The sequence below is a fragment of the Miniopterus schreibersii genome, assembly GCF_964146895.1.
Source record: "Miniopterus schreibersii genome assembly, chromosome: 3".
Lineage (NCBI taxonomy): Eukaryota > Metazoa > Chordata > Mammalia > Chiroptera > Miniopteridae > Miniopterus > Miniopterus schreibersii.
The window spans coordinates 61321890-61610247 of NC_138103.1; the positions used below are offsets into that span (position 1 = coordinate 61321890).

Genomic DNA, 288358 nt, shown 5'->3' on the forward strand with positions numbered 1-288358 from the left:
TCCGGATCACCAAAGAATACAGCTTAACCTTTATTTTCATCTATCCATGTGGAAAAATAATATTTAATGAGGTGTCTAATTCCTACATTTCAATTCACCTGCTTTTAAAATGTCAGTTGAACAAAAATATCAACTGGTAACACTGAAAAAAGAAGGATCTTAAATGTATACTTCACCAGAGATATACAAACATTTTTGAAAATTCAATCATTTAGTATCGAATAGGACATAACTTTCCTTTCCAGTACATTTCTAATCCTTCTGTAGATCTATGCATTATTATTTCATGTGTATGTGTATAAGTACATATACATACATATAGATGTGTATACACACATACCTAGATGTATCCATATATACATCCTTTTTAACAAAGCCAGCAGTAGTATTTAGTGGACAAGTAGCAACCTTCCTGTTGTTATTTAAGTCTATGTCTATGATTTGGAAAAGTTAGTAAGGGATCAAAGTCTTCCCAGAATAATGTCATCACAAGGTAATATGGAATCTGATTATGTGAAAAGCTGGATATTTACACAAAGAGGTCAGAAACCAGCTGGCTACATATAAACTAAAGAAAAACCAACAAACGTCCTAAGACAGGTCTTATTCTTGATCTGCTGTGGACTTGCAAGCTTAGCACAATTTTCAGAGAACCAGATATCCAGAATGTTTTCCAAGTCAGCGTAAATCCACTCAAAAACTTTGTGTGGCTTGCTACCCAAATGATCCTGAAGGCAATGTGAAAATGTGTTTATTTTCCCTTTGCATGGTATTATTTAAAAATTATAATGTTTTGAAAAAACTGTAGCAACATTTTACTTCTATGATGTAGGAAAAACATCCTCTTAGATTCAATAAAACAACCTGAGGCTATTTTAAATATGTGTTTTATTTTTATTCCACAGGTCTGAACTTTTGTTCAGATTGGATTTGGGGTGGAAATTCAATGGATTTGTCTGGACTATTGCCCATATTGGAAGAAGCACTTATCTGAGAAATGAGCCCTGTAACTGTTTGCCTCCCCCTCTCTGTCCTGCTCCCTCTCTCCATGTCTCCTTTCCTTCCGACTTTTCTTCTTATTTCCCTCCTTTTTCCTACTGTTGCATCTCATTTACTTTTTATCACTCCCACCTTCTCCTTACTTTTTCATGACTTTAAAATATTAACAACCAATATCATAAAAGATTATGTAAGTATATTAAAACTTGGGTCACTTAGAGTAAAAAGAAACTATTAACTGTTGAAAGTATTTTATCTTTAGCAAATATATTCCTTCTTTTCAAAAGATTGAGAGTATATTCTAAACCAAGTAATGGATTACAGGAATAAAAAGAGAAACTAGAAATGGAATATTTCAGGGCTACTTCTCAAAAATAGAGAAGACCTCAAAGTGAGAAACAATGGTGACAAACCACAAGATATATTCAGGCCTAATAACAAGAAGAGAAATGGCTCGGATCCCAATGCTAACACAAAAATGAAGACAAGGCTTGTTAAATTCTTGAATGGAAGTATAACTAACTATTGTATTCAGTCGATGATACCTTATTGATTTTTATGTGTGTTTTTTAAACTCCTGATGGCTAGGATTATTACAATACCATCTAATTTTTGTGAGGCTGAAAGCACTCGATGTTGGTGTGTGGAGCCATTTGTATTAGAACGGTTAAACACCACGAGAGAAATCCCTCACAAGGGTAACCCATGGACCTGCTGATCATGATGTCCAGCAGCTAATTGATGGACTTTTAATATCTGCTTTAAAAAAAAAAAAAGCTTTACCACAGGGAGATTTTGACATTTACAGTAAAACTCCTTTTCTGAGCATTTGGGTTTAATAATCTTGAAGAAGATCCAGTTTAACTCTTTCTTGCCCTTTTATAGACACTTCATGCGGCCAGTCTTTTAAAATAAAAGGAACATGGTTAATGATCTTCTTTCAGCACAAGGCAGTGTGGCAACAGACCACGGGATCAAGTGCCAAGAAGGGCAAACACGAAGGTCCTAAAACCGTTGTGATGCACTGACCCACGTGCTTGTCACTGTGAGTCAGGGCACCCAGGCAAAGGTCAAGAAGAAAGAGTTGTGACACAAAGCAAAAGTGTCCACATACACTTGGGCCTGGCAGTCTGTCTACAGCAAATAAACCCCACCCTCCGAGCCTCCCCTCCCCCTCTTACTTTCCCCAGTGTCCACCTCCGCTTCATGGTTCCTCAAACCTAAAAGAAGTTATGAAACAAAATTTATGCTTTCATGAAAACTAGTCTTTCCACTTCATGTGCAGGCAGGCTGCCCAGCATTTGTTTCTCTTTCCCAAGACTAGACAGAAGCTGCAGAAGCCCCAGAAGGTCCGGACACTTCACACCCCCTTACATAGTTGTAAAGCACTGTGTTTCCCAGCAGAAGGGACGGCCTTCTGTGAGGGATTCATTCCTAGCAAGCCCCAGTGGAAGTTGTGTCTTATATTTTGCAAAACGGAACCAAGTTTGCTCTTTTTTTCATAATTGTAGCAATATTTTGTGCTCACTCTATACATAGCAGAGCATCTGGAAAGGTAGGAGGAGAGGTCTCAGTTGTGGCTCTGCTGGCTGGCACAACTGTTTTCTTGCCTACTATCCTGTAACTTTTAATAGGCCTTCAAATATATACTCACTTTTTTTGTGGTAAAAAGGGCAGAACATAAAATTTACCAACTTCATCATTGTAAGTGTACAGTTCAGGAGTGTTAAGTTTATTCATGTTGTTCTAAAACCAATCTCCAGGACTTTTTCATCTTGTAGAACCGAAATGCTACACCCACGAAGCAGAGGCCCTTAAGCCCTCGTAACTACCGTTCTACTGCCCAGTTCTATGAATTTGACTGTTTTCATACCTCATGTGAGTGGAGTCATATTTGACTCTTTATGAACGGCTTATTTCACTTAGCACGATGTCTTCAAAGTTCATCTGCGTGATAGCATGTGGAGGGATTGCCTTCCTTTGTAGGGCTGAGTAATATTCTGTTGCGTGTATGTGCCACGTTGTTGATCCACTCACCCACCCATGGGCACTGGAGTTTCTCCTGTGCTTGGCTGTCGTGAATAGTGCTGCTATGAACACGAGTGTGCAGACATTTTTTTTCCTTTGACGGGTTTTTTTATTGTTTACAATTCTTTTCTTTTTAATTTTCATCAAAGGATATGTTTATTGATAGAGAGAGAGAGAGAGACAGAGATCAATGTGAAAGAGAAACATCAATCAGTTGCCTCCCATACGTGCCCCGACTGGCATCGAACCCGCAGCCTAGGTATGTGCCCTGACTAGGAATCAACCTACGACATTGTAGGCATTTGGGATGACGCTCCAACCGAGCCACCGGGCCAGGGCTATCGTTTACGATTCTTAAAATTATGAACAACATTACAATGAACTCCCATGAACATAAATACTGAAACATAATGGATAAATTATTTTCTTAATTCACAGTAAAATTGCCGAGTCAAAGAGCATATGCATGAAAAATAAACCTATATTTCAAGGTAATACGTGCACATGGAAAAGATCAAACATTAGAGAATTTCTTACGATCCAAGCCAGCCTTCTTTCCCATGCTTCCCCATCCTCAGCTCATTGCCCAGATAGGTCCAGAAGTAAGTTCTCAAAACTGCTTCAAAGTGTTCAGAATCCTTTCTTGCTCGCCCACCACAGCTATCCGGGAGCACCGGTTCCCAGCCAGGCCTGCGCAGTTGACCTAGCTCAGAAGCTGTTAAAGAATACAGGTATTTGGACTCCATCCCAAACCATTTAAAGCACAGTTTCTGAAGGTGGGGCCTGGGACTTCTTACGTAATGGTTTTTAAAGCTCCCAGGCTTTTAATAATGCAAAGCCGACGTTGAGAAACCCAGCTTTAAGAGAGTGCTACTCACACGTTAGCGTGCACATGAACCCCGGCGATCTCTGGAAAACGCAGATCCTGCTGCAGGAGGCCTGCGGGGGCTGAGGCCCGGCGTCTCTAGCAGGTGATGTCAGCACTCCTGGTTGGAGACCACACTTTCTAGATAATACCGAGCGTTCTCCAGTCACTGGTTTAAGGGCTTTCGACAACGCGCAGAGCCTCCTGAGGGGAGAGTGGTTGGCTCCTTTGCATCACTCCCCTCTCCTCTCCCCAGTGTTTGTCATATTATTACTTGTAGTTTTGCTAGTGGTTATTCTGTAACTTTAGATAATTAAAATTAACTTTGGATAACTAAATTCCCCTTTTTTCCCTACATTTTGACAGTATTTGTTGATACTTGACCAATCCTTTTAAAATGAGGTTAGAATTCTATTTTTTTCTATGTTTCCTTCCAGAAAATGTTTGTTCCATCTTTTGTTAGCTTTGCTTTGCCATGTAAATAATCCAAGTAGTTAATATATCTGTTCTCTCCTGCAACCACAGATGAATCTTCCGTTAGGTCCTTAGGTTGTCTCTTAAATTAGAAAACCAACAAACTGACTTGCCAGTGTTATGCTTTAACGTAAAAACAAATATATGCCACGCCTTCCCCGTGGGTCCCCATGCGGGAGCCTGGGCCACACAAACAATACTGTTCCTAGCATGAAGGTCCATGGATTCCTTAAAATAATTGCATTTAGTTTGCTTTCTACCTTGATCAAGATTGTCTAGTACAGTCCCTCCCTCCCCCTACCCTGAATTTGGTTATCTGTCCTTAGTTTTCCACACTCTAAGCCATATGAGCCATTTCCCAGGCCGTGGGTCATCCCAGAAGCCATACCCCCTGGGGCTCGCGGTCCCATTCCCCTCGGGAAGGCTGCTCCCAGGTCCGCGGCCACCTGGGCACCCCTGTCCTGCGCGCCTGTGTGGGATCTCCGGTTGCCACCTCCTGGGTTCTTATCTCTTCCGCTGCAGCAAACTCAAGGAGCACAACAGGCGACACAAAGGTGATAAATACAGTTAGTGCTTGTAACTTTGAAGCTTATATTTATAGAGCATTCTAGGCAAAAAAACAATTTTACTTCAGAACTATAAAAGTATCAGTCTGAGTCTCTCTCCTTTGTGACTTGTGACTTTTTTCTTCTTAGCTTTTAGGTTCTTCTTTGTAAATATATTGCTCGGAAATGTCGCCGAAATGAGGCGAGGCGGGGGTCTGTTTTCATTCACTGGGTTGGATACGCAGCGAGCCACGTCCAACTGAAGGCTCTTGCCCTTCTTTGGCTCCAGTACATGCCTTTTGACTATTTGCCAGGATAATCTCAACACCTCTTTGTCTCTTTCTGAGGCGTTTATTAGTTGAGTATAGGCCCTCAGTGTCTTCCTTCTGTTTTCCATTTTTTGCTTTTTGGTTAACATTTTGGAAGGTTTATTTGATTAATGTTTCTAGCATGTCTCCTAACTTTTTAATTTTGGCAATTATAATTTAAATCTCTAAGACCTTGTTCTCATTCCGTTGTTCTACTTCTTTATTTGTAGATGTAATATTTCCTTGGGTCTTTTTGAGAACATTTATCAGCATGATTTTTAAAGCCCTTTTTTGGTCTCTAAAATCATTTCAGTCCCCTCCAAAGCCTGTGTTTTAGACTTTGGTATTTCTCTCTTTTTATTCCTAGTTGGCATTCTGGTGCCTTCTCTCTGCTCTTAAGAAAGGAGGCCTGGGTAGAGGGACTAGATGCTTCTGCTCGTGTGGAAGTGACACTTTTCCTAGCGGCTCAGTCCCTCCGGAATCCCCTCCTGCGGCGGGGGGGGGGGGGGCGCAGCAGTGTTGACTGGCACACCCGGGGTGAGGATCGATGGAGCGGGAGCTGGCGTGAGGACGAGGGCCTGCAAAATGCCCAGAGGATCATGGCTTCCTTCCGAGGCACCAGCCGACTTAGACATGTTATCTCTTCCCAGTTTGTCCCGTTTCTTTAGAGGAGTCATCGTATGTTTTGCCTGGAGGTAAAATTCCAGCTGCCGGCTCACTGTGCGCTCTGTGCATAGGGCTCCGACTGGAAGAAAGCTGAACATATTCAGGCCTTTAAGTAATCGCCCACTTTTAGCTCCATCTTTCACTCTCCCCTCTGTTGTGTCTACTGGCTGCACCTGGGGCATCTGGGGAGCCACAGGGCAGATTAGCTTTCTTGCTCCACAGACCTGTCAGAGTCTACTCTAGGCTGACAATTCCTCTGCCCTTTTCTTCTAATGGCTCCTGTCTACTTTTTGTATTTCAGAAATTTATTAAATATCTCACCCTTTTGTGACACACACATCCCCACGCACTCTTGTGTGTGTTGTGCCAGGCAGGGGACTTTTGGCTGTTAGCCATTGCTCCCCCTCCCCCTGCTCTGCTGTCTATCACAGGGAAGTGACCCCGAAAATGATATTTCTGTGCCAACTGCCTCCCATCTAGTTCAGCCAGTGGAAGCACTGGTGGGATGCTGGAGAGAGGGCCGAGGGAGAGGCAGGATGTTTCTCCCTTCTCTTTCTGCCTTGGGCACCATCTCTAGCAGTGGTTGCATTACATCCATTCCTTTAGCACCTCCTGACCCCAAACAGCCCCTTTTGCCATGGTTCCAGCTCCTGTCATATGGACCAGGCTCCTGACCTCCAGCAATAATACCTTTTTTGGTACCTCCAGCCCTAGTGGTCATAGAAGCACCTGATGTTGCTAATTTATCTGGCTTTTTATATGTTTCCACACCTTCCAAAATAGTTCCCCAGCCCTGGCTGGATAGCTCAGTTGGTTAGAGCATCACCCCCATATGCCAAGGGTGTGGGCTCGATCCCTAGTCAGGGAACATGCAAGAATCAATCAATGAATTCATGAATAGGTGGATCAATGGATCGATGTTTCTCTTTCTCCCTCTCTGTCTCTCTCTTCCTCTCTCTCACTCTCAAATCAATTTTTTAAAAGTTCAAAAATAGTTCCCCATATTGAGTTTTCTCCATTGAACTACTTCACTCAATATTCCTGGCTGAACTCTGAACTCTGAGAGATACAGACATAAAGGGGGTATTCTAGTCTATATTTCTATACTTTTAATTCAGTGAGATCTTAAAAGAAGTTGAAAGCCAATACATGTATTCAGTCTGCCGTCTAGAAAATATATGCATTTTGAGGTTTTTAATACATATTGCCAAATTGCCCAATAGCATGTTTGTATCAAATTACATCTCCAATAGTAGTGTTGTGGTGTCCATATCCTGACACCCTCAAAGCACAGGGGACTGACTCTTCCTTCTCATCAGTGCCTTCAATCTTCGTACAAGAATCCAGGGAAACTTCAAATTTTCTTGGCTTAGATGATCTCATATTTGTGTTGTGCTAACAGCTGGAAATGATCTATGAGGCGAGAGAGACAATAGTCCTGGCCTAACATTTGATTCAAGAAGACGGGCCAAGTCACTGAGGAGCCCAGGATCCCAACAGCATGAGAAAGACACACAAGGCCGCTTTTCCAGTGTCTGCTCCTAATATCCAAAAGGAAGGAATTATTCTGGCTCTCTAGAAAAGAAAAGTGCTCCAAGATAAATAAAAATATTTTCCGAGATCCAGATTGTTAAAATGTGACTCAGAGAACAGAGAGTGTCTCAAAAAAGACGGAGTCAAAATCAATGAATAACGTCCCTGCTTCATAGATTATCGTAGATTAGAGGTTCACCAGAAAGAGTGGCCACCTGTCCCCACGAGATCTCACATAGATTCCCAACTGGAAGACTAAACACAGAACAAGCCTTTGAAAATAAGGGGCCTCCAGTTCCACTCTATGAAGGAGCCGTTTCATAATGCCAGCCCTCACCAAAATTGTGTGCAAACACCAGTCTGGAGTCTTGATCAGCCACATCTGGCCATGACTCAGTGCACTTTATAGTGGCTTTGTTTGACATTTATTTTCCTTGTTATAGTGCTCTCAAAACTCGTCACCTTACCAACTGCATCTCGCCCACCAAAGACCTCCCCTGTGCCTCCCACGTGCTTTCTACCCGCACGGAGAGGGCACTGACATATGCGTCCTCATCCACGGCGCTCTAAAGCACATAATTTACACTCTTCAGCCTCAGTTTTCTTATATTTCAGATGAAGCCAATTGACCCTGAGACGTCCATCCAGCTCTGGGCAGGAGCTATGAAGGCTGAGCAGCAGGTGCCCTCGGGGAAGCCGGTTAGTAAGGGCCTTATATTCACAAAGGGCCTCAAGCATGGCCAAATGATCCTGCCTTCCAAAAGGTTACTTTAGTTTATTTTTATGGGTTTAAAGCAGGATTTAGGTCCTTAAATGTGTCTCAATCTTTGCTAACCTATTCTAGCATTTTTTTCCCCTTCTTTTTTGTGTTTCTGATTTTCCAAGAGACAAAAAAATGGAAGGGGCTCGGGTTTGCCTGGCGTCTCCGAGCGCCGGGCCGTTGCTCGGGGAGTCTGCTGCCATCCTTTTCCGTCTCCCTCTGGCCTGTGAACAGGTTACTGTGGGATGGAGAAGAGATCTGATTTTATGAAATGACGAACTGGTGTTCTCACTTAAGCCCAAGGGTTTTGGTGACTGCTGGGGTGGAACCCAATAATTCTGCCAAGTTAGGATTAGTACCAGCGTTACTTCCCTTTGTGGAGATTCAGCCCAAAATCACAGTTCAAGAGAAATAAAGGAAATCCATGGTGCAAGTGGACTTCAATTATAATAATCACCAGAAATTGTTCGCAAAGCTTCAAAGAAAGAAATGGGAAACCCCATCAAACACATTAAGACACCATTTGTAATTTGCCTAATGTATATCTTTGTTGAAAACTGTTTCTAATGACATGGATAAAGAGCCAAAGCAGTCGACAGATTGGGCCAAATCAGGAAAAACAAATGTCCCCAGGACTCCTTTTATTTTATCTGACCACAATCTACCACACACACAGTTTCTTATCAGTCTTGTCAGTCACAACCCATCCTTTTGAACCCTCAGAATCAAGGTAAGATTCACAAGTTGTTTTACAAAACAAGCATCTTTCACTTTAAATAGTCACAAAAGTTATAAAAGTGCACTAAGTATATGTTTTACTTTATACCTGAGGGACTTAAATTTAATCCAGTTAGTTCCTAGTTGTAGAGGGGACATCAAAGCATTTAGTGTGACTAAAACATCGTGTGTAGGTTGTGCTTTCATTTAAACATAGGTTAACTTTTGGAAGTCAGTTTGCTTTTCAGTCTGCTGGAGTATCGTCTAGGAAGTAACTAGCAGGACCCAACAATGGAGGGTCTGGGGCTCTGAAAACCTGGGTGCCTATTCCTCTGTGCTAACTATTTGGCTCAAGCACACAAACCAATTTGTCCATACAGGATACTACGTCTGTCTTGCCACTTCTAAATGAAATCTGTTTGTCTCTCAGCCTTCCTTACTGCTCAGCAAATGCCTATTCCAGCACACCCAGTTCTTTGGTAATGGCTGAGGAAAGGTAACAGTGCCATTTTTATGTACCTATTTCAAGTTTTGCTCTCTGTTCTCAGCCTAAGTAGCTGCATGAGTATGTCTTCTCTATATTCCAGGTGACACCCAAGGCAAAGTACGTTTGCTAGACAACAGATGGCATCTCTGTTTTATAAAAATGATTTCTCTGGGAAGTAAGAGGTATTTTTCAAATTTTCTGCAGGTAACTGAGAATTCAGAGTCTCAAAGCAAAAATAAGAACAAACCCCCAAAATACAAAAAGCAAACAAACAACAAAAAAAGGCTGAAAATGTTCCATTTAGGTAATATCTACCAACATAGAGCTATCAAGAAGAGCAAGTCTGCTCTTACAAGTATTTCACGGTCGGTGACTAACAAGCCCACAGCCACCAAAGGGCTGGGCCTCAGTGCAAGGAAGGGCTCCTGGCTGTAGCCGTCCACATTGGTGGGAGTACACGAAGTCGTGTGATTTAAGGAATCCTGGGGCTCGGGAACTTCTGGGAAGCACTTTTACACTGTGGCCTGGGCTGTGGCCACTGCCTCTCCGCAGCATCTGCCTTATCTGGTGCTCAGATAAGAAGTACTTGTGAGCAGGTCTCAGGGAGAGGAAGTTGACTTCCAGAAAGAGGTTAAGTGGCTGGCTTGACAAAAAAGAGCTAGGCATGGGAGATCCCCTTATCCTGCTGTGACGCTATCTCCACTCTGCTGGGAAACAAAAAAGTACTGCTGGAATGACCCATCCTTGGGGCAGACATTCGTGCTATTTGCAGTCATCTGGGGAAACGTTTCCTGCTGGCGTGAGAAACATTTACTTCTCCCGTTTCAGAGGCCGTCCCGAACGGGGCAGGTATGGGATTAATTCTTTTTGGCAGCTGTATCCTGGAGGCGAAGGGAGAGCCAGAATGATCTCACAGGCAAGCAGCAAGGAACAGCAAGTTTTACACCCCCGGGCTCCGAAGCGACAGCCAGGTCCCCTTGTGACGTCTGACTGCAGCGAAGTAACGCACTTGAGAGCTGTCTCGCCGGCCACTCAGAATATAATCTTTAACCCCTTTAGGCATGAACCCTGTGACACCACGGCATGGGGAAAGTGACACGCTGCCGGGTTAAAAGCAAAACAAAATTTAAACTGCTTTTATTCCCTTTCACATTTAAGACGCGGGGGCAATGCTGTGGGTACCTTCCCACGCCGTGTGGTGGGGGGGTCGGGTCCCAGCTCTGTGCCCACGCCTGCCTACCCACCTCCCCTGGCCGCCAAGTGAACCTGTTCTGGGTCCTCTTACTCAGGATGCGGGTGATAAACAACTTCATGCTCCCAGGGGAGTAGTCTGTCTCCCAGGAATCTCTTTGCTTCGAGCTGGGGCAGGACCTCGCAAGCTTCATTCCTGGGGAACTCACAATGGTTTTTGCTATACTATGAAACCATCAATATCGGTATAATATTTTTCTTTAGATTGACGCACTTTTTCTATTATTTTAAAAAATTATATCACTATGGTCAATAGATAAAAGGTATAGTATTTGCCTTATATAGAAGGTAGCTAAAAATATATTTGTGCAATGAATACAAAAACATGGTTTAAAGCTGAGGGAGATGTTGTCACCTTATGCTAAAGACTCTGAATGCGAGGCCTAGACACTGTTACAAAGGAAAACGCACAACGGAAGAAGGGCCGGGGACACCGGAAGGAGGGTTCAATATGTGCCAACACTAAGTTAAGATTTTCTCCTTCGTGCGGTCGGAAGGACTGAAAGAAAATTGACAAAGAAATTAATTTTTCATTAGAGGACTCAGTTAATGTGCCGTCTCGTGCGCCGCCTCGCTTTGGGAAATATTTCAGTGAAGAATTTCTGGAGAACATGCCTACATTCAAGACGGCCTTTCCACGGCTCAGTTAGGCCTGTGAGAAAGAGAGCTTGAGATACAGCAGATGTTGCTTTCCCCCCGCAGTCATTTCCATTGAACACTCAACACGAGCTATAGGCTCAGGTATTTCAAGCAGCTTATGCTCTTACTGATGAGAAAAGAGAAATGCATTTGAAACGAATAACTACAAGGCAAATCAACACTCAGCTCCGGTGCATACTAACTACCTGGGCTGGGACCGGGCCCAGGCGGCCTGTGGGTGCCTCTGCAGGAAAAGAGCACAGAAGGCCGCCCCCTAGAGGCAGGCAAGTTAGGGACGGGCCCTCCTGCAGGGAAGCAGCCCAGCCCCTCGCTGGGCTCAGGGCTCCGCAGGCACAAGGCCAGCAGAGGATGGCAGGGCTTCTGCCCTGACTGTGCCACCCCGGGAAGTACTACCTTCAAAGCAGGGAGAGAAACCCCACTCAGACCCCTAGAGAATTGGCCCTTGGATGCTCTATTTCATTTTCCAAGATCTGATGGTGTGTGTTGTGCTGATTATGGACCAAGCATGGCTTTGGCACAAAGGAATAAATTAAACAAGTTTGTTGAAACATGTTGCGAGTGTTTTAAAGAGCAGGTTTTTATAATGCACATAGTTATTAAAATGTTAAAGAAAACGTTTGCCTCCTGTGTACATCATCATCCAGCGGCTTTCTACATGTTTTCTAGCAAATAACAATAGCAATCACCCAACCTTTTCTGAGTAAGAGGACTGTGCCATGCAGGACGTTATACTTTCAATGTCTACAGACTGAGAAAAGACATAATGATCAAAGGCTGCTATTAATTCAGGGAAGCGAGTGAATTTGTATTTTATTTATCACCTCATCTTCAGACGTTTCAGAAAAGAGAAGTGTGTGTGTGTATATGACATGTTATTTATTTAGTCTACCCATACTGAATGTGCATATGGATTTACAGGCCCTTCCAATAAATTCTGCTACCCCTGGGGGTTCAAGACCTACTGGTTGAGAACCGAGCAACAGGACAGGCTTATGATTGATGACAATGAGGAGGGCCCGGGGCACATCTGCTGGTCTTCCATTGCTTTTATCATCCCGACCCTCAGCACTCTCTTTCTGAAACTCTGCACTCTGCTTTGTTTACTGAAAATATTTTCTGTATAAACTTCAACAAGTTGGTTATGACTTTCCACAGTGGAAACTTTTTTTTCATACTAAAAAGTGAACCGCGCTTTGAATGGACACTTGCACGGCTGGGAGAAAAATCATTTTCAATTCAAGAGGCACCATTTCTTCTAATGCATACAACAATTCTTATTCCTTAAGCATCTGCTGCATAATTCTTTCTACTTTTGTGACATACCTTTAATAAAAAATTAAAGCAAAAGGATCTCTTGCATCCCAGTCTAGCTGCTTTCCTTTACACTTTTATCCCACAGGCCAACAAAATCTACCAATGCAGTTACCATTTGCTGCACACAGCTTAGCTAAGTAACACTGTAAGCTTCCTTTAAGAGTGCTTTCTGGAATTTTAATTCATTTGTCCTAGCAAATTTTATTAGAGCTTGTGATTCAAAATGTGCTTGTGGACTTTTGCCCAATTGTACTTTCCTTTCTTGGGGGTCTGCCTTTTGTGTGATCCTAACTTTCTTACAAGCAGTTCTTTCAGTCTTTCACATATATATGTTCCTGCAGGCATCTCCTCTCCCTCCTGCATCAACAATGACTTCCTTTCATCAGGGCACGACTTTCCAATAAACTGGTCTCCATGTGCTGTCCACATATACTCATGTCCTGGCCAGTTTCAACCCACGACACTCTGCCTGCTGTCCCCGTGACTCCACTGAAAGCATGCTCTTGTCACAGTCACAAACCACTTTTCATATGGACCCAAAAGTCACTTGTTGGTTCTCAGCTCACTTGCTCTCTCAGATGCATCAGACATGTAGACACTCCCTCTCCTTAAGTCGTTTCTTAAGTTCATTCCCATTATATTCTTTCATGTATAAAGAGTAGAAAAGTGAAAAGGAAAGGCTGTGTTCTTGTCTATGAACGGCAGTCCGAGGGAGACAGAGAAGCAACACGCAGTGCCAACAGTGTGCTGAGCGTTATGGTGGAGAAAACACAGTGTTATGGAAGGACCCACAGAAACGTCTAATCAGGATTCAGAAGGTCGGGGAAAACTTCAGTCCAAGAAGCTTCATTCCAAGTAACATTCAATCCAAGACTTGAAAGGTGGAAAGGCGTTAGCCAGGGGAGGGAGGAAGTGAGAAAGGGTCCCCAAGACAAGAAGAGAGGGTGCAAGGGCTCGGCAGCGGAGAGAGAGCATGGACAGCTGGAGTAGTTCCGAGGCAATAAAATGTAGGGGTTCTGGGGGGAGAAAAGGGTAAATATGTCAGTGGAGTGAGGAGGCGTCGTACCGTGACGGGCCTTGCAAGGCAGTTTAAGAAGACGGGGCCCTTACTGAAGGCAGTGGGGGTCCGTGGGGGGCCCGTGATGAACAGGGAGCTGCACAGTGACTGGCGGGGAGGGGGGAGTGGAATGGGCAAGGCTGGAAGAAGGAGGGCTTGCTAGGAACCTGGGACACTGATTTAGACACCAGATGGTGGTAGCGTGAGTGGGGACAGAGAGAACCGGCCGTCACAGAGGAGGGAACAACACAATTTAGTCACCGATTGGGGGCCTGGGTGGGGGACAACTCTGGTGAGGGCGATGGAAGAGGCAATTACAATAACCACGACAAGGCGGCCGGCGGTGCCTCCCACCGACGTGGCCAGCACCTGAGCGGGAACCGCACGCAGCTGCAGGTGGAGGAGAGCACAGGGTCAGCTGGAGCTTGCTGGGGCTCTGCACAAGCAGAGGCACACCCGGAGAGGCACGGGGTCCCGGGAAGGTACGGGCTCTCCGGGTCTTCCAGAGACAAGCAAAGGAAGGCGGGGATACTGACGATTTCTCCGTCCCAGGAGCCTTCTCAGGGAGCATGTGAGTGCCCCACAATACAAGATGAGCAGAGTGGGAGTGACAGGCTTCTAGGGGGGATCTGGCTTTCTTCTAAGCAGGAGGACACTTCCCACGTCAGACAGAAGCCACAGCTCAAGATCTATGGCTCTGAGGATTGGGCTGTCAGGGAATCTGCAACAAGAATTAGACACTTCGTGCGAAAGGTCATATGGCTTCATTGCCAAGTTCTCAGCAATATACTTTGAGAGGACTCCATGTCACAGGGTTTTAGGAGTTTAGGGGAAGTTGGAGGTAGCCCTGAAATAGCTAAAACCTGATGGGGGCTCTTGTACTTTCTCAACTGGCAACATCTTGGCAATATATCCAGGTCTGGGGTAAGCAAATCAGACCAAGTTGATGAGTGTAGATGGATGAAATATAAAGGAAGAAAATATTAGTTTTTTTCATCTCATCATTGTTGGCTTGTATATTTTGCTTTGTTTTTTAATGGTGCATACCATTTGCAGTGGAGGCCTCATTTCTTGCAAAATCATTGCTTTTGCAATTCTATCTAGAGCAATATATAAAGAGGATCATAAATGAACTATACTTCAGTCATTTCTAAAAATTCATTCACATTGCTAGATATTTGTTTAATGCCAACATATTTCTTTTTTATTTATTGATTTAGAGAGAGGAAGCGGGGAAGAGAGGGGGAGAGAGAGAAAAAAAGTATCTATGGGTTGTCTCTCACACATGTACTGATGAGGGATGGAACCCACAACCTAGGTATGTACCCTGACCAGGAACGTAATCAAACCTGCGGCCTTTCAGTCTACAGGACAACGCTACAACCAACTGAGCTACACTGGCCAGGGCAATGCCAATATATGTCTAACACCCCTAGTTGGAAATATTTTGCTTCTCTGTGCTGTTAGCGGGACAAAAATGAAAGAATTCAAATATTGTAGTCTAAGGGTACCATTTTTTGGTTTTCGAGATGAGTTTTTCACTTTATATTCCCATTGTCATCATCAAGTCCTATGTCTCTCTCCATGCTAATACTTTATATAATAATACAACCTGCCTCATCAAAAGGCTAATACACTATTAATGAGGTATATTTCACTCTAGGCAGTCTGTTAGGAGTGCCCAGAAAACTATACTGAGTATATATCTTAAGGGTTGAAATTTCTTCTGCAAATGAGTAAACTTCTTCTAAGAACTATGGCAGGAGCGGCAAGGACTAGAGTTCATCAGTGACCTGAATTTCTGTAAGCAGAGCACGGTCAAGTTCTCAACAGTGCTTTGCACAAAGGCGGCCGACTCCCTTCTGCTGTATTAGTCACTGTTAGCCACACCAGGGAGTGATTTAACTCAGTTTACAAAAAAAGCAATTGTTGTGCTACCCTCAGGGGAGTGTTTAGTTAGTCACCAGGCCTTCATCATCACCCTGCACCCATCCTTCCCCCCGCCCCGTAACAGTTTTGGCTAATGTGGAAGTGGCGGTAGATTAGCACTAATAATCCCACGCCCATACATAGCACAGCTCTCCTTGTTCACCAGGCGCTGTGTTAAACGCTGTTTTACATGATCTCATTTAATCCTCAGAACCACCTGTGATGTGGCATTATTGGCTGCATTTTAGAATTACAAAACTCAAGTTCAGGGAGAGGAAGAATTTTCCAAAGGTCACCCCAGAACTGGGTTTTGAACTCAACTCTCTGACCCTTGAATCTGTTTCTTAATCACTAGGCCAATGGCTTGGAAACTCTGTTCCCCCAGGATGAGGCGGCAGAACTCCAGGATCCTGCCCCAACCATAGCAACTCTTCTCTTGTTGTTTTATGTGGTGAGGTCCGGTGTGGAGCTCATGGAAATGAGGGTTCACAGCCACATTTTAAAAACAGTTTGAAGCATTCAAAGCAGCCTTAGATCTATCCATGGAACCCAGAACTGCCTGCACTGTGCACCCTGGGGCCACAGAGTAACTGTCTAAAAGAACAGCCCCGCTGGTTGGCTCTGAAGTGTGCAGTCTCCCATGTCAGTAACTCCGGGCTAGACCAGGGAAGGCCTGTTAAACTGATCACATGACAAGAGAAAGGGTAGCCCAGCACAAGTTAACTCTCACGTGTCTTTGGCATCAATTTATTAGCTACCTTGTTATGCAAAAATGTCCCCAAACAAGAACCACGGTTGGGTATACTTTGCTAGTGGAGAGGCTAGAAACAGTTACAATAGTGGGGACCCACTGAAGAGATCATGAGAGATGAAGTGGGGCAGATAGAGAAAAAGAATTTGTTTTTCCATAATGGGCTAGTCCCATATAGCCAGAAAGCTCTGATTCATTGCAGAGTGTATTTCAAGGGCAGCTAATCAGATTTAATTTCTTACAGGCCACTCTGAGAAACCACATAGTGAGTCTCTATACAACTTTTCCTAATGACAGCTCCACAGTTAGAAGCATATTAGTTTTCATCCTAGAAATGACAGCTGTCATTTCACAATTCAGAAGTGATATTTGAGGGTTTATTATATAGCACAAAATCCCTCTGGATTCAAAGCATTTCTATTATCTAATAGATAAAGGAAGCCCAGATTATAGAGAAGTAATGTGCATAAACCACACTCAGCAAATCAGATGCAATACGGTTTCCAATTTTTTGGACACCAAAGGCAGAAGCTGAGAAATCTTCCATTTTGATGCTGCAAGTGGTTCTTTGTATTCCAAGAAGGGAGACCGAGAGCAGACAGCTTTTTTATTCTGGGAAAACCAACCTAATACGCCTTTTAGTTCTAAAAAATAAAGTAAGTAAAGACTCTATTCTTGGGGCAGAAATAATAACCTTGATTCTCACACTTCAAATCCAGAGTATGGGTCTCCCATTTAGACACATAAACCTTTCTTTTTCCTTTATATGGATTTATGCTCCCTGACAATAGTTTATTATTGTTTATTGTACGGGAAACCCTCTCAGAGCATACGGGCCCGTGGTGTGTGTGTGGCGTGTACATAAACATGTGTGTTTATGTGTCCTTGTTCCCATATGTCAAGCTCTTAGCGTCAGAGAATCTGAAGACTGCAGGAGAGTTGGGTATGTCTGCACCTGACAAAGGTCCTGACTGGGCTTGGGACAGCTTCCACTGAAGCGCAGATGCCCCACACTCGGTGTAAAACAATTTAATAGCCTCAGCTTGGGAGAAACACGACACTGAGCCATTTGCGTGCGGAAGCATAGTGAGGCCCACGCTGAGGCGGGGGGCGCTTCCCTGGGAGAATGAGCGCAGCCCCTGGAGGGAGGCAGGCCCTGCAACACGCGCGATGGCCCAGGGAGCAGGCTTTCCAGTGAGGGGCCGGGCACCTGCCTGTCCCTGGGCGAGGGGGCGTCCCAGGGGATCCATCCAGGCTGTGCTACGCTGTGCTGGGCTGCGTGTGCTAAGCTGGTCCCGGCGACACGGCCACATGACGCTGGCGGCTCCCGACGGGTCTACCTGGAAGTTAAATTAGTGCGGCGCGCTTCCCTTTCGTTATTCCCGGCCTTTCGGGTGTTTGAGCAATCAAGGTTGCAGTGTAAGATGAAGACTGCGGAATGACCATGGAACTTAGCAAGATGGAGTCATTGGAGAGCTTAATCAAAGCTTTTTTAAAGTAACAGCCTGGTCTCTGCTGGGCCCTGGGAAATCAAAGGCGGCTTGGTGGCCCTCTGGGGTGACACAGCGCCCTGGCGCAGCAGCGGGTAAAGGAGACCCCTTCCAGGGTCGGCAGAGGTGCTGTAGTCCCCTCGGGGTTGTCCGCTGAAGGTCCCTCACCAATGGCAGTAAAGGGTTGAGGAGTGACCTGTGTGAGGAGAGGTCTGCAGGGTTTCAGCCGACACTTAGAGCTCCTTCCAGAAAGTGAAAGTTCTATGTTATAGTTGTGAGAACTCAGGGAGGACACACAGTTAAGCGTGTTGACAGTTTCTGACACTGAGGCCTTGGGAAGGACCATCTCAGTTTAAGTTGAAGTTAGTTATAAGAAATTCATTTTCTCAGTCTTACACTATTCAGATTTTTGTTCTTACCTTGGCACTTTGGGATAATATGTCTGAATAATTTCTGGATAACATTTCTGAACAGGGGATGGAATTTACAGTTCCTGACGATCAAAAATGGAATGGTAGTTCTGAAAATAAAAGCCAGGCACCAAGGGGCTTGTTTTTAACTTCACGCCGGGCCTTGTAACAGTATGTGTCTCACCCTTGAGGGACAAAAGACATGTTTTTCCCAGAGGAAAATCATCTCACTGTTCCTGGGACAGCAGGGAACACACACTGTGCGCAGCAGTCGTAAAGTGCTTTACTTTTCTCCTCTCACCCTTTCCTCTTGCTAGCCCCCTTCCCTTTGGCAGAAGGTGGGAAGTGATGACCTTCATCAGGCTGATCCACACCTAATTCCCAGATGCTAGGGCGCCAGTCTTACCTTCCTATTTAATAACATGACCTTCCAGAAGTCACCCAGAGAGAGTCCCACTGAAGGCAGATGTCCTATCGGCTACAGCAGGACCTGGAACCCTGTATTTGACTGGGATTCCCACTGCCTTTTGAGCAGGTGGGTCACATGAAGCAAATGTATAGTACAGTAGGTGGTGTTTCCTGAGGTGATGGACCTCCCATCTCATGGCCTCTGAGCAAAAGTCTCATGAACCATAATGCTCTTTGCACACAAGCCTGTGAATGGCTGGTGCAGATTTTACCAAATAAGGCTCTTTCTGCAGAAAGGGTTCTAAAAGACTCAGGCAGGCCATTGGAAAAACACTGTATTCGCCTCTCTTCACCTTTTTCTAAGCTTACACCCCTGGGTTTTTGTTAACATTTAAAAAAGATATTTAAAGTTGCACTTCAGCCACCTTGTAAAATGAAAGAGTACATTGTACAGGCACCAAACGTACACGTCAGGGCTTTTATCAAATTCAGGGTCCTGCTCTGCTGCACTAATTGGAACCATGTGTTGAAAATGCAGGATTTTCAGCTGTCCTTTAATTAACTGGAATAAAATAAGAACTAACTAACCCTTACCTTTCTTTACAAGGGGAGGCTGCTGGGTTGCTCCATTAGCAGGGCTGATGGAGGATCCTGAGTAGGGACACTGGCACAGTGTGTCAGGGCTCCAGGGACACTGGTAGTTGGCTTTAATATTTAAGACATTCCTGATGACTCTATGATATGATTTAGCCAGGTCCACAGAATTCCTGATTGCAAATGTTTCTCTCACAGGAGATGAAGGGAAGTAAGAGAAAAACCAATTATTTTCAAATACACTGGAAGACTGACTCATGAAGATTTCCAAATACTCTTACAAAATTCAGTTACTGCAAAGATCATCAGTGAGGTGGAAAAAGTGCCTCCTCATGCACTTGCCCACTGAAATCTGTGCAGAAATAGTGGCCAACGTGTCTACTAGAAAGACAGAAACACTATCTCAAGTTTTCTGTTAAAATGTAAAAAAATAACTTGATATTTAAAAAATGCTATTTTTGTCACTTTATATTTGGGTTGGGGGCAAGGGAAACTAATCTCTCTCTCTTAATTGCCCTGGGATCAATATCCCAATGATTGACGGTTAATTCGTAACGTCTCCTTTCAGGACCAAGCCCCTCTCAGTGCTCTATGCTATTTACCCTCTATTGAAGGGCACCGGTGTATTGAACTGCACTCCCTCCCTGTCCTCACGAGGTCGGACCCAGAGCCGGTCCCTCTGCACAAAGTGCTGGAGCCTCAGGGAGGAAATGCAGTATCACTTCCAACAGGACAGGTGCACCTACAGCCTCTGGAGAGGTGCAAGGAGAGTGAGCTAATGAGGGCAGCAAGGTGCAGATGAGCGGCATCCTGCAGGAAAGAGCAATGTCAACACCCTGTCACAGGTGCCAGTGTCCCCACTCAGGATCACCCATCAGTCCTAAATCAATGGATAAATGCTCCTGCCTTTCCCTCCTGGGTGTATAGTTCCCAGAGACCTTCCAGAAGATCCTGGTGAGGCGGAACACACGTCACCCATAGGGTGGCTCCTCTGCAAGGACCCCTACACTGGCTTTTCCTCCTTTCCTTTTTCACGCTTTCTGTTCAGCACTCCACTGCCTGGATCACTTTCCCGAGTAAACTGACTGTACGCAAACCCCTGGCTCAGGCTCGGCTGTTGGAGGAATGCAGAGGAGGGCTGATTCCTAGGAGGGTCTTGTACGAGCAGGTTCTGTAAATATTGTCTAATCTACCTACATTTATTTGACTGGCTGTGTGGTTTCTCAGATAGTAATTAAGTTGGAGACTGTCTCTAAGCCAAAAGTAAGTGGTCCAGGACTAGCCTATATTCTATTTACTGGAACAGTGGCCACCAAAATTGCTCCAGCCCTTAGCAGGAACATCGACTACTCAGATGGGGGCAGGACCCTAATCTCTCTCCCTCCCTATGGAGCCCAGAGCCTTCAGGGACAGAGACCCTCGCTCAGCAGGTCTAGTTCTCTGTGACACTGTGCGGTAAGGGTTTAGGATGAAGAGGCCCCAACAGAGGAAAGAAAATTCAACAGAAACAATGAAATTCACGCTGAATATTATTCAAATAGAGGAGAGTCAGAAAGTGAGGACAAAGGCCGGTGAAAGAGAGGACATGTGGATGTCTGAGAGGGAAAACAGGAGGAAAAAGTAGGTGGGCGCGCATTTTAGTTTGAGTCCGTAAGAGTTGGGAGTCAGGACCGAGGCGGCGGGTGGTCAGTTATGAAGCGACCACAGAGCGCTTGTTGTCATGTAATTAATTTCCAAGGTATCCTTTTCCAGTTATTGAAACACAGAGAAAACCATTTCAGGTTACCACTAAACCCTTGCAAATGAAACCTGCCCTCCTGAAAAGCATTTATTAGAAGCTGTCAGACGAGCAGCGAACATTTCTAATTCAGACGATAGCTACGAATGGGTGCATGAATAGTTCCTTTGTGGTTCTATCAGCCCCCCTTTCAAAACGTAGCTACCTGAGGTTTTTTTCGATTTTCTGATTTATAGGTAAGTTCACAAGACCTTACATGAACTTAGATGTTATCTTCATTTTATTAAAAATGAATTCCATAAGTAGTACTGAGTGAAGGAGCGAGAGAGACACCGAAGGGTGAGGGTTAGCTGCTCTTTGGGCCCGGGCTGGGCCTGCTCTGCCACCCCCAGGTGCCCGGAAGGGCCCTCCGGCGGGAAGGGTTCTGGCAGTCCCTAGCTTCCCAAGGAAGTGCCCGTTGGAATGGAAGAGCTCAATTATCGTCATGTCTTTATTACATAAATTAGCTTCACACTCCTAGACACCCCTGGCCAACACTACTGGGATGCCTTCTAACTTGCCTGCTTCATTCCAGTGATTCACTTTCCAGGACCTTCTGCACTCTCCTTTGGTCTGCAGACAGCTTCACCCTCAGCTCCCTCTCCTCAACCTGCACCTAGTTCTCTCAGCCTCTCAGTTGAATCTTTTATCTCCTGTAGGTGCTCCTTGATCTCACAGTTCATATACAGTGATTTGGGGCCCATGCCCATCCCGATACTCCACTCTTTGAGAGCAGACCTCACATTTCACTTGCTAGAAGACAAGCTCCACAGCTACAGCGCTCAGATTCCTCACTGCCACACCCAGTGCCCAGAACAGGGACTGGCACAAATGCTTAACAGATATTTGGTGAGTGGACGGATTTACCCTTCGATTCTTTGCATGGCCCAGTTCTGTGTTTTGTGCATAACTGACCCTTTATAAACATTTGTTGAATCAAATTGACTCAACAAAGAGATTCTTGGCTCAAAAACACAGGGTTGAGTATTTTATAAGTTTGTGTGATAGGTTACTAAGAAAAACTTTTCTAAAGTAGTTTCTTGACCTTTTAAAGCTATGTAATAAAGATATATCTTCCTGAGATGGGACTTTTCTTTCATGAATTTCCCTAATGAAGCCTGAGCCATACCATCTGATGCCAGAGCCAAGGATTATAAATTTTAAGCTGAAAAAACCCTTTAGAAATGCAATCACCTTGTTGTAGAAGTGAGGGCACTAAGGTGGAAAGAGCCGTGCTGCCTAATAACGTGATTCTGGTGCCTTCGATTTCCGTTTCTTCTGCAACAGTCTGCTTTAGAGTGCAGGCAGTGGAAAAATAAGAGAAAAAATCGGCAGGGAATGACAGGATCTGAACATCTTAGCACCAAACCTATAGACATCTGTCTACATAGGGCAAGAAACACAACCATCCCTTCAGTTTTCCACACTAGAAATAAAGGAGGAAACGGCGGTAACGGGCTGCTTATGCTCTGTCCTAACCAGCTGAATCTACCTGACACACAGCAATGGTTGAAAGATCCACCACCCTGGAAAAATACAATTAAAATTCTGTAATTATGAACTTTATAGATCCTATTGTTACGATTATTTAGGAAACACTTTCCATGTATCCCTCTCACCACTGGTGGGGTAAGAGCCAAAATCCTGCTTTCCTCTTCTCTTCCACTTAAAGCAAATTTCACACACACACACACACATACACACACACACACACACACCCCTGTATGCTGGTTTTGGTTAGTTATTTGTGGTCTACTCAGATGAGATAACATTATTTTGAGATTCTGGTACTTTATGTACAAAATCCTTTTAGAAAGATTCAAGGTAAATCTTGAATTATATGAGGTTCGTTACTATGGTAAAGTTCCTATGCGAGAAACATTGATCAGTGGCTCACATACGCGTCCCTACCTGGGATCGAACCTGTGACCTACGTACGTGCCCTGACCCGGAATGGAAGCAGCAACCATTTGGTGCAGGGCACGGTGCTCCAACCAAATGAGGCACCAAGCTAGGGCTATGGGGGGGGGGGGTGTGTCATTCTTTTTTGTTTCTCTTTTTAACATGTTTTATTTGTTTCCTTTTGTTGTAGAAATTGCTGCATTTAAGGGGTCATTCTTAACTTTCAGTTAGCACGAAGGGAATGGATGTGCAGCTGGAGAGAAGGAAGGTGAAGTGAGAGATTAGGAAATAGAAACTGAATATTTTTAAAAAGTTGTGCCAGATGTCACTGACGTGAATATGACATGTGAATAGGACAAGATCCTTGCTGCCAAAGAGGGTTCTCATACCTATAAAACAAATATTTTATCAGTCTCCCAAAAATGCTTTCTTAATATAAAAGGTGTTACACTAGTAAGCACTGGATGAAGACCTGTTAGTAAAGGAAGAAGTCAAGCTAAGTTACATATTTTATTAAGAACACAAAATCTTTAATGCATCAGAAACTGTATCATTAGCTTTTCAGGTTGTTTGTGTACAAACTGAAAATAGGTTTATATACCATTCCACAAATTAAAACGCTCAGACATAACTGCTCTGAACATGACTATTAAGAAAACAAAGAACTGTAGACATTTTGTCGTATTTCCAACATCCCCCTCGGCAGGCTGTTAGACAGCTACCACACAATACGTGTGAACGGAGTACGACAAACGTGTCCTTTGCAACAAGTGAGGTTTCATGTGACCACAGGCGAGCCGAATGAATGCTGTAGAATCGCCCACCACTGCCACCGAGTCGCACGCTCACGGCCACGTGCGAGCCACCGTGCACAGTGGCTTCAGCTCTGTGTGTCTGTAATTAAATCCTAAGCTGAGGCAAGAGCTGCTGCTGGGTAGAAATTTCGCTTTTTTCAGTTTAAAGAAATGAATAGAAAACATAGTCTAGTGAACATCAAAGGGCTTTTCTGAGACAGTTAAATCTCATCAAAGAGGTCTTCTGAACTACTGTTTCTGAGAGTTTCTAAAGACAAGTTGTCAGCTGAGCTGGGCTCCTTTTTCTGCGTCTCGGGTAGTGGAAGATCAAGCCTAGAGGAAAAAGGAAATCATGAGAATTTCATTAAAAAATCCATATAAAATAAAACTAAGAGACATGTAACTAAAATAACAGTTAAATCCTGCTTCAGAATTGGTTTTAGACCACAAAGAGAGAGAGATGAAGGGAATTTCATGACTTTAACTGCTTTAGAATTAATCTGTCACTATTCTGAGGTCACAAAAATTCAAGGGCCTACAATAATACTCATGATTAAGGTAAAAAAAAAAATTAGCTCTGTTCTCTATGTATTTCTATGGCAAGATATAGGTGGTTTCTCAAGCCATTCTTCAATAATTCTATCCCAATTTTCATTTTCCTTAGATCCTTAAATTCTACCTGTTAACATGCATTTTAATCTCAAGAGTAGGAAGTTGCAGCCCCATGAATTTCCTTTAGCGGTCTGATTAGAAGTGTGTATATAACTAGCAATGACTTCACATCTTAGCAGCTGGTGATCCACATTCATGTACTAAATCTACAGATCTTCACCTAGCAGCTAAACTTTATTCAGCGTCAGTCTGCAGGTACCACATCAGTGGACTGACCACTAAGCCTATTTTGTAACTATCAATTATCACCTCCTAATCTCAGCAGCTATTTCACTCTGACCCCCAACCCCCCTCCTCTGTTACCTCCATAATTTCTCTGTATCTGTAAGTCTGCTGAACAGCTATTTTTAAAAAATTTATCTTTATTGTTAAGTATTACAGATGTCCCCTTTTTCCCCCCATTGACCCCTTCTCCCCAGCACTTGCCCCCCGCCCCAGGCCTTCACCCCATTATTGTCTGTGTCCACGGGTTATGCAAATATGCATGTAAGTCCTTTGGTTAATCTCTCCCCACCCACCCCCGCCTTCCCTCTGAGATTCCTCAGTCTGTTCCATGCTTCTATGTCTCTGGATCTATCTATTTTGATCAACAGTTTATTTTGTTCATTAGATATCTGAAGCTAATACAAAATAGTGTTGAATACAAACTGTAATCAAAAAATTAAAAGTAGCTGTTCAAAAATAAAATAAAACAACACAACTGGGAAAAAAAACAGTTTAAAAAAACTTAAAAAGCTGGAGGGTAGCAGCTCAGTCAGAAAGGCAGCTTAGAAACACATGTTTACACCCTTGTATAAACCTTGTCAGTGGTTCTCCATGGAACCTAAATAAAAAGGCTTAATATTCACAATTAGAGGTGGCTTCAAGGGCTACTATGACTAGGCTGAGTCAGCCCAGCAATACTTAGTAATATTTCTAACTTCAAAGGCATAGGGGTCGTCGTTGCAGCCTGGTACAGCTGAAAGGGAACGGGACTTGAAGCCAGGACACAGATTTGAATATCCAGGTCTATTTCTTATTAGCTATGTGACTTTAGGCAAGTCATTTAACCTCTCTGGATTTATGCCCTCTCACCTGGAAAACTGACATAATAATATCTGCCTTAGAGGTGATTTAAAGATTAAATGAGGTGTTGTAAGTGAAAATGCTTGTAAATTCTCACAAAACATTTGGAAACTATTAATATTAGCTGCTAATACTGCATAAACTACCAAAAAAGCTCCTGCTAATAGTTTCTTTAATTTAAAGGAACTGCTAATAGCTTCTTTAATTTAAAGAAATAACCAATTAAAAATCCCCAAACATTGAGTATGTTTTTTAGATTATGAGTATTTCAAAAAGCTCGCAGCCATGCTTAGCGGTACAGGTTAATAAAAATAACCCCCCACAGGATCCTCCTCGGCCTCGTGGCTGCACGTCATTCGCACGGGTGGCTGCCACCAGCCCTGGGACACGGGCCGCCTTTCCCCGAGCAGCCGAGTGCAGGGGCCGCGCCCGGCAGGAAGGCGAGGCGCCGGCGGGAACGCTGCCCCCGTGTCACGGAGACAGACACAGCTACTGTGACGTGTGACTAATACCTACAGCTATATTCCACAGGCTGAAATGACATGGGACAGAGTGAAAGTGTAATTAATGCACGTGTAAGTTTCCCATGCCAACTCAAGACCCAGTAAACATTTTCCGCCAGCCTAAGTGTCTTAAGAGTGGCTTTTTCTCCTAGCCAAACAGAGAATTGAATTATTTCAATTAAAAGTCAGACATGGAAAAACCTGTATGATTTGGTTTGTCCTCTAGACACTGTACAACCAGAACACAGAGGTCAATTTAATTTTTTTAAAATAGCGTAGGACAAAAGGACCCCTCTCAAGTGAAGTCTGAAAGAATTCTCCATATATGATTGGTGCTCCATATATGATTCCCATCTTCTTCTAAAGTCAAGAGCTTAGATTTAGACTCTTTTGCTCTTAGTGCCTAGTACATAATAGGTGCTCAATAAAATACATCAATGAATGGAGATATTATTCTACAGCTTTCATATCCCTGGTAAGTTTACAAAGTCAATTTAGAGTTCTCTCCACAACCAAAAAAAGTTTAATCACTTTTATAAATAATAAATATTTATTTTAAGACGTTTTATAAATTCTATAAAGTGCAAAGAAAATAAAAATGTCCATTATCCTACTTTACATTATTTGTACTTTCATATCTTTTTATAAAAATGAAGTAATTCTCTCTATATAATTTGCAGCTTGATGCTTTCACTCCATAAAATATTAGCAATGTCTCTGAAAATATAAATCTACTTTCATTATTAATTTTAATTTTGATGTACTAAGCATTAATCCACTGATGGATATTTGGCTTGGTTCCATTTTTTAATGCTGTTATAAACAACACAACAATTAATATTCTTATTCATATATCTTAGCATATTTACACATTATTTTTTCATGCACATGGTTATTCCAAGAATTCATGCTTACAGGTTAAATCTGAAAGTAAATAACTCAGAAAACCTGTATCTACAGTCTTAATAGAGAGTGAGCTAAACAAGTAGCTTGAAACTTGGGAGTTCCTCTCTGTTTAATTAAAATGCAATCATACCTTATAGCCCCCTTTAAATTCTAAATATTCCATGAAGAGTTGTGGGTTTTGTCTTTCCATCTTCAGGCTGATTTTCCTTTTCTCTGATCATCTAAAATACCTGATGTCTGCACCTTATATTTCAATATATAGTTTTATGCATTCAATCAGTATCTGTTGAATACATCCTCTGAACAGCTCAGTGTGTTAAGGAAATATAACAAATCTGATAAAGCTAATACATGATTGCTGCCCTCAGGAAGCTTTTAGTTACACTTTTAACTTTCTCAATTTTTTTCCAAATGTGCCTTTTCATTTTAAAAATTTTATAAGCATCTCGAAAGCAAAAAACTATGTAGTATAATTTTTTTCACAAACAATGATTTATCCCTTCAGGAATTGTTATAAACATGTGTATCAATATTTAGGATTCAGGTAGATTTTCAGACAGCCGTTGTCGACAACATAGTTCAACAGGGGGAATTCTGAATCTGGGGTCAAGAGATCTTCATTTATACTCTACCACATCGGGATTTTGGTCAGGTGACTGCACCTTTCTGGATCTCAGTTTCTTTAATTTGTGAAAAGTAGGGATTAGTATAAATGATCTTGGAATTCTTTTAGCCCCTGAATTCTGATACAGTTATGCTCAAATAGTTGAGCATAGACTAGTTTGCAAAATACAGGTTCTCAATAAATATCTGCAAAATAAATGAATAGTGTGAATTAAAGAGGAAAGGGAATGGCAGAATAAGACACTGTCTTTCTAGAGTTAAAGGCTCAAGTATATGGACTTTTTCAAATAAAGGAAATAAGAGAAACTTCTCCACATGATGACGGCCTCTCTAAAAAAATGGCTTATGTTCTTAATAATACAATTGCATAGAGTCCTACATTTTATTAGCTTTATTTCACACTGCACCGCCCCCCTACACCCCAACTTGAATCAAAACTGTACTACCATCAACCAATTAACAATGAATGGTGTGGATCAAAAGTTAGGTTTGCCAAAAGAAATATCACACCCTGTTTCCTGAATATGTGAGAATGAATGATTATCTTCTCCTTTAACTTTCTGGAAACTGAATTACCATCTTTTAAAATATTTCCGGTTATTGGCTCATTTTGTAAAGACATTTTCTCAGCCAAGTTTAATACATATTAGTATTACCATGGGTGGAATATCAATCTTTTCTTATTCAAATAAGAAGCAGTATTGCTTGGAATGAATTACTTGCATTTTATAACATATTCTGAACATAGTATTTCTGGAACATTTCAAGATGCCAATCTGAGCAAACTGAGAGGTCCAGGAAAATGTGATATGATCAACTGCAAATGTGACACTCGAAAAATCACGCTCATTTGACACAAACAATGGTTCTGAAATAATAAATCGAGAGTCAATTTTTATGTGACCTAACAATATCTCTACCTGCACAATACACATAACATTCAAAGGCAAACTTTAAAGCATTTAGAAGAAAATAAAAGAGAATGTCTTTAGGATCGTAAGATAGAGAAGTTTTTTTAAAAGACAGAAGTGAAACCAAATAGGTAAAGATTGATAAGTTCAATTACATTAGAAGCATTAGAAGTAAGGCCTTCTATTCATCACCTTAAAGAGAAAGAAAAGACAGTCACACACTGGCAGGAGATACTGCAACACAGGCTACTAACAAACAATTACTATCCAAAGAACTGCTACAAACAATAAAACCCCAACATAATGAAAAGATATGCCCAAAGACTACAAGAACTTCTTGGAATTTCCAAGAAGAGGGAACAGAGGGGATAAATAAGCATATTAAACTTAACTTCATTAGTAACCAAGAAAATGCAAATGAAAACCAGTACGAAATATTTTACAGCAGATTAGAAAACATGAAAATGTCTAACAATAGCAAAGATCACTGATGAAATGGAGTACAAGATAAATTGCTCTGGTGGGGTAAACATCTGAAACTACTTTGTATAAGGATTTGGCAGTAACTGCCCAGGTACATGAAGACGAACGTACCTACGCCGAGGAATCCCGATACTGGCTACGCACTTTAGAAAAATGTGCTTATGTGTGCAAGGAGATACATACACAAGTGTTTACAGATGCATTACTCCTAGTAGCAAAAACGTAAAAACTATCCTCATGTCTCTACACAGGAAATGGGCAAATAAGCACTAGAATGCCCACACAATGGACTACAACGCAGCTGCACAGGCACGAATCTCCAGCACAGTGCTGCACCAGGGCAAGGCACAGAATACACAACATGATTGCCTTTATTTCAAGTTCAGAAACATGCAAAACTTCAGTATTACTCGCTGAACACTGGTGCGTGTCAGTGTATCTGTGTATGTACATAACAGGTGTGGATCTTATTTGCTCTCTCATGACAATGCTCTCAGAATTCTGGGTTTTGTGGCTTTGGCTATGGTGAAGATGGTGACAGACAGGAAAGGCAGGGTTGTTATGGCATAAAGGTATTTATACAGTACAGTATTATAGTATTAGGTATAGTTTAGTCTAGTAAAAAGGGTTGTTTTAGACATAATGGGTAAGTCTGAAGTGACTGCAGGATATCTAAATGGAGACAGACGTTGAAGAGGTAAATGATTATAGAGCTGGAAGGCTCAGGAGAGATGACTGGACTACAAGTACAGAGACCACAGTCACTGCCATACCCTGGCCACTGATGGCAAATGAGGCAACTGACGAGATCACTCAGAGAGAGTCTACCGGAGAAAAGTTTAGTATGAAATCCTGGAGAGTATAAAAATTGCAGGGACAGACAGCGAGAGAGACACACGAGTAAGAGGAGACTGAACCCTGGCTGGGTAGCTCAGTTGGTTAGAGCATCGCTCGCTCCCAGGTCAGGGCACATGCAAGAATCAACCGATTTATGCACCAATAAGTGGAACAACAAATCTGATGTTTCTGTTTCTCTCTCTCAAAATCAATAAATAAAATTTTTAAAGAAAGAGGAGACAAGAGCTATGAGGAGAACCAGAGAGGCGTGTTGTCACAGAAGCCAAGGACCAAGCTGACCAAGTTTATTCTGCGTTTCCAAGTGCTGCCAAAGCGCTGGCTTTCTATACAACTTTGACAGCTGAATCTGTAAACTCGTGTTACATAAATTATTTTCACCCTCTATCAGTTATCAGTAGCTGAGAAGAATAGTCTGGAAGGATACTGCTCTACTTGTGATTTATTACAGACAGGAAAAGCAGGCAATGTTTTCTTGTGGGAAGAAGAAATCTTAAATCTTGGTCTGCAGTAGTAACAGTAAATATCTAGGAAAATGACCAATCCCCGCCTGACCACCCGAGCTCGGCATTTGGAAGCAGTTGCTTCTCTCGCGTTGGAACAAACAGACAGGGCTTTGCTTTGCCACAAACTTCCCTGGCATTCGCGCACCGAATCCCCGACTCCGCCGGGGCCTGGAATGAAGGTCAGGTGCAGGGCCAGGGATGAAGGTGAGAGGCGGGGTGAGAGCCACGTGCTCGGAGAGACTCGGACCGGAGCATCAGGCTGGACATACATATTTTGGAAATAATAAAATCCAATATCTAATGGTTTGTTTTTTAGGATGCAACAAAGCAAACCTTCATCAAAATGACCACAAAAACCAGCCAAATCAAAGTATTAGGTACTTGCTACTATTAAATAACTAGGCAGCTACCATACTGACCTTAACAGAGTTCCCATTATGGAATAAAGTCAATTATAAAAACATCCTTTAAATGGAAAAGTTTTAAATAATGTGCTGAATGATCTGATGTCACGGAAGTCACCACTGAATTTTTAGTATTTTTAAAAATACAAAAAAGTGAAAATAAAATAGGTAGAAAATTAAAAGAATCAGGTAGGAGGAACTGAGTATGTGATTATATAATTCCTTTTTTGTCTTTTGTGCTTCATTTTTATTTTGATGTGAGCTAGTCTTAATTGAGACATTCTCAGTTTTTCTGTTGCTGGCATTTCTGTCCTCTTGCAGAAGGAAATAGGCAATGAGACCATGGAAGTCATGTTCTGAGGGTACAAATGACGTGTTACTTTGTAGCGTGATAACTCGGGACATCTGGAAGTTTAGTTGACTATGTTATGTTATGAGCTTAAAAGTCATGGAATTAGGTGTTCCCTGAAAGTTCGAGCTTTTGTTAGTTCCTTAGACTATGTAACACACAGTAAGTAATAAATGCAGGTTTACAAAATAGCAAGCATTCATCTGGTCCAACAACACATCTAATGTTTGCGTTTTCCCTGCAATATTCCTACCAAGTGGAAGACCATCAAGCTCTGTCTGATGCTAGTGATGATGTTGCCAGTTCTCCTTGACTTCTGCTCCCTGATAGAGTCGACCCACTGTTTCTAGTTTTGTTTCCTGCGTCATCAAAACAAACCTAACGCGCTGTGTTCTCTCTGCCTAGAATGCTTTTTTTTACCCTCACAAGACACAATCATACCAATATTTTAAAAATATAATCAAATTTGATCTCTTCAGAAAAATTTTTTATCTTAGAATAAATGCGAAAAATAGCTGCAACTTTCCAGCTGACCTTATAAAAACCAAAGTGTCTCGTAGGTAAATTAACTGACTGAAGTTATCAGGAGTCATTACAACAAGGGTTGAACAGTGTCTGGCACTCAGTAGGCCTAAACGACATTTCACTGGCCTGAGAAAATGAAAGAAGAGAAGCTGAAACTTTTTTCTCGCAACCATAGTGGCAAGTAACAAAAATTGCATTGGCTATTTTCAATTAAATTCCTGAAGATATCTTTTTCTAATGAATATTACTTTGCTGTACAAATTTTTCAAGAGCAAAAAGAAAATGGAAATATGGTTTTGAAATAAGTAATTTTGAATGAAACAAAGAAAGGAGAATTATGAAGAGTGAATACACATAATGTTAAAATGCACTCACATGCTTTATAGGTATTGGGGGAAATGATAATTCTCAAATTTCCTTGTAAAAAAAAAGTATATATATATATATATATATATATATACACACACACACATATACATATATATATGTGTATATATATATAATGGATTTGAAAATAAGATTTTCTAGTTCTATGTAATTCAATGTTTAAAGTCACAACCATTAAGGTAAATATGCTCATATCCACAAGGATGCCATAATTCGTGTAGGAATTTCATAATCATAGATTGAAAGATTCTATCACTCTTGCTGTACTTAGAAAAATAATATCACTTTGGTAATTTATTAATGATCAATATCAAAGTCTATACATGCTTTAAAAAAATCAATACCTGAAAAAACCCATATTAAATTCCACTTCTTCCTGCATTCTTGCAGATTTTGAATTGGTACATGAGACATTTTCTACTGTTGATCTAGGTCTATAAAAGTAGAAAGCTGTCGTTTTGGTAGAAAATGATTCTCCACAACTTTAGTTTTGAGACAGGCCATTGTCATTTGTTGCTCAGTGTGCCACAACCCAGGAAACTAGACGGTTCTCAAGCAAAGAGACTGCTTTATCTGGCGTGGCTCATAAATGTTCCAGTGATTGCATGCATTAATTAATGAACAGATGATTGAATAAATGAGGTAGACAGTATTAACAAGGAGGCTTAACAACCTGCCCACAGCCACACAACCAATAAGCATGGAAGTGAGCAGGCAGACAAGTCAACAGTGGAGCCTCGATATTAATCCAGGTCTCCCTCAATCCAAAAGCCATACCCTTCAGACTACACTGGTGTACGGGGTCACTAATTCTTATTTCTACTCGAGAGGAAGGCAGCTTGGTGGTGTGTAGTGTGTCTCAAAAGTAGTTCCACGAGATACTCTAAAAAATTAAACCTGTGGTCCGAAATGGTTGGAAAATATTTATTTTTCTCCACTAAATGCTCTGTTTCATGTGCATATTATACAATAAAAGCTATGACAGTTCTTCCATAAATAAACTGGTTAATTAAATTGTTAGGTAAAACAGAAGCAAGGTGCAGAGAATGTGTGTAGAAAATGTGTATGTATATACATATATTATGTGTATGTATATACATACATATACACACATACATAGGTATGTGTAGTGTGTGTGTGAGTATATAGATTATATCTTTTTAAAGTGCTTTAAGAAAAAGAGGTTTGTTTTACCAGGGTTTTACAAATGAATTTGGTATCAGAAGCCTCTTTTCTCACTCTCTCTCAACAATTAACATCCCAAGAAACTAGTGTTTCCCTATGAATGTAACATTTACTAGCCTGAACTAAAGAACTTAGTGGTGCAATTTAGGAAAAAAAAGAAACAATAAAAGAAGGCAGAACTCTACTTCTGGCTTCCAAGAAAGGTGGGAAAAACATGAGCAGACAGTAATACCCAGCAACAGAGGTTAGAGGCTGCTAAGGAAGCAGCGGCCAGGAGTGACCGGCAGGCCATGGTGTGCAAGCAGCTGCTTAGTTTCGGCTGCTGCTGTAACAAATTACCATAACAGAGTGGCTTAAAACAACACAAATCCATTATCTTACAGTTCTGGAGGTTGGCAGTCTGACCCAGCTCTCCCTGGGCTAAAATCAAGATGTTGGCAGGGCTGTTCCTCTCTGGAGGCTCTAGTGGAGGATGTTTCCTTGCTTTTCCCAGCTTCCAGAGGCTGCCCTCTTCCTCCATTTTCAAAACCAGCAAGGGCAGGTGGACTCCCCACATCATCACTTTGGCCTTGCTTCCTTCCTGACATGTCTTTCTCCACCTCTCTCCTCCACCTAAGGGCCTCTGTGATACATTGGACCCACTTGAATACCCGCGATAATTTACCTGCTTTTAAGGCCAGCTGATTAGCAACCTGAACCCACCTACAACCTTAACTTCCCTTTGCCATGTGATCTACTACAGTCTCCGTTTCCAAGAATTAAGATGTGGGCATCTTTGAGGGGGGCATCATTCTGCCCACCACTCCAGCCTGAACTTGGTTAGGGCTCAATTGTCATTCTAATCTATCAGTTTAAATATGTTTCAGGATAACTGAATAGAGAAACAGATGGAGTAAGGCCGGGATACGGAAGGCCTGAGCTAAAAGAAACCCTCAGGCTGGCTGGTGGAGGCATCTGCAAGGTCTGTGCAATGTAACCTGAAGCTCAAATTAACCCACATAGGGTCTTATTTATACATGGGCTGAATCAGAATCACTGAGACAGGCGGGCAACCACTGTTATCCATCACCTCCCATCCACTATTTATCAAGTGCTTACTATGGTCAGAGACTGCACTGGATGCTTGGGATACAAAGCTGAGCAATGGAATAGTCTGAGGCAGAAACAACACCGCTGCAGACACATACTTCCAGCAGCCCTGGCCTTGGGGATAGGAGAGCAAAATAGAGGAACAGTGCTGGTTTCACTAGGACACCTCCAATTCTGGACCACAGACAACGCCACCATCATGAGCATGTCACCTCATCATGGGCCCTGTGCTGTCGGTCACACAGGGCCATAAGCTTAGATGCTCATCCCTGGTTTAATGTTCTGCTTCACTGTCTTGCAATTCTTAATGGTTTTGAACAAAAGTGTTCTGCATTTTCATTTTGCACTGGGCCTGCAATCAGAAAATTATTTAAGGGACATGTTTATTTATATTCATGGGAATTTTGTTAAAATAATGACAGATCCTTTCAGATATCCAGATAAATCTATTCCAAAATACTGTATCCCACATTTAGGCGGGGTGTGCTCAAAAGGCTCTTCCCGCATTTGAATGGCCCTTCTGAGTCAAAAATTCTAACATTGTATTTCCAGGGTAGAAGAGAATAGTGCACCTTTTAGGTTTCATCCAAAGCTATGAAACTACATTTTCTGTATTACCTCCTCTTCTTTACTTACTCTGAATAAAGTCAAATAAATATTCCTCAGGGTGAAATAGTTACTACTTAAAATAAACATTCGGCTAAAAGAAATCATGAATTTCCCTAACTGCCTCTTAAGGAGACTAGGGTTTCAAACACAGAAATTCTAAACCCTATGCAATGCTAGTGAATGCAAGCGACAACAAAATTATTTATTTTTTGGCATATAAAGTAGTTTACGGCCATTACAAATAGTTTGAAAACTTCATAACAGAAAAAATAAAACAAAAATTATCCTTTGTCCATTCACTTGTTGATATGTTAGTGTATGTCTTTTTTAATTCAAAATTCTGTTGAAAGTCTATTCAAAGTTGCTAATCTATCACTGAGAGTAACAGCAACGTTATAAAATGCTTTCCTTACTCCAGATACTGTGTTAAGCTCCTTAGTCAGGTAATTGTCACAATAGCCTTATGTCCTATTACGGTATCTATTTTCCAGGTGAAAAAACAAAACTTTAGATATTCAAGCAATTCATGCACCCAAGTTCTCACAATTTATAAATGTTCAAGGCAGGACTGGCCTCCTCCATGCTCTTAACAAATGCCTCTTTCCCATTTTTTCCTTTGCCCCAAATGTCCTTCCCTTCATTATTACGTGCCCGAATCCTGCCTACCCTTGAAGGCTCAGCTAAAATGCTACACTCCTCATAAAATTTGCCTTGAACTTTGCCTCTTTTTTATTGATTGACTAATTTGAGAGAGAGGAAGAGAGAGAAACACTGACTTTTTGTTTCACTATCCATGTATCATTGGTTGACTCTTGCCTGTGCCCTGACCGGGGCTCAAACCTCCAACCTTGGTGTATCGGGACGACACTCTGACAAATGGAGCTACCCTCCAGGGCCTGAACTCTGCCTCTGTGAGCTCTCATACCACGCACCATTAGACAATTATTCTAACATAAAGTAAACTAGCTCTGTTCAAAACAACATAGCTTTCTGTGTTACCTGGGTAATTACATGTGTAAAATTGAGAGCAGGGCCATTTACAGCAAATGTTTCTTAAAGCGAAAAAAGGGCTTCGGTCAGATTATAAGCTGTTTCTCCCAAAGTCATTAACATCATCGTCTTGACCGACAATACTCAGCAGCATTTGAAAGTGAATTACGCTCCAGTGGACACTGTCTGCGTAATATTAAATCGACATGGTCACTGCCCTCTTTGAGCTTACAATCTAAAACAGATGTTATGGTATAAACAAACATAAAAAGAGATAAAGGCACCAGTATACATCTGTTCGGCAACTGAAACACACTGCACGAGATGCTTATGCTGTATTCCAGCGGCAGTGAAAGTGGCGTGTGCGCGCCTGTGTAGGGAACTGAGCCGTTCACACACGGGGTCGAGGTAAGGATTTTTCAAATGCACGTTTTGTCTGCGTAAGAAGGCAAGAGCTCACATCTGTGCAGTTGGGACTTTATGAGAAGAATACAGATGTCAGTCACCACAGAATAACCGAGGTACACATGTGAACCAGATGCTCCCATGTAAAATAACCCAGGGTGTTTCACAGATGAATCACTGAAAACGTAATTACACATCAGTCCTAGTTTATTAGTAACAGGTCCACTTATGTGGCAGCCATATGGTACTATCCATCCTGAAGTAGTGGAAAATACAAAAATGGGTACTTTGAGATGTGCAAATATAAACTCCTCTGCCGCTGCTTTGCTGTGTGAGCCTTGTAGCGGGGTAAGTGATAAGTGTGTGTTCGGTCAAATGTCTTTCAGAGGGATGTCTACAGCTGCCTCTTATTAGTAAGATTGTGCCAACAATGTCTACATTTTACCCTCTCCTTTTCAAAGGATTTTACTTCAACCGAAAATAAAATGTTTAGCGGCCACACAACTCACAGATATCTAATTAATGACTGTTAGAGTAAATATGCATTCGCAGTACCTCAGACCGTGAGCTCGCTCTGAGCTTGTTATGAATGTTATCCCCTGCACAGAGCTTAAGTGTTGAGTCAGTGCATAGGGATTCCTGCAGATCCACAAGGCCCATGTAAAAGCTGTCAGGAGGCATCTCTGTTCTCGACATTGACCCTCTGAGCCCAGGCCCCGAGTCTGGGTTTCACACACTGTCTGCCTCTTCACACAGTCGCTTTGTTGTTTTCCTCACGCGGCCGAGCCCTGACAAATAGAAACGGAGCTCTCTAGTTAACAGCAAAGCCTTTTAAGAGGAGTGCAATGTTCTGCTTCAAAGAGACTCTTTAAAACAAACACCACTAGCATGCCCAGGTCCACGTCTACGGAACAGCCTGGTTGGCAAACTGCACAGGAGCGCCCGCGCTAAACGCCGGGACGCCTCTGACCCTCCCTCCCGCTGCGCCCGGCGGCCGGGCGGGGCAGCTGGGTCTCAGGTGGCCAGGCCCTTGCAACAGGGTGCTGAGCGGGGCCACAGGGTGCTGAGCGGGGCCACAGGGTGCTGAGCGGGGCCACAGGGTGCTGAGCGGGACGACAGGGTGCTGAGCGGGGCGACAGGGTGCTGAGCGGGGCCACAGGGTGCTGAGCGGGGCCACAGGGTGCTGAGCGGGGCCACAGGGTGCTGAGCGGGACGACAGGGTGCTGAGCGGGGCGACAGGGTGCTGAGCGGGGCCACAGGGTGCTGAGCGGGGCCACAGGGTGCTGAGCGGGACGACTGGGTGCTGAGCGGGGCCACAGGGTGCTGAGTGGGGCCACAGGGTGCTGAGCGGGGCCACGGGGTGCTGAGTGGGACGACAGGGTGCTGAGCGGGGAGGGAGCGCGCGGTCCTGACGCTGCTGGCATTTTGTTTCTTTAACAACATAGTAAAAAGATGTCCTGACAGGTTGATTCGCTGTCTTCCCCTTTCCCTCCATTCTTAAAATGTTTTCCTATCAGAACTAAGAGAGAAGACCCAAAGCTGTTACTTTAAATCACTTTTCAGTGGTTTCAATAACTTAAAAATAGTTTTATGTAATATTTGATAATATGCACATAACACATAAAAACACGTATTATAAAGGACAATAATAAATCACACTTCTGCACTGCTATTACCACATAACTTGCCTGGAGAAAACAAAATTCCCAATGTGGTTACATCCGAAATTCTCCTCCAACCCGCTCCCCCTGCCTCCACACACAGGGTTAGCCCCGTCCTGTACTGTGCTAATCATTCCTTTGCCCTAGAAAGAACATTTTATTATACATATTCCTCAATACTATCTTGTGTAAATATTGCTTTCTTTTTGAGCTTTATAAAAATAGAACTGCACCAGGGCTAGCCTTCGGTGACGGACTTCCTTCACTCAACTTCAAGTAACTATGAGTCATCCATCCCACTCACTTTCAGTGCTGTATAATATTATGTTGTAAATTTTTATATGTAATGTATGTGTATACATTGCTAATACACACTACACTGCCGTAAGTATTTTTATATAAAAATTTAGAGCACACATACTAGAATTTCTCTTTGGTAATATGCCTAGGATCTGAATTTTGGGGTCATACTGTATGTGAATGTTTAACTTTTTTTAAATGAAATAATGCCAAGTTGTTTTTCAAAGTGTTCAAACTAATTTCACACTCATTAGCAGTGTTTAAGAGCTCCTTTTGATCAACTCTTCTCCAATGCTTGATACTGTCAGAACTTAGAATTTTTTGCTAAAATGATCTTAAATGGTATATCTCTGCAGAATTTTAATTTTTACTTTTTAAGCTGAAAGAAAAGTTGTAGGAACAATATTATTTTATAATAAGTTGCCACTATGATGCCCCTGTTAGCTCACTATTTTAGTGAGTAAATGGTAAACGTAAGTGTCCTTATAAACATTCTCATACTTAACCACCATACAACCATCAGAATCAGACACATTACAGCCATCTAATCCTCAGCCTACGTCCAGTTTTCAATATTCCAATATCCTTTCTAACAAAAGATCCAGCTCAAAATCACACATTACATTTTTAGTCACATCTCTTTAGTCTTTTCTCTCAGTTCCTGTTATTTCTTGAGGCATTTTTGATGATTACTGGTCAATTATATTATAGAATATACTCAATTTGAGTTTGCTTGACATTTCCTCATGGTTTGATTAAAGTTATGCACCTCTGGCAGGCCTCTCACAGAGCCATGCCTGCTGCACCGGATCGGGTGGTGCCTCACTTCAATCTGTGCTGTTACTGCTGCTGTTCACTTTGAACACAAGTAGTGCCTGCCATGCTTCTCTACTGTAAAGCTTCTGTTTCCCCCTTTGTAACGAATAAGTGTTTTATGGAGAATTCATGAACATATATTTTCATGTGTTTAAAAGCCATTTGTGTATTTCTTCTCTGAAATGCCTGCTTAAGTCTTTGGCCCACTTTTCTACGGGGCTGTTTGTCTTGTACTTTATTGACTTAGGAGGAGATTATAAATTCTTTGTCAGTTATAAAGGTTATAAATATTTTACCTCAGCATATGGGTTGTCATTTTCTTTATGATGCCTTTTGATAAGAAGCTCTTTATTTTAATGTGGTCAAATTTATACATCTTTTCTTCAATGGGTTGCACTTTTCAGCCTTATTTAAGTAACTCTTCTCTTCCTCAAGACTTTAAAAATATACTCCTGTGTTGTCTTCCAAGTTTTTCAAAAAACAATTGCCCTTTATAGTCACACTTTCAATTCACTTTCATGTAGATGTAAGGTCAAAATTTCATTATTTTTCAAAGAGAAGCCCATTGCCCTAGTACCCGGTTGACCCTTTCCCAGTGAACTGCATTACCACCTCGGTCCCACATGAAATCTGCACATAAGCATGGGACGCCTGTTTAGTTTACCTAGCTGTCTGTGTCTCTGAGAAGCCATACTTGCTAATTGTAATTACTATTCCTGTATGACAAGCTATGGTATTTGGTAGAGAAAGTTCCACCACTCTATTCTTCTCCGGACTACTTTGGCTATTCTTAGCCTTTTGTTCTTTTACATAAAATTCAGAAACAACTTGCTGGAATTTTTATTACAAATAGAGTGAATCTACAGATAATTTTTTTTTTAATCTTTTTTTTTTTTGGCATATCTTTATTGATTTCAGAGAGAGGAAAGGAGAGGGAGAGAGAGAGACAGAAACATCAATGATGATCGGCTGCAGCCTGCAACCCGGGCATGTGCCCTGACCGGGAATCGAACCCCGATCGCCTGGATCCCAGGTCGATGCTTAATCGCTGAGCCACGCCCGGCCGGGCTACAGATAATTTTGATAGAAGCAAATTTTTTATGATACTGAATCTTCCAACCCTTCAGACTTTAAATCCATCTTTTTATAATTTAATACTTATATGTTTTGGATTACATTTTATAATCAATTGATGCTGGGGATAAAAATGCAATTGAGTTTTGTATTTTATCATATATTGAGCCACTTGGATAAGTCTCTTATTAACTCAAAGTATTTATCTGTAGATTCTTCTGGATTTTCTATGTAGTAAATCATATAAACGGTGAATAGTGAAAACTTTTTTTACAAGATTTATTTCCTTCTGTGCTCCACATGCACTGGCTAGGGCCTCCAATACAATGTTGAATAGAAATAGTGATCATGGGAATCTCGATCTGAAGAAACGCTTCTATTTCCAATGAGTTTTGTTGGTTACATACGGAAATTCCTATAAATCCTAACTTTCAAAGAAGTTTTCTTATTAAGATAAATTTTATTAACTCTGTGCACCAATTGAGTTGATGACAGCTTTTCTCCTTTTATCTATTAATGTGGCATATTATAATTATTCCTTCTAGAAATAAACCCAACTTTTTCATCATATATATTTTATGCTTAAAAAACACATTGCTAGATTTAGTTTTCTAATACTGTTCAGGATTTTTGTACCTATGATCAGGAATAAAATTGGTCTGTAATTTTTTTTTGGTCAAATTCTTGCTTTTTTTGTTTGTTTGCTTTTGGTTCTGCAATCAAGGTTAAGTTAGCCTTAAAGGATTAGTTGGAAGTATTTTCTTATTTACTTTGCCAGAAAAGTTCAATAATATTACAATAACTTGTTCCTTGAAAAACCTGAGGCCTATCCTCTACAGAGAACTTTTGTTTTTTCCACTGAGCAAGGGTCCTGAAGGCCTGAGGTTGTCCTCCAAAGGCTGTGCTCAATCAGCACTTTCATCTCAGGGCAGCCCTACTTGTCAGTTCATTTACTCTCATAGCAAGGTGCCTGCTTTGGCTTCAGCTTGTGTGGTCTTAAAGAATTTTAGTAACTTCAAATTCAGTTTTGTGTGCACTAGAAAAAATATACACATATTTGTAATTTGTGCAGGACTTAGTTGTGTTTTAGTGAAAGGATCCCTCAGAATATCTAGTTTGCCACATTGTCAGAGAGAGATTCAGTGGTTTTAATTTAATAATAAATAGTGTCTTGTCATGGAGGGCATACCAAGTTTGGAAACAGATAAGCCTGGGTTAAAATCATGGATCTGTTACGTTAGTGATCAAGAGATTTTGAGGAAGTCCAAACTTTTCTGAGCCTGTCTCCTCCTTATATTGGGGATACCAACTCCTACTTTATATGGCTGTTCAAAAGTATATAGCAAAATATAACTAATATTTAGTAGACACTAAGAGCCAGACACTGTTAGAAGGGTTTGTAGGTATTAACCCACTTAATCTTCACAACAGCCCTATGAGGTATTATAATTATCATCTCCCTTGCACAGCTGGGTAAAACTAGAGGATGTTAAGCAACTTGCCCAAGGTCATAAAACTAATAAGTAGAGGAGATAGAATTAGAATCTAAAGTCTGGGTCTATTGTTAAAAAAATACTATGCTATTACTTGCAGCATTAAATCATTTAAGTTATGTTGAAAGTCTACCATAGTACCTGGCACATAGTAAGTACTTTGAAATAATAACTAAATTTGTATAATAATAATATAATTATTAATAGTGAAATAATTTATAAGGCAAATGGATAAACATGATACATCCACACGTACAGAACTACTGGGACAGATTAGTGAATGCTAGAGCTGTGTGTGGAAGAGAGTACTAAAAACAGGCATGAAAAACCTTTATGGGATGGTGAAAATGTTTCCTAGCTTGATTGTATGTTTGCCAAAATTCATCGAACTATACACCTAAGAATCATGAATTTTACTTTATGTTAATTATACATCTATAAGCAAAACAAATAAAAAAGGTAGTAATTTTTACCCTGAAAGAGCATTTTTAAGCTATATTTTGTTTCTGATCAGCATAACATTCATGCCATTAATTATTTTTAAAATCTACTGATTTAAAAATATACAGTGTATTGTTAATTGTGAAATAAATATCCATTGCACAACAATAAGAGTGCCTTACCAATCTTCTAAGAATAAAGGGAAGCAATTAAGAAAGGGGCTTGCTAATTTCAAACTTTCATGGGATGCTTAATAAGCTTCTTTAGATTTTCTATTTCTACAGTCTTTAAGAAATAGATTGCAAGTTGCTTTCTGGATAGAAGTACTTGCTGTAAGACCAAAAGAAATGTAACGGTACGGTACTAAAAACTCATGTTATGCAATGACAAAATTATACTTGTCAAAAAGAAACTTCAAGAAATAAACCATATTGTAGTTCCAAGTGGAAGAGTGGAAAATGTGATGTCAGTAGAATATATAAATCCAAAATGGATTTTCCCATGCAGAATATTAAATGTGAAATGGCTTGAGCTTGGTTAGAAGGATTACTTAATTTCTTTCAATTATGCTTAAAAAATCAGAGACAGATTTTATTATGAAGAGTAACTAAATAAAATGAAATTTGGAGAAAAACAGCCTATTAGTAATAAGAGAATCTGACTGAAAGGAGGTAAAGTTACAATTTCTAAAAGTACAGGAAGCTCAAGTATGTGATAGCTTTGATTATGAGGCAGAAACATTTCCAGCCTCACTGCAAAGGGGAATGTTGACTTTGGAATTGGGTCATAGTAGGGAGTAGAACAGGAAATGTCTACGACGTCAGAAAAGACTGCTCTGGTCCACGTTGTGTATGAAGGAACTTCTTAAAAAAAAAAAAAAAAAATCACATGAGGAGTTTCCATTTTATCTATGAAAGTAGCAAAAAGTTGGGAGAGATCCTATTCTACATGATTACCCAAGACTCACATAAACCTTCTGAGTTCCCAATAAGTCTATTTTCAAATGATTTTTAGTCTGCTTTTACAGAGTGGACTTCTTTTTGAATTTAGATGTTAGCCATAGGTATATTATCTTAATTCAATCAAAATCTTACTCTCCTAAGGGGACTACCTGACTACCCAGTGTGAAATATGTCAGTCTTACAGCTTATTACCACAGCAGATTATTTTCTTCCTAGAATAATTAAAATGTCACTTTCCTTCTTTCAACTGCACAAAAAAGCTACAGGAATAGCAAAAGTTGATCCTACTGTTTGTACTTAAAAAGAAAAAAAGGGTTGATGCAGATATTCTACTGTTTCTGTTACAACTGTTAGGCTGGGGCAAGGATAAGATCTGTTGTAATTCTATACAAATTAGCGCAGTATCCCAAGTACAACTGTGATTTTGGTAAAATTCACATTGGTATACTGGCTGATTAAACTGGTAGTTATTTTTCAGCCTAGTTTCCCTATTATTGTCAAATCTTGACAAACAGAAGTAATTTCTTGTCTAGAGTCTTGCAGACCAAATCATTTCGGAATGACTGAAATGTCGGGCTTAGGCTGGTATGGACAGAAGCCAGAGAGATAAAGACAGAATAAGACAATATTTTTGTTAACAGAGTAGCCAATGGATACAGCTTATGAAAAATACTTGAAAATTAATGGAAAGGTACACCTCTATATAAACAAGTGGTATTACCAATGTGCATGTTATTCCGATTACAAAGTTGAGTGAGAAATATATTTTTAGAATAGTCATAGAAATCTGTTTTGCAGTAAAATGAAAAGTAGAAATTTAAAAATATTTAAAACAGATCTTTCTATAAGTGAATATTAGCATATGTATTGCTCCTAAAGGTTACCATACTATTATACTATTATCCTGACTATCCCAAATGATATATATGGGGGGGAGGGGGGGGAGAAAGAAACTATGCTTATAGAAATAATGAGAGAATTGCCTAGACTATGTGCCACCCATCATTTAAGCATAATTACTATGCGTATGAATAAAATATTTTATCAACAGAAAAGCTCTCTTGGACTATTGATAAAAAAACAAAGAACCAAACAGGATACTGCCATCTGTGTAAATAATTTCTAATATTTCCTTCAGTTCTATGTCTATTTGCATACAGAGCAATCATTTTTAGGCTGTTTTGGAGGAAATTATCTCGTAAAACCCTCTGCTGGAATAATACATGAGGTGAGACCTCCCCAACTGGCTGAGTTTGCAAACCTATTTTTGACTGGGGTACAGACATGGTTCAACTTACCGACTGTTTGGCCAGGAGCCAGAGAGGCCTGGGGAGGGCCCATGAGCTTCGAGGCTCTCAGGCGAGCTGGGTGCTGGGGGTAGATGTGGGTCCCCCTGAGGCCGGTGACGACGGCCACAGCGCCACTGAAAACGTCTTCCGCGGTGCTGGGGAAGGGCCATTACTCGGCCCCTTCACTGCGAAACTGAAACGCGTGACGATGCCCAGGGCTCTGAGGGTGCGGGAATGAGGCTCAGGATCCAGTAATAAGCAAATCCAAGTTCTTGGCTCTGGAAAAAGAGCCCAAATCAACAGCTGCCTTTTTCGTTTTCCTTTCCTTGTTGGTCCTGGATACACTAATTGTTCTTTATAATTTATTTGTTTTTTGCTCTTTGTTCTCACAGCCAAATCGCTGATGCTTGATGCATGTCATAGTAAATCTCCATCTGATTTATAACATCTTTTCTTCACCATTCTCTCTTTCAGGTACTTAAATCAACTTTGAAAATGGATTTTAAAGCCCATCCAAATTCTGTCCAGTCTACAAAATTTCTAGGGATCCCCAACACAGGATCAGATGTATTGTTTAGTCACCCTCAATACTCAGTATTTAATTTTGACAAAAGAACACACGAAATGACCGCTTTCTATTTTTTCTGTGGCCAAGAATTTCTAGGCAAAATTCTTATAAATCCAAATAAAATGGAAAAAGAGAAGAGAAATATTTTTATTAAAAGTGTTGTCTTATTTTATTACAATCTGAAGGACTGGTAATTATTTGTATAAGTAGAATAAATAATCTCTCTTTCCCTAACTCATTAAACTAGGGCACTGTTGAGATGCTTTAATCAAAATTTCCATGTCATAACTTCTCCAAAATCCTCAGTTTCTGGCAGTGACAATAGATAATAATTATTTTTTATACTTTTGTAACAATGGAATATTCCTTTATCTATTCATAGTGATATCACTCTTTCCAAGAATGCTTCATAGGTTTATACTCCTTTTTGATAAATATGACTAATCAAAATTTTAAAAATCAAAGAAAACTGTTTTAGGGCTTACTATTTCCTGAAATAAAATATGCATTTCAAAATACAGTTTTGCATTATAAAACTCACCACACTTTTTTGTTTTGTTTCTGCATTTTTGTATTATCTTCCTTGCTTGGAAAAGTCTTATTTTTACTTCAAGCCTCAGTTCAGATCCTCTAAGTAGCTTTACAGAACTTTATTTGCCCAAATTAATGCTCCACCCCTATACTCCCACTTCCTTTCCCACATTCCTCCAACAGCGCTTTCACTGAACCATAATTATTAGTTTTGTGTTTGTCTCTTTCACTAAATGTCCAGTGCCTCAGTATAAGCAGTTCCTATGAGTGCTGTAACAAATTACCACAAACTTGGTGCCTGAAAACAGCACACGTTTACTCTCTCACAGTTCTGGGGTCCAGAAGATCAAAATCAGTCTCACTGGGCCAAAATCAAGGGGTGGGTAGGGCTAGGCTCCCTCTTGCGCTGGGGGCGAATCTGTTTCTTCCAGCTCCTGGAGACTGCAGCATGCCCTGGCTTGGAGCCACACTGCTCTAATCTGCCTGTGTTGTCCCACTGCCTTCTCTTCTGTTTCTGCCTAATCTCCCTGTACCCTCATTTATAAGGACACATGTATTTGCACTTGGGCCCACCTCAATACTCCAGTATAATCCTAAAATAATCTCAAGAACCTGAACCTGATCAAATCTACAAAGTTTTTGCCATATATGGTAACATTCACATGACCATCTTAGGGGACAGTTAGGCTACCACACTCAGTAAGGGGGAGGTACCTTATCCATGTTGATACCTTCAGTCCCCATTATATTAGCTATATAACTGTGCAATAAACAAATACATACATAACTTCACTGAAGTTTTAACTGGATAACAGTCATGCAAAATTATGAGTTTACAATGTTCAGTAGAATTCAGCATTGAGGGAAAAAAGACTAGAGGCTTTAACAGGCTGATAGTAATGTTTTTTAGAGGCCATAAAACTGAATTTGTTTTATAATTAGTTTCCCATTCAACAACTAGCATTATTCAAAAATTATGAAGACATCAAATAAGGAAAAAATTCTCTAGCCAGGACAAATTTACAAATAATTAAGCAACTGTTAAGTGTAAAAACATAGAGCATACAGTAAAATAAAAAATAGCTTATCAGTACAGCTCATTATTTTTCCAACAAAAAGTATAAATAACATATTTGCAGTTATTTGTGAAAGGATCATTTTATTTAAACTTCACAGATACGAGATAATGAAATATGCACTAACTCATAAAGATCAATTGGACCTCTTACATACTGAATGTGAATGCCGCTAGTGAACGTCTAGGTGGTTTCCTGGTCTCTGTGCCATTTTGGTGTGATTTAATCACGGGTGATGAGGGACAGTACCACAGCACATTACAACTTCTTTGCATGTTGGTAATGAACGAGAAATGTCCTGACAGGCCATTCTTCAGAAAACTCCACACCTCCGCAATTATGTGACGTTCCTGCCTGTATCCCGTAATTCCAGTTAATGCTATGAAATCAGCCTTCTGTGCCTGTGCCTGTAAGGTGGACGCATCTAATTCACTTGCGTACTTTATGAGATAACAAGTTGTTTGTATTTTTGTTCTCCTAATGTACTTGAAATTAACAGCAATTTGAAAAATAAAAAGTTAACACGTTAACCTTGTTAATATATGTTGTGGTTTCATAGAACATGTAAGACTACCAAAAATTCAACCTCAGCTTTTCTCTATTAACAACATTAAATGTTTCTATGAAGGAGGGGAATCTAAAACTTCTGATAACACTCATCGTCAAAAGCGTTAGAGATTTTCTCGATGTATTCTGCTATGTCATTCCACGTATCTGTTGAAATTTGTGGCAAATTTTGTAACTCTGAAAAAATGAAGTGAAACAAATGTTTATTGTAGTCAGTACTCAAAATTATTGTTTACTGAATATTGGACCAACGTTATCTACTGACAGCTGTTACCATCTATATCATTTAAATTATTATTTCTTTCCAGTTGTGGTACAGAGAATGCAGACTATTACACATAACGATTTCACTAACAATTAGAACTGCTTTTATGCAATCAAATGATTTTCTTTCACTAGGCCATGTTTCACCTAAAAATGGTGTTAAAAAATAATTATCAAAAGATAAGGTTATATTACTTTTATCCTTTTATTGGAGCAAGAGATATGATTGATTTATTTGACTGATACAGTTTTTCTTAAAAAACTGGTGTCTACCATGTGTTATGACTATGCTTTTTAAAGAAATATACAGGGTGGGGGAAAGTAGGTTTACAGTTGTGAGTATGTGAAATACAGAAATTATTCTTGTATTATTATTTATCAATTATTTCATTATTTTCCATATGAACAACTGTAAACCTAGTTTTGCCCCACCCTGTATATTAAAGTAACATTCACTAAAGGAAGAGTCTCCAGTGTTAGGAGATATTTGCGTATAAAAAGGAAATACCTGAAGTGAGGACTGATTGAATAACAAATAATATTGATGACAAATAAGACTTTATTTAACCTTATATTCTTGTCTGCATATAAAAAGTCTAGCAATCCTTTTCTCATGAAGGTATTAGTAACAAACAACACAGTATCTTTTACAAAGCTGACATATTGGTGAAAAGAGGCAAACAAATAAGTTGCATATAATATTTCAGAGAATGAAATGCTCAGTGGAGAAAGATTTAAAAAGGAACTAAACTGGGAGTGGGATGGGACTATGATATTAAATAGTAGGATCAAAGGTGGCCTTACTGAGAAGGTGAAGCGTGAGCTCAGATGTGAGGGAGGAACGAGTCGGTATCCAAGGGAAGCACCCTCTAGGCAGAGGAACGCGCGTGCAAAAGCAGGAACGTGTGTGCAAAAGCAGGAACGCGTGTGCAAAAGCAGGATGGCGCCGCTGTGTTTGAAGGATACAATAGGCAGAGAGCTGGGCAGCCGGGGCACAGGAGCGCGTGGGGGAATGAAGCCCAGGGAGGAAAGGGCAGGGAGCGCGGCGACATAAATATCCCGCAGCAGCAGACCGGCTACAGGTATCCTGGGAAACCTGCACAATGAGATACTTGGGAGCCACTACCAAGGATGGGCTAGATCGAAATGTGCTGGTATTAGAAGATCTCAAAGGACAGGTCAAGTACTGTGTATACACCGTGAGCCCCTTTGTGTACATTAATATGTGGTCCTTATGTCAGAAAAAAGTGCTTTCCAAAAGGATACATGAGAAAGAGTTAAAGCAGCCTTTAGAGAGAAGATCCAGAGGTGGGGTGGAGTATGGGAGGGTTTTACTCTTAGTTTTAAATGTCTATACTACTTTAAACCATCTTTATATATTATTTTTTCTTTAAGAAGACAAGGAGAAAAGAGCCATTTATGTATCTTCAGCATGGTCTCTTTCCAGTCAAACCTCATCAGCAGTTGATGTCAGAGTTTTGCCTTTTGCCCTTTGGACGCCACCTCAGCATCCTGAAATGAATTTTGCAAGTATTGTTTCCTAATTCCCTTTCGCAGACCATAATTCCAATGACTTGACTAAGTCATAACAATTTCACTAAGCAAACTCAGTTCCTCAATTTGAGCCTCTTGGCAACTTAGCAACTACATAAATCTTAGCGCTTTCATTCCCATAACTTCCTTACCAACCATGCTGACTTGCATACCAACCAACTAGAATCACACATATGACTGTATTCCCTCCTCCATCCTGCAGATAAGCTGTCCCCCATGTTCCAGAAATGCATTTCCTACTCTTCTCAGAAAAACAAACACTAAAACCCTCCTCCCATATGAAGTCTTTTGAATTCATTTCCAAATAATTTTTATCATTCAGAATTTCCAAACATCACTTATCCTGTATTAACCACAGGCGGGTATCAGTTTTGTTTTGCATTAAGCATAGTGTACTCTCTGTAAGAACGGGGCCAAGTCTTCTCTTTCTTCAGCATCTTCCCACCTTGATCTCATATGATGGTCCTCATACAATACGTATTCTATCCACGTTGCTATATTAACTGACTTAATTTTATTACTTCATCTTTCTTAGAAAAGACTATAAAAACACAGGGAATGGTGAAGCCTAGATGGGCATATAAATCACCTCACACCCTCTGTTGAATACTGGCGATTTTTTTGCTCATCTTCCATTCCACTCTCATTCTGGGGTAACTTTTACTACTGCAGGAGCTAGAAAGCTAAAAACTATTTCCCAGTTTCCCCTGTAAAACTACCGAAATATCTGGAAGGTGACAATGAGACAAAGGACACTTTGACTCACTTTAGTGTCTCTCTTCCCACCAACAAGTCTTGATACAGAGTAAGAGGCTTTTCCGTAGCAGATTCCTGTGTCCATTTTTCAGTTTTCCATGTGTCAGAGGCAGCTGTGGCCGAGGTGGTGGCCGGAATACAGTCCCACGACCACTCACCCATTTTGAGCCTCTCATGCACAGGAGCTTCCAGGCAACTGCATTAGAGTTAGGGTGGTGGCCCGCTGTGCTCTGATGGCAGCATGGCGCAGGTTATTCAGAGGCCACTGGAGCCCAGTCTAGGCTTTCCAACGACTTGATGAGCACCTAATGCATACGCACATCAATTTTCTGTAGCTCAATAATGACAAACTTAGTGGCCTACAAAAGAAATTTATTCTCTCAGTTCTTAAGGCCACAGGTCTGAAATGCATCTTACGGGGCTAAATCAAGGTGCTGGCAGGGCTATGCTCCCTCCAGAGGCTCTAGACTAAATTCGATTTCTTGCCTTTTCCCGTGTCTAGAGGCATTTCTTACATCCCCTGGCTCATGTCTCCTTCCTGTGTATTCAAAATCAGTAGTTTGGTACCTCCTCTCTCTGCTTCTGCTTCTATCACCTCGCCTCTCTCTCTTCTGTCTGAAATCTCCCTCTAACAAGAACACTTGCAATGGCATCTAGTGCTCATCTGGATAACCCAGGCTAATTTCTGCACGTCAATATCCTGAATTACAGCTGCAAAATCCATTTCCATATAAGGTAACACTCACGGCTTCCAGGAATAAGAGCATGCATAGCTTTGAGGACTGTGACTTGGTCTACTACCTACGCCTTCCTTGTCCACATGTCACTATATGGGGAAGGTACGCTCAGATTCCAGGCATCGGGAAGTTCATACCTTTGGGGGGTGGAAGGGGGCATTATTCTGCCTGCCACAGAATGTAACACAGAATAAATGTGAAAACACAACACAAAAACCTTTCTACTTTTCACGCTGCCAGGAGGACTTTTTCCCTTATTACCGGCTCCACTTCTGGCCCACCCTTCCCACTTGCTGCCTCCTGCTGCTCTCCTCCATTAACCTGCTGCTAGGGCCCATCAAGCCTCAAGTCATTACCCTGCCCCCTGCCTTTGCCCATCTCGCTCCTCTGGACAGAACGGCCTCCCCTCCTCTCCACACAGCTTCAGTCCTTTCATGACCGAGGCGACCGGCAGAAGCCCTCCCTGCTTGCTAAAGCCTTCCCGCCGCTTCAGGGTTGGGGCCCGGGGGCTGCCTTTACCACCGTCAGGCCTGCGAGCGCACACAGGGCCGCGCCTTGGCCCCAGCGGAAGCGGAAGCTCCCGGAGGGCAGATGCTCTATTTTGCATTCACAGATAACTATTTGTCATCCCTGACTATACCAAAAGAAATTTCATACTACCAAGCTTAAAGAATATGTCTACTTTTTTTAATCAATGATTTTTTAAATTGACATATAATCGACATGTAACACTGTGTAAGTTTGATATGCATATGTTGGTATGATACATTTATTTTTGTAGACTATGTGTATTTTAAACTTTCTATACCATACAAATTAGTTTTGAAATTCTTAACTTGCTGTGCTTTTGCTTTACAGAGAGATGACAGTAGAGGGTATGCACAAAATTCTTCTTTCCCTAAATCCTTAACCCATTTGTGAGAAGGCCCCAGAATAATTCTTAGTGCTCAAAAAGCAGGTGAAAAAAAACCACATTCCTACAAATATTAATAGAAGTAGCTTATCAGAGTCCAGGGAAAATTTTAGTTTCGATATTTCAATGTTTGTTAATTCCATGTGATTGCCATGAATCGCCTTCCAAATGGCAAGTCATATTTTTTATGGCCAAAATTCTCTCAAGACTTGGTCCATATTGTGCAACAAATGAAAAGAATGGTTCTCACACCATGAGTTCCCACACATGGAACTAAGGGAAACTCAAGTCAAATTTGGGTATTGGGATAAAAAATTAGATAATGGAAATAATTATGAATCACATTTAAATTGCACAAAAATTTAATGATTATGTGATCTAAAATTTAATGAATACTTATGGATTATACAAGGAGTAAATGTTAGTTTGAAACATTTCCTTTAAAAACATAACGAGGATTATATTTACTGTTATTTTAAGCTTAGAGGATACATATTAGGATTTTTTTATTAGGTAAAGAACATGCCAAATATTACAAGTACTTCCATTTTCTTAGAATGTAAAGAGTAAATATTTTCGAAGTTGAACTGCTCTGGGAAAGAGAGAGAGGAGGTGGGAGGATGACCCTTTCGTTGCCCTCCAAAACAGATTTGACAGTTTTAGGTCTTTATGAAACATAATCAGAAAAAGGGGAATAGACATGGGGGAAAAAGTAGATTTACAGTCGTGAGTACATGAAACACAGAGTTTATTCTTATATTATTATTTATTAATTGTTTTATTTTCCATATGAACAACTGTAAACCTACTTTTGCCCCACACTGTATAGTAGCTTAAATAAGGCACAGAGTATACTGCATGCTTCATAAAGACTTTCTTCACAGAAGTTAAAATTTAAGGTTCAACCGTTTAGTGTTATTTGATCTTGAACTTTCTACCTGGAATTCCTTATTGTTCTAGACAGTTCATCTTTCACAGTGCGTATATTTAGCTGTATATATAACCACAAAAATGCCTCCTGGCTTTCACCCTTTTTTTTTTTTAAACATATTTTTTTATTATTGATTTCAGAGAGAGGGAGGGAAACAGAGAGAGAGACATTGCTGTGAGAGAGAAACATTGATCAGCCGCCTCCCATATGTGTCCTGACCAGGAATTGAACCCACAACCTGGGTATGTGGCCTGCCTGGAAACTGAACCGGCCACCTTTTGGTATACTGGGTGATGCTCCAATCAATCAACTGGGCCACCTGGCCAGGGCTCATCTTACTTTTACAGTTCGCTCTCTCAACCTTTTCACTATGCCCTACATTTCAATTAAAGAAGAATTGCTAAGAGCAGCAAGTTTTATTAATCAGAATAATACTTGGTTATGAAAGTGACTGATGCTACATAAATTCTGGTTGTTTTTATTGGATGATTTCTTACCTATAAACTATCAGCCTACCTAGTGTTTATTAAACTTTGTCAAATATATACATATATTCTTGTTTTTCCATTGTATGTAAATTGAAAACAATTTCTTAGCTGTATGTTGGATTTTGTAGGAAATGTCTGGGAACAATTCAGTGACAGACAGGAAGTTCCTGTGGATGTTTTGTAAGGTGTCTTGGCATCTGTGTTCCAGTGAAAAGTTCACTTCCAAATAACTGAAACTCCCGTAAGGCCAGGTTTGATGTGTGCCCAATTTGAACTTCAGTATAAAACTTCCCGATAGTCACAACGAAGCCTTTCACCCTGGTCCACGACTCTGCTTACGATGCTCTTAAAAATATTTTTAAAAACTCTTTAAAGTTTTCTCAAGGCATGTATCCTGTTTTGCCTTAAAAGTATAGACTCTGTGCTTTTGTTCACCCCTTAGCTAAATTATAAGTACATTTAGGGAACTACATTAAAGAAAGCCGGCAGCCCCTTATTGTTGAATAGTGTGAAATCTTTCCAAATTATTTGTGGAAGGGCCACACGTAGAAACATCAGCTGTTCTCTACAACTCCTGCTCTTCCCCTAACCCCCAACCAACCAGCAGAAACAATGTATAACCACTTTTTAGAAAAAATGAGTAAACATTACTAGTTTGAATTAATGAAGTTAAAAATCCCATCAAAATTCCTTAGAGGCTTTCAAAATTCTACTAGCAAGAAAGTGTGCTGGATGGAAATACTTTGGGGAAAAGACTTGTGCCTCTTTCCAGTACCTGGCCACAGAACTCAGTCCACACGGCAGAGGCTGGACAGGGGGAGGTGGGGAGAGGGCGCGGCGGCAGGTGGGTGCCCCCGCAGCGCAGGGAAAGCCCTGAGTTCCAAACACGCAGCTCTGACTGCTTCCTCCCACAGACACGAGGTCTGGCGAAAGAGCTGGATATTGAAATGCTCTGGAGAGTTACAAAACGCCCCTTCCTCCTCTCCCTCTCATTCTGGTGCGCTGTGTTCTTTGCTCAGTATTTAGTGCCACATGAGGCAAGAAAAGAAGCCACAAAGATGAGTCAGGGTTTCCAGCCTCCCTCCAAGAGACATGGGCCCGATGTGATGCAGATCCCTGTTGCCTAATCAGTGTTTTCGCTGGGGCTGGGGGGGATGCTGGTGCTGTGGCTTTGCCGCATCACCATAACCCATCAGGGCCATGCACTGCTTACTTGGATTGAAAACCCCAAACTACGCAAAGTACGCATCAAACAACAATGGCTGGGAACCATGCCACTCCATTTCTAGGATGCTGACACACCCTGTTGACTCTAAAATCATTCTCGTTAACATAAAATCTTAATCATTTGGCACTTAAAAATTCAATCTTAAGAAGAGTCCACAATCTTAAAGAGATTTACTTGATTCCTTGAATGTTTTAAGTTTGACCCTGCTTTAAAATGTGACTTATAAAGTGTAACATGGGAATTCAGTAATAATCTGTGATTTCATTTACTGAAATGTTTCCTTTTCATGTTTAAAATGAGATGAACAGCCCCGCCGGGTGTGGCTCAGCGGTTGAGCATTGACCTAGGATCCAGGAAATCCAGGTTCGATTCCCGGTCAGGGCACATGCCTGGGTTTGAGGTCGATCCCCAGTCAGGAGGTGTGCAGGAGGCAGCCGGTCAATGACTTTCTCATCGTTGACATTACTATCGCTCTCCCACTCCCTTCCTCTCTCTGAAATCAATAAAGATATATTTTAAATAAATAAATGAGTAAATAAATAAATAAAATGAGATGGACACAGAAATTACTAATCTTGTATGTATTTCAGTGTGATGACACATGCTATGGTTTTTAGTAAGTCGTACTTATTTTCTTATTTCTTGATCCTCATGAATATTTATTGATAGATATATAAGCCCTGATTATGCATCGGCCTGTATAGGTATCATAACAATACTCAATGAGGACCACATGGCCTCTGCTCACTAGGAATCTGCAATCTTTGGCATAAAATTCACTGGAATGTTCAGGGATAAAACTAGTAGCATTAATTGTTTTGGCTTTTTTCCCCCAAGATAACAGAGCCCTTATGAAAAGATGTTACCAAAAAAGCTTTTGCGAAATATATCGTGCTGTGTCCCTAACTAATGGAGGCTGCAGATCAAATGTTAACACCTCCTTTGGGTGATCATCCTGAGAATCAGTTCTCATTGTGTTGTGATTCTAAAGAGATTATCTGAAATTCCTTGGACATCATTATTTTAAAAAACACGTAATATAATCTTCCTCTCTTTTAATTAATACTGCTCAAATTTATAATTACCGAGGCTTTGTAAAATTAAGCTGAGCTCCCGTCAGGAAGCATAGCATTCAGAAGAGGTGCCACAACACTGTCAGGAGGGCAGAGCTGACTGACCTGCGATCTCTGGGCAACCTAGGAAAAGCCCCTTGACTGCTGCACATCCTCTGCCTGGAAAGCGGCACCAACAATAAATCCACACTACATACTTCCCAGAGCTACTGTGAGCGTAAACTAATGATAAGAATAATACTGATAATAATAGTACATATGTAGGGTGTCCCAAAAAATGTATACACACTTTAACAGCTGATAACTCACTTAATTTTAAAAACAAACTGTATGTTAATAAACACATACTTTATAATCATTTAAAGTGTGTATAATAGCTGATAACTTACTTAATTTTGAAAATGAACTGTACGTTAATGTTATAATATGCTATTATCATTCAAAGTGTGTATACATTTCTGGGGACACCCTGTACGGAAAATAAATACCAGTAGGTTAATATTTTATTTTTATAAATCAGAATAATATGCTATAGTACAGGCCCAACTAGCCAAGTATTTTACAATTTTATTTGGATAGATACTTTCCAATGAAATGGCTGAGAAAGTTGCTTTTTGAACTGAGGCTAAATTGTGATGGATCCCTTGTTGCAGAACATATTGTGTAATAAACCTTTACTTTGATATTCTTTGCCAAATTTGGGTTAATTTCTCCAGAATAACCAACTTTAAAAACATATTACTTAATATGAAGCTAAAAATTATAATCAATAAGGCACTATTTATTTTATTCAATTACAGACATGCATGTCTTGTATAACATCTGATTTCTTACAATGACCTTATCTAAGAGCATCTTGCATTGGTTATTTTCTAAAATATTCTTATACAGATAGTTTCATGATAAATAGTTTATCAACTCATATTTGAGAATAGGTCAGAGGTGTATGATTTTAATTAGCACCAATGGTTCATTGCTGTGGACATATACCACAATAGTTATAATAGCAAAATCTGTATTTGAACAATAAACAATATTTTCCATGACAGACTGAATCACAGAATAATCCAATTTATAGCATTTTTGTTAATTTTTAAGAAGGTAATACATGTACTTGGTATAAAAATTTAAAAGGTACAAAAAAATACACAAAAATAGCTCTTCCCTTCATCCTTTCACCTTTAGCCAATAATTGCTTCTAGGAACTAACCACTATTATCAATTTCTCAGCCATACTTCCAGAGATGATGCTAATGAAAGTGGGTTTTAATTCTTTTCAGATCTACGTATTAATTAACTCAGCGTAAGTTAATGTGGTTGGCCATGGTGTAGGACAGAATTCCCCAAGGCTGTTCCTCAGAATGTAAGTCCTTTGACATGTTCTATCTAAAAGAGTATAGTTACCCAATCATTTTGGGAAATACAACATATTCCTAAATGCACTTTGAGATTTCAAACAGACTGATGAATCTCAGTGGGAAGGCAGGGGTGGGAGAGTGGGTGGGGAGAGATTAATCAAAGAGCTTATATGCATGTATGCATAATCCATGGACACAGACAATAGTGTGGTGAAGGCCTAGGAGGGGGCGGATGCGGGGTGGAGGGGGTTAATGGGGGGAAATAAAGGGGGGGTATCTGTAATACTTTCAACAATAAAGAAATTTTAAAAAATTACATATCTTAAGAACTCTGAGCTTTTCAGGCAAGAAATAAGTCTAACTTGGTTTAACTTAGCATTTCCTCCCCTTCAAGAACACTAATAAGTAGCCTGTCAAATTAATTTATATTAGGCAAAGCTTAAGAAATCTGAATAAACAATGGATTTGTTTGATAACAGGGTATTAATTGCTTTATTAACTGTAATAAATGTGTCAGACAAAAGCAAGATGTGAATAATAGGGGAAGGTGAGTGTGGTACATATGAAAATGCTCTGTACTATCTTCCCAATTTTTGTGTAAATCTAAAACTATCCTAAAAAATAAAGTCTATCATAAAAATACTTGATTTGGGAGCTATAAATGGAAGGTAAAATAACACTAAGAGGCTAGTTAGAAACCCGATTTCTACACTCAGCTATAATGAGTTGCTGTTGGGAGGCCTTGGTCAACTGACTATAGTTTTCCTGGCTGCAAGAAGGTGACTAAGGTTTCTTTCTTTTTGTTCCAATCATTATAAAATGTGCTCCAAATATGAACGAGTTATAATTAGTTTATATGTTTGTTTTTAATTCAGAAATTCAACTTTAGTTCAGTAATTCAATGAAACAAATATTTTAGTTATATCATACCAACCAATTTCAGTGTCTTTTTAAAATTTTTTTTAATTGATTTTAGAAAGAGAGGGGAAGGGAAAGGGAGAGAGGGTCATCGATTTATTGTTCCATTTATTTATGCATCCATTAGGTTGCTTCTTGTAAGTGCCTTGACCAGGGAGCGAACCTGCAACCTTGGAATATCGGGATGATGCTCTAACCAACTAACTGAGCTACCTGGCTTGGGCCAATTTCAGTGTCTTCAAAAGAAAGTTAGTTCTTATTTTTTGAAGCAAATAAAACATTATTCATAGAACCTTATGTAAATATCAATTTATGTAAAACTTGATAGTTTATGTGAAAATTTTATAGAAGCAAAGAAAAGCTAAATTTCTTCTGGATGACTACATATTTGGAAGGGAACTCAACTCTTGATTATCTGGTAGAAGATAGGTAAAGTAATAATCAATTATAGAGAGTGTATTTGTGAAGAAATTAAAATTACTAACCATCTATAAAATATCTATAGACCAAAAGATATTTGTAGTAACGAACAGATGATACAGAGCAATCTATAATAACCTGGCAGCCTAGGTCCTGCCCTCAGCCCATATAGCGGTACTTGTGGTATATTCTAATCGTGTACAACAAGGACTTTGGTTGAACTTAGGTAAAGGTGGCAAAGAAAGAGAAAGGAGGCATGTGTTTGCTTAATTCAAGTCTCATGAACACAAGGGATCTTTACTAAGAAGTTTTTTAACAGCTTAGTATTTTTTGACAATTTATGTGGTCTTAAAGAATGTACTTGTATTACTTTTACACTTTTGGAAAATAACTCTGATCTGTGTTCTGAAATATCAGATTATTAATAAATTAATTTTGTGCTGTATTGTTATTAGTTTTGTTTCAACCACAATTCTGCGTAATTTGTGGTTTCCTTTCTATCTATTCATCACTCCAATTATGCCAGTTAATCAGGGTTCACTATAGTTGAGTTCAAAGTAATTAGTTTTACTATATTCTCAAATTGTTTCCTAATTGGCCATGCGTCATCTGCAAAATTATCAAAGTTTTCCTTAATTATATTTAGAACCATTTTTGAACTTGAAATTGCACTCATTTGAATCATTACCTCAAATCCTTCATTCTTAAAACAGTTTATTCCACATAATATTAACAAATATAAATAGGCTATGTGGTGTTCTTTGTCTTTCTAATTGAATTTTCTATTGTATTATTTGTAGGTTTTTTTTTTATAGATTTATACTTGATTTTCACAAGTTATTATACTATAAAATTAAGGATATTTTAGTTTTTTAAAAAGATTTGTGATAAAAGTAATCTCTCTTTTACAATTTGGAAGTATCATAAATTATTGCTGTTACCTAATTCCTATATGCTTTATTATTATACTACTACAATTATAATTAAAACTTTCTCATAATAAAAATATTTAGTCACCAACCAACATTAATGTTACGTCTCCTATACTATATAACTGTTCTTACCAATGCATGTTTTGCCTTAAAATTATCCACAATGAGATACATTTGAAACCTTTCTCTATATATAAATAAAAATATCCTTCAGTTTCCTTTATTGCTAGGTCAACAATACAGTATAGAGCACAGACTATAAATTGTTATTACCCAAGTTTGACTCCCTTTTATTATTTACTTATTTATTTATTTTTAAATTTTTATTTATTGATTTGAGAGAGAGAGGGGAAGGGAGAGAGACTGACGAACACTGATTTATGCATCATTGACTGTTTCTTGTACGTGCTCTGACCAGGGATCAAGCCCACACCTCAGCATGCTGGGATGATGCTCTGACCAGTTCAGCTCCCAGCCAGGGCTTGACTCCCTTTTACACTCCTGATTATCTGGGACTCTGTTTCAGTCTTTTCATGAATAAAATAGGGATAAAAATACTATCTCACAGAATTAATGGGAAGATTAACTGAGGTAAAGCACTTTGAAAATTGTTATTAGAGCCCTTATAAGCTGTGTCTCCTTGAATCTGGTCTTTCATAATTTGTTTTCCATTAAAGATGAAGTTTATCTGTCACAATAAACTGTCTTCTATACATCTAATTAAATTTATCCATAAATGTATTCTACTTATACCTTTAAAACAATTCTTACTAAATTTCAGCTTATGAATTTGAATGCTTGTTTGCAATATTTGAAATGCCAGGAGTCTGCACAATATCCCTTGCTTAAAAGAACTAAAAATGCTGGTGTGCATGTGTGTGTGTGTGTGTGTGTGTACATACATACATACATATCCCCCCGCTTAATAGCACTGGAAAACTGATAAATACTACGGCAATATTAGATGAACATTTAAGGAAAGGCAGGTGCCTAGAGAGGTGAGGAGTGCTAAAGCCTTTTTTTTTTTTTTAACCTGAGGACATTGGAACTCAGTGAACTAAGGCTGCAGTTTTCACAGTTGCAGAGCATGGGGTGAGCAGAGACAAAGCCCAGAGTTTGCCAAAGTACAGACCTTCCTCCATGAAGGTGGAGCATCACAGGTTCACTAGTACAAGTTCCAGGGGCGCAATTCCATAAAACATCATCTGTATATTGTACTGTGTTCACCACACAAAGTCAAGTCTCCTATCACTATCACCCCTTTACTCTCTTCTATTTTATCAAGTTCATTTTTAAATCTATAATCTCACTCTTCGATACTATCTAAAGTGTATAATCCTCACTGGCAGGCACTTCTTATTCACAACCAAACCCAAAAGCAAAAACACTGGCTATTTCTGTTACCTGATATTAACAGACACTTACAACACTCAGAATGCTGTATTCACTCAATCCTCTTAGAAGACTCAAGAGAAAATATTCCTAAGCATGGAATATTGAAGAAATTCACTTCATACATTCAAATGAGACAAAGAACAAACAAAAATCTCTATTTTCTTTATAATTTTCATCTATAAGGGATCTGGCCAACATAAAAGTTCATGTACATAAACTTTTAATGAATTTTAACATAAAATTTTAATGAATGAAGTCAAAATTACACTGCACAATACTTTCATGCAGCACAGCACTCACTCTATATGGAAGAGGGTCCTCCATACGTTAGTTTTGTTTTTGTTTTGTTTTATTTTTTTACCATTGACTAGAAGCCCACAAGAGGTGTGATGTATGATTTAGATGTAGGGGAAATAACACCTGGCTGGTTGAAATGTTGGTAATAGAACAGCTACTGCAGAGAATGCCATGGTGGCATATCTTGGCCAAAAGAGTTCTTATTCCTCATAGTACCAACTCAATTTTCATTTGCATGTCCTACGCAAGAGAGTGTCATTATTAAGGTGAAAGCAAATGAGGTTCATTTAAAGTGAAAGGGTGTGCTGAAATAAATTGTCAGAATTAGATGAATAAAACAGGTAAAGGGAAAATGTGACTCTAAGTGATTTTACACCTTGTCTCCATCAATCATTTTGGAAATCTTCCAAACATTACATCAAATAAAGTCAAACTCCAGAGAAATTTGCAATTTATATAATTTATACTTTGGCATAAAGCGATGCTAAATACCCCTGGAGCTGCTATTTGGAAGGAGAGCAGAGGGGGAAAAGGAGAGCAAGGTCACCCTTATTTGCTATTTCTCTCTTATCTCCCGATGGAAAGCATCAAACTCTACCTTGAATCTTACAACACACAATCCCTTTCATCTCTCATCTGAATTACAGCAGCCTCCTAACTGGCCTTCCAAAGTTCCATTCCTGTCCACTCTCAAATAACCTAGCATAGAGCAGAAAAAGTCATCTCACAAGTAAATCAAATAAAATTCACTTTTTAACACCCTACAAAAGCTTCCCAAAATACATAGAATAAAATCTAACTCCCTTACTTTGGCCTCCAGACTCTGCATGATCTGGCTTCTGCCTCCCTCTCCAAGTTACCTCCCCCACACACACTCACACATACAAGTATCTTGCTAAGTGCCATGGAACACAGAAGACGCAGGTGTCCTATCTCAGTGCTCAAGCAGCTTACAAACTGAGATTGGAGGCAAGGCATGTACATAAATACAGTACCAGGAAAAACTGGTAAAACATTAGATGGTGTGCTTAACAGCCTATAAACTCGAAGAGGAAAGAGAGGTTGTTCCAGTGATTTCCATGGAGCCTGGTAGAAGAGGTCACTTTTGAAGAACAGGACTATAAAAGAAGTGGAAAACAAGAATTTTCAAGCAGGCAGAACAGTTTAGAAGAAAAAGAAAATGAATGGGTGAGGTGTATTAGAGGAATATTAAGTCTAACTTGAGACCTGTACTGACAGGTAAAGCACAGGGTAGTATTAAGCAATTCGGTTGCAGATGTTTGGTCACAGAAAAGGACATCGTTTTCTCTGGGAACGAAGGGAAGGGGCTATGGAGATATATAAAAGGAATATGATTAGTGACCAATAAAAAAGAGTAAAGAGCATCTTCTACTGGGTGGGTGATACATTCTCTGGTGTGGTGGCCTGGGAACGTAACCATGGAAAGAAGGGCTGAAGTCAGCTCACAAATAGGGAGCTGCATACCCTCATTTACATATTGAATTAGAATGGTTAAATAAAATTACACTGAACAGGAAACGGGTCTATAATAAATCTCACTGTTATGTCTATTGTTTATGACAACTAGAACTAATTCTACCTGGATTCTTATATATTGCATTTTAAAAGATCACTTTATCAAAGTGATTAAATCTGTCATTAAATATACAATAAAATATTCAAGTTCCTCTCTTTTCTTTTGAACTGAAAAAAATCCAAAATCTATTTTTGTCACCTAGTATAGATAATAAATAAAAAGATACACGTTTGATAAAATTGTGAACTTATGAAAAAATAATGTAGTTAATATGCTACTGCTCAAACAACTAAAACTAAAGGAAAGGAAAGGAACTGTGAATTCAGTTCCCTGGGATACGAGCTGGCCTGTAAGAGTGAGAATAAAGAGCACTGCTGTATTTAACTTGTAGAATTAATTTTATCTACAAAAAGAAATTAAATCATTTCGTTAATTTTGGAAATATGGTACTATTCAAAATGTCATTAAATAAAATAATGCCATTTCCTTACCATAAAGCAAACAGTGGGAAAGTAAAATGCGTATTTCAAGATTTGCTTCAAATTAGATTTTGGAGCTAGTTTGTGGGTAATGAATGCCACAAAACACAGTTCTTCAACAAAAAAACATTTAGTCAATTCCAATTATTTTGGGAGATACTTGCTAGAATTGGTAATAACTGAAACTGAAAACTGCTCTGGGCAAGTGCTTTCCAAAATCCCATGAGACACTCCAGTAAAAGGTGTTCTATTTTCAAGTACATTTGGGAAATGTTCAATAAATCTAACATGCAAATGTGCACTGTGAATCTTAGGAAAGGGTTATAGCCTTCAGAGTTTCCCAAAAGCATATAACCAGGGAACCTGTTATTTGCCAGGTGCTTTTTACCACTTCAAGGAACAAACTCTTAGATGCTACTCTATGAGAAATTATGGAACTCATTTTTCTATACAAACTGCTAGGTTTGCTTTACCTTTCTTTATACGTTATTCACAGAATGTCCTCAAGTCCCAAACTTTGCCCTACATAATACACACACACACACCATATATAGTGTATATATGTAAATGTTCTGTATCCGTCCATCCATCCATCCATCCATCCATCCATCCATCACATCCATCCACCCACCCTTCCTGGGCAATGCTCCAGGATCCAGTTGGATTTTCCTTCCATCTCTCCCAAATCAAAAGTATTAACACCTAGTGCCTCCAAATCAGCAGTCACAGAATAGCAGCTAATAAATTAAGATGATTTGGCAGATAAAGTTGGTAACTAATCAAAGGTATATAGAAATTTTAAAAGAATAGATCTGACTGTCTTAACCTAAAGAAATAAACCACAAACAGTACTGGGACACAGGGTAGATTATAAAAAGATGTTCTGTTCTGTTGACCCAACAACTGTTCTACATAGGGCTTACATGCAAAATCAGTAATACATTTTTATCCAAGGAAAGCATTGCTTTCATACTTAGGAAAAAGTATGTAATTTTTTCATTGTTCTTCTCCTACCCTTTCCAACACAAATTTTAAAAATATATATAGAAAGAAAACAAGCAAATTTTATAGAAAAATAATCCTTTTCAAGACGTTTTTATGAATTTCATAAATGCACAATCTTAATGTAGACTATGACACAGAATTATATAATTTATGAGCTCAAACTACTCTTACAAATCACCTAATATACTCATTTATGGATAAAATTTTAAAAGGAAGGAGGGGTGGTGAATGAACTCAAAAGTCACACAAATTTATGGGAAAACCAGGGCTTAGAATCCAGGTCTTTAAGCTATTCGTCCTGTAAGCTCTCCATTTCCCCACTGTACCCTGCCCTCATCTTTTTGTTTTGTTTTGTTTTTGAAAATCTTCACACAATTCAAAAAATATACATACAAATATATTTGTGTTTTACATACTTAGATGCCTAGAGATTGAAAGCTGTCAGCAATGCTTATTTTCTTCTCTATCTAAATTTGTTCACATTCATCTACGGAGTTTGGTCTTGAACCCACATGCGTAGCCTACCTAAGATGAGCAGCGCAGGCCTACCAAGGCCTGACCCTGTGAGTAGGACGCTGCGCCTTCCAGATGCCATTATCGTTGGTCTGAGGAGTGCTCTGCGCCTGCAGCATTCCTCAGGCGGCGATTTCGTAGCACTCCACAAATCTCCAAAGAGCATAGCGACAAAAGGACAAAAGCTCCACTTAAATTAGAGAAAAGAAATGGCAGAGAACTGAGACTTCTTGCACTAATTTTGAAAATCTCCGAGCTCTCTAAAGTACTACATGAGGTGTTAAATGAGAAGTCACAAATAATGAAAAATTTCACTTTACGCATATAATAGACAGATTCTTTCCAATTATTTTTCAGTCCAGGAACTGCTAGTTTGAACCACACCAAAGTGCTATATAAAGTCGCCAAGTAGTAAAAATAACATTTAGCAGAGAATCTTTGTAAATCACATGGTAAAGAATATAATCAGAGAACTTGAAATGCAGTAATCATGCAATAAGTATTTACAAAACAAATGAAATACAGGTGGATATTTAAGTTTTGATTTTCTTAAATAAAATTATTAAAATTGTGTACTTCATATATAATCCTACATAATGTATACAGAATTCAATTTTTATAATATTTCAATTGTGTAAATTGAATTTAGTCAAAATAGGAATATTTCAGTTCTCCATCTGTTTACAGATTAAGTAAATTTAATATTCTACCATGAGGGAGATGTCCAGTTTCACTTCTGAAATGTAAAGAGCTTGGAAGTCATCACTTCCATCCTTACATGAAAAAGCCGAATAAATCTGAAAATCAATAACTTTTCTTGGGCCAATCAAACACTTGAGATTGCAGCACAAACCACCTGCCCCAAATCTAGAAAGATAGGTTAATCCAGAGAGTCACATTTGGGATCTGCTTCCCTGGAGATGAGGCCCCTGGAGCCATAAATTGGTAGAAACACTTAATTTTATGAACTGCTGAAAGATGAATGTAGACTAGCTTGAAAGTGAGAAACTCCTAGGCGCATTATCTTGGGAAATCCCCACCTTTTCCTGGATTTGACCTTCAGGAACCCCAGCAATTTCTCAGCTGGTGACCAAGTACTGTCAACTCTATCTCTTTCACATTGTCTGTATTTATCCCATAATTTTCATCTAGTCATCAGCTATTCTAGGTGCCCATCTTCAGTTATCTGCATTATTTCAATGACCCTTTATTGTACACATTCTCAACATTCCCCCTTGTCTCAGTCTTCTTATGTACTTACTGTTCCCAGCTTGTAACTGTTAGTTTTATGTGTCAACTGGCTAGGCTAGAGCACCCAGTTATTTAATGAAACACTGATCTTGGTGTTGCTGTGATGTGGTTAACATCTGCGGTCATCTGACTTTCAATAAAGGAGATTACCTTCAATAATATGGATGGGCCTCATCCAATCAGTTGAAGGCATTAGAACAGAAACTGAGGTTTCACAGAGAAGAAATTCTGCCTCAAGACTGCAGCACCAATATGCTTGCGATGCACATTTCATACTTGCCAGTCCCTACAGTATGTCAACCAATTCCTTAAAATAAATCACTTTAAACACACACACTTTATATATTTACACACATGCACACAGCATATATGTATGAACGACTATGTATATGTTACACACACACACACACACACACACACACACTCATACACACCCCTTTCCTATTGGTTCCGTTTCTCTGGAGAACCCTGACTGACACAGCTCTCTATTTGTTCTTTTCTGCCTTAGGCGTCCCAGTGGCAATGGCACAATGCTCAGGTCTTTGGCACTGAGTAAGAAGGGGATGGTTAATATTACTGGAATAATGAGGCTCAACAATTTTATTCTCAGCCTAAATAAGCAGCAATGGAAAAATCCATTTTTATATGATAAAAATCCCAAACAATGAATTCTGTTCTTAATCCATTTTCACTACCAATTAAGAAATTCCTGCCCTAGTCGGGCTGGCTGAGTGGTTAGTGTCAGTCCACAGGCTGAAGGGTCTTGGGTTCAATTCTTGTCAAGGGCAATGGAAAAAATATCCTCAGATAAGGAATTAAAAAAAAAAAAGAAATTCCTTTTCATCATGGTTTCAAGATACACTCTACACGTGAACACACACTTGCATTCTGGCTGAGAATGAAAAACAGACTTGCACCAAAACCTCACCATGCTCTGTGATCTATATCAATAAATTTCATAGTGTGTCATGGGTGTTAAGACACTGTGATACATAACTACAAACTTAAAATAGTTATTTTCAAATAAAAATTACATCAACAATGAGCAACTTGTATTACCATACACCAAGTACTATGCTATGTGTTTTATATTGATTATCTCATTCAACTCTAACGCAAGAGAAAACCATCAAAAAACCATTTGAAGCTAAGACTTCAAATTACGTTCTTTAACAGAAGAGGACAATGAAGTTTAGCGATATGAAGTAATTTGCCTAAGGTGAAAATACCTGGCAGGTAACAGAGCTCATGATCTTGAAGCTTGTGTCCTTAGCTGTTACTTAACAAAGGTATGATTTTTGACCGAATAGAACTCATTCCTCTTTTCTAAACCAGTGATTATGTTGACTCTGTTGTAGTAATTAAAGAACAGAGGCCAGTGGTACACAATTTTTCTGAACCATTTCTAGGATAGAACAGTCATGTGACTAGCAGATATCAGACAATACCTGAAAAATATCAGATAAATATCTGAAAAATAACATTTAATATATGTAGTCTTTGAAGCAGAAAATGTCAAGAAAAATAGTAGCAAATATATTTCAATAATTTAATTCATATCTGCTTAACTTGTAGCTAACATCAGACTGAACAAGAAACTGATGCTTGGCAGAACGGATTTTGATAGCAATGTGTGTTCACTGGAACCTCACTGTCTGTTTCCGCTATAAAGTGAGACTGGCTACCACGCAGGCTTATTTGGGAGGAGACTACTGATAGTATAGAATAATAAGGTTGAAATCCTTACTCTGTCATGTGTCCTCGGGCAGGCTAGCTTGGGGAAGCTCCCTGCACCTCAGTTTCTTTTTGTGTCAAAGAAGGATAGTAAGATCCACCCAGCAAGACTGTTGTAAAGACTAAAATATCTATGTAGTGTAGTGGTGGAAACATAGTAGGTGTAATGCTGGCTGCTGGTATTATTGCTATCATTTTACTGTTATCACAAACTTAGATGGTTTCCTGTATTATGATGGGCAGATCTTGGAGAATCACTTCAGAGAGCCACTAAGCAAGGGTGAGGACCACTGGTGGTTGGCTTTGGGCAGAGAATAAAAATGACAGGCTGTCAGACAGAAAAGCAAGAATGTGAGTCAGAAAGGTCAGAGAAGAACTGTAACAGGGAGCTTATTTAGACATTTCAGACAAGAAGCTGATTCGTTGAAAAAGGAAACTGAAATTCACACAGACAGACCAATTCATAGTCCACTGGTCCCAGGAGTCAGATTTAAATTTCAGTCAGAGATGTGTTATGCTAAATTATCCCATCTCTAGAACCTCACCCAGCTACAGATATTATCTTACTGACCAGGAATTAAGGGCTAGATTGTCTGGCTTTTCTAAAGAAACACATGTAAAGGGCAGGGGATAACTTAGACTAATTCCATTTCAGATTCAAACAACTTAAAAAAGTAACAAGCTCCCGTGAAAAGTCATGTTTTTCGTTTTTGCAAATCAGATGCCACATTCCAAGAGGGTGGAGTGAAGGCGGAGGCGATCACAGGCCTTGCCTCCACCCTTGTGAACAATGCCCAGAGGAATTACAAAAAATAAAAAATAGTACAACATAGAATTAAAAGAACATATCTGAGATTTTCAACTGAATTTATTACTTTTAACTTATCAAGGCTATTGTGATGAAATAAACAGTCCCCCCACCTTTGATTGATACTAACTTGCTGGGTAATATAGCATCTCAGCCAATTTCTCTTTGATTGCCATTATTTCCCCAAACTATGAATTAGAATGAGTGAGAAGAGGCTTACTTTCAATTCCTTTGTTTCTGTCAACCAGTAGGTCAAATCAAGCATAAAAAATATTACATGGTGATTCCAAAGACATGGAATTACCTGTTTTTGTACACAAAACAGCAGTTATTCTACCATTTACCTCTCTAGCCATACCCTTTCCTTCCTAGTATAGTCTGAAAACTTCCAGCATCCACCCATACACTCTTTAAGTTTTAAAAAAATAAAATACCTAAGAATAAATTTAACCAAGGATGTAAAAGTCCTGTACTCGGAAGATTATAAGACACTGAAGAAAGAAACTGAAGAAGATATATATACTATGTTCATAAATAGGAAGAATTAACATCATTAAAATATCCATATTACTCAAAGCAATCTATAGATTCAGTGCAATTCCTACCAAGACACCAATGGCATATTTCACAGAACTAGAACAAATATTCCAAAAATTTATATGGCACAGAAGATCCCAAATAGCATAGCAACAGCAATCTTGAGAAAGAAGAACAAAGTTGGAGGAATCATGCTACCAGAAACAAACTACACTACAAGGCCCTAGTAATCAAAACAGCATGGTACTGGCATAAAAACATACACATAGATCAAAGGAACAGAAAGAGAGCCCAGAAATAAACCCACACCTTCATGGTCAATTAATATTTGACAAAGGAGGCAAGAGCATACAATGTGGTAAAGATAATCTACTTGTTAAATGGTGTTCGGAAAATTGGACAGATACGTGCAAAAAAATGAAACTAGACCACCTTCTTACACCATACATAAGAATAAACTCAAAATTGATAAGACTTAAATGTAAGTTGCAAAATTATAAAAAATCCTAGAAGAAAACATAAACAACTAAAATCTAATAGCAGTGTTTTTTCTGACATATCGCCTCAGACGAGGGGGAAAAGAAAAAGTAAACACATGGATTATATCAAACTAAAAAGCTTCTGCACAGCAAAGGAAACCACCAACAACATGAAAAGACACCCACCGAGCAGGAGAACTTATTCACCAATGATACATCCGATAAGGGCCAAATATCCACAAGTTATAAAGAACTTATAAAACTCAACACCAAAGAAACAAACAATTTAATTAACACTTGCCCAGAAGACCTGAATAGATACTTTTCCAAAGAGGACATGCTTATGGCCAAGAGACATATGAAAAGATGGTCAAAGTCGTTAATCGTCAGAGAGGTACAGATTAAAACCATAATGAGATATCACGTCACACCTGTCAGAGTGGCTCCATCAACAAATCAACAAACAACAAGTGCTGGCGAGGGTGTGGAGAAAGGGGAACCCTAGTGCACTGCTGGGGGGAATGCAGACTGCTGCAGCCACTATGGAAACAGTATGGAGTTTCCTCAAAAAATTAAAAATGAAGCTGCCTTTGGACCAGCAATTCCACTTCTGGGAATATATCCAAAGAAACCTGAACACTAATTTGAAAGAATATATGCACCCCTATGTTCACTGCAGTGTTATTTACAATAGTCAGAATTTGGAAGCAGCTCAAGTGCCCATCAGTAGATGAGAGGATAAAAAAGCTGCAGTAGCTGAGACAGCATGATCAGGGTTAGGCATCAACCTGTGGTCCAGGAGACTGCAGTTCAATTCCCGGTCAGGGCATACGCGGGGGTTGAAGGCTCAACCCCTAGCAGAGGACCTATAGGAGACAGCCAATCAATGACTCTCATCATTGATGTTTCCATGTCTCTCTCTCCCTCTCCCTTCCTCTCTCTGAAAACAATAAAGACATATTAAAAACAAAACAAAACATAGTGTACTTACACAATGAAAACTTACTACTCAGCCATTAAAAAGAAGGAAATCTTACCCTTTGTGACAACATGGATGGAACTGGAGAGTATGATGCTAAGTGAAATAAGCCAGTCAGAGAAAGACAAGTACCATATGAATTCACTTATACGTGGAATCTAATGAACAAAATAAACTAACAAACAAAAAAGAAACAGATTCATAGATAGAGAACAGACTAACAGCTGTCAGAAGGGGTTGCAGGGATGGGTGAAAAAGGTAAAGGGATTAAGGAAAACAACAACAACAACTCATAGGCACAGACCACAGAGGACAGTATGCTGATTATCAGTGGGAAAGACGGGGGGGGGGGGGGGGGGGGAGGCAGAAGAAGGTAAAGGGGGGATACATGGTGATGGAAGAAGACTTGACTTGAAGTGGTGAACACATGATACAATATACAAATGATTATTGTAGAATTGTGTACCTAAAACCTATATAATTTTATTTACCAATGTCACCCCAATAAATTCAATAAAAAAGTAAAAAAAAAAGAAAAAATTATTATTTTATTTTTAATTCTACAAATCATACATGAATGTATTTAGACTATACTTCAAGTCAGGTTAAATATCACCACTGCCCACTCCTCAATTTCAACCCCCCAGCTGCATCAGAAGTAGCCAGAATGAATAGTTTATATGTAACATTTCAGAACATTTATGTACCACTAGAACATATTTACTATTTTCTGTTTTTTACTAATTGCCATTAAAATGTATGTCCAATTTTGCAACTTGCTTTTATTAAGCTATAAGATATTCTAGGGTACACAATAATTTATAGAGGCTATAAGATTAGTGGAAATAATGCTGGATATATAGAAGAATCTAGGCCTGTGCACTGTCAGGAAACTTTGGGCATGTCATTAACCTCACTATCCTCATTTGTGAATAATCTTCCATCTCCCTCACTTACAGGTTTTATTTACAAACTAAATGAATGTAGTGTATGTGTGTGTGCTTTAAAAGCTGTACAGCCCTACCCTGTTTGGCTCAGTGATCGGAGCGTCAGCCCAAGGACTGAAGGGTCCCGGGTTCGATTGTAGCCAAGGGCATGGACCACGGCTGCAGGCTCAACCTTGGTCAGGGCCCGTGCAGGAGGCAACCAGTCGATGTGTCCCTCTTACATCCATGTTTCTCTCTCCCCCCCACCCCCCTCCGTCCCTTCCACTCTCTCTGAAAAAGCAATGGAAAAAATATCCTCAGGTAAGGATTAAAAAAAAATTAAATAAATGAATAAATAAATAAAAGCTGTACAGTTTTATATATAAATATTATTTCTCAAACATCTGATAAATGAAACAGGTAGTGCAACTATTCTAAAAGTATATACTGTAAGCATTTAACTTAACCTTTTCACTGAGAAGTGTCAACAACTGTTTCAATATTAGAACTTTGAGCCAGTGGCACATCATTTGTAACTTTAAATACTTCATTGGAAACACTGACGTATTATACCAAAGGTTTAATCATGAGAAAACATATTTGCATATAAGTTGAAGTTATTAAATTGATTATTTAAAAACCTGATTCCATTTTTATATTACTGAGGTTCTGTACTTGGTTCCCAGAGCGAATGAAGAGCAACTCTGATGCATTAAAACAATTAGAGCCGCTAAACGAGAAAAGAGATTGCAAAACTATGACGTTTAAAAAATATTTTAAAATTTACCACAAATCTACTACATGTGGTATTCCAAGGAATTATTTTAGTTAAAACAACTGAATAAGTTATTTCAGTTGAAGTTACAATTTTTTTAAACAAAATGTTCTTTATATGATACAAGCCTGAAAGGTCTGCATTTTAAGTAAATCAAGACATTAAGATTCCTGGGGAAAATGTTTAGAAAAGAAGCTCTATAAAGCCCTCCATTTCCAGTTTTTTCATGAGTACAATCATCAATAAAGAATGCGGCCACCATCCCCTGAAATAAAGGCGAATGCTTCTCATTTCTGCCTACTCACTCTGGGGCTGGCAGCTGGGAGAAGGTGTGCAGGAGTAAGCGATGCTTCGGAAGCTTTCCATTTCCCTTGCCTTGAAATCCACTACCTTCCACTGTGTCTTCAGTCCCTCAGCTCACCTGGCCTACCCAATTTTCACTTCTCAACATTCAACCAAAAGAAAACCATGGGAAAGTGCTGACATATATACACATACATAAAAAAATATTACACAAAACCATTACATTTTGGGGCGGGTGTGAATGCGATCATAGCAAGATAACTCAGAGATGAGCAAAGATCCTGAATGACACCTAAGACAGAGTGCTTCCCAAGTACATTCATGTCTGAGAAGGAAGGTGGGGCAGATGGAACATGTATCTAATGTCTACCTTTTAGGTGCCAAAAGTGAAGGCGAACTGTAAGAACTATTTGAGGTCAATTTAGTTCAACTCCAAATTAAAAATCTGAGTGACAATACACATTTAATGAATTAGTGGAATAAAGTAGATTATAAAACTCGAATTTTATAAATCAGAGTGAGTCATGACAGTTTTAGGATCTGTTTTAATGCCCTAGTTTGTGCCAATTTTTCTAAACAGAAATTCTGACCACTGGCACTTCAAAAAATTTAGTTTTCAGTCATAGGAAAAAGTAAGAAATAACACAATGATGCATCTACACATTTTACAAATTGGGTTAGCAGAGAAAGAATATGAAATCAGAAGACCACAGGCTCCCAGCTCTCACTTCAATATACTAAAACATTTTGGTCATAGTTTATTCAAATATAAAATGAGGGGGCTGGACTGTATCTTCAATGTTCTCTACAAACTATGATATTTCATGGGGAAAATTCATAATGATAGCAGACTTAGAAAATCTATGAGTTGAACGCCCAAAATGGTAAGCTAGGAAAGTTACAGTGGCTTGTAGACTATTTATTGCTTTCAACAATTTTTTTTCAAAAACCGTATTTTGTCTGGTTACGGAAGTAATTACATTATCTGTAAACAATGCGGAAAATAGAGATAAATCCAAATAAGAAAAAGAATTATCTATAGTAACTACCCAAAAACCATCTGAGCTGTTAACATAGTATGTTTCCATATCTATTGTATAAATTACTATAATTTGTTGAATCTACTCATTTTCAAATCTTTATACTTATGAGCAAAAACATTTTTTCTCACATGTAACCTTAATATGTACAAGAAATACATGTGAAACTATTCTGGTTGAAATGGCGATGAAGCATGGGGTTTCCTGAGATGGCTATCAACACACTCTATGGAACCATATACTCTACTGTTTTAAAACCATTCATTGGCTTAAACAGTTCTCTAATATTGGACATTTAAATTGCTTCCAGCTTTTTTTCCCTATTATAAATAACACTCAGGTCTTTGTGCACACTCACAGCTATTTCTTTAGGATAAATTCCTGCAGGCCGGATTTCTGTCATACAATTTTAAGGCATTCACTGTCACGCCTACTGGCCTTGACGTTCATCTCCCCACAAATGGGGACAGCGGCGGAAGGTGCCGATTTTCTATTCTGCTTGTTAAATGGTAACAAAGCCCACTTGTAGCATTTGAATTGGATTCTGTTTCTTTCCGAGAAATTTACCCTCCCTTCTTATGATGATAAAGAGGTTGCTATTAAATGTCCTCTCTGAAGCAACAACAATTCCTTTCTGTAAAATATCACTGGATGTCCAATGGATTCGCCTTTTGCTGCCTTTGGACAACGACTTCTCAAGAAGTCAGCTTCTATATAGGAATGATTAACAGAGCATAGAGCTCCCTTTGAAGAGCAATACCTTTGTTACTTGGCACTTCAGGGCACCACATCTTAGTTTCTTTAAGTCCTGTTTCCTATGCATCTAAGCTTTTGTTAAACTCTGTTTAAAGCAGCCTCTGACCCTGGATTCCCAAAAATGAACAGTATAGAGCAGATTTTCAAATAAGAAGAGACCCTGGTGATCATCTAATCTATGTTCATCATTTTATAGATGATGATACTGATGATCCTTGGAGCCCAGATTGTGACACAAAGACAAATTATACATTGCATCTGTCCCTGGGGGTTTACAGTCTAGTGGGGATACCAACAAATAAATGAACAAATAATGTACAGTGTGATCGGCACTGTGAGACAATAATGTGGTGTTGGTCCCTCAAGAAGGCAGGGTGGGTGAGTTTTCTGAAGAAGCAACAGTTGTACTGTACTTTGAAGGAAGACGATGGGTCGGTGAGATAAAAAATATGGAAAGGCTGGAGGGCATCTAGGCAAGGGTAAGCGTAAGAACTTGGTATAATTCAGTGCTTTAAAGAATGAATATTAAAAAGTGCCCATCAGTAGATGAGTGGGTAAAAAAGCTGTGGGACATTCACACTATGGAATACTATGCAGCTATAAAAAAAGAAGGATCTCTTGCCCTTTGGGACAGCATGGATGGACCCGGAGAATATTATGCTAAGTGAAATATGCCAGTCAGAGAAAGACAAATACCACATGATCTCACTCATATGTGGAATCTAAGGAACAAAATAAACCAATGAATAAAACAGATCTAGAGACATAGAAGCATGGAACAGACTGAGGGATCTCAGAGAGATTAACCAAGGAATTCTTTTTTAATGTATCTTTATTGATTTCAGAGAGAGGGAGGGAGAGGGGGAGGGAGGGACATCAATGAGGAGAGTTGTCATGGATCAGCTGCCTCCTGCACACCCCCAGCCCGGGCATGTGCCCTGGCCGGGAATTGAACTGTGATCTCCTGGATCCTAGGTGGATGCTCAATGTCTAAGCCACGCAGGCCAGGCAACCAAGGAATTTATATGCATATATCCATAACCCATGGACACAGACAATAGGGTGGTGAAGGCCTGGGGAGGGTGGTGGGTGTGGGGTGGAAGGGTCAATGGGGGAAAAAGGGGACATCTATAATTCTCTCAATAATAAACATTAAAAAAAAAGTGGCTGAAGAGGCCAGAGGGGGATGAAAATTCAATGTCCACAAGTTATAGAAATGGGTAAAACTTCATGAATAAGGACTGTGGTAAATTAAAGAGCAAATGTCCTCTCTAAAGACATATATTACCTGCTCAGTTGATATAGCCAATCACTACCACATGAGAGGACAATCTTATACTTTCAAGAGACGCCAGAAATCTCTCAACTTTTAAATTAATGTTGATACCAGATTTTTAAGAAAATATGGACATACCAGAACAAACATATACATGAGCTGAATTTTGCTTGGTCTTCCAGTTTACAACCTCAGGGCTAGGGAGTTAGGCAAAGGGCAGCTCAGAAAAGGCTCTGAGTACTAAGCTAAAGGGTTTGGACTTTATCTTGAAAACTGTAAGGACTCATTAAAGGACTGAAGTGATTAACATCTTAAAAGGATCACTCAGGAAGCTCTGTGAAGTCTGGAAGGAAGCTATGTTACAAGGGCTTAAACCAATGCAATGACAGGGACTGGAAAGGAGGAGACAGATTTGAAAGATGTTAAACCAGGTATACAGTTTAGTCAATTACACAGCTGATGCTTGAACTCAGGTCTCCAACATCGGTGCTCAATAGTCTTATACCAGGATGTCTTTCTGAGCAGAACGTTAGTTAGTTTACAATGAAGCTCCAGGGGAGGTTCTCTACACGCAGTAGATTGGATGGAACACCAGGATTTCTCTTTTTCCTAGAGGTGCTATTAGTGTAGTGTAGACAAACACTACACTAAAATAAACTTCAGGAAAGAGGACAGAGAGATCATGAGGAGATAGACAGTGGGCACAGATACTGATCACAAATAAAGCCCCTCCTACCATGCTTCATTTGGCTAACATTCGGTGCCAGTTTAAAGTAAACAGTATAACCTGGCTGGGTGTGGCTCAGTGGTTGAGCGTCGACCTAGGATCCAGGCAAAAGGGGTTTGATTCCTGGTCAGGGCACATGCTCAGTTTGTGGGCTCGACAATGACTCTCTCATCATTGATGTTTCTCTCTCTCTCTCTCTATCTCTCTCTCTCTTTCTTCTCTCTGAAATTAATAAAGGTATATTTAAAAAATAAAATAAAATAAACAGTGTATAATGATATCATTAAGCGTTTAGTAAAGGAATAGGGCTGTCTTACTCTATTCCCACCTCAAAAGTTCTGTGACTAACATTACTCAAGTTATTAGTTTCTGGATCATCCGCATTGTGATTAATCTCTGCATACTTACTGGAGGGCAGACTACGGCTTGAATTTGGTTACTACATTTTTCTGGTTCAAAGAATGACTGAGACAGACCACAAACAAGCAAGTCAAGTGGAAAGTGAAGTCATTTGGTGGAGTAAAGTGATGTCGAATCTGAGTGCCTCCTCTCTTAACCTTCCGGATGGGAGCTGGGCTCCATCTGTCTGACTGGACCAAGATGAGCTAATAAAAGGGCATTTGTTACACAGCTCTGTGAACATTAAAATCTACTCCCACAACCTGCTTGAGAAAAATTCTTATATTTTTCTTTATTAAACAAGATATTAATTTGTCTGCAAAATTATGAAAGAATTATTGTCCTAACGTTTCTATGTTATACGATTACATTGGTAAGGAGAGAAAATAAAACTTCCAAATTGTAACAGTTGGAAATATGTTATATATTTGTAAGTTAAATATGTTATATATTTGTAATAATAATATAGCTAAGCAGTAATTAATTCTGACCCTCTACTCTGCCTACAGTAAAGGTGTGAATACCCACTTCCTGGTAGTGGTACTGAACTTCCAATTAATGTGGTCTTGTGGTTATTTTTTAAACAGCAGTATAATGAATAGTACTAAGAACACGCTATAGGTGGACAAGCCTCCATATTCTATCGGTTGGAATAGGTTAGATTATGCCACAGTAACAAATACCCAAATATCTCAATGGCTTGAAACGACAAAGCTTGAATTTCTCATTCGTGCCATATGTCCATCAGGGGTGGCCTGGGGTCTCCACTCTGTGCTCTCCTCATCCCAGGACCTAGGATAACAGGGCATTGCCAGTTGCTATAGCGGAAGGAAAGCAAATTCTCTGGATTGGAAATTACACATGACACTTTTAATCAAAACTTGCTGGTGAGAATTAGTCTCACAGCCTCACTCAGCTATATTTGTGAAGTTCAATTTTACCATGTGCCCAGAAGAAAGAGAGCTGGAAATATTTAGTGAACAGAACTAATGACTATCACAGTTACCCAAATAATTGCTTTGTTACAGTTTCATGTATTTTTGTTTTCTCTACCTAGCTGGGCAGTGAAGTTAGAATCTACGACTTAAAAGCCCCCCCCCCCCTGAAATTGCTCTGATTCAGTAATTTAAATTCAGAACAGCAGAATTTAAAGTGTTTTTTAAATAAAGTAATTACGTCTTTTTGGAATTCCACCCCCCACTCTGATACTACATATATTTTAAAATCCAGTTCTAATATAATACTAAAGTCTCCAGGAACAGATAATTAAATTGTTCAGATGTACTGAGAGCCCAGAAAGCAAGCACCTGGCTACTAAATTCAGGTATAATCCATAAAATCAATAATCAAAAATGGATTGCATTCATTTTCCCACTGATGTTATAATCTATTAAAGAACACAGCCTGGAACTCTGACACTGCAACAATATCTCTCTTTTCACCTTTAATGTATTTGCTCTTTAAAGCTACACATTAGAAACTACTCAAGCATTGATGAGCAGAAACACCCACCCAAGCTGACTGTTTCACTTTAAGATCATAACCATAAATCCCAAATGTTTAGGACTTTCAAATCTTTATCTCCAGACCTCTCTTCTTCCAGAAACTACAGACTATATATCTTGATATCTCTGCTTTGATGTTTGCTAAGCATTTTAAACTTAACCTAGCCCAAACCGAACCTTTTTATTTTTCTGCTCTGCAAACCTGTTTCTCTGTTCTTCCCATATCTGAAAAGTGCAACACTCAACTAGTTTCTCATGCCAAAAACAAAGAAATCCTCCTGATTTCCCGCTTTCCCTTATTGTCCTAAGTGAAATCCAACAGCAAGCCCTGGCAACTTCAGTGCTAAAACATCCCCAGGCTCCAGGATGTCCTCACTATTTCCCCACACAGCCTGAGCCACTGTGGACTTTCACTGGGAAGGCTGCAGAACCTCCTACCTAATCTGTTTTCACTACCCATTTCCATACCCGTCTCCATAGTGATCAGAAGAATGACTGGAGTTTGGGAAAGTCAGGACCATGATATATATCTTTTTCAGTAGATTAAAAAAAAAAAATTAGTGATATCTCAGGAATGAAAGGTGTAACAGCAAGGGAAGACCCGCCCTAACCAAAGTGTGGTGGCCTCTTACTCCCTGTACAGACCGCTCCACATCTGGGACACGAGCAGGTTCTGGGGCCACAACTTCAGCAGAACAATGCATATGCATTCAGTGAGCAGCAAGCAAGAGACCGACTTGTGAAACTGTTATATTTGGGAATGCTGATAAACAGGCTCACTTACCTCCCAGAAGAAAAAAATCAGGAGGTGTAATGGTCTCCATATTCAGTGCAGTGATACCTTATGTACAGTTTGAGGCCCAACGGTAGGTCTTAACGCAAAAATCAAACTATCCTGAACAATCCTTAGGAAAATAGTATACTCCGGCATAATACACCGATTTCGGTTGGTCCAGCATCACAAGGTTTTCCTTCTATTTTTAATAAATGGCTATTTGTTTTCCATTGAGCAGCACAAATAATTCTTATTTTGTGTTAGTTGTGCCTGCCTCCAGTATTCATTTCAGTTAGGCATTTGGAAAGCACCTGGAACTGTTTTATCATGTGGCCTCACTATCTGTAATTATTTATTGATCTGTTTTGGCAACTACCACATATTCTTGTGGAGGGGAGGTACCTGGCCAGTCTTGCTTGGTGCTATAGCCCCAACACCAAGCAGAGTGTATGGCACATAGTAGGCACTCCATGATTACATTAAGGGAGAGATAAAAAAGCAGAGGCCTATCACCAGTCTAATGATAACCTGTAATGCTAAGTTTTCCTTCCTATGCTGGGTTATTTTACTCCTTTAGAAGTTACTGGTGTACATATTAAACAGTTGATATGCAAGACTCAAAAACAATCCTTTAGACCTGAGTCTATCTTATTGTTCAGTAAGAATACCGAGATTTTCCTTTGTCTTACTTGCACACATAGCAGTTCAGAACAGATGAAATCTATTTAAGTGTCTATGCTTTATATGGTACCATTTATTGCTTAACCAAAAAAAGCCCCTCTCAATTGTCCTGGTTTCCTTGAAATAGGGACATATAAGTCTGTTTGGTTTTATACCATTATCTCATAACTTCGTTAGTTTGCCAAATGCATTTGTGAATACAATTCATATTCTATCCCCTACAGTCTTGGAAATTTTACAGTCATATATTTTTGCCCTAGGCAAAACACTCTGTAAAATCAGCACTATATCCATAACAAATTTTGACAGTGAAAAAGTTGATTTTCTCTGTAGTCCATAAATAGAATATCATATATCTCCAAGCAAGAGAAACCCCATGACTTCAGACTGAAATGAAAATACATGTTCAAAGGGAATATTTCTTGTGGCTGCAGCTAACAAGAACCCTTACATCAAGGGAGGTTTTCAGAGGTTACAGTACACCTTTCAGATTGACAACCTTTCTTAAAGTATGATTCGAAGATAGCTTACTGATTAAATTAAGTTCAAGAAAATTAAACAAATGAAAAGAAGTAAAATAATATAAAATTAATACTGTATATATCTATATACTTGCATATATAAATAAATATGCCAGCTTGGAAAAGGAAACTTTTCCAGTCTTTTGGGAAGTCAAGGCTCCTGACCACCAAGTTTTATTTATCCAGCTTTTGTGGTAGGCTGATTTCTAGAGACAGATGACTTACTTTAATCAAGACCATGTTTAGCAAATACCTTTCAATAACTGATGAGGTTTCCCAGGTCTTTGGTAGTAAGAGGTTAGCAACCTTAAGTTTTTTTCAATCCATCCCTTCCTTCCGTTTCCAGTCACACTTGCGCTTACGATCACTACCCTTCTTCAGGGGCCTCTTCCTGAAGTCCTGTAACATCCTATCTTCGCTGCCAGACTGCACACATTCCCTCCATCAAATATATGGTTTCCAGGGGAAATTTCTATTCATTATGCCACTCGTTGGCTCAAAGCCCCGTCTTCTTCCATGCATCTACTTACACACTCTGCTCCTCTGACAGGAAAGCCCTTCTCTTTAGCTAGGGGATATGTCAAGTTCCATAACAAAGAGGCCCCAAAGCACCGTGGTTCAATGAAGCTAGACATGGTCCAGAGGGAGCGGAGTGGTCTACGGGGATGTGCGGCTCTGCTCCGGGAGACTGTCCAGGGACATGACTCCTGCTCTGTCCCTGCTCTGCCATCTCCTGGGATGTTTTCCTCAACTGCTGGATAGAAGATGGGCTGAGAGGAGAGAGAGAAGGGGAATGTATGTCCAATCATTTTGTGGACAAGATCCCCAAACTGTACATATCATTTCCATTCACACCCCACTGGCAAGGGCTTGGTCACATGGCCACATGTCACCGCCTGTGCGGCTGGGAAACGAAGCCTCTAGGCTGGCAGCCACTTGCCCTGTTAAAACTTGGGAATGCGCAAGGTGGCAGAAGAGGGGCTCTGTCACTAAAAAGAGGAGGGCCAGGAGACTAGGTTCGAGTATTAGTCGCTGTGTTATCTTTCTTTAGTCTGTCTCTAGAAACCTCCATTCTCCACAGAGCCAAACTCAATCCTCTGACCGGCCAGTTTTCTCTGATCTTATCACATGTCCGTATTGCACATGTGATTCCCCCATTTGGAATATTAACTCTCCCTCCTCAAAAATGTCATAGTTCTTATACCTATTATGAAATTTCAGCTTATACATAGTAAATATTATTTGTAAGAAAATATAATGTGATAAAAAAGATAAATGTGTGCTAGTAATTAATCTTACTTCATTGTTATATTTCATATAGAGAGTTGTTGAAGACACAGCCTGTGACAACTCCTTTATTCTGTATTTTTAGAAGTGGTATATGTAGGACAAAGCACTCAATAATGCTGGTAATGATAACACTGCTTCATTCAATACACTGATAATTTATCTTCACTTATTACAAAAGTAACATTTTTTAAAGTAATACCCATAAATTTGATCTACAAAAATTACAAGTTTTAGGAATCGTTTAAAAAAAAAAACTATTACAAAAGATTTTCAATTAAACAATGTATATGTCCTAAAAATTTACTGAAAATAGTTTTGAATGATGATATTTAAACAAACTATGTCTGTGTTTTTAATCCTTTCATAATGATTTACCAAAAAAACCCAAAATCTTTGAATAATACTTATGGATAATTATATATTTTTTATATCTTTATTTGGATTTTTTGTTCATTTTTGGTTTTTATTCTCAATTTACTGTCCTTACTACATTTGCCAACATCTCAGTTACCTGCGAGGTTTAAATCTTCTTTTTTTGACTTAACTAGTTTATACTATCACACAAGCTTAGAAACAGCCTTCAGTTCTATTGTGATAAAATACTTTATTTCATTTCATGATGTTTAATATAAACCAAAGACCTATATAACATTTAGTTGTGTATCACAGTAGATGAATTAAGTTCTAGAATTTCACTGTTAAAATATAAATTTTGAATATAGCATACCAAATAAAAAATATTACCTACTTTTCTTTCATATTGAACTATAAATTATGGATAGGGAGTCATTTCCCTTGATTAATAATCCCTCTGACCAGGTATAATGAATATTTACACATTATTCTATATTGGTAGAGTACTTAAAATGTCTGAAACAATAACTATTATCAAGCCAAATTTAGAAAAATGTTATGAAAGAAAGTCTTTCAATTGATAGGGGCATAATATATATGAAATATATGATAAATTCCCTTTACCTAAAATGCAGAAAAATTGTAACAGCTTTCTACTAAAATTTTATCAAAAAGAAATTCAAGATTGTCAGTAATTTGAAATCTAAATGCATGAAATAGCCTGAGGGAATTATAGAAAGGGTATTCCCAGGGTGACTTATAAACATGGAAATACTTTATTTAAACATGTATGTAATTTCATTTAAAACATATTATTTTTAAATTATGTTATAATATAACTTAAAATACATGTAATTATAAGACTAAGCCTCTGATGCAGTTAATAACCATGCTTTAAAAAGCCATGAAGCCATAGTTAATATTGAATATACTTTAAACATTAATATTTTGTCCTTTCTGTATAGTTAAAAAATCCACTCAGGCAAACTTTATCTTAAAGTGTAACTACTGATTTTATTGGCAAACATATAATAATGCATATGCTCAATCTTTACTTAATTATTTGAGTTGCAAACACAATTAATAAATCATCTTTGAAGTGCACTGACCATAATCAGTATATTCTGGAACAAGTCCAGGGGGCCATTAATCAAACAAGCAGAAAGGAAAGTGAGAGCCACAGCCTGAACAGTTAGGTAAACACAGAGTGAAGCTAATAAAAACCCAGCCCATTTTAAAACCACCACGGTGTTTACTTTTGCAACTAAGATAAACATTATGATAAAATTAAAGTTATGTAAAAAATGAGGTTTGCTCATGATGACCCAAGTAAATATATAGCAACTGCACATACATTTTATATCCCTAATTTGACACTAAAGAAGTTTAAAGTTCAGTTACCAAAAATCTTCAAGAATTAGATATCTGAATTGGATAAATTATATTCTCCATGTAAATTAAGCACACACACATTTCAAATATGTTGAGGTTTAAACTAGAAAGAAAACAATAAATTGTTAGGGATTTTTAAGAATCAGGTATAAGTATGAAAACAGAATCTTTTTACAAATGATTTAATACAAATGATTTAATTGTAAAAAATAAGTAAATACCTGAGTGAGTTGGAAATTAAATTTACAATGATTAATAATATAAAATATGATGGACTACAAACACATATATATCAAATTAACCAATTGCCTTTAAAATATGGTTTTCCAATTGTGTTATTTTCCTCAAAAAATTCTTATTGATTACTAAGTATAAGGAAAGAAGACTAGCTGAGTTAACACATAGAAGGATATGGGCTACCCTCATTTCCATAAGAATTATGAGGAAAGAAAACACTCCAGGTTTGAAAATTCCATAAACACAGTTTCCTTCCCAGGAACAGGTTTCCAAGATTTAGCTGAAAGCCCAGGGAAAATAGTGCTTTAAAAATAACAGTATATCATAGTCCTAGAGTGTCCTACTGAGCTAGTGTTTTCATTCACATGATCTCATCTGACCCTCATATTCATGTTGAAAGGTAGGCAGGAGGCATTATTAACCCAATCCCTGCACTAACAGAGCTTTATGGTCCTATCTCTACTGTGTTACTGTGGAGAAATTAACAAGCAGTCAAATCTTATTCAACTATTATTAAATATGTATATAAATAGAGCCCTGCTTCATAGAGTTGCGGTGAGAATGAAATAAATCGATGAAATGTAAGTACTTACGTTAATCTGTCCCTACCTACCCATCCACCCCCGCCTTCCCTCTGGGATTTGTCTGTTCCATGTTTCTATGTCTCTGGATCTATTTTGTTCATCCATTTACTTTGTTCATTAGATTCCACATATGAGTAAGATCATGTGACACTTTGATCGGCTTATTTCACTTAGCATAATATTCTCCAGGTCCCGCCATCCTGTCTCAAAGGGTAAGGGACCCTTCCATTTTATAGCTGCATAGTATTACATTGTTTAAATGTCCAAGAAGATACTTGATATGATTTCAATCTTCTTGAACTTGTAGAGATTTGTTTTGTGTCCTAACATGTGGTCTGTCTTTGAGTATGTCCCATGTGCACTTGAGAGGAATGTATTTTCTGCAGCTTTGGAATGGAATGTTCTGTAAATGTCAATTAAATCCATCTGATCTAGTATGTCACTTAGAGTCACTGTGGACACAGACAATAGTGAGGTGAAGTCCTGGGGGGAGGAGTACAGGGGGAAGGGAGTTATTGAGGGGGGAAAAGGGGACATATGTAATACTTTCAACAATAAAGATTAATTTAAAACCAAAACAAACAAACAAATAGTAGAGGAGAAAAAAAAGAAAGAAATGTAAGTACTTAACACAGTACCTAGCACAATGTTATCAAATAAATATTAGGTATTATTGTTATTTTTGAAGACGTATAATAAAGTAGCTAAAAAGTAGGGTCTTTGGAACAAGATGTCCTAGATTCAAAATCAAAGATGCGGCATTTGTTTTGGGGCAAGTTATCTAACCTTTCTAGGTCTGAGCTCTCTGATGTATGAAATGGATGTTGTTAAATGAGATAATGCATATAAAAGGCTGAGCACAGCATCTAGGACATAAGTATTCAATAAATGTTAAATATTATTGTTATTGATAGATTAATCTAATGTCTTATATAAATATAAAATGTCATTAACACAAATTAAAGGGCAAATGACAAGCTAAGAAAAACACAAATTAATATTTTTGGATATAAGTAGCTCTTATAAAACAACAGGAGACAAAGATCTCCAGTGAAAATCAGCTGAGGTTATGGATAGAGAATAAATAAAAGATAAAGTTCCAATAATCAATATATATTTTAAAAATGAACTTATGTTGGTTAAAGACAAAAATTAAACAATGAGATATTATTCATTGATTACATGATTTAAATGATCTGGCAATGATCAAAATAAACTGGAAAACAACAGAACAAAAGACAAATACTGATTGTGGGAGTATAAATTGTTATAGCCTTCTGGAAAAGTTCTGGCAAAACATAGCAAAGGACTAACAAGTACATATGCCCTCTGACCTAGCGATTCACTTTTGGGAATTCATTTTAAGAATATAACAGCCATATGTGCAAATTTACATACATGTATATACAACATTCTTCATAATACAAATGTGGATAAGACCTAAATGTATAGTTGAGGAATTGATTAAAGAAATTATGATACCTTTAAATAATGGAATAATATAAATATGCAATGCTGAAAATTTATAATATATATTTAAATTTTTAAATAGCAGGCTACATCCTAAGTGGCATGAGCCTTGATTTGTAAATAAAATGTAGAAGGAGATGTCTGCCAATATACAGAGTACCGTGGTGTTAATGGCAGTTGGCCCCAGGTAGATAGGATTATGAGTTTCCCTTTCGGTCATCATTTAGTTTCTGTATGTTTTCTGATTTTATGAAGCATGTGCTGCTTTTATTATTAGGGAACAAGTAAAAGATAAACCTCATTCTATTGAAAAATAAATGGATTCCTTCAGTAGGTGAGTGGATAAACTGTGGTCTATCCAGACAATGGAGGTGAGAAAATACTGCGCTAAAATATGCTGCATCCTTTCCTGCTCCTAGTAGCCATGTGGACTATAAGACTGTGTAAACTTGGCTAATTAAACTTGGCTCATTACACTTAATCTAAGCAGTGTGTGTGTGTGAGTATGTGTGTGCTGCTATGCCACCTACCACTCACCTACAATGCAGAAACATGATTACTTAATGGGACCACTTACAGATTCAGAACACGCAGTTAAAACCTCCTCGCCATAGTCCAAAGGGCAGCCTTTGTGAAAAGCTTTAGTTTCATAACATTTTTAAGGTTGTTTGGAACAGCATGTTAGGCTCTGTGTTTCAGAAGACACCTGTCGCACAGAGGACTAAATTATTATGCATGTGGCCTTGCATGAGACATGTGAACCTATATATTGTTACGTGCAAGCCTGCAGAATCAGGCTATACAAGGTTATCTAAAGACTATGCATGTACTTAATTGTATTTCTGGCCCAATTACTCTGATGGTCTAATCATGCAGTTGAGATGATGCTGAACTGCTCCAATTAGGGGTCTACCTATGTGTTCCAATCACTAGAATTCTCTCAGAAAATGGCCTGCTGCTCTGTTGCACAAGCAGAAAGTTTCCTAAGTAGTAGGATTGCGGAAAGGAGGGATGAAGATCTTACATACATACCAAAATAGTTTTTCCTGAGGTATATTTAATGCCTAACACTCTATACTTATGGTAGAGAGGTTCTTATAGTTTTAAAATAATTGATGTTTAAGAATTTTGAGAGTTCATATCCCAAACTAGGACCCTGCAGAATGTTACCCCAGGAATGTTACTAAGCCTTTTTTGGAAGGAAGTAGGCAGACTGCATGAGGGTGCTATGCTGAAGTGCATTTTAAAAGTGATTAAACAAAGTCAAATAAATTATTTACTATGGGGATTCTCAGAGCCCTTAATTTGTAAATCCCCAAATTTGAGGGGCTGTAGCACATGGAAGTGTGGGAGCTGTTAAGTGTAGGGTACTTGTTACGATCTCTTTTTTCTACTTCTACAGAAAGAAGTCTTTGAATAGTATCATAAAAAACAAATTCTGGACTCGTTACCATCTAACTTAAATAAACATCTTGACTTTCTTCCCTCTACTTATCCAAATCTCAGAGCTGGATGTATTTTGTTCCTACCTATATATTGAGCTCATTCTCCAACTAACACTTTTTCCAGTTAAGGATCATTTAAGAAGGAGCATCTGCAGTAAGAACTTTAGAGTGCAGTTCTGGTCACTAACCCTGCATGTTATATCCCTGTTTGACTCCCTGTCTTAGTTTCCAGTATAATCCTTATTTAGTTGCAACTTGGGTTTGGCTTTATTTGTGGCTACCTCTCCTGGAGTCTGAATCCCTGATTCTGAGAAAGTTTTAACTTATAGAACCCTTGTTCAAATGCTAATTTCAGTATCTCTTAAAAACTAGTTTCCTTTCAAGAAAGAGAACCTACAGGAATGAGAAACAAAACAGCTAGAAGAAGGTAAAACAGAATTTCCAACTGGGTTAAAATGGGCTGAAAATTGAAGATGTAACAGGCAATAAAGTATTAATTAAATTATTTAATTTGAGCATTTTGTCAGTTGGTCAATTTTATTAACTGGTTTCTAATTTCAATGGGACTGGGACATTGACTCGATTTAACCATGTAAGTAAATAATGAATGAATGAATTAATCAATTTATTAAAATAATCCAACTAGTCTACCTGACCACAACTGACCTCATGTAATATCAACAGAATGCTATTCATGGACTTTTAATGTACTCGTTTTTTTAGAATGTTGGAAGAATTAAGAGCTCTTAAATTTAAAAAATATTTAAATGCAAAATTCTTCCCTGATTATTATGCTGTATGATAAAGCATGACCTCATTAAAAATTTAAGCTGGGCGCCTAACACAGCCTGGATGTAGTGCTATTTCATTTAGATACATATTGTGCTCTTGTATATTTATAGAGAGTGATTTTACAATGTTCTTACTTACACTCAGGATTTTACTACATAAATATAATTTCATTATTTCTGTAGTCTTTGTGAGCTGGTTCATTTTGTTTAACATATGGAATTAAAAAGTCATACCAAACAATTCTACAAATCACAATTTCAAGTGATAGTGAACAGCGAGGAATGTGCAGCATCTGGCTCTATAGTAACTCCTCATGCTGATGCCAGCTGACAGAGCAGGCTGGGTGTTCTCCAAGCACAATCATGTTGTGAGAATTAGTCACACCAGAAATTTTTAATAAGTATTTATCAATGTGTGCCAGATTTAAGAATTTCAGAGTCTTACTAGAAGTGGGAAATTATTGAAGAGCAAAACTATTCCTAAGAATTGCATTTACATTTACCAGAGGAAAGGTGAAATGGAAGCACAGTTCTGCACCTCAGGGCTGCTCACACACACAATTTAAGCCATTACCCCTGTGAGCACGCAACATAAGTTTCAGTATGTTTTCAATTTTCTAGCTTCCTGTGTTTCAAGAGAATGAAAGTATTTATTATTGGGAATCCAAAATTGTACAACATTAACTGGTTAAAGAGGAGAGAAAGAAACTAAGAGAGAGCAGAGTTAAAAAGGAAAGAATGAAGGTAAGTACAATAACTTCAGATAACTTTAAATGTTGACATCTAAGAGGAGGCAACAATGACCAAAATATCCGAGCTTTCTAGTCAATCTGATATCTTTAAAACTCTTAAGAAGAGTTAAGAAAAATAGCATCAAAAGGTAGGAAAAAGAGGAGAAAAGTCCTCCACCCCATGAGAAAAACGAAAATGCTATCATGTGAACAAAGCAAGACTGAGCTTTTAACCAAGGCCACACTGCCACCGTGTTCTGGCCTCTGAGCAGCCCTCAGCCTCACTGCTCTTCCCCCTTCCTTGCTCCCTCCACTCCCCACACTCTCCGCTCACCTGGGGGCCTGCTGGGCTGCTTCCTCGCTGGAATACCTGCTCTCTAAGGGGGCTGGACTCCTCCTCATACTTCAGATTAGAGCTCAAATGACGACTCCTGGGCCAAACCCCCTCCACGTTTCCCCTACATTTTGAAATCCTTAGAAAGTTTTCAGATATATATCTATGTAGTAATATAATCAATGCTTGCCTTCTTTCATAGAGACTAAACTTTGAGATTGGGAATGTGCTAGTTTGCGAAGCAATGTTCCCCACGAGCTCCGAATGCAAGCATTCTGTTAGATGAGTGAAGAAGGAAGGAAAGAAGGGGGGGGAGGGGGGAAGACAGGCCATAGTCAGACTCTTTTTGTTCTCAACGAACAGCAGTATCTGCTGTGCCTTTCCTTAGCCACTGTAAAATCACATGGTAGTCACACAATGAATGCAAACTCTATTGAGAGGCAGAGGATACAGAAGAAATAACACTGTGAGAGTCTCACAAAAATGTTTCACATCCAGTATGTGCTTAGAATTGAAAACAAGTAATGAAGCCAGGCTTTCCGGATAAGTTACGTGGGATTAATAAGCCATGGCAATATGACATGTAAACACAAACCTTTCCATGCAAGAGAAGTATAAAGAAATCGCGCAATACATTCACTCTCAGTTCATCTTTCCGAGTTAAACACACTAAGAAGAGGAGGGAAATGAAGATGGTAAGAATATCTTAGTTCACATACAAAATTCTTTACATATTCAGAACTTTGAAAACTCTTAAGAATCCCCATTGAAGGGTTACTTCTATTGGATGTCCTTAGAACACACACTTAAGAAGATATCCATCCAAATACTTCATTTACTTTGACCTTGGTACAGGTGTGTAAGGAGGCAATGCCTTCTTTAGTGCAGTAAGCTGAAAGCACACACCATGCAGTCAAACAGCGTCATGAACAGTTGTGACTGGCCAATGCTGAACTAACAGTTTAATCTGGTAAGATAACAGTAATAACACAACAGCAATAACTAAACTGGTTTTATGGCTAAATTTGGTGAGTTGAAATAACTCATCCATGTAAAGACAGTATCTATTCTCTTTTATGAACACTGGAGAATATGTCATTGACTTAATCCACTGAAAATTTATTTAAAATCACTCAGTAGCTGTCTGACTTTGGACAGTTACTAAACCTCTAAGTAACTTTCTACAATACAGTTTTTGAAATTATTTAACATAATTGGGTCAACATTTCCACAGTAAATAGTTTCCACTTAAGATGGTATCATTATTTTTTAGAGTAAACTTAGGGACTTTGAAAATTACATTTGTCTTGGGTTACAAAATAATTTTAAGACATTGGGAGTGACACATTTTTTAAAGAACTTCCAAGTACACTGGACTATTTCATTATAAAAACTATGACCATTACAAATGTACTATTTAGCTTTCTATTTTTGTTAATATTTTATTTTTTCTATATGAATAAAGAATAACTGTTTTCATGTAAGGATGGAATTATACTTTTTATCTTGAGAAATTATCTCCATTAGAGTTTTTATATTGACAAATTAATGCGCTAAATTTTCGGGTATGAATGAGGTATCTTTAATTTTATGTTTCCCATATTAACCTATAGGAAGGAACAGTTTGCCTACTCTAATGTTTTCAAATTAGAAATATTTTTGTTTCACTATTTAAGAGATAATACAGTTCTTTGAACTCTATAAAGTTAGGGTGTTATGAGCTAATGAATAAATTTACATACTAAACACAACCAGTAAGAGTAGGGCACACTGGGTTTTCACATATATCTCCTGAAGACATAAGCGACTCACCACAGTATATAAATGGCATTTTCAAGTCCTGGTAGATCAGGCCAATTGTGGAGAAAATAAAAACCCAATGATAAACAAACAAAACAATTTCACTATTAATTGTGAAATTCTTATTGTTATGCAAGAAATTGAAAGACAGCCTGACAGGAGGGAGTTTTCCACACTTTGAAAACCACTGGTATATAATAATTTGTCATATGACTATTTGTCAAGTTAATGAAAAGTCTGAAGAAAAAGAAATAGATTCTCAGGCATATATAACAGATATCCAAACATACAAATGATCTACACCTTTGTTTTTGATTCAACTGATAATATTCCTTATAAATGCTGATTGTTTTGCTGCAATGAAATGTTTATTAATCCAACTTCTCAATTCATTACAACTAAATTGGGATGCAGATCAAAGGGAGGGTAGTCAGAACTAAAGAGTGAACTATAAAAATAAAGTATACAAGTCTAAAATATAAAAGAAAGAAATAGGTGACTAGGAAGAGACATTTCACACATGAAAAATTTCAAGCATAGCCAAATCAAGAGGTTAATTTGAATGCTATCTGAGTCTCTTTAAAGCAGTAAATTAGATGAAAACACTTTGTTGAACACAAGCTGGATTCTAATGTTTTTAGTGCCTTTTATGCCATGTCTAATTAATCTATAAAAACCACAAGAAAAAAAAATTTGCTTACATTTTTGGCATTTCTGTTTTAAATATTAATAGGAATTACCTGAATACCAAGGAAAATATATGAATTTAACATTTTGCAATTTCCAAAATCATAATTTTTGTTCTTTAAAAAATAGCCTTAAATTCAGAAATAAAAATATAATTTTTAAGATTATTTATTACAGTTTTTAAACATTTAAACATCATCTCACTATTTTGCAAAGGATAAGATGACTTACTTTTCCTTTTCTTGAAGCTGATGTTCCTGAGAAACCATTTTAGGTTCTGTCCCGAGATTTTTTTGCATCCGCTGCCTCCTCTTTCTACTTGGTGCAATATCAGTGACATCAGGACTCGAAATAATGGAATCATCTCTTCTTAAAGTAGCTAAAATAAAATGACATTAAAATGTGATCCAACAAGACCATATATATAATTTGTGAATAAAGTCTCAACTTGCTGCTTTAGTGCTGATATAAACTGACACAATTAATACACAGCAAAACAATTTTTAACAAGTCATGCAGATTTGAAGTGAGTCAGCTAGAGAGTGTGAAATACTTTCATACCAAAATAAAACATAAAGTATGTTGTATACATGGAATAACTTGAGCAAAATGGTCTTTGCCTATCTTGGGTAACAATCTTCTCAAATGCATTCTAGGCAGTTTGATCTCTCAGTGCTGGAACTAGATAGAAATGCCTCAGAGGCACCTCTAAAAGGTATCTGGATGGAAAAATAATGCTACAGGAATAATATAAATCGCACTGGTACTAAACAGCAATTGTGAGCAGAAATGGCAATTTCTGATAGCGACCCAGAGATAGTTACCCAGACTTTTCCACTAACTGTGAGGAGAGAGCCCAAGAGAAATGAAAGAAAATACTAACAGATGTCTCTAATGTAGCTAAACCATGAAATTGCCTCTAAAAGTGTTTGATACACATGAAACAGAAGCAACAATAGAAACATGCCTGATTTATGTTCCTTTATTCTCTTAGAAACAACTTAGTTACAAAGAGCTCTAGGGGAGTTTAGAATTCTTTCATCCAATACACAGTATATTCTGCTATAATGCATATTTCTATTAAAAAAAGGAGCTCCTTTGCTATTGGTAAATAATAAATACTATCAATATAATTTGGACTTTGGATGTGTTGCTAGTTCATATGATTTTTTTCTCTAGCATGTTAATGGTTTAAAGTGCTCAGGGGTAAGCTTTCATCCCAATTAAAGGGAAAGACTTAGCAATGTATAAAGGCCTAAAAAACTGAAGATGAGTGGCTAAAAAAAAAAAGTCTGGTACAAGTCCACTGCTTTAGCACAAATAGGAGCTGGTCTAGTAAACCCAAGAACCCCACACTATTCAAAAATTAAGCTCTTCACTAAAGCTGCAATAGAGATGAACAAGCTATGGAGACATTTCTCCCTGTATCTTGAATCAGATATTTAATTTTGATGAAACTACTTCAAGTGCATTCAATAACTCCCATCTCCACGTAAGAGGAAGTGTGATGCAAATGGTTAGCTGACTATGCTGCTGGGCACAAATGTTGCAATTAATGAGAGTTAATTAATAGAGTTAATATTTTTATTAGGATTTTAACTAGAGAACTAATAGCAACCTACGCTGAATAGATTTTGTGTGGTCTGACCAAATCTTAACCTTTCGACATGAGCTCTATTATTTGTAGTGCACGGTTGTGCAGAAGGAGAGGCTTTTCAAGCACACATTTATCACCTTCTAGAAGAAAACTGTATTTTGAATTTTCATTCGGCAGTCATGCTTCTCTGAGTGACTGTGATCACTTGGACACTGGTGACCAATCTCAGGAAACTCTTCTTCTTTTGATTTTTTTTTCTTAAAATAGGTATCATTTTTGAAAACATGTCTGCTGGACACTTTGCTGTGGGTTTTATTTATATTATCTTATTAACCTTTCACTTTGTGTAGTACTTACTATTACTACCTTTACTTATTGGAAAACCAGGGTATTAAGTAACTTGCCCAAATCATTCAGCCTGTGTTTTTATATTTTACACAGGACAATTTAAAAATGTTTCTCCCTAGTGGGTAAATTAGCATTTGATCAAATATTAATTGAATGCCCATCAAAGCATATTTTACTTTCCAAAGTTCTTTAAGTTATTAGGACATATAAGTTCCATTGTATTTCTTGTAAATTATTTTTATTAGCCCCTAAAAGTATTTTTGGAGTAGAGAAGGATAAATTTAAAACACATTCAAGCTGAATGATTGCCCTATTTTAATTAAGGCAGGAGGTGACTAAGGAAGAAATTCTCGTTTACTGATTTCTTACCCAGTCTGCTCTTATCTAGGATTCATTTACTCAGTCACATAAGCAATCAACAAAGTACAGGCTGTCTATGAACAAAACTAGCAAAACTGTCTTAGTTAGAGGACATTTCAACTATAGTTAGACTTGAAAAATGGAGAAAGATTGCATTTAATGACATATTGGACATCAAGGAAGAAAGAATATTAAGTTTAAATTAAAATATATGATAAATTTTTTAAAAATGAAGTCACCAAAAACTTCTGCCACTCATTTCAAAACTCTAAATAATGGCTTACACATTGGCATCCAAAAGGATGTTTTAAACGTGATATGGTTATATTACTTGTTATAACATCTACAATTTACTTTAAAATACAATGTGTTTCGATGTGTATGTTAGTCAGGGTGAGCCATAATCCACGTGTTGCCAGCATCTAATCAAGAACACACACCAGAAGCAGTTTGCTCAGTTCTAATACTAATTTCCATACTCTTATAGAGGCTACCAGAGGCACTTCTGCAATCAGAATTTCAATCAATAACTGATGATTTATTAATTGGTATACTGACTGACAAAAATGTGTGTATCTCTTGGTGAACATGGCAGGAAAACAGGCATGATGAATATTGCTTACGGGCTCTCGTGAGTGAAATTAAAGGTATTCTAGATTTATAGCTCGGCTAAAATATTTTAGATCTCCAGCATTTTATCAACAGGGCATAAGAACCCACTGAGGTCTGTTTACTCTTAGAGATGATGCCCTGTGCTAAATGTCGAAGTGGTTCTGTGTCCAGCTGTGGACTCTGGACAATTGTGGTCGCCTGATACCATGGAAAACCATCATTCCTGCCTCAGGAAGCTTTATATTGCCAAAAATAAGCATTTTACAGGGGGGAGTGACTGGGACACCTAAAAGGGCAGACAACTGGAATTTCTTTAAGCTTTCAGGGCAGGTTTGTGAATTATTTTGTGCTGACTTGCTAGCAATATTGAGTTGGTAACTGCCTGTATGTGTGGGAAAATAACCTGATACTTTATTATCATTATCCCACACTTCAAACTTCTCGGTGCCCACCATTATTTACCCAAAGAACCAAGAGTTGTGTGTAACCAAGTGTTTCAAGTCCATTTACAGTGCCACTTTTTTCCATTCTCCTGAGGCTCTCAAGTCTCGGAGCCACTGTCATGAGGAAAAGGGGCCTGCACACAAGCCAATTACTGCTGAAAATAAATATGTCTTTTTTGTGCTTGCACCATGGGAAACTCTTTTCCCTTCGGTTTATTACATGCATGTAACAGCAAGCTATAGAATATTCTCTGAATTTATACATTCATTTAAAAGGAAGTTTTCATGACATTTATATAATCTTAAATAAAAGGGAAAATGTTCCATTCTATCCCTTCCTCTCCACTCCTGCGATGCCAGAAACCAGGAAAGAGGCGCCTGGTTCCTGTGTATCAATGCTTGATGCTGTGTGTCTCTTCTGGCCTTGGATCCCTCCCTCCAACAGCGACTCTGAGTCTCCAAACAAGCAAAGCTGTTTTATATACAACAGAAGGGATGTGATCTACATCGATAGGAAGTCAAATATGGGACTTTCAAGATGTCTATATTATTTCACAACCTTACATTTTTTTAAAAACTCCTTACCCAAGGACATATTTTTATTGACTTTAGAGAGAGGAAGGGAAAGAGAGAGAAAGAAATATTGATGTGAGAGAGAAACATGGATTGGTTCCCTCCCATACATACCCTGACTGGGGATCGAACCAGCAACCTAGGTATGTGCCCTGACTGGAAACAGAACCCAAAACCTTTTGGTGCGCGGGACGACACTCTAACCAACTGAGCCACCCAGCCAGGGCATATAACCTTGCATATTTGTAAGGGCAACAATGAAAGCTTTCACTTTCAAGTCTTGCATCCCATTTTCAAAGAAAAAAATGAGTCCATATTAAGTTTACTAGGTTATACACACTCATTTGAGATAGGAAGAAAAGCCTGAATAGAGTGGGAAAAGAATGGGAAATGTTCAAAGGGTAATGAGGGGTCTGGCCTGGTTAGAGTGGTGCACATGGGAAAGGAATACTCGGGAAATGAATGGAGAAGTGCGGGCAACAGGAAAGGAGGAGAGGAAAGGGGGACAGAAAGGTGCTACATAAACTGAAGTTTTCAAATCCAGGCAGAAGTGTATGCATTTGACACTGACTGGGGAGTTTTTCCTGAGATTCCTCCTCCAGAATTCTCAGTTTTTAGTATTCATCAGTCTCTGTCATGACCATGTGTCTTGCACCATTTCCAGGAATTTTTGAAAAAAGAAAACAAAAGAAGAGAAAGCAACGATTGCCAATTAACTTACTAGAGCTGAAATTCTTATTGGCAGAGCTGTGGGATGGATTTCAAGGTCTCATTAGGTTCACTGAATCCAGAGAATGAGGATCTTCACAGAAGCCTTGCTCTTGTGAAAGGTGGCTCCACAGAAAGCCACACTTGTCCCATGTGACAGAGGAACTGCAGGAGCTTGGCAGGGAGTTCAGGCAGGGCGGGCAGAGCTGGCTCCCTGGGGACTCGCAGTGTCCAAAGGAAATGACTGTGGGGTGAACTGCTGGCCATCTGCCTAAATGCCAGGAGTTAAGCTAGCTGGTAAACTTGTCTCTAACCATGAAACCCTCAAATCTCAGTATGTTTAAAAACATTTTGCAGGTTTATAATTTGTTTTATCAGGGCCTCATTATTATCTCCTGTCTATGGATTTTTCCCCCTCTTCATATGCTATATAGCTTGACACACAGATTCTACAAAACTCTGAGAGAGATTGCCACACTTCACTCCACCCCCACCTCAAACAAACATACCTCTCTCCAGGCCCTGCACAAAACAAAAAATGAATGTCGTCAGGCATGTTATTCATGGTGATGGCTACTCAGCTCTTAGGTTAAAATACTGAATAAAAGAGGCTCTGATCTTTAGGTCCCTTGGCCATGAAGAAAGAAATGTGTGCCGCTTGCAACAGGCCACGTCCAAACAGAAAACTTGCAGTGGTTCCCATAGCCTGCAAAATAAAGTCCTAAGATCCCAGCCCTGCATTCAAATCCCTCTACAATGTGAGGTTCACCTACCTCTCTGACCACACCTCCCACAGTCTGTAAATTATCCCAAGGCTCCAGGGTTCCTTCATCTTCCTTTTGTTCCTTACTTTCTGTCTTGAATGTCTTCCCCTCCTCTATCAGCTCAGCTGCGTGCTCCCCTCCAGCACAGCCCATTTCAGTCATTCTGAGTAGTTTCAATCCACAGCCATCTCTCTTTCTCTATGGGGCTGAGAGTGTGAACCACTCATTTTATATATACTACTTTGTGTAGTTATTCCTTCTATGTTTAGCTTCTGTTCCCCAACTAGATTATAAGCACCCTACAGCCAGAGGGCATGCTTTACACTCAGCCGTATCCCTGACATCCTGCCCAACAGCGTTCCACGAGAATATGAAGACTTGAACGCCTATTTTCAAATGTGTGTCTTATTTTTAAACCAAAACTTGGTTTACCTATGGGCCTTCAGATGAGGCGCATATGAAAATCAAATCAGGACTGGGTCTGGGTCTCTAATTCTGCCATTCACCTTTGACATATTACAGAATCTCTTTAAGTTCCTCAGCTGAGAAATATATGATTTCACTCATATGTGGACTCTAATGAACAAAATGAACTAACAAGCAAAATAGAGACAGACTCATAGAGAGCAGGCCGACAGCTGAGAGGGGGATGGGGTGGAGGGACTGAGCAAAAAAAAAAAAGAGAGAAAAAAAACCCCTCGGACATGGACAACAGTGTGGTGACTGCTAGGGGGAGAGGGGGTGAGGGGAGGAGGAGGGTATGGGGGACATATGATGGACGGAGACTTGACTTGGGGTGGTGAACACACAATACAGAAATGTGTTGTGGAATTGTGCGCCTGAAACCTATATAAGTTCATTAACCAGTGTCACCCCAATAAATTCAATAGAAAGGAAAAAAAAGAACACAAAAAAAGAAATCTGTGTTTACCATGATTTCTGACATGATTCAATGAGATAAAATAAACTTTTATAAATCATAATATCAGAAATATTTGATATAAGCATTAAAGTATTATTAACAATATGTGTGTGTCCTTACAAAAAATTAAATTGAGATTCATTTAGATGAATTTGAAGACCTTTTAGGCTATCTCCTATAGCCTCTTAGAGACATAAAAAGAAAATAATAGAAAAGATAAATTCATAACAAACCAGTTTTCATAGAACGATCATCCACTATGTTTTTCACTATTTTATTCATCTGTTCACTTCATAAATATTTACTAAGTGTTTACAATCAATAATTCACCTTGTTTTATTTCAAAAGATATAAAATGTTGAGAGAGAAAAGCAAAAATCCAAACCTTAAAATACTACTCTAAGTAAATGTGAAACTTCAGGAAACACTCTTTCTTTCACCAGGGAGAAAATCAACCAGTGCCTTGGGCTATCCTGTGTCTCTGCAGTGTGTCTTACTGACAGGTAGAAAGATAAGCCAAAAAAGAAGCTGAGATAAGGTTGGTAACACCATACTTCAATGAGCAGTATCTTAAAGTGACCTATCTTCAGGTAGTAAATTTCTCATCTGACCAAGCAAGCAAACATTATTTTCTCTCACCATTCACCTAATAGTTCTTTTTCCAATCTGTAATCAGCTGCTACCCAGTTTTCACAATCTAATCTGAATAACTGATGACTATCTTACACAAAAGGTCAATAGTCTAACCTACTAATCAGCAATCATCAAAATAAACCAATAATTAACAGCACTAAACACTAAAAAGGGTGTGTGTGTGTGTGTGTGTATCCATGTACCTACAGTTTTCCAAAAGTCAGGCTCCTCTTTTAGCCAGCAGAGGTGGAAGTCAGACTTAATGACAAAATGACACTGGGGCAACCTAAGAGGTAATCTTTGGAAATCCAATACTCTCAATGTCAGAGGCAAGGGGGACCACTAAAGATAAAGTACAGACTCTAAAGGCATAGAATTAAAAAAAAAAAAAAGTAAGTTGAATATATTAATTATTGTTCTAACCCTATAAAACAATCTGATTTCTTTAATTTAAAAAAAGTAATACCAAATGAACTCTGTTAACTTAAGGAGCCTATCATTCCTTCACTTATTCAACAAATATTTATTGAGTGAATTCTATGTGTTGGGCACTATCCAGAAGACATCACTACCATGTATTTCAAAAGTTTATAACTGGGTAAGGCAGAGGGACACATTATTTGCAAGAAAGCCAAAAGTCACACAAGCAATTATAAAGGAACTAACCTAGAAGTTCTAAGGTACACAAAGCTTTCTAATCTCAGTTTTTCTTTCCATTATCAAACACTATAAGTTGATTTCTTACATTGTTTTTCTTCTTGTGTGGATATTTCCTTTGAAAGCATAACCATCAGTATCAGATGGCTCTGAAGTAGATTTCTCAAGAGAAAATTAAAAGGTTAGTTCACTGAGAGCAAACTGATAAGAAAAGACTGGGTTTTACAAAACACTAATTCAAAAGAATGTATGCACCCCTATGTTCATAGCAGTGTTATTTACAAAAGCCAAGCTATGGAAGCAACTCAAGTCCCATCAACAGATGAGTAGATAAAAAAGCTGTGGTACATATATGCAATGGAATATTATTCAGCCATAAAAACAAATGAATTCTTACCATTTGCAACAGTGTGAATGGACATAAAGAGTATTATGCTCAGGGAAAGAAATCAGTCAGAGAAAGACAAATACTACATCATTTCACTTGCACGTGGAATCTAAAGAAATAAATAAATGAGCAAACAAAAGAGAACCAGACTCATAGACACAGAGAACAGACTGATGGTTGCCAGAGGGGAGGGGGATTGGGCAACTGGTTGAAAGAGGTGAAGGGAAAAAAATAACAGGAATATAATTCTATTCACAATTATACTACAACAAATGAAAATAAGATGGGTCAATTTTGGAATGGCTATGAAAGAGAAAATAGAATTTCCATTGCCCTGATGAAGTATGTTGTGTAAATTCATAAAGAACATTATATTGTAATCTTTAAATAAACATGGACTATGGAAGGGAAGGAAAGAGGGAGGGAGGGAGGGAGGGAGGGAGGGAGGGAGGGAGGGAGGGAGGGAGGGAGGGAGGGAGGGAGGGAAAACTGGGTTTGAAAGTTGAGTTTTAAGGATGATTCTGAGTGAACTCAAACAGCATATCTGAATTGAAACTATACAATCGTCTTTTTGGATAATCCTTTATACAGCTCCATGAGGTCCTTAGTAGATTGCATCACACTTGTGACAATATTTGTAATATTTATAAGCTCCATGAAGGCAGAGGCTGAGTTTGTTCCATTCACTGTTAGTACAAGACAGACTAGCACAATCTCTAACACACTATTTCCTCAATAAATGCTAGTTGACTGATATAAATTCTTAAATACTAATAGAATTAATAATTTCAAATAACTTCTTAAAAATTATTTTGAATCTATGTAAAATACTACACTATTGGTTAGTTATGCTTGCTGCTGCCAGTCTGGTTAACACTAAAAGAAAAATATTTGTAGGGAAAGCAGTTTATAAAAGAGAAAAATTAGCCTCCAATTTATATAGTATTTGTAGTTAAAAATAACAAACATTGAAAAGAAATTTTAATGGTTAAGACATTTTCAGAAAACAAAGCTACAATTTATTAAGTTTCACAAGCTTTACAAAAGGGCCTCTGCCTTCAACCTACATCATAAACTTTTGGAGCCAACATAAAGCTTTTATTGTTGTTCATGAGTCACAGGTAAGGTCTTCTGTCAACTTAAGACTTGTTTTAGTGTTTTATTCATAGAGATTTAAAGGTTTTTGAAATTTTCATTCTTTTTTACTTTGGTCAACTTTTAATAAAACCTAGGCCTTTTACACGGCTTATGATCTCATTGAACTAGTATAAATTTAAATATTGGACAAAAAAAGTAAAATATAAAACCTTTTTAAATAAATAATATCGGGAATCTTTCAGTTTATTTACCTATTTATTTATTAATCCTCACCCGAGGATATGTTTTTATTGATTTTTACGGAGAGAGGGAGGGAGAGAAGAGAGAAAAAATATCCATGCGAGAAGGAAACATCCATTGGTTGTCTCCTGTATGTGCCCGACCGGGGTTGGACCCAGCAACCTTTTTGGTGTAGTGGGTGACACTCCAACTGAGCCACCCAGCCAGGGCTCAGTTTACTTTTTTAAAGAAGGTACTACCCGCATGTTATCTGCAGTGACTCTAGGTTAACTGCTTACCTAGGACACGATCACTAGTTTAACTAGCAAGTCAAAATCACAATAGGGCGAAAGTGGCAACAGTGAAGTGGTGCATAATTACACGGTAAATTGGACAGGTAAGAATCACTCACCTTGGTCACAAACCCTCTTTGAAAAATAACAGGGGTAGAAAGAGGACCTGAATGAGTTTATTTGACATGATAGACTTTCGACTTCATTTTCCCAGCATTTGCTTGATCTTTTTAGAAAAGTTTGGAATATTTTTATTGCGTTTATTGGGGTGACACTGGTTAGTAAAATTATACAGCTTTCAGGTGTACAACTCTATAACACATCGTCTGTACACTGCATTGTGTGTTCACCACCCCAACTCGAGTCTCCGTCCATGGCCATTCATCCCGGTTCCCTCCTTCCACTTCGCCCTTCCCTTCCCTCTGGCAATCACCATGCTGCAGTCTGTGTCCATGAGTCTGTCTTTTTTTTCTTTGCTCAGTCCCTTCACCCTTCTCACCTTGTCCACAAGCCCCTCCCCTCTGAGAGCTGCCAGTGTGTTTTCTGTATCCATGAGTCTGTCTTTACTTCGTTTGTTAGTTTATTTTGTCCATTAGATTCCACAAATACATGAAATCATATGGAATTGTCTTTCTCTGACTGGCTTATTTCACTTAGCATAATAATTCTGATACATTAAGAAAAAGCCCTCTATTTGACTGCTCTATACTCCTTCACAATAAGGTTAATGCCTTTGTGATGTAATTTAGCAGGTTTGTAGTGGTTCTATGAAGAGGCAAATAAGAGGCTAAATTTCAGAGGTTTTCCTCAAAAAGTATGGAATGATTTTCCAAAAAGGAGATTTCCTGGGCTGTGGTACTAGACATATTGCCCCAACCAGCTCTCACACCAAATGTCAAGAAGGTAATATTTTACTAAGAAGGATTAAGAAAAGTTCTCTGCCAAATGACCAAAAAAATCTAATATAATGTTTATACTGAATTAATACTTCAGAAGCATCCTACAATCCTACACCTGAGTCTGTTAATCACTGTCTGATGACTATGGGCAAATCATGTAACAATTCTGTGAAAGTTTTTTTCAGCCTATAAAATTAGGTGTAAAGAAGTTAGACCAAATAGTTACTCCTGGTATAAAAGTGCCTAATTCTATAACCTAAGTTACTATGCTTTGAAAAATGATTATATTATCTGCATTTGGTAAGAAAAACTAAATGAATTTTCAGAGCCTTTTGAAGCACTTTTAAGTTACTATTGAGCTGTCTTGTCCAAATGAGAAAGTTTTTCTTCAGAAATTTCATTTCGAAACATCTGTATGCTTTTTTTTATATTACGCTGTTTCATACTGTTCATAAATTTTTAAATTTTTCATTAAAAACCTCATAAAGTTTTTATTTTTAAAACAAATATTTTGTATATTCTTTTGTCATGGTACTCAAAATAGACAAACAAGAGCAAAATTATTTTAAGCATTGATTTGACAAAGAGAATAACATTTGGGAAATTAATTACAGTTTATTATTGAGGCATACTCTTTACATTAGGCCTTATATGTGGGAAGTGTGTTTACCATCACTGCTAGCAATCATTGCTAGCAATGTGTTAACTTCTGATTTTCAGCATGCTGTCTTAGCAATGTGCAGCACAAACCCTTCTAATGCCACTATCCCCATAACTTACCCAGAGCTAAACTCAAAATAATTTTTGATGCCTTCCAAAACTTCACTGCTCACATCCAATCAGCACCTCCTAAAAAGTTCTGAACTCTGTCTAACTCTCTGTACCCAGTACTTTCATAATCTCTTACCTAGATTACTGTTACAGCTTAAAATGGCCAAAGCAGTTACAATTCATTCATTCCCTACAAAATGCACAAGATAATTTTTCTAAAACTGCAAATCTGATCAAGTTGTCCTTTCTCACTGCCTTGAAGTCAACGATAAAATTCCCTAATGCATTTTAATATTTCTTTCTTTTTCTGGTTCAACTTACTTTTACAACCTTACTGAATTTTGTCTGGTGTGCCATCCTTTCTCTCTCTTGGATTTTGCACATGGGTCTTCTGCCAGAAATAGTGTTCTTCTACCACCTAGCATTCAACTTGCTAACTCTCACCCTCCTTGATATCTCAGTAAAGATCTCACCCTGTCAGGAAGCCTCGGAAGTCTGGCTAGGTTTCCTTCCTCAGTACCCCCATAACACCTTTTACTACTCCTATCACTGCAGCATAGAGAGTGGTTATGGTCACAGACTAAGAAAAAAGAAGTAGGGAAAACTGTTTGGGGTTCTCCTACGGAGTACTAGATATAGCGGGGTTGAATCAGATTGTAAAGTCAGGGCATATGGCAAACAATCACAGTTCACCGAAACTGCCATTGAAAACTCCTTAAATTGCCCATTAAATACAGTAATATACAGTATATATAACACTGTATGGTAAAAGCCATGCACAAACACTTAATGGATAGCATAATATATAGTTTCATAGAAAACTGTATGCAGAAAGAGAGCAGGCAGACAGCTCTGGTGGCAGGAGCAGGGGTGCTGGGGGAGGGGGAAGGGAGGGGAAGAAAGAGGATAGGTCAAAAAGGGAATTCTTACTGAATTGCTATCTAATATTAATTTGTATTTTTTTCTTTTCTGATCAAATGAAATATTTTAAAATATCTTTCAAACAATTATTTACTCTAGCTGTATTTGTTTTTTAGTTAAACAACCATTCCTTTAAAATATAGGTATTGTCCGGGCACATGCCTGGGTTTCAGGCTCCATCCTCGTGGGGGCCTGCAGGAGGCAGCCGATCAACTGATGTCTGTCTGTCTGTCTGTCTGTCTCTCTCTCTCTCCTCTCCCCTCCTCTCTCTGAAATCAACAAAGACATGTTAAAAAATATATCGGTAGATATCAAATAAACATTTTAAGATTGAAAATTTAAATAAATTGGTACATTTCAACACTCATGAAACAGATCTTACAAAATTATTCAAAAAGTAATTTGTCTAACTTGAATTTATTTTATATTTATTAATGTGTTATTTCTATGATGACAATAAAAATGATATCCCTAGATTCCTAGTCGCTAAACATTTCTGTTTTGTTTATGTTTTTGAACAATAAATTATTTTAAAAGCTACTAACTCTAAGTTGTTACACTAAACATAAGTCCAAAAATCAATAAAGTTACTTCCTAGATTCCCTTCTTCAAGTCTATACAGCAGCAGATTAATTTCAAAAGCTCTTGTTTCAGTAATTATAATAAAGAAAACAAGGTTCCCTAATGATTTAAGCCATCAATAGTTTTTTATTACCAAAACACCTGTTGCTATTTCCAAACCTATTTTCATTAAATGTAGAAGAATGTTGACTTTGTTACCCGAGGATATCAAAAGCTAAGAAAACAAACTTTTGTTCCAGACCCATTCTCAGAACACTTTCTCAACTCATGTGATTTTAACATGCTGTTCTTTCTCAGGATGGGATTTTTATAAAGTGGTTTACATTAATGTTTCAAGCTGGTGTGATTTATCTTTGCTATGTTGCTAATATAGAGCCATATTTGATTTCTTCAAAACAGTAGTAATATAAGTAAGAATATATAAAACTGGCTTCAGTCAATAACCACCTCTATAAGGCTGAATTTAATTTTATCAAAAATCATGTTTAAGATGTTTTCAGTTTCTCAAGAAGAAATTATTGGTTTTCAACACTGAACAACAGTTGGTGCAGGACTATGCTCCCTGAGATAAGTGAAACACAAGAGGCATGCCCAGGATCACTCTGTCTTTCTGACTGGTGGACTTTCTAGATCTTAGCACAAGGCGGTAGATAGAGTCCAAGCAGAGCACAATGACTGCCCTCAACTCAACTGAAGGGTCAGAAATTAGAGTTCGATGCTGCAGAAATAGCTGGAATCTGCAGGACAAGTACTGGAAAACATAACTACACAAAAATTGAGCCACCCCAGGAGTCACTTTGAGTTGTTGGATGAATTAGAAGCTGAACATGCACAGAGCAGGACTGTACAACCCAGCAGAAAACAGCTGCTGGTGGCTGAGTAGAAATTCCTGATGTTACCTATACATGGAGATGCAGAACTTCTGACTGGTGGAGTAAAGTGCCACACTGAACATAATGAGTATCTGGCGACACTCCTAAAAGGTCTAGACCCATTGTAATTAAGCTTGAAAAACAAGAAAAAGATTGGAGTTTATCTGCCAGTAGATCAGCTGTTTCACTGTTCAACTGAACACTCTTCAAAGGAAGACAATAGACTCTCAAAGGCACAAAACTGCTAATGCCCAGTGCACAGTATACCAGAATATTACTGGACATGTAAAATAGGAAACTGTGATCTCTAGTAATGGAGAAATCACTAATACTTCAAGTACATCATGAGAGGTTATATTCATTTTTCTACTACATTCACCATCGTAAAATAGTACAATCCTTGGAATTATAGAAAAATAATGTCTTTAAATTAGTTACACACCTTCAGTTCAAAAACATTTTAACTTTAGACATTATTTCCAAAAGATATGCTCTAAGAGCTGGACTTTATCTGCCACATCCCACTATGACTGCTCCACTCTCCATCAATTTAGGCTTTGTCAGCGATAGGTACATAGCAATGATGTAAGCTTTGCAAGGCTCAGAACATCAATTTTATGCTTGTACCTAGGAAGGCTGGTAAGGTCAACAGATCTACCACATCTTCCTGTCTTGACCTTCCTTTCTCTACATCATTAAAATGTGCTTCCAATTTCTTAATCTATTGCCTCCTTTATCCTGCTGATAACAGTTTTCGGGATCAATATCTGTTGCTATCTCTTTGCTAGCTCTCATTTTCATTTAATTAATCTACAATCCTTTCCAAGATATCTATGTGCAACAGATTGCCTTTTTTTCATGGTAAGAAACTCCTTGCATGGACTGAATTGTATCCCCCTAAAATTCACATGTTAAAGTTCCTAATACCCAGTATAGCTCAGAATGTGACTGGATTTAGAGATAGGGTCTTAAAGAGGGAATTAAGGTTAAATAGTCTCTAATCCAATATGACTGGCATCCTTATAAACAGACAGACACCAGGGATGGGCACACACAGAGAAAAGGCCATGTGAGGACACAGCAAGAAGGCAGACAACAGCAAGCCAAGAGAAAGGCCTCAGGGAAACTAAATCTGCCAACACCTTGATTTTAGAAATCCAACCTCCAGAAATGTGAGAAAATAAAATTCTGTTAAGTCACCCGGGCTGTGGTATTTTGCTACGGTGGCCTTAGGAAGCTAATACATTCCTAAATATATTTTCATTTTTGCTGGAGCACTCACTCAATCTCCTTACCTCTGCAAAACTAACTCAATGACACCGCATCCATTAAAACATCATTCTCATCCCTTGAAGTAAGACAAGCATGCACTTACCAACCACTACTACTTTTAGACTACTATTCCGTTATAAACCTCAGTCTTTAAAAATGATGTCTGATTTTGAATGGAAACAATATATCAGGAGAGAGAGAGAGGTAGGTGTGTGGATCTTGGTTAAAAATACAAATGGCAACGTGGTATTACAGAAATGAGTTTAAGAGTGAGCTGTATACGATACCTGGATTTCCATCCCAGTTTCCTTGCTACTGCCTGTGTGACCCTGGGCAAGCTATACACCCACTGTGGACAGTAACAGTGCCTACTCTGTTGTTAGTTAAATGTGTTGATATTTATAAACACTTGGCCTGGCACACTGGCTGGTAGGCAAGTGCTGGCTGTCACCAAGGGAGCTGACTGTGGCGGGGAGGCTAGGGGACTAGTGCAGGGGAAGGAGCAGCGTGAAGGGACGGCGGCAGCAGCTTAATGCTGATTACACACATGCCAGAAGCTCAGGTGTCAATTAGGGGTCGATTTAATAACAATTTTAAAAACAAGTTGAGCAAGAAAGAAAGATTTATTTGTTTAAGATAAATAAGATTCGAACATGTTTACAATCTCATAGAACAGATTTAGTGAAGGTAAGGGAATGAGCGTCATGAGGCAAAACACCGAAACAGACCGAGTCTCCAATAATGTCTGGGGCGGAGTTTTTCAAACTGCAGGTCCTGGCCCATTACTGAGTTATAACATGAATTTAGTGGCTGGTAACCAGATTTTAGAAAATAAATGTCCTAGAGAATATTCATGAGATAGAAACAAGGGTAAGTAGTATTTGTATGTCAGCTTTACACACACAAATATGTATGCTCATTGAAATGTGAAATATATTTGACTGAGTCTCAGTAAAAATTTGAAAAGATAGACTTTTCTTTTGAGATAAAAAAAAGATTGGTGAACTGGGACTAGGTAAGTATTATTCTATTTAACAGAATTAATTCACCCTGTACACCCAGAATTCATTACAAAAGAAACAGATTCATGTAACATTATATTGTGCTTCTTGGATTTTAAAATAAATAATATGTGTGCAATTATTTAACAAATGGATTAACTTAAAAATCTAACAACTCAAAGTTTTATTTTCTTTATTTAATTTGTATTGCTGAATTTTTAACATAGCGAATAAATCACTCCTTTAAAGTCCTGTGGGACAGTCACTAGATAGCGATTAAATATAAATACTGGTTTTCACACACCTGTATTACTTATTTTTAGTTACCTCAGAAACCCCACAAAAATAGTCTTTGTTCTTCCTGACAGTGCCCTCAGGGATGTGTGTAAGAACTCTCAGTATCTCAGTGTAGGCTCTTCTTGGTGGTCTTGCCCACTTATACAGCTTTAAGTGTGACAGAATCTACCCTAGTGTGCTTTCTTAGCTCTGGAGAGAGTTCCAACTGTTTCTGGGAGTTTTTTAAAATCTGAGGTCCCCAAAGCACAAATTCAGTATGTGAAAAATTTTAAATCTTTAGTTTGATTACTAGTCTTACCATCTACCTACTAGTATAAGATAGAAACCTAAAAGTCCGACTGCCCCCATTCACGTGGAATAAATCATCGAGTTCTATTAATTCTATCTCTAAAGAGCTCTCAGTCTCTCCCCTCTCTATCTCAGAGGACACTATTTTCCTCGTTTTAATTCAACACTCTTTTAACTCACTTCTGCCTGTGGGCCCCCCTTTCTGGCCCATCCTCCACACTCTAATGACTGCCAGCTTCCTAAAAGTTGGTCTCAGGAGTTACTCCCTATCCGGCTCATTTCTCACCATTCTGCACACGCACGCTGAGCCAGCCACATACTAGCTGCCTCCCCCTTTCTTAAATATGTCCTATTCCTTTATTCTTTTAAAAAATACCTCCATGCCTTTGCACATATTGCTCTTTTTACCTGGAAAGCCTGTGCTGCCTTCTCCACCTGCTCTCTCTTTAGCTCTGCTACCCACCCTTAATACACAGTTCAAACATCATCGACCCTGTAGACCACAGAGGGAGTCGGTCTTTCCTTCATTCTTTACCTTCACAAAACTTTTTACATAGGTTTTTAAATGTTCATTCATTAATCATTCATTCACTGAACATATACTGAGTAACTTCCATTTTGTACACTTGCTCCTTTGCACTGAAATGAAATGTTTAGATGTTTCTTTCCTCAAATTCGGGCTGAACTCCTAAAAGAAAGACATTTAACATGTGATCCCTGGAACCAGTTATCAGGCCTGACACCTAATAGTCACTTAACAAATAATGGAGTAAATAAATTAATTTGATGCTTTCTAACACACGATTTTTTCCACCCTCCAATTATTTCTATTCGTCCCAACAAAATTTAAAATTCGTGAAAATAGAATCATCAGGCGTTTAATTATTAATGGCATAGTCTAGTGTGAGCAGGAATTAAACATCTTTTCTAAAGAGATACAAGTCTACTTAAGAGCTTTGAAATCATTAACATCTATTTGTCGTCTCCTAGCAACTAACCATTTCTTAAAGGAAAAGTTAACCCTATTTTGCCTAGTTCCTTAAACTTTAGAAATTGTGTATCTTAAAAACTTTTACAATCCTGAGAAAATGGTTTAAAATTTTTTATTACTGATGAACCTGAGAACCATATAGCTAAAAGGTATGACCTAAGCTTGCTTCTTTGATGAAACTAAACTGATTCATGGAAAAGTCAGATTTCAACTTTAGCAAAATCACCTTGCAAATACAATTCTCTCTTATTGGTCATATATACACATAGACAAACACTGTGTGTCTACTAATATTTATGATTATCTTTTTCTACCTCATTTCTTAATGTCTATTTTTGTTATTTAAAAATCAGGCTGAAAATTAGAGAATTTGCTCAAGAAAGGGCTTTGTGAGCATTTGGTAACATCTACTGACCCAAATAAGCGCGAAAAGAATTATTAGAGCACAGCAGCTTGGTCCAAATTTTGAAAGCACCCAGGGGTATGAAGGCTCATTGTTTATCCTAACAACTCACATTTCTCTGCAGCCTGGTAATTCCCATTCCAAAATCAAAACTACTTGTTCAAGAGGCAAGATCTTATTTTCTGAAAACCACCACTGTATTTCTTCATAAATCTCTTACCAAGTTCTACTAAGATTAAATTCCAGGAATAGTTTTTAAATATGTGAATTACTAGAATGAATACTATTAGCATACTTTAAAAAATACTTCTGAAAATTTAAATAAAATAGTAATATTTATCGGCATTTAACAGTAGTACTCTTACCATCACCACCACCACCACAAATAGTAATAGTAATAAAAATGCTATTCAGCAATTTTATTGAGGATGACAGGTACTATATTAAATTATATATATATTTAATAATATAAAATGTAATATATAATATAAAATATGTATTTCAAGAGGCTTAAATTCAAATCTTTTTAAAATCTATATAATCTCCATTAATACAGTGCCTCCTTACCAATCCAAATAACATGAACCAAACAGTTTCCTGGAGATATAGGAGAAATGTTATAGCCAAGTATGATCAATTTTGAATTCAATTAGAGCCCAGACGGCGTGGCTCAGAGGTTAAGCATCAACCTAGGATCCAGGAGATCACAGTTTGATTTCCAGTCAGGACACATGCCCGGGTTGAAGGCTCAGTCCCCAGTGTGGGGCGTGCAGGAGGCAGCTGATCAATGACTCTCTCATCATTGACGTTTCTATCTCTCTCTCCCTATCCCTTCCTCTCTCTGAAATTAATAAAGATACATTTTAAAAAATAAAATAAAATTCAATTAGATGCACAGAAAGCATCAATCTGTAAAGAACCTTTCATAGTTTAATAAGTCTGATGTCACTATAGGTCCTACTTACTTCTCAAACTTTCACTTGGATAACCACGTGTCCCTGCAGTTGCCTGTGTGGTAGGGAAATGGAAGTACCCAACTGCTTCTGGTTCTCTCTGGAAGTGAATCCAGAGAGAGAATCGGAGCCTCCTCTGCCCTTCCTCACCCTCAGACACTAGAGGAGGTTACCATAGTTAATAACTGGCATCACCTTTGAAGCATCAATTTAGTACAACGTAGTTGATCTTTTGCTTACTGATGGACTCATTAGGGTGAACTCATCCTTTCCCAGGAAAGGACAGGTCTCTCTTGACTTTATGTACTATCCAGAAACCTTTGCTTCCTAGAACTTCTGTTAAATTGTGATTCATACCACAATAGTTTACAGCACTATGGAAACCTGGGGTTCAGCTGCAGTTCTGCCAACATTTTAGTTCTCTGATCAAGGCATTTTTTTGCTCACCTCTCTGCATCTCATTTTTCTCATCTGTAAAATTTAAGGAAAAAACTACATAATCTCTGAAATTCAATCAGCTCTAAATTTACAGTTTTCCAATGCATTTAAAGTCTACTGTTTGGTCTATAATGAGGTCTGGGAAAGTGTGCCAGGGGGTAACTGTAATGCTATTTGGTAGGAAGGGTGTTCCTAAGTTTCCTTCTACTGATTGCCGTCAGAATAATTCTGAAAAGAATTACGGAAGTGACTCACTGCTGAAATCACAGCTTTATTTTCCTCCATCTGATTTTGGGGAAGCCCTAAGGTATCTGATAATTCTGCCTATCAGAAAATATAATCTAGAAATATAGTCAAGAGGAAAATTACAATGGTTATAAAATTGATCATACTTGGCTATAACATTTCTCCTATATCTCTAGGAAACTGTTTGGTTCCTCAATAACTTTTTATTTTCTAGATACTAAATGACAAAATAGCTTTTTCACGTCAATATTCTTTATGTTAAATCTTGTCAGTTCACCTATATAAAAGAGTTAAGCTTTGTTTAACAATCAAATCTAGTTATTAACTGATAGTAAAAGAACCTAAATAACAGAGTGGGTAATTAAATAGGATGGGCTTTGTTATGGGCCACAAGTGAGCTCAAATTGTGGCTGTTTCATTTACTAGTAGTGTAACTTCGGACAAATGACTTACGCTCTCTGGAACTGAGAGCTATAAGGCCTGATATTGACTGTGGTCACAATGAAATGGGATAAATTATGTAAACCACCTAGCACAGCATCCCATACAGAGCAGCACAAAATCAGTGTTAGTTTACCTCCCCATTACTCTTTTGGCCAGAAACTTAGCTGACTCAATGACCTTGCTCTTGAACAAGGCTTGATTACAATAATCCCAGGCATCCTAATTTAGAAACTGTTTTGAAAGGGGGATAAGAGGTTATCTAGATGCATCTGGACAAAACTCCACAAACTCAGTTCTCAACCCCAACATGCACAAGTGGTTTCAGATGAAAGCCCTAATGTCTAACATGCCTGGTCTTTCATGCAGCCACCTTAGAATGACGTGGCAGCTCAGCTCCTGCTCATAGCTTTTTTTACCGCAGGCAACAGTTCTACTAAAGACCTTTGTGGAGCCCTCCCTAGTTAGACTCTTCGTAGATCTTTTATGGAAGTATGAGGACAATTCAATCCAACAGAAACATGCTGGCTCCCCACTAAGTCCCGAGCACTGTGCTTTGGGAAGCAAGTCAACAGCGGCCTCCCCCCTTCAGGAGTGCGCAGCCTGGCAAGTCCACCACCAGCTGTGCCGGTGGCATCCGCTGTGCGTTTTTAAATTCATGAGAACTGCACAAAACGAAAACGGTGATTTTGGTGAAGAGGCTGATGTAGAATATTGTCACTGTTTATTTTGGTGGAAATATTTTATGGCAGCACAGTTAGTTTGCACTCTGGCCTTTAAAATATCTTAGGCGACGGTTTCCTGGGAGAAGAGCAAGGACTGAAAGTGCCCTCGGCGGCGGCCTCCGGCAAAACAGGGACCCAAAGCAGGCTGCCTGCAGGTGAAAGGGGTGCACTCTGCAGAGAAGGCCATTCAAGACACCTTACTGCACGTTGTAAAGTCCAATAGCAGAGGGAACTGTGACTCATTCAAACTCCAACAAATGACGAATCCGTGCAAGTGGGTCTCACAGGCAGTTTATAATCGATCACTGTCGATGAATCTGTAAGGATGTGGCATGCCGGCCAATGAACAGGGAATGAATGGAGTCTTTTAGTCTAATTTGGACATAACACAATGTTTAAATAAGTGTTAGGAAGCTTGGAGAAAAACAACTAGTATAAACCGTAATTTATCCTTCTGAAATAGGTAGGAAATTGCGCCAAATAAAAGTCATAACTGCTGAGCTTTGTTTAGCAATATTATGATGCTAAAATAAACTTGGAGTCAGTCCTGATTTTATGCCAGATAATAACAATCAAAGTCCAAATTTGTCAACATTTTACTAATGGTATTTAAATAACATGGCAGGAAAATGAATTAAAATAAATTTAAACTGCATTTACTGTGTTCATCTCAAATATATTTAATTACACTGTGAAGAATTCATTCACCACTTAATGAGCAAGTGTCAAAAATCCTACTGTGTGCTGTATGCAAGGCACTGTGCTGGGTGATGCACAAATAACACGAAACCAACTCAACTACCTTTTAGAACAGAGAACAAAGGGCATGGGAAACAAAGAAATCTGTATCTAAAAATGTCTTTGGAATCTATAAATTCCTACTTAAAAGAGTAACAATGATAAGAACAATACCAGTCCATATGCTCTGCAGAGTGCAAATACTTTCACATATGCTGTTCATATACGGCTTCTGAATCCCCACCTGTCACAGAGGTAAAGGACAGGTATCCTGATCCACAGTAATAGAGGGAAGATCTGACAGGAGTTCTCAGCTCACAATCCACATCTTTTCCATTAAGACGGGCTATGCTTCTCCTTACAAACATGTATTTTGTTTTCATGATGCTGACATTCAAAGGAGAAAGTAGAATTAGAATGTGGTGTCATCTAAAACATGTGGGCTGCTACAATTTAATGTGATATTTTCACAAGCAAATGTAATACACAAGCAATCTAAAGCAAAAAAGAAAAGAGCTTGTGATTCCAGAGATGTCAAATTATCCAAGAGAGAACTTAGATTAGTTCTTAAAGTATTTACCTTCTTGTTTTTAATTTTTTGTTCCTAACTAAGCATGAAGTCAAGCAATAGAAAGATGCTAATACAGAGATGGCATCTTTGTTTTATGTTTCTAAAGCAACACACTTCTTGTTTTGAGTTACAATGAGAATGCCAATGGTATCCTGAGCTGTCAATCACACTCTTTGTAACATGAGCTGTTAAGAACTCGGCTTTGAAAACAATGACTTTCCAACTGACAGCATGTCTATGGGAGGTTCTCCATATAACTATCAGATGCTATTTTTTGATTGTTTTGTTTAGCTTTGAGTGTAAAATAAAGTATTTTTAAAAAGGTTGTTACTTAAAAAGCAATTAAATTTTTTAAAGAAATGATTCATTGTTTCTGATCTCCTTTGTAATGGAAATTAGAGCAAGAGTATAATACTTTGCACACACAATGTCTTAAGAATAGTATTCATGTGAACCCTGACTCTAATGGTAGCAAAGTGTAATTTTAAATATTTGACTTTGGAAGCTGGGCGATAATATAGCAGAGAAAGAGCTCCTAGGCAGGCTTGATCTGCAGTTGAAAAATCATGAAAAAAAACCTTCAGAGTTTTCAGTCACAACAATTTGTGTTGTTTAATAAAGTGACCAGACTTTTGTCAGGTAAACTTAACCTATTTATTATTTTTTAAAATCTCTAAAAAATAGACATCATTAAAATTTTTATTTTAAAGTAGAATAATACCTAACTTCAAAATTTTGCACTTCCAAATCAAGTATGCTACAAATATCTCTAGGAAACATAATAACCAATAAAAGTGAATAAAGAAAAGCTAAATGCACAGAGAAATGTGAGGAAGTTCTATTTCAGTAAACATTGTCTATTAAAGACTGAATTTAATATTGACAAAATTAATTCAAGTATAGAATGGCAAATTAAAAAGTATATCAAATGTAGTTATGCACGTTATTTAATTTTCAATAATCTCACATTCGGTTGGAAATAAATTAACTTTCTAATAATGCAAATGTTGAGCTGTAGAAAATGGTGCATGCCATATTCCTTATTTAATAGATAAAAAATGCATATTAATTGCCATATTAAAGACTGAACAATTTAGAAGAAAATGTTCAATTTTTATTAACACAGTGTTTTGCAAACTTCTTTGTTAATAAAACTCAAGAATATTGTAACAGTTTTCTCCTGGAATACAGTTTTAATGGAATAAAGGTAATTTCTTAAAAGATATTTCTCTAGTCCAAATTTATCTTCCTGTTGGTATTCAAAGTACACTACATACATCTGCCATCAGTAAACCAATATAGGGCATACACATAAATCAAATTCACTAATTAATTTTTTAAAATTATTGAATTCCTATTAGTTGCAAGACACTGAATAAACGAGGTGGTATAAGGGACTACCACCATCAAGCAGCCAACAACTGAGAGAAACATACCTTTCTAGTAGATTAAAACACAGGCCTAAGTGACTCATTGTATACAAGGAAAATAAGTAAAGTCCAAATTAACAAAGATGGGTCATTTCAATAAACAAAGAAAAAATATCAGCTGGAGCACACAACGCTCAAAGAATTGAAATTATAGAAAAGACCACAAGGAATGTGTGAAACACAGTGAAAAACTAACACATGGAAAAGCGGAGTATTAGTGTGACTGGAATCCCAGAAAGGGAGAAGAAAAAGGACAGGGTAGAATCAATATTTGAAAAACTACTGTCCAATCATTTTCCAAAACCGACTAAAGATCTCAAGCCACCAATTCAGGAAGCTCTATAAATCTCAGGCAGGAAAAACACACACAAAAACAGACACACTTAAGTACATCAGACAAAAGCTGCTAAACACCAAAGCCAAAGGATAAAATTAACAAGAATAAAAAGAAATTAACTTCATAGAAGCATCTATCAGGGACAAGAGAAGCCAGAAGACAACAAAGTGACATCTTCAAAGTGCTGAAAGCAAACTGTCGACTTAGAAATCTATACCAACAGAATTCCTTTCTAAACTGTAGGTTTTCACAAAACTAAAACCAACAGAATTTGTTGAAAGCTGACTGTGCACTGAGAGAAATATTAAAGAAAGTTCTCTAGGATAAAGGAATATATGGAAAAAGGTAAAGAATGAGGTAAAGGTAAAGCTGTGAATAAACATAAATGAACACTGACTTTTCAAATCTACAATAATAATGCTTTGCGAGGTCTAAAATATACGGTAAATTTAAATACATGTTTGCAGCAATGAGGTTAAGTGGCACTAAAGTGCCCTAAAGTCCTAGCATTATCTAGTAAGTGTGCAAGTTAGATTTACATTAGACTATAGCAGGCCACAGATGTATGTTGCCATCTCTAGGGTAACCACTAAAACAAAAATATAAGAATGAATAATTAACAAGTTAATAAGGGTAGAAAGTTGGAATAATAAAAGTCAAATGATATCTCAGTAGAGCTAAATCTAAATATATAACTATATGAATTACAAATTAATTAATCATCACTCCAGTTAAAAGACAAAGATTATCGGACATCAAAAAGAACAACTAGATGTTGCTAACAAAGGACAGACTTTAATATATGAAAGATCGAAAGGAACAGAGTAGAAAAGATGAAAACAAAACCAAACACGAAAAGGCCAAGGAAAACAAGGGGATACAGCTACACAGCTATCCGATAAAGGTAACTGTCAGAAAAGAACCAGTACTAGGCACAGTGGGAGATGTTTCTAATGATAAAAAAGTCAGTTCACCAGGAAGATATAATTTTATATCAACCAAGTATTATATAAATCGCATATAGTATAAGTCTCTATTTAAAACTAGAAGCTTCTAGTTTTAAACTGTCTAGGTGAACATTTAGTAATACTATTTAATATTTATTTAGCACCTTTTCACCCAAGCCTTTTAATCACAGACTATCAATCACCATTCTCCTGCCTTATTTGCTTTGCCATCAAATCATAACAGAACCTCCAGCAGAGATATGAACCTTGACATTCATCTCAATGCTGCATTCATGTCACCGAGCTGCATCTTTTCTAGCTGAATGTGTGCCCACTCTGTTAAGAAACAGAGGCCATATCTTCCACCCTTTCATTTTTAGGAGCCTTAAGTAACTTTATTTTATCAAAATAAAGGCATCAAATATATTTGACTTTAAAGTATAAAATCATACAGAACTCTAAGATTTTAACAAATTTGTGTTCTGTTTAATAAACACAAAGAACTTTAGCAGAGGAAGGGCTCTCAGAGATGCGCTCTGAAGTCAGACTACATGGGCTAGACCTCTAGCTCTATAACCTTCTAGCTGTGTTATCTTAGCCAAGTTCTCTAATCTTTCTGTGCCTCGATTCTCTCGGCTATAAAATGGTGATAATAATAGTAAATATACTTCATAGGATTACTGTGGATGTAAATGAAATAATGTATCTAAAAAACCTAGATAGACTCTGGCATGTAAATGCTTAAATAACTATGAGTCTGTAGTAGTTGTGGTGGTAGTTATGATGTTATTAGTAATAGTGGTAGTGGGACGGTAACATAACAGAGCCACGATAGTAAGAGAAGATGTAGAAGTAGTAGCAATATCATAGCAGTAGATTTAGAAGAACTAGTTGTGGTGCTCCTCATTCGTATAATCATCAACTTCCAGGGATCACAAACTCAAATACTTCCAGAAATCATACAAGTGATATCAATGAATGAAGTAGCCAGATCTAAGATAAAGGGGAGTGTTGAAGACTACAGAAAACTGGGGAACCTATGCCCTGTTTAAATGAATTGAAATTTATTATTTGAGTCAATGATGTCACCAAAGGAAAAACAATGTGTGTGAACCAGATCGTGCCAAGGATCAACAGTTTACAACCTCTGATTTAGTGGGTCATTCACTCAGACTAATAAACAATATGGCTGTTAAATGGCTAGCCACTGTGCTTAATAGCAACATGCCCAGCCATACCCTAGGTTCTTTTCTGTTCTGTCATCCCCCAAACTACACCCTTCCCCTCCCCCACAAACTCCTGAGTGTGAATATTTGCAGCTACTATTTCTCAGCATTCCTGAGTTTTTAAAGGCTTGAACCTGGCACATAGGGTCTCACTCTGAGTCTTTCCTCTGCCCACCCTACTTGAGTCTGCGCTCTTCCACTCATCTTTCATAATCTGCTTAGCAAGCCTGCTGTCTGTAGAGCCTCAGAGTTAAGTTTCCGCAAGTATCACGTCAGTGCTGGTGGGCTGGCAACATTGCACAGCCTCCTCACTGGTAACCTCCATCCTTCTGATCGTAACTACAGCTTACAGGCGGTGCTGATGAAATGCCTCAAGGAACCAGATGTGCATGTGGTAGAGCCCTGTCACGATCACAGACGAGAGTCCGACACGTCACGTGACAGGCGTTCAGCTGAGTTAGATAGCTGCTGCACCAACTCCATCTTTCCTCTCAAGTGGGTCATGGTTCACAGTTTTGCAGGGCCAGTAAAAACGTTTTGTTTCATTTTCCGAGGACAAGTTGATAAATGATGCTGGCTCTCTTAAGTCTATTTTAGTACAATGAATGCAAAACAACAACAGTGCAACACCTTCTGCATTTCTTAGGTATAAAATATGCAACTACACCCACAATCATCTATGTCTACCTATAGACCTTATGAACTTACATTAAGAGTTTCACAGAGACTTGGCAGTACAATTTGATTTCTTTCCACAATCATGTAGATCCACTATAGAACCACATAACCAGCATGACATGGAACTTTCTCAAACAGTAAGATCAGTGTGTCTAATAGGTACATAATGTGAGTCACACACAGAATTTTAAATTTCCTATTAGCTACATTTCAAAAGTAAAAAAGAAACAAATGAAGTTACTGTTAATAATATATTTAATTTTACTAAGTATATCCAAAATATAGGGTATCCCCCCAAAATGTATACACACTTTAACATCTGATAGCTCACTTAATTTTCACTCCTTTACAGGTTTAACTCATTTGAAATAATGGGCGAACCCAGACTAAGCTTTGAACAAAGAAAATTTATCCTAAAGTGACACTAGACTTTTTTTTATGGGGATACATAAGAAATAAAGTTTACGGTACAAAACAGGCAACAGTCGATGAACTGAGGGTGCACAAATACTGAAGGAAATGATTCTTGAAGTCTGTGATTCCATTGCTTCATGTTATCAGCAGTGCCTGTACCAGAACAGTCATCAGTTTGAAAAATAGGCATTGACAAAAAAAGTATTCATTTCTGTAGATGCTTTTAAATGAACTGTATGTTAATAAACACTGACTTTATAATCATTCAAAGTGTGTATACATTTTGGGGGGACACCCTGTATTCTTTCAATATATAATAAATATAAAAACTTATTAGATATATTACATTATTTTATACTAAATTTTTTTAATCCAATGTGTGGTTTACACTTACAGAACATTTCAGTTTAGGCCAGCCACATTTCCAATGTTCAAGAGCCTCATATAGCTAGTGGCTACCTTACTGAACAATGCAGCTCTAGACAAACCTCCAGTCCAATGTACTGAGAGAAGGTGATTTAGCCGCTGTTTGAAGGCTATTTTCTCTTTTTATCTCATCTTCTCATTTGTTGTAAGCTTCAATTTCCTTTTAACAAGTGTCACTGTGTCCCTTTTAGTTTAAACACCATTATCCTAGATCAATGATTCTGAATCTTTTATGGAACATGGTCTCCACTGAAAACGTAACAGAAACTTGGATCCTTGCTTAGAAAAATGTACATTTCCCTTGTTATGGGATGAATTGTATCCCCCAAAAAGATATTTTGGAGTCCTAATCCCCAGTACCTCAGGATGTGACCTTATTTGGAGACAGAATATTTACAGAGGTAATCAAGTAATGAAGTCATTTGCATGGGCCCTAATCCTTATAAAAGGGGGGAATTTGGACACCGATAGGCACAGAGGGAAGACAATGTAGACACACAGGGAGAAGATGGGCCATGGTAAGCCCAGGAGAGAGGCCTGGAATAGATCCTTCCCTCATGGCCCTCAGAGGGAAGCAACCTTGTTGATACCCTGACTTCAGACTTCTAGCCTCTAGAACTATGAGACAGAATGTTTCTGTTGTTTAAGCTATCCAGTTTGTGCCAGTTTGTTATAGAAGTCTTAGCAAACTAATACATGCATATACACAAAGAATTCTACATATAATTCCAAAGGGCTCAATGATGCCCCCACTAAACACTGTTTAAGAACCAGAGGTTAAGAAATCACTTTGAGATAGACCAAATTAAATAGCATTTATGTAGTGTTTCTGGAAACTATTAATATTGATCATATCAACAAATATCTGTCCTACATGCTCAGACCAGTCCTCTGACCATGACAATGGTAAAAATATCATTTTAAACTATTCCCAGAATTCCTGCAAGTCACTCTATGTTTTGAAAGTTAACATTATTCTCATGGGTTCTTGCTACACTTTGAGAATATATCTCTTGTTATATGATTCTCTTCCCATATTTAGTGCATCTTCTCTTAAAACAGGGACATTCAGAGACTGTACTGGGAAAATACGTGTGCTCTTTTGACATTTCCCCCTTTCACACCTCATTTATATACAAGTAGAAATCATCTAATGCAAGATTTCTCACAGGGCTTGCATGGAATAGTAATATCCATTGAAAACGTTCCTAAAGTCTTAAATTTTGAGAGATGTTTCATAGTACATTACACCCTTCATCAATATGCACAACAGCATATTAAAGACTCTGAGAAGTTATGTAGAAAATAAAAAAGCTTGTTTAAGTTAAATATGTGACTGACTACACAATTTTTTCTTATATATGTGTTACCCACTGAAACAGCATTTAGATGACTACTTATGTCAAGTCGCCATGCTCGGTAAAATCCTAGTCATAGATGCTTGAAGCAAGGTGGTACAAGTGTAGCCACGTAGCAGGCTAACCTCAGGCTAGAACATCCTTTGGTCCAACCCCATTTACCAACGGCTGCCAAGATCATTACTTCCACCAATAACACTGCTGGATGCGGGGGTCACCTCCACTGCCAGCTGAGTGAGCTCTCTGTGGTCCAGGCATAACATCTGCCCGTCCTCACGGCCTCTCGGGTCAGGACAAAACTTCCACACCAGCCAAGAGGAGGGAATGAGGGAGTGGGGGTAACAGTGGGGCGGCCCTGGGCAAGAACTCCACAGGCTCCCATTTCCTACCTGAATTTCAGCAATTTTTCAAACATGAACACTTCCTATTGCTGTTTGCCTTTTGCCAATTTCCAGAGCACTGAAATGTTTGTTTCTTTTTTGCCTAGTAACATCTTTGGGGAGAGGATTTGCCAGCCTCCTCACTCATCCATAGCCAGAGACAAAGATTCTTTTTTTTAAAATTTTTATTATTGAAAGTATTACAGATGTCCCCTTTTTTCCCTCCACTGACTCTCTCCACCCCGCTCCCGCCACCTGCCCAGGCCTTCCCCGCACCATTGTCTGTCCATGGGTTATGCACATATGTATATGAGTTTTTTGGTTGATCTCTTCCCACTCCCTGAAATATGTCAGTCTATTGCATACTTTAATGTCTCTGGATCTGTTTTGTTCACAAAGACAAATATTCTTAATAGAATTTCTTTTTGTCTGTCTAATAATATATAAAGATGTAGAAATAATTGCTAGGAGGTTCTATCAATTATATTTTAGTAATGGGGTATAGAGAAATTATCATAGATTTGCTAACAACGACTGGTACATTTGCGAGTTCTTAGGTAAATAAATACTAAGTCAAAATCTGAAGCAATTAATATAAAGAGGGAGTAAGATAAGTCAGACATAGAAAGACAAATACTGTGTGCTATCATTTGTATGTGGAATCTAAAAAAGCCAAATTTATAAAAAGAGAGGGTAGAGTGGTGGCTACCAGGGGCTAGGAGGTGGGAAAAATGGGGAAATGTTTAACTATACAAACTTGCAACTAGTAGATAAATAAGTCCTGGAAATTAATGCACAGTATAGTGATTATAGTCAACAATTCTGTATTATAGACTTCAAAGTTGCTAAGAGATTATACTGTAATTTTTCTCACCACAAAAAATAAATGATAAATATGTGACATAACAGAGGCGTTAGCTAACACTATGGTGGTAATCATATTGCAATATGTAAATGTATCAAATCAGCACATTGTACACCTTGAACTTACACAATGTTACATGTCAATTCTATCTCAATTTTAAAAATACGGAAGACCTAAATATGTACATTCTGGAATCTTCTCCACAAGCTATATATTTGTTTCATCTGATGCTGCTGAATATCTTTCTGGAGAATTTATGTACAAATAAGACCTCTCTTCTCTTTCAGAGAAAAGGCATTCTCATTATTCTATTGCATCCACAGCAATTTCCTTTGTGTTATGACATTTCCAAGGGTTTTTACAATATCTCAAAAGAGATGTGAAATATGGTTAATTTATTGTTGTAGAAGAAAGTACTTTCTCATTCGTTTCTCTTGAGTGACCAACAATAACACACTTAACCTTTCTAGGCCTCTGTTCCTTCATCTGAAAAATAATGAGCTTGAACTACATAGATCTAGAACTATATAAAAATGTAGCTTTCTCAAGTCTATATTGCTATTCCTCGGCAACACTACTACTAATGTGTAAAAGTCCACATTGCTAGGAAATATACTCAAACTGCTTTTCTAGTTTTGTGATAGGTTTTATTAAATCAAGCTTTTTATTCGGAATTTATAAATAAAAGTGTCTATGATACAAGCTGGATGCGATTAAGGGCAAAAACTGTGATTGCAGGGCTGGACTGAGCAATCGCTTTGGCAGTACATGTTGTTATCCCCTCTGTGAGTAGACATTCACTGCTTGAAGCAACGAGCTCTTTGATACTTAGAAATTTTGGATTCTGTTCTATTTTTAAAAGCTACTATATCAGCATTCATCGACTGTGTGACATAGCCATTCATTTATTTTCAAAAAGGCTATTCTATAATCACACTTCCTGTCAGGAAGCCCACCAACTAAGTAGAAGCCTAAATTACTGATAGCAGTTACACAGGGACCTTCCTGTTGGTTAAGAAGCAGGACTAATTAAACTAATGTGCTAAATCTCAAACTAATAATTATGCAGAGAAGTGGTAAGAAAGCTTATTTTATTTGTTTTTAGTGGTTGTGCACCTTTAATATGAAGCTAAGAAGGGTAAAACATTCTAGAAAAAATATTTTTCTTATTTGTACTTTTAGGAAAGCTGATTTAATTGGTCTCTAACTGTAAGAAATATTGCCAATTTCTACTAATAGAAATAATTACAATTCAAAAAATTATTTAAATAATTAAAAATAATAAGATAATTCCTGTGTGATGGCTAATTAGAAGTCAAATAAGTTTTCAAAATGTCTCACAAGAAAGATCCTATTTCTATGAAATAAACTCAATTTTTCCACTAAATATTCATATGCATTTTGAATTATACTATAATTAAATATATTTTAATAATGGCTAAAATTCTTAGAATATTCATATGCATTTAAAAACTCAGAATTTATAAATAACATACAATTCTATTGTTATTAGAATAGCAAAAGATTATGAAAAATATTTTAAAATGCATAACCATAAATTATTTTTAGATCACATCAGATATTGTTGGGGCAAACGACAAGCAACTTAGACGTACTACTAGTAGGCTAGCAGTCAGATGCTTTATTGATTATGTTTACATCTCTATATATTTTGTTGAGGTTCCTGTATTTAGGGGACCTAGTTCAACTTGTAGCTTCTCCACAACCACGGACATAAGATGTTACGTTGATTTTATCCAAAGAAACAGAGGGTTTCTTGCAGTGAAGGTTGTTTCATAATATCTGTAATAATCTAACAAGTTTCCATTAAATTTAAAAAAAAATTGGGGGCAGGAGGAATCCAGACTAACTGGGAAACCTTTAAAGCCGCAAGGAGCTAACACCAGCAGGATGGGGAATGGAAGGGACCCATCTTCCTGTGTAATGGAGGGCTGAGCTATGACTAGAGGTCCCAGTAACCACCTTCTCTATCATAATCTTAATAGGAAAAAAGTGAAATGCCTATGATCTCTAGGGCCTTAGCATGCAGTCACGGCTAAAGAAATAAAGTGTGTAATACCATTGCTACAATCTAAAAATTCTGAAGTTCAGACAGAGAAAGTAAATCTTGCTAAAGAAAAACATAAAATGTAGTTGTGAGGTGGGAAAGGCTGTGCAGCTTAAATTTCAGAATGCTTTGGAGGTCTTTTACTAATAAACTGCTAATGAATAAAAGGTTTTTCATGCTCTATGGTGTGGTTCATATGAGCCTGATGTAGTTTATTAGATTGGTTTACGTGTCATTAGTTATTTCCTCAACAATCCTAATGCTAGGAAAAAATTTTAAACTTTGGAGAAAAAAGTAATAAAACATGGCTTATTCATAAAAACTAAACTGCCCCTACCCTACTTCTGGATATTTGCAGAAAAATAAAGGGACTTTTTCTTGAATGAATACTGCAGAATCAAATCACCAAGTGACCTTGGTCTCACTAAAAGCTGTTTTAATCACAAGGGAATAGGGTAGTAATGTGAACAACCAGGAAAAAATTGGGGGACTTCAATAGTTAATGATGAAAACACATTTAGCAATGTAAAGAAGTGTCTTTCTGAGACAGTAAATGTGTTGTATTAGCTCCCATCTAGTTCCTTCCCTCTTGATCTTACTGCAGGACAGCACGCGCACCTGCAACATCTAAAATAAATTCACATTCTTACTTGAACCTTCAGAATAAGTATTTTATTGCCAAGATGGCAGAGTAAGTGTAGAAAGAAATTGTTACAGCTCTGCCCCAAGCACTTAGTAATAATATGTAAAATACCAATAGACAAAGCTGTGATTAAAAAAAAACACCCCATGGTCTAAGAATATACTTTGTCTGGTAAAGGAATGAATTATGGACTATGGTAATTTATAAGGAGCCTCACTTCGCTGTTGAACATATACAGTGTTTTTCCTCAAATCTGTGGAATCTCGCTCTTAATTCAATATCAAGCACTTTAGAACTGAGGTTCATTTTTTTTAGCAAACTTCAGTTTCCTGAACATTTCTTACTAACGCAGGAGGAAAAGGATAGTTAAAGCTTCCAATAAAACGCTCTTAATTCTTGACATCAAAAACTTGCCAAATGCATTTAAACGCAAAAAAAAAAAAAAAAAAATAGAATGAGAGACCTATACATCAAATATGTAGTGAGCTAGATATGACTTAAAGAAACTATGCCACGTAAAACAAAAAAAAAGCTATGAACTAAAATTTTTGAAGAGAAACTTTGCCAAATTTAAAATAGTACAATTGTAGCTAAAAGGATTTGCTTAAAAGAGACTGAACACACAAAGGACCCATTCTCATAGCCCCAGGTGTAACCATGTATTTTCTCTTCGACGATAATTTTCACCTCCTTGGAAGGCTGGTGAGACATTCTGCGTAAGGAACTAAGTGAAAAGCCATTTTACTTTTTTAGAAACTGTGAATGTTTGAAATCGAAAGAGTACAGGTTTTCTTGTGAGCTTTTGATTCCATTTTATTAGGAAAGAAATGGTGTCATTTTAAATGGGTCACTAATGTAAAACAAGCAGAGCCTCCCAATGAAGAGAAGTTGAACCCTGCTACACAAGAGCAGGATTGTGATACAATGCAACTCTAATTAGAATCAGATTAATCAATCAACTAAGTTTCCAGGACTGCAACAACTACCTTCCTGTGCTTGTCCATGTCTTCTGCCCTCTTCTCTGTGCTTGTGCTCCTGCCATGGGTCCGTCTGACCCCATCTTCTCTCATCTGCTTTGAAACAGTATCCCAGCAGCCCTCACCTCTGCTGCTTCCAGGCACCCCCCTTTCCTTGTTTACTCCACCGCGATGCAAACACGGTATTACTTCTCTCACCTGAGAAAAAGCCACCCCTCGGGCTTCCACTCCCCACTGCGGCGAGGCCCTGGACCCTCCTGTGCGTCACGGTGACCCCCTCCAGGTGCTGCTCCGCTGCTGCCCCCGCGGTGCCTCAAGAGCCTCAGGGACGTTCCCACTGCTAAACCCTTCAGGCCCCAAGCTTTCTCTTCCCAACTCAGCCGGCTTTCAGAAAGCCGCATGGACCAAATGAACAAACTCGTAAGACAGAGAGCAGGGTGGTGGCCACCAGGGGGCGGTGAAGAAGGTAAAGAGGCGGCAGAAGGAGGCCAGGCTTCAGGTGGCAGACACACAAAGCCATGCCCAGATGGTGCCTACGGAGCCTCACACTGGGACCTATCTGATGTTCTTAACCAAAGGGACCCAACACATTTAATTAAATTTAACATAATGTAAGTCAGGTCATGTCGGCTGATTGTTTAAAACCCTACAAAAGTTTCCAGCATAACTCAAAGTGCAAGTTGAAATCACTGCTCGAAGGCCCACACGCGACGGGCCTCTCTGATGTCCCCCCGAGTCTCCCTGCCGCCACCTCTGCACTTCACGCACCCTGCCCCAGCTCTGCGGCTCGCCTCCGCACCGACCCCTTCCTCCCGCACGCTCCCCACGGGCAAACGCACCGCCTGCTGACCGAGCCTCTGCCGCTGCCCGGCCAGAACCACAACCCGCATCCTACTCTCGCCCTGACATTTTCTGTTGTCTCTCCCTGAGTTAATTTTCTCTTTAGCACTTAACATATTTTACATTAAATGTATTTATTCTGTTATTGTTTGACTAGAAGTTAAACTCCACAAAAGCAGAACTTTTATATTTTCTTCTCTACCATGTGGAAAAGTTTCTGGAACATAACAGACACTCAAAATAGATTTGCTAAATAAATGAATCCAATAATAATTTTGAGAATGTTGGTCTATGTCATAACCATGTAAGTATTAAATGAGCTCAGGGGCTTCTGCCTATAGAAAATCTATAAAACTCTAGTAAAATAATCCATAGGTTTAAAACCTGCTTGCTGGGCACCTGACCTGAGGGACTGAGAAAGGCTCGAGTACTTTAAAGTGCCATTTCTCCTCCCTTCTTGCCGACCCCATCTCACCCCATTAGAATCCCTTTTCTAACAGTGAGAGGAGGTCTCAACCTCAGGATAATCTAAAAATTCTCAGCCACCCTGCCTCATTACCCTACCCATAGCTCTAGCTAGACTCGATCTCAAATGTTAAAGGCAGCCAGCTTTGAGCTGGAGATATTTAGCACCAAGGCATAGCTTGCTTATCGATTATGCTTCTTTGTTTAACAAGGAATAGTATACTTTGGTTCATGTGTATGTGTTCATCCTTGCTTGTTTTGTTAAAAATGAAGGTTTTAGACTAAAAACCCTAAAGAGTTTTCTGTAGAGAATTTTTTTTTTTCATAGCATTTTCCATTATGGATTATTATCATTAGAGTAATAAGCCGAAGTGAAAGATTCAGAAAAAGAAATCAATATATTTACTTTACCTGGGGCTAATGTTGAAGGATCAGGCAGGTTTTTATCTTCCTCATCAGTACTTTCATCATATATTGCATCTCTGTCAGCAGTCATTTCAGAACATGTTGCAGTTTCCCTAGAAAAAGAGAAAGTTAGAACTAAATTATTGGCTCACCCCTGGCAAGGTATCAAATTCACTAGTAAGTAATTAAAGAAAATATCCCTAGGAAAACATTATAATTTAACAAACATATATTGAAATATATATGTTTAAGATGAAAGTACTTCAAAGACTATATGCTAACTCTCTGAAGAACAAGTTTATCTTTTAGCTAACCCAAATGTGTTGAGTGCTCACTATCAATTCTTAAATGAGTTTCTTACCGCTTATTATCCGTCTATCAAAATACTATTCTTCTCTGGGTCGCAGTGTTCAACAGTTTAATCTCAAAGCAGTTCTGCCTTTCATTTGGTCTGAAAATTCTGAGTCTGGTACTTTTATTCGTTCTAGTACTATGGAGATATCCAAGTAAGGCACAGAGTTTCAAGGACTTACCTAAAGTCGTGTAGTAACAGATATCAGTGCCAGCCTAGCACTTGAACTAGGACCATCTGACATCAGATGTTACATTCTTTATATTATGCCACTAGTAAACCTATGTTTTTTCTCGGATTCAGGTCAACAGACCCAAACCTGTATCTGCAAATGCCTAAAATAATTAGAAATATTCAAGCTATACCAGCATTAGTCACCTATGATTCTGCCTTAAAAATCAAGTACATATTTACTCTCAAAACCACTTGATTCTCATATTAACCATTACTTAGTCATCAAGATTATAAATGTGTGTACCACTCTCTAGTTGTGAGGATGAAACTTTTTAGTTACTATATTTCTTAGTGATGTCTAAGAATTAAACAAATAATAGTTAGATAAACCTCATGCCAGTTTCGGATTTAAGTGTAGGTGTGACAGCTGGACAGACATGGAGAGATCATGTTGGGAAATCTCCACCCCACTGTATCCAACAGCAGGAGCATCCAACCCCCACTAGTAAATGATCTGATATTACTAAAAAGATGGCACCTAACCTGCACTGAGTTTGGGAAGAATTTCCACTTAAATTTATGCATCTGCCATCTAAAACCAGAAGGGTCAAAATACCTTTCACGCTCGATGTTCTTTTCTAGTTCTTGAACTTCACTTAACAATTTATGTAAGTTTCTGATCTTGGCTTTCTTCTCATTCAGGACCAGGATAAACCGTTTATAAAGATCAGTCTCCACAGCTTCCTTAGCACTCACACATTTTTCAAACCTAAAATGTAAATAAACAAATAAACCATGTTCTTTTTCTTGACATTAATAGTATACAACCTAAAAGTGAAAATTATTTCAAGAAAACTTTTCAAGGAAAATACATTTAAAAATTGCTTTTGCATGCTTCCATTGATTTAATTTAAATTCTATATACACAGCTAAGCAAATAATCAGAACTAATGGTTTATTAATGTTAATAACTTATGTACTGAGATATGGATCAAAATTGAAAACTGAAGCCAAAAAACTCTTAAAAAATCTAAATGCCTAAATGCAATAATTCACTCACATCTCCAGTTTATTTCCAAATGAATATTTTGTGGGAGAAATTTCAAACAAGAATAACTAAGGCTATGTTTCCCACACTTTTATTGTCCAAAATATTACAAATGTCCCTTTTTCTCCCCAGCGACTCCTTCCACCCCACCCCGCCCCTACCCCAGTCCCTCCCCACCACTGTCGGTGTCCTTCAGTTATGCATATCTACATACAAATTCTTTCGTAAATATTACTATAATAGCAACAGTGGCCTTGTTCTGTAATTACGTGATTTACCTAATCTATTTTCCTTAAATAGGTTATGAACCTCTCCAGGCCATTTGTAGCTTATAACCCAGCACCACACACTCTCTCTCTCTCTCTCTCTCTCTCTCACACACACACACATACACACACACACACACACACACACACAATGAATGAAAGTATACAACTTGAAAGTTCCAAGGAGAGGTTAATGAAACAGCAAATGTGAAATACTATATGTCTTTAATTTTAGGTATGTAAGACAAAACATAAAATTCTCTATAATTTCTAATTCTTTCTACAATATTCAAATGAACTAACAAGAGAATGTACTAATTTTGATCTCCCAGATACACTATATAAAGTAAAGAAAGCAAAGTAGCAGAGGTTACATGTACTTGATATGTGCATATACACACACCATAAATAAACGTCTATTTAAAGATTCAAATATAAATTATTTCCTGTAAAATACGCTTTTAAAGCTCGTCTAACTCTGCCTAGTTTTCTCTTTACCACATTGTTCATTCGAGCTCCTGTTGTTCTCTGCAGGTATCCCAGCATTTTCACTATATAGATTTTTATATATCTATTATATCTATTTATATATTTATAATATAGTTTATAGATTTTTAATATATAAAATATTTTTCAGTGAAATAATTAGAAACAAAATGTCAAAATTTGATACCTTTGATACATATGACATTATGCTTTCAACAACATATCTATCTAGAGATGCAAAGAATTAGGGCCTTTTATGGAATGAACAGAAACATATGGCAATATATTTTCTGGGAACAGTTACAGCACTTATAGCATAGTCATGAGCTGTGAACTCATAAAGGCAGAGTGCCTGTGTGTTTTATTGGCTGCTTTATCCTTAGTACCTAGCACAGAGTTTTGCATTCAACAGATACTGAGTAGCTACTATGAGATAAATGAATCAAGTTGGTAAGTTACCATGGACACCTTATAAAGAAATGGAGAACCAGTGATTCTGAATTTTATATTTTTTCACACTTTTAGCAGCTATTAACCACTGTAACAGTAATATTTTTCATTTACTTCAGCTTCTAAAAAATTGTGGTTAATATTAATATAACAGTACTCCTTTCATCAAGAAAAGCTCTCTAAGAAACAAGTAAACCAAAAGGTGTTAGGGGAAAGAGCCAAAGTTGAAGAGCTGCCAACATTGATGGCCCATTTTAAGCAGGGACAGGTCACTGCATCTGTACTTCAGATGTAAAGTGTTAAGTAAATATTATTTCTCATTTTCTTGTACTATTTTCTAATGTAACACAATAACGAAATTTTAAAGATAAATAAAACATACATACCATTAAAATACCTGAGTATATAATAATGAAATAGAACTATGCAAAGTAAAAACCAGTTATAAAAATGCACACTAAAAATCTTGTATAATTATATAAAATTTTAGAAATGGTAACCAATTAGTACTTTATCTGATTTAAATACATATTTAATTTCCATGTAAAACATTTCAATAATTCCTGATTGAAAGAGTATGTGCACTTATTAACATAAATTAAAAATGAAAAAATATATAAAAATGAAATATCATGTAATTTGTCTAAAATATTGATAATCTTATTAGTGTCATGATCACATTGTCAAAGGCAAAAACACTGCAGTAGTAAGAGAGCAAACTCAATAGAATGAGTGGCATCCTGTGAGTTAAACTTGCTTGGTTTTAGCCCTGACAGGGTGGCTCAGGTGACTGAAGCATTGTCCCCTGAACCAAAGGGTTGAGGTATCGATTCTGGTCAGCGCATATACGTAGGCTGTGGGTTCCGTCCTGGTTGGGGCACATATGGGAGGGAACCATCCATGTTTCTCTCTTATATCAATGTTTGTCTCTCTCTCTCTCTCTCTCTCACAAACACACAAATCAACAAACATATCCTAAGGCGAGGATAAAAGTAAAGAAATAAATAAGTACACTTGCTTGGCTTTAGCAAAACCTTAAGATTTTGTTACAACCAAATTTCTGATTATCAAACTGGATAACACTTCCTAGACAAAGCTGGGGAGTGGGAGTTAGTTGGGACAGAGGGTTACTATGTACAATTTCAGGAAATAAATTTACTCTTAATTAACAAATTCAGAGGATACTATCCTTTGAGTCAGTTACTAAAAGGTAATGACCATCCCCACCCCCACGTTTAATGCCAACCCTCCCTTATGGCACTATGTTAAGATGTGTTCCATATCACTTGTCTCACGCCAACCCTCCACCTCAAGAATTAAACAGGCATTATTAGTAACTGGGACCATTCAGTGGAGAGACATGGGATTCAATGCTAAGTTCAGTGATACTAAAGGGAAACTCATATACAACTTGATCAGACCACAATCCTCCAAGGATCACCTCCACGACAGAGCTCAAACCTGATGAAACCATAACTAACTTCAAACAGGAAAGGCCTAAATGATGCTTCACCCTTCCATGGGTGACTAGGACAACAGAACAGTATGTTAAATTTAATTAGTAACTTAGGAGTGAGGTATTTAAAAAATTAAAAGAATCAAAATTAAACATGAAAAATACTGCAGATCCAAAATAAAATATTTCTGGGAGGGAAAACAAAGAATCAAATAACAAGTTTAAAAACAACAAAAATAAGAGCAGAAACAAAATAAAACAACAGATTAAATAATAGCCCCAAATAAAACAATAGATACATAAATGTGAATATGTGGTACTTAGAAACAGTACAGTAATCTTTATATTTATAATCAGCTCTGGCAAAATTTATATCCAGGTCAGGGCTGTAGAGCAAAGGAAAATGTAAGCAGAGTTCAGAGGACAAAGGATGCTGCCAAAGGAAGCAGCGGCAGAGACAGAAGAAGCCGCGAGCGCTGAAGAGCAGGGCCCGCATCTGCTCCGCATCCTTTCCCGGGACGGAGGAGAGGAGCCACGCCACGGAGGGCTTCGGGTAGCAACAGGCGAGAAGGGCCTCCTGGCTGTGACTGCGGGTAAACACTGTCACGGGCTGCCAAGGAGAGCTGCAGCCACCTCCTGAGGTCTGTCTCTTGATGTAATGTGATCCCAGCTTGAAGGCAGAGGGATGGAATGGAAGAACGTCCAAGGTCCCTTCTATTCCAATGACTCAATGAGCCAACCCATTTCAATCTCTGAAAACTGCCTCAAATTATAGGTTTAATAACTAAAATCAGAAGAAAGCTGGAGTTTCTAATTTGATGTATGAATGCAAACAAAAGACCTATTTAGTAACACGGAACATGAGAGTTATTTAAAATAAACAGGAAAAAAACAGTGAAATAAATATAGCTAATAATCTAAGGATTTGCATACAATCTTTCTAATGTTTTTTCTATGTAAACTATACAAAATTAAATTAATCAAATAATGTCCCTTGTTCAAACTGGAACTAAGACCAAAGTTATTAAAAATAAAAAACAACAACAGTAAATAAATATATTAAGTCTACACATTAAAGCTCACTCTTTTTAATCATACTGTAATCCCTCAATTCTTAGTCAAACGTTTTTTATTCTCCACAGCCATCCCAAATGGAAATAGCTTTAGAGTTGGCTCTGATTATAATAATATGCTTATTTAAATACCAAAATATGTGCAAAAAATACCCTGAAACATAAAGTAAAATTTAGTCCACGATTCCAGATGTAGACTATTAAATTTTCATTTTTTTCCTTCTAGTCTCTATCTAAAGATAATATTTTGCCAAAATATAGGATATTATTCATATTTTTTGTAATTCAAATTTTCCTCTTAACATATCATAACCATTTTTCATGATATAAGCCCATGTGTACACAATTGCTTTTTGCTTATATAATATCCTATTGTGTATTAAATATATTTAAGACCAATCTACCATAGCTGAGAGACGAATTCTCTGCACCTATGTTATATCCCTCCCTCTTTCACTCCCCCAGGCATATAGTCTGGAGCAATGAAGGGGAAGAACTGACTGGATTATGGAAGGAAACTGGTAAGACAAATCTGAGGCTGCTCAGAAAACTGAACTGTGGCAGACCTAACATGACGCCCCCAACTAATGATTCTCCACTTTCCATGTCCTCAGTGACCTAACTCAGCATATTCATGTCCTACTTCTAATCTCTCTAAAGGTTCTGATCAGTACTACATACCTCATGAAAGGTGGAGCTGCAAATCTTTGGCTCATTTTCTAGTATTCTAAGGCTGTTGAGCAGGAACCCTAAAGAAGTACTGCTTGGCCATGGCCAGGATATAGTTAAAGCTCCTAAAAATATCCCCTTTCTGCCTGGCTGGCATGGCTGAGCAGTTGAGCAAGGACATATGATCTAGGAGATGGAGGTTTGATTCCCGGTCAGGGCACATGCCCGGGGTTTCGGGCTTGACCCCTGCAGGGGGCTTTCAGGAGGCAGCTGATCAATGACTCTCTCATCATTGATGTTTCTATCTCTTTCCTCTCCCTTCCTCTCTCTGAAATCAATAAAGATATAATACACATACACACACACATACACACACACACACACACCCTTTCTCCTTTGAGGGGAAAAATGGGAAATACAGGGCGGGGTCAAAGTTGGTTTACAGTTGTTTGGAAAATAATACAATAATTAATAAATAATAATACAAGAATAAACACTGTGTTTTGTGTACTCACAACTGTAAACCTACTGTTGCGACACCCTGTAGATAAGCTATTAATCTAACATCTGGTCTATAATCAAGAACCTAGAATTCTCTAGAGTGAACCGTCTTTCCTCTCAGTTTGGAGGGTCACCCCAATAGCACACATCTTCAGCCTCTGAAGAAGATGTCTGATCCAGTATTTACAAAATAAGAATAGCTGGAGAATAATAAGGCAGGTGATAAGATACATGGCTGTGCTTTTGATCAATGGAAAACTTCTTGCCACAGTAACATAAAGGGACTTTCTGCACAGCTCAGAAATAGCAAATGGAGCACCCGTGGGCCACATGTGATAGGTACCCCTCACACGTTACAGCTCAGGGAGCATTTTCACATCTTTGTTCCCTGCTGCTTTCCATCCCATGGCCGTGGTGCTGAATACTGATGAGATAATACCTCTTTCAACCTCTGGCAGACATTTTACAGCAATTTGTTCAAGTACCAAGTACCTAGTCTGCATTTCTGTGGGCAATTTGTGGATCAAACGTCCTATCATCCTGAGGGTATCTTGAGTTTTAAATATAATGGCTTATCACAAACACAGTACATCTCCTTTAATTTGATTTATTTCACATACAAGTAGGCCCCAAAACATTTATTCTAACAGAGATATTTGATATCGATTCAAACATGAATAAAATAGAAGTTAAAAAGAAAAATTAACTTATTTTTCTGTATGGTTCCTAGTATTTATACATTGATTTGGTTACATTATTTTTATAAGAATGGAGACAAAAGTTAATTCAGAGCTAAGAGAATTACTTTTTTAATAACTGAGAGTCAAATATAACCAGATATTAGCAAGTTAATTTCGTATACCTTGCATTAATAAAAATGATTAAATAAATAAATAATTTATTTTAGTCAACCTCATTTTTACATACATATCCTGATGACGCCCTTCACTTATTCTTCATGTTCTCTCCTATATATACTTACGAATGCCCATAAAAACAGTCTCAGTGACTGCCCTAAAAAAAAACCCTAAATAGAATCAATGTTCTTATGTTTTAGAGCTACTATCGGTTTGAATAAAAATTTTAAAGAATCTATTGTACACACTGGATGTAATAATAATAATTATCATTATTATATACATTCCACATAATTCTTTCAGATGTTGCAAGACATACATGTACAAACATATGCACATTATGCTATATATGTCTCTACAGAGATATGTTCACAACATACATTTTATTTTTCTCAAACATCTTTTACATAGCAGAGTAACACATGCTAAACCCAGGGCCAGCCTAGATTATCACATGGCTAAGAAAATTCATAATTAAGAAGATGTGACTTTCCTCTTCATCTTTTAAAAAATAAGTGGTAAAATCTGGAAAATAAAAGGCTTTCCGATGTCTTTTCCAGTAGTCACAATTACTTCATCTTTTAAAAATGCTGGTAGTGTGAATTTTCAATCAATCAGGAAAAATAAGCCTCTATTAGGAGCCAAAGCACATGTCATGTGAAATAGCAGCACTCACATAAAGATTCCAATAAGGAATGACCTCCTTACGCTTCATGCTCTTTTTATTCACAATTAACCCTGTAATCTGAGCAAAAGTAACCCTTATAAATATCCACTTCCTAAATTTTGATTAATATTAACTGATTCTGATTCTCATTGCCCAATTACTCCTTATCATTTATAAGTTTGCTGGTGCAACCAAATACCAATGACCTAAAAGTGTTAATGTATTGCTATAATGTACAATAGTAGCCAATAATTTGTTTCAATTATTATAAGTAAAGGTATAATTAATGTTAAATTGATTTTAAATATAAGCTAGTCTATGTTACAAATTTACAAATCATTAACTTAGCGCCGCAATGATCTAACAAGAGCTAGTGATTTTATAGTATATTATGCACCCACCGTCCTTGAATGTCATTCCAGTCTCTCAGAAGCCTTTCATTTTCTTTCTGCAGGTGCTCATTTTTGGTTTGATTTTCTGCAATGGTGTCCAGGCAGTCACAAATGAGTTTTCTAATGACCTCAGCTGGGCTTGCGACTTTCTCTAAGTTGAAGGAACCAAGTCTGAACTAGGATGAAAGGAAAACACAGTTAGCTTTGGGGGAACATCAAAATTGGGCAGCCCAGTTTTAAATGCACATAATTTCTTCTGAGAGGAAAAACGTTTGATTCAAAATCCAGTACATTTACCAGATATAGAGTGAACAAAAAAAACTGGGCAACTTACTACTTTCTTACCAAAGTTTATCATATAAATCTAAGGATAATTTTTGTAAGTCACTCTGCCACCTCCTAGCAGAAGAGAAAACAACATAAACACCATATAAGCATATTATCAGATTTGCTACAACCTTATTTAGATCACTCTGCTCAGAGTAAGAAAAGAGATTATACATGAGGATTTTTAATGCTAGTTTCTGTTAACACTGATGGTAAAATGGAATAATTGACATAAGCTATTTCTGAAGAAAGGGCAAAAGTTTTGGTAATAGCTAAAGGCAGTGTAGGATTTTAGGGAACTGATAAACCTGGGGAAACCACACAGTACCAAAAACCAATAAGTTATTATTATAAATTATAAACAATAACGTCAATTGTCAAGCTTGAGTACATTTCCATAAAGGTAAGACATAAAAAAATTTTAATTCCTCTTCTAGTGGGCCCTTTAAAATAAAATAGTATAATACAGTTTTAGCTACAGTTATGGAATTCTGAAGGGAACACAGGTTCTCCTCATTTGGTAAATAAAGATACTGAAATGGTAATTAATAATGACAATTATCCTTACTATTAAAATTATAATTATTGTAAGAACCAGTGAGATTTTAAAAATAAATATTATTATATAGCTGCCATGTCTTGCAGTGGAAGGACAACTCAAGCATAGCACAAATATAAATGCATCTAATCATCACCAAAATGGAACTAATACACATTTTATAGATGTACACTGAGGTTCAGAGTAGCTTTCTAGTAGACTGAAGGAATCGAGTGAAGACCCTGCTCTGCTATGCTGTTAGGCTGTGTCCTCCCATGAGAAGGTATCCGAACTAAACGACTACGAAGAGGAAGCATGAGGTTCAGAACCTACACATGATTCTGCAGGGAGACTCTGATGGCTTCGAGTGGCACAGCTGAGTAAAACTGAGGGGTTTTCAGGGTATTTTCAGCCTCCTAGATCAGTCATTTCTACTGCGGCATTTATCTAACAAGAACATTTTCCAAATGTCTTGCTTTAAAAAGAATACTTCTAAGAGTATGTTATATACAGACTCAAAAATATTTAACAATGGTTGATAATTCTTAGACAAATCCGTATTAGTCAATTTACAAATAAAACTAAAAGTCACTAAAGTAAAAATCCAATGTTTGCAATCTGAAAAACATTTCAGTTAATTTCTATAATTTAGAGTCATTTTTATGTTTTTCCCCACAGAATAACTTCTCTGGATAAGTCGTGTTTACTAATTTACTTTAAATTTTCGGGAAGAAAACGTGTCTTACTTAATATTACAGAAATCCTGCCAAAGGCTTAAATACTGATGACTCCTACGTGTTGAGAAACATTTATTTATACTAGCTTAAAATCTAAAGGAAAACAAAGGAAATTTATATTCTTCAGTATTATTATAGGCACATTTTAGAGGACTATTAGTTATCTAGCCAGAAAAAGAAATCGTGTGTGTGTGTGTGTGTGTGTGTGTTGAAATCTTAGCAGGTCATAATGTGTTTAATCCTTTAATTTGTCTTATCTTACCTCTTCCTGTTTCTTAACAAAAGAAGGGGACGCAGATTAAAAAAAAAAAAAAAATCCTTTATTTCAATGAGTACACTCAGTTGTGTTAGGCTTATATATGCAGCAGAAATTAAACAATTTGTTTATCAAAAAAGACTTGGAAAAACTGTTAGAATTGTTATTTATTCAGTTAAAATTATTTCAGGCAATCTGTCACATCTGATTTATTTATTTATCTTAAACTTATAATTAAATGACCAAAAGCCCTTGCAGTTTTCTCATATAATAAAATAAGAGTCCACTTAACAAACATGTAAGTTTAAATAAGAAAATTTTATCTATGTAAGGAATGTATAAGTTTGAAGTAAATTTGAGCATTTACCTTTTGAAGCTTCTCTTAATGTAAACAAATACACACACAAAAAATAAAGATCATCTATAGAGTATTACTTTTCAAGTCAATATGAATAGAAGAAAAATTAAGTTTGTTTTCTTTTTAGACAAGGTAACACTATCAGTAAAATGTAAACCCACAAAGTGATTCTGTATTCTTGCACTATCATAATTGTCAGGCAGCCTTTACTAAGATGGACATTTTTAGAAAGAGTTTTCATCACTTGAAAATTTCAACAATGACAAATGAATAATTAATTTGTGCCACATTTTAATCCTGAATAAAGTAACTGGTAAAATATAAATACACAGGTAAACACAAGTCCAGTCCCCACCCTTCTATCTTAGATGGCAAAGGAAGAAGGAACCAATTCTAAGTCACTCATAACAATCAACTTCTTTCAAAACATCATTCAAATGTATATATTCAAAATTCCAAAAGAGATTCATACATCTTTTCTTGGCTATTTAGTACAGAATAAGCTGAAAATGTCATTTCTTCTTAATAGTAAGCAACTATTTTTGGTTTCTATTTTTTAATTATATTCCCTAGTTTTTTCCTTTAACCGGTGTAAACATCTATTATTCCAAACAATAAAAACAAGCAAAAAGTACATAGAAACTCAATCCAAGAAGAGGGTTTTACTTGAAATATTCAGATGATCCTTTAGAGAACTCCTGTTCAGTATGACAGACTGACGGCCCTGGACCATCCTGCCCGTCCACACGCGGTCCAGAGCCACGGCAGGAAGACCCTTCCTCTGTCGCTGCTGCTGTCCCCGCCAGGCCACATCCCCTGAGACGCGAGGTGCCACGCGCCCCCTGCGCTGGGCATCGATTGGGACTTCGCATCGGGGCAAAACCATCTCTGCGCTCTGCCTCGGCATTCGGCCACCCTCATCCTGCCACTCAAACGAAAAGTGGCTGCTTCAGAAAGCATTGTTTTAAAACCAGCAAACTCACACAAAAGCTATATTGTATAGTTGTGTCCATTTTAAAATCTTTTACTTTAGTTTTCTGTTTGATATGTAAGGCTATTAGCATGACTGTTCTTTATTTACTGGTTCTGTCATTTCAAAATAATCTACAATGTAAAATCAGGACTTCAAATGGTACACTAGAGCCAGAAACCACAAATTAAAGACATTTTGAAAGCATATTTCTTCTTTAGAAGCCTGGGCAAAAACATATTTCTTTTCATAGCCAGTTTTCAAGATCTTATGAAGAATTCAGTGTACACAGACCTGTACTGAGCTCTTCATTCAGTCTATAATCTAAGATCCTAAACTGTATCTTTATTTTTCTATGCAAAAAGTTGAGAACAATTAGCTTTTTTAATGTTGATAATGATAATAGATTGTACTAGTTGGCTCTAACTCATAATCATTTTAGCTAGTAAAACAAATAACAGCATTTTTTATCTGATCTGCATTAAAAATTCTCAATGTCAAAAACTTTCCATTTTCTTTAGCCAGGGCTTTGTTTATTCTAGATATCTATCTATCTGTCAATTCTTTAAGTCTAAGATTAAAAGCCACACCCCCTAACTCATCACTTCAAAGCCCAGGTCAAGTTCTCTTTAACTATTTCAGCCTACATTCCTAATACTTCATGGTTTGTCTCACACAATTGTTTACTAAGTTTCACCCTCCTTATATTTTTCTCTGGTTGTTTCAAAAAATGCAGTATTTTCCTTTAAATTTCTAGCACTTTAAGATCAGAGGCTATATCTTATATTCCTTCCATAGTCTCTACAGTATGTTGCAAAGTTCTAAACATATATAAAAAGCTCAATAAAGACTTGAATTTTTTATTGAAATGATCCTTATTAATAAGGGAATATAATTATAAATGGAGTGGGTAAAGAAAAGAATTGGGACAATGATGCTCTGAATACAAACTAAGACATTTTAAGTAGTTTAAAGACATAAGACAGTTTTATTTTATGGAATACTATAATTTATACAAAAAGGACATGGTTAAAAATTGCACAAAAGCACTTGATATTGTACTAATACACAAGGTTTAATAGAACCTAAACAGATTTGCTTTTAAAGAATGTATAAATATAAAAAATATATACTCAGTTTTCAGGTTCTTTGGAGCAGGCAAACAGATAAAAGAGAATATAGAGTATTGGTAAAGTACATAAAATAAACACTATGAATAACTATTAACCAAGAGACTAAAATTACTGTTTTCATTGAAATAATGTCATTAATGCATGAAATACCAAGTGTTTTGTGGTAACTATGTAAATAAATCCTGTTACATAAACTAGCACCTTGCTGTTAGCAAATATTAAAACCAGAAACTTAGTTTCAGTGAAGTCCAAAAAAAAATCAACTGTTTTGGCATTTTATAGCTTCACTTCTGCAAACTTTCTTATGAAGCAATCTCAAATGAGAACTCTTAACCATTGCCAAAAATGTCCAAATGGTATAGCAGTTATTGTATTTTGACAATGTAGTAATCCCAGATCACTTGATGGGGTGCTAAGGGATGAATCCCTAAAACTAAAGCGAGGGAGTAGTGGTAGAGAGGGTAGCATTTTGAAAATACAGAATACACCGTGATACTCAAGTTATATAAAAAGCTGTATTCACGGAGAAACAATGTCAAATGCAAAATGAATATTTAATAAAATTTGTAGGACTCAAAAGGTCAGATCAAGGATTTATGTTCAACTACCAGCAGTACTTTGGCACTTACTGTCACTGTTATATTAAAAGAGAAAAAAGTATTTCCCTTAATGAAGCAGTTCAGAAAACTATATAATACGGGCTCTTTAAAAATTATCAAAATTATATAAATCAGTCTTTGGCTATAAACTAAAGAAGGCCATGATGCCTGATGTCCCTGTCATTTACAGAGCTCTTTTTCAGAAAGATTTATTTAATTTTTTACCTGGGTAAGTAGACTTCTACAAGTACATGACAAGCTTTTAGAAGTTCATGCTTTAGATAAACTCAAACTTGCCACCCGAGTATTGATAACTGGATCACTGCAAAACCCAAAGGAAATTACAGAAGGATCGTGTATGGGTAGGGATGGCTGACTGCTTTAGAAATGACTCGACCTAAACTCTTCCCAAAGCCATTCCATATATTAAGTGACTGCAGTAGTCACATTCTATATCCCCTTAGAATTACCAAGGAAGTGTTAATTTTAAGCAAACAAATACAAGACGATTCCCACAAGGTTAGGCTCCTTTCCTAAAGTGGACAGAGCTAATACTCCAGTTCACTGCACATAATCTTATAATAGACCCAGGCATTATTGGAAGGCCAAAATAGGTTATTTTCCCTTCTGTCTTTACCTTCCCCTTGACCAAAATTCTCTCATTTATATGGATATTCCTAATACACCTCAATCTTCAAAGGTCATCTGTATATATTTCCCCTCAATGATCTTAAGAAATATGACCAACCGGACTATACAATATAGAAAGATTTTTCTGGAGTTGAATATCTATTGGAATAGCTACCTCAAAAGAAATGTCTATTTATTTATTTATGTTAAACTGAGATTTTTATTTTCAACAACTCTATCTTGGCAACTGTGTTTAATGAGCATCATTCAAAGTCTACTTCAAATTTTAAGGTTGTCCAATTTAACAATTAAATTGGTTTTAATAGCCACTTCCTACACCTAAATGGCATATCAAAGACTGACAATCAGATCAGAATTTATTTTTTCTTAATACACTTTTCTCTTTCTATGTATATGTTCCTTTTAGCTGAAGCTAAAAAATATAAAGAAAAATAGAATGTATTTCAAAATGCCCTAAAATTTGAAATTCTCTTTTTTATAATTTGTCCACATTCTTGGTATTTAAATTCTAGAACCAGATGTACATGAGATAAATATTATAGTCTAGATAAGGTTCCTTTACCAACAAGCTGTGACCCTAATTTTTGAACTTCAAAAATTTGGAATAATGCTATTGTCCAACCTATTTACATGGGAGGCATTCCAAAAGGAAAAACTACTATATAACTTCAAAGAATTTTTCAGCCTTAAAATTTCAATTCGATAACCATTTTTAAGAAAAATTTCACCAAATACTAATATATACATAAAAGTTACAAGGAGAAATAAAGCAATGCCCATCCCTGCAAAGAGATTTATAAAGTACTCATTACACAGTGTGAGAAGTGTTATAAAAAAGTGCTCATTAATATCATATTCAATATTTTTCACAAGTACATCAATCTCAGAATAGATAAGCACATTTTCAGGATAATAGTAGCAGCATGAACTATTAATTAAGATATCAATATACAGGACCGTAATCAGACTCTCCATATCAAGACTGGCTATAGCTAGTGTGATGTTTAATGTTATGTGTCTACTTTACTGGGTCACTGGATGCCAGCTAGCTGGATACACATTATTCTGACTGTGTCTGTGAGGGTGCTTCTAGAAGAGAGAGCATTTAAATTGGTGGACTGAGTAAAACAGATTCCCTTCCTAATGTAGGTGGACATCATCCAGTCAGTTGAGGGCCAGAATAGAGCAAAAGGCAGAGGAAAGTTGAATCCATTCTCTGCCTGACAAGTTGAGCTGAATGAGACACAGGTATTTTCCTGCCCTCAGAACTCCTAGTTCTTAGGTCTTCTGGCCTGGACTGAAATTCTACACCATCAGCTCTCCAGCTATCAGGCTTTCCTGAGTCTCCAGATTCCAAACATAAATAGTGAGACTATTTACACAGTGAGACTTCTCTCTCAGCCAACATAACTGTGTCAGCCAATACCTTATTTTATATACATATAAATAATGCATTGACTCTGTTTCTCTGAAAAACTCTAATATAGGTAGCATATCAGCTTTACAGAGAGTCTATGGTTATATCCCAAAGATAACCAATTTCCTAAGTTCTCCCACTGTGCCTTAGTCATCCATCCTCTGGCCAATTCAATAAAAAAAGAAAGAAAAAATGTGAAGAGGATACGAACTACTTTTATTCAAGTTTTGTTTTCATGAGTGTGGACTGAACATTATAAATAACAAAATAAATAACTACTGCAACAATGTCTAAAAATAAAACCAGAGTATTGCAAACAATGACTGCTGTTGGAACATATGCACAAAATGATTTCTTGTAGACAACTCTCGCCATCGCTATGAACAACCACTGAATAAGGGAAGAGTCCAGAATGTTTTGAATATGTGAGATCAACACAAAAACAGGATCAGAAAGAGTTGTTCACAATTTAACTGAGAGAGAAAAAGAGCAATGATGCAAATTTTTCCATTGTTATTGTCTCATTTTGTGAGTAGCCCAGAGGAACCACCCTGTCGTGGATTAAATATGATTTTTTTCTCATTGCCCAAAATAATCTGTGATTCTTTTTAATATGAGTAGCTACTTCTAATTTCATGCAAAAATACGTGTGTGGAAAAATGAGAAAAAAAAATTTTTTAAATGTTCAATATGACATTTCTGGAAAACAGGACTAACATAGATACAGGAAAGGCCACCCTCAAAGCCTAACAGACAATTTAAGCATGTACAGCACCATAAACCATAAACTTCCTCCTTCTAGATGTACAGTTGTTCAACAGTCCTATTCAGACTTTCACGTCTTAATCTAATTGTAAAAAATGTGTAGTGAAAATTTCATCCATAATCTGTATTTAATCCTGAATAACAAAGCCCATCATTCCCCAAAACACCTTAAAAAACAGTTTAACATGCTCTTTAATGATTAGCAATGGTTAGAAAACCTATTTTAAAACTTATAAATAGTTACTGATTGGTGAACGTCAACAAACAGAAAACCTTCCAATATGTCAAAGGACGGACCAGAGGCAACTGGAAGCCCTGTTTTCTCTGTGTTCTCCCGAAGACTGAACATGAACACTGTCAGTGGGGCCCCAGTTCCCAAACTCCAGTGAGAGAATGAAGAGATCAAGGCCGTGATAATGCTGAAGGGTTTCTCCCAGCACCACCACCCCCACAGTACTACAGTGGATTATTCTTTGTATATCAAAAATATACTGCCTTTTGAGCATTTATATGGACACATAAAATCAGTATGTCAGTGTGAAAGTACAATCAGCACCATTCGAATCAGTTTCACTAGGTTCCTACTAAGTGTTAGAAATGATGTTGGGAGCTGAGAAGGAAAGCATAATCAAAACATACTTCCTGTTCTTACGGAAATCTGGTAGGACAAGCTAAAATGTAATCATCCAACTAAAATGCAACATGGTTTGAAAAGAATGGACAGGATGAAGTTCAGAAAAAATACGAATGCCACGCTACGACATTCAGCCTTTATTCTCTAGGTCAGGGCTTGCAATACCAACTGTCTTCAAAGGCAAGGCGGGTAAAGTAAATGAAAAAAGTTGATGGACTGACAAATTACAGAGTGCATTTCCCATCCACAGGGGCCATCGCTAGGTAGCAGCAGTGGAGTGTTGTCTTGTAAAAATGTTGGCCAGATTACTCAGATTTCTAATTTTTCAAGAGAGGTCAGAAATCTAGATTTTTAGATACAGATAAGCTCCTGATTTTAATTGTTGGAAACTCATTCAAATTTTTTTCTACATGCAAGGGTCAAACATAACATGTCTATTGGACATATTTGGTCCTCTGCTAAATACAACTAGGTGAACTTAAATGATTTTTTTAAGCAGAATAATGTGATTAAATTTGTATTTTAGGAATGTCTCTTTAGTGGTAGATGAGAGTAGGTGGAAAGACCAGAGACAGGAAGATCAGATGTTTGGAAAAGTTCCTGCAAAAAAGATAGTGAACTTAAACCTTTGCCATAGAAAAGTGCAGACAGATCCACTTGCGTGAAAAGAATTGAGAACTAGATGCACATAAATGGAAGGGAAGGAGCACTGAGTAGACACCGGGAACATAAAAATGGAAGCGTAAAGCTGAGTGAGAGTGTGCAGGTCTACTAAAGGGGGGAAAGACCAGGGTGGACGAATTCAAACTTAGAACAGAATAGATTCTTCCTTGAATAAAACTAGAGGAGGAAAAGAATACAGACGCATAAGAAGATGTAGAACAGAAAATGAATGCACAGCTAAGATAGGCCAGTGAGTGTCTTAGTGGTGGGCAGCAGTCTCAGGTGGCCCCTCTGGCGTACGTGCCTATGTAATCGTCTTCCTTTGTGTTTGGATAAAAATTTGTTAATTTAATGAAATGCTCACTCATGATTAGGTAAGGTTACACGGCACAGCAGACTTTACAAAGGGAAGATTATTCTGGCTGGGCCTAGTCAAACCAAGTGAGCCCTAAAATGGGCCTTCGTGAAGAACAGATTCAGTTTGAAGGAAATTCTCTGTTGCTGGATTTGAAAATGGAGGGTGCCCCACAATGTCCTCTTGGCGCTGAGAACCCCAGGCTGACGGCCAGCGAGGAAGGAATGGGCCAACAAACAGGTGCGCCGGACGAAGGCTCAGCCCCAGGCGAGGGCGCAGCCCTGGGGACTCCCCATTTCAGCCTGGAAGATCCTGAGCAGAGAACCCACGTGGACCTGGCTGGACTTCTGACCTAAGAAACTGTGAGAAAATGGCTGATTCTTGAAGCTGCTAGGTTTGTAAAAATTTGCTGTGCAACAACAGGAAACTAATGCACTGAGTAATTAGGAAATAAAGTTTTTTTAAATTAAACAACAGGGATTACTTCAAGATAAAGGTGGTGGGACTGCCATATGAGAGTCAAGTTGAATTTACTTTCTTAGCAATTTGGTCTCATCAAGTTGTCCTAGGCACAAAATGATTCACTAGAAAGAGAAATAACTTCCTGTTATATAAAATTTTAAGTTATATGCCAAAGGAGTTGGACAGGTTTTCAGACTGCATGTCCACGAAAAGACTATAGAAGAAAGCAGATGGATACAGCAAATTCACAAGATACAAAGTCACTATTTCATTGGTAGCTAACAAACATGAAAAATGCTCTCAGGTAATTCCTGAGAATTTAACACCTTCAGAAGGTTCTAGCCATCATAATTGCTATACACAATTATATCTTCAACTTTCCCATTCAGTAGAAAAATGACTTTATACTAAACTCTAAAAAAAAATGACGTTTGTATGGCAAAAAAATTAACATATATGTCATATAATTGTTTCAGAAAGCATTTCAATAATTATCATAGAAATAAAAGTTATGAAAGAATAATAGTAATACAGTCTCGTTGGCATTTCATCACTCAGACTTTGGAAATCATTCTGTTTACCGTCTGGTTTCCACAGTAATAAACACACAGCCTGTTTATTTTAAATATTCCATCCTGAAATGAGAAGGATTTTTTTCCCTCAAATTCATACTGCACACTAACCAAGATCCCAAGCCAAAAAGAACACAGGAGACCAAACTTGTAAAAGACAAGTAAGATTCAATATGAACACGATCCAATCGTTAGATTTAGAGAGGAAAAATGTCAAACCCCAGCTGTTCTAACTTAATAAAAGGATACCCAGATTGGCCTGGTCCTTGTCTCGAGGGAGACAAGCAGCCCATGACATAATGTGTCTCCTTTGCTCATTTTTGTCAGTAAGCACAGCACTTGCTTTGTGTTTCATCGTTCCCTTGTCAACTTGCAACTCTCCTTAAAGAGTGCAACAAAACCTTCTCTTTAGATCAAAAGTAAAAGTCTATTCCCATTCAAGGAATATAAAATCAATCTCTGAGAAAACAACTTAAAATTTAGAACTGTCCTCAGATGAACAGTTTCAAGAAGGTATTCTCAGATGTTCAATCAGCATATATGCTAAAACAGAACAAAAGTGCTTCCCTTTAAACTTAGTCAAAGAAAATATAAAATGACCTATACTTTAAAAAGAAGTGAACTATGAAAAAAATGACGATTTTCCAAGAATTTAGAAGATAAAATCTGAAATATATTCATTTAAAAATGGAAGAATAAAATGGAGATTAAGAATGGGGGAAATATTAAAAACAATTTACATTTTGCAAATTTCAACTCTAACTTAAGACAAGCTGACACATCAAATAATCCCCTTTCATCACCTACCCCCTTGGACTCATCCCTCCTGGCACTCTGGCCAGCCCCTGCTCCAAGATGGCCTGGCACTAAGTCCACTGTATTACAGTCATCCTGGATCTCCCTTCAGCAGCATCCTGAGGATTCTCTTCACTGTACACCCTGTTTCTTAGACGGATCCCATGGTGTGAGCTGAAAGCTTGGCTCATCGATCTTTAACACTGCTAAATATGCATTTAAAACTGCACTAATTCTTTCACTTCAATTTCTGATATACAGAGTGTTTTGGTTGCTCTTAAATTTTAAGTGTTTAAAATTCTTTAAATTTTATTTAAAAGATTATTTAAAGTGTTTAAATAATCTTAAAATTTCTTCTTTGGCCCATGAATTTTCTAAAATATGTGCTTTATATTTGTGGGAGAGATAATCTTTGTATAATTAAGTTACTACAGAAAACTTGAAATGTATGTTAATTCTCTGGTTGAGGAGTCCTTTGGGGCCTAGTATCTAGTTAAATATTATCATGATTTGTATGCTTGGGGGGGAAAAGTACATTCTCTTAATTGTTAAAGGGATTCATCTATCTATCATCCATCCATCCATACACCCATCTATTCACCCATCCACCTATCCAAGTAATTCTGTTAAAATATACTGTTCAAATCTACTCTTGCTGTTTTCTCATCTGCTTAATATACTGGTTTTTGAGAGAGGTGTTTTAAAAACTTTCAATATGATTTTGGATATTTTAATTTCAAATTGTAATTGAGTCAACTGTTGCTTTCTGTATTTTGAGGTATGTTGTCAGGTGAATACAGGTTCTCAGGATTATTATATCTTCCTAGTCATTTGGTCTTCCCTATTCCAAGAATCACTCATTGCCTTAAAGTGTACATTCTGTATGATAATAAAAGTCCCACAGAAGTTATATTTTGATTCATATTTGTCTGGTGTATTTTTATCTGTTTCCAAACTTTATGATCCTTATGTTTTAGATGTGTTTCTTATAAACAGCATAAGTTGGACTTTGGATTTTATAGAACCTAGAATCTGTCTTTTAATAGGAGAGTTTATGTTCACATGATTAATTTACTAACTTATTTCTACCATCTTATTGTTTCCTATTTTCTATGTATATGTCCTTGGCTCCATTTTACTATGTTTAATATTCATTTAAAATCTGCTTAATCACTTAAAATATTTATTTTATATTACTTTGTATTTTTTAATATTATGTAATGTTTTGTGATAATAATCTTTTTTATTTTGGGTGCTGACTATATCATAGATAATTCATGTGGCTGGAATTTTTAATTTGAACTTATTTTCAGAGAGGGTATTCTTTTCACAAGAGTCACATCTGCATGGGCTTTGCATTAGCTTCTAAATAGCACAGAATTTGCTTTTGCCAGAGTTCAAAAATTATTTTTAAAGTATGTCTTTATTGATTTCAGAGAGAGGAAGGGAGAGAAAGACAGAAACATTAATGATGAGAGAGTCACTGGTTGGCTGCCTCCTGCATGTCCCCACTGGGTAACAAACCCAAAACCCAGGCATGTGCCCTGACCAAGAATCAAACCTCGATCTCCTGGATCCTAGGTTGATGCTCAACCGCTGAGCCACACCGGTTGGGCCAGAAATTATTTATGACAATCGTTTGGCTTGAAATTCCTGTGCTATGGGGGCAGAAAAATTCTGACTCGATTCAAAAATGTGCACAGGAGGCTCCCTCCCCTTCCTGACCTGCACTGAATCCCTAACTTCCTTTCATCACATAGGCAGTAAATGCAAACCCATAGAACTTGTACACAAGGAAAATGACCTCTTTGGCCAATGAAGTATAACTCTGGCTTCAAGTTAATCTTTTCATTTCTGCCCCCTGGAGGTTCCGCAACCAACCTCCACCCCCTTTTCTTCTCTCAGCATTTCTATATACCTGGAATGGGAAAGAGTATCATATATCACAGGTTAACCCAAACATCCATGCGCCTTCCTAATCACTCATATTACTTTCATGAGTATCATTCGGTATTTACTAAGTAATCGGCTCAGCACAAGTATGAATGACAAGACAGTCACGTCATCTGCCCACTTGGAGTTTATAAAAGGCCTGAGGATTATTCATCAATGTCCTCAGCAATTTCAACATGCACTATTACCACTATTTCAGTTTTCTATCCAGGACATAAAATCCTCCAGTTCCATAGTATCTTTTTCATAATAATTTTGAATTAAATCTAATATAAATCAATTATATCCAGTGATTACCCTAATTACAGAGATGTTTATCACCTCAAGAAATAAGGAACTTTCAGAAACAATATCTCCTTACAAAAACTAATTTTATTCTAAGAGGTTATACTTATTTAGATAGATTACTTCATTATGCCCAAGATCAGAAAAATTTCACATTTGTTTTCATCTTGAATTGAAAAATGATAACTAATTCTGCATGTTTGTTCAAAGTTATAAAACTCTGGGATGCTATTTTATAATAGGATCATCTTAAATCCTTACCTAATCAGATAATAGTTTCTTTAACATTTCACATTGGAGTCTTTGGAGAAAAAAGGCACATTTTAATTATTTATAATTAAATAAAATACACACCAAATGAAACACAATCATAACTTACATGTCATCCAAAAAGCAATTTTATATTCTTAACAAGTTTCATATTGTCAGCTATAATTACAAGAATTTACTCTTAATAATTTCTTAGTCTTTTACAAAATGAAATAAATATGATTCATAGATGCATTCCTATTTAACCTGAAAGAAAATATGAGATACTGAAAGATTTTAACAGGAGATACTTTAATACAATGTTACATGCCCAAAACTGTAAAATTTTTTAAATTTCCTATTCTTAATCTTAGTAATGTCTACAGAATGATTTTTTACTTTTGAAAATAATAATTTATTGGAAATATTATTCTGTAAAACTTAACAAAAATATCTCTGAAGAACAATTTAAGTACATGAAATTCAACTTAAATATGTGCTAATACAAAAAAATTAATTATTATAGATTCTATTTCAAATTTCATGGAATTTAATACAAAGTTGAAGACTTTTTCCTATTTAGCAAATTCTTATGCACACAGCAGAGGTCCTTAGGGTGAGAAAATTCTTAATAGACCAAATTTCTTTTGAAGAATCAGGGAATTTACAAAATTATCCTTTAAATTAACAACCAATAGTGCTTTGTTTGTGTGTTTGTCCTTGTTTTTATTTCATTTTGTTTAAGAAAAATAATGCCCTCTATTATAGAAAAGATTCCACACAAAAGACCTTTGACATGCTGGCTAGATTTTCTAAGACCATAATAATTCTGTACATTTACAAAAACATAAACCTTTCTACTAGCTACTAGCATTTTCAAGCCACATTGCTCTCAGGAAACATGTTTCTGATGTGTTTTGTTTCAAGTTAAGAGCACTTACAATATTCACTAAAGTTTTCCTTTTGATTTGATTACCATTTCTCCAAAAATACACAATGTTTTGAACATGTCAAATGTTACTGTAATGACAAGTATAAAGCAAAACCTCACATTATATATGAATAAATAAGCAACTCTCCTACTTAAAAATCTGTGGTGCAAAATTAAAATTCAAAGCTTTAGAAAATTACAGATCTTTTCATGTCATAGACCCTTAGGAGTTGCTCAGGATTTGGATATTACAGGCATAAATAGCAAAAGTCTACTGATATAATCTATGGTTTATATTTTTACATTTGGTCTTTTCTCTGAATTAATCTATGCTTTATTTTATTTTGTAGTGCTTTGCTAACAGGTATACAAATATAGAAATGTGTTTATTCAGATAGTTTCATTAGTAAAGTTTGATTACCAAATTTGGCAATGGTGATGAGTAAAAAAATATTAATCAACATTAACGAGTCAGTTTGTATAACTATATATCAATCTAAAGAGCACCCTTATTTGGGACTTCCTAACCTATTTATGCAGAATTATCTTTCTCTTTCAGACTAATAAACAACTGTGAAACACAACTGCTTGAATATAAGCTACTGTAAAGAGGACTGACACCAGAACTGAGGGACTCCAACATAGCAGCAGGGACTACTGCAAACAGCCACAGATGTCCACCACATGACAGCTAACACGATGACCATGAGGGAAGTGATGAAAGTCCTCTGACCCCACTATATTTGTCCTAATGTATGAGTAGCCATCTGTTCTGTTTCTAGAAACCCAATAACTTTAGAGATGTGTTCACATGGAAAAAAGATGTATCAAAACCAAAAAGGAGATAGTCATAAAATGACTCGGTGGCCAAATCTGCAATACACTTTAGTAGGTACAGAGTAATATATTTCCGTCCTTCCTTTGTCAATAAGCAAAGCAGCTGAAGTGGTCTGGAGTTTACTAAAATCGGTAAACCCCATAAGCCATCACTACAAATTGATTATTATAAAAATAGGAATCCAGCAAAAAGGAATCCAGGTATCCCAATGTAAAAATGAATTAGCATGTCCACTGCAAAAAATAAACAAACTGAAATTTTATAAGCATTTGATTTCAATGGCTTCTCAAAAAGACTGAATCAGATTTTAAAGGTGTATGCCAAAACAGAATTGCAGATAACAGTCCCAAACTAATGCTGGTGTCAGTAACCAAATGTTCACTGTGCCAAACTAATATGAAATCATGAGTACAGATTCAAGGACAAGATAGGAATAGAGCCTATTTATTGAAATTCTTTATGATTCTAATAGGACAGAAGAACAAATATACTGAGTGAAGGAAAGAATAGTACTTCATGAGTAACCTAGAGCAACCTAGTGTCTATTAGCACCTAACTCTATTGAGTTCTAAAAAACATAGCCAAATGCATCTGAGTAAACTGAAATAAAATAAATAAATATTAAGGGATTCCCTAGAGCTCTTCAATCATGTATTACTTTTATTTTCTTATTTATTAAAAAGTATGATTTGTAATCATAAGGCCTTTAAGGTAAAAATTTCTGATAATTCAACAGATAAAAATAAAAACTGAGAACATTATGGTCACTTACTAGCTATGTGCCTCTTTGCCTATCAGTCTCCTCATCTGTAAAATAGGGATAATAGTATCTACCTCATACAGTTATTTTATTAAAGTAGCTTGTATTTCCAAAGCACTCAGAACAGTCCTGCTCATGTATAGTAAGTACCTGAAAAATAACACATTATAAAATATGATAAATTTAAAAAATAATTATTTCTAAGTAATCAAATTTAAATGTGGTCTCCTTTCTAAGTGGGAGAAGTAAAAAGAAAAAAGGTAGAGAGATCTGCACCAACTCTTTTGGCAGGAAGGTGATAATCTATAAACAACCAAAAGATAAGTCATGGGAAGAAATACATATGAAGGTAAGCAGAAACACTCTAATCAGAGGTAATCAAAACTGATTTCCTCCATGAAAACGCCATCTGATTAGAATCTGAAAGAAGCCTTTCTGAAATAAGAATAAAGAACTTCAAGAATAATACAAAGGGTTGTCAATCATCCTATGTGATAAATGGCAACATTTGCACACTTGTACATATAACCTCATTTTGGATTATAAAACATTTGATACCTTAGAACTATGAGGATGTTATCATCAATACCTAGAACATTTCAAAGAAAATATGAGTAAATGAAGCAAAATTGAGAATACTGGTTTCCAATTAGACAGTGCACACACATAGTGGAAACTAATAACGGAGGCACCTCAGGGCAGTAGAATATGATCAGTGGATTCCATCGGGAACTTGAAAGCTGACTGTTGTACAATCATACGCATAGTCTACTTGAGCTTTTTCCCTCTTTTGTTCCTTCAAATAATTTAATAGTCTCTGATTAATATGACTTAAATATCATAATATATCATTCAAAGTTAACCCTTTACAGGGCTCCCGAAAATACAATTATTTGATAATTTTTTTCATTAACTTCAGAAAAAGCGTAAAATTGGGAAGGTAAGATTCATATCCACTTCCATTTCTTTTTATTTTTAATATTTTACCTCGTGACATTAAAAATAAGAAATTTTAAACAGGGTCTTAAAAATTAGAAACTCTTCTAAATGTTTACATTTAATAAATTGTTGATAAAATAATGTGCATTTACAACTGTGTTTAATAAAAACTTATTCATTTATGATCATAATAAAAGTATGCATTTGTGATCATAAGAAACAGAAGCTCTGAAAATATTCCTAGTATAGTATCAGTGATATGATCTGATAATGAGACTCAAATTTTAAGTGGTAAGGTAAAAGAATATATCCTTTCATACTACCAGGTGTCTCTGGAACTGTTAAGTAAAATCTTATTTGTAAATAACATAGAAAAGCCTAAGTTTGAAGCCTTTCACAAAGGTGCAACTTGCCATCAAGAATGTTTCAATGGATTATTCCTGAATATTTTATTTTTGAGATTTTCTACCCCACCCCCCCCAAGTTTTATGACTATAGAATAACTCCCATATTTTGTGCAGGAAGACATCAGTAAAAAAAAAAGGGGGATTAAACCTGAGTAAAAAAAGGTCATGGGAGGCCCCATGGTTTCTCACTTATCACAGCAAAAACTCTTGTCTTTTACATACACACATACCTTGGTCATGCTATAACTATGTCATAATTGCATCTTCACCAAATTTCTTAAATTCAAGTATTTCTTCTTTCAGGGTGCGCAGTTTCAATCTGATGGCAGAGTTCTGGAACGTTCATGGATGCCTTTAAAACTGCATGCACTAGCATTCTGAGACAAACATTTTTACAGTCCCCCAGCTTTCTTACATTCTCCTCTACCCTATCTAAATGATGAGCAGTCCTACCAGATTATAAAGTCTCTAAAGAAAAGGCATTATCTGCCTTGCAAATAGGCTAATATATGATTTAGAAATAGAAGCAGCAATGACATGAGTAATCATTTTTTTCAAATACTGAAAGTATGAAAGAATTTTAATAACTTGAGAAGTTGCAAAACATTTTACACCTTAATATAGATTACTTTTGTTGTTGCTGTTAATCCTCACCCAAGGACATTTTTTCCACTGCTTTTTAAAGAGGGGGAGGGAGGCACAGAGAGAGAGAGGGAAAGAGAGAGAGGGAGAGAAAGAGATGGAGAGAGGGAGGGAGAGAGGAACATCAAGAGAGACACATCAATTGGTTGCCTCCCACTCACACCCCGTACAGGGCTGGGAATGGAACCTGCAACCAAGGTACCTGCCCTTGCTTGGGAATCCAACCCGCAACCCTTCAGTTCGCAGGCCAGTGCTCTAACCACTGAGATATACCGGCCAGGGCTAGATTACTTTTTCCCCCCATATTTTCCATATAGTCCTCAATACATTTCCTTCTGTTTACTAACTTCCGAATTCTGTACTAACAAAAATTCCACAAAACTTAAGCTATAGAAATTAACCTCCACTATATTTCCTCTCTTAATTGTATAGCTGAAGTACAGTACAGCTTAGCTGTCACCGATGTCTGTCATATTACCATATGTCACTTGGAGAATTAAAGTAATTTGGTGAGTGATATATGAGAACTATAAAAGGAATGAACAGAACTATACCAATTAGAAAAAAATATTTTGTAGTTTTTGCTCAATGTTGTAAATATAAGATTAGCTCTTTGTTATTACATTTTCTATTTCATAACTAAAGAAAAAAATAGTTTCTTTGAACAAAACTGGGCAACACTCCCTTTTGTCTCCTGCAGCTAAAACTGTTTATAGTAAAAGCCAAACATCAAATTATCTTTGCCCATTCATAAGTCACTTCCCCTTACTTTCCTCTTGCTTTTCTAAACTTATGACTTTACAGTATTTGATATTACTATCGTCTTTGCATGAAATAACTATGATGTATTTCTTGTTTATTAGGTGAATTTTATTGATTTATTTTTAAAAATATATTCATGATTTTTTTTTCATAGGTTGACAATGATCTTACATTAATCATTAACATAAAAGCCCTTTTACATTGGCACTGGAATATACACCATGATTCTTTCACAGTCTAATCCCTGGTAGAGTGATTGTTTTTCTGAATTCATCAAAAAGAAAACAAGAATTCTTTTTAAATGGAAAAATAGCTATTAGGTCATCTACTCCATCTGTTGTCATGTTTCCGCCTAGCACAGAAGCCTAAAGAACATTACTGAAGATGATGTCCTACTCCTTGGCGTGACAGAAATCCCAGTTTCACAAATTTTTTTATATATATTTTTTTATTGATTTCAGAGAGAGGAAGGGAGAGGGAGAGAGAGATAGAAACATCAATGATGAGAAAGTCATTGACCTGCTGCCTCCTGCACCCCCCCCCCACTGGGGATTGAGCCCGCAACCCGGGCATGTGCCCTGACCAGGAACCAAACCCCAATCTCCTGGATCCTAGGGCGAAGCTCAACTGCTGAGCCACGCCGGCTGGGCCCAGTTTCACAAATTTAAAGTCACTGAGTGTAGTCAACTTTTCTCAAATTGTTCTTAAGAGGGGAAAAATCCCACATTAAGTATTTATTTTTGGAATGCCTCCTCATACAATGAGGTTCTTATAGAGTCATCAAAGATTTATTTACAAAAACTTCCAGTTTGCACCTCAGTAAACAACCTCTTCACTATATAATGTACTATCCACTTAACTGTAGATTCTTGGTAAACAGCCAGTTGGAAGGACAACAAATTTCAAAATAGGGATAGGCATTTTCAATAACAGAATACCCAAAGTTTTGGGGTATTTTTTAACAGCCTTTCATTCAATTACTGGTGGCCACTATCGTAACTTTCTCTTTAGCAAAAATTATTTTATAACCATTTTAATTTATCGCAATAAAACATTTCCTTTTTCAAAAAAAATTATTTATGTTCTTAAATGTTTGTAGCACTGTTTTATGTAACAAAGAAATATTTAAATCCATACTTCTCAAAGTGGGTTTTATATCCTATTAAAAGCATGTGGCATATGGGCCAAAAAAATAAAAATAGCAATCCATGTAATCAACCTGGCACATCAAGTGAACATTTAACTCAAGCATTTGGAGAACAGGAAGCTGTTCTTAATATTAAAACAATCACATGCACAATACTGAAGAGAATATCAAAGTCAAGGCATATTTTAATTTCATTTTCAATCAAAATAATGCATGTCCATAGTTTAAAAAGTCCAAGAGTTCTACAAGATTTATAATGAAAAAGTCCAAATGCACTCCCACTACCCAGATTCTAGCTCTACAGAAGCAGCCCCTTTTAATGCTTTTAGCTGTTTTTCATCAATTTTAGCCATTCACCAGTTTTCCTCTTATATGTGTGTGTGTGTGTGCACGCGCGCGCGCATGTATGTGCATCTCCAGCTAGTTAAATGACACAAAGTTGTGCATTAAGTTTAGTGCTATATTTACTATTGAAGGTTGCATATACCTTAAAATAGATTATTTTCCAATAATTCACACTTTACTAAATACTGAGGATTTCATTTTGGGATATATTTAAGTCATAGATCTGAGATACTCCCCAATTTCAACATTTCCTTCTTTGACTAATAAAAACTATTTTTTAGCCCTAGCCAGTCTGACTCAGTGGTTAGAGAGTCAGCCTGCAGACTGAAGGGTCCTGAGTTCGATTCTGGTCAAGGGCACGTACCTCAGTTGCAGGCTAGATCCCCAGCCCTGGTCAGGGGGAGCGCAGAAGGCAACTAATCTATGTGTCTCTCTCACATCAATGTTTCTCCCTCTCTGAAAAGCAAAGGAAAAAATATTCTTGGGTGAGGATTAAAAAACAACTATTTTTTAGGAACTTCACTGATTTCTTTTTAGACCTTTACACTCCCTAAAATTATCTAAGAAACTTCATTTGATTGTGTCTGTCAGTATTTCTCAGGAATGACTTTTGATTATTTTTAAAGTACATCACTTAGAATATTTTAATGCTGATGAAATACTATAAGCTTTTAAAGAATAACTATCATTTCCTTGTTAATAAATGTCATTCACAAGGTAGGACTCAATTTGCTTAATTTTTAAACTTTTTACATTTTATATGTTGTGTCTTAATGCTGGCTCATCCCTGGCATATTTTTGTTTCCCTGTAGATAACCATTTTCACAAGGAAATAGTTTTATTACTTCATAATAGTATTTGTATATAACACAGTAGGTGGCAAAACCAAAATTATTTTGAGATATCAATTTATCAGTTTTTCTCTTCCACTTAGTAAGTGACTTAACTCCCACAGACGATCCTTTGTGGTATCCATGTCTTAAATTTGTGCCTAGGGAAAAAATTACTTTATGTCACAAACTTGGACAGCACACCAATGTAAAATTATTGTCTGAGTCTTCACAGAAAATTTTAATTTTATCACTGAGTCTTAATGCTTTTATTAAGTTTTTCCAATTACACTAAAAACCCATGAAAAATATTAACATGCTAGACTATAAAGCTAGTGTTTTAATAAGTTTTTATATCCCATATTATTAAAAAAAAAAAAAACAATGTTTAGAAAGATGAGGCAAAAGGAAACAAAGATGAACATAAAATTCAGCCAGAAACAAGCTATTACACAAAACACCTAAAATGAAGACATATGTAGTAACTAGGACTGAAGTATCGGTTATACAACTATTATTTACTCAACTATATGACATGTAATTTGTTACAAGCAAAATACAATTGTAATTATATTTGTTAATTTGTTTCAGATGACACTGGCACAAGCTCGTAATTACATAATACAGCAGTAATATAATTTCATAATATATACTCAAAATTAAATAGCATTATCTATGCCTGACAGAAACCTTTCAGTAATTCTGCTGTAATCCCCTTCTACTCCATGTTTGTATCCTATGCATCAAAATCAGAAAAGTGGGAGTATTCCTAAATATAAGTTGTTCAAATTATTTTTTTAAAAACCTCTTACTTTATTAAATACCTGAAAAATACCTATGAAAAACACTGTAAGTGTAATTTAAAAGCAATACTAGAAGTGCCTTTTGAGGTCCTCTGCCCATTTTTTAATTTGGATTGTTTGTATTTTTGTTGTTGAGTTGTATGACTATTTTATATATTCTGCTGGGAATGTAAACTGTTATAGTCACTATGGGAAACAGTGTGGAGGGTCCTCAAAAAATTAAGAAAAGAGTTACCATATGACCCAGCAACCTTTCTTTTGGTATCTACCTGAAAATTCTGAATACCTGTATTCATAGAGATATGTGCTCCTACGTTCATTGCAGAATTATTCATGGTGGCAAAGACATGGAAACAACCAGTGTCTTCCACAGATGACTGGGCAAAGAAGATGTAGACACAATGGATACTACTCAGCCATAAGAAAACATGACATACTGCCACTTGTGACAACATGGATGGATCTTGAGAATATCTAATATGCTAAGCAAAATAACTGAGAAGGAAAAAGTCAAGAACCATATGTGGGATATAAAACTGAAAACAACAAATGAGCAAACAAGACAAATAAACAATAACTCTTAGACACAGATAACAGTAGGGTGGTTACCAGAGGGGATGTGGGGTGGGGAGTAGTAAAGGGTAAAGGGGGTCAAATACATAATGATGGAAGGAGATTTCACTTTGGGTGGTGAACACACAATGCAATATACAGATGATGTATTACAGAACTGTACACTTTAACCTACATAATTTTATTAAACAATGTCATCCCAATTCATTTAATAGATAGATGATGATGATGATGATAGATAGATGATGATGATGGAGATAGATAGATGACAGATAGATGATAGATGATAGATAGACAGACAGACAGACAGACAGACAGACAGACAGACAGACAGACAGATAGATAGATAGATAGATAGATAGATAGATAGATAGATAGATAGATAGATATAGATAGATGATAGATAGATGATAGAGATATAGATAGATAGATAGATAGATAGATAGATAGATAGATAGATAGATAGATAGATAGATAGATGATAGATAGATGATAGATAGATGATAGAGATGATAGATAGATAGACAGACAGATAGATAGATGACAGATAGATAGATAGATAGATAGATAGATAGATAGATAGATGATAGATAGAAGCAATACTAGGTAGCAATTACTATTACTAGCATTTAGGTCTTCTGAAGACCCAAATCTATCCCTAAGGCTCACATATGCCATGTGGATCATTACATGAAAGGCTTTTTGCTTTCTATACAAAGAATAAATCACCTTGAAACAAGTATAAATATAGCAGTAGAGGGTATGACCATAATAACTGTATAAATCTGAACATACAAAACATTTTCTTAAAGCGAAGTCTATTAAATGATGAATCTCTCCAGGAATGCAATGAAAGCCCCATCACTTAAGCTGAGAACTAGCCCAGGCAAAGCACTTGAAAAAATCTCACAGGGACCAGACTAGTATTGGCAGAGGAATTGCTTTGATGAATATCTTAAATTTTCAACTATGTTTGTCATTCAAAACACAAAGAAGACAAGTTACATTCCCTGAAGAATATATCTGTAAATAAATGATGAAGACCGCATTTCAAAATGAAATGTTATATTCTTCAAAATCTGCCCTTCTAACAATTTCAAAATTAAATAATAACAGTCCTTTTGCATTGAACATATTTCATTCACAACTAAATTATCAGTTATACTATCTTGCTTTATTTACTCTTCTATTTTCAAGCTTCCAATTTCCAGGAAGCACTTAACTAATGAGTAAATTAAGATGTAAAAAGACATGAACATTACAGTTCATACTGCCTGTGCAACACTAGAGAAAAAAGAGCTAAAATAGCAATATGCTTAAACAAAATTCCTAGAAATACGTGTTTTAAAATAATTTTGAAAGATATCATTATTTTTAAAAGGGTTTGTCTTAAGTTCATCTTAGTACCAAAATAAATATTGACATTCAAATCATGTAAATGGTTTTTAAAGTATTCTATATGCTAAATTACCATTAGTTAATCATATTCTAAAGTCTATTCTTACAGTTGCAACAGTATTAAGTGCATTTTTTTAATCCTCACCCAAGGATATTTTTCCCTATTGATTTTTTTATAGAGAATGGAGGGGAGGGGGTGGGAAGAGAGAGAGAAAGAGAGAGAAACATCCATGTGAGAGAGACACAGGGATTGGCTGCCTCCCTCATGCGCCCTGACCAGGGCCAGGGATGGAGTCTGCAGCTGAGGTGGAGCCCTTGACCGGGAATCAAATCCGAGACCCTTAGGACCATGGGCCGAAGCTCTAACCACTGAACAAATGGCCAGGGTTGCATTTTTTAATGTATTAGAAAAATATCTGAACTATGATCACCCAAGAACTGCTTCTTCACCTAAACTTTATATTACTCTTGTTAGACTAGTCTAAGATGAATCTTCACATGTGAGACTTAAATCCACTGAGGACAGAATTAAAGACTCATTACACATTAATTTTGTACTTTACATTTAACTAATTCACTTCCAGCTCACATTATGGGAGACCACATAAAATCAATGCATGCAAAGCCTTTTTAAGGTAAATACAAAAGTCAAGTAACATGTATGGAGCAATTAGCTTTGTACATTACTTGCTCAAACACAGGGACTGAGGGAAAGCTTCCTAAGGGTGACAAAAGTAACATTTTGTTATCGTATTGTAATCCCTTCCCTCTTTAGAAATACATTCAAGTTCTCTTCAAAGAGTCTGATGAGGACTCCCCCAATATATTTAGATGCATACCATGAATATATCGAGATTCGCACTCCCTGGATATATTGAGAATTATATCTTGAGTGCATTTCGAGCAGTCAAGAATATGGCAAGCCTTGTTTTTAGTAACTTAACTTTTTGAATACTTTTTTTTTAGAGTAGTTTTAGGTTCACAGCAAAGTTATGGGGTAGATATAGAAATTTTGCATATACTCCCACATGTGCATAGCCTCCCCCATTATGAACATATTCCACTGTCTGATGAGCTACAGCTCATTTATTCACTCTCCTACTGAAGGGCATCTTGAGTCCCACTTGGAGCAATTATGAATGAAGTTGAAGTTGCTATAAACATCCGTGCATGTTTTTGTGTGGACATAAGTTTATAGCAGCTGTACTTATAATTGCCAAATTCTGGAAGCAACCAATACAGGAGTGGGCAAACAGTTGGAAGTACAAGAAACAGTTTATTTTTGTTTTGTTTTATTTATTTATTTTATTATTTATTATTAACCTACTTTACCCACTCCTGCATATCCTTCAGTAAGTGAATGAATAAACAAACTGTGGTAATTTAGATTTCAAACAAAGAAATTAGTTGCTAATTTTCAAATACACAATTACTATAATACTGAATATGCTTGTTTAAACTATATCCATCCTGTCATTCCCTTATTAACCCCAAAGCTAAGAATTATTACTTTTAAAAAAATGAGTGAAGGTTAATCAAAGAACTTATATGCATAAATGCATAACCCATGGACACAGACAACAGTGTGGTGAAGGTCTGGGAGTGGGGCCGATGCTGAGTGGAGGGGATTAATGGGGGGGAAAGGGGACATCGGTAATACTTTCAACAATAAAGATGAATTTTAAAAAAATGAGTGAAGGGGTAAAGGAGAGAATTCTGGACGAGGTGAGATCATCAGCAAGAGTACAGAATAGAAGAATAGTGTGACTGGGGGAGAAACTAAAAGCCACATGGGTGTGTCTAGATACATAAAAAGCTGTCAGACTGGGAATGATAAGAGATGAAGGGGATGAAGGTGTAGGCCAGGTGATGGGAGCCCTAAATGCTGTGTTAAGAAGCTTGAGCCATATCCTGCATGCGACTGAGAAGCACCTTTTGATTTGTTCAGTTGATTTATAATCACTTACATAAAATAACACTAATAATAACTCCATATATTGGCTGAATAATTATGTTTAATGAATGCCTACTATGACAGGCTCAAATAATGGGCTCTCAAAAAACGCACTGCCTGCCTAATCCCCAGGACCCGCTCCCCCTCTCTCTCTCTCTCACACACACACACACACACACACACACACACACACACACACACAGAAGATGATGTGAAGATGAGGTAGAAATTGAAATTGCAGTGATGTGGCCACAAGCCAAGGAACTGCAGCTATAAAAGACAGAAAAGGCAAATACAACAATGTGAATGTCACTGAACTGCATACTTAAAAATGGTTAAGATGGAAAATTGTATGCTATGTGTATTTTACCACAAATTTTTTTTAACCGAGGGGGAAAAACTAAAAGAGGCAAGTAACAGAGTCTCTCCCAGAGCCTCTGGAGGGAGTGCAGCCCTTCCTACAAAGGCACATTGATTTGGGGCTTCTGGCCTCCAGGACTGTGAGAATAAACTTCTGTTTCAAGCCATTCAGCTTACAAACATCTGCTACAGCTGCTCACAGGAAACTAATACCTGGTTTTTATATTAGACAGAGGGAAACATACTATTGAAAAAATACTAGATATCTTCATAAAATTAAAATAAGATCATTAATGTGAATTTTACTTTTTAAAATAAATGTATTTCAAAATTAGATTCTGAACTCTATGGAAAACAAATATCATAAACATGACAGTATTTTCTTCAACAGATAGCATTTTATGAGAATAGAATATACCAGTCACTGTCACAAATAAGATGAGAGACCAGAATATTATTTATTATGCAGGTGGCTTTCCTCCTAGTATTCCAGGCTTACATAGCATCAAAAAATGATATATCAAGAACAAGAACTGTCACTGAACCGAATCCAGAAGAAATTATTTTTTCCTTTGCAATAAGGTTATATAAGGTCTCATCCATGAAAAGTTTTTACATGCATATTATTTTTATCAGACTCTAAAACTGATGAATTGAAATTATATCCATGAAAGCTATAAAATCTTTAGTTAATATAAACATGAAGGAAGCTATTTTAGTTTAGTTCTGCCTGTATTAAAAACAATAAAAAATGCTTCATTCAAAATCAGTGACCCATTTTTCCATTCTGATTTTCAATGTTCTGTGTCCACTATTATTTTCAATAAACACATTTCTACTGAAATTTATCACTAGAGAAGAGTCTAAAACTGACTGGAAGAAAAAAATCAGATATCAGTGCCTAATAATGTTACCTGAGCATGTGGTTTGATGTTGACTGAAAAGGGTTAAGTTTTATAATACAGATTCAATTCAGCAGAGATTATTCAAAACCTGAGGTAATTAAAATATTTTGTCTCTGCATCCCTTTCTTAAAGCACTTTGTCACTACAGACCTAGGACTGACCCCAAGGAGTACCCCAAAGTGGAGCTATGGTCAGCCAGTGTTGGTAGAACTACCCATAATTCCATAAGAATGGCCTAAATTTATTCTTTTCTAAACCTATATATACAAAACATAGTAATTCACAACTAATCTTTTTAGAAATTTAAAAAAATAAAATAATAGTTCTCAGTAACTAAAGTACTGAAATAGCTGCTACTAAACTATAAAATATTTTAAAATGCTAATTCCACTGCTATTAATGATAATTCAATATTGATGTATGATTATTCAAATTTTCAAAAGGTAATCCACACCTGTTTTATATCAGGGATTTTTTTTAATTTTTAGGGGATTAAGAGATTTCCCCCTTCCTAATTTAAACTTAATGCCTAAGAATATTTAACTGCATACGTAAGTACAATTGTTACAGGACTTCAAATATATTTATTTTAAATACTAAGTAAATAAAAATTAAGTTTAAAAGAATGTTCTGGAAAGATCCATGTTCTTTCCTTCTTATTAAATTTTAATGATGAGATAACTATGGATTTGCATGCAGTTGCAGAAATAGTAAAAAGAGACCATGTACTTCGCCCAGTTTCCTGTATGGTACCATCTTGCAAAACTATAGTGCAACCTCACAACCCAGAAACTGTCATTCATACAATCTACCCATCTTATCCAGGTTTCCCAGTTTTACCTGTGTTCACTTTTGAGAGTGAGTATTAAGGTCTAGTGTAATTGTATTTCACATAGAGTTTCTTGTATCCATCACCAGAGGAAGAACACATTCCATTACCACAGTTCTATCACCAGAAGAATCCCTGTGATTCTTTATCCCTAACCCCTGGCAACCACTAATCTGTTCTCATCTTTATAATTTTGTCATTTCAAGAATAATTTTGTGATATAAGTGGAATCACTTTGGGATTGACTTTTTCACTCAATCATAATTCCTTTGAGCTTCATCCAAGCTGTATGTATAAATAGTTCACTTGCATTTATTGTTTAGTATTTATTCCATTTAGAAAATGTACCACAGTTTGTTCAACCATTCACAAGTTAAAGGGAATATGGGCTCCTAAAAATAAAGCTACTATGACCATTATTAAACAGTTTTTGTGTGAGCATGTTTTCATCTCTCTGACTGCTACATCATGGTAAGTGTATGTTTAGTTTTGTAAGAACTAACCCAACTGTTTTTAAGAGTGACTATGAAGGCTTACACTACCACCAGCAATGTATGTGCGCTATTGTTTACCCACATCCTCACCAGCATGTCACTGTCACTTTTTTTCTTTGAGTCACTCTGATAGGTGTATAGTGATACAGTAAATTGTCATTTTAATTTGTATTTCTTTAATGCCTAATGATGTTGAATAGCATCCCATGTGCTTATCTGACACCTATCTATTTTCTTTAGTGAAAGGCTTGTTCACGTCTTTCACCCATTTCTGTGACTGAATCATTTGGTGTTTGACTGCTGCCTGTTGAGAGTTCTGCATGTACTTTAGACTAGTGGACATGCAGTTCGCAGTGTTCTGTCAACCGAGAGCTTGTCTGCTGGACATGCAGTTCGCAGTGTTTTCTCCAACCAAGAGCTTGTCATTGCATCCTCTTCGCAGGGTCTTTTGCAAAAGTTTTTAATTTTTAAAAACACACTTTATCAATTTTTCATTTTATGAATCTGCTTTCAGTGCCAAATCTAAGAACTTTTTACCTATACCTAGATCCCAAAACCACCCCAAAGCTGCTTCCTTCTGCTGCCTTTCTAAAAGTTCCACTCGTGCATTTAAATCAGCGCTGCGTTGGAGTGAGTCTGTGGAAAGGGGTGAGGTCTAGGGTGAGTTCCGTCTTCTTGCCCACGGACGCTCTAGCACCGCTAGTCAAACAGGCTCTTTCCCCCACTCAACTGTTCTTCCACTGCTGTTAAAATCAGTTGGGAAAAAATACATAAGGTCAGGAGCAGTCTCAGGTGGCGTAGCGGTTTACACGTCATTCCTCTTCTTCATCTTCCCCAAGGAGACCACATGCAACTAAACACTCTAAGTCGTATAATTTTAGGTTGGCATAAACCTTAGACATTGATGCAAACTGGAACAGAATCATTGTGATTACTAGGCTTGTCTCTGAGGCACTACCTGGCTCCTTGACACACAGTTGACCATTCCCTGGTAATTACTGAATCGGGACTTTATATCTACTTTGACCACATTACTCAATGAATTAGTGGAAAATAATTTCTTGACATAGAAATTGTACATATCCACGTGGGTCTGTTTCAGTGGTTCTCAGTTTTGTTCCATTAGTCCATGTCTACGTCTCTAACAATACCATCCCGACTAGTGTGAACAGCAAGCTTCATAGTGAGGGAAGGAACTCCTCCCACTTGATTCTCCTTTGTCAAGACTATTTTAGGTATTCTAGAGTCTGTGCCTTTCCATTTAAATAAAATTTAGAATAAATTTTAGTGTCTACAGAAAATTTTGCTGTTATTTGATAGAAATTGCATTGAATCTATGGATTAATTGGGGGAAAATATAATCCTTATTACATGAGCTTTCCAATATATCTCCCTACATGAGTACTTCAATTTCTTGGAATAGCAATTTTAAATTTTAGTTCCGAAATGTTTGTTATTTCAAAGTACTTTGATAGGGAAAATGATTAAGGACTTTGAAACAGGCAAAAGCTATTTTTGAGTGTCTTTTCAATAGAATGCTAGATGTTCTTTAGAGAACCTCTCAGGTTATCGGATTCTATAGAGGTGTTCAAATAATAACTGTCTTTGACTTGGCTCCTCTATAACTTTCTAAGTCTTAGAAAACTGACAATATAAGAACTTTGCTCATAGAAACGCATTTTGTCTGACATAAAAACGCTAATCTACACCCATAGGAAATATGATTACAAACATTATATTGTTGTATAGAGCATTACCCAGTTTCATGCTGATTAAAATTTACTTCAGCATTACTGATTACAGATATATACACTATTTTCCTTTGAAACAGTTTTAATATGTTACAGGTTCCCTCATTAATTAATGAGTTCAATAAAACCTTACATGGGTTCATTTTATATTTATGAGTTATGATTTTTACCTTTTATGAAATTTTACTTTAATAGATTTAATAAAAAACAAAAGTTGGTTACATTTACTAAACTGCACCTAAGGGTGTTTACTTTCTTTGTTAAGCTATGTCAGGGGTGAGGAATCTATTTTCTGCCAAGGGCCGTTTGGATATTTATAACATCATTCTTGGACCATACAAAATTATCAACTTAAAAATTAGCCTGCTATATTTGGTCAAATATTTAATTGAATATATTGAATTGTGAGTCCTGCCTACAGTTGCCTTGACAGGGCCAGACCAAATTATTTCTTGGGCCCTGTACGGCTCACGGGCTGGATGTTCCCCACCCCTGAGCTATGTAGATATGAATTTCTTACTCTACAATTGACAAACAATAAAACTGGCAAAGTACCTAATGCAAGGGTCAGCAAATTTTTCTGTTAAAGGCAAATTGTAAATATTTTAGGCTTTCAGAACCATATAGTTGTCTGTCACAATGATTCATTTCTGCCCATGTAGCACACAAGCAGCAATGGATACGTAAACCAATGAGTATGGCCGTGTTCCAATAAAACTTTATTTATAAAAACAAGGCAGGTGGAATTTGATCCACAAACAGTAGTTTGCCAACCCCTGGCCTAATGTGCTGCTCTTTTAGAAAAACAAATCTCAATTTTATTTATTTTTTCTAAAATAACACCCACATTTATAAGCAAACCACTCCCATGGATCTATCAAGGATGGCATGGCTGTCTCCTGTTTATAGTATTGCCAGTTGCTTCCATGCAATGCCCAGAGAATTAATTACAGCTCCACCCATTTCTCACAGCTGTTTATAACCAACATGTGTGGATGCTCTGACAAAGATCTATTGATGATTATTTTTCCTCCTGACACTGATAGAATTAGAAGAGTGATTAATCCTCTGAGTAAAGTGTTTACAACATTTTCAAGCCTACCGTTTTGCTCAAACTACTACTTGTAAAAAACCAAATATTTTTAGTTTATAGCATAAAAATATGATTAGAAACTTGACTGCCCATGAAAGTATTCAAAGTTTAACACTCAAATTAAAACTAGGAGTCTCAAAATCTACCCCAGAGGAACATGGCAATGCTCAAATAAACATTTCTCTATTTTTTCAAAAATACACTTTGAGCCAAACATTGATCAATGATCTCATGCATTTATGCTAATTATTGTGTATATATGGTCCACCACCTCAAATAAAGTAAAGCACAACATTTAACAGGGGAAGGTTAAATAATCACAATACCTATGTCAACATACAGGGTGCTAAGAAAATGCATGGCTTGAGAAACCAAGTGGCATGTGTTGATAACTGAGCTAAGTCTCAAAGTACTAGGAGCTAGTTAGGATAAGGGCAGTGAGAGAACTAGTAGCACAAGCAGGAAGAATTTCTCAGTGGAAGCAGATAGGGAAAGTGGGAGGAAAAACAGATCATGAAGAGCTTCATATGCCATGCTACAAAGCTTAATTTTATCAGAAAGCTTCTGAGAATTGTTAAAATATTTTAATAACAAGTTATTTTGTTTTAATAAGTCTTTACCTATAAATTACATGCATTTTAAATAACCAATGTAATTCTAGTTGGTTTCAAAATTGTTTGCAGTTACATTCATGGTGAGATAGAAAAGGAAAACAGAAAAATAGATGATGCCAACTTTGGCTAGGCCAGTTCACACACCATGAGAAAAATATTACTGTTCCCATGACAAGTGGGCTGAAGCAGAGAAGTTTAATAAAATGCCCAAGGCCACACACTGAGTGAAAGGACTGGATTTGAACCAGGAGTCATCTATCACCAAAGCCCATGCTCTTCTCATTATATACTGGCAACATTTTATAAATCCTTACCTTAGACTATCACCACAAGCAATAAAGTGAAGTTACATCATACGTGTACTTAATATAAGCAAAATGAATTCTATAGGCCTATGAAAAAAGTGCAAACAAATTTTTTTGGTACAACATAGCACCTAAATTAAAGGTAACTTTTTTTTTTTTTTTTTAACCTAGTGGTCAGTGAAAAGAGCAGCAATGTCTTTTATCACTATGGGGAAAACTACCTATGCTGAACTTATTGGTAGATAATGCCATGAATATTATACTTAACGGCAACTTAAAAGGCTTTCAAGGATAATACTGACTACTTTCAACCTTTACCTTAGGCACTGACTTTAACATTTAGCCCTCCACTAGAACTGTAAAATAATCCACCATGATTTATACTACCTCATTTTCACTTAACCCACCACTCTCTTTGTTGAGGGCCATAGGTAAACAAAACACTTAGAAAGTGCTATACACTTATGTTTATATAAGAATAGTTATGTAGGGATTTTGTTTTTATTTTAAATAAATCTTTTTTAAAACTTGCTATACTGAAAAACACACAAGCTCAATTTAAAATAAGACGTATAGTTCAATATAAAAAAATCCTCTTCACCAACAGACTATGAATTATACAAATACAGAATTCCCTGAATAATTATGTTTATCTTTATCATGGAGGCAAAAAATCCGGCCACAATAAATCTTAGAAATACTTCACACTAATTTACAGCTGTGTGACAGACCCGAGACTAAATTTTCAAAACGTTAGGATATATTTTTGGAATAAATTTCATAGCACACAAGTCCAACAATCTTTCTCATTGTTCATATACCATCAATGCAAGGACTTTTGTGTGTGTGTGTGTGTGTATTTATGTTGAACCCTCAGGAAGTGGTGAATACTCACGTAAGTCTTCAACGCACCCATATATTCTATAAAAGTATAACTTCATCTTTGAACACACTTTTTTACCCTTAATTGAACAGTTTAAGTACCTGGGAAACACTCTGAACTCCAAGTGACCTCTGCTATCCAAACACTATACATTAGACCACACAGCTATATTATCACTCAAACCTTGATCTACCAAATTCTCTATAGGAAGCCTTTTAACACCAAGAGGCTTCCCTTGCAAAGTAAAACACTTACTTCATTATGATAGACTGTTATGAATATGCATCATTCAAGGACACCCAATAAAACTGATTATCAGTGTGATAGCTGCTTTTTTAATATTCTCAAAAATCTCACTGTAGTGGCAAAACACAGTGTCTCCAAGTTTTGCCACTACAGTGAGAATATAATATTGTATAAAAGATGATAGCTTTATACAGAAAGCTATTTAAATAGTATTTAAAATAAGATGTTTTTGCCCGGCCATCATGGTTCAGTGGTTGAGTGTCAACACATGAGCCAGGAGGTCAGGGTTCAATTCTCAGTCAGGACAATGGGCTCAGGTTTTGGGCTTGATTCCCTGTAGGGGGCGTTCAGGAGGCAGCCAATCGATGACTAATCATTGTTTCTATATGTCTCCCCTTGTCCCTTCCTCCCTCTGAAATCAATAAAAACATATCAAATAAATAAATAAATAAATAAATAAATAAATAAATAAATAAATAAATAAATAAATAAAATATCTGCCATACTAAAATTAAAGAAAATATGATAATTTAGCTACTATTTAAGATTCAATTTAACTATCCTATTTTAAGTTTATATCAAAGATAGTTCTTCCTGGTTTTATTTTAATTTTTTAATATAAAATCTCAGCAGCTCATGTACTTGGAAAGATTAATTTCTTTGTAACTTATGTAACTTAGGTCAAGCACTAAATCACAGAATCGGCAGTGCTATTTGTTTAGGTGGGAGTAGCTCAGGCAGCCAAGCCTCAATAAGCCCTCACTGGACTCTCTGTGGGTGGCACATTTTAGCCTTGCAGCTGGGTTAGCACAGTATACCAAACAAACTGTTATTTTAATAGAAATAAACAACACCCTCTGCTCTCATTACTCAAAACCCTAAAACAGTGTTCCCATATTGAACATTTCCAAGCGGCCAGATAGCAGCTTAGCGGGTTAGCGTATCAGTGCATTTATAAATCAGTTCTAACGACACCATCTCGTTTGATAAAATATTGCTTTGCTTGGGAGTGAATACTTCTAAATACTGAGTCACCCAGAAATGCAACTTCTTTCATCACTGCTTCAAAAGACTAAAAGGAGAGCAATAATTATAATTAAGAATGTTAAAAATATTTGGAGTTTGTTGTGTTGAATGAATTATTCATTTTGCTTTAAAGATGCCTTTAATCATTATGCTACTATTAAAGCATAACATGTAACAAAGACTAACATGTACTGACATATCCATTACATATACTTCCTATACCTCAAAAATAAAAAACAAAAATACTGTGGACCAGTAGTAGGATAACGCAGCATACTTCAACACAGTGCAGTCGTTTGAAGAATACACACTAAAGCTGGTTAACTAGGAAGAGAACAAGAGCCCAACATAAAGTGTGGACAGCAGAACACAATGTGCGATGTTGTGGTTCATAAGATATTCCGTCTTCTTCCATAGTTCTTGGCTCACAGCTCCCCAAACCCTTAGGATTTGTTAAGTGTTAAGAGTGATAAAAGTGTATTTTGTTAAGTTAACTTAGGTGACTTTCAGACCTGACCCAAGGGTGGAGACAGGTTGCCAGGACAATCAACCACATGATTAGAGGTTCTGAACTTTCACTCCCACCCCAGATTTCCAAGGAGGAAAAAGAACAGAAATTTGAGGTCAATAGCCAAGGGCCATGTCTCAGCCCAGTGACTGTCAACTTTTCCACATCATGGCACATAAATGAATTACTAAAATTCTGCAGCACACCAAAAAATGTATTTTTTTCCGATCTGACAAAAAAAGTTATAATTTTGATTCATTCACATCGGAGGACCATTGTGTTGGCTGTTGCCATTTTTTTATATGACAATCAAGGGAAAAGAGGTCAATGTCCCTAACTAAGTAGTCAGGAATTGCATGTTTTAAAAATTCTTGCAGCACAGCAATGCACTGTGGCACACTGGGTGAAAATCGCTGACTTAGTCAATCACAACTATGTAATGAGGCCCCCATAAAAAAACCAGGACAGCTCACTGGTCCTTTTTTTGGAGAGCTTCCACAGTGAGGAACCAGAACACTTCCATGTGCCATCTTTCCGGGCCCCAAGCTCCACAGAGGACAAAAAGCTCCTGCTCAAGACCGCGTCCTACGTATCTCTTCATCGAGCTCTGATTTGTACCCTTTAATAATAAATCTCTAAGTAACTTTTCTTAGAGTTCTGTGAGCCATTCCAGCAAATTAATCAATCCAAGGAGGGGGTTGTAGAAATCTCTGATTATAGCCAGTCGGTCATCAGTACAGGTAACAACCTGAACTTTCCATTGGCATTATGAATTGGAGCGGGTGGTTGGCACTTGGATCTACAGCCAGTTGGTAAGAAGCACAGGTAAGAGCCTGGACTTGTGGCTGGCGCCTGAAGTGTGTGTGTGTTGGGGAGAGTGGGAGGTGGACTCCTGTAGCACTGAATGCTTAACCTATGAAATCTGATGCTATCTCTGGGTAGACAGTGTCAGAATTGAGTTGAATTCTTAGACACCTTGCTGGTGTTAGAAAATTGTTTGTTGGTGTGTGGGGAACGCCCACCCCCAACCCCTATGTTGTAATTCAGTCCAAGACCCTCATTTAATTGGTGGGATTTGCCAGAACAACCCTGGCTCACAGAAACATGTGGTTTGAGAACAGAAATAATGAAAGTTCAAGGGACAAGGAATCTTTGATTCTTGGATAGACACATGGTCACCCATGGTATGGAGCAGCTGCTATGCTGCGGTTAGTTACTAGTAAAGGTAAAAGTTACCAATAAAATTTAGAGAGGATGCAACTCCTGGGGAGTTGGTTCATTTGGTACATTAGGAAATGTAAACTAATAACAAAAAGGTTAAATATATAATTCCCTGGTTATTGCTATCTGTAACAGCCAAAAAGAAAGTAAAAGAAAGTACTAGGTCAGGCCTTTATGCTAGACCAAGCTTAGATTTGGGTCAGGGAACTCCATTTGCCATGTAGAAAGGAGACTTCTCTCACACCTCAAGATACATAAAAAGAACTATTATGTATGGTTCCATTATGTGACCTGATGCAAATCTCTGCTAGAAAATACAAATGAATATGGTCATATAAATATATCAATGATAAGATCTGATAATTAAATACAAAATACACTGTATACTGTGTTTCAATATTCTGACTTAATAAAGTTCTTGTTTTGGATAGGGCTATTAACTGTATAATGTTGCAAAAATAAAATATCATAGCCTGGCCAGTGTGGCTCAGTGGCTGAGTGTCAACTCATGAGCCAGGAGGTCAGGGTTTCGATTCCCAGTCAGGGCACATGCCCGGGTTGCCGGCTAGATCCCCAGTGGGAGGCGTGCAGGAGGCAGCCAATCAGACTCTCATCATAGATGTTTTTATTTCTCTCTCTCCCTTCCTCTCTCTGAAGTCAATAAAAATATATTTTAAAATAAGAAATAAAAAAATATATAAGCTATTTTTTTGCTGGTTGGAATTGACAGCTTGTCAAGTACTCTGTTAAAAAGCATATCTCTTCATTTGGAGTATATCTGATACAATTTCTTCATTCTTTTCTTGTGTCTTCATTACAATTTCTTTATTATTATTATACTGAATGTCTTAATTAAGCTATCTCTTCCAAGAAAAGCCTTTCATTCACTCATGCCTCCACTCCTCACAGACCTAAAGGAAGTGCTTAACACAATGCATTGTATAAAGTGGGCACGCAGTGAGTATTTTTAAAATGTGAAGCTACATAAACATATCTCTAAGGACTTATTTTATGTTCTTATTTACTGACAGTTTAAGACTGAGACTATGAACAGGTAAGTGATGTCAAGTCTGGTTCACAGATTCATGTTATCCTGGACATCTTCCAGTGAGCCCCACAAGCAGCTCCGGAGGACTCTGAAGAAAAGTGCTCCAAGAAGCTCCCACCAATCAGAGGTGCGGTAAGGGACGAACCTGAGGTAATTCAACTACTCGTGTTATAAGCAATTTAACAGAAGGCCAAAAGTTAAGCCAGAAAGGTTCCAGGTCACAGGGCAATGAACTGGTCCCGTGTTAAAATATGAAATTATCTACAAAGCAAGGAAGAAGAAACTATAGAGACTAAAATGTATAGAATAACTGCCATAAACAGAAGCCATCATTTACTGAGTGCCTACTGTGTGCATCTGGTATGCTGCTAAACACGTCTATGCACTAACCTCATTTTACACTCACATCTGCTGTATGAGATAGGTACTAATTATCCACACTTTTTAAAAGGGATAAAACTGAGGTTCCGAGCAGGTAGGAAAGTTTTCAAAGGTTTCAAACGAGTACAATATGTAGCCAGATTCAAAGTTAGAACTATCTGACTTCAAATCAGTACCATTAACCAATTTGAAAAATATTCTTTCTTCTAGCAAGGAACTTTGATACTCTATTTGCCTGCAGTATATTTCAGTTATAAAACAATGAATCCTTTTGTTTTTCAAGTGACCAAAACTACAGAGAACACTTAAACACCTTAAATCCAGGCTTCTGGACTTAGGGGGAAAGGGAAACAGAGCAGAGTAAGAGAAATAATGGAAAACATCAACATTAACTGTCACTTTCAATAACTGATACCCACTTGCTAGTGTATTGCCATCTAGTAAAGTGTAATAAAAGTACCAGGAATACTAAGACTTACTGAATGTCTTCTACTGTCCAGGCACGATCCTGAATCTTGGGAATACAGTGATAAACAAGACAACTCAAGTCCTGCTATCATGGAATTTTATGATATATAAAAATTAATATCATACTATTTCTTCCTTTCCAGGAGAATTTTCGTGATCAATTATAAACTTTTTAGAGACTTTCATCCTGTCAATCCAATTCAGACACTCATATTAATAATGTAAAACCTGAAGGCCTTTCCTGCTAATGGCCACACAGTCAAATAGCCACTGGGAAGATAACAATGAGATCATACAAACTGTCCATCTGCCAACACACAACCTGGGCTTATTACTTGTTTTTCCCCTGACTTTTCCAATTCAGTTTGAAATAGTTCAGAGAAGTCCCCCTGCCAGACTGTTTAGTCTCACAAATCTCACCATTAGATACTTTTTCCTGAGGTTCAGCCTAACTGGCCCTTTGCTTACTTTCATTTCATAAAACTCTTGAGTGTCAATACTGCTACTGACTTTCCCTGAAAATTTTCTACTATTCAAATACAGGCATGACTTTAATTAGACAGGGCATAAACCAGGACATTAGAAAGCCTGATTTTAAGGAATTAGGCCTGATTTTAAGGAATTAGGCACCAATTTCTGAACAAACAAAAAGCTCAACAATATAAACATACTTTTGTTGAAATAAGAAGAAAAGTCATGAGACCAAAAGGGATTGTATAGCTCAAAAGCTATGGATCTCTGCTTCTAGCCATGGTCAGAGAGCTCCCATAGGACCAACCTATGATCACATAAGATGACAATTATAAACTCTAAGCAAATTATTTTTAAAAAGACCTGAAAATACAAAGAAGTTAATTAAAGTAGGCTGAATCTGAAAAAAAAGGGAATTACACTAATAAGATTCGCACTTTTATGGCTTTTAGCCTGAGTAAGGACCCCGATACCTGCCATAAAGAACAGCTAGCATTTAACAGAAACCGGTAGTCTTACCCCCTTGGGAGCTGGAGAACAGGGTGGGGGAAACAGCAGCGTGAGAGAAAGGGGAAGAATGCTGGAAAGGCGAGAACCAGGGACTGCAAACTCTATATTCTATGGACAAAGGGTTCAAATCTCGTTAATCCCCAAACCAAGTACGTGAGAGTCAAACTCCAAGCCCTCTTAGGGTTAAAAGAACTGACCTAATATTTCAGCTAACACCACCAGATGAGAAACAGAATTTGAAGTTGGGGTATAGCCAAGTTAACTGACTTAAAAAACAAACAGACCAAAAAAAATCAATATTCTTCAAATGAGTCTAACAGAGCCCATTTTCTATAATATATCATTCACAATGTCCAGGATAAAATCTGAAATTTCTCAAAAAATGATAAAACAAAAACATAGCAAAGCTATAACCCATATATCATTGCAAAGTGACATAATTTATCCAGATGTTGAAATGAACAAAGATTTTAAATCAGCTAATATAACTATAATCAAGGATTTAAAGTAAAATATAATCATAATAAATGAAAAGATAGAACAGCTCAGTGGAGAAATAAAAGTTATAAAGAGCCAAATGGAAATATTGGAAATTAAAAATTAATAATTTTTTTTAAAAATCAGCTGGATTGAGATGAAAAAAAGATAATAAACTGGAAGAAATAATTTAATCTGAAGAAAAGAGAAAAAGAATTTTTAAAATGAAAAGAGCCTCAGGAACCTCTAACTGAAGTCTCAGAAAGAAAGAAAAAGAATGAGAATATATATATTCATATATTTGAGAAATAATGAACAAGAATTTCCCAATTTTAGTGAAAGACCTAAATTTACAAACTGAAGAACCTCAGAAACCCTTGCAAAAGAGGTCTTTTTAAATTGAACTCCTAGGCATATCATGGCCAAATTTTTGAAAATCAAAGGTAAAGACAAAATATTAAAAGTGGACAGGAAAAAATATTACATATGAGAGAATTATAAATTATATGAACACTAACTTCTCATTAGAAACAACAAAGATTTTTAAAAATTAACACTGAAATTCCTAAAACAAATAACAAAAAAATGTCAATCCAGATTCCTTTGCCCCAGCCCCCCACCCCCTGCCAAAAAAAAAGATTCTTCAACATTGAAAGCAAAGCAAAGGAAATTTCAGATAAAATAAAACTAAGAGAATTCATTGCCAACAATGCTCCACTGTAAGAAATACCAGAGGCACTTCTTCAGGCTGAAGGGAAATGATACCAGATGAGCACATGGATCAAAAGAAGGGCCAAGAAGCAAAAGGCAGGTGAGTGCCAGCCCCACAGGACACACTGGAAGCTCGCCTTCAGCAGCCTCTGCTGCTACTAAGAGGGCAATTTAATCAAGCTGGGGGAACCTGTGGTTCCCAGTAGGGAACACCTTTAAAATTAAGCAACTTAATGGTTTTATATTACATTTCTATATTTTCACTTTATAAGTACAACAGAATTTACTATACAAGTATTTTTGGTATATGGTTGTTTAAAAAAAACAAACAAAACTGATTCTCCTAAACCATTATTATTCTGATAAGCCATTTAATCTTTGAATCACCCTAACAAAAAATTATACCTGTTCCACAGGGTTACAAGGAGCTGTAGTTGTCATATTTCACTCTTACTGTGCTTAATGAAAATGACCACTATGTGCCATACATTATGCTACATACAACCCTGATATGCAAAAAACTTTATCACTTTTTATCAAAAAGCATTCTGTTACTGATAAACTATTTAAATCTCTATATTTAAGTGGCATCAAGTATAAAAGATCAGCTGATGTAATAGAAATTGTATCATAAGCATTGCATACCAAATTGACAAACAAACCCTCTAAAAAACATTTCTGCTACTCAAGGATTTCTGAAAATTAAACAAGTCATTTCCTTGAAAGAAATTTTAATAATGCCTAATATTTAGCACTTAGAAATAAAAATAAGATCAAGGCTGATCTCTGAAACAACGTACAAAGGAAATGGGTATCCTGGGATGTCATTTAAACAATAGCCATGTACAGAATGGGTTCCTTTTGTCAATGTAACCAGAATTAAGGATTATTTCTTGAAGCACAAGGAGGCTAACCCTGACAGAACTTCAAAGAGCCTTACAAACTTGGCCAATATAGCTCAGTGTATGCTGACTGCATGTGGATGTGCAATTTGTCTCCCAGGACTCTTCTTTTACTGCTGCTCCCTTAGCCAAGGCCTTCCCAACCCTACAAATGAAATATTGTGAATGCCACAGAACTTTAATAAATCAATTCAATAAAAATTTGAGCACATTAACTGCATACAAAATTAAGAGACATTATATATAGCATAGCAGTTAGCCCCATATGCTTTGAAGTCACACCACCTGTGTTCAACCCCAGCTCTGCCATTCACTAGCTATTTGGCTTTGGAAACGTTATATACCACTGAGTGTTAGTTTCATCTATAAAAGTTAGTTTCCATCCACAATACTGAGATGATAACAGGAAATCATCAGGGTTGTACGTAGCATAACGTACGGCATATAGTGGTCATTTTCATTAAGCACAGTAAGAGTGATATATGACAACTACAATGTCCCAAGCCTTAGGAAGCTATAATAACTGAACACAACTAAATTTAAAAGGAATTATAAAATACAGGAAACCTACAGGAATACCAAGAAAGGCAGAAACAGTTTGGAAAAAAAGGAGAAGTGAAAACTCCTTGAAGGATAAGGCATTTCCACACACCAATAAAAATCAGCACTCTCCGTAAGACAGTATATATAAAAGATACTTGAAGAATGACAAGGACCATACGGAAGTGACCAAAATGCCTGATTCACTTTTTATCAAAAAGAGATTAAAACAGCATTATTTTTTCATTACAAGACTATCCAGAATATTTGAGATCTGTTCTCAAAGACAAAATAGTATAACTAAAAAATAATTTTAAAGCAATAATTCAAGTCTCTTCTATGACTTAACCAGAAAATATGTACTTTGAGCGGGACTTCTGTACCACTTACATTACTGATTTAGTTCCTACATTCCAAAAAGGTCAGAAAATTATAAAGTGTTTAATATAAAAACGGCAGATGTATACAAATACTTTTATCATAGAAATAAAGAATACTACAATTTCTTTTTCAGGCATTCAAACAACACATTTGCAACGCATACTCGCACAAACCTGAAAGTCATTACTATTTTTGACAAAGTATTTGGCAGAGAACCATAACAAATGCTCCATTTCTGATATTTCATCTGGAAATAGCCATTTGAATTTAAAGTCCCCTAAACCACAGGACACATGGCAATAATATAGGATTTTGGACTGCTGTTTTTTAAAACAACTTTGGCTGCTTTTGCCTAATTTATTTTACCTCATTTTTATACATATGAGAAATGTAAGTTAAGTAAATGTAGGGAGCATGTTTGAACTAAGAATGCATTTTCCACTTTTAAAAAAACTTACAACATATTAGAATGCATTTTCCACTTTTAAAAAAACTTACAACATATAGATACAGTTAGCCTGTACCTCACTATATGTTTGAACATTTTTTAAAACTAAAATATGACTGAAACATGTATTTGTAATAAAAATACTAGGGAAATATCCTTGTAATAACTATAGTAAACCTTTCTGAATGACATTTCAATCTTCCCTAACGTTAACATGCAGAGACTGCTAGTTGTCCCTCAATATCCACCTTCCACTCTTTACACAGTAATGGAAACTTCTGGGCATAGAACACAGCTGAAATCAACCTTCACAGACTGCCCTGTAGCTAGGTGAGGCCATGTGATTTAGTTCTGGACAATGGGATGTGACCAAAGTAATACATGCAATTTTAGGGTGATGGCCTAAAAGAAACGGTACATGACTATTTATTTTCTCTTTAACTTGTTCCTGTTGCCTAAAAGGTGAACATAACAGTGAAGCCTAGAGCAGCCACCTGGACCATGAGATAAAAACTACCTGTTAAAAGTGGCAAAGCAACATGATTAAAGAAGCCCGGGCCTCCAACATCATAAAGCCATCATATTAATCCAGGACTGCCAATCTGGACTTTTACATCAGAGAACAACAAACCTCCATGCTATTCAAGTCATAAAATTTTCAGCCTAAACTGTATCCCAAGCCAGCGTCTGATGGTGGGGGCAGGGAGACAAAGGGAAAGGAAATACAAAAAGACTTCACCAGAATTCTAATAGAGAGACCTGTAATTGTGTGTGTGTTTGTGTGTGTATTTACTTATCATGTTTAATTTTCCTTTGAACTTCCTGGTTTTCCTTCATTAAGGTTATTTTTAGAAATAAAAAACTACTGTATTTTAGATGACCTAAAATTAATCTAAGAAATCACTTTGAAATTTTATAGATGAGAAAACAGAGATGTGAGTAAGCTAAATGCTGAGCCCAAGGCTATTCTTATAAAAAATAATTAGGTTTTTTTTTTTTAGCTCATGAATGAAATTTTTTTCTGAAGAAACAGAGCAAGTTATGAAAGCAAAAAAGGAAGAGAAAGACATTATTAAAATGTACTGTTTGCATGACAAAGCATATACTACTATAAAATCAGTATGAAATGTGAAAGGCAGAGGGAAAACAATGACACAAAGACCAGGCAGAGTCTCCAGAGTAGGTGAGAAGTACTTATACAGAAGACATAGTGAGTTCCAAATGAGGGCACTAGAGCATGCTTTCAGCCAGCACAATCTACTGCCAAATGATGGTTCCAAAGGTTTGTACTGTTCAGGGAAAAATAGTGTCTAGCAGGTCATTCAACATTTAATCCTATGGGAATTAAGCTAAACTAAAAGCATCTATACTATCTATAAAGAAAAGCCAGGCAGAGCATAAATGAAAATTTGGGTGTTTTGAGCTCAAAAGCTATCTCATGAAAACTATGCCCCTACTACCCACCTCCCAAAATGTATATAAACAGCAACATACGCATTATACATTTAAAATGTTTCACTGCTGCCCTGGCCAGTGTGCACTGGAAGGTCATGGGTTCGATTCCCCATCAGGGCACATACCTGGGTTTTGGTTAGGTCTCCCATCAGCATACATACGGAGGCAACTGACTAATGTGTCTCTCTCACATCGATTATCCTCTCTCTCTATCTTTCTCTTTTTCTCTCCCTCTCCCTCTCTAAAATCAATAAAATATACATATATATATATTTTTTTTTCATTGCTTTGGAAATTGACAATTCTTTCACTCTGATAAAACAGGTATTTCCCCCAAAATCAGGTTTTTTAAATATAAAAATTAGTAGCTATTTTCTTTTTTAAAAAAAGAAAATTTGATACAAATATAAATCTCAAATGTCTTGTGTGACTTGAATATTCTAAATGCTCATATCGTGTAGTGATCACCAACACAGAATTAGGCACGTAAAACTTATTGAATTATGGCAACAAATGCTTAAAAACCTGGACTCATAGAGTTATGACTCTGGTAGCAAATATACTTAGAACTCATGGAATATACTTTGCCATGAGAGTAACTTTATGTCAACAAACATCAGAATTCACTACAACTTTCTGAGAATCTGCATTCATGTTTTTCTTTTCTTCTAAGTGCAAGAGGTCATATTTGGCAATAATCAGATGTCTGTGTCACCAAGGAAAGGATTACAAACTCCATTTAAACTTTTAGGTCACCAAAGCACAATTAACCTTAAAAAGTATTCTGCTATGTTTCCAATTGTCTGCAAATTTTTGCCAGCAGATGAATTTACGACATACTGTAACTCTGAAATTCAATTTGCAGAAACACATCCTGAAGCCCTGGAAGATTCCCAAGGCAGTTTGGCCAAATGGACTTGTGATTTTCATCTGCATCCATGAGGCTGACTGCAGCACCTCAAACTGAAAGTTTTACCTCATTCAAATATCCAAAAATACCTTTCAAGGAAGCCAAGCCATGAATAAACTCCTCCTTGTCTCTGAGAGTCTGAGAGTAGCCTTTTTCTCATAAGCAAGTTGATAAATGAATAAATAAGGAGGCCTCTATCTAAACTGCAGTATAGTGATTTAAGACATAGCCCTCAGGAAACCAACATACTTCTCAATTACTGGGAATCTCTTGCTCTTTTTCCATCTCTGGAGAAAACCTATTGAAAAGGTAGGGGTTAAAGGTTTTGGCTCTGAGAATGTTGACTAGTGTCCAGGTGGTGAGGCAGATAGCCTTCTGGATCACTGTCACCATTTCTGATGCTGATACACATCAAGCCAATTGTAACAGACATGAGTCATGAGGACTTCAAGTTCTTTCTTCACAGAAGCAACAAAACCAGATGTACGGCCAAGCCTGGCAAGTTCTCCATCCATGCCCAATGTACCAACTCCACTTTTCACCATGTCAAAGATACCAAAAGCCTTTCAGGTTTCAAAGACACCTCACAAACTTAGAATTTGTTATGCTTCAGTATACACAAAACATGAAATCTAGAAGTGCGCTGCATGAAATAATGCTAGTTATTACATACAAACTAAATGGGAACGTTTAATGGGAAATGGCATTACTGCCCATTTGACAATGATCTGCCTCAAAACATTAGAAGAAACCATCAGCAGTACTGAAGTATATAACATCATCGAATTGTACAGGAAAGAACACTGTGATAAATAACAAAATTTCAGTAGCCAGTCTAAACCTTCTTATTTAACCTACTTTAAATGATCATTTTAAGGACGTGGCTTATTAAAATTTACACACACTGGCAGCTAATTAGAAAAAGTATGTATCTTCTAAATAGAAGTAATTACTGAAGCCAATCTGTCTGTATTATTCTCTATATGATAATATACATTTGAAAAAATGATTCAATTTGCGGCTTCAAATGTTTCTCTGATTGATGAATCACTTTGCTCATTCTGAATTAGAGAGGTTATTTTTAAACTCAATTTAGTTCTAGCACAAATTGTCAATAACCGTCTTTAAACTTAATGTAATAAAGATGGCCCTCCTTTTCATCTACTAATCAGCTCATATCTGATTGATAAGCCACTGGCCAAATGCAAATAATTCAATCTCCAATTATCAAATAAACTTGGGTAAAAAATACAAAGAGCAAGTATGAAACTTTTGATAAATAAATCACCCATCTTGATCTGAGGCATAGGAACTGAGCAGGGCAATAGCAGATATCCTTGTCTATAAAGCATGTAAGCTTTGGAAAGCTTGGGTTTGCATTATTTCTATTTTAATATTTCTAAGTTTGATAATATAAATAAAACATCTTAATTCCTAATTAGAAGTCTTACTATACTTAATTATATCATTTTATAATTTCAAATATATTCTAATAAGTAGAAAATGTCATACTTACTAAATATTCAAAAGTAAACATATTCTTTCTTAAAATCAATATTTCCCCAAACTTATGTTTCAATAGACCTTGTCTCAATGGTCTAAAACTTCTGACCTCACTCTTCAAAACTGCTCCTTCATGTAATTATCTCTAAAATATTTAAAATATTAAAAACTAAATACATTTCCAGTAATTATTTTTCATAATTCATTAAGATAAAGCATTGACTGTAACTTCGAAGCATTCTCCCAACTTGGAAACCAAGCACTTTTCAAATTTTTATTTCTGAGGTATTCTGGGAGTAATATGCTAAATACTTCAATAATTTCTTATAAGTACTCTGACATTCTACCACATTTTGGAAAATCTTACTTACAGAAACATCTTTCAGTTTTTTCTCAAAGGAGAAATGACAAGACTCTTTAGAAAAATTAAACTTGTATGCATCTGCTGGTCCTGCTCCTGACACCAGTGCTTTTTTCAGTTCTTCAACATATTTTTCTTTTTCCATTGCCATGTCATCAGCTTCTTGGGAAATCATTGATTCACAAACTATGGAAACAATAGAAAGTTTTAAAATAAAAATAAATTTCTAAACATAGAGACATAGTTCATTACTTGTTGCTACTAATTTATCACTTAGGTAACAGAAATTTATTTTTATTTTTTTTTAAATATATCTTTATTGATTTCAGAGAGAAGACAGGAGAGGGAGAGAGAGAGATAGAAACATCAATGATGAGAGAGTCATTGATTGAGCCCACAACCCAGGCATGTGCCCTGACCGGGAATCGAACCCCGATCGCCTGGAGCCTAGGTCGACGCTCAACCGCTGAGCCACACCTGGCCGGGTAGTAACAGAAATTTAAACAAAAAGTAAAATCAAACCCCACACCAAACATTTTTAACTCAAATTATACCTTTTAACTGAACTCACAATTTTTAAGAAACGCATTTTGTCTCACATCTTACCTGAAGGTATTAGACTCCCTGCATTCCTTCTCTTCTCGGGTGAAAGGCATGCATTCATTGTAAGTTACCACAGAAACCACTATCCTATGCACCTGCTCCTAGGTCACAGCCAGAGAAGCTAGTCCTCTGATCGTCATAAACTGTATTTTACTCCATCTTTCTTCCTTGCCTCTATTATTTAAGAGAGCAAATAGTCAAGTCTACTTATTTCTCACTCACATGGGCAGCATCAAATTAAAGTAAAAGTGGAGTCCATTCTCATCTCAGTATGTGCTAGCAACAGAAAAGGCGAGGTGATAAGGAAAGGGAAGGGAGCTGACACTTACAGAGGGTCTCCCCTATGGCATACATTATATTAAAGATCTGGCTTCCAGCTCTCATCTGGTATTTTTATTTTTTATTTTTTTTTAATTTTATTTTTGTTTAAAATATTACAGATGTCCCCTTCCCTCCCCAGTGACCTGTTCCACCCCATCCCTTCCTCCTCCCCAGTCCCTCTCCCCACCACTGTCCATGTCCTTGGGTTGTGTATATATGCATATAAATTCTTTGGTTACTCTCTCCCCCTCCACCCACCGGCCCTCCTCCATCCCTCTGACATTCGTCAGTCTCATCTATGCTTCCATGTCACTGAATCTATTTTGTTCTGCAGTTTATTAAGTTCTTTAGATTCCACATATAAGCGAGATCATGGTATTTTTAAAACTAATGTTTTACTCCTCCATAGAGCTATTTACTTCAATAAATATACTTTCAATTTTAGATACCCTGTTTCCTTGTCATACTATCCTGGTTCTTGTAACACTCTCCTTCTAAATATGTGAAGGTTTAAACATATTTAAATATCTTTCAGATCAGTCTTTACGCATGGTTCCTGAGTATTAATTCCATTTCTTCAGTCTGCTTCCACGTTCTGGTTCCACATTTTCCCTCTCCTCACGGCCGTTTTTCAGCATGGCTCTCCTACTGCCAGAGCATCGAGAACTCCAGGCAGGAGAGGTGGTATTAAATGAAGACTGCTGCTCTGCCTTGCTTGGAGTCCCTACAGGTTTCACTGTTCTGGGCCAATACTGAAAGTTAATTTCTTAACTTGGTTTTCACACATGAGACAAAGAATTCAAATTTAACCCTCCCACCCAAACATAACACAGGCTTCAGGTTCTTATTTTTGTTGGGTTACTCACTTGTATCCCTTATTGACTGAGGCTATGCTGCATCCCAACCAGAGTGTAGTTTGGCGGAGGGGGGGGTTGGTTTTTTAAGATGATTTCATTAGCAGGATAACATTTCCAGGTTCCGTTCTTTGTAAGGAAAGCTCAACTCCAATTCCTTAAGAGGCCTGCAATCTTGACATCATACCCCACTCAAGTACTACAATCACAGACATTTAGACATATGTGTGGTTCCGATATTCAATGAACCTATAGTCAAGCTTTAGCTCCCATTAACCACTCTGGTTTTCAGGTACCTCTTCATACATGGAACCGGGGGATTTCTCTTTCTTACATTCAAAAGCTGTGATGTGTTTTCTTTTCAAATTACAAGGTTTCATCTACATTTGTTTGGAATGATTCAGTAGTTTTCTGTGTCAAATCAGATACCACAAAGATGAAAATCCATGTGGTTCTATACTTTTATATTCAGAAGTTACATTTATTTATTTCATTCCTTATAACACTGAAAGACAGACATTATTTTCATTTTACAAGATAAAAAATCAAGGCTGAGTGACTGAGTAATAGTCTAGGGTCATGGAGTCAGTAAGCAGTGAACCTAGGATTCATATTTATGTCTTTGGTTGTTCTGTTTGGACATGAGGCAGAGATATGGGATACTGAATAAACTATTTTCTTCCATGATATTAAAAAACATATTAGTATGAAGTACTACAGAAAACAACAAAATCTTGATTAAAGAATCCCTGAAAATACAACAGAGCTTTTCCTCTGTGTTCCTCTGTGTGCTATCAAGTGTCTGGAAGGCACATGACAGGCAATGAGGAAGAGAGTCTTGGAATCCATAAATATTTCATGAGCAATTTTTGATAATAAGTCTGATATTGAAGTGAATCTCAATACAGCCTTTAAAAACAAGAAAACATATTATATTCTTGTATGATTCTACAGCTTGTAAAATACTTTCACATATTTTTTCTCTCTAAAGCAGATGAGTATTTAAGCTGACCATCACTATCAAATCTATTCACCTTTTAAATATCCCATTAGCTCTTCTGAAACAATCTAAAAATAAGACAAATGCTTGCTATTTGAAGAATAATTTCATATTTTCCATTTGGGTAATTCTGAGGAGTCGTAAATACATAGGAAAAGCAGTTTTTTCACAGAGAAATAAAAAATAAATCTGTAGAAGCCATCTTTAATGCAGCTATAAATAAACTTACAAAACACAAAAGATAATAAAAATAGATTTTCATTGATAAAGCATTTAGTTCAAAGTATTCTAAATTTCATTAAAATGAAAAGATACCTATCGAAATTCTTATTAATAGAATGTATTGATTCAATTCACCTATTTAAAAATGCTTCATGAGCATCTACTATGTGCCAGGCACTAGGTGCCCAGGCACTATCCAAAGTACATCTACTATGTACCAGGGATACAACAGTTAAAGAGAGACAAAAATACCAGCCTATGGAGCCTAGATTCAAGGGCTGACATCTTAGATACCCTCTTACGTGACTCCTTCTGTGAATGCCATCTTGATTACTATTGTTATGGAATATTTCATTTTTAAGAAGAAAAACCATATGAAAGAAAATTATCTTTCTTTTTTTAACTGAATTTATTGGGATGAAACTGGCTCACAAAACCATACAGAAACCCATAGTTTTCAAGTGTACAACTCAACAAAACATTATTTGCACACTACATCATGAGCCCATTGCCCAAAACAAAGTCTCTTTCTGTCCCCATTTAGCCCCCTTTGTCCACCTCTACCTGGCCCCACCCCTTTCCCTCTGGCTATTACTATATATGTTTTCTCGCTTAATCCCTTCACCTTTCATCCAGTCCCCCAAATTCTGATAGCTGTAAGTCTGTTCCATATAACCATGCCTCTCTTTTGTCAGTTTTTAAAAACCTCTCCTTTAAAACCAATGTTTAATCAAAAGGTACCAGTGTGTGTTTTTTAATTTACTTGAACATTTCCTATAAGAACAAATGTGAAATTCCAACTGCCTATTTAGAACTTCAATCTTAAAAAAACAACTTAGTTACCAGTTTTGAATGTTGTGTTAAGAACATCTGGAAGAAGCACAGCTGTAAGCATGCAATGCTACAAAAACTTCAGTGACCAGGATTAAAAGCCATGGAAAAAATAAAATTCAACAAGGATACAGCTGATTCACATAATACATTATAAAAAGTGAGCAGGCCAACACAATCACAAAACAAGAAATTTTTGTTAGGTAGGAGCCAGGGGAAGCATCACTTTAACACTGTTTGTGGGTAGGTGAAAGTGTTAAGTAAGGAAAGAAGATTCTTTCCTTTGGATCCTTATGTACAACAACCAAACACTATGCATATGTTAACTTTGTGCCTGAGCTCAGAAGACACACAGACTTATCATCCCCATTAGGTTTCTTGATGATTTCACATCGTGGCCCCACTTTACTACTTCATTTACTAAAAGTCCTTTTCCCACTGAGCCCTGCCACATAATCTCCATCTGGGTCACCACTTACCAATGTGTAGGACAAATATAAGTGGGTATAATTATTTGATAATAAAAGAATTACTAAAATTTAATTTAGTCTTCAATGAAATTTAAACTACTCCAGAGATGGACAGATTTAAGTTTCTTACTGCAGACTGCAATTCTTACAAAAGTCACTAAAAGTCATCGATCATTTACCCACTTTGTGACTTAACCCTGTGATATTACCCCCTATAATGGTGAAGTGATGACAGACCACAAGATAATTAGACCCCCAAAACATTCATTAGATAAAACATTGCTAATGAAAAAGAAATCAGTGAGTTTAGTGTGTGGGAGATTAAAAAGAACCCCACATCCTTTTAATTTCACTCAAATGAAGAGAAAAAAATTATCCAAATTGAAGGTTGCAGCAATCAAAAAGCTGTACAAAAAACAGGATGAGGTATAGGAAGGAAATCCATTTTCATGTTTCAATTATTTAATTGTTTCAATGTTCTTAATCATATTGTTGTCTATCTGTAAAGTGCCAAACCAAATTATATTTATGTAATAAGCCTTAACTAAACATGGAAACAATGTTATATTATTTGGTTTCATATTTTGCCCCTGAAATTTAAACAAGAAAATAGAAATGAATAATGAAAGCAAAAAACATATGTGAGATTTAAAACTTTATTAGATATCTTTGAAAAGAAAATGACCATATACAGTGCACTGTTAAATTTTCTGTTTCAAACCTTTTTAGTACAGGAAGCCAACCCACCAAATAATACAGAAGTTTGATACCACATTTTTGACACACTAAATTCCATTAGCTGGAAAATAAATGGTAGAACATATTGCATTTAGTATCAATGCCAACAAGAAATATGAAACTGGATTTTCCATTTTACAACCTGCTAACTCAAAAATGAATGGTTCCCTTTCTTTTTTCCAAACCTGGTTGATATATTTGAGGCATCCTCTCATTCTTTCTTTCAAAAAATATCCATTAAGCATGTATGTCTTCAGTACTAGTCAAGATACTTATATAGAGTGGTTGACAAATCAGATGTGTTCCTTGCTCTCAATGGACCTAGTCTAGTGAAATAATAGTCTTAGTAATAGTATTAAGAACTGCCAACACATTTTGTATGACATAAACAAAAAGTTTCATAAATGTAAAATTAACTTAAATTTCTGGTTAGATTAAGATTTAAGTGTTAATGAAATTACTCTTTTTCTTCCCCAATACTTAATAACAACAAAACACATTTTAAACATGTAATTATTGTTCTTTGTCTTGGTGAAGGAGGGTTACTGACCAGATAAAAATTTAATCTTTTCCTTTAGTAATTAAGGCTTTTAAAGTAGCTCAAGGTCCTCTGTTTAACCAAAATTGCTCATTGTATAGAATAAACCATTTGCCAACTAGAAATATTTAAGTTATAAATACATTATTCCTCACATACAGGCAGTCACTTCACCTAGGACCTGCCTCCTGGGCTGTGCTGTTGGAATTATCTTCTCCCCCAGATGACTGGAATGTATCTACCGCCATGGTCTTCACCCCTGCGTACTCACTTCACCCTAAAGCAGAGCTATTGTCACCTGGATCCACCTTCTCCAGCACACACAGAGCTAACCTGACAAATTTTCCTCCACTCCTGCACTACAACAATCAAGCAACAACTGATTTCTCTTACATAAAAACTTATAGTTTAAATAGATACCATAATAGGTACCGCAAACATCACTCTTGAAATTTCTTTTACAATAATCCTTGTATCAACATTCCTTGCAATCTGTCATAAAAGATAAAAAAACACCTCCCGAGTATAAATTCAGTTTGACTATCTTATGTAACAGAATATTTTTTTTTAATTTATTGAATTTACTGGGGTGACATTGATTAGTAAAATTATATAGGTTTCAGGTGTACAATTCTATAACACATCATCTGTATATTGATTGTGTGTTCACCACCCCTACTCTCTTCTCCCTCCTCCCATCCCACCCCACTTCCCTCTGGTAAGCACCATACTGTTGTCTGTGTCTAAAAAGTTTTTTTGTGCTCTTTTGCTTAATACTATCACCTTTTCACCCAACCCTCAACCCCTTCCCCTCTGGCAGATGGCAGTCTGTCCATTCTCTGTATATATGAGTCTGTTTTTATTCTGTTTGTTAGTTTATTTTGTTCATTAGATTCCACATATCAGTGAAAGCATATGATACTTGTCTTTCTCTGACTGGCTTATTTCAGTTAGCGTAATACTCTCCAGGTCCATCCACGCTGTCACAAAAGATTTACTTCTTTTTCACAGCTGAGTAGTATTCCATTGTGTAAATATACCACAGGTTTTATTTATCCACTTATCTATAAATCAACAAACAAGTGTTGGCAAAGATGTGGAGAAAAGGTAACCCTCATGCATTGTTCGTGGGAATGCAGATTGGTGCAGCCTCTGTGGAAAGCAGTATGGAATTATTTCAAAAAATTTAAAATGGAACTGCCTTATGACCAACCAATTCCACTTCTGGGAATATATCCGAAGAAACCTGAAACACTAATTCGAAAAAAATATATACACCCTTATGTTCATTGTAGCCTTATTTACAATAGCCAAGATTTGGAAGTAGCCCAAATGTTCATCAGTAGATGAGTAAATTAAAAAATCTGTGGTGTAACAGAATTTTTAACATTCAAGAAAGAAACAATGTCAGAACATATAATTTTAAAAGATGATATAATATCAAATGTTAGAGAACTACTTCAAAAGTTGATAGAAGATAGTAACAGTATATAAATTAACATTACAAAATTACTTTATCTAAAACATCATTCAAAATTACAAATTGTAGAAATGACTGTTGCATAGCTGTAGAAATAGTTTTTTTAAGTCTTTTGATAAAATATTTTAGAGGAGTATTAAAACTTTGCTATATGAGTAAAACATAATTCTAGATTTTTTTTTTTTAATGTATCTTTATTGACTTCAGAGAGAGGAAGGGAGAGGGAGAGAGACAGAAACATCAACGATGAGAGAGAGTCACTGACCGGTTGCCTCCTGCACGCCCCACCTGGGGATCGAGCCCAAAACCCAGGCAGATGCCCTGACCAGTAATTGAACCACGATCTCTTGGATCCTAGCTTGATGCTCAACCTCTGAGCCACACTGGCTGGGCTAATGCTAGATTTTTGACTTTATACCTGCTATGTTCCATAAATTATTTCAGGGCCAGTAACCTTTTTAAAAAGATTATCATGGGCACAGAGGGGATAAATGGTGATGAAAAAATTAAATAAATAAAACGATTATCACCAAAGATAAAAATAATCAAGAGCCTATTTCATAAAAGAAGTGCCAAAATTCCATTTATAGGTTTGAACCTTACATGACAAAGCTTTAGGCTATGAGCTCTGTTTTATTTTGTTATAAATGTGGTACATGTTCATAAGAAAATAATTTAAACAACATAAGTTTATAACATAAAAAGAAAAGCACCACTACTCCACTCCACCAAGCCAACACAAACCCTTGACCCAGCCAACCCCTCTTCCCTGCCCCCCAGTATTTCCCTAGGGTCTTGATAAAAGATACATGTAAAAAGTACTATTTATGTTTTGTATAAAGAGGTCATTTAAAAAGTCCAACCAAGACCCAGTACTAAGGCTCAAATGGTAACCAGAATTTGCATATCCTTATTTCTCTATCCTTCTATTAATACTAATTAAAGAATATAGCATTAAACACTACAAATCTGTATATAGACATCAATAACAAGTAAAAGCAATCATACTAATTTTACCCAATATCTGTTTTAAAAATATACTTTAATTTGAAGTATCACTGACAACTGAAAAATGGCAGGTTACTGAAATTATGCTTTTAATATTACCTGTTCCGGTCCATGCTGACTGGCCATCAATAAGTGTAATAACAAAACCAGATCCTAGTGTTTTCTCCCAAGTGACTTGTAGAAAATGAATTACATCAGGTTCAGAAGCAAGACAGATTCTGCTTATTTTTTTCTCCATTTCTGGTCACCTATTATAGGAGAGTAAAATTAATATTTTTGCAAAAAATGATGACTATCAAACAGTGATGTTTTCTGTATCGGTTTCTCAGCTGTAGCACCAGGCTCAGTGACTCACTCATTCCACTGAGACAGGAACACATGGATATCTAATAGATCCAATACCATTTATTAAAGACTATCCTTTCCCAACTGCACTGCTGTGTTTCCTTTGTCATCAGTCATGTGACTGAACATATATACAAGGTTTAATATCGTTTCTTTGTTTTTGTAGGGGGGTGCAATTTTATATTTTAGATGTGGGATGTCAAGGTTACACTGAATATTGATTCTGTTACTGTGATCCAACACACTAACAATCTCTCCCTGACCCTGCCATTTAAAAATTTGATAAACCTCCCTCCTAAGTATTAAAATCATTTATGTAAAATGTTATCAGGACCAACTCAAGTATAGACTTCTGTGGCTTGCCACTGGAAACAAGCCTCTCATGGACATCAATCACTACTCAGTATGTATACTGCTGCTATCTCCATTTAAGTCACAAGGATTCAGTATTTGAGAGCCCTCCGGAAAACCTACCTACTCCACCAGTCTAGCAATACTATTTTTAAAAAGGGGGAATAAATTAAGACTGAGACTTTTTCTTAGTGATCCATTCTCATTTCTAATGATTAGTGTTTTCTATAAATTCAAAAACCATTCTTCTGGTAATTCACTCTAGAACCTTGCCCAGACTGACCTCAAACTTACTAGACTATGATATGACACACATTATTTAGTTCAAAGAAAATAATTACATTTTTCTAATACTAGAATATCATTCAACCATGTGCACTTCATCAAAAGATGAATAAGCTGAAGAAGCAAATACCAAAACTAAAGAAATGCCCTAAAAATTACAAGTAAGCAAAGAATAAACAAAATAAAAAGCCAAACCAGGAACAAAGCACAAACTTCAAAGATAGAACACTAGAGAGAATTATTCTTTAATCACATAACATGAATCTCTCATAGATGATCCTAAAAGAGCTAAAAGAATAGTATTCTTTAATCTTTTATTTGAGAGGAAGAATGTAAATTTGCTTCAAATTTTTATGACCAATACATATAACATGCTACAAAAATCCAGAAGTAAATTATTAATTGGCATTTCATTGACAACTGATTAAGTTTTAATAAGAGCAAATTTTTACATCAGAAGTTTTAATTTCCTTTTTCAATTTAAAACTATTGTTCTCATAAACGAAGCATCATATTTTTCTCAATTGCCAATGAACAGAAAAATAAAAACAACTCCCTTTGTCAGCTCTTCACAAAACAAAGCTAGCTTACCACAGATCTCTGCCTTCTGGGGGTGGGAAGGCTGCTTAATTGGAGAATGCTAGAGCTGTCCTACCTTACAGAACAAGGAAGCAAAGAAACTTCCATAATGAAGAGGAAAATATCTAAAATTAAGAGTGCAAGATACCTCTATAATTGACGAATTTGAAATAATTCTACTTCCTACCTAAGGTTTACTCAGGAAAATATTTATTATTCTTCCCAGTAAAAGACAAAGTTATAAAATAATCATACTTTAGTCACATCAGTTAAGCATGTTGACATTTTTAAAATATGTAAATATGTAGGGTTGACATCATAATCACTAAAAATACATAATTATTTTTAAATAGTCAAAATTTTTTCTACATTGAGGCCATCTTTGCCTAGATATGCTTAATTCTGAAATGCTTCATCCATTTGTGAATATTTCTTTTAGATCAGTCAATACACTTAATATGCAGTAAATTACTCACATGCTCCGTAATCCTTAAATTTGAAAATTACTAGAAAATATGTGTTACTGTTTTTCTAATGCCAATCACTGAAAAAGACACATTGGAAGAAGCTTACACAATTCTAACAGGGAAGGAGAGTAATAGAAACTATTTATGAAGGCCACATTTTGCCGCTACAAAATCTATATACAAATACACAAACACACACACATTTACACAGATTACTTATTCTCAAATGTGCCTCATGAACCATTACGATTGTTAGCAATGAATGTAACTTTGTGAAAGGAAAACACAGCACTTAGAATTACTACTCTAAAACAGCAGTTGGTTTCACTGCTATTTTTTACCGTATTTAAAACAAGTCACAAATTTTAAATTATAGAGACAAATTAGTTTAAAATTCAATATTCCAAATGCCCGTCAGTAACTCATCCTACTCACAATTATATAAAGGGCTTTAATTTCAAAAATCTTAAAAAGGTATTTAGGAATCAGATTAGTTTTAACAGCAGTTTTGAATTATTAATGTTTAAAATATCTTCCAATTTTCTGATTAACTCTAGGTACTCATCACAAAAACAAATTTATATTATTTCAAAGAATTCAATTACTTTAGTAACTCAGATTTGAAACTATGGATGGTACATGTGAGCCATGTTTAAGCACTTAACGTATCAATAGCCAAATGTGACAACTCAATTTTCTGTATTTTGTGCCTCAAGTAGCCTCAGAAATGTTTTCTTTGTATCAACTGAGTCTTAATTTCCTGATAATATACTATTTGAAGCAGTTTTGAAAGTACTTCATTAATTCAACTTACTGAGGTCACCTTCTCATTAAATATCAAATACAAAATACCTAAGAAGTAACAGAAAGAGGAAAAAGGATGATTTGCAATGTCTTTTAAGATTCAGTATTAACAAATCAACCACCTCTTTGCTCTCACCAGGTATGTAAATAGAAATAGTCAACCATAGGGGTTTTTTGCCCCCCAAGACTACCTGAAGAAAGGGGCTGGAATCCTTTTCAGAGGGACTGATTGATCAGGGCCATAAGAAACTCCAGGTTTTGTTTTCTGAGGGCACTAAAGGTCAGGCTAGTATCAGTACCTCTCCCAGCCAGAGCCAAGGATCTAAGACAAGCCTGCAGGTGGAAACAGCTGGGTCCCACCCCAATTTGTACATCAGTAGCTTTATTGAGGCTCAGAACAGTTGAGAATTGAGAAGCTTATCTTTAGTACTTTGTGTCTTTGATACTTGGCTTCTCTCTGAGAAGAGAAATAAGTTGTTGGCTGGTATGCAATTGATGTGATCTACACTCTGAACAAATACCATTCACAGTTGCCTCTGAATAAACAAGACACTTTTTAAATTAGTTTACAAAGAATTTTGTATGCCCTTTTGGATGCTGATAAGGAGCAGTGCAGAAGCCAACTCTCTTAGGTCAGCTCAAGTTAGTGACAACACTGTATCATTGATAATGCCATTCTGAACTTGAGCTTCTTTCAGTTTCCTTTATAGTAAGTTATGGTTTCTTTTCAAGCTGCCTGGGCTGCAGGTGTTCAAACTTGTGCAGCTATGCCAAGGAGTTGTACTTACAGATCAGAAAAGGCTAAATGCATGTTTCTAATGAAGCAATTAAACTTAAGTGCCCCCTTGTTGAGAAAAGTAGGCTGATACCTAAAGAGTGTTCAGAATAAAGATTAGCACACAGCACATGCTGTTAGTAGTCTGTAATTAGATTTCTGATCACATTATTTTGTTTGACCTTAGTTTTTTTAAAAAGGAGAAAAAGAAAATGTAAATTGTAAACCAAAAGTGTGCGGATAAATTTTTTGAGCTCCATCACATTACAAAAATTCAAGGGTAGGGCCATATATTATTGCTAGATAAAAAAGAAAGGTTTAGGCAACAAACACTGAGCTATTTACTTCTGGTAAGACAAATATCATACAATTCAGGAAAACTAAGTGTAAAGAACTATCTTCCTATTTGTTTAGTGTTTTTTTTTAAAAGCATTGACTATTTGTATGTATCTTGTTGGAATTCTCATACTGCAAATTTTTAAATTATTTATTCCTAGCATTTTCATTATTAATAGCTTGTCAACTTGCTGGTTGATATTATCTTTTATGCTAAGGTTTTGTTTTGAAAAATGAGCACAAAATTAATTTACCTTTAAATTTCCAAAGCAATTAAAACAAAAATATCAAGCTAACCTACAAAAGAAATGTTTCCTGAAATAATCTTTTCAAGTTAGAATTTTCTAAATTTTAAGAGTAAAGAATTTATAGGACTATTAAATGCCTTTCTAATCAGGGTAGGACTATATTCATTCTATTAATTTTAAAAACGAAAGCAAGGTGACCATCTATCCAGGTTCAGCTGAGATTTTCCTAGTTTTAATACTGAAAGTCCCATGTCCCAGGAAACCTCCTGACCCCAGGCAAACTAGAATGGTTGGTTTACTCTAAGTAAGAGTAAAATATAGTTAAGACTGTGGACATAATCTTATTCAAAAACTTGTAATATACAGCTGGACATTCAAAGAACACATTGTTAACAATCTGATGCTTCAGAAATAAAGCATTAGAAATATAAAATAAATCTAAAAATTTAGGCTTCATTGCCATAGTCATAGTCCATTCTCAATTACCTCTTATGGCTGTGGAATGCCAGCTGCTGCCATTCCAAATATCATATTACTGTTCATTTCCTCTTCTAATCTTTTATAAATACCATTAATAATCATTAGTTTCAGTAATTCATTTAAATTTAACTTCCTCTTCTTTCTCTCCTCTTACCCGTGGAAGTATTTTAAAACAATAAAATGGCCTGAATAAATTTCCCAGAAAATATCTAACATGTAGGTTTCCAAAATGCCCTTAAAATTGGACCAAAAGTTACAAGACTGTGATTTATTTTATATTCATCAAAAGGACACTCTTGATTACAAATAACTAGGGCAGATGAATGAGAGTATACTCATCATTTTGGAAACTTTCTAAACTTTCACAAGAACACTTCAGTTCTAATTGCAGAGTTTCATGTGAGAATGACACTTAGCAGAACTAAAGAGATAAGATAGTACCTGAAATACAGCATTACTAAGCAACAGCCTTTTCTCATTACGAATTTAGTAATTATGATTTCTTAAGCCTCAAAGTTTTGACATGTCTCATATTTTACTTTGAGGAGAGTGAGGGTATTCCTATGAAACACCATCAGTTACTTACGCTTATATACAGTCTTTTCTACATGAAAAAATGTGCTGCTCAGAACTGAAATTTAACTAGAGGCGCTTGTGTGGAAAAGGAACAAGATTTGCACTGTACTTTTTCTCATTCACAAACCCACCATTTACTTAAAAGTGCACCCACTTACCTCCCTATTTTCTAATGGCAAACAAGGAAATGAATGATAATATTGGGGTACAAATGAAAGTTAATCCTGAAAAAAAAAGCACAAAATCCTATAACATATCCTCAACTGGTGAAACTACCTAATTCAGACATACAGAAATATTTAGGAACCATATGAAATTGTCAATATTTAATAATTTTGAACCCACAAAGAATAGCAATTTCACATGGTTCAAATAATAGTAAGTTATAAACAGTACATTCCTAATTGGATGAATAATTACATACTTCGTAGGTTGCAATTTCAACCACATCTCTGAATATATTTTAGACAACTCTATAGGGAGGAGGTTCCAAGATAGAAGCAAAGATTCAATTCTGAGTTCCCCTGGGTGATACATTCCCAAACTGAACTTAGGAGATTTGAATCTCCTAAGATTTAAATCAAGCCTTGTACATTTAAAGCAAGGGTATAAATCGTAATGCCTCTAGGAGCTACGCAGGTCAGGTATACGCCCATACACATTGGACATACAATGTACTATACCACAGACAGTATCAAACCATACATAGACTATGTGAGACTCTTAAAAGCAGCAAGAGAAAAACAACTTGTTATATACAAAGGAAACTCCATGAGGCTATCAGCAGATTTTTTGGCTGAAACTTTGCAGGCCAGAAGGGAGTGGCGTAACATATTCAAGTGCTGAAAAGAAAAAACTTCCAACAAAGAATTAATTCTCTAGCTGGCAAGCCAAAGCTTATCATTCAGAGTTGAAGAAGAGATTATGAGTTCTCCAAATAAGCAAAAGCTAAAAGGGTACATCATCACTAAACCAGCCTTACAAGAAATGTTAAAAAACTTAAGTTGAAAAGAAATGACACTAATTAGTAACACGAAAACATACAAAAGTAAAAATCTCACTAAATATATAGTAAAGCTAGTGGATCACTCACTTAAGAAGTATGAAGGTTAAAGGACAAAAGTAGTAAAATTAACTAAATGACAATAATTAGTTCAGGGATGCATAAAATAAGAAGATGCAAATGTGACATCTAAAATACAAAACATGAAGGGAGAGCAGTAAAAATGTAAAGTTTTGGAATGTGTTCAAATGTAAGCGGCTATCAACTTAAAAGAGACTGTTACATACATAGAACATTATACATGAAACTCACAGTAATCACAAATAGAAAACTTACACTAAATACACAAAATAAAATGAGAAAATAATCTAAACATAACACCAAAGAAAGTCATGAAACCACAAGGAAAGAGAAAAAGAAAGGAACAAAGAGAAACCACAAAAACAGCCAGAAAACAAATAACAACATGTTAAGTACATACATATCAATAATTACTTTAAATGTAAATAAACTAAATAAATGCTCCAATCAAAAGATTCAGAGTATATATGCCTACAAGAGATTCACTTCAGTAGTAAGAACACAATCAGACTGAAAGTGAAGAAATAAAGATATTCCATACAAATGAAAATGAAAAGAAGGCTAGTGCAGCTATAATCATATCAGAAAAACAGACTTTAAAACAGAGATTGTAATAAAAGACAAAGAAGGGTATTACATAATGATAGAGGTCAATCCAACAAGAAGATATAAAACATTTATATATATGTACCCAACACAGAAGCACCAAAATATATAAATCAAATATCAACAAATCTAAAGGGAAATACTGAGAGCAATACAATAGTAGGGAACTTTAACACTGCAATTACATCAATGGATAGATCAATCAGACAGAAAAATCAATAAGAAAACATCAACCTTAAATGACAGATTAATCCACTTGACCTTAACAGACAGTTACAGAACATTCCATCCAAAAGCAGCAGAAGATACTTTCTTCTCAAGTGGCAAGGGACATTCTCCAGAATAGATCATATTAGGGCACAAAACAAGTCTCAATAAATTCAAGAAAAGTGAAACTGTACAGCATCTTTTCCGACCACAGTGGTGTCAAATCAGAAGTCAATTACAAAAAATAACTGGAAAAAACACAAAACTGTGGAAATCAAACAACTTACTACTGAGAAACCAATGGGTCATCAAAGAAATCAAAAGAGAAATAATAAAATACCTAGAGACAAATGAACACAGATATACAATATATCAAAATCTTGGGATGTAGTAAAAGCAGTACTAAGAGGGAAGTTCATAGCAATGCAGGCCTACCTCAAGAAGCAAGAAAACAGTTTCCCAGTAAGTATTCAGCATTGCTAGCTATTACCAAACATTGGTCAGAAAATAACACCAGTATCATAAGCCATGTTCCACTGTAATTCAAGTTAAAAGTGTTCATTCCTCAAACATTTAGAGAGAATGTATTGATTTTTGCCACTCAATTCAGACTCTACCTGCTTGTAGCAACAAAACTCTCAGTGATCCCACCTCTGCTATTCTCAGTCCACAGGCTTTGGGCAAGCTGACTATGGCCCCATAGTCCAGAAGCAGAACACAAACCTGGACTAAGCCAACATTATTCTAATCCCCAGTGACTGATTCAGGGAAGAGCATGAGCAAGACACAGAGATGAGCACATAATTCAAGTTAGGACAATTCACACCAGTGAGGCTCAATTCCAAGACTTTTATTTGCATCAGGAAGGATACAGATTCTTCTCCAAGGATTTTGCGTTATGATACTGTGAGCCTGGAGCTGTTGAGAACAAAACCAAGATAGCAAAAAGTGGAACTAAGGGATGGGAAGCAACTCAGGCCAGATTCCAGCAGCACCAGAATCTAGCTCTAACCGTGGATGTTTTAGGTATGAGGCCAAAGAAATTCCTTTTTGCTTAAGCTACCTTGTATCAGGTTTTGAATTCAGACAGACTTCAGGATGCATTCTCATTGTCATTTACTGGTTGTGAGGACTTCAACTAATCATTTCATTCTCTTAAATTATCTCATAGTACCTGAAAAACGGTTGTAAGGAAGCAACTGTGTACATTCCATCAGTGGTATGTAAGCACTACACACTTTGGGAAACACTGTTTTAAACTCATGATTTTCATTACCAAACAGGAAATTTTATATTTTATACTTAATATGTTTACACTCTCATCAAATCTAAAACACGTGACACTTTGAAAACACTGGGTATCTCTCTTATCACTACATAATAAATAACTGGTAACAGGTGGTTCAAGAAGGCAACTGGTCAATATTTTGCATAAGGCCTAATAATTCCAGAAGAAAATCATATGTCTATTCAAAACACAGATTCAAGTCTTGGTTTCATGGCGCAAAAAAAAGTTTCCCATGTTTTAAAAATCACTAATTAATAAATCTAGTGATTTCTCCTTAAAACTCAACATCTTAAATCAAAATACTGGCAAATTCCCTCAAAAAGAGAGATTCAACCAATTTAAATTTCAAAACTGTGTTTCTTCCTCTTCCATCTTTAACATAATGAAAATAGGTTAAAAGCCTTTAAAGAACCTCTAAACAAATTTGTTTTTTCATGTTTATCAAGATATTTACAGGAATGAATATAGCTTCTAACAGAATATATGACCTCAACTGATCTATGCATCCATCTTCACTATATAAATATAACATTATGTAGTTAAATGATTAGATTGCTCAATAAAAGCCATCAATCTCTGCTATCAGAAAAAAGAAGCAATGACAGGAGCAGTCCCAAATACCTGTAATTTATGACCTTCTAAGACTCTTTTTAGGACTATTACTCAAAAAATGTAAGTTTAACCTTCTTCTAGAAGTTTGCATAACAGACATAAGATTGTTCGTGTGGTTCCAATGACTTGCTCTAGAAGCTTCAAACATTCTTCTACTTTGCACCAAATGTTGTTATATTACAGTGATGTTCATTATGGGAATTAACAGTGGTGATCTGTGATATTCAACCTAACATACTGACTTTACTCCACAGATTTTTTTTCTGAGACATAGTTGTCAGATAATAACCAGGACAAATTTCCTCAGTACATTCAAACTTCAGAAACTTCTTATGTTTTCTCTATTGCTAAATTCTCAGAGCACAAACTTTTAGTTCCGAAAGGTAATATCTAAGACATGACTTGAGCCAATTTTTATAAGAATAATGCTTAAAATGAAGAGGTTGGTTCGGTTCCTAAACACAGTATTAAGGAAAGATATTTTAAAATCAATTTACACATGAGTATCATAGCACAATTAATTTACAAAGTTATAAATTACATCCATGCTCTCATTTTTAAAAAAACACTTAAGTGAAGCCCACATATGTAACTATATCAGTAAACTATATTGTATAAGCTCTACCTACAAATTACCAAGGAAGCATCAATAATTTTTTTAAATGTAACTTTTTAACTGCTCCATCTTTAACAGATGTTATCCTATTTTCTCTGAGCAGCTGTTCATTAGGACATGTTCCTTATTTATTGATATACTATGTTCAATGCTAGGGTCATATTTCTTAAACAGGAACTTGGCAATTTCCAAATTCTATGGTAAATATTGACATATCTCAGCATGTCCACATTTATTCTGTCAGGGCTTTGAGTTTCTTCAACAATGGTTGCATCTTATTTCTTAGCAGCCACTTGTTTCTCTTCCAATTGAGCAAGTTTTTTATTTAACAAAATTCTCATTAACTGTTCAGATGGAATTATAATTAAGCTAAAAGCAACCCGTCAGACAAAAACCAGATTAAGCTCCCTGCTTATTTCAACGTTTTGATCACTTCTGCAGGATGAGTAAAGTTCAAAGAAACCAGGCACAAATTCAGGAGTGCCCTCCAAGTAATATTTGTTGTTGATAACTTAATCTCAAGCCTAATCATTTTCAACTGCACTGTTGGAATTGAAAGCCACTGGAACCTCTCAGAATTTATAGTTAAATTATTTCCTTTTTTCTTAGTCCAAAAGATAAGGCAAAATTATGAAAGATTGGTTTAGACTCAAGATGATGATATTCAAAGGACAGTTTGAAATCAGAATGCCTACCATAACAGGTAACTGAAAAACGCAAACTAATCATCATTAATTCAATGTTAAAAGCAAATTTCCATATGACTAGGAGAAAATCTTTGCAATATCTTGTAACTACCCCGGGATTTCCCAATGGCACACAAGTTAAAGTTTAATTTACAGCTATTGGCAGTACTGGCATTTACAAAGCATAAATGTCTCAGGAACAGTTAAGAATTCTAGCATGGATTTCTTCTTTCGGGCAATGAAAGTCTCAGTAGTGTTTTTCTCCCATAAAGAGCTCAATTTCATCAACATTAAAACTTTGCTGACTATAATAACCTTCTATGCATTGATTTCAGGCAGTGTCTTAGAAAAAAGCACAACTCACTTTCTCATCAGCACTGGCAACTTCACAAATGACAAGGAGCAAATTGCCCAGGGGTATAAAATACATTAACTACCTCCTACTTGTATAAAAGGAGCCATCCTTCTATTATTTTAAAGACGGTCATCTTTTCCCTAGAAAACAGAGTATAGCAAAATAGAGCATTGATTTTATACTCAGAAGACCAAGCTTGAAATCAAAACTCCACTGCTTCATAGCTGAGTGACTTTGGTCACGCCAACACATTAAAATGTTCATTGACTACCTATGTACCCAGGCTCTGATATCCCAATGACAAATAGGAAACATTCTCTAGCAAGATAGAAACACACAAAGAGAAGTATTAAAAGCTTGTGAAATGCAGAGGCTGGATGGGAGTTCCTCTGAAAAGTAGCATGTAAACCAGTCTGACATTGCAGGAAAGGCTTCCTTGAGTTACATCTTTTAAGATATGAATCTCAAAGGGTAAAAATGATTTAGGGGTAAAAGAAAAAGATAAGGAAAGGCATTCCAGGAAGAAGAATCTGCATGAGCAAAGGCTTGGAGGCAAGAAATAGCATGATATATGGAAATGATAAACAATTCAATGTTTTGGATGGACTGTAAATCAAGGATTACAAGTTCAAATACCCAGTCAAGCTGAACTATTCAACCAAAACATATTGTGTATGTCTATGCCTCGAACAGTGTTTTAGAACTTGGCATGAGGGAACAAAACAGATAAAAATTCCTGCCTTTGTCAAGTTCACATTTTAATAAGTGAACAATTAAAAATACAACTAATAAGTATGCAAAATATGGTGGTAAGTGCTATAGTAAAAGGAGAAGATAAAACAGGGTAGAGGAAACTGGGAGTGCAGAGGCCAGCTGGGGGAAAAGGGGAGTCAGTTGCAAAGCTGCAGTTTAAATTAGAGGTAGGCTTTATTGAAAAGGTGACATTTGAACATACATAGAGGAAGTGAAGGAATTGGTTGTGTGGATGCCTGGGAAGAAGCATTCCAAGTAGATAAAGCAGCCAGTACAAAGGCCCTAAGGTGGCAATGGGCCTAGTCTGTTAAAGAAACACGGCAGCCAGTATGGCTGGAACAGTGAGGGGCAGAGGATACAAAGGATGAAGTCAGAGAGGGAATGGCAAACCAGGTCATGTAAAGTCTTACAGGCCAGTGTAAGAATGCTGGCTTTTACCATGAGTCAAAGAAGAAGTAATAAAAGGCTTTTAGGCAAGAAAAAGCAATGTGACATTCTTTTTTAATAAACTTTTTATTTTGGAAAAATCCTGAATTTACAGAAAAGTTGCAAAGATAATACTGAGTTCCCATATACCCTTCACCCAGTTTCCTCTAATATTAACACCTTATATTACCACGGTGCATTTAGCAAAACAAAGAAACCAACATTGGTGCAATACTATTAACTGAACTCACCAACTACTCAGATTTTACCAGGTTTTTTTCACTAATATCTTTTGTCTATTCCAGGACCCAATCTAGGATAACACATTGCATTTAGAACCTTAATTATAACACAAATTTTTACTTATATTTAAAAGTATCTCTCTGGCAATTGTATGTGAATAGACTGTAGAGAGGCAAGGATTGAAGAAAGCAGGGAGACCAGATTGAATATTATTACTATAATCCAAGCAAGAAATTATAGTAGTTAATAACAGATATCCAAGCAAGAGATGATCAGTACACTAAGTAGAAATAGTAGGAAATGGCCAAATTCTAGATATATTTTATAGAGAGAGTCAATAGGATTTGCTGATGGATTTGGATGGAATATAAGAGAAAGAGTGGCGGATGACTCCAAATATTTAACTTTTAGCAACTGGCTGTATAGAATCGCCATCAACTGAAATGAGATAGAATGAGATAGGTTTGAGGGTAAAAGAGTTCAGTTTGTGACATTTAAGTTTGAATATCTTAAACAAGTGGAGATGTATTGGTAGAAAACTGGGTATGTGAGCCTGGAGTTCAAAAAGAGAGGGGACTAGGAATATGAATTTGCTAGTCTTCAGTATACAGACGGTATTTAAAGTCATTAAGACACGACAGCATCAAGAGGAAGTATAGACAGAGGAAAAGAAGAGAACCAAAGATTGAGCCGTGGAGCGCTGCAATAGTAAGAGATAGGGAAGAACAGAAGGAAGACTGAGAAGGAGCAACCAATGAGGTAGAAGAGAAACCAAGTGTGGTGTCCTGGAAATCAAGTGAAGAAAATACATCATGGAGAAAAGAATGATCCGTGGCGTCAAAGGTTGCTTATAGGTCAAATATAAGAGAATGATTAACACCTAGAAATCACAGGTGACACTAACAAAAGGATCTGGGGCTCTAGCCAGTTTGGCTCAGTGGTTTGTGTCGGCTCACGGACTGAAGGGCCTGGGGTTCGATTCCGGCCAAAGGCACATACCTCAGTTGCAGGCTCAATCCCTGGCCCTGGTGGGGGCACATTCGGAAGGCAACTAATCCATGTGTATCTCTCACATGAATGTTTCTCTCTCTCCCTCTCTTTCTCTCCCTTCCACTCTCTGAAAAGCAATGGAAAAAATATCCTTGGGTGAGGGTAAAAAAGAAATAAATAATAAAAAATAAAGCATTTGGGGGAGCGTGGGAACAATAGCCATTTTTAAAAGATCTCAAGTGAGTTATTTTAAAGAAACAAAAGACTCAGGAAAAACCTTTAACCTTCTCCCAATTGTTTAAAAGAATTTAGACAAAGGACCTGCTCCGAGAAGAGAGCTATCATCATAGACAACTATAGCTTAATAAGAACTAGTGTGTAATAAGGAGGAACCTAGGAAGGCTCATTTGATCAAAGTCCTCTCCGTACCCATTGTTAAAGATGGCCCAGCAAACATTTATTTACCAAACATTTGCTTTTCTATCTCCATGTTTGCCTCCCTCTCCTGTGTAGTCCCAAACCACCACCCTTACCCCTTCTCCTGGGTTCAAAATGGCATATAAGCCTTAACTGCCCAATTTGTCCTCTAGTCACAAATTCTTATGGAACCCCCCATATGTACATATGTAATAAACCTGGCCATTTTCTCCAGTTAACGTGTCTTACATTAATTTGATCATTACTGCAGCCAGAACTTTGTAAGAGTAGGAAGGAACATTATTTTTCCCCCCATACAAGAAAGAATGCAGGGGGGAGGGTTTGGAGCATAGACAACTCCTTAAAGTATGTTTCAGAAGAGCAAATAAATGGGGTTGGAAGTGGAGAAAGGTTAAGAGAAGCATTTCTTAAGGTTAAAAAAATAATAACATTCAGGTCAAACAAAACTTTTATGGATCTTAATCTAAGAGCCATGGGAAAGAGAATATAAAAGGGGGGAAAGGACAAACACTAGAACACGAAGAACCTCAACCTCAAACTATGGAGGCTACTTGAGGCTCAGAGTAAACAAGCAGTTAAGTAAAACCATTTAACATATGAGAATATCACTGAATGAAAGAATATGGGAAATCATATAAAAGGAATCCTTCAACACTCAATATCAAAGTAAAAAAAGAAAAGGGGAAGAAAGTGGTCTGGTGGTATAAAAGCAACACCAATTTATTTCAAAAATCTTTTATTGAGTGCCTAACATGCAAGTCAATCAGCTCTAAATCATTATCCCTCCCTTCAAGAAATTTTTAATTTAGTGAAAGAGAAAGCCAGGCACACAACAATAGGCAGTGCTTACTGTGTGCTTATTAAATGCCAAATTCTTGGTGAGATGATTTACTTGTATGAACTCATTTAATTCTCATAACACTAGAGAAGCCAAGAACTCTCTCCACAGAAAAATATAAATATGCACTATTTTTACATAAAATTCTAGGGAACCCATGAAACCAAAATTAAAAATACTCTTCTAGACACAGGAAAGGCAGTCATTTTTGAAAAAGGAGACATAGATTTTACTTTTAGTAAGAAAAGGATCGAAGATGATTTACTAAGAAATGAAAACCCATAGCAGAGCTGCCAGAAAGTATACTTTTGAAATAGCAATATGATAGTACTTAAAGTAGTTCATTGGCAGTGAAAACCAAAACAGGGGGTTTATGTGCTTAATGACCATGTAGCTCAACGACTAACTCCCCACCTCTTATCACAGGTCAGATTAATTTTGTTTGCTGTGTTACATGAAAAAAACACACCACAAAAACGCTATACATATATGGTTCAGCTTCATCTATTGCTCTTTGTGCTCCTCAATGGACAACTTTAACTGGCAAATACTGTTCTTTACCATTTTGAAGCTTAAGTTCCTAAGTGACCATGGCCTAAAATTTATTGTAATCCGTAAATACAGGAAATCAACTGTGATCTGTAACAACTTCAGTTTCCTAGTGCTCTTCACAAGTAGCTTGAAGCACAGCTTCACATAGAAGTATTACCCTTAAGTGTTCATAAAGATGAAGATGACCTTGACATGAAAGCAAAAACAGTTATAACGTCAGGACACATTTACTACTTTAGAAGCCAAGCTTGATGAGTTGCACATAACTTCCATGACTAAGCCAAGATTATTTAATTTGAATGGCAAGTATTGTAACGTATAAACGGCTTGTTTGTTTTTTATAGGAAGAGGATACTGCACACTTTCCCTTTTTTTCTTTATTCATTTTCTGAGTTAATAAAGAGTTTTTAAAAAAACGTTCTGAAAAGAACCCTCTGCTACGTGAGGAAAAATAAACTATACATTTGGAGCCAACAAGTTGTCATAATTTTCTGATTCACTTAATGGGGCAGAGGAATAAACTCTGAATAATTCCAAAAACTATGCAAACTGGATATATCAGCGCGCCAGTTTCTGGGGGGAAAAACAAACAAAACAAAACAAAAAAAAGGGGAGGGGGAATAAAGTCTCACCTACCGGGGTTATTAAAATTAGAGGAAGCTAAATACTACTACTAATTTTAAAAAAAGTTGGCATGTGATTTGTCTCGCTGGTGGATCACTTCTCTAGAGTACATAATCGGCTACTGACCTCAAGAAAGGGCAGTTGCTTTCCATTTATCACCACAGAAAGTGAGTGGTTCCTGATCCCAAAGCGCCAAACGTTTCAGCCCCAGATGCAACCCACCGACAGTTTACAAAGAGCGGGGGGCGGGAGAGAGAAAAGGCCAGGGTTAGACCAAACAGCCGACTCGACACAACCCTCCAGATTCGAGGGTCCTCCTAATCCAAAACCATTAAGAGGCATTTCAAAGATGCTTTGTGACCCAAAGAATCCCTCAGGTGCAAAGGGAGAAACTGAAAAGAGGGCCCAGCAGGTGCACACCTTGCGGACCAGGCCGGCGAACCCTGGCCTCCCGGGGTCAACAAACGGATGGCCCCGTAGCTTACACATTAAAGGGGGATCCTAGTCGGGAAATATCCAAGCACCGCGCTGTTCTAGACAGGGGGAAAAAGGGGAACTAAAAACAATGAAAATTAAAAAATTAAAAGAGAAAAAGACAGTTTTAAAATTACTGTTACTTAAAAGGGCCACCCCCTACGTCCCAGCCCTACCTCGCAGGGACTCCACTTCCGCTCTCCTCCAAAAGGCCCGCTCCCCCGGCTGGCGCCCCGCAGCCAATCAGAGTGTCATTTACTTCCGCCGGGGCGCGTGACGTCCTCAAGTCCCGCCTTACTCCCATAGAGAGGAGCCTATCCCAGTGTCCGAGCGCGCGGCTCAGGAGGCGGGGCCCCGACAGGCCCAACCGGAACGCCGGAAGGAGCGAGAGGGGCAGCGGGGCGAGCACGCCTTTTCCGCCCTGGGCCCGGAAGGGTGATGTGGCTGGGGCTCCGCCGGCCTCACTATGGTAAGAAGCGGGTCTGGGGGCTTGTGCTTGAGCTTTCCGAAGGGGCTGTGGCCCCGAACTGGGGCTCGAGGACTGGGAGGCGGGCCAGGGCACCTTGTCACTATCTTGATGTTCCCGGGGTTCGGCGGATGCACGGGCCCGGGAGCCGTGTCGCCCCTGCACGCCCAGCCGGGGAGAACCAGGGCCGACCACCCAAGAAGGACCCCGGTTCTGGTTCCCTGAGTTCACTTTCTTGATGTGTTTCGAAGAAATGTGCTGGCTTGGCTTAGCCCGTCGGTTACGTAGGCCCTTTGTGGTCGTCCCTTTGAGGCATTACAGCTTCTGCAGTTTGCTCAGGTTATTTTGCGTCTCCTCCCCCTGCGCTCCTGAAACAGGTTTTTATTTCATTTTCAAGTCCCAAACTTCACACCTTTTTATCTGTTGAATTAGTGGCCTTTAGGCCTCTCGTACTCGACTCTCTTAACCTTAAGGATGCTACTTTACAAACTATTACTGATTGGAGGGCTCTGCAAAGATGGTTTTTCTTCTAGTAGCTTAGTGTCCTTGGAGTGTGTCTGGCCTCGGGCCGGCCTCTCCTCCCCACACGTTGTTAAGGTTGTTTGTGGTATTGCAGATTCCTCTGATAGTTTGGGCCTCCTAGACAAGTTTGCAATAAGTCACAAATGTTCGCAAAGGAAATGCTTACATCTCCAGGCTGAAAAAAAGGAGGTGAAGCCAGCGTGGCCAGAGGACAGATGCGGTGTCAGTACAAAGCTCCCAAGCTCCGTCCGTCACGCATTTTACCTGTGTTATGATCAAATGCCAACAGCCTCTACTCCAGGCCCTCGTGATGAATTTATGAAGTCCACGTGCCAATGTTGCAGTTATGAGCATATTTTGGGGGAAAGGATGCCTGCGTTTTATTATAGAATCAGAAGCAACCTCGATACCCAGAATGCTATTTTTTGTGAATAGTTGCTAAGCTTGTGTTCCCAGAAGTTCCTACAGCACAAAACCTTTAGACACTTCATGGAAAACTCATTACTTGTTGCTTGCTTTATGCTAGCTGCTTTGATTATAGCTAAGGCATAAGTTACATACAGTCTTTTCCCTGGAGAAGTTTACCATTCACTTATAGAGGAGATGGCAGGTGATTTCTCAAACAAGGATGCTCTCCAGCTTCTTTCCCCACCTATCAAATGATAAGCAGGATACACTTGTTCCGAGTGTCGTGGGTGAGCTGTTATTTAACTTAGAAAATGTGGTTCCTTCAATTTTAAGAGTAGAGGGACTGTTATTCTTAATTCTTGCATGTCTTCCAAGAAGCTGAAATTAAATTATTTTACTCTTAGTGCAAGGCAAAGATATATTCTTCTTTTCATCATCCTTACTATCTAATGTCTAATTAAAAGCAAGGTGGATACTATGTTTAAGATCAACAGTATTTAAACCGTCTGGCCATGCTTATTTTTTCCAAAGTAACGATAGTAGCTCTCGTTTATTAACACTTGAGTGCCAGGCTGTGTTTGAAAAATCAGTTTATAAGCACTCTCATTCCAAGCCCACAACAACTTCTGAGTAGATGAAGGAAGTAAGGGAGAAAGAAATTGATGTGTTGGGGTTGCACAACCTAGTAGGTAGTAAAGACAGAACTCAAACTTATTTTAATGTCCAGATGCTAGAAATCTTCATGTTGTTAATAGAAACAACCTAATAGAGAATGAAATGTTTAGTTATTTGTAACTCTCATATGTAACATGCCGATCAAATGTGGATGGATAATAGAAACAACTGCCAGGTGATTAATTTTTCATTTCTGCTCTGTTCCTATGAGCTTCTCATGCCAGCACTGAGTTCGCACCTACCCTTGGTGTATTTGTGATAATGACTTAAATCTGAATTACCATTATTTTAATGAATTCATTTTTTAAATGCTTTTCAAGGCCATAAAATGTTTATCAGCAATAAAAATTTACAATTATCAGAGTATAAACAGTCTGATAATTATACCACTTAAAAATTAATGCTTTCTAGAACTTCAGAATGCTTTGTTCTCCCTAAATTTTTAATCTTTCAAGATTCACCTCAAGTTTCATCTCTCCCCAGAAACCCTTCCCTGCCCCTTTATTTTTGCCTATCCCTTTTAGGTATCCATTTGGGCACCCATAGTCCTTGTATATAACTCCAGTTTCCCACTAGCATAGCACTTAGCACAAGGAAAACAGCAGTAGGGTGTTGCAAATATTTCTCTCTTCTCTAGACAGAGTTCTTAATGTAGAGACTGGACCTTTCAGTCTCTTCATCATAGTGTCAGAGTTAGTATTCAAATGAATGAGAGTCAGGAATACAAAGTCATGTAGCGATGCTCAGTGTATTCAAGGATTTCACAGTCCAGTGGAAAAGACTGTTAAGTAAATTCCATGTGTTATCTGCTAATACATAGAAAAACAATGTGTGTAGTGGAAAGACTGAGCCATAGCTGGTCAAAGTCATTCCCAGTTCCCATCCTTTGCTTGGTTAACTTAAGGAACTTTATCTTCATTTCATTTCTTCATTATATTAGGTGATTTGCAGATATTCTCATTTAATGCTCACAGAACCTGCAGAGTAGGAGCTTTTGCCCACATTTTATACTTAAACGGAGTGTAAGAGGGGGTGTGTGAAGTGTTTTCCTCATAGCAGGGAAAATATTAGCACATAAGTTCTAATGATACACAAAAAGAAGTAATTCTGGCTAGGAACTGCTGCAGAGACATCCCCAAGGAGGTAATGCTCTGACTCGTATGTTCAAGAGTGATTAGGGATTACCGAAGGAATAATTAGCTAGAGCTGGACAGTGTTCTCTGTCCTTTAGATAATAGATAAAGGAAGTGGCAGTTACGGAGCCAAAGGGCATCAAATTGAATAGTTGCTTGGAGACTGGCAGGAATAGAAATTAAGCACTGAAATGAAAAAAGAAACTAGAAAGTTTGGGGCCACATCTTGAAGGAGTTTTTGCCATACCAAGGACTTTATGTTTTGATGATGTTTAATTGCTTACCTGGTAAAGACTGAGCAGGGAAAAGAAATGGTGTGCATTCCCAACTAGTAACAATACAGAGGGTATGTTTAAATAGAGGAAGATTAAAATTTGGGAGACCAGTTTAGAAACAAAAGCAGTGATCCAGGTAGGAGATGATTGAATGCTTCAACTTTGGCCATAGTAGTTAGGTTAAAGGAAAGGATAAATAAGAAAATCATTTTGAGGATGCTTAGTGAGGGTTGATGAAGCACAACTCCTGTTTGGATGATTGAGGATTGGAAGGAAATACTGGGTAAGCACCTACTCTGCCAGGCACTTTGCATACAGTGTTTTATTAAAGACTTAAATTATTGGCCACATTTTACCTGAGAATAATAAAGCACAGAAAGGTTAAGTGTCTTGCCCAAGATCACAAGACATAAATAGTGAAACTTAGATTTAAACTTAACTCTGTCACACATCTTGTGCTCTGTATATTATGCAATGCCATTAATTCCAGAATTCGAGAAGAAAAGGATGGTATGCCTCAGTGGTTGGAGGGTAGAAAAGTTGGTTAAGATGATAATTCTCTTGTTATTACTTTCACACCATTAACACAAAAGGCATAAAAGCTAAAAGGCAAGTATCTTCTTAGTATTATAAAAATAGTTTTTACCTCATAAACCTATGAGAGGGTTCCATGAACTACACTATGAAAACCATTGCATTAGCATAATTTAAGGTACCTGATGTGGGTCCTATTTTATCTATACTTTCTCTTATAAATACCTTGGACACCCTTGTTGCTTTATATTTAGATTTGAGTTGTCCATAAAACAGCTCTAAAACTAAGCAGCACAAACACAGCAAATGCATTGTAGGTACCGTGACTGAGGTGAAAATAAACGCAAATGACCACCACTGTTGCCAGTGAAGAACAGAGTTGAAGTGCTTCTACCCTGGACTGTAACTTTACCCATAGCCATGAAAGTTACTAATTTTAAGTGCAAAGTGTAAGTAGAGAAAGTCTATACTTTTGAAACAGAACCAGTGAGATCAAATGTCTATTTAGTCCAGCTCCCTCATTTTGCAAATGAAATTAAACTGATGCTTAGATATGCTGATTTACCCAAGGACACTAGCCACTCTGAGAAGCTAATGTGTTCTTAACATTGACACATTAAGCAATCCTGACTTCTGGGTTTCAAATTAAATTCAGATTAAGATAACCTGGTACAGTATCAGTGCTACCTTACAGTAAGCAACAAAGGTTGAACTTAATGTGCTAATAACGCTAAAAGATGTTAACTATTCCTATGTATTAGTAAAAATCTTTTCAATTACCTGTAATTATTTTGCATAAATGGGGTATTTGTGTGTGTGTTTGCACATTCACATACAGGCTTACATTTATCACTATATTTCCCTGTTGTTTTTCCATTTTAAGAGATAATAGTGGTACATACGAATTTACAGGTACAAACTAGTTGGAAAATGCTGACCTGACCTAGATTTGTAAATGATAAAGTGCTGACCCACTTTTCAAGTGCTGTATAATTTTTATAACATTTAGGTCAGGTATGTCATTTCTGGGTTTCCTTCGACCCCCAGAGAGGGATAAATGACTTTAGTTTTGTGTAAAAGCAGTAGTTATTTTTAAATCAAGTAAAATTGCTACTATTTGGAGTTTTAAGGATTTAAATCTTTGGTATTCAGTTCTTGTTTAAAGTGAATTTTAGTTAAACTGGAAGAATTAAATATGTCAATAAAAATGTATTTCCTGCATAGGTAACAGTCAACATTTAGCTCCCAGACAGTGTTATGCATAAAGAAGGCCCTTAATTAACAAATTGATTAAACAGTTTATTTTAATAGTCTTAATAAATAATTAAGCTGCATGTAGTTTAAGTGATCCAGGACTAATGAAAATACTATAGGCTTAATTAAGGTCTTATGGTTAGCAACCAGTCATTGAGCACTCTTTGGGCAAAGCATTGTTTCGCATATTAATATGTATATTTCTGCTGCTTTTTGCATAGTATTATTATTTGAACCTTTATACTGTTTGGATCTTTCCCCTTTTTTTCCTCTATTTCTAATGTTATAGATGGTTTCTTTTACTTAGAAGTATTTTTATTTATACGTCTAAAAACAAAACTCTGTATTGAATTCTTGTCTTTATAGTCAGTCTTAGTTAATATAGTTTTAACATTCAGGAATGAGTCAGAAATAAGAAATTATATCTGTATAGATAAAATGACAAAAATTGAATCTGAAATAAATATTGCTTACTTTCAAACTGACTTCAGTATAGCAAATTTTAAAAGATGTGTCAACATTGCAAATAATTTCATGTTTGAACATTAAGCTTTGTGTTGACCAGTCTCTTGTCTATTCATTGATAAATGATTTTGTGTACTTTAGTAATGGCCAAATCAAAGTCTGAATTATTTTCATTGTTTCAAATGAACTGAGAAATTGTGATTTACTTTAAAATGATTGTACAAAGTAACTGACTCATCAAGTTGATTTCCTTCTGGTTTGTATAAATTAATTTAGTACAGTAACATTAATTTGAAGTATATTAGGAGCTCTGAGTAGCTATGAGCAGTGTGATAAGTCTGAAATATGGAAGGATAATAAAAGGGGCCTTTGGAGAAAAATAATTGAGGATCTCCATTACCATTTTTTAGAAGACTGAGCACAACTATGAGAGGAATGAAAGGTCAAGGCAGGACTGCTGTATTCCACAACCACAAGGGTTACCATTCTGGTTGTATTTGAGGTTTGTGCTCCAGGTGCTCAAGCATCCCAGAGTCTAGGGAATGTTAATTGGATACTTCATAAAAAGGAAGTGTTTGTAGTTGTGGTAGACATAATGCCCCCACACACACAAACAAAAACAAACACCTGCAAATATTTTATCTTACTATCTTATGATAATAAGTGAAAAGGAACTTTGCATATTTGATTAAGAATTTTGGAATGGGATGAGTGTCTTGAATTATGGGGAGAGGGGTGATTTAATCACAAGGACCCTTGTAAGAGGGAGGCAGGAGGGGCGGAGTCATAACAAAAGTGACTAGAGTAAAAGTGACTATAGAGGTCAGAGTGATGAGGGGTCAGTAGCCCAGGAATGCAGGCAGCCTCTAGAAGCTAGAAAAAGCAGAAGATAAATTCTTCCCTAGAACTCCTTAGTTCCAATGTGCCTTATTTAATGTTTACTTCATGAAGTTTTATTTCTTAAACTGGGTAGCATGCCATTGTATAACCCCCTGCCATTGTCACAGGGTGTCCTCATGGAAAACTAGGTAAACCTGAGATTGGAGAATTGTTTGAGGTTCTAGAATTTTCTGCCAGCCACGCTTCTTAAAGATGTCTCTCTTACAAATTAGGTGAGTCAGAAGAATACATTTTGTCTCATTTATAAGCACCTTAAGGCTGGCTGCTTGATAGAACTTTCTCTGAATTCCAGTTTGTGATACAAAAAGTCTTAGATATTGAAAGGAAATTACCTCAGGCCTTTATTTTACCCTACAGCCTGGGCCCTTAACAAAACATAAGGATATTTGCTTCTTCCTTCTGGATTTTCCGATTATCACTGACAAGTAAATATAAATGCAAAGGAATGCATGGAGGTTTCTCTTGAGTAAACAAAATATTCAGCAGTCTGATCTACACTTTTTTTAATAACCTGCATTGTTAATTTAGAATATAAGTATGCTCTTGCATTTGTTTAAATATTATTTGTGATTATTTTCAAGTTCCTATTTCATTCAGCATTTTTCAGCGACTGCTGTGCACTATTTTGTTTAATATTCACAGGGGTTAACCTAATTAAAATAAAGGATACAATCACAGTACAGATTAATGGGTGCTATCTTAGGCAGCTCTGTGCGTAACACATACTTGTCAAAGATCTTGACTCTTGGTGTGGAGAGTGGAGACAGGGAAGACTTCACAGAGGAGGTACCTCTTGAGTTGAGACCAGCAGTTTCAGTCAGTTCACCAGGCAAGCAAAACTAGATGGAAATGTGCAAAAATACGGAATACCTTGAAAAAGATTTCATGATTTAAAAGACCTGAAAAAAAATTAAGCACGGTAAATGAATTTTACTTCTCTTACCACCTTATCATCTTTCCATCTATTTTGTGATCAAATATGCTTCCTTTTTTCTTAGCTTCTTCCCTTTCCTTTAATAACACTTCCCTATTTAAAATTCTCAATTATTTTTCTACAGGACAGGAACATCTGTTTCCTCTAACCCTGAGACTAAAATTTTATATCAGCGGCTAACAGATGCTAAGCATTAAGAGGAATGCTTAGGTAGGCTAAGCAGTGGTAGACTAATGTCTAGAGGTTTGAAACGCTCTTTAGACCAGTCTGAGTACATCTTAAAGACTTTACCACCTAAGATTATTTGTTTAAATTTTAGGGTCTATAAACCCCAGGAACAAAGTTACATGTATTATGTATCGCATACTTGTAAATGATTTTCATTTGTAAATGGTTTTACATACAAATGTATATAACACACCCCACTTTTTAATAATAGGCATGTTTCTAAGTGCCTCTTAAAATCTTTTATTATGAAAAATTTAAACATACAAAGGTAGAAAGAAGAGCACAATGAAGCCTCATATACTCAGCATTTCATCAACCTCACACCACACACACACTGGATTATTTAAAAACCAATCCCAAACACCGTATCATTTAAGCATGTTTTTTAACAAGACATTCAGGGAAGGCAAAAGTATACATTGCAAAATCATGAATTTAGATACTCCATTAAGGAAGATGATAAACCTACTTTGCAAATTTATTTTCCAGCCACTTTACCACATAAATCCTTTGCTTAATAAATCTGCACATTGTTCCATGCATGTGCATTTCTGATTCTGTGGGGATGTTTTACATGCTTTTGTTTCTTCTGGAGCCTGTTTTTCTTGTTCTTTGCCTGACTAATTGTGCTCTTTCAAGGCTTGGTTCAGTTCCTGCTTTCTTCTTGAGTCTTTTCCTGACTTGACTTTATGAAAACCACTTTTCTGTCAGCATGGCTCAGTAGTCACATATGCTACAGGGAGTTGCTATTTAGTTTTTAAAATATATGTCCTAACTGGATTATAGCTGCTGTGTGCCTCAGTTGTTTCATGTATAAAGTGAGGGTATTAATAACAGCATATGTGAGGATAAGTAAGATAATCCCAGCACTCAGTGAATATCAGTTATCATTGTTGTTAGCTTTTATAAAAGTCCTGGAGGAAAGGAATCATGCTATGTACTTTTTAATCCCATGTCTAGCCTCATACCCCAGACTAGATACTAAATACATGTTTAGTTATATTGAGTGGAAGGAAATCTATGCTTTATATTTCATGGTGTTATCAAATACTATATTTATCAACATACTCATATACATGTTCAAAAAATGACCTTTGAAAGGAAGATACTGTGTTTTCTATCTATAATTGATCATGAGTTCATTAATTTCGTTCAAGTTATAAAATGTATATCACTTGCCTTCACAGATGCAAAATTAAAATCCAATTCAATTAAAAACCAAGGCATATTAAATTTTACCCTTGCTATATCCATGAAGAAATGGTTTCCATACAAAAACAACTGTTAAAATAATACAGAAGATTTTTGCTTATCTTTTTCAGACCATAAAACTAACACTTAGAAAATTTGAGAAATCCAAAAAAGCTGAGAATTATGTTAAAAACCTTCTAGAGATAATCACTGCATTTTCACCTCTTCTTTGAATAAAGGTTTACATGGCTAAAAATAGGATTGTGAAATCTTACATGCTGCTTTTCCTACTAGTTAGCATTGTATGTAAGCATTTTTGTCCTTAAGGATATTGGTAAATAATGCATAATTTTAAAAAATGTTTTGAATAGTTTATAAATATTCTAAATATGTATAAAAGGTTAAAAATATTATGACAGTTTTTGATAGGGCTAGTTCCTTTGTTTAGAATTTTCTTGCTATTTCTTTTAAATTTATTTTTCCCTGTTCAACTTCAAAATCAGTTGTCTGTTTCAAAAATAAGTTGTTGGTATTAGGTTCACTTTAAATTTACAGATTAACTTTATGATATTGCCTTCTAGTATAAGAACCAAATATAGCACTTCAGTATGCTTTAAGGTTTTGACAGTTCTTTGATGCCAGTGTTGCACATATTTCATGTTAAGCTTATTCCTAGCAATTTTGCTATTGTAAATGAAGTCTTTTTTTCCAGTATGTCTTTTAACAGGTTGATAAATATAATCATGAAGCCTATTGATTTAAATATTTTAATTATGTACCCAAGCACCTTACTTAATTCCCTTATGATCTGTACTTGTTTTTCACTAGATTTTGGGGGGCTTATATATACAGTAGCATCTCTGCACTTTTTGTTTATTCAACCATCCCTTATAGGGCTCGAACTTTGTGTCAGATGCATAGTCAGGTACTGGAGATTGAGTCTGGTAAGACAATGCCCACTCTTCATGGCTGAGTATTAATTATAATAAATGTGTAACAGTTTGCTATGGGAACAGAAAGTAACGTTCTATATGAAATAGGAGAGCGGAGGCCGATGTGTTCAAGGAGACTTCCTGGAAAAGATAATGCTTGAGCTGAATTTTGAATAAAGTCCACCTTCATTTTGCTATGACTGGAAACATGATTTTCTCTGTTAAATTTATTGAAAAACTTTTTAAAGATTCATCAGTGAATGAGCAACTGCTTTTATTTCACCAAAACAGAATAAACTAGTATGAGTCAGTACATGGAACGTGACTGCTCAAATTTAAAGCATGCTTATCCTAAAAGAATTTCAGAATTGAAAAAAATGTTAGTCAACATTTAGTCTCTCTCCTCCCTCCACCCAGTTTTGCAGGTGTGAAACAGAGACTTAGAGAGAGGCTAGTGATTCAGTTGAGGTCAGGTAGCCAGCTACTTACTGGCAGAGCTTGGAGACTCTATGTCCTGCTTGTAGTCTGGGCCTCTAGAACATCTGTATGTATTATATATTGATTCAGCTTTGGTGACCTATGTTGGATTCGTGACATTTTTGGTAGTATTTTTAAGTTGTTGAATTTAGAATTTTTGTTACATCTTCATCCCTTAGCTCAAAGAATGAAGAAGAAAGTACACTCTCGAAATACCTATTCGGTTTTAAGTGTTCTCAGACATGGCATTCTGCTTGCCTTTTTGAAGAAAAAAGTATGATTCTTTATGTGGACTTGTCTGGCATATTTTACCTATGCAGTTTCTCTTTTGATACTAATTTTTCTTTTTCTCTTTTTAGTCTGCCATTTTCAATTTTCAGAGTCTGTTGACTGTAATCTTGCTGCTTATATGTACCTGTGCTTATATCCGGTCCTTGGCACCAAGCCTCCTGGACAGAAATAAAACTGGGTATGTTACTAATGATGCCTAATCATCCAAATTAGTTCTTATAGACATTGAATGTAAATTACTATAAACGTCATTAAACAGTTTAATTTCTATATGTAACTCAGTTTTTTGTAATAACTTTTACATTATTTTCTTCCTCCATTTTAAAAATCCAAAAACTTTATATTCACAGAATCTTATTAAATAAAAAGATAAATATCAGAAGTGACCTGAAGTTTATTAGACCGAAAAATATGTATATTTAAAAAGATGCAACAGGTAATTTTTCTGGGATCAAGAAAATAAAATAGTTAATGAAGTTGGTTAGTTATCACATTCTGAAAGCATTAAGCAGTTTGCAAGCACCATGTACATAAAAATAATAATATGACACTCCCTCTCTAATCCAAGACTGTTCTAATTATGTGAACTCCCTGTCTGTGTCACAAATTAAACATCTTTGAAGAAATGTATTTAGCTTACTTAAACTGTCTTGGGCATGTCACATCCCTTTTAATAGATTCATGCTCCCCCAAAATTTGAACTTAATATTTTAACACAGAGAATTAAAGTGCCATGTTCATAATGCAGAAATACATGTTGAATTTAACCAAAAGTAAGAGTATATTTTTAAAAAGAGACTGTGAGGTAAAAACTTTTCTTTGCCTTACATATTTATTAATTTCTATGAATGATTGTCTTAATTCTTTCTTGATAAGGGGCTGTACCTCACTTAATGATTTTAAGAAATAAAAAGATGAAATAATGGACTATTTCCCATGGGACTAATTATCTCCAGCACCTTTTTTGTTTTTAACAGGAAGAAAAAGGCCAAATTAGGATCCTGCAAGGTCAAACACTTCTTTTCCTCTAATAAAAGCTACAAAAGGCCAGGTGGTAGATAGTCAAGTATGAGAGTAATAATCCCTGCTCTCTTTCCTGCAGCCCTGTTCTGTCTGGAATCATAATTAACATTAATTCAAACATCCCATTAGCTGGACCATGGGCTTTTCCCTACTTCTCCCTTTTTATTTCCTCGGGTTGTTTGAACACGTGTAAAGGGATAAACAGAACTCTAACCAGTTTTGAATATTGAAAACCAGTAATCCTGTTCTAATAAACTGATCATCTGTCTCTGTTGGCCTGAGGGATTTTATTTAATTTACTAAAGTTGGAAACAGATGCTGTTTGTTCATCAGTTTTTATTACAACCCCCACTTCCTTTGTAGACATTGTCCTCTCATCATTCCACCTTTTTTTCTGAACTCCTATTGCACTTAGCCTTTGGCACTCGATTTAATACTTTGTCCATTTGTTGATGTTACAAATAATTGTATTTGTTTCTTACTTGTGTGTGAAATCTTTTTACCCAACCAGTTTTATTTCCTCCTTTCTTTCCTCCTTTCCTTCCTCTATTAACTATTACTTATAGTTAAAGCATGTGATAGAAACCATTAAACATTCTCATTGACCCATTGCTTAGATTTCTCATATAATACGTAGCTTCTATCTAAAAGATACTTTTAAGTGTTTATTTCATTAAAGAATAGTCCCATAGTAGTAGAATAGAATATACTTTGTTGATTCTGTTATAAAGAAAGTAGATTGCATGTGGAAATAGGTCTGCTCCTCATTCCTATGGGAGCAGGAATACATCCATAACATGCCACATTAAAAAAAAAAAAGGAGTTCTCAGGGCTGCCAACCTTACAGTAGAGGTTGAGTAGTAGTATATTTCTCCTACATAAAAGACCAAAAAAATAGGATGCCTATTTTTACATTTTAAAGTTTATGTTGATACAGTCAACTGTTTGAAAGCTTTTTAAAAAAACGTAGTTTCTATTTATATAAATATTAAGCCCCATTTTATTTTAACTTATATAAGAAATATTTTCTGTAGAAAAAAATGTATAGGCCATTTGTTTTTGTTGTTACAACACGTATTTTTTCTGAGGCTGTAAATTTCCCTTTATTGTAGTGAGTACTCCATACTTAAGTGCAGATGTCTGGGTCGCATGCATAAAGCACGTTTTTGATGCCTTCAACTGCTGCTGCTTCAGATAACATAGAAATAAAAAGCAGCAGAAAGATACTGCTACTTTGTCCAGTTTCCTAATAGCTTTATCACCAGTTATACTTATTGGTTTACAGCCATAGAAATTAAGCAGCATAACTGTTTTACCAAGGATTAAAATTCCTGTGTTTTAATGAATAGCATTTGGAATATTACAGAAATATGTCTAAGAAATATGTCTAAATATGTTTAAAAAGCCAAAGTAGTACTGGTATATCCTTCAGTGGCCAACTTGGGAATATTTTTTACTTAAATAGCTTTTAATATATTAACTGTGTTGTACCAACCTTCTGATCATACTTAATAGAATATTAGGCCTGAAAAGACCTTGACTGTGATCATTTGGTTTCAGACTGTGCTCTGTGGGACTTTAAGCTTCCTGTGGAAGAACTCCAGGTATCCTGCCTCTGAGTCCCTCAAGCAGAGTAGCTTTAAATCAGTAGTGCATATTATAACCAGTAGGTTTTTAGAATCAAGGAACCATTTGTCACTAACCAGTTGTTTTCCATTTTTGGTGAAATGTGAGCCGATTTTAAGTGATATCTGGAGTTATTGTCACATGTTCCTTTAGCCTGTGTATTACTGAGCACAGCACATGTTAGTCACTGTTCTAAAGACTTTTCTGTGAAGTAACTCATTTAATCCTTTTAACAAAAGGATAAAATAACCACAGTTATGCAACCGATTAAGTAGGATTGAATTTAGACATAGTATGGCCCTTATATTATCCTACATTACTTTCAAGAATATATATGATTTTTGTCCTTTTAGTCTTGTAGTAAAATTGTTTCACCTGTCAGAATGGTCATTCTTCAGAATAACTTATATTTTACTCCTTTCATTTAATCTAAAGTAAGAGAGTTTTTGCTTTGAGGTCAGGACGTTGTTATACTTCAGAGGAGGAACCTATATAGAACTTAACTGAACCAGTATTTTCTTTCAGTCTTAGTTATTCTAATATAATGATTCATTAGCCAGCCATTTCTTTGGGCAAAAAATGTGTAATATAAGTTTCTCTGGAATTTAAGGATTTTGATTTTGATTTTGTTACGCCAATCCTAACTTACCAGAATAAGTAATGTTAATTTATCTTGATTTGTAACCATGCATAGCACCATTTATTATTCAGTTCTGTCAGACCAACAAAATAGTTATCCACAGTGTTTATATTTTTTCTGATATTTATTAAATGACTTGACCGCTGTTTTTTTTTTCTTATGCTGGTACTTTTTATATGTCAAATAAATGATATATATATATATATATAATACTTATTTAATTCTTAATATGTTCATTTATAGAATTGAAATGGACATCTTTATTTTAATTCTCTTTATTTTTAGAATGTGTTTTAAATGCCATATTTAATTAACTCATATACAGTGTCCCTAAACTAGGATTTTCTACTTATTTTGAGAACATAGGCACATGTTTTTGTATTCTTCTTTATGGAATAACATAGTTATATAGATGCTGTCACTGGAGTTCATGGTTATAAATTATTTAAATGTAGACCTACATTTTTTAAAGACAAAATAGTAAGCCCTTGTGCTAATTTTTGCCACTTTCACATTAATTTACCCTAGGTTTAATCTATGACACGACGTGCATTCCAGTTAGCAACAGTGTATATACGTTGATGGTGGTTAAATTATTGTGTTCTACTTCCTACATAAGTGGCTCGACATCAAACAAATTTCAGTTTTGAAGCAAAGCATCAGAAGTTAAAATACTAGTATAATTAATTGTCTGTGAGTCTGAGAGAATGATTTACCTTTTCCAGTAATCAATAGCTACTTTTTTCTTTTTTATTCTACGCAGACTGTTGGGTATATTTTGGAAGTGTGCCAGAATTGGTAAGTGTCTCTGTAATCTTCCTTCATTTCTTCAGCAATAAATTGTTGGCCAGTTTACTTATATCCTATTCATACGAGTCAAATGTCAGTTTTTAAAGTGCAGGCTTCCTAATTTTCTGCAATTTTGCAAAAGTTTGTAGCGTTCTACCAAATTCTTTTCAGTGGCTACCTCATGATACTTTGTTAGCAGGGAGATGGAAAATTTCTCTCTTGAAGTTCAGGTATTAAATACTATGCATTCCTGGTTTTGAGAAGATTTTAGACAAATATGTATAGTGTTATGCACGTATGCTTATAGTAGGGAGCATCTTGTTCTGTACAATGTGTACCATTTTGATAACTGAGGATGAATTTCCTGTCAGCGAAAGACTTGCTGAGCAACTACCCAACATAATCATTTTATTGCCCTATGCTAAGTCATAGACTGTTATTTGTTGCTTTTAGATAACATTAACTTTTATCTTTTAAACCCAGGTGGTCATAGCTGAGCTTTATTCTATTGGTTAAAGTTAACATAAATGTGATTTTCTTTTAACTTTTCACAATAAGATTAGTAGCATCTTAAGTGTATTTATGTTTAAATAATAATATACTCTTGTCTTATTCCACTATGTACATAACATTTAGCACAATGCTCAGCAGCACATACTAGACTCTCAAATGATTGGTAATGAATGAATTAAAATGTATTATATTGCTGTAATTCACCAGTACTCTTGAATAATAGAGATTATATACCCTCTTTAACATGCCTTGTTCCAAAAACACTACTTTGGTGCATTTGTTACTTACATCACTTGGACTGAAAAATGTCTATTTCTCTTTGAAATGTCTTGTCCTCTTTGAAATTATTTGCATGACCCCTCCCTCAAAAACATGATTTTTATACTCTTCTTCTACTATTGCATTTGTACATAACTACTTTTTTTTATAAGGCTGCCAGGCTTTCATAATGAAGAAAATAGCCAATCTAACAACTGCCTGAATTCCCTAAACTAATTCCTTTAAATAGGATGGAGAATTTAAGAACCGTCTCCTTTAAATAAGCTGTGCTCCCTTTAGAGTATTATGTTTTATTTTGACTGTCACTTCTCAGAGATGTGGAAAATGTAGAAGATGTTCCATAACAGGAAACAAAATTAAGTAAAGATTGAAAAATATAAACTAAATGCTTATAATATTTAGAAATTTTTTTAAAGAAGACCTGAGAATTGATGTAATATATCTAAAGATAATTATAGGCATAACATAGTCTCAGTTAAGGACTAAAAATTAATTGTAGGAGTTTCAAATTCTTTAAGCATCTTCTAAGATTCATATAATGTTAACATTGAAATAATCTTGAGAGCAACTTTTCTTCCCTTGAGCTTTTAATGATTGGCATGACCTATTCACAGTGGCAGTTGTAAGTATAATACTAAATTATCTAGAGGTCCTTTTTAAAAATTCTGTTATGATGAGATTATACAATTCCTGGGCCTTTTATGTTTGTTCCGTGGAAAATGATAGTATAAGAACAAAGACCTTCACAGAAAAGTACCTCTTTCAAAGCCCTCATTCTAATATATTGACTATTGAAACAGACATCTTTCAGAGAATTCAGTGTGCTTTTAACATGTTAAACTGTTCTTCCTCAGTGTTTTTTGTCGGACTTTATTACCTCTTAAACAGTGATAGACATAAGAATATTTTTCTTTTTTAAGAAATATTATTGGCCTTAGATTGGTAAAGCACAGATATAGCCTAGATAAGTTGTGTCAGTCAGGACATTTGACAATGCCTAGTGGAAGTACATACTGGGTATAGGTTAGGGATGTTGCTAAACATCCTGTGATGCACAGGACAGCCCCTTCCAACAGAATTAGCCCCAAATGTCGGTAGTGCTGAAGTTGAGAATACCCAGCCTAGACTTACAGAGCCTTGCGGTGCAGACTTATCTGGCATTCAGTCATGCTCAACAGCTGCAAGCCCTGAAATAGCAGAAGAGATCTCAAGCACTTCACAAATAACCGAGAGAGGTAAAGAAACACAGTGGCACCCTCAATGGCTAATTCTGGTAACTATTGGTAAATGTAATTATATATATAAACCAAACCGTTTACTTCAGAGCCAAGTCACCTGGCAAAGGAAATACTGTCAAGGAGCAGAGTGGTAAAAATATCTCAAGTAACCCGCAACAAGAGAACATAATAGAGGAGCAAAACAGTTGGAAGGACTAGAGGATATCACTGTATTAAAGTGAGTCTCAATATGGGTAACAATATAAAAAGTACGGAGTTAGGAGACTGAGTTTTCATCTCAGTATTATCATTAAGTTGCTAATTCAGAAATAAAATGTTAAGGTACTTTAAATCCATTTTATGTAATAAGAGAAGTACAGCTGCATTCATTAGCCAACCCAGGTGACTGTTTTGCTCATAATTGTTACTTGAAAGTATAGCTAAAAATTTAGGACATTTAGTTTGTAGCTTTCTTAATGCTTTCCTGTAGTCTCATATAATTTTTATGTCTAATTATAAACTGCCTTTTCTTTTTTGCTTGCTCATTTATTATTTTTATTTTCCTAGCTTGACTATATGAATGTCATAGTTCAGTTAAAGTATTCATTCTTGCCAATTCTATAAAAGCATTAGCTTTTCATTTTGGCAAAGTGGCTTAGAAAATGTTGATGCTGATATGCTGCTTTCTCAAACACATGCTCCTCTTATCTTGACAAAGAATATATCCACAAGGAAAGGATGCAATTTTAATGGGAAAAGGCCCAGCCAGATCATCTTATGTTACACATCACATTACAGCAACTGTTTCACATTCACTTACACAGAACCAAGAGCAGACAAGAAGTAACATTCTTACCCAAGTTCAACCAAAGATGTTTAACTCTACCACATGGCGATCTCTTTTAAGAAAATTAGAAACAGGAAAATGAAACCCATATGTAAATTATAGCATTCTAAGCTGGAGGATGAGGAAGAGAACTTCCTCAAAAATTAATTTCCAGCAGATGGGAAGGTTAGGACAATATTAAGTTCTCTTTTAGGTATTTAATAAGACTATTGGACAAGAAGAGTTTCTAGCCACAATAAGGGTGACAGGCTTCTTATGGAATCTACCTGAAATTTATGTCAGAATGAGTTTGTGTGTTTTCATTTTGTTTGATAACATGAGTTTTTACCACCAAAGGAATTAGCATTGCTTACAAATGATAACCCAAGGAGACTTTTAGTTTTAAAATATTTTTTTTCTAGTTGGGATAGTGGTATTATGAAAACACTGTTCTCTCACTTTCTAGATTTTCCTTTAGCTAGAAGCAGTCCATTAAATGTCTATGGATAGAAAAACACTTTCAGAAAAACACCAAATGTTTATTTTATTTGTATGTGTGTAATATCTGTCATGAATATTGTGATTGAACAAGCATATATGCTCACTAACACTATGACTATGAGTGCAACTGAGGATTTTGGTTAGGTCAGCGTGGTCAAATTTGATGTTTTTCAGAGGTGGTTAACTGACCTTGCTAAAGGAAATAAGGAACTTACTGAAAAAGCGCTGGTTTTAAACATCATAAAAAACACAAATGAGGGGTGTATAAGCCATGTCTGCTAGACGCTGCCCGAACATACCCAGGACCATTTCTAGAAGTAGCGCATCACTTTCTTATGTGTCCCCAGGGCAGCACGTAATTTCCTGGTGCTCTGTGGAGTTGTACAGCCTTGCAATTGCTAAAGAAACGGGAAAGAAAAAGATGAATTTGAGTTAACCCATAATCATAAGATCTGTATCTGTTTGCAAGACCATTTCACTAGCCAACTCCAGGTCTGTTTCATGCAAAAGGAAAGTCACCCAAGTATAAATACTCCTTAAACACATGTGAAAATCTACCCATCCTGAAGTGGCTGTTTTAAGTTCTAAATTTCTGACCCAGAGTTACCATACTATAAAAAATACAAAAGATTTGATATGAAATTCATCTCAGAAATTGTTTTTTCTTGTTTTTTGTTAATCATTTTATTTTATGCCCATTCTTAAAATGCAGTTTTATTGATCACCCTCTGTTCATTTTCATCCACAAATGCTTATTTTTCCCTTTAAAAGTCTCACGAATTGCTACCAATGAGAAAAAAAATATGGCTGAAAATTGCCTGTTGAATTTTTTTTGTGGGTGGAAATTTCCCTTTCTGCAGAAAATAATTAATCACTATTTGTTTGGCCTTAATTGAGTATAGACCATTTCTCTTGGATCTTTCCCCTACCTTCTGTGTTGTATTTTTTAATGTCTGGGTTTACGCAGCAGCACAGGAATGGCGCATTGAGGGTTTTCTAAACAAGTGAAAAGGAGGCGCTCTTAGAAATAAATTGATATAGTTTAGTACGTTCTGTATTGTACTTGCTCTTATGTTGCCTCTAGTTCTTGTTTTGCCCACCCCACCCTCCAAATACATGGACCTTATCACAGGAACTTTATCCTGATTCTTATGTAACCAAATCACACACGTTAGCTACTCAGTTCCTCAACGTGAACATCTTCCTTGTTTTCAACAGGTGAGCGGAAGAGTCCTTACGTTGCGGTATGCTGTATAGTGATGGCCTTCAGCATCCTCTTCATGCAGTAGCTTGGAAAGTACCTGGATTTAACTCCCATCAGATTTCAGTATAAAAAGGGGACTTATCTTGAAAATAATGGAAAGAATGGTTAACTTTATCTCTCAACATTGAATGAGATAAATTCCCAGCTGCTGTTCTCTATTTCGTTATTGGACCAATGTTCTGTATAATTAGGATGTAACCATTTAATACTCAAAGAGTTTGTAACAATCAATCTCAGTACTGTCACTACAATGTTATATTCTGTAAATGTCATTTTGTCCTGTCTGATACCAGTTTTTAGTGAGGTATCTCTAAGTCACATAGTAGAAAAAAATTGGTAAATTATTCAAGTTCCTTTCACTGTGATTTGAAAGTGATATATCTTTATAGAATGAGACCGTATATTGGACTAGCTTTTTTTATTGAAAAAAAAGGTTCAATTTATGTTGATAAGGATTGTGCTTTTTTAATAATACTTGCTTTACCTCTGGTCATACCATTTTGAGCATAAACCAGAGTACCTCTACTCTTAATGAACTCTGTAGTTTATTACAGGTTTTTAAACTATTTAAAATAAGCCTATGCCATTCTAAGGAAGAAGACAAATGAAATTGAGTTAAGAGTATTGTGGGGAAAGTGTGTGTATTTAACATAAAAGGATTTAGAATAGCCGATTGTTGTAGTAGCTTCTGCACCCTCTCTAGTTAAGTATGGATAAATGTCTTAAGCATAAATTTGACCAGCTAACTCATTCTCTAAATAAAACTACAGTCTTAGAATGAAAAGAGCAAAGTAGAACAATTACAAAATGATAATCCTGTATGTGTTTTTTCTTTTTTTTTTAGACTCAGGTCTCCGCTTATTTTAATTGCCCTAAAATGCAAACTGTACTGTTGTTTTTTAATACAACACTTTGAATCTAGTTTATTTTTTGTCTGTCAACTTGAACTGGAATCTCTTATGTAACTTAATAGGTAATGATAGTTTTCAGATCTACTGACCATCTTAGCTAAAAATTGCCCGTTATATATAGTATTAATTGGATGTTGTTCTCAGCTATTAGTTCCCCATAAAGGTAAAAAAAAAAACTTTTTTTTTTTTTTTAAAGAAAAGAGAATTATTTTAAAATGAGTCTGCTAGTAGCTCTTTCTACAGAAACAAGGTAAAGAACTGAAAGCCAGCTATTTTTAAAACTAAACTACTTGGAAAGAATTCTAGGAAACATCTAAGAAAAACTGGGTATGCGTTGCTGTCTTTTTTTTTCTTCCCAAAACAAAAGCTGCTGTAAGCTATGACTATATTTGTTTTTACATTTTTTGCTTATCTAAAGCTGGTTAAATAAAAGTGGTATATTTTGCTGTAGACAGAGAATCAGGGTATGAGAATTGTTCCTACTCTGAACTGTCTCTTGGGCTTTGTATTAAGTCAAGGATTTTCAGGATCTCCCCAAAATAGTACTCTTATCAGCATATATACGCAGAGTAAGTTACCTTTCTGGGTCTGGTTTCTTAGTGGCCATCTGTTGTTCAACTCTGCTGCCAACTAGATTTTCCAAAAGCTTTGTCGACTAACTTTTTATGTGCTACATAAATCTAATATTTTAAAAAGACAAATATTCTAGATAATCAATTCTAAGACATTTCTTTAAGTAGGCATTTTGGAGGGTGTAGGTGGAAGATAGAGGAAGAAATAATTTCTCTGGAAAATTTGTGGTAATATCTAAAAATTTGCCCTCTTATAGATTCTGAACAGAGTGGGAGGCAGCTTATTTCTGACCCCAGCCGTTTTGACCTTTTCAACACAAGCTCTTTGGGAGGTGGGGGAAAGACATAGGATTCTATGAATAAAAGCAGTTAGCACTTTCTTGAATGTATTGTTTTCAAGTGGTTCCCACTGACTCCTGTTCTGTAACCGAAAGGGGCAGTGCAGGTAGTTTTGAGCCTGCAAAATATGCAGATATCCCGTGGCCTCAGTGGGGAGGTCTGGATCAGTTTAGGCATCAGATGGCTGCCTCTGTCACCAGTCTTACTGCGGGGGTGCAGGGTGGGGTGATGGCACTGCAGTCCACAGATGTCTAGGTTCAGATACTCTCCCTAACCTTACTGGCTCCAGAATCTTTGATTCCATCTCTCCTAGAATTTGTCTTGTACTGAAAATCAGTTCCTGGTTGGCCTGAGCTGTGCCAGTGGCAGGAGTGTCTTCTCCCTCAGCAGTCTTAAAGATGGCCAAAGGGCCACATGGTGCGTTGAATCCCTTCTGTGGCTTCAAGTTGAGAATCAAGTCCAGTGTCTTCGCAGTGCTGCTCGTCCAGGCGCTATCCTGAATGCTCTTACATATTCAAATTCAAAATAGTCCTTTAGTACTAGGGATAATAGTAATATGTAATTTGTAATAGGCTCTTTCATCTTAGTGATGTGCAGACCAGCCTTAGGACAAAATAGAAGTTTGAATGAACTAACTTCTCCAAGTTTACAAAGTCAAAAATGAACAGTTCTCTGCTTAGTTTTGTGAAAAGACCTAGGACTTGTAAACAGAATATTTATATTTCAGTATTCTTTCAAGAAACATTTATAGAGTGCATATGGTATATCACTGAAGATAGACAGGTACACAATTCTTCCCCTCTAGTAGTCACAAAGTGGCAGTGGATGGGAGAGCATTTATTATTGAGATAATCCCAGAATTCTAGAAGAAAATAAGGGTGACAGACAACTCAGTCAAGGATATGAACTTCTTTCTGAAGAAGCAGTGCTTGAGCTGAATCTAAGAACCATGTGCAAAAGCACCAGGGATATATTGACTATAACTACCCAGCTTATGCCACCTGGGGATTAGTAAAACAAGCCTAGAAAGGTGAGCGGAGATTAGATCCTAGAGGGTCTGTATTTTTCTCATCTGTTACCTACCTCAAAATTGAAGTTGAATATGTGTTCCCTCCTGCCTGACCAAAAAAAACTACAACATAAAAATAAAATCCTTCCTTGGTGAATATATAAACAAACTAATTTGGCCCAGGACTACAATAGCATACTCTCCAGAGACTGACCTGCTAAGTGTATCAAGCCCAGGCAACCAGGTCAGATGCTTTTAGGACCTCAGTCACCCATCCTCCATCAGTGCCAGAGCAGCCATGGTTGTTAAAACACATCTGTGCAAGGAGCAGACCTTCCCTTGGTGCACACAAAGGGCGTACAATAAGCAAGGACTTACACTCTTTTCAAAGCCTTTGAGAAATTATTGGACCATAGGAAGCTAAAAACGAATGGAAGATTCTTAGGGACTGCTCTTTTCTGTCTTTGCATTCAGTGACAGATGTTCAGAATATAAGTAGCTGAGCATAGCAAGTACTTGACTAACATTTCGTTATAATGCTGATGAGATGCCTTAGGAACCTAACTGGTTTATGTCAATTAGCCTGTGGTGAAATTGGTTTTATTGTAATCGTTTTATGGAAAGTCACAGAACCTATTCACCTTAAATGAGAACTTAACTAAAATAGCATTGTGAGTACTATACAGCCTTGTTCTCAATAGCAATGAGCAAGTTACACTAGCTTCCAAAACTAGCTTCATTTTATATACTGCCTTCCATGGTGTTTTCTTTTACTTTGCCCTAAATTAACCGCAAAGTTTTCTGCAATGCCACTCCAATATCAGAAAAGGGGGGAGGGGTAGAAATATATTTCCTGTGATTTTAAGAGTACAGTTAATCATCCTACTCCGGTTAGTCCACATGCCTATGGTGTATAATAAAAATCGAAATGAACTCTCAAGAGCCTCCTACTTTTTATGTCAGATGAGTGAAAGTTTTTTTAGAGGTTAAAAAATTGCAATTGACATCTTTGGGGTAAGATGGTAATAGAGAAATGTTTCTATTTGTTTTACCTTCATGTTTTAATAAATGATCAAGATTAGTTTGGGGAATTTGGTTTTGGTTGTTTTGCAACTTAGAACTGTTCAGTCTATTATATTACTGTTTATTTGAGCCTTCAAGAGCCTAAATGACTTACTTTAGATAGGAAGTCGTTAATTCCCCTAGGGACGGTTGAAATATGATTCTGAATAAAAGTGACAGTTATTAATTACAATTATTTTCAACCTCCTCAACTGGAAGCCTTCAGATGCCCAAACATTCTGGCAAGTAGCTATCTTTTTCTGTCCGGAATCTGTCTATGAGCTGTGTCCATCAGAGTCAGAGTACTCAGCAAATTCACACCATTTATCGAGAGAGGAAAAGTCTTGTATGTACCATATGCCTTGCTTTGGGCAGCACGGTCCTTCTGCTGTTGTCATCCTACCACTATATTTACAGGCAAAGTTTTGTTAGACCTCTTACTAAAAAGAATTTATGTAACCAAATGAATTGCAACAACTATGCAGGGGTGGGCAAAAGTAGGTTTATAGTTCCTGTGGCAAATAATACAATAATTTTTAATACAAGAATAAACTCTCGTATTCACAACAGTAAACCTACTTTTGCCCACCCTTGTATTTGTAGCTGAGTTTTGAACTCAAGACATTTCACATATGAATAAAAAAAAAACAGGATCTTCTTTCCTTTGATGTGTTTTGTAAATCCCTCACTGCTCCATTTTATTACCAGTTGAGATAAGACTAGAGAAAGTCAATGAATTTCTGATTTCTAACTGCTCAAGAGAATTCAAAATGGCTTTGCTTGAGACCATTGAATTTAACATAGTAGGAAAGCAAAATCTGCAAATCTGTTTTCAATTCAAAAGAGTTGCATTAATATCCTTAACCATACATACTTGTTGGGGAGGCATAAATATTAGAAATAAGGGTAGTCACTAAACACACTGTGGAGTCTGAGGACTCCACACTCAGGAACTACAGAATGCCCAGACACTAGCAGCTTGCTTTGGCAAGGAAGGGCCGAGCAGCAAATGTGTAGTGATTGAGGATTTGTGCCCAGATGCCAAAATGTGTAATGTATGAGCCACTTTAACATTTTTGATCAAGTACTATGTCTAGGCTAAACGCTGGAAAAGTAATTTGCAAAGATATTAAGCTGTTTTAAAAGAAATAAGGAAACACTTAAGGCATGAAGGATTTTAAGGCTGGCCTTGAAGGAATATTTGCAGTATTGAAGTGTTAAAAGTGATATGCAGGTTCTGAGTAACACCAAAAGATTTGACCTAGGAAATTAAAACTTACGAAATTAGAATACTCTCAGTATTATTTCATTAAGGCTCCTGGAAAACAAGATAGTATTTTTCTTTTGATTTTAATGAATAAAAACTTAATATTTGCTTGTTTTTTACCTAATGTTATATATTTACAAATGGAATGTCTGGTAAATCTTGGAAAATAATGAGAGTACTCTGACTAATAAACTATGTTTAAGAAGTTTACAATATGAAAATAAGCTGTAAAACACAAAATATCAGGTAATAGAGTTGGATGAGTTTTCTGAAAATTTAGTTTTATGAATAACCTCAGCTTCATTCAGATCTACTGGGTCACTGGTTTTAGCTCTAAATCAAAGCCAAAATAACAGTGATATAATTCTAAACCCACCATGTAAAACAGCATTTATACTCTGGCAACTCCAGTACTAGTTGAGTTTTTATTAAGTATTATCACAAGCATCTTTTCAAAGAAGTGTAATTGAATCTGTTAAAATTTAGAAATTGGATGTAGAAAACTACTGTTAATGGTTCCTGAATCCTTAGGCAATTAGCTTGACCTGCCATGAAGAGTAGAAACAGTGATAAAACTCAAGATAATTTTTGTGCTCCCGAGAAATGTGAAATTAATCACTTGGTATTTCTGCTCCACAAGAGAGTCCTTCATGTCTCCCTTTCTACTAGAAAAATGTGAGAACTGGTTGTGTGTCAGACAGTGGTAGTGTCAGGGTGTACAAAGTGTGGCAAGACCAATAAGCTCTTGCTGTCATGGAACCTGTATTCTAGTGAAGACCAGCTAACCAAAAAGTTATTTACATGAGTGTTCCCAACCTCTAGGAAGGACCCTGAGGAAGACAGGATTTAAATAGAGTTGTCAGAGTAGGCCAGTCTATGGAATGGGTTAAGCTACGACCTGCAGACTAAAAGCATGAGCTTAGAGGCAGAAGGAACAGCATATTCAAAGACCCAGAGACAGGAAAAGAGCTTGGGGCTTGAAGTGGTCAAGCAATTTATAGGACAGTAGCATAAAGAACATTATTCTAAGTGAGACAAAGAATGGTGTAAATTGGATAGAGAAACCAGCCAAAGCATCCAGTGCTTTGAGCCGAAGAAACGGCCGACAGACTCATGCAAAAGATTCCACTACACAACTGGAGCAGGGTTAGTAGTTTCTCTAAAGCTGCTGTCCTTGTGTTGAATATTGGACCCGAAATCCACAGGAAGGGAAGGCGAGAAGCTTCAGGATGGATTAAGACCCCGTGTCAGTTCTCACCGCTCTGACCTTGGTGCTGTGGATGTCCAGAAAAAAGCCCAGAGCCCTTCATTACCTTGCAGGTAAACATCTCTGGCCCAGGAGTCAGAAGCTGAAGGAGAAGGCAGAGCAGCTGAAGGCCCAGCTGTGCCTCAGGCTAACAAGGTACAGGTCCCTGACCAGGGGTGTGGGCTCGCAAAGTGGCTGTTGCCTCACCTCTGCCCTCCACGTTTCACACCACTCCTGTCGCCCACTCTAACCAGAACCTCACAGGCAAAGGGAGTCTAGGAAATGTAGGTCGGCCTAACCAAGTTGACACACGACAAGGTCGTCATGACCTCTCAGACCCTTCCATCTGAATCTCCTCCCAGCAACTCGAATTTAATGTGTCCCAAACAAAGCTCTTCATCTTCCCTTCCAAACATGCTGCCCTGTGTTTCCCTGTTTTTGTAAATGGTACAGCTTTCCTTCCGTGATCAAAACTTTCTAATCCACTAAACTCTTTCCTCTCTCATATGCCTCTCTTGCTCCCACCAATCTGTAACTTAATCTTATTTTTGTTTCTGCAGTGCCCACCCCAGTTGTATGAGTTCAAGCTCACCAGGTGATTGCACAATCCCACACACTGATTTCACATTCAGTTTGATGAGAGCCCCATTCTGGAACCCCAGAAGTACAACAAGGGCATTCTCCCTCCAAAGACACAGGGAGTGAGTTATGGTGGAGGAGTCGGCATGCTGTTATCATTATTTAAACCAAGAAAAACACTGTAGACAAGATGAAAGATCTAATAAAAATGTGTTCTTATTCCTGATCCTAAAACTCTAACAGCTGGGCTTTCCCATGTGGAATAATGTTACATAAATAACTCAGCCAGGAAGCAGCGGGGCTGTGAAGAAGTCCAACAAAATGACAGATGATCCTGGACACTGAATATCACACCCAGTGGAGTTACAAAAAAAACACAAAAAAACGGTGGTCATTGGGAGGTCCTGGTGGGCTGGTGCGGGTATGATCAGCAGACTTCAGGGTACCTGAGTCATGTATTACTAATTCTACAGAAGTGTTCTTTCTATTTAAGCATATTAATGCTCTAGTCTACTACACAGCAACTTTTTCTGCTCCATCCAAGTTTGTCATATTTTAATTAGTCATCAAAATCTAGAGAAATTGGCGCTCAAAAACTAAACTTGTTGAGATTTTAAACTGAAATAACTCCATTCTTATCTTTAATTTTCTCTTAAAGGGGACCGTATCCCTGAGCACATCCTATTTGGGACTCTTGTCCGCAGCATCTGGTGTAGCTCATGTTCCATCTCCTACTCCCGCTCCTCCGTCCCGAGGTGTGTGCCCAGTGGCAGGGGCGGCCCCAATGCCAGCAGGGCTGAGGATCTAGGAGTGAGGGCCAGGCCTGCGGCCGAGGCAGTGACCCGGGCCCTCCTTACGTGGCCAGAGAGTGGGGAGGGGCCGCAATCGGTGTCATGGATGCAGAACTCGGGGCCAAGCCTCCCCGGCCTGGGTCTGGGCTGGCCCCCGCTATTGCTCAGCGTGGCTTCAACGGACAGCGCGCTCTTGGAGAGGGAAGATTCGTTGGTTTTCCAGGCGGTCCTCGGGCATCCCGTGCGGCTGGAAACTCTGCTTTGGGAGATGCACCCTGGAGTTCGCCTCGCCAGAAGTTCCCTGCTGGCTCCTCTCAGTCTTCTCTGAGTCACGGAGACGCTCTGGTTACACCGGTTCCTTCAGCAGGAGACACTCAGGGAGCTCGAGCTGGCTGCTCCTCTCTGGACCTGACCCTGAGACTGCCCTTGTCCACGACCATCAGCAAGAATCCGCCCCCCACTGACTAGCACCCTGCAAAGGCACATGCCCACATCACCTTCGAAGGAGAGGAAAAACACAGACAAAAACTGCGTCTGGGTGTCTAGTTGCTAATCGTTTCCCCCCACTCTGCCTTCCGTGTGTTCCTCCATATGATCCAAGCAAATACACTATTGTAGCTGCGCTAACCCCTCACCACCCGAGCACAGCATGAGTCATGAAGCAAGAAATGCCTCTATTTTCCATTATTTATTCTTTGTTTTAAGAGACTACTGACCCCTGAGTAACAAGCCCCCTCAGAGTCAGTCAGTCATATGGGAGACAAATTTCCATGGCACCTTTAGTTTCATACCTAAAAATGATGTTTTAAAAATTTTATCACTACAAAATTTAAATCTATGAATTACAGAAAATCTAGAAAATGCAAGTTTACAAAAAGAAAAAATGTTTCTAGTAATCCTACCAGTCCAAAATAACCATCATTAACTATTCTTGTAAAGATAAAACATATAATTACTTTTACAGAGTGGGATAAAATAGTGCATGCTATTTTATAGCCTCCCCCTTTAACAATATATCATGAACATCTTTACATAAGTTATAGATTTTTTGCTATTATACAATTTTTAATTAATTGGAGAGTATTCCACTATAAAATACAACATAATATATTTAACCTATAGCCTATCATTGGAAATTATGTTTTTCCATTTTGGAAATGATACACTTAAAAGAACAGCATGGCACAAATCACATCAGTGTCCACTAAGGTTAATTTATAGTACAATGTGCTTGAGTTAAATGGATATATCTAAGTTTGCACTTAGGTCTGCCTGAGCGGGTTTCTTTGTTCAGGGCAAAAGAGTTGACTGCTTACTTCTGATTATTTGAAAACCAGTTGGAAATAGCTCCCACTCCACCTCTACCTGTGAACTGAAATTATACCCTTAAAAAGCTTAACATTCATATCTTGTCAGCGTTTAATAGAATAGGGCACAGTACATTTTAAATCATTCCCTCCCCCAGCACCATGAGTCTTCAATGAAGTGCCTGCCTGCATTAGGTGGGGGAGCCAGCTGCTGAAATACCCTATTTGTATCCAGTTCTGTTAAACATCGTAGTACACCGAGCAAAACAGAGATGTGCGCCAAGTTGGGCAAAAGAAATTAGGCATCTGAGACGTGAGAGAAGCAGAACAGTAGCAGAGAAACTTAAAGAGAAAGCCGAGGATGCAGGCATGCCACGCAGCATTCAGACTGAGCAAAACAGCGCTGCACGCAACGGCCTGAATGTCCTGCAGCCGTCGGTCTGCTCACAACTCCGCTGCCACAGTTTTTAGTCACTCGGGGTGCAGTGGAGCTGTAGCTCCATTTTGTTAATGGAAGTTGTGGGGGATCAATTTATAGAAAATTTTGATAGAATCCATTTATTTGTTTATTCTACAAAATGGGATATTTATGCAGCCATTAAATATATTGAAGTATTAGCATGGAAGCATGCACACAATCTATTACGTGATGAAATCATGTTGCAAAACACTTTATGCACTGTGATCTCTTTGTTTAAAAAATTCTGTATTGTGCACACACGCACGTGCGCGCACACACACATTTATATAAAAAGAAATATAAAAATAACATACCAGCATGCAAATAATGGCTTTCTCTAGGAGCTAACAATAACTGGTTTTTCTTTCCTGTTATTTTTTAAGCCTGTGTTTTTATGATAAACATATATGATATAATAAATGGCAAGTATGTGCATTTGAACTTGACGCTCTACTTTTTTTTCGTGCTTGATATTTTCAGACCATTTCTGGTTGCAATTGCTTTATTGATTTTTCCTCTTCGTTTCATTCCCATGAGAATATGAAACGTCTTTGTCATTTTATCTCCAAATCTGTTGTTCTGTCTTTCCTTTTCCTTACTTTCCCCCATGCTCAATTTCTCAAGCTAGATGTTGCATATGAATTTAGAGTTTTTAAGGGTGGTCACTCCTTATTTGCCTTTAGAAATACAGAATGTGAACAGTATTTAGTAAACTTTCATCCATCATGTAAATTCTTAATTCTTTGAAGAGGCACAAATGGCCTGAATTTACCCCCTAATGCCCTGACTTCAAGCACTTTCAACCATCAAGAAAAGTAAATCATTTAAATTTAGAACTGACAAGAAACAGACTCGGTTATCTCCAACGTATATGCTAAAGACTGGTCTGCCAAGGGTTTTGTGTAAAGGCAAAAGATAATAAACTTAAAATGTATATACTAGTCAATGAACGTTTTAAATATACAACAGAGTGAGTGGTCCAAGTTCCAGAAATAAATGCCTTGCATTGAGTATGAAATTAGTGCGAACTCAATGAGTTTATTTTCTGAGTGAAGAAACTCAATTTTATCTTAAATGAAAGGAAATGTATCAATCTATCTGGTATTAGATCACACAAAGATGTCAACTAAATAAATTTTCCTGATTCTCTGGTTTATAACAATAATGGCAAATGTATCTCCATCCATTTCACATGCCTTTAAATACTGGAGAATTTGGTATTTATTACACCATTCAATTATGCATACATTGAAGTTTTTGAAAAAAAATGAAGCATTTGACAACTCTTAGTAAGAAAATCTCTATGTGAATGATTTCATAGTAGTGATGTGTGGCTTTGGACATTTAAAGATGTTGTTCTATGATCCTGTTAATTACTAAACCAGGTTAATATATTGGGCATGTGGAAGAGGTGTATTAATAGTTTTAGCTAAAGACTGAAGTCGTCTTTCTTACCTAAAGATTATTCTACCTTACTAAGAGTTCTTAGCATATCAAAAGGATGTTTAAGTATTAACAATTAGATAAAGAATAGACGTGTCAATGAGGTATAATTTATTAGTCTTAGGATTGTTGATAAGCATAGTTTATTGATTGAAAAACTTCAGGATTTAATTTCCACTTTCCAGCTATGCTGCTTCTTTACTACCTACCAGAACTCCATCGAAGGGACTGGGGAAGTGTAACGATTGATCACTTTTGATGGATATCTGGTGTGGCCTGGCCATCAAAACATAAATGTATGCTCAATACTGACTTTTTCCTTAGCAAAAAAAAAAGAGAAAAAACATGTCAGCCTGATTGATTCCAACAAGAAACAGACTTCCTTCTTCTGCGGAAGTAAGATTCTTGCCCTCAACTCTGGCGCTTCCGTGGAGACCACGTGTGCTCGAGTGAGTGATGTGTGGTTGGCACAAGTTCCCTGAGCTGGGCCCCGCTGGAGTGCCAACCCAGCTTATTTTTCCTGCTTCTCAGGGAATAGACCCATATGGGGCTGATTTTCTCAGGTGTGGATGACACCTGGCCAGTGTAGACAATCAGATTCTTTCCTCCAGGTATTTGAATCTGGTTTGGAGAGATACTGAAGCTTGGAGTAAGTGGTGTTAAGATGCACTGATGGGAGCATTCTGATGACATATTCATGAGAACCCTCAAAAATCCTGACTACTTTTTTTTTTCTTCTAATTTTACCCCTGCTTAAATTAGCTGAATTTTGTTTCTGTTATTTGAGACTAAAATACTATACCTAGCACTCTGCTTTTGGGGAACAGACTGGGGTTCAAGTACATGCAAGTTATCCAGAGGCTCTCACAATTAGGTAGTATGATTTTACATCCACTAGAGAATCAGAAAGGGCTCATTGTCAAGTGGCCCTCCTAACAACATCCTCCAGGACAGGTGGCTTGGCTGACTGCTCCCCACCTTCTAACTAGGACCAGGACAACTTGATGAAATCAAGCAACAGCTAAGTGATGCTTTTAAACACTGGAAAACTCCACAAGACTTGACTTAAGTGGCATCTACTCTATTTACGACCAGTCATAATTATACTTCTTATTTCTCAAGCACTTTGTATGTTTTCAAGGCCTTTAATAAAGAGAGAGTTCTTATAAGATCCCTCAAAGTATCCAGATGTTTCTAGATAAGTCAGAGGTCATCTTTCTACAGTGAGAAATGACATGTGAAAGGGAGTCAAAGGATACTTAGAATTCCTGCCAGCTTCCTTTGACAGTCCATCCACTCCTCCAGACAGCCTTTTGATATAAGAGACTGGCAGAAACCATTTTATTCTGCCACACCAAGTGTTCATTAAATTTGCGGTAATTAAGATCATAGCAATGGTTAATTACTTATGCTTTTATCTCTTACTCCGTGCAACGCCTAATTGAAGTACCTCCCATAAGAAAAAAAAGGAGGGGAGGAAAATGTATGAAGTTTTTTGATGGCTGCTTAAATCAAAGAATGTTATAAAGAACCTTAATCTCAGTTAACATTTCATCACTCACAGTGCACGGCATTATTTCTCACCCTGGAAACCACCCAATGAGACAGGTGCTGTTATTTTTTAATTTACAGATGAGGAAAATAAAGCTTAGAGAGGTTTGGTAACTCGTCTGTGGTCACACAGAGTGAATGTGGCAGAGTTTGGGTTGGAACTCATTCTGTAGATCACCAAACCTGTCTTCTCGAATCTGAGTCCAGTTACTTTCAAACTGTGATCCTGATCCTTAAAGGTTTCTCAAAAGACAGGAGGCAGAAAATGGTCAGCACATTAGGCTCCCATTTGGGTAGCAATTCTTTGGATTCTTCCTAAGACTTTATTTGAATAAAGGGCTTCACTCTTAGAAAATGTTTGAAAACTGCTCATCTGATCCACTCCTCTCATTTGGACGGAGGGCCCAGAGTATTTCCTTCTCCATTTTTCTTTTCCATTGAGCTTATTCCAGATTACACTAACTCCACGTGCTAGGATGATTTCAGGTTCAGGCAAGAGAAAGACAAATACCATATGATTTTACTTTTATATGGAATCTAAAGAACAAAACAAACCAACAAAATAGAAACAGGCTCATAGATACAGAGAACAGACTGGCAGTTGACAGAGAGAAGGGGTGTTAGGGGGCTGGGTGAAAAGGTGAAGGGATTAAAAGTATAAATAGGTAGTTATAGAACAGTCACAGAAATATTAATTACAGCATAGGAAATATAGTCAATATACAGGTGGGGCAAAAGTGGGTTACAGTTGTGAGTATGGGAAACAGAGTTTATTCTTATATTATTATTTATTAATTATTGTATTATTTTCCATATGAACAACTACAAACCTACTTTTGCCCATCCCTGTATTATAATAACTATGTATGGTGAACTCTTTTTCCATAATTTTCCAGCAAAAGTCCTTTCACATTGGCCTAGGTGAAATCTTGTTCTCATTCCTAAACCAGTGACTGTGACCAGGGAAATCAGATGCTCTGACTGGCCAAAACAACCCAAATTACAGGGCCAGTGACAGTAAAGGGAATTAAGGTTCCCAAAGGAAACTTGTCAGAATTATACACTTGGCAGAAGAAGGGAGACATCAGTGCTAGACACACATCTGATTTCTCTACATATACAAAGTATTTTCTCTAAGAGAGGCTGAACCTGTAGCTAACAAGCTAAAATAGCAAGACCAGCACATTTTAGGAATGACAACAGTGAGCAGGCTGGCTCACCAGTAATTCAGCCAATTTGCTAGTGAGACTCCAGCTGGCAGTGAGTAAACTACCAGGCTTAGGCTTAGTCAGGGAGGAAGGCGGATGACCATGCCTCAGGCTGGGCAGATGTAGAGCACTTGGGTCTCCACGACACAGGGATTGACAAAGTATGACCCACAAGCCAAAATGGCCCGGAGCCATTTTTATATGACCCACAAACTAAGAATGATTTTAATATCTGTAAATGATATATATGCAGATTGATCATCGATTGATTGGATTTGCCTAGAACATTATAAAAACTACAACCTTATTATATAGTGAGTTCTTGCAAAGATGGAGAATGAACTAGATTAATAACTTTTACACTTTCTTGGGTCATAAATTTCTTAAGAAAGCTGGTAAAGCCTTCCTATGAAGTATGAACATACCTATAAACAATTATGTTTATATATTCAAGAGATTATGAACTACAGATTAAGATTTTCCCAACTATGTGGATTTTCAAGGAGTTTTCTGATTTGAAAATTCTTAGATGTTATGATTCCATTTCTTTAATCATCTGAATTAATATCATTTAGGATCAGCTGATAGCTTTCTCATAGCTTGCCCACTGAATTCTGGGGGGCCTTGGTGAAGAATCATTGAAGTTTGCTTCCCCATGAACCTAGCACAGATAATTATTAGGGTGTTTTGCATTTTCAATTAATTGTAATCTTTATATATTTATTTTAGTTTTTTAAACAAGGGGTGGTTGATTAGAATTAATTAATTAATTGAGCTTGGTTTTCATGTGCTAATATGATACTGGATTTCTGATTGTAGCTTCAGAAAGTGCATTTTATAACCTTTATTGGCCATACGTACAGTCTGCAGAGATTTGTAGCCCTTAAAAATGATCAAGTTTAAATTCCTTTTGCACTGTGCAGGACTAATTTAGCTCATGAAATACACTTCACATTAGTTGAGGGAAAAAGACAATAAACAAAGTGACAATGACAGTCAGACTTACTTGTGCTAATTGTCTGGTACTAGAATTACTTCGATTTCCGAAGGAGTAATCTTTATTTTATCGCTGTCTACTCTTCATTTTCCACATGAGGAGCTTTTCTTCATAAATATTCTGAACTGAAAAAAAAAAAAGAAAATTTTAAAGATGGTGGAAAAGTGTAGAGCCCATTGGGGAATTAAATAGTATAATTATGTACGACACCAAAATAAATGAAGGCTTTCCTTCTTCCAGTCCTGCTTCCTACTAATGACTCTGATAACTGAAGTGTTGGGTTTTATTAAATAGAGCAGAAGTGAACTCTCTAGAGATGAAAGCAGCTATTGAGATGCATACCTGCTGAAATGGAAGGAGTCTCCTCCCTTTTATAGCTGACAGGCCCGTAATGAGCACATTTTGTAGCTGGTGAGAAAGAAAAAGAAGATGAAAGGAAAATCTTTGAAGGCTAGAAAAAAAGGGAAAATCCCACTAATACAGTGAAACCCCTTAAATTGTTTTCTAAGAGACAGAAGGAAGAATACTATTTAAAGGTCACATTGGCTATTTGAATTGGTTTGGCTTTGAGAAGATAAATATTGTGCATGGGAATATAAGAACGTCTGCTAGAGACACTTTCACACAGTGAACAAAGGAGTCGCCCTAATATGAGATTAACCGATGTTCCCTGTTCACCACAAATGTTGGCTTTCAAATACCTCAAGTGAGGAGCTCTTTATAAATCAGCTGAAGCATCCCCTAGGACCCCTAAACAATTAAGACTATGAGCTGCTTTAAGGTTTTCTTTCTTTAAAAATTTCTTAGTAAAATTTAGAAACTTTAGTGTCAGATCTACCTGTGTTGCCATGTAACACTAAAACATTGTGTGGCTTTTATTTCTCTTTCTTCTCAAGGGCCAGAAGAAGCAGGAAGAGGCTGGTGTGGCCGAATCATCCCTGCTGGTTAGGACGCTTCTGCTTTGGGATTAGTGGAGGCAGTGGTGTCCTTTCCTGCTTCTCTGCTCATGGTTAAAGAGGGCCTCAGAATGCTTTAGAAACTGTTCTAATTCTGAGCCCACCAAATAAAAAATGGCACTAGTATGGAAAAGAGTCCCAGAAGAAGGCTTGAGAAGAATCCCAAATGTAGTCTCCAGACATCATTTGGGGAGCAGTGCTTAAAACTTGGCTGGGTGTGCTCAGCTTCCAAGCCGTGACATGGCTGAGCTGCCCTGCCAACAGTCCTAGGACTGGGGTTCAAACGAGGGCAAGAACAGAGCAGCGCCACACCCCATGTCTATGGGTCTTCACTGGACAAATGTGACAAGGACTCCCCTATCCAGTCTTCCACCCATGGTCAGAAATCACCAGAAGTTTTATGGAATTTCAAGGGCTGTAAATGGAGCACCTTGATCCAAGTAACAGAACACTTGGGTACTTGAGACCGCCATTGGGGGAATTCCAAGCTCGTAACGCTTACGAGGCAGTTCTCACAGAGGGTGCAAACCTGGTTCAACATATAAAATAAATGACTAAATGTGAATAACCTCTCGTTTCTTTGGGATTGAAATTAATACTATATATTACTTGGAACATAAATTCAAAGTTCATGGTAAGGTCTAGGATATGACATATGACTTTGTACCATGACAATCAGACCCTTATACCTAGTGAGTGACCTTATTTGCTTTCACAAAACCTCGCAGACAGACAACGGCATGGTGATTGCCAGAGGGAAAGGGGTGGGGGAGGCAGGAGGGGGAAGGGGGGATGAAGGGCGCTAAACTTGCTCAAGATGTTGCCAGTAACAGGAATGAAGAGGCTGGGGCGGCACCACCACTGCTACTGCGCTGGCCCGCTCTACTGCCAAGGAGAGCTTTGAGAGATTAGCAACGGTGCTAATCCAGCGGGAATCGGCAGAGGTGTGATGTTAGCTGTCGATGCTGTAATTGCTGAATTTAAGAAGCAGCCTAAGCCCGTGACGACCCCTGAAGAAATAGCTCAAGTCACCATGATTTCTGCAAAAGGAGACCAAGAAATTGGCAACATCATTGCCGATGCAATGAAAAAGGTTGGAAGAAAAGTGTCATCACAGTAAAGAACATTTGTACGTTCCTGATAACGAAGTGCAAGAGCCATGTACCAGTGTACTGCTTTCAACTTAAATCACTGAAGCATTTTTACTACTATTCTGTCGAAATCAGGATTTCAGTTCTTACCATCCCCATAAGAAGTTAAAAAGCAGCCTTTCCGTGGAGAGTAGTTGTGTGCAGAGTAGAGAAATATACAATTATGTGGCAACTTTTGTGTAACAAAAATTTGTTTAAAGTATATATATATATACACTCTCTTAACTAATTTCAAGCATACAATATGGTATTATTAACTATATTACCACACTGTACATTAGATCTCCAGAACATATTCATCCTACATAACTGAAACTTTGTACCCTTTGATCAACATCTTTCCATTTCCCCAACCTCCCACCCCCTGGTAACCACCATTCCAATTTCTGCTTCTAAGAGTTTGACTTTTAGATTCCACATATAAGTGATATCATGAAGTATTTGTCTTTCTGGGTCTGGTTTAGTTCACCTAGCATAATGTCTTCCATGTCGCTGCCAATGACAGGATTTCTTTCTATTTTAAGGATGAATAATATTTGTATGTATACATATGTATATATGTATATGTGTATATATATAAAACATTTCTTCATTTGTTCATTCATCAATGGACGCATAGGCTGTTTCCATATCTTGGTTATTATAAATAATGCTGCAATAAACATAGGAGCACAAATATCTCCTTGAGATGCTGATTTCATTTCCTTTGGGTAAATTCCCAGTGGTGGAATTGCTGGGTCATATGATACTTTTATTTTTAATTATTTGTGGAACCTCTGTACTATTTTCCTTAGTGATTGTACTAATTTATATTCCACCAACAGTGCACAAGGTTTCCCTTTCCTCCACATCCTCACCAACACTCATCTTTTTTCTTTTTGATGACAGCCATTCTAACAGGTGTGAGGTGACATCTCACTGTGGTTTTGAGTTGCATTTCCCTGGTCATTAGTGATGTTGAGCACCTTTTCATGTAACTGATAGCCATCTGTATATCTGCTTTTGAGAAATGTCTATTCAGGTCCTTTATCCATTTTTTTAAATGAGGTTATTTGTTTTCTTGATCTCCAGTTGTTTGAGCCCCTTTTATATTTTGAGCATTAGCCCCTTATCAGATAGGTGGTTTAAAAGTATCTTCTACCATTTCGTAGGCTGTCTCTTCACTCTGTTGATAGCTCCCTTTGTTGGGCAGAAGCTTTTTAGTTTCAAGTGATCCCATTTGTCCATGTGTCCTTTGGCTGCCAGTGCTTTCCTACACATTTAGTACACAGAGAAACTCTCTCAGTGTACAATTTAAGGATTACAATTTTAGAATAAAAATTAAGGCCCACCCTTCGTGAGAAAATTTGACCACAATGCTGTAGGGACAGTTTGTATGTGAGGTTCCAAGTTCCATTAACTATCCCTACTTAAAAACAAAAACAGAATGTAGGTAGTGCTTAATGATATTTTTCTTAGCTGAATTCAAACAAAGCACAAGAATCAACTTGATTGCTGCCTATTACTGCTGTTCAAGCACCCTCCAAGAACGGATTTGGTTCAAGAAGATGAACTCCCTCTTTTTCTTACAATACAGCGCAGAGCAGACATCCATAATTTAATTGGCTGCTTTCTGTGGAAGTTGATGTAAAGAAAACCATTCATCACAGCCACCTACTTGCAGCCTAACTTTTCTTTTCCTTTCATATAAACCTCCCAAGAAGCTTGCCCCCAGTGCCTAACACTCCTGAAATACATCCATTGACAACCAGAGACAGAATTAGAGGGCAGACCTTAAAGGTCACATAGCTCAGCCACCCCCACTAACACTCTCACTTCCAAGCTTCTTCTGGATTATGTCACCTCTCCTAGCTCCCAATGGAATGAGGCATTCAAATTACAACAGCCCATTCACAAACACGTAGCAGCTGCCCATTTGAGTTGGCTTCAGTATTTGTGTTTGAGAGAAGGTCCCGGCTGTCTGATTCACTCCAGAAAATTATTATAGATGATGCAGTTGGGTCATGTGACACATAGTTAAAAAAATAAACCACCCTCTTGTTGACACATGACCTACAACTAAGACAGAGGCTTTATAGTTCATGTGATGAAATATTTGGCTCTGAGGAAATGTCACTAGCTTTGTTTTTCTTAGCATGGAAAGCCAATCACATTTTCATATTAGGCTGAATCTTACCTTGTGGGATCTCATAGACTGGGCCCTCAAAAGTTGTTTTCTGCTCAACAAGAATAGGCTACAACAGCTTTTTGAAATGAGAGACTTTAGGAGCCATTCTCCATGCTCTCTGTGCTCTCCCTGGCTGCTGGCTTGCTGACCCGGGGCTCTTTACCTGGTGGTCTGATGAGTCATGGCATTCGGAAAGAAAAGAGAAAATAACAAGGATATTTGGGTGGTTAGATCTAGAGGCAATTAAAACCTGCTGGGTGGGCTCTTTTCCTGTAAGGCCTGGAAGCTGATTTGGAAGATAATAGTTGATTTTCTTTGTGATGCCTACAAATATTCTAGGAAATAGAGGAGAAAAGGGATGTGAAGACAGACTCATTAGGACAGATAGTCCAGATTCTTAGTCTTTAAGTATCTTAAAGTCTTCGACAGATTTCCAAGAAGGTTACTTAAATAAAAATCAGTCATAAAATTGACTTTGAAGAACCTGGATGGAAGGAAGCTTGATTATAGTGGGAAGTGTGTCTGATGGTGGGCAACTCAGCATCTTAAGACCGTTTCTCCTGTGATCTCGCTCTGTGCTCATACTGTTAGTGGCCATGGACAGTCAGCTAGGCCAAAGACTTGGGAGTCCTCTCCCACTCACCTTCCTCATCTACATATGGGGAGTTACTTCTCCAATACTTTTTGTCTCCTCCTTTTGCCACTGTCAACACACAAGTTGAGAGCGTCATCTTCTCACAATGGGGTCATGCAAACTCTACATTGTCTCCATTCTGTCCCATTCCCCAGAATGATCTTTCTAAAATTCAAGTCTAAACACATCCCTGCTTAAAAATCTTCAATGGCTCACTTCATCAGGATTAAGTTCAGATGTTTTACAAGCCAGTCAACCTATATTTGGGAGGCATATAGCTTAAGAGTGTAGGTTCTGGAGTGGGAGTGGGAGTCTGGCTGGTTCTTTTACTAGGTGTGTGATTTTAGGGAATCACTTAAGCTCCCTGAACTTCAGTCACTTTGTTTGTAAAATAGGGATCATAACAGTATCTCATGGGATTGTTGTGAGGACTGAATTAGATAATACGAAAAGTACTTGATGTGGTGCCTGACAGCTACTGTTCAATGCTGGAAAGTTTTATTATAGTTGTTGTTCTTTGTTTTTACTTTTCCACCTCTAGTATTTGCTATTTTCTCCCAAACCTCCATCTTTGCAGCCATATGCAACTGTTTTCTGTCCCTGGACAATAGCTTGTGATTTCTCACCATTTTTCAAGCCCTGTTCAGGAGGATGAGGCAGAGTTGATAGAGAAATGCTTAAAGGAGTTATGGATCATTGGAAAGTGCTAGACTTTGAGTTGAACTAGGATGGTGTAATCTAGGAATCCTCCACAAATATGCTGAGAGATGAAATCATTGCTAGGGTCAAAGTATAAGACAGATTGGCTCCTTTACTAAGCCAACTGGAAGGAGGCCAAGGTGTAATAGTACGCAGGTCGTACAAAGCTGGTGAAAACTGGAGTTTCAAGAAGAAAAGGTTAGCAAAACTGAGCATGCAATAGATAATTCTGCTCTTGGGACACATCTCATTCTGCTAGAAGGGAACTGATCCTTAAAAGCGCTACACCAGGTTGGGCAACTCTCTTCTTTGCCTAGGTTACCCTTCTTTGTTTGCTGATTCCTGTCCATCTTTCAATAGCTACTTCAATCATTCCCTTCTCTATAGCCTTCCTTAACTTTCCCACTGGTACCTACCTCTTCCTGGGAGTTCTCTAACTGTTGCTTCTATCAGAGCACGCACCATGGTGCACTGTAGTCATCTATTAGCTTACTGTAGATCTCCCCTATAGGTAGTGACTTCCATGTCATTGTCAGATACATGGTAGGAATCAAGTGAATATTTGTTCAATGGCAGTATGCAAAGCAAATTTCTTCCTAAGATATGTTTTTGACCTGAATGAATTGTATTTTTGCTCTTTGGCTTTCTCTTAGGTACAAGGTACTTCAAAAGGAAGGAAACGTATAGTACCTTTGATTGACAACCACAAAAACCAGCTATGTAAGGATACTAACATTGAATTCAAGGATGATGGAAAATAGAAATCGGGCTGGATTAAATTGATCACATATAGGTGACATGCTACAAGTAGGGAAGAAAAATATTAGGATGCCCCATAGGAAAGCAAATCATAGGAAAAATATAGGAAAAAATATAGGAAATGGGGATTTAGTGGTTGTGCTGTCCTGAATGCAAAATGCTTCATTAATTTTGCTGGCAAATCCTTTCCCCCCGTCTGGCTCTCTGAGTCTTCTGCTTACCAATTGGGTGATCTTGAGGCATTTAGACTCTCTGAGTCTCAAATTTCTCATATGTAAAATGGAGTGGAGAAGGGGTGGGAATGCCACCTGTTCTGCCCACTTTATAGGTTTGTTTTGATTTTCAAAAAAGAGAGAATATGTGATAGCCTAGTTTGAACTGGTTATAGCATCTTCGTAAGTGAGGCTGGAGAAGATATTGTGGTTGCTTGTCATGTATTAACTAATGTTACACGTTGATTAAACTTGAACTCATCATCGAGGTAGTCACTTTGTGTTTTCAAATGAAAAATTACCTAAAATATTGAGTGAATGCTTATCAGAATTCTGAAGCAATTTTACTGCACTAGTTCAACTCAGAAATGCAATTAATTACACATTCTTTGTAGTTTGCGAGAATTCATATTACACACCATGTACCAGAATTACAGAACATCTTAAAGTAAAATAAGTGGCTGAATTAAATGAATTTGTTTATGCTCTTACTTTTTGGTGCTTGATATTGTAAAATTTAATTGAGAATGTGATATAAATATACTTTAAGTGATTTTATAGGAATTTTACTGCTATTATTACTACAACTGTAAATGGTAACAAACAAGGCTACAGTAAATTTGGGGCTAGCTTTCTTTATAATATGTAAATAAGAACAACTGGTAATTCAATGGACATAATTTTGAAATAATGTAATAATGGTAATTTGTATATAACTGGATTTAAACAGCTTTTGGCTGTGTTTGCCTCATTTAATATTAGTGATTGACAAATGTTTCCTAGTTATGTAATCAATATATAAATAATGTTTATTAAATTATTGAAGATATTTGAGGTATTGAAATATCTTAAACTCTTTTCTTACATTTTTTTTACACTTTCATTAGCCTAGTAGATAAAGTTTGTTGAATACAGGTAAATTTCCCCTTCTAATGAAATCGTATTAGTAAGGATTCCACTTAAAGTCATTTGTGGGAAAAAGTGTAAATAGCTAGTTCTATAAATAAATAAATATTTTGCATATTTTGAGATAGGATATGATGCCATCAAAAATCACAAGAACTGTCTGGAAATGTGAGGAATTTTAAACAAGCAATTACTTGTCTTACGAAGTTCATTCAGATGTACATTGACCTTTCTCGATCTCTTTATAAATAGCCATAGGCCACTGTGCAATTTTCTGTGTATCTTTTCTAGCTAATATTAAATTGTAAGGGCAGAAGGAAATAAACTTATGTTGTCAGCATTAGGTACCTGATATTAGTGCATTACTTATTTTATGAAGCAAGAAATAATAATAAAATTACTAGCTGTTTTAATCAAGAACCATTTGAATACTCATAAATTAAAGATATTTAGATGTCAAAGCATTGAAATGAAATGGACCAGCTGACTATTTAAAAGAATCCCATGTGTCAAGTTGCATAAATAACATAGCCTAGAAGTGAGGATTAATTTTCGCTCAGGTAACATGTTATCTTGCTTTAATGTGATTAAAAATCCCCCCTCCCCCCGGTCTGATGCTAATCTCTCCTCCAAAGACTTGGATCTTATCAAGCTTGGGAGCTACTTTGGAAATGAGAGAGAGTGCTCTCCAGAAAACCCGCAAGAGCCAGTAGCAGCTACTACAAGCTGCTCTGGGCTAATGAGAGAGTGGCTGAGTTTACAGATTATCACTTATGGTTGTCTCATCAACTGGACATCGTACAGGAAGGGAACTCAAAGCTCAAGGAGGCTCAGACAAGGTGAGACAGGTAGAAACTGGGGGACCATTTTAGTGGTTTGCCTTAAGATGCTTTAGGTTTTGTTTTATTTATCTTCTGATGTCTCTAAGATTTCCCCTTTTAGCCAAAAGGTTTCCATTGTATAGAGTCCTTGCTTCTTAAAATGCTATACATTTCTCATTCAAAACACATTTATGAGGTGTCTGTTATATGCCAGTTATGGTGCTGAGGGGCTGGGGATGTAGCAGTGAATGAGGGCAGTGAAATGCTTGTCCTTCCGAGGCTCACGATAGTGCGAGGTTGGCCTTAACTACACAGAGCCCAAGCATAACAAAGGCCCTGGAAGTGTCTTACTTTTTAGAATATGTTCTCTCATGGCTGCTTCTGTTATGGTGCATACAGGCTATGTTCAAGTCCTCCTGCCACTCTGTGTTTGAATGCAGTTAACATTCATCCATTTCTCCATTCATTATTCTTTCAACAAATATCATTTGAATGACTTTATCGTCTTCCTAACAACTGAGCGATAGGAAGATGACTTAGTCCTGCCTTCAAGTGTCTTGTGGTCTAGGGAGGGGGCAATAGATGTATCTGTATCATGATTCATGTTGAGACTTCTTAAGAGTCATGACAGTTCAGATACAGGAGAGAATATTTCCAGTCGACAGGCCCCATGGACAAGGAGGGCTATAGTCTGGGCCTTATAATTAGTGAGGCTGTCAACATATGGCAGAAGGAAAAAGATATTCCAGGTAAAGGACAGGAGAACAAAGGCATAAAACTGGGGCCTCAGGGAGAGAGTCCACAGAGCCAGAGCAGGCATTCCGTTTGGCTGACTTCTCATTTCAGTTTTGTTGAGGGGGTTGGGGAGGTGAAGAGGTGTAAAGAGAAAAGGAGAGGTTGTTGCCAAGGATCACCACAGAATCCTCAGCTATTTGGAAGCTTCTCTAGGAGACACGCTTGGAAATGTAGGGCGTTCTACAGCCACCCACCCATAGCGTAGCGCTGGCCCTCTCAGTCCGCATTCTCTCACACTGTCTACTTATTCAGGAATGCACAGCATGGAACATGCTAGATACCGGGCCCCAGTAATCAACCATAGTTGGAAACACGGAACTTGGAAAGACATGCCCTCATTTTGAAATCAAACCCCAGACACAGCCCCTGGAATTTCAGGTTTGATTACAAACACTGAACTTGCATGAAGTTCACCAGGTTCACTGGTAGGGAGCCTGGGGGGAGCTGGGTGTGAACCAGAACCGCACACCCACGTTCGCAGGTATTGAAGGCCGTGCCCGGTTCTCCGTGGCTTCAGATGGGAACCACAGCAAGTGCCACGCCTTGCAGGGCTTTGGCGGGAAGCCTGGCCAGTTTGGGGCCTCCCCCAGGTCTGTCTCAGTGCGTTTATTTCCATTTGATCCTGAGCTTACCACTGGGTGCCTATCCTGCCTACAGAAAGTAAGAAGCCTGAAGGAATGAATGGGCCCAAATGGTTGTACTGTCCTCACGGCCCGAACCTGCGTTCTGTAAAATTTAGCACAGGTGTGATCACCTCACGTTGCCATGGAAATTAGAGTGTGAATGCCAAGCTTGACTCGCTGGGGCTCCATTATTGGATTTTTTCAGTCGGCATCAACCTCTGTTTCTAGATGGAATTATAAACAAAAGAAAAAAAGAAAAAGAAGGAAGGAAGGAAGGAAGGAAGGAAGGAAGGAAGGAAGGAAGGAAGGAAGGAAGGAAGGAAGGAAGGAAGGAAGGAAGGAAGGAAGGAAGGAAGGAAGGAAGGAAGGAAGGAAGGAAGGAAGGAAAAGAAAGAAAGAAAGGAAAGAAAGAAAGAAAGAAAGAAAGAAAGAAAGAAAGAAAGAAAGAAAGAAAGAAAGAAAGAAAGAAAGAAAGAAAGAAAGAAGGAAAGAAGGAAAGAAGGAAAGAAGGAAAGAAGGAAGGAAGGAAGGAAGGAAGGAAGGAAGGAAGGAAGGAAGGAAGGAAGGAAGGAAGGAAGGAAGGAAGGAAGGAAGGAAGGAAGGAAGGAAGAAAGAAAGGAAAGAAAGAAAGAAAGAAAGAAAGAAAGAAAGAAAGAAAGAAAGAAAGAAAGAAAGAAAGAAAGAAAGAAAGAAAGAGAGGGAAAGAAAGAAAGAGAGGGAAAGAAAGAAAGAAAGAAAAGGACCGAGAAAATACTGCCTTATCTTACTTCAACAGTATCTGTTTCATTGCACTTTATCAGTTATATTAGATTTTGATTCATCCTCAAGGTTCATACATTTAATCACAACTCAGAAAGCTGTGACTACTAATGCCTTCAGGGCACTTCCCTGGTTAAACAACCTGAAAATAAAGTCAGCATGTCCTCAAGTGGGCCTTTTCCCCTTTATAAAAGCCAAAGATGCAAGCTTTAGAGACAAAGAGATGCTACAGAGTTTTCTGTTTGAATGTGCTTGAATAACTGAGGTGATGTTCTGGGGCTTTGTTTAGGAACATTAGACAGAAAGTCACTTGTAGTGTCCCTCAATGTGTATTTATTACATAGACTGAAAACATAGCTGAGCTTTGCATCTTCACTTCCCTTCATAGAACCATAAAAGTTACTTAGGTCCTCAAACGGGGCTAAAAATAATTTTACAAACACTTCCTATGTCACATGTATAAAATGTACAAAGGAGGGCACTATGTCTCAATGTTGTAAAATAAGTTTGAAAGGCGGCATCCAAATGAACCTGTTTGTAAAGGCCTGCATCTCTACTGAGTGCTAATGTGCATTTTATTGCTCATTTGCAAGGCCCCGGACAAGGCAGGACAATACCCCTCCTACCAGGCTGCGACAACCCAGGTCCTTCAGACATGCCAGCTCCAACAGGAAAGAGGAAAACCGTTCCTTGTATGTGTCCTAATATACATTATTTCAGTATCTAAGATGTCTCTCCCGTAAAACACCATTTTATGTTTTGTTTTGTTTTCCAAGTGACTTGCCTCCTAAGTTTAAACTATTAGGTTAAAAGGAAAAGAAAAAAAAGAGAAAGAAATGAGAAAAGAGCCGACCTTTCCTTGAAAGGAAGGTGAAATCATTGATTTTCCCTGCACTGTTCCGCAGGAAAGCGCACCACCGAGTGATAGATATGTGCACCCCGGGGCTAGCAGCTGGAGGGCAAAAACCACTTTTTACCCGTGATTGACAAATAATACATAATGAGAAGAGAGAGGCAATTCAAGTTTTAAATTTCACTCTCTCTCTCTGGCTTTTCAGGGCAGCTGGGCACTGCTGTTCTCGCTTGGTAACTTTTGAGGTGCTGCCAGGAAAGGGGACCTGAGTGACAATTTTTCCATTCCTCCTACAAACCCCCCAAAGCTTTAGTAAATTTGTGTGGCCTGCTCTTTCAAAGGGGATCCAGCTGCTAACAATTCCACCATTTTCCCTTGGAATGAAAATCCTTGGGGGTCTGGAAATGTATTGCATGCTTATAATGACCGCGGGAGGGAAAGGCTGAGATTTCAAATCCCTGAAAGTGGCATCTGGACGAGGCGTTAGGTGGTGTCTATGAGCAAGCAGATGGAGAGGGAGGAAGGGAAAGAGCCTAACAAGAAGAAAGGGCAAATGAGAACTCTGTCGCAAGGCAGCTTTAGGAGGCAGGGCTGTAGATGCTCCAAATTTTCACATTTGATAGAATTAAGACATTTTTAATGTAAACAGCTTAGAAAATATGTGAGGAAAATCACCAGTGGAGTAAAAAACAAAGATAGCTGATGCTAACATTTTTGGTCTCTTAGATTTCTCTCTTCATTTCTGTATAGTAGTCCCACCCCCTTCCCCACGCCCCATTCCACAGTTTTGCTTTCTGTAGTTTCAGTTGTCAAGGTCATCCTCTACCCGGAAAGATTAAACAGAAAATAAACAATTCATAAGTTTTCAATTGCATGCCATTTTGTGTAGCATGATGAACTCGCAAGCCTTCCTGCTCTGTCCCTCGAAGGACCAGGACGGGAATCGTCTCTTTGTCTAGTGTGTCCCGGCTGTATGCACTCTCCCTGCCCTCAATCACGTAGCAACCATCTCGATGGTTAGATCGACTGTTGTGGTGTTTATTGGGATGGCCTCTTAACTGGTCTCTGCTTCTGCCTTGGTCTCCTTCACCTCCAAAATAATGGCTGAGCTGAGCCTTAATAAATATTTGTGAGCCCATTCCCTCTTCTGCACTGAGGTTTCTAATGACTTCCAGCTAATTCAGAGTAAAATCCAGAGTTTAGTTACCAGGGGTCTCTAAATGGGAATGATGTTTGCATTTTGGGCAAAACAGTTTTTCATTATACAAAATGTCCTGCAGATTACATTATCTTTGACATCTCTACTCTCTCTAAGTGACAGTAGGATCCCAGAGTCACAAGCAAAAAATACCTCTTTCATCAGTTTTAAATTGCACACCATTCTGCGTAGCGTGATAAAATCTCAAGTCTCCCAAATGCGGTCGGGGGCGCCTCCCTGCCCCTCACATTGCAGAACCATCTTGGCTTCCCTGTCTACACCCCTAACCCATCTCTATCCACTTCCCCTTGGCTCACTCTGTCACAGCCTCGCTGCTCACTGGGTGGACTAAGTGCCTATCAGGGTGCCTTGTATTTGCTGGAAACGTCTTCCCCCAAGTCACCTTAGTTCTTTGTAAGTCTTTATACAAACATCTTCTCAGTGAGCCATACTTCTCACCTGACACTTCACATCCCCTCTCTCTGCTTAATTTTTGTTTCTTAGCATTTACCACTATTAAACATACCATCGACTTTCTTATTAACCTGGGTCTAGTGTTCTGCCTCACTAGAATGTAAACTCCGTGAGGGCAGAGGCTTGGTGTATTTTGTTCACATCAACATTCTCAATATCTAGAGCATTCCTAGCATGCAGTAGGCACACTATGAGTGAGGATCATTAAAGATTTTAAAAATAGAATTATTTTTATATATTGTAGCTCAAAAGAATTTACTAAGTTAATGGTTCTTAATCATTTTTTATGTCAGGAAACTTTCCAAACATCCAGCGGGAGCTATGGATACTCTCCCAAGGAAAGTGCATATTTGTGAGTGCAAATGTATAAGGATATGTATTGTGTGTAGATATAGGTACAAAGAGATAAAAATATGGGTGTGAGCATTGAAAATAGAGAAAATATAGATACTGAAATGCAGTAGGCCCCCTTATCTGCAGGGGATATGTTATAAGCCCCACAGGGATGGCTGAAACCTTGGATAGTATAGAACTCTATATGTACCATGTTTTTTCCGATACATACGCACATACTTTTCCACTTCAAAGAAGCACTTTATGACTTCTCTTTGGCACAGCTTTTCTCCTGTGCATGAGAAGAATTCATCCCCCCCCCCCCCCCAGTATTCTTGAAAACAAGGTGAGAAACTAACAATAGAGTTGGGTGAATCAGTGGCAGGTAAATGACACTTCTCAAAAAATATTGAGAGACCAGCTTTAATCTGAAAACCAGGAGGGAGGATATGAAGCAAAATACTTTCTTACTCTGCTTGTTTTCTAGTCCCCTGGAGGAAAGGTTAACTACATACACATCAAATTTGCAGGGTTCGAAATCAAGAAGAGAGAGTGCTAGAATCAAAACCCAAAAGACCTTGACAGCTTGAAATAATAAGCCAATATAAACACAAGGAGACTTAACAGGGGTAAATATGAAGCCCAACTGTGGGAGCTCGTGATGGTGAAGATGAGCTGTAACAGAACTTGGGGGTTCCAGTTGGCTGCAATCACAATGTGAGTCAACAGAGATTTGTTGCTGCCAAAACAACTAATTAAACTTTGAGGCTACATAAATAAAGTTATAGTAATGAAGTGATTCAGTATAGTTCTGCTATACTCTGTTGGACCAGACAATACCTGTAATGCTATGTCCAGTTTGGGGTGCCAAGAATTTGGATGGGATGTAGCATACCAGACAATGACTGACCCAGGGAATGGGGATCCCACTAACCAGAAATCATGGGTGTTTCACCTGCAGAAAATGGAAGACTTTGAGGTAACATGATCATCATCTTTAAATATCAAAAAGGCTGTCACATGTGATTTTTGTTACTACAGAGGGAAAATGAAGGACCAATGCAGTAAAGTTACAGGAAATTGTCCTTTCCCTACACACGAGAAAGAATACTTTTTTGCAGTACAAACGGTGAAAGTTGAAATGGACTTGCTTTTGCTGGAGAACTGGAGATTTAAAAATCAGCTTGGTAAGAATGTCACAGAAGTAAAGCCTTGGATTGCCCTTCTTTAGATCCCTTCTAGCCACGGAATTCTGTCACCTGCCTTGTATTCTGCTCCCCCTACTTGTGGGACACGAGTGGGTAGCTTCACTGGCAATGTCTCAAGATGATATCCTGTGGTTTAAGTGACAGTTTTCTTCCTGTGTATAGAATTTCCCTGTATTTTCATTAACATGCCTGAATGTAACACCAACTAAAATTCTGCTTGAGGTTTTCCTACGTGAAGAGGGTGGGTTCGTTTTTCAAAGGTGGTTGAGCAAATTGCTTTCATCAGGCCATTGTTGAAATAGGTGTAGAGCGCTGGAAAGAGGGAACAAGTTTTAGGGACTTTTTGCTGAAGGAAGAAGGATCTACATTTCTAAGCAGGAATTACAAATGTAAACATTCAGCACCCAACAGGTATCACAAGTCAGTATAACCAGCCTGGTGTAAGACAGCTGTGAATGGGGGGCTGTGGCACACCAGACAGGCTGTGCCTTACTGAAAGCGGACAGGTATTACCAACTCCGGCCCATTTTCAAGAAAAGTTAGAAATTCAGATTTTTACATAAGATCTTCTGATTTTAAATGCTGGCCAAAAAAAATCAAATTAAAAAACAACCCCCCCAAAGAAACAAACCCTGTGCTGTCTAACAGAATACATCTGTCTTTCAGAGAGTGTTACGGCTTGTGATGTCTGCTGTAAAATGAGATTCTGGATTCTCTCCAAACTTCACTTCATCTTACAAAGCATCCCTGGTGTCCCAGAAAGTCAAACTGAACTCAACAAATATTTTTGAGGCCCTAATAAGCGGAAAGTAGTTTGCTAGGTATTTGAAAAATAGGAACATGAAAAAACAATAATCTTTGTTCTCAAAGTCTGCAGTTTTATAGTCAGGTTAAGACAACCACCAATACAACTGTAACTTAAAGCTAACATGCAGTTTTATGAGTGCTACAAATAAAGTACTAGGAAGGGAAAAACTGAAACACTGGGGTAGTCAGGGCAAGGTACGTTTGTGGTTTCACCGTGGAAGACTTTCATAGTTGATAGGTGAAGGGGGGAGACTTTCTAAAGGGGAGAAAGGAACACAAGAAAGGGTAAAGTGATAGTAAAATGAGAGGCATTGGAGGAACCAGTGTTTAAAAAGTTTACCTAAAACAGAAGATAGGTGTTGGGGACTTACATGAGAAAACTTCCAAGGAAGGTTAGAAATCAATAGCAGGCCAAAGAGTTTTGCTTTAACTCAATAAACTACTTGTGAGAAGCAGCTGTGTAACCCTCCACAAATCTTTAGAATTCATTGCGTGCCATTTCATTACTTGTCATATGAGGCATAACCTACTTCGAAATGTGGTGTGAAACCTAAATTATATCAGTAAATCAATTCTTGTGAACCTTGTAAGTTAGTTATTGTTAGTGATGGGCAAGCACTGAGGGCTTTGGACTAGGGCTAGGGCGAGGAGGTGATGGGAACTGTGCTTTGGGGGAGGCTAATCTGGCAATTATGCTTTGAATGCATGGTAAAAAGACAGGCAAGTCACGCCACTAGGAAGTTAATTCACTTGCAATACGCATATTTTTGAATGTGTAATAATACCTGTCTAGTCTTCTAAACTGGAAAACTACAAGAGGTTTGGAAGGGAGAAGTCCCTTCTCTTTGCCTGTCCCGCAACCAGCCAGCTATCTGTCCCTGACACAATCACAATGATCAGTTTTTATGTTTTCTCCAGATGCTCCCTGCATATTTGCAAACAAGCATATATGCTCTCTTTCGCTTGGGGAGCTATTTCTATCTCGGCTGGGAGGGGAGCTTTCGCCCAGGCGGGTGAAGGCCTCAGCTCCATGAGGAACTGACGGCAGCGGGCGGGCAGAGCTGCGGGGGGAATGCGGTGGCAGCCAGGGCGGCCCCGGGCGCGGTTGCCAGGTCAGCAGGCCGCTCTTGCTTCCCCCTGGGGTAGTCTGGCCCAGGACTGGGAAGGTATTAACCTTTCAGCTATTAAGAACCCTTCCATGCTTTTGAGTTTAACCTAAATGCCTGAAAGCTGGTGGGTGGCCTCTGCTGATTCATTCGCAGTCCTTGGAGTTGAAGAGCGGCCCAGGGTGAGAAAGAGAGGAGATGAAAGAGTTCAAGCCGCTCTCCTGAGGAATTCTCCTGCGGGACTCTTCTTTCCCTTATTAATCAATATAACCCAACTCCACGGATTCGCCCCATCTTTTTTCCCCTCTTTGGCCTTGTCCAAACTTCAGATCAGTCTGGGCAGCTTCTTTCAAGGGCCCTAAAGTACCGTGGGTGCTCCAGCGACTGTGCCTTCGCTCCTGCTGGTCCTCCAAGTACCGGTGCTCCGTGCCCGGGGCTGCGGGAAAGCCGCACGAGGACCCACCGAGGCCGGCTTCCCTCAGCTACTTGCTGCATGGCAAAAAGGTGACGGGTGACCCAAAATTGGGATTCTCTTGACATGCTTCTGCGTGGGCAGCCATCAGCATCCTCTGCCTCTTGTTTGTCCACCTCCTTAAGAAAGACTAGGAAGTCTGCGAAGCGCCCATCAAGTCCATCTTATTTTACAAAGGCAGGAAGCCGGCACAGCTAAACAGCCGCATGGTAGGATTTGACGACACGGGTTCAATTCCCAATCCTGCTTTTACTAACTTTTCAACTTTGGGCAAGTTAATCTCTAAGCTTCAATTTCTTTGTAAAATATTGATGATAATGAATGGAATTTACAGAGTTGTTGTGAGATTAAATGGCATATTATCAAACATCTGGTAAAAGATGTGTATTCAAGTTGGTAAGGCTTCTGTAATTCCTCAAAAGCACATGATTTTCCTCATCTGCTCTTCTTTACATTAATATGCCTTGATTCATAATTTAGTGATCAGTAAAATGCTATCTTTTATTGTTTCTTGTATTTTTGGGTTGGTGCCCTGAAATAGATTTCAAATTCTTTGAAAGCAGAAACAATGGATTATAATTCTTTCTGGACATATAGTACCTATTGTATAAATACTTAAATAATCGACATAAATAAGTGATCATTTTTCAAACTTAAATTAGTTATAGAGAAAAGCACATTGCTTCTTTGGGTAGAGATTAAGAATAATTATAAGGCAGTGAATAAAAAGAAATTCTAAAATAAAAAATATTTCCTATTTTGATGCAGTCATCGATGTCCAAAACATAATTTCGAGACAGTCTATTTTCCTCTTGGCTTCATTAGACCTCTGAAAATCCTCAGTTTTATATTTTAAAAAGTTGTGTTAAACATTATCAGTCATATATAGATCTTCTTGTGTGCAAAGTCTCATTTCCAAGGAAGTTATTTACGGACAGATTACTGGCTAAAATTAACCTGTGAATCATAGCGGTGCCCGGCATTCTAGGAATCTTAATACCACACCACTCCTGCCTGCCTGTCTCAGAGCTGAGTGCTTTCCATGAGAAAATTCGTTTTTCCCTTTAATGTCAGGGTGCATGAAATCTTCTGGTTTACATTTTTCAGAGGGGGTATGCACCATTATATGTGCATGAAACAGTTGCAGAAGCTTATTTCCCTATACTTGGATTTATCCTAGCCATTAAAATTAAAGCTTAATCTTGTCTGCACCTTGTGACATGATTGTTTGCCAGCAGTATAAAAATTTCATAGCTCAAGCCAATTTATTTAATACTTAAAACATTTGTACTTTTCTTCCAAGGTCATATCAGAAGGAATATTTGTGTTTCAGGATCATAATCAATCAGTGAATACCTCTTGGAAAAATGAATGGGTAGATATTGGAAGAGGTAGAGGATTCTGGTAGTTGCTCACACAGAATTATCGGCTCTTCACATTTTCCTTCTCAAAAGAACCCCAATTTTGTGTTACCCATCACCTTTTACTATGCAGCCAAGTACCTGAGGGAAAACCAACCTTGGGTGGGTCCTTATTCGGCTGCTCTACAGCCTCAGGTACTGATACACAAGCGGGCATCCAATCCGATTTTAACCAAAGGCAGATGAGGGGGAGTTTGCTGAAAAATTCACAAGTTTCCTCTCCTTTAAGAGCGAGTTCTGAAGGCTACTTTTTTTCTCACCTTGGCTGTGGTCATTTGTTGTTCTGTATTTTCTGAAGCCACCCTGCTCCATCCTATAGATCACATTATACAAGGAATGGGGCAGAGCTGAGAGAACTACAGAGGAACCTGACCGGAACCTTTGGGCAATGCCTTCTCTGAAGTTCACCTTACCTCGGAATTTCCAGCCATGCAAGCCAATAATTTCCTCAGCATTTAACCCATTTGAGTTTCCTATTACTTGTGCTAAATGATACAAAAATATTCTGCATTTATGCACATGAGTATGTTAATGAAGCTATTATCACTTAATATTTGTATAAAGATTTTGGGGGTGTCTTTGAATAAATCCATTGGAGTTATAATTGAATTTCTCACCTTAACATTTATTACTACTGTATTTCAATCCTACATTTTTGAGGGATCATAACACAATTAAAAGGAGACAAGGAAAAATCAGGGCACTCATTGTTAACTATGATTAGTTGTTGAGATACATTTGAGGAAATGGATTTAACCCATAAATGAAGAGGAATCCTCTAGCCTCTAGGAATCAATATTAAATTGGACCATCTGATTTTAGAAATACTTATAAATTCATGTTGATTAAGGTTTGAAAGCTGACATTGATTCCCAACCTTTTTGAATAATGACAAATATTTTCACAAAGCAATGCTTTCCTTCCCCATTAATAATTATGGTGATGCTCTAACCATTTGTTAACCAAGAAAATTCATAATGGAATTCAGTAAAGCTTTTTTAGTAAATTTTCAAAGTACTTACTATGAGATTAAAACCCTAGAATTGAAAAATAGAGTCACTGTAGTTCCAAGAAATGCTCATGTATGTCTGGATTCAAGGATTTTACACCCTCATTTTACAGCTGAGAAAGCTGAGCCTTGGAGAAACTAACTCGTGAAGCCCATTGAGCCAGCAAGGGGAGGAATGGGGAATGCAAAGCCTCTGGAGCCCGTGCCCTTCGCTGTGATGTCATGTTGCCTAAGAGAGCTCAGTCAGGCCAGATGGGGTGGAGACAGGAACCCGGAGCTCCTGGGTTGCAGACTGGCCCACACCTGTCTCATCGGGCTATGCAGTGAAGGTGGCTTCAGAATTAGGGAGCTTTGCAGAGTGAAGCCCCTGCGAACCAGCAGCAGATCAGAGATGCTTGGGTCTTAACCCAACTCTGCCATTTGCTGACCACGCAACCTTGCATACCTTATTTACCTTCTCTAAGCTCCTATAGATATTTTTTTAGCACGGAAGAATACAAATTTCCCCATCATAGGTTTTGAGGAGTAAACCAAATTGTACATATTATCAAGTACAAAAGAAAGAACGCATTATCATGACTGTGTGATTTTCACTTTCCTTCTACTGCTTTTCCACACTGGTAATACTGTACTACATTATAATAACAAGAGACATCTACTACTGTTGTTGGTGATAATCCTTTATTAAGAGACAGGATTAACTATCCATTAATTGTGGGGAGATTAAGGAAATGGAAAAAATGTTCCAGGACTCATGCTCATTTGGGGAGACTTGATAATAGGACTTTGGGACTGACCTTAACAGAATAGCCAAAGGGCGGTGCCACCATGAAAAACCCTATTTTACAAAGGGAAACATTCCATTTCAATTTTCTCATTTGTAAAATGTAGAGCAGATTTTGAAACATGGCTTCTCTTCCTTCCTCAATAAAAGGAAAATGAATCTTATTAATGTAGCATATACATTAGATAATTTTATTTTCTTTCTACACTTGAATGAACAAAAGCCACATTTTCATGAATGTAGAATTCCTTGAAATGGAAAGAGTAGGGAGAAATTTACATGTAGAACAATTAAAGAAATAGAAAATATAATCATATGTATACAGTCAATTAGGAAAATTCATTAATAAAGATATTCTGTCAAAATAAGTTTCAGGTCTAATGAATTCATTAGCACATAGGTATTCCAAATGCAATGTTAATATGTTTGTTTTTTAATGCTAATGTTTCCCTTATGTAGATTTTTCTAGGATTGAGTGTAGTTAAACTCTAGATACCAAATACCAGCCAATTAGGGGGATAGTTTGTTGGATTTTCATCATGCAGGAATATAGCATTAAATAATGGAAAAAGCTCTGATCTAAGATACAGAAGTTCTAAGCTCTAGTACTTACTGGCTCTATGAAAGAAACTATGTAACATACTATGTTTGCAGATTTTAATATTATCACCTGTTAAAAGGAAATAATGTGTACTCAGTTAACTTTCAGCTTATTATGAGTGTAAAATCAAATGGGCTCTGTAGTGCTTGGTATACCGTAAATACAACTTGGAATCCTATTAATCGCCTGAACAAGAGTTTCTGTGTGTATCTTTATTCTTTTCAAAATTCGAATAATTGTTGAAGTTTTAAAAATAACAAAATTCTACCTGATCTTTTATGATGGGATGTGTACTAATGCTTGTAACATGGCTGAATCAAATGGTTATTTGCTCTCTCAGTTTCTGCTCAGGAACCCATGTACCATAAATTATTTGGAAAACCAGTTTTAAAAGCAATCTGTGAGCCCTTTATACTGTTCGCTGTTGTTACTTAGAGGAAACCCTTAGCGAATCCTTTGAATGTGAACTATAATAATGCTAACTATATCTAAAATTTATATTAAGTTTGACATTTCTTTATGTATATTTGGGCTGGTCTGTGTACTTAAAAAAGATCCATAACTATTTTGAGCTTTAAAATTTTCTATTATGTCTGTAAAAACAGAACAAAACTTAAATTAGTAACCTTTTTCCCTTTTAGCATTCTGGCAGGCTAATCACGTGAACTGAAATATGGATAAGGAAGCATATCTGGTTCTAATTTCCGAAGTCAACACCAGATGTTGTTTTCAGGGTTTGCCCTTTTTTAAATTTTAACTTTCATGAAGCCATCTCAGCCCAAGAGGGAAAAATTGCTGCCTACTAAAATTTTGAATTTTATTTTTTCACTAGTGAGCCATACTTATGGGGAACATCAGTGAATGATCCATAATGGCCAGCGACCCTTTCAATATAAATATGTCATATGCAATGCTAACATATTGTCAGATCCTTTTCACCTAGAATATGGAATGAGAAGTTTGCCCCAAGTAGAAGCCCCTCACCCGCTGCCGGTGTGGACTCTAGAGAGGACCTTGGGAAGCATTAGTTTCTCGGGAGCCTTGTGAGAGCTTCAGTTTCGAGGCCTGTATCTGCTCGAAGAGCTTGTGCTGGGGACGAAAGTGAGTCATATGTCACTGCTGAATATGGGGAAACTCCGGCCATTCATAAAATTAAAAAATATTTACCTTTTAAACAATCATTTCCAAGTTGTTGCCCAAAGGACTTTTTCAGTCTCTGTGTAGTTAAAAGGAAATATAATTTCTGACAACTGTAGATAGGCCATCAGTCAAACAGAATTACCAAATATTGGAACACCTGTGGTCATATTTCCAAAGCAAAGGGACAAACCCATGATTTTGTACTGTCACTCTTTCTTTAAAATAAGTTTTATGAATATTAATATTTTTCTATTTATGTTGATATGATATTTAGTACGTTCTATCTTAATTGAATGTAAAAAAAGAGATGAGAATTGTGAATAAGGTAGTATATAAACAGAAATATCTATTCACTTATTAATTCAACAAACACGTATTGAGGGCTTAAGGTATACCAGGCACTTGGAAATGGAAATCTAAAGTATGTATGGCAAACTCAGAATCTATAAATACAGAGAAGCAAGCATAAAACAATAGCAAGAGTGTATCATAAGAGCTCAGAGTATTGAACAGACTTACATAGATTATTTGTTTAGCAGTGTTTACTGATCACCTATTACATGCTGGGGTTCAGAGATAAACCATGGTGAAAAGTGAGTGAGACAGACACAGGCCTTTCCTCTTGGAGCTTATATTTCCAGTTGTCCATTGGGATGTCCATTTGATGTTCCACTTGTACATAAAAACTCATGTAAAATTCATTTCCACCCTGAAGTATTTCTACACTTCTGTTAATGGCACTCCCATTCCTTCAGTTCCTGAGGCCTCAAACATCAAATCACCAACTCTTTTCCTTGGCCTCCCATAATGGTTCCATTCCTTTTGCTTTTTAAATTACCTTGCGGCGTCTCTTTTCCTTCCCTCGCCCTCGCCTTTCAGTACCCTGCCTCACTGCCTTTCACCTGGCATGCTGCAACGTCTCCTATCAGAATTCACGGGTCTCCTATTTTTTTCCTTTCTCATTTACATGGATAAGGCTGTTAGATCCCTAAGGAAGAATGCTAACCACATCACCACCTTGTTCAGGAGTCCTCACTGTCTCCTTAGTCCCTGTCAAATTAAGCAAAATCTTAACCTAGCCGGTCACTTATGCCTACCACAATAGCCCAATCCCACTACGCAATGGATATAAATTATATTTATGCCCAAACTATGATGGTGCTGAGGTATCCCTTGCAGAGAATATTCCTTAAACTTCTGGTTCTGATAGTGTAACTTTGTTTCAGGCTTTTTTTTTTTTTAAAGAAAGAAAATTGTTTTCAGCTCATGTATTGGGGTTTTCTGAAGATTGTTGCATTCCATTCCATTCCAATAACAATGGCACAGGCTTTCTCTGCCTCTCTGATTATCTAGTTTTTGGGTTCTATTTTCTATTCTTGATTGCGAGAACCAAGAGAATGGAACTGACAAGTCAGGGCCTTCTTAGGCAGTTGGAGAAAGGGAAGAAATAGTATAGAAAAATCAGACTTTTCCTGAGTCTGTAAGTGGATGGAAAAGACTGGCAACAATCCTACGTTAATAATTTTGGTCCCAGTCACACTCTTGCCAGCTGTCGGCAAAGCTTGGCATCCTCCAACTTCTCCCTTTCTGGTCTCCAGTTGTCAACGTGTGCTGCGTAAAAAGCTCATTGCAGCAGCCTGACCACTGTCCCACCATGAGAACGTCAGCACGTGTGCCAAGAGCTGGCTCCTCAGGCTGGTGCCTGGGCCTCACCCTCCGGACAAAGGGGACCAGGGGCTCTTCCCCAAACACGCTCTGATTTCTTGTCTCCGTGTCTCCCCTCTTTCTGAATGATATCTTCTGATTTCTCCCTGTTGCACTTCTGTCATTCAGATTCCGTATCTCATGCCAGCTGTCCTCTGATGCTTTCCCTAATTTCTCTAATAGTAGGACGGTCATTGTCTATACCGGAAAAAAAGGATTCCTGATTACCTTGAATAAGGTGCATAATTCGAGACTGATTTACCCATAGGAATAAAAAATGGTGACAAGTACTTCTATCTATCAGCCAAAATGGGACTGCCAAGTGGCAATAGCATAAAAAGAATAATCTACTTCATCGTCATAATTTTAAACTATATAATTCCTAACAAATTTTAAGCACTTTGAGAGATGCGCATCGTTTTGAAACCTGTGCATGCAGATACTTGGCACACCGCGGCCAGTTCAGCTCTGATCCAACTGAAGCAAATTCAGAATTATGGGCATAGGAAGTAGATCTTTTCATACAATGATATTTAGCAAGGAGATTAATTTAACTGTTTTCGGCAATGGATATTGTGCTTCAGGAGACAGTTTTCCACAGGACACTATTGTGCTTGAGAGTCTCGCTGCGCTGTGTTCAGGGAGGTCTGCGAAAGCCTTACGGGACCCACACTCCAGCTGGGGGCTTTTCCCCCGGGAAGGGTGGGTAGAGCTTGACTCTCAGCTCCTATAATTTAAACTTTACTCTTCTTCCTTGCGTCCACCTCACCTCTCCATTAAAGCTGTCCCAGCTGCCCTCCTTGCCACCCCTTTTACTGACAAAATAAACAAGTGAATGCAGTTTTTAATGAATCTGCAGAAACGGAAGCAGGCTCGGGCTCTGCAGCTCTAAGGAAGGCACCAGGGAAGGGAGGGTGCAGTGCGGTGGCAGCTGGCTTTCCCCTCTCCCTCCCCCACCTGCCCTTAGTGTCACTCCGTCCCCTGCCCTCCCATAGAACCAGGACCTTCTACTCTGTCCCGCAGAATGGCCGTGAGACAGTCTAACCTGGACCTTTAACTCCAAGTGCGTAGGAATTTCCTTCTAAAGAATTTCCACGTCTTCCCTGATAGGAATTCTGGCCAACACATTTTTGCTGTTGTGCTTTTTTGTACTAAGGCAATTAGAAATCAGGACTTAAATCACCTTGGTGGGATTAACATACATGCTATGCAGTGACAGGAAGACATCATCATTTTTGGTTTTGGAGCTCGTAGGAGGAACAGATCATGTGTATTGGGCTTGATGATGTGGTGCCTAATCTAGTACCATAAAATGAAGGTTTGGTTTTTTTACTTTGCAATAAAAAACAAGGCTACTGATGGAGATTAGTGATAATTCAGATATGGGACACGTCTAGCAGTCACTTCTGTGAATGTGGCCCATATTCCAGAGATTGTCCATTGTAATGACTCAGCAAGACTGTTAAGATACAGTTTAAAACATGAGGGCAATATACAGCAGTGGGCAAAAGTGGGTTTACAGTTGTTCACATGGGAAATAATACAATAATTAATAAATACTAATAGAAAAATGAACTCTGTTTCATGTACTCACAACTGTAAACCTACTTTTGCCTACCCTTGTATGTTAAAAGTTTTTAGATGAGTGAGACAATAGGTCAAGGTACATAGATTACCTCCTTGGGTTGTTATTAAAATAATATTTATCACTAGTTTCTTAATAAAATTGTAGTGAAACATTTCAATGGGCATATTCTTCCTCTGAAAGGAAAGAGGGAAGGTGTTAGGTATGTGACATGCCAGAAAATTCCAAAGCCTCCCACCTGTACGTCCAACCCTCTAGGGCAACATGGTTCTAAAATTACATCCAATTACCGTATATAATGGGTAAGATTTTCTAACCAAATTTTGGAATTTGGAAAAAAAGTCCTCTTGAGTCCTAATTTTGTGTCTAAAAAAGAGGAATTATATAGGAAAGGACTGAAAAAGAGTCCATGTACACCTCAAGAAATAGAAAATTTTTTCTTCATTCAGTAATTTACCAAAAAAAGAAAAGAACATACAAAATTTATTAATGGTACCAGAGAAAGAGGACACTATTTTAATCATGATGACATAAAATAACCAAAATAATGGCTGTTTTCTACTTTGAACAAAATACTATTTTAATGGCTGGAATAAGTGCATGAATACAAAAAAAAAAATGCTGTCAACAGGAACCAGCCTTTCGGTTGCTTTTGGAGCAGTTCTTTTCGTGGTGGTTACTGACCCAAGTGCTCGCCGCTGACTGACGCCTCCCGGCCCAGCGCTCCCGCGCCAGCTTTGCAGCTGAGGCTTTCTGAGTGCCTGTGGGGACAGTCAGGCCAGTGGCATTTACCGAGAAATATTTCTTAGTTTACACGTTTGTTCTGACTCGAAAAACGTTCAGCTTAGGATTTAGCCCCGAGCTCGTGGGCCAACCACATCTGTTGCCCCCGGTCTCATTCCTAGTATTTGTACCTAACTCCTGCTTGGGGGGCAGGAAACCACTTCCACAGACACTCACAGACCGAGAGTGTGAAGATACGTAGTGAACTGTAATGGGATCAAAGTCAGGGGATCCCGAAGATTGTGCTCCGCATTCTCATAATTTCCTCCCGGGGTGCAGCGCCCTTCCTGTTTTTTCAGCTTTGGTTGCTGCTTATCTCCCCCATGGCATCTATAATTTTCCTTCAGTAAAGTGAAATGACCCGATTATTGTGATTTCTGAGACCTCTTGTCCTTCATGTAAGACAAATGAACAGAAAAACCCACTTCATGAATTTCTCATTATTTGCATTGTATGCATGCTTTGCGAAGAGGAAACTAGTATTTAGACCTACTTAACCTAGATAACCTAGAGATTATCGATCACTGGGTTTTCCTTAGAAAGTCAAATTGCGAATGAATTTTATTAATTAAAATAATTGTCAAATAAAGCAATCTAGTATACTGTATGTACCCGTCCATGTGCACAGAGGCATAGATGCTTAAATACTGATGCAGCTGATGTTAGCAGTGCCCCGTGTCATTGTTTACCTTTGGAAGAAATGGAATTCACAAAGATATCCATTTACAAAGTAAGTTTAACTTTCTGGTAAACGTTTCTTTCTTTTTTAAAAAATATATATTTATTTCAGAGAGAGGCAAGGAGAGGGAGAGAGAGAGAAACATCATTGACTGGCTGCCTCCTGCAGGCCCCCGACTGGGGATCGAGCCCGCAACCCGAGCATGTGCCCTGACCGGGAATCGAACCCGATCGCCTGGGTCCTAGGTCTATGCTCAACTGCTGAGCCACGCCCGGCCGGGCTCTGGTAAGCATTTCTTCACACTTATCCCCCTTCCTTCTAGTTCCACCCATTAACATCAAAACAGAACATTTCTTTCCAGGCCAAGGTGAAGAAAATATTTTGGAGTGGCTATGCTTTATGGCACATTTCAAGTGATTCTGTAAAGGATATTATAAAGACATTTGAAATGATGACCAAAGATCCTATCAATGACTTTTGTTAGAGGACAAGTACAGGCGCCTGCTGGCTCATACATGACTTTGGAAGGTACACAGTGGAAGAAGCAAGGGGTTGAGGTCTAACAGACCAGTGTTGCAACCTGGTTTTGCCACCTCCGGCATGTCACCGAACCACTCCATCCTGAAATCTCCTCTATCTTAAAGAATTGCTTTCAAGTTTAAAGATAATATACCTAAAGTGTCTAGCAAAAGGTGACTGGCATGGAGTAGATATGGTTGTTTTTATAGGTTCCAAGATTGCATCTCCCAAGCCACCCTTAGGAGCAGATGGTTGATACTGTGTCAGAGGCAAAGAACAAGACTCTGTACAGAGCTGGGCTACAGCTCCCCGCCTCAGTTTATATATGTTATTGTGGAGCTAGTGATGCTGTGGATGGTAGAATTCTTCTCTTCATAGTGTTCCCGTTTATCAGGGGGAAAACAATATTTACAACTACTGCCCCTTTTCCCCTGGGATACTAGAAAAGTTGCAATTGTCAACATTTGCTAGCGTTTTGAAGATTCTGAAAAGAAAGATGCTAAACATTAATTATACAGAGTTACAAAATAAACTCCTTGATGGAAAAGTTTTAAAAAAATGAATTAGAAGGGGGAGGAAATTAACAGCAGAAAGGAAACTTTATATTTTGGCAAGCTCTGAAACATGGAAACATTATTCTTTCATGGTTTTCCATGAATTTGAATCTCTTGACAGTTTCTCAATTATAGCTTGTAACTGTGGGCTTCAAAGCAATTCTGCAGTTCACTCCGCCTCAGCCAGTCAGTCAATAATGTTTATTGAATTCCCATGGAGTGAAGGGCCCATTTTCATTTCCCTCAGCACGGGTGCCTTGATCCAGAGTCTGTCATTCAGCCAGCCAGACCTGCTAATGGTTTCTCACTTTGAATCCGCCCCAACAGTGTTTTCCCAGAGACCCTCTGAAGCTGGAGCTGACCTCCTCCCATCCGCACACACTGCATCGTGTCTCTTCCTGCCTGTACCAGATGAAAACCCTTTAGGCCGGAAGCTTTCCCAGATTAATACCAGACCCTTAATCTCATCCCACCTCCTACCCAATGCCGCTCAACTTTATTTTATAAATATGTGTATTGTTTGGGCTGAACTGAACCAAACTATAATCTCTACAAGTTTAAGGCTTAGGCTCAATTATAGGATCACAGAGTATCCAAGTTCAAAGGGATTTTTAAGGTCTAGCCCAATTATCTTATTTTTCAGATGAAAATAAATCAAAACTAAGATCCAGTCAAGGAAAATTACTTGTCACAGGATAGTGAAACAGCAATAGGCTTTGGAGTCCAAAAAATAAAACCTAAGGATGTTTCCTGGCTCTACAAATTGTTTGTTGTTAATACTTGAGCAGGTCACTGAACCCTCTGTATCTTATTTTATTTTAATCTATAAATGGGAGTTAATAATTATTGTAGCATTGTTGAAATTTTAGAAATGAATGTCAAATGCCTGGTAAATTTCAGATGTTCAATAACTGATCACTGTTCTTCTCCAAGGTCACAGCTGATAGATGGCGGACAGAACCTGGAACCCAGACCTTCCGAGTCCACTTTCAGTGCTTACTCTCTCTTGACCTAATGCTTGTTTCCAGAGACGTACACTCCTCTGATGAGGGCATTCAATAAACATCTCCTGGGGATGGTAATTTCCCAGACAGATTAGAATTCTTTTGAGACAAGCAGGTAGGAGGGGTTTTGTTATTTTTTTTCTTGCCTTGGGGAAAGATTTCATTAGTAGAGTAGCAATAAAAACGTTCCCTCTATTAGTGGAAATGATTAACACTCCTTTAGTTAGGCAATATTTTCCCACCCGGCCTCACACAAACCAAGCCACACAGATAAGGCAGCCAGAAACCCTAGGAAAACAGCAACAAATTGGTTTGGTGAGTGGATGTGGTTGGAAATCTTTCATCTGGTTTGTCTCAACAGTTGTGGAAGTTATATGGGTTTTGAATGAAGTTGAAAATCCAAGCAGAATGTATGAATGTCAAGCCATGGGTATCAAAGCTTGGAGAATCGGGTGAAAACGAACCAATGTAAACCAAACCTGAGGACGTCATTCCACACCTCCTTTCCTGAGAGCCAATATCGGGCAGGAAGAAACACTTAACTTGTTGCAGGAGAGGAACATGCAGCCTTCCTAATTAATTATCACCTCAGTGTTTATTTTGCAATGAATCAGTGGGCTGGAGCGACTCCACCATTGGTGGCTCAGAAGTTCAGGCAGGAAGAAGTGGCAGGACTGACAGCCGACGCTGAGTGTGTCCACACCGGCTGTCCCTCCAGAATACAGCCTTGCTGTGAGTAAAAGAGCTTCCAGAGCACGAGTCCTCGCACAGCCAGCCAACTTGCGTGCCAAGGATGCCTCCATGTATCTGTGGGGCCTGCCTGGCAATGGTAGCTCCAGGTGGAGAGCTGAGGACGGGCGGATATATCAGTCCAGAAGCGATGCACACTGTCCCCCTCCTTGGCCTTAGTCATAAAGATGTTGGTGCTCCGCGATGTCCTGCTTTAGCTCGTTCTAGAAGCACAAACATCTGAGACGCAGCACTGAGTTCTCTTGCTTTGGTCAGACCAGCGGGTGAAGCTGCTGGGGGTGAGACTGTGCAGGATAAAGACGCGCCTATTGTAATCTCCGGAGTGGCAAGCCGAAACCTTTTTCCTTACCTTGCGGCAGCTCTTCAGCCATCTATCTTCAAAGGGGCGAACCCTATGGAATCTTTTAGACTCAATAAACCTACACTTTTTTTTTATTTGATTTGGCAAAGCAGCGACGGACCTCTTAAAAATGGAGGGCACTGTGTTTGGAAGCTGCTTTGTCAGAGGCTATTTTTCTAAAGCTTTGTGTGGCTATCAAACTGCAGCCTCCCACAGCCTTTCAAAAATTCTAAAGTTGTTTTTGAAATTTAGGGAAGGAAGATCCAAACTGAAAATTTTAGTTGTCATATTTGATTGTAGTTAATGTTTATAGTTTGTAGTACAATATGTGTGCACATATAAACGATCACTTTATAAATAAAAGATCACTTTAATTACAAATACCTGTGAACAGGCCATCACGTGGATGACTTATAGCTCTGTGTTTGGTACGGAAGTGTAAATATGCTGAGAAGAAAGTAGTTGGGCCATTTATAAGTCTAGTTAAAAAAAATTATGCTGAACGAGTTAATGGGTAATCTTGAATCATTTTATATAAAGCAATAGATAATATCACATTTAAACTTAAAATGTTAATGGAGAGCAAAGAGTAGGTGGAGGAGCTACTGATGATTCTTGAGAAGCAGGGGTTTTGGAAAAACAGGCTGGCCGCACAGGGACCCCACATCCGTCTCTTCCTCCCTTGCTATAAGACAGGGAGCATGCAGGGAAGGAATTCTCTTTAGACAAAGAAAATGCAAGGACTTTTATATCTGGAGTTAAACAGGCAACAAGTAAAGGTAAAGTACTTGCCAAAGTAATTCAAATATGCAGATAATTAAAGGCTGTTGGTAGGCAGAGCAGTGCCTTTCATGCTGAGCAGAAAGCGTCGAAGTGACTCACCAAACTGCAAACTCGGGCTGGAGCTCACATCAAAATCCTTTTGAACATAAAGGCAGGTGCAGGGCAGGTTGAAAACAGTTTTTATTTAGACCAGGTTGCAAATAAAAAAACTGCAATGAACAGTTAGATAAATAACAATCACTGTCACTGAGGCACGGCAGCGGCCACACCAAGAAATACGGGGCTGTGGAAGGTCCCAGGTGCCCTGTTAAATGACTTAGCTACAGAGTTCTGGACCTGAGGTGGAGAATGTGTTCATGGTTTCCTAGATGATTTTAATTAGCACTTAAACTGTGCTCTTAAGTTATATTAACATTACTAGATGTTTATTTTAAGATGGTGGATTGAGAACATGCTTTAGTTTTTCAGTCTGCATTATCCAGACACAATGCACCAAACAAACAAACACACATGCACCAAAAAATCCTCAAGCCATTCTGGGTATTTAAATGAAAGGAATTTAATACAGGAGATTGGTTACCACATGAAGAAAATGTAGAGAAGGGAAATAGGACAGTGAGAGAAACAGAAGATATACAGAAGCAGGAAGCCACTACCTCTAAGCGTTGGTTTAGAGCTCAGAAGGTAGGGCCACTCAGCTGCGGGTCTGGCCTTGGCCTAGGATCTTAAAAGAGATGCCATCACCAGAGATGACAAGAGAAATGGAGAAAAGGGGAGGAGCACCCTGGGTTTCCCCTCCTCCAATCTTCTAATCTTTTGCCAGAGTCTCTCATTAGCTAACTGACCCAGGAGAAGACAAGGGGACCTAGACACTGTAGGTTCCTGCAGCATGGAGCAGAGGTGAAAAAAGAGCAAACTGACATTCAACCCACCTCACTCAACCTCTAAAACTCCACCTCCAACATGCATAACTATGTAACTGCTCTTGAAAATAAGATATAGAACTCAGAAGACCAGAATCTATGCTGAATCCCGGAATGTTGGAAAGCAGATGCGATCCAGCTGAATAGAGAAATCGTGGGCCAGGATGTGTGCAAGGGGAGCACTAGTGGTGAGCCACAGACAGGGTGGAGAAAGTCGTTGGGGCCTGGACATTGGATAGGATTCTTTTTTGGAGTTCAGTAGTAAGGAGTAAAAATGCATGTTGAGTTCCGTTCCTGTCCCTACCTTGGATCACAAAACCTAAGCAACAGGTCTGCATCCAATTGCAAACAATGAAAGTGGGCACCCTAAGAAGAGGCTCACCCAAGATCATGAAAACAGCCACTTCCCAGTGACATCTTTTGCCGCATGCCCCTTTTCGTTAAAATGTGTGGTGTGCAAGCTACTGCAGCAATTCCCACTTTCTCCCAAAGCAACTACACAAGTAGACACTCCACAACAATCTAACAAGAACATTCGGTAACACAGATGAATGCACTATCATACACTTAAGGAAAAGATCGTACACTTAAGGAAAGCCAACCACGTAAAGGGAGGCAGCATTCTCTACACCAAAGGAAACTGAGTTAGCAGATCAGCCAGAAAAGAATTAGAAAATATATAAAATTAACATTACAAATAAGGAAGGCTGGTAGGTACACAAAATTAGTATAGGTAGTTTAGAAACAACAACAAAACAGAGGTACATCCAGTGTATCATTACTTATCATGAATATTAAGGAGGGAGAATGGAAAAGAGGTTCAGTTTGGCTAGAATGTAAGTTTAGCTCACAATTTTCAGCAACTACTCTTATTAAACCCCAAAACTTTAGGTTTAAATCTTGGCTTTTCTTTCACGAGACAAACTAAAAGCAGTTCTATAGTTAGCTACAGGAACCAAGTTGAGTAGCCCAACAGGAAATACAGCTCCTACAATTTTGGTCCAAGCATTGATAATATGAAAACTTTTAAAATTAGATTCTCCCACTTCAATACATGGTGACAGTTGAATGTCATCCTTGTGAAGAGTCACTTTTTTTTCTTTGCTTTCAATGATTTCCTTCTTAATGACTTCTCAGAGAAGTGTGTGTGTGTGTGTGTGTGTGTTGTATTAAAGTCAGACATGTGGATGAAGGAAGGGCCCCATTCTGGCATCAATTTTATCCAAAGCTCCCCAAGGTATTATGGGAGCTTAGAGCTCTCAGCAGGATAAATTTCTAGTTATCAGAAAAGCCTTGGAAGTAGATGTATATAAGATCCCCAGAGATGTCTGAGTAGCATTGCTAGGAAGCACATGAAATTTAAAAAAAACCTATTTAAATATTATTATCTTAAATAGGGAAGGAAAAGCCTAACAAAATTCCCGTTCTTTCATATTTAAAATTTCTGATGTTTTATAACAACAGTCTACATGGTATCTTTAATAAATTTTCCTAGCATTAAGAAGTCAACTTTATGATCTGAAATACATTAAAAATTAATTTTCAGTGATTGTCAAAGTTCAAATAGAATTTTAATGACAAATTTATATTAATTTCCATTGAGACTTGAAAATCAATTCAATTCAATTCAGTGCTTTTTTGATGTTGCCTCTGTGGTTTATGGCACACGGATTGTACCAGACATTGTGGACTTACACTGGTCCTCTGAAATACGGGGTTCTATTTATTTAATTTTGGTAGGATTCTTCACACTTGGGGAGGCATGATTTAGTGGAAAGGGCCAGGAATCACAGGAGACCTACAGTCAACAGTGTGATCTTAAGCAGGTCACTTAATTTCTTTTGACTCCAATTTTCCATCTCTAAAATAATTAAGCATGATTAGATGACCCCTAAGTCTCCTTCCACCACTAACCTTATATGGTTTTTATGATCTAAATGGAGGCAAAGCCATATTATATTTACAGCTTATTGGCAGGAACATTTATATTATATTTGCAGCTTATTGCAGCTTAATATTATATTTGCAGCTTAATTAATTTACAATGTGAGATTAAAAGGTAAACTTGTTACTGATGACCTTGAACTGTGATAATTCAGTACACTATTAAATGAGTCTCAGGGAAAGAATTTTAGGTGAATTGAACTCAGCAAAGATTAGGAGATTAGAGAAATCTAGAAACTAATTTAAATGAGCTTTTAGAACTAATGTTATTCTGAGGACAAAATTAAATGTGGAAAGTATCCTTTAAAAGAAGAAATTTGGGAGAAACTTACTGGTCAAGTAAAATAAAACTAAAATCAAATTTAGAAATAAAAGTGAGAGTGGTTCTATTAGTTTAAGCAATACTGGTTCCCCGTAACAAAAAACCTACTCAAACAATAGAAGAAATTTATTGGCATGTGTAACTATAAGTTCTTCTGTACCAAGTGGGTTTCAGTCATGGTTTGACCAAAACCTGGCTGAATTTTTAAGCAGTTCACTTGGATCCGTCTCCTTCCATCTTAGATCGACTTCCATCATGGTATCAAAATAGCTACAGCAAGTCCAGATTTCATTTGCATACAATACACTAACTGGAGCCAGAGAGAGGCCTTTTATTTTTGTCCATCAGGACATAAACATCTGAATTTTACTCAGGACCATCAGGATGAGATTAACAGATGGGTTCAGAGTCCACACCTAGAACAGGAAGTGGGGGTCAATTCCATTCAAACCACCTGACTGCTGCACAATGGGAGAGCAATTCCCAAAGGAAAAACTGGTTGCTCTTAGGAAGGGCGAAGACGGGAATGGATACATCATAGGCCACCAACAGATATCTATTTCCATGTTAAACATGTATTTCTGCACCAACCATGGAGAAAAATAAGAACCTCTCCATCTCGAGATTTTGTCCCAAGATACAGACCAATAATAGGCACAGAAGTTAAAAATATTAACCAAAGTAGTAAAGGAAAGACAATGTTAATAAACTTGATCTCATATGTGTGACAAAAGTAAAAATAAAATAGAATTTGAATCACAAAAAACAGGTTCAAATCTCAGTTCATGATAGCTATGTGACAGGTCTTTCCATTTATATGACCACAATAATAATATTTATGTCATAGAGGTTTTATTTGGTGAGAATCACATGAGAATATGTATGTAAAATGTTTCTCAGAGTTAGCTGTAGATTCTTCTTAGATGTTAGCTGTGGCAACGTACTGATGAAACTGATGAAGACAAAAGTCATTCTAAAAACAATAATTAAAAAAATAAAATTTTTTAAAAGTCAATCTGAAAATGCTCCAAATGAGGGGGAAAAAAGACAAGTGATTCTCAGCAGTAATTATGTCAGTGAAAAATACAAAAACTCAATGACACAAAAAACTACCCTTAAACAATTATTGCGCTTAATTCCAGAGAACTGAAGAGTTCCTTCCAAAATGACAGCAGTTCACAGCTGGAGCATGATGCTTTGTTTAGGGCATGTCATACAGTTCAGAAAAGATACTGGTCAAGTGCACACAGGTCACAAAGATCAACTGAGAAGGAAATTGAAGTATTGAGTGGTGAGGAAGTATAAAAATAAAAGCAAAACATAATTGTCAGGGAAAGATTCCTAGCTGTAAGAGCTATTAATCCCTCACAGAAAGTGATGGAAGTTTTAATATTTTGAGACCTTAAAAACAAAATCAGATAAATTGAATATCTAATTCACCTAGAACCAACCAGACATAAAATAAGCACGTAATAAATGTGATGCATAAATGAAGTTCTATAAATTACTGTGTGTTAATTAATTGACTAAATGTGGATTGGGTACCTGCCAGAGGCTGTTCTAAAAGCTTGGAATACTTGAGTGAACAAAAAGTCAATGCTCCTGCCTTCCTGAAGTTTATATTCATTATCAACTTTCTAAGTAAACAATTCTGTAATCTCTGAGTTCTTGTCTCTTGGCAATACAGATTTGAGAAAGTTGTAATTTCCATAGGCCAGAAAATCAAATTCTTTGTCTTAGTGGCAATCTCCAGAGTTTAATGAAATAAATATAAATTATATGAAATATCAGTATTGAAAAGAGAGATAAAAGTAAATGTCAATTGTCAACACTTAAATATTCATAATAATTTGGAGTTTTTAAACACAATATTTCACTTTTAAAACTCCTACAGATTCATTATATTCTTGGCTTTTGTTATTGGTACATTGAGATATATGTTATTTCATTTGTAGTAGATTGGGTAGTGGCATCTTTGCTTAAGGTCTCTCCCCTGTACAGAGCCTTTTACAAGGGAGGTGGGAATATATACTGAAACCTAACGGAATGTCACAGGGTTAAAAATAGTATTTGTCTAACATCTGCAACAGAATTCCTCAGAAAGAAAACTGCATTTGTTTGTAAAATATATCTTGATAATTTTACTTGGAAGTAATAAGTTCATTCCAAAGGCTATGAGTAAGGAATACTTGCTACCCCAGAGAGGTCAAGCAAAGGAAGAAGAGACTGAGTGAGGTCCGTCTAACAAAATGGTACAGTAAGGAGTGACCTCTTCCCATGACCTTGTGAAACTTTAGGAAAGTCTTAGAATGCATGAAATTGTTGGTTCAAATCGATCTTTTGTGGAAATCAGCTAAGAAGCTGAATTTTGGATCTAGGTCAGCAGGGGCTGAAACCAGGCATCATATACAGATTCAGGGAAAATATCAGAGTACAAGTTATTAGGAATTAGTTGAAAACATGAGGAGGGCTCTGGAGCCTCCTGAGTTGTGCACATGAGGAGTTTATGCCAAATAGGCCTAAATCTTTTGATGGGAGCATCTAGGTGAGAGCAGGGAGACATCATAATTGATTGGTGGCTGTAAGTAGAGGTAGAAAGGCATTTGGCTGACAAGTAGGTTACGGTAAGTACAAACAAAATTAGCATCATTCCTCATGTCTACTTCTTGGCAAATCTGTCCTTCAATGTTCAGCAATTCGGTCTTTTAGGCTAAGCATTTGGCATTTAGGCTTGAAAAGTGGTGATGCATATGCTCTGACTCTTTCATACTTTCTTGGAGATTATTAATAGTAGCTAACATTTATTGTCAAGTGTGTTAACACTTTCTAAGGAGTAGCTTTTTTAATCCTTACATCAACCTATGAGGTAGATGCTGCTTTTATTGTAATTTTACAGATGAGAAATTGAGACTTATAAAGCTTAATTAGAACAACCGGACAGAAGGTCAATGGGAAATGGAAGACTTGAACAAGAGAGCAGGCCAGTTAAACCTAAAAGACGTGTACAGAACACTTCGCCCAACAGCAGAATACACATTCTTCCAAGAGCATATGGGACAGTCTCCGGGACAGACCACACATTAGGCCACAAGACAAGTCTTAACAAATCAAGAAGATTGAAATCACACAAAGTATCTTTTCTGATCACAATGGAATAAAACTAGAAAGCAGAATGGTGGTTTTGGGGGGCTGCGAGGAAGAAAAGAGGAATTGCTGTTTAGTGGGTATAGAGTTTCAGATTTGTTAGATGGAAAAGTTCTGGAGATCTGTTTCACTACAATGTGTATACACTTAACACTGGATCTGGAATGTGATTTTCAACCCAGAGCTCACAGGTTCCCAGAATGTCATAGTTTTTTCAAAGATGGCAGGAGCCCATATGTAATTTGGACACTAAATAAATCTAAATAATTTCTGATGCCCGAATAAATAATGTGAGTGGTCCCATAAATCTTAATCATCAAATACCAAGCACCCAACATGCTAGGTTAACAGGAAATTCCATTGTAGTCATCACTGGGTTTCCTTCTTCATGGTTGTATCAGACTTTGTGTAGCATCAAAGCATGAGGAGGCCCCTGTATCTCTCACTGGTCACTCTGCAAGGCCCACTGCTTTCTGGCTCCCAGGCTGCCTGGATCCCTGTGGGCTCAGGCCCTGCCAGAATGTGGTCTTCAAGCAACTTCTCCTTTAGTCACTGTAAAAATTCCTGAGACAGGGTGATTTGAGTACTTTTGCTTTTGTCTGCCCAGTAAATATTCCTTATTTTGGTAATAGCACCTTAATTTCCATGGGAAATACACCTCCTCCCTACCATTAGTTTGTTTGATTTATATGGAAGAAATCTTTGCTGGCATGGAAACATGATCCAACACTGACCAATAAGAGCATTTCATCCCTTTGACCACAGTGAATGGCTAAGAGATGGGCAGAGGGCCCAAGCCAGGCCAGTCAGACCCAATGCAGGAAAGATGAAGCTACGGGAAAGTGTTGAGAGAAGTGGAGCTGCTGGGAGCTGCAGAGTGGTCTGCAGGAGAGTGGAGCCAGCCCAAAGGAAAGCAGAGCAGAGATGAACAGGGACAGATAACAGGCTTCACAGCCGAGCCTTTAGAGACACAAGCTTCTCTTGTAAATGAAAGCAGTTTGCTGAAAATTCCCCTTCTTATACTAAGCTCTCTCTATATACTTCAAACGCTCAAGAGAGAAAACATTTCAAGTTCTTATCAGAAAATCAATTAACGTCTACTGAATCCATTCAGTGTTCAGCATTTCAAATGACAGCATAAAAGTCAACACATTTACCAGCCCGAACAGTTGAAATAAATAAAAGAACAAAACCAAAAAACAAATCCAATCATCACCTTCTGAGGAGAATACCTATGATTCAGAATGAGGTCATTTTAGGGTCGAGTTTTATCGGTTTCCCTTCACATCTCTCCTTAAAGAAGAAAATTAACCCACAGCTGATGCCCCGCATACTTACAATAGGGACAAACACATTCTAATCCACAGATAATAAAGACCGCCTTAGTGTGCAGGGTTCCTGCCTTGTCTGTTTGCACGAAGCCCACAGGGAGACGTTTCTCTACCATTTTTACCTCCACACCAGGGTCAGTGAAGCCCCTCTGCAAGGAGGCTGGTGTTCAGCAGCTTTCCTCTGAAGATGGGCACTGTCAGTGGGAAGTCAGAGCCTATCCTGAACTATTCACCATGACTGGGATGGGATGAGAGGCACAGGCGAGAGGCTCAAAGGTGGCATTCAAGGTGAGATTTATGCTTTTCTTACTACAGTGTATTCCCTGCCAATCATTATGTGCATATTAAGCACTAAACTAAGGGAAAAGACTTAGTAAAAAACAATTAGTGCTGAGAATGGTACATTTATAGGGCCTTATTTATTGATTTATCTGTCTCTCTACTCCACTAAATTGTGAGCTTCTGTACTATATTTTAAAAGTTAATTTAACAAAGTGCCTATTCTTTGGAGATACTCAAGAAATACTAGTTTAATTTAATTAAATTAAAAAAATTGTATTACCCCCCTCCCCCGAGACATTAGTCTGTCTTTGTCTTTTAACTATTAATGACAACTATTAAGTAAAAACATTAAATAATATACCTCCCTCGTGTGCTCAGTACTTGGCTCTATATACCCATAATAGTCAATATATCAGCGATTTCACTTGTTTCTTGTTAATGACAAAAGATATATATGCCTCTCTTTATTTTTAAACTTTAAGGCAATTTATGCCTGAGAAAACACGAGAACTCAGTCTTTTATGAAGCACTATATAATAAGAAATATAATAGAACTAAACAATGTGGGAACAGTTTCTATATTTCCTATACTAGCTGGTTTGGACTCATGTGCATTTTGAGGTGGACATATGAGATCAAGGGTGATATTCAAAATGTTTAATGACCAGTTTGCCATGGCTACTGACCATTCAGAAGAGATTCCAACTAAAGGGCTGGAGGAGGCCTCAAGACTTCCTGCTTGCCAAGACTTAACCCTTCATTTTTGGATCATGGATGTTCCCTAAAGACCCAAGGGAGAGACCGTGGCATGGGGTGATGGGGGTGTTTAGAGGGAGGGCTCTGGTAGAGATTCTTTACTAAATGTATAGGGGCTGTGGGAAATCAATCCATGCACTTAGAAATTTAAGAATAAATTTCCTTTGGGAATATGTCATGACTTAGGAGTCTACATGGGAATAGCATTATACTAAAACTTGGGGAATATAGGTGCCAGACTTAGATTTATCATTTTTTGTTGTGTAAACCTGGTTGAGTAACTTAACTACTTTGAGTATCTGTCTTTCAGTTTAGAAAATGACTTGCCCTCTTTGTCTTATGACACTGTTGTGAAGATAGAAAAGATAATATATTTGAAAAATTTTTAAAAACCACTAGAGAAACTTAATATATTATTAATTAATTATTCATATAATTCCTTATGTATTATTATGACACCCAGTTTCTCAAATATAACTTTGCTTTTAAAACTTAGGAACCTAAAACCTATTCTATTTTGAATTAAGCTCCCAAGATAATGATTACTTCTTTTCTACCTATTATGGCTAGAAATACTTTTGAGACAAGCTCATTAAAAATATTTTATATTTTTATAATGAATTTCTTTTAGCAGAATAATTTCTTCCTTAAAATTTTGTTTTACTGTCTTTGGTTGCATTTAGAATAACTCAGTAAATTAAAAACAAAACTCTCAGACTTGTAATGTACACATCTACATTAAACTACCATTAGATGATGAAACATTTTAGCAATAGCAGTGACACACAGTTACACTAACTTTGAAAAGCACTGCAGAAAAGACAGGCAGATGATAGGATGGAACTGCCCATGGTGTTAATTGAAAACATGAGTGTGTAGGATTTCCTAAATTCTAATGTAAATGATCTGGGCTTGCATATGTGAATTTATCCTTTTATAGCCTATAATTATTCAGTTCCTGGAAATGATGACCAAGAGATTTTTTTACTTGTTTTCTTAATAACAAGTAGTATGATTCTTTATAAAGGTCTATATTTTTAAAAAATCAGTACATTATTGAAGATTTTTCTTCTTCCCTAACAAAACAGCAATAAACAAAATATTTTAAACAAAGAAACGAAAGTCACTTTGTAATATTAAAAAAATTACCCACCTTTGCCAAAGAAAGTATATTTTCAAATGTCTTTGTGGGCTAATTTTGTGTTATACATGTCAACAGAAAGAAAACAGGTTGTGGGTTTCTTCCATTTCTTTAAAAACCCAGAGTTTATCACTCCTTTTTTGACATGTAGTCATTATGTTGTTTATGAAAGTCAACTGTAGCTCCATAGGAGGTGTACAAGAGATCTCGTAGGAAGGTATAAAAGCTTCTTCCATAGGAAATTACCTCAAAAGCATGCAATTTACTAACGCCTAAAGACATTTTACTCTGTAAATAGCTCCAAGAGTGCTGATTTTATGTTAATTATAACTGAAACTGGACTTAAGCATATCTGGAAAATAGTGTAAAATTACTCTCAAGTTTTCCTTCTTACACCAGCCCATATATTTAATCCATTTACAACACTTACAATACACAGGGTAATAAGATTACCTTCCAACTCCCAGTCAAACTCAGTGAATCTGTGTCATGTCGCAGACACTGTGCCAGCTGAGAATTTAGGCAGATTCAGAGAAACATTTAATATTTTTCTCTAACTTGCATATGCCTTTGCAAGACTCGTTTATTAATTTTATGTACAGGTTTATTATGCTGAAACAAATGAAAAGTCCAAGGTTAAAATATTTTTGACTTCCAAACTTTGGCAAGAGTCTTTGACGTATTGTCAATCTAGTGAAACTGATACCTTCGCCAACCACTTACTCTAAGAAATGATTATAAACACCAGGACCACACCAGAAAGAGACTGATCAGGAAAGTGTTTACCAAGGAGATGTCTGCCCACGTTGACAGACAACTGAGTCTTCATCTTAGAACCAGTCAGTGCCTGTGAATTCACTGCAGTTAAAAAGACATAAAATACAATCTTTTTCTACCTCTTGCCCTTACTTTAGCTTATAAGAAAACAAATATATAACCCTAAAGACAGAGCTCATTCCAAAGAATGTCTTATTCTAGGTGACAACTGAAGAGTTGGGGTGACAGGCTCTCCCACTAGAATTAGGCATTTTGCTGTGTTATTAATCTTTCGTTCCAAGGTAACTTTTCTTAGGTGTTTTTTTTTTTTGTCCTTGCAGATGTTGAAAGTGCTTTCATGAAGGTCAGATGCAAACATAGATGCGTTAATGCTTGACAGACCTGCCAATCTTTTCCTGTTTAAAATGCTTTTTGGCACTTAAGGTTTTGAGACTCAAAATCATGCCTTTTCACCTTAAATTATAAAGTCCTTTCACAGTTGTTACTGGCCTTTCAGGGGAGGCCTAATGTTGTCATGCCTGAAGTTCCTGCTTACTGCTTGGAGCATAGAGTGTCTTTAACAAAACTTACTAAAATCTACTGCAAGACAGAGTGTTTCCACTCAGGAAATAGTCCTAGAAAGAACGAATATCCGCAGAGACCACACTGAAGTAAACTTAGCATTTCTCAAGCTAGGCTGTGCTTATCTATTCCCCAAACAGCTTCTGTGGATCTCAAACAGTTGTCTAGCACAATAAATCTCTGCAAGCTGCCCTGCCGGAGCAGACTGTCACGCTGGAAGTAAATGAGCCTGACTTACATTTGCGATCCAGACCTTTTTTTCTTTTTTTTAAAGGGAAGAAAAGCTGGGATGACTTCTAATGTGCATAAGAACTGCAGTAATGTTACAGGTAGCTACAAGGCAATTATTTATATAAGTCTTTCCTCCTTATTTCTTTCTTTCTTATCTTGCTGATATTTATTTTGACTACACTGCAAAGTGACCTATTTCATTGAGGATGAGAGCAAGGCTGAGTGAACAATGCCACCCAGGATGTTTCTAATAACAAAACTCTTGAGTGTTTCCTTTCTTTTAGAATTTCCCATTTGCACATTATGAATATGCAGCATTTACATACTTTGAGCTATGAATGGCTAGTTTCCAAGGACACTAGTTAGGTATTCACAAGATCAATCGCACTTATAAACATTTTATTGTATTTTTCAAATATCCTAGTGTTTGGATTTAGATTGGACAACCTGACCGGGAGTTAACCTCAGGCTCACCTGGATCAAGAGACTGTTGAGACAGGCAAAGTGAAATTGCTCACGATAATTCTCTCCAGACATTTATAAAATCTAATTTTTATCTAATGGTCTGTGTCTGAGGTTGCTGTTGTGCTAAGGTGTCTATTTACATCAACAGAAAGAAAGAATTTGGATTTTTTTGTTTGTTTGTTTAAATCAGTGGTTCTCAAAATGTGGTCACAAAACCAGCCTTACCTGGTTCTTGTTACAATTGAACATTCTCGGACCCCATGTAGTTCTACTGAATCAGAAACTCTGGGGGTGGGGCCCAGCAATCTGTGGTTAATAAGCCCTCTGGCTGATGTTCACCACATTTGAGAACCACTGGTCTAAATAAATTTAAAAATTCCATTACACTTGTTTCAAATTTATGAGTAATTTTAAGCTACAATGTCATTAAGTCTGAATAAAAATCTATATAATTAATGTTTTCATTAGGTAACACGGATATATAAAGTCAAATTTAGAAAGTAAAATTTAAAATTTTGATGCTGATTTAAACAGAAAACTTTATTAACAGTGTTATACCATGAACGCTTTTTATTTTTACTTGTTTTCAATTCATTCAAGGAAAAAAGAAACATGACTCTAATAGACTGAAAATGAGGTAAACCGTGTATATGCTAAATGTTCAAACTCCTATTTTACTTTATTTTTCTTTCTATACAACTTTCCAGCCTCCATGTTTGTTGCCATTGCCAACGGCCCGCCACGTTACACAACTGACACGTGAAAGGAAAATTCACTTACACAGAGAGACATGCTGGAAGCCAGTATTTCTATAAAAGTCACTCAGTTTCTAGAAAATTCCTAGAATTTCCTCTCTGAAGAGAGCAAAGAAATCTGCAAAGATAGGTACTGTTCTTGAAGTAATACAAGTGGCAAGAGACTGGTTGGCATTTTATCGATAAGACAACCTTGGGATTATTGTTCACAGAGAATGGTTTGGTTTAGGATTTTGAGAGGAAGAAAGGGGGAACCAGTAAGACAAAGAAAGAAAAAAATTATATGTACATTTCAATAAGCTTAAGGGAAAAGTAGAGGATTTCTATGGGAATCAAGAAAAAGTCCTTCAGAATTGGCCATTTTCTGAGGGAAACAATGAACACTCTCCCACTCCGGAGGTGGTCAGAAAACCATTTCTCTTCCTAGTGTGGTAGAAGGAACCATAAACCAGGAGTCAGAAAAATCGAGTTCTATTCTCTGCTAGCTACCACTAGCTTAGAAACATTGGGAAAATAATTCAATAACCCTTGCCTCTGGCCCTACTCTTGACTTTTATTTGTTCCCTTTTCTGTCAAGTGAAGGATTGTACCAGAGAGACCCACTGGTGACACCTCGCTCAACCATTCTCTGATTTTCCCATTGCCTGGCTCTTAGAATGAAAACTATAAATAACTTTCTAGCTTAAATATAACTTTCTGTCACTTTTGGAAAGATGATGGTTATTTTGGTTATTTATCATAAAAAATGTTTTCTGAGTACTGCTCCCAGCATTAATGATGGATTTATATTGAGCCACCCACTCTTTCACTCTGCCCTCCTTGTAAACAACAGCCCATATTGACTTTCTGGGGTTAAATGTTGAACTTTCAGTTATGAATCAGAGGAAAGCTCTCACTCAAACTTCACATTTATGACTTTGACCTCATTAGCACTAAACTTTAACCTCTAATCAGCTGAGCTAACCAGCCACAAACACTTTACCAGCCTAGGATAAAAGTTTCTTGGTTATTAAGTTGCATTTATCCGATGCATGAATTTGGATGTCACTAAAACTCTCAGTTTCCTCGAGTGGAAAATGGTCATCATGATTTTACCTTGCAGGATACCTGTGCGTTGCTACATTTAAATCATGTAGATTAGATTTCAGTTCTTAGCAAGTGCTCATTAATAGTGGAAATGGTGGTAGAGATTGAATTGAAAAATGGAGATTGCTATTTAATGTATAGGAAACTTAAAGCAATAATACAGATCATATTAAAAGATAAATGTGAATAAAAGTATCTCTCATGTTCACAACTGGAAGAAAAGAACCTAAAGGCAAATTGGTGTTGTCCCTTACTCTCTTTGACCCATAAGTTAAGCAAATGCAAACCAGTCAGAATGCAAGTAACACGAGACTAATGTGGCCAGGATTCGCCAAATCATTATTTCTATCTCCCTATGGGATTTCCCAAGTATTAATAAGTCTCAATCTGTGAATGCAGACATAAGCTATTTTATAAAATAAAAATAAACTAATTTTAAAAACCTGTTTTAATTTGAGGGAGGGTTTCTTTGCTATTTCCTCTTCTCCATATCCTTCTTCAGAATATCTATCCTAACAGTGATCTATAAATGGGAAATGAATGCAAGAATGTGCTCTGTCCACACATAGAAAAGCTGGATAAAAGCAGGGATAGAATATCCCTGGATAGAAAAGTTTTCCAGGGGTATCTGAAGTCTACAACTGCAGAATAACTCCTTTGAGTCCATGCTATTTGTTAATGTACAATAAGCACCGTCTCTCCACATTTGCAGAGAAAAATGGAAACCTGCTTGCAGTGCTGAAGTCATCTTAATTCTTCTGTTTTCTTACTGGGCATCCACTACCATCAAACAGCTCTACTTTACCAGCTTCTGTTGGAGTTCAGATGCTCTCTTTTATAAACCTGTAGGCCCTAGGAAGCTGTTCAAAGTTTTTGGGTTCCTCAGCTAGGCCCAGGCCTCTCAGAATCTAAGAGAATGTGTGATCGCCACACCACAACTTCTGGCCATAATAACACATGCAGGTGACAGGATGAGAAACTGTAGCCTAGGTACACAAGAGCATCAAAAATTATTTTAGTACTTTGTCCTGTTTGGAAATAATTACTCCTCAAGCTCAGCATACTAGCATAAATTCATCTACATTGTTTAAAGAAAAAATATTGTAATTATGGATAGCATTATTAAATTGTGTATTACAAGATATTTTGGGCTGCTTAAGGCCCTGGGTTTAGAAGCTGTTGGTTGGAGGACTTGTGGCTCCCCCTTCTTGTTCCACAACATGGCCATTTGCATTTGGATTCTGGATGCCGCTGTAGAAGCCTGCTGGATAAAAACGGAGAGGAAATTTACTCTTCTTTGAGGTCCAGAGGTGTAAACCATGTCTCCGACGCCCAGGCTCTTTTGTCTAGGGTCTTCTCTGCAGGAATGAGCAAGAGGTCTCTGATGTTAAGCTTATTCGAAGGACATGAGGATCTGGCCTGGTGCTGAGATGGGGGTGAGAGGTGATTAGCCAGCAGAGGGGGACTGCTACCTACTGCTGATGCTGGAACTAGGTCTGATCATGTCCCACTTTGATGTTGTGAGCATGTCTTGGGGAAAATATTGCAAGTTTGTGTTTTAAAGGAGCTGCTCTATTCAAGAGCCATAACATTTGGGGTCCAGGTGCTCTTTTGGTCATGTGTGGGAATTGTTTAAAGCAAAGAAAGATGGAAAGAACACTATAGCCCAAGAGAAGAGCATTTGTAAATGTGATTTGAGACCATGACTGAAAATTGCACATTATGGCAGAAGTGTGGCAATTGGGGGTGTGAGTGTGAAGGGCAGGATGGCAGGGTAGACTGGGAATTGGGACAGAGAGAGAAACAGCAGCTGTATTATGAAATGCCTCATAAGCCAGGTTAAGGAGTCAAGGAGTTTTTATGCCATTGCAGTGGCAATGAGGTACCATTTAAATATCTTAAGCTTGCAAGTGATACAATCCAATTAGTGTTTTCAAAAGACCACTCTGGCTACAGTGCAGAGAGCCAGAACTGAAGATAAGGAGATTAGTTAGGGTCTGTTTCCGTGTTCCAGGTGAGGTTTGCTGGTGGGGAGTGGCAGCTGAGAGAATAAAAACCACTTTAATAAGTAGAGTCTACGTCTTGGCTGACGGCTGAGGAGGCTGGAGCAGAGTGAATGGATGGAGACGGCGAAGGGACCTTGGGGCGGTAAGCAGGGGCGGGGACTGAAGAGCTTCCAAGGCTAGAACACTGAGCTTGGGCTTCGTTCTGAATGCCGTGTAAACCTGTTGGAGGGCATGGAGTCCAGGGAAGACAAAAGATGTTTACATTTTGAAACTGCTTTTGCTTGGAGATTGGATCTGAGGGAGCAGCGGCGGAACTGAGAGGTGAAGGAGCGGCTGTAAGTTCAGGTGTCAGTGGTCTACAGAGTTGCTGCCCAATAAATGTGTCACGATTCGACAGGTCTAGAAAATGGACAACGGCCTTCCTCGTAGGCGCATCATAGAGTAACTCAAGGAAAGTTTCATTTAAACGACATGAGATGCGCAAATTGTAGAAAAGATAGAATTCACAGGAAATTTCTGGTAGAATGAAGTCTTTGACATTTCATCAGGCATTTGTATCTCTAATAATATTTTATTCAACAAGCAATTATAAAGCCATTAAGCCCTTCGTTAAGACAAACCCTCAAAAAACAATTCATCCTATAAATTCTGGCTTTTGCCCTTTTCCATACATGAGGTTGCAGAAAACTTCTCATTCTTTTGAATTGTGACAAATGCGCAGTGGAATGAAAATAGCATCAGAATCTATAATAAATTGAAATTACAGACATCCAGATTCCTCAGAGATGTTCTGATTTCTCTGACAAACCTGCCTGCACCGGGGTCCTGTTAGGTGGATTGACACAACCTGACAGGGGAAGCAAACCCTCTTCTTTCAAGTTCCAGCTACTGAAGGGATTGAGTCATTTGGTTTTGAAAGGAAATTTATTCTCCCGAGCTTCTTATACCATGAAAGCCACGAGGCCTTCCATGGAGGCCAAGGTTCTCAAGGCTCCAGCATCTGGAACTCATTCCCAAACAACTGCCCAGCTTCCCTGTATAAACACGGCCTTTCTTCCCTTCATCTTTCTTTCTGATGTTAAATGCAAAATGTTGGTGAGAAAGCTAATGCTGATAATCAGGAAATATTTACTTGAGAAATTTACATCACAGGCCTTTCCCAGCCTCATAAAGCCTAAAAGATGATAATAAGCCCTAAACAAAATGCCTGTTATTTGACTAATCTTAGAGGATTTCCTTTTTTTTTTTCTTTCTTTTTTTTAAAGCAATCAAATAGAGATAGAGATGCTTAGAGCACAGTTAGAAGATGTACAGGTCAGTCTTCAAGGCCGGAGGAAAGTGCTCACATGTTTTTTACACTTGAGGTCTGAGCACTTAGAGACTTTGTTCAATTCACAGTAAGATGCCATTGGTTTTTGAGGTAAAGCATATGTCCAAAGGAAAGTAAGGTTTTCAAGTGCTGTCACTCGACAAAGAGCAATGATTTTTTGAAATGATGGTGGTCATAAGCAGTTTCCTTTCAGACATAGTCTCCGGTGCAGGGAGATTTCAGTTCCTTTGATAAGACAATCTGTTATACATTTTAAACTTCTTTCATAAGCACAAACCTGAAGACATTTCTATTTTCAATAAGATGCAGCACCAGTAGGAAAATACATGTGTTCAGAGACCATGTAGCACTTAATAGCAGCTGAGAAGCTATGGTTTCACTGAGGGAATGAGCAGATCTCGCCAGGATACTGGACGTGTCTATATTGGAAATGCCTATATTCTTCTTTTCTCTCTAGTCAGTCTGGACAGAGATTTATCAATTTTATTGACCTTCTTAAAAAAAAACACCTAGATTTTGATTTTCATTAATTTCTACTCTGATATTTATTATTTTCTTTTTTCTGCTTAGTTTTAGTTTTATTTGCTTTTCTTTTTCCAAGATGGACCTTTCTTCTTCTCTGATACAGACATATATTTCCTCTAGCAGCATCTCACATGTTTTGATATATTGCTTTCATTTTAATTCAGATCAAAATTCTATTTTTAATCTTCATTTTGATTTCTTCTTTGACCCATAGACCTTTTAGAAGTGTATTGTTTAGTTTCCAAAAATTTGGAGGTGTTACATATAGTATATCTTTGTTATTGATTTCTAAGTTAATTCCATTTTGGTCAAAGAACATACCTTGTATAACCGGAATCTTTTAAAATATATTGAGGCTTCCCCACCCCTGAATATGGTATATCTTGTTAATTATTACATTGTATTTAAAAATAATTTGTATTCTGCTGTGATGGGGCAGAGCGGCCTACAAACATTAATCAGGTCAAGTTCCTTTACTGTGTTGCTCTTATCTTCTATATTACTGATTTTCTGTCTACTTACTGAGACGAAGGTATTGTAGCTTCTTACTATAATTGTGGTGCTGTCTATTTCTCCTTGCAGTTCCCTCAGGCTTTGTTTCACGTATTGTGAAGCTCTGTTATTAGGTACATAAACTTTCAAGGTTGTCACGTCCATTTGATGGATCTACTCATTATTCACGGCCTTCCTTATCACATGGAATATATTTTTGTTCTAAAATCTACTTTTTCTGAAGTTTGGCGATTTTGAGGTGTAGATGTAGGGAAGGAACAGAGTGTGGAACTAAGCCAGGGAGACAGTCTGTTTTATTTGTTCTTTAATAATTTTTATGATTCCATTTTATATCCTTTGTTGGCTCATTAGCTACAATCTTTCATTATTATTGGTTGCTTTAGGGTTTATAGTATA

At 37.4% G+C, this 288358-nt stretch overlaps 2 protein-coding genes across 3 annotated transcripts; one reads left to right on the forward strand and one right to left on the reverse strand.

Moving 5' to 3' along the window:
• Positions 1-23406: 23406 nt before the first annotated feature.
• XRCC4 (X-ray repair cross complementing 4) lies at positions 23407-205417 on the reverse strand. Of its 2 annotated transcripts, none has more exons than XM_081132981.1 (8): positions 205353-205417; positions 189238-189386; positions 181084-181259; positions 134234-134400; positions 126976-127128; positions 125840-125946; positions 90582-90729; positions 23407-24052 (listed from the first exon to the last, which is right to left on the reverse strand). In XM_081132981.1, the coding sequence occupies exons 2-8, from the start codon at positions 189374-189376 to the stop codon at positions 23941-23943; spliced, it is 1002 nt and encodes a 333-aa protein (XP_080989107.1). In that variant the 5' UTR covers positions 189377-189386; positions 205353-205417; the 3' UTR covers positions 23407-23940. The 2 variants fall into 2 exon arrangements, with proteins under 2 accessions (XP_080989107.1, XP_080989108.1); XM_081132982.1 differs by lacking the exon at positions 205353-205417 and adding an exon at positions 204829-204913 and having other exon boundaries at positions 23418-24052.
• Positions 205418-205585: 168 nt separating this feature from the next.
• Positions 205586-228310, forward strand: TMEM167A (transmembrane protein 167A). The gene is made up of 4 exons (XM_081132194.1): positions 205586-205645; positions 215930-216039; positions 219914-219948; positions 224494-228310. Exons 1-4 carry the CDS (start codon positions 205643-205645, stop codon positions 224562-224564), a joined length of 219 nt encoding a protein of 72 aa, XP_080988320.1. The 5' UTR covers positions 205586-205642; the 3' UTR covers positions 224565-228310.
• The last annotated feature ends 60048 nt before the right edge of the window (positions 228311-288358 follow it).

Coding starts and splice junctions, on each gene's coding strand:
- XRCC4 (XM_081132981.1), bottom strand. CDS start 189,376: ATGGAGAAAAAAATAAGCAGAATCTGTCTTGCTTCTGAACCTGATGTA. Junction 181,260..189,237: donor GTCAGCATGGACCGGAACAG/GTAATATTAAAA, acceptor TTGTTTCCATAG/TTTGTGAATCAATGATTTCC. Junction 90,730..125,839: donor TCCTTCAACATTAGCCCCAG/GTAAAGTAAATA, acceptor ATTTTATTTTAG/CTACTTTAAGAAGAGATGAT.
- TMEM167A (XM_081132194.1), top strand. Junction 216,040..219,913: donor CTGGACAGAAATAAAACTGG/GTATGTTACTAA, acceptor TATTCTACGCAG/ACTGTTGGGTATATTTTGGA. Junction 219,949..224,493: donor TTGGAAGTGTGCCAGAATTG/GTAAGTGTCTCT, acceptor TGTTTTCAACAG/GTGAGCGGAAGAGTCCTTAC.